Raw genomic sequence first — 263,871 nt, 5'->3', positions numbered from 1 at the left:
GTCAACGGAAAGCAAACCCACATTTCAGAAACAATGCGGTTCTCCTTAAAATCGTTGTTGACCCGCTGATAGTTTATCACCGACGAAAATCCTGTCAGGCGTCAGTCTCTGCTCGCATCATTCTGCAATAAAGTCAAAGTTAAATTTAGGGGGGGGCGGATTTTGGATAAAATACCTCTTTTTCTTTTCTCCTTTAACAGATGTTGGGACATTTAATGGGACATTTGGCCGCCACAGAGGCAATTATGAGTGTTAATGAGGCCCTTGATAGCTCGTCACTCATTGTCACTGATATAAAGAAAGAAAGAAACTAAAGTGCCCTCTGCCCTTTACAACTCAACAGCTTCTCTGTTTATTAACTCCATATGGTTATAGTCGTGTCTGTTGGATCCTGAATTATAAATGCATGTTAGATATGAAGTTTGCTCTTGAACCCTTTTTTTTTTTTAATGAAAAAAGTGTTGTTATGACAAGAGCTTTATTACTCAGTATTTAGGCCGATGCTGCTCAGTGACGAATCCTTACACATGTTCATCTAAAAGTCAAAAAGACACACTCACTCAGAGGTCACTTCGTGATGTCGTTTTACTGTATCCCTAATAAATTTGCCCTTAGGGTGGGTGGGGCCTTTCTAGGACCCAGCAACTTACGGGGTCCACGGAGGCCGGCAATGATCAATGATTCATGGTAATATAAGCAATGATAGTCAGATTTTATTTTGAACCAAAATAGACACCATCATTTACTAAAACAACAAAAGCAAAAAAAATTATATATGCAACATCAAATCATCAAAAGTGCATTTTGACACACATGATCTGAACTAAGAAACGATAGAGTGAATTTCTTGGCTATGCAAGCACATACATGCCCATAAATCAGTATGCCAGAAAAGAAACAGGAAGAAAAAGGGGGAGCTGACAAGGGCTATAGACACAAATAATAATCCAAAGGCTAACCTCAGAAAGCTGCTCTGAGAACAGGCTGAAGAGGCAAACAATTTTACTAGCCAACAAGAAGCTGGCATCGGTGAAGGGGCCACCACCACCTGTGTGGAAGAGCATGAATGAAGATGTTCTGTATGTTTTTATGTAGACTAGAAGAGAGTGACAGGTCACATGCATGCTTGCCTGATGGCATTCACTTGTCATCAGCTTTATGAATACATAAAAATGCTGAATAAAGAATAATGCCTTTCGTTCTTCCTGGGTAAGTTCATAACATTATAGTTTTCGGCTTCATCATATTTAGGATTTATTTTAGATTAAACCACGTGTCAAGCTGGAATGCTTTTTGAATCTCTTGTAGTTCTCAAATATTGTCTGACATCTTGCCAAAGCAGGGGATATATACTTTTTATATTTTATAATTAATGTTTATTAAAAAGTAGAAGACCCAGGGAGGTGACCTGTGGCACGCCACGGTGTAAGTGAAGTAGCTGTAAAAGATCTCATTACAGTTTAATCTGTACAATCAACCTGATCAAAAGATGTGCTGAAATCTAGGAACAGAACGTAACAGTTTTCTGTTACGCATTTGTGTGTTATACATTTTTAAAACATGCCTATTTTGGAAAGCTAATTGACCGTCTTCAATATAACCCCGCAGGTATTTATTCACTGCACTTGTTTACCCAGAGCTGCTTTGCTGTTATTTTATATGTTTATTGCCTTTAGGTGCAACATGTGGGAAAACTTTGTCAAGCTTCCAGGCTCTTGGAAATTTCCATTGTCAAAATAATAGTGAAGGGTAACTATCTGATAAGTTGCATTTCTCAGTAGAGTTGTAGTTATTGCCTGAGGATTAACCCCCAGGTAATGACTTGATTTTGGTACAAACATTTTCACTGATTTTACTCCCAGTGTGAGTGCAACAAGACAGTAAAAATATCTTTAGCGAGACTGGATCAAAAATAGCTCAGAAAGCTTGATTTCCAAAGTAAACTGGATTTCCACCAAGCATTTATAGCCAAAATAGTCTTAAAGAAGGATTATTTGTTGGACACTCTGTTATGTACTACTGAAACAAGGAGATGGATTGGCTACAGTGGTCGTTTAATGCTTCAAACCTGCTTCGGATTGCTGTAGGCATGTAAGAACCTGAGATAAACTCTCTTCACATGTTGTGAGGACAGGTTGAATGGGACTGAGTGGCTGCCTGTACAGATCAGGAGACCTGGGATGCAAATGGTCAGACATGTTAACTTTAGTCTCGTAGTCCTTCTCCTGTGTGAGTACATTGTTTGCACTGTGGACCCCCCCTAATTAATTAATTAATTTATTTATTTGTTAATCATTATTGATTCCCCTCTGTCATGCTGACAGACTTCAAAATCTGCAAGGTCTCCCCCACGTAGCTCTAGATCTAACTAAGGTCCCCAATTAACTTCTAACTGCGGGTCTGTAAAGTGCAAAAAGTTTCAAATAAGAGCAACTGGCATGTTGTGTGTTTACGTGCATCTGTGCATTCAGATTTGTTTGTGTGTGTGTGTGTGTGTGTGGTATTTGGGATGTTCTTTGTGATTCATGACACTTAATATTCCTCACCTTCTAGTGCATTCCTTTTGCATGACTCTTGATGCTGGACCTCAAGCTGTGATTGTCTCATTTCAACACTATTACTAAAACCATTTGTGTCTTGTCTCTTTGATGGCGACCTTGTCATGCACAATTTATTCTTGGTCAAATTTGCAGCCTTTCTTGTGGGATACGTATTTCATGTTTTCACTTTATAGTTTGAATGACTGGAACTAATCATGCTGATGACCTGATGTTGCACCAGTGTATTAAAAATGGATGAAACATTCCTTTTTGCCAGCCTCATTGCATGGTTTGATATCATGAGATTATTGGAGCTACAACTTCATATTGAATACAGCTGAGGGTTCTGAAACAGCAACAACTGTCACTGCTCACTGGCACTTGATACTGGAAACTACACTACATCATGTTTATACAATATTTTTACAATATTACAGTTCTGACATCACTGCTAACTTTGGTGAGCTATTATCCAAAAGTACTGGAACTGTTTTCAAGGTTGTTGTTTTTTTCCAGTGTAGGTCATTTAATCATCTCTACAGATTGCAACATTGTTAATATAATATATCACATACTTTCAATTAAACACTGACTCAGCTTAACATTACTGAGACCTCACAGTGTAACATTTTTTAGTTCATTCAACACATTTGCAAAGCTGCAATGTGCAACATGCAATGTCACATTACTTCGCTTCATTTTATGTTATTTTGTTGCACACAGTGCTTAAAATACGTGACCGGACATTGGTGCAATGTTTTAGAGACATTGTAACATCACGTCTGTATTAGGTGAACAAACAATGAGCCAATTATAACATATTTTACAACAGGATGTTTCTTCAACTTACTGAGATGTGTGAGATATTGAGATGTTACGTCACGCAATCAGTAGATGTGTCAAAGACAGCCAGGCAAGACTACACCAGCATAATCTTGGACCACAAGATGCAAGCCACAGATAAGCCTAAAAGAATACGTCACGAACAAACAAAACAAAAACAGAGTTATGGAGAAATTTGTTATGTACAGACAAGATCAACCTGTTCTGTACATGCAGCAGCCGAAGTTGGTAGAAATAAAGAAACAGCTCATTCAAACATTATCTGTCAAACAGCAAAAAATGGTTGCCACTTTTCATCTGAAAAAAACATTAGATATGTTGTAAGTTGTTGCGCTTTATGAGATATACGAATATGCTAAACCAACATTTCATGTAAGTATATTCCTGTTTGAAACTGCTATGAAAGGGATCATAAGAATTTTGGACAAAATGTTAATGTACACATTACTGTAAATAAAAAATATACTTTACAAATGGTATTCACCAAGTATCGTTTTTTTTTATATATTTATTGGGAATACTTTGAGGTTTTCTTCAGAGAAATTACTATTATGATGATGATGATTATTTATTTCCAAAATGTAATTATTTAGAATATTTTGCCTCTTCCAAGGACACACAAACCATGCAATATCTAACAGAAATAAACAGCTTTATTTCATTAGTGAACTGAGATTACTCTTATTTCACAACAAAAAAATATATTTGGACTCATATACTGATTAAATGACTGTGTGGCAGGTCATGTTTGAGGTTACTTAATGAAAATCAACCTAAATACATAATAATAACATGTTACTTAGGAATATTTTTTATACATTTATTCATTTTGTAATGAGCCCTTGGCTTTCTTACACTCTCTTTCCTTATTGAATTTTTCGGGCGATCAGTCACACGCTGAAATGTTCTTATTAAATTATGCTGTGTGATTTTGTTCTGTCATTATTGAGTTACAATCCCAGTTTTATGTTTGTTTTATCCAGTGACACCGACAATAATGGCTCAGGAGGAAGAGGAGGAGGAGGATGAGGCCTCAGCCATGTTTTACTAACCAGGCTGCTGGGAGCACTTGAAGATATGCTGTGGATGTTCTTTCGTAGGTGCTGACCAGGCTTAGCCCCTTTGAGCCCCTCCAGTTCCGAAGGAGATTACCAACTGCGGGTGGCTTGGACCCACAGGCAGCGGCTGACTGACTTTTTTTCACTACTTATGATATGAACCTCTGATCTCACAGTCTGGGATTCTGTGTGTGTATATGTGTGGTAGTGACAAAAACTGCCAAGTATTTCATTCCTGCAACCATCTGTTTTTTTCTTCCCCTTTTTGTGTGCGTAATTTGTTTAAAAAGGGACTTGTGGAGAGTTCACCTGCCATCACTGCTCTTTGAGTGAGCTGTGCGCTCAGCTCACTTATTGTCTGACATTTGCCTTTGGCCATTGGAGGGAGAGGTCAGCAGTGCTTTGCTGCTTTGACGTCGCGAGAGAGTGGGGTGATTTCACCTCTGAAGCGCGTGTCACTAAATCCTGCTCGGAGCCGCTCACCTGTGAACACCAGCCCTTAATCAGCAGCAGCTCAAAGGTGACCCGACTGCCTAGACCCCGAGCCCGATGTCATAACACACCTTCATTTTCTCTTTCTTCTCTTTCAGACGCTCTGTGAAGTGTTCACTAGTGCAGACACGCGCCACAGCCATTGATCAAACCTCACCTTTCACTAATGCCCGCACATCTCATTGGAACATTCTTCAGCACAGCCGCCTTGTGTTTCTTTGGGTGCTCTGGCTGCAGCGTGCTTGGCCTGTAATCCCCTAACCCAGCCCTGCGACCTGAAAGCCTGTAAGTGGTGTGAGGGGTTAAGGGAGGGAGAAGGACAAGGGAAGCAGAGTTTGAGGATGGATTGGACAAACTATTTTAATCCCTGTAATGGAATTGGCATGTAAACTCAAGAACCTAGAAGTAAACAGAAAGAAAATGGAGAGGGATGGATGTTGAATTGGTCTGAGCCTTTCCAGGGGAGCTGTGTTGAAACTCACATTTAGCCCTCCCTAAACTGCCCCCACCTCACCAGAACAAAGATGGGTCCAAGTCTTTTCCGGCCCATCTCCTTCCAGAGACATCACTGTTTAGATAAACGCTATAAGCTTCCTTGTATAAAGAATGTTTAGGTTTCAAGTTGCAGATTTTCTTGAGGTTTTGCTCTTGTTCTCTAGTCAAAAATGCATTTGTGCTCGAAAAGTTTGGACTGAATAGCAGTGAGGGCATCAGCAGTCTGAGTTATTTTAATGATAAGATAAAGGGATTTGAGTTCAGAATAAAAAGGAGCCATGCCAAGCCATCATCTCATATAACACTCTTGCAGGAGAATATCATCAGACCCATTAGAAAGAGAGATCATCAGTGACACTCCAGCCTAAGTGACTGAGGTTTGGTCTGCAGAATGATGTGGAGTTACTGACCGCCTTCCTGCCAAGTGAGTGACAGGACTTTAATGTCCCTCCATCTCCTGCTGTCACTGCTGAAAACCTGCCCCTGCCAGATGTTATCAAAGGCAGCTGGTCAAGTGAGTGGTGGAGGGGGCCTTTTTTAGGCCTTTCTCTCCCTCTGTCAGGGTGCAGGGAGACACACTCGGGCTTCAACACTGTCCAGACGCAGTATGAGTGGGGCAACGCCTGACGCTGGGACTCTGGGGGGTTACACCAGGAAACATTCTCAATGGATTAAAAAGCTTTTTTATCACTATTTGGATTGGCACTTGAAGACACTCCTTTAATCTCAGAGGGGAATTGACTTTGCCCACACCGCCGTCCCTAAGAGGCCAAGCTAAGAGGCAGCCAAATAAATTTTCCAGCGGTTGTGCTGCTTTGTGATAGAGAACCTCACAAGTGTTATGTTCTGGTGCTCAAGAGAAAAACAGATTAGACCCAACCAGATGAAAATTTACCAGGACAGAAGATTATTAAATAAAATGTTGCGCAGTAGCCTCTGATGCAGTGCTCATAAAAGTCCTGTGACCAGAGCTTCAAAACTGAATATCTGGAATTCTTCTTAGGTCAGTCAAACTATGTTCTCAAAATCAGGTTATGAAGTTTGCTTGTACAAAGTTCCTATTGAGCAAGATATCTAATCCATATTCTGCTTTCACTACCCACAATAAAATAAAGGTCGACAGTTTCCAAAATTTTCCTAATCTAATTTTAAATCGTGTTCCACCTTAACTGACCTTGACCGAAAGCCAAAATGCAAAAGTTTGAAAATTAGTGATACACATAAAACTGGAGGTCATCTTAAGTTTTTAATTCAACTAATTCAGTGCATTAGGGTTTACCATCAAGCTCATAAATGGACCAGAGACCACAGCTGTCTCAACACACCACTGTGAGGTAAAACCGTTTTTAAATATAGTGCCTTGAAACTCATTCCTAACCTGTAAATGTACCTAAACTCTTGATCTGTTTAGTTTCACCACAGACAGTACAACCTGTTCACCTTTCACTCTTTCTAGTCATGTATGTGGTTGTTTATTACAGCAGGGAGACAAGCTGTGTTTGAGAAAAGGATGCAGAGACAATGAGACAACTGTGATTGCGCCGACTCTCTCTGAACAGTCAGTAGTCTGCAGTGTTTTGACTCCACCTTTCAGTGTCAGTTCAGCTTACTTAGGAGCTCAACATGGGGTAACAGAAAAGTGGAGTGGTTCTGTTGGTAAAATGTACTAAATTTGCCAATGGAAACACAGAGATAACCATTCTAATATGCGTAAGCACAGTCAGACCCTCTGCCCTCATTTCCAAAATGACCACCCATCTATATTTTATGTTCACTGCATCATTGTACCCCAAAGCTGTCTTATCATTTGAAGCTATCAAGAAGAATATCTATGACATTTAATACAGAATGTATATCACCCTAGGGAGCCGTTACTCCTTCAAGAATGCAATTACATACTTTCAAATAAAACTTGAAAGGGCCCAACAAGTTTTAAAATGTAGTGTGTGCTCCCAAGACAGCAGGGAGGAATTCCAAGCAGTTGGAATATGCTAACATCCCTGTGTGGGCGATCCATGGGCAACAGGAGAGGCGAGAGTGTTGAAAGAGAAAAAAGACATAAAAATCAAAGGCAATGGGTCCTTGATTTTAGTCATCATAGGAAATCTACTGGTGCCACAGAGATAATGGCGGCACCAGTCAATTTGGCACATTTAGCTTTTGAAATGATGGGCCAAAGCTTAATGAGAATGAACCCTTATGCTGTTTAACACCAGTTTGTAATGGTTAGCACACCAATAGAGCATGATTCTGATGATATATTCGGTGGTCAGGACTACTGGTCAACAGCCGAGATCTTGCCTCCTTTGTGAGTAATCTACACATGCTGTGCAATCAACTCACTGACTGATTATGTGCTTGACTTATACGTCAAAACACTAATAAAAGCAACATGAATTGATTTATTAGGAGAGACCGATTTGTTTATCAAACTCGGGATCTCCAGCCTGGATATTTGTCAAAGTGAATTTGTTTGTAAAGTCAACACTGCACAACAGCTGGATGCAAAATGGAGGGGAGACTTTTGTCACACTCATGATTGACTGAGGGTGTCCATACACATGTTTGAAAAACACCAGCCAAGCGAATAACTGCAAACTTAAATGTAACCCTATGTGAGAAAAAAATCTCCATGGTAAACTTCTGGGCTTTAACAGTGTCCATTTTATGCACCGTAGCAGTATAAACTGAACAGAAATATGGCTGCCAGAAAGGACAGATTTCCCTTCAGTGATACGGTTTATTCACCAGCTTAATCCAGTCTGAGTAAAGCTCCTGTGTTTGTGACTATGTAAAGCTGTTCTAACCGAGGCTCAGTATCCAGTGACTCACTCCTGACGTAATATTTCATGGTGCAGTCGGATGTTACTCTCAGGGGTGTCTGGCCTGCTGCTTGGGATTTGGCAAAGAGCAGTAGGTGGTCAGGCGATTAGGTCACCGCGCTGCTCAGAGATCCAGGAATGCTGTAACCCAGGTTCTGGGATCCGCCGTGCTTCCGATCTCTCTGTGGGAACCAATATGTTGCATGCTTGTGCCATGGAAAATGCACTTATGTTGAAGCACAGTGGAGAGAGTAGCCTCCAGGTTCCACCCAGCCCCACATAATTAAACTAGGAGGGAATTTTACACACTTTAAAGAGAGAACCTCTGCACTCTGCTTTCATGGCAGGGGCATGGACTTGCTTTTGCTGGAACGGCTGACGTTTTAGGAGTGGTTGGAATATCTTGGCGAAGCCGGTAGCAAAAAGGCTCTCGTGCTTGGAAGTATGAGCCCTGTTGTGGTTGTTTTGGAAGGAAATATGACCATGATGTGACATACTGCTGTACTTAACTGCTGTGTGTTAGTGTGCTTGGGAGCCATATAAACCTTTTCACAAAAACTGAGGAACATATTTAAGAAGAAAACGACTTCAACAGCCATGATGGTATGGAGTTTTAGGGAAAAAAGGTACTAGGAGAAGTGGAGGACTACTGAAGAATTCCCTTTTGCAGGATATCCTATGATCTTTTTCTGGATGGCTGACTGAAAACTTAATTTCTAGCTGGGCTTGTAATTGTGGGTCATTTTGCTCTATGAGTGCAATTGCAGATTTGATAAACAAGGTCCTCTGGCAGTGCACTGTTTACTTTCAGGGCCTTGATTTGAGAGCTGAAAGCTCAGGGGTGGGATGCAGTTTACCCCACGTACACTCAGGCAGGCACGCTAACACAACATACTGTATAGCATGTGCGTGCGCAGACATGCTCACATGCATGTGTGACGAGAAGTCATGCTGTGAAATGATAAGGCTGGTGTCACTCTATATTTTTCTTTTTTTGTGACCAAATCCCATGAAAGTATCAGAACCGACAAAGTGGTATTTTGTCTCTCCATGCTTCCTGACTTCCTCAACCTGTCTTGTCAGTTTTCACATCACAAATATATTCTTATTGAAAAAAAAGCTAAATAATTTCCCCAAACAGTTGGAATTTAGCAAACATTACACAAACAGGAGTAAATAGTCATTTTTTTGGAGGACTATTTTGAAGTGGGAACTTGTTGCACTACTTTACAGTACTTTACAGCAGCTCAGCTCAACTCAAAATAAACCACTGTGCCCGGGTTTGTCATTTTTTTGGGCATAAATAGATGGTGTAAATTCACGGGATTTTTTGACAAACAAAAAAAAAAAAAATATCATGAGAATTATGGTTTACTGTCATGTGCTGCATCATCCCTCATCTGCGAATTAATCTGCAGGCTCACTTTAATTCCCTCTAGTTAAAGTTACAGTCTAACCTTATGTTGGGCTAGTGCAGATACTAAATCAGATTGTTACGAGGCCAGATGTAACTCGAGGTGTTGACTGCTGGGAAGCTCTTAAAAGCACCCTTAGTCATATTACCTGTAATTCCACGTCAAATCAAGCTTCTTGTCAAAAGCCTGATTCAGAGGGGGGAGTTAATGTAATGTAATGCCAGTGCAATGGAATACGAGAGCTCTACGGTTGTGTCGTAAAAGATGCTCCAAACCCTACAAATAAACAAGTCTGATACGAAAATAAAGCTGAAAAGGGGAGGAAAAAGCAGTGAGATTTATCTGCTGCAGCTTCGGAGACACGGTAATGGATCCAGCTAACTGAAGCCACATTTTTCCTCCTCTCTAAGCTTCACCACTGGTCCCCGGGGCTGGTTGACATGACACAAATTTTCCGCTGACAATAAAATAAATAAATAAATAAACAAAGAGTTGGTGATTCCAATATGAGTCAGGAGCATTAAGAGTGGTTGTAACTTTTTTTTCTTTTTTCTTTTTTTTTAATTGCAAGAGCACATCGAGGGCTGCAGCTGGAGATCACACACACACACACACACACACACACACACACAGTCATGAACTCAGAGTCCTTCTCCCCATCAGAAAGTCCAATTTATAATGACCGTGTTTATACTCACATCAATATCCCTTTATCTTTCAGGAAACACAAATACAGCATTTCTGTGTTGACGCATGCAAACATCATATCCTTTTCACAAAAACCCAAATACGCTCATATCCATCTCATGGAATAAAAGCTTAATTGGGAAAAAAGTTAAATAAAAATACCACAGTTTTAGTGATATTAGCCAGGACAATGATGTATGTGTCTGTGTTATTCCAGTTCTTGTTGTCTTTGGTGGTTTGGCGCACTTTAAATGGCATCTGAGGGTTCATTTGAAATGTTTTATTTATATGTGTGGGGATATCCGGGAGCAAGATCTAAAAAAAATATGTATAAACATATTATCCCGAGTTTGATCTTAACCAGAACACACACACACACACACACACAACACACAACACACAACACAAAATCCTTATGAACAAACCCTTTTCTCCGCCCTCTTTGTTCCTGTAGCAAACACCTTCCATCCCAAGCTGCTTTCTCTCTTCTGAAGCCGTAGGTGTGAAAAACGGGAAGCCCGATCCCCGCTGCGGAAGCCCGCTGATCACCATTGCAACTGCTTAAACACGCCAGCGGCTGGTGTTGGGTTAACAGCCAAATTTGTTGCGTTACTCCTCCGGTTTCCCCTCTTTACCTCACCCACAGGGAGCCTGGGTCGCAGCAGGGGAGATGAGAGATGAGAACACTGAGTAGAGAGGCAGGGAGGAGAGGAAAAGGAGAAAAGGGAAAAGAGGGCAACCCAGTGACTTCTCAGAGGTCCCCATTCCTGCTCCTGCTGCTTTGGGTAAAATCACACCTCTGTTCTCTGTGTTTTCGTTTTCTCTCCTTACATTACTGAACTTCTGACTGACTGTTATTTATTTATCATACCTGATACACAACAAGTTAACTGTGAAGGGGATGAAAGTTTTATTTCTCCCAGACTTTAAAATCATGTTCAGACTGAATTCCGCCTTCGTATTCATTTCAGTGAAGTCAAAAAAGTTGAACCTCAGTCAACTTCTTTCTGCGATACAGCACAACTTCATCTGCATCAAAAAATATAATGTAATAAGTGTGTTATTGGAGGGTGTAAAACTTCTCCTTGTGTACATTTCCCAGAAATACACTCTACACACAAAGGTTTGGGACACCTGACCATTACAGGGACTTTAATGATACTGCATTCTAAATACATAGACAGCTTCCACTCTAATGGGAAGGCTTTCCACAAGACTTTCAAGAGTTTCTGTGGCAATTTTTGCCCATTCGTGCAGTAGAGCATTTATGAGATTAGGCATTGATGTTAGATGAAAAGGCCTGGTTCACAGTCTGTGTTCCAGTTCATCTCAAAGGTGTTGGATGGGGTTGAGGTCAGGGCTCTGTGTGGGCCAGTCAAGTTCTTCTACACCAAACTCATCCAAACATATCTTTATGGATGTTGCATTGTGCACTGGGGAACAGTCATGCTGGAATAGAAAGGGACCTTCTCCAAACCGTTGCCACAAAGACATTGTTCAAAATGTCTTGGTATGCTGAAGCATTAAGATTTCCTTTCACTGGAAGTAAGGGGCCGAGCCCAACCCCTGAACAACGGCCCGATTAAGAGGTGTGTCTGAATACTTTTGTCTGTATAGTCTAGGACATGACCTCAGCGTCCTCAGTGTCCTGCCTGGTTAAGTGCTTTTTAATAAATATAACATTGTTCTATTTTGGGAACATAGCATTGACAGTGATCAGTTTCCAGAGTTGTAAAATCCTGTTCCGTAGTATTGCAAACCACTGTGCAGTGATGGAGATATTCAGCTCTTAATTAATAACAATGCAATGTTGTTACTAATACATGAATATGTTAGTAGTTTACAATAGCTAGTTTTAACTAGTTTTTAAGACTTGTTTTGGTAATTTAACCAACATATAAACATACATAAACATGCTATATAAACTGATGATCTTTTTTATGTAATCTTCAGAGTAGCTAAAGCCATCAGCTGTGTGTACAGTATTTCTCTCTGACATGTAGTGGAGTAGAAGGACAAAAACTCATATTTTCCACTTAAGCAGAGTACTTGAGTCGATGTACTTCACTACCTTCCACCACTGCTACTGTGACCTTCAAACTTATGCATGTGATACTCAAGCTTCACATTTCATTTGGATCATTTCTGGTACCTTATCTACGCCCCCACACCCATGTGTTTTATTTTAAATCTTTCAGTCTAAACAAGGCTTTGGAGGAACCTAGTATATGTGACCTTTTCCTGTAATTGCTTGCTTACACTCATTCAGCTGGAGGCTTTCACACCTGGACGCTTTGTATACATCTGCGGTCTTTTACTGCCAACCACTGAGCAATTATTAGTTAGTGCCATGCTCATAGGCACTTGAATGGTGTTTACGGATTTGCCTCGATTTCCCAGTAAGGATTCAGTGAGCTTCCAAATGTAATCAGAGCTACATACAGTTGGTTGGGGGTGACTCACTCTCAGATTTTGCTCATCCACCTTTGTGTTTTTTTTGGTATGATACTAAACTGGCAAACATGTTTGAATGAAGGCTCCTCGAAAAGGCTTGTTGACAAAAGGACAACAAACATTTACAGAAGCTGCTGCACCCATCTTGGCAAGACGAGCAGGAGATGACATCAGAGGAAAACACAGTAATTCACTGTTTACGCGGTTTATTTTGGGGCTTGATTATGTGTAACTCCACAGCATTTTAGAGTCTTAAAGAACACTTCTGTCCATCGGGGCCTTTGCTGTTGTTATTATTGCCTGCATCCGTTGAAGACCAAATAATGGCGGGTGGTCACCTTTCATCATGGAATGATGGGAATGAGTTCTGTAAGGTGAAACTGTGTGCCTCAGACATGGCTGTGACATCACTGCTTTTAAATTTATTTTCTGTCCATTTCATAGCAGTGACAGAAACCATCTGGACCAGCTGGAGAACACTGGATGATCAAGGGAGTAGCAGTCTGTACGTGTGACAGCATACGTAATACAGTGTGCATTCATTTGTTAAGCCCACTTTGATGTAACACACTTCTGGGTTTCACTGTAGGGTTTTAAGATGATCACTCTGTGTCAGAGCTGTTTAACTCACTTTTGACTTTGAGCTTCATTGTGCTTTGCAGGACAGCACCGTGCAGGATCGTGAGGAATGTCAGGTTTCGGGGAAGAGTGCTGACCCAGAAAGGAAAGATAATACAAGTCTGGAGTGTAGATCTACCTTAAAACTCTCTGACACTCGTCTGGTCTCTTCCATGAGCCTTATTCTATTTGTGCAACCCAGCCTACATTAAATACACGTATGACTGCACATACACACAACCACAGACACACACACACACACACACACACTGTTACCCACTACCGCCACCCTGCCCACACTCTATTTCAGTCTGGACTTTACCGTTCCAGGGACCGCAGGCCCCACCACATAGAGAGGACTGTGTTGGGCTCTCTAACCCCAGTCAGACCAGGCTATTCGATGGGGTGGGGCGGGGCAGTGGTGATGGGGAGTTGTAGGGTGAAGGTGGTGTTGAGGGGGGTTGGAGGGTGGTGGGGGTCGGGGTGTAATGTTATCTCGCAGCTGTTTTGCTAAAGACGGCAAACTCTCTCAGCATAAATTTCACTGATATCACCTCCATCAGAGGGCCATAAAGCTGATTTATTATAAATACAGCTCTCATGTGTTTACTGCGCACATTCTTGGGCCTGCAACATCTTTCAAAGTGAGCACTTGCAGGTGCTCTGGCTCAGTCTCCATGGGGCAGATTGGAGGAAATCAAGGGGAAAAAAAGAAGGAAAAAAAAAGAGCGACTGGGAGACACAGGGGGAAGGGGGCGATGGACTGGGGAGGAAGAGAGAAAGGGATAACTGATGGTGGCAAGCTAGGAAAACATGGAGGCCATAACGGTCTAAAGGATAATGTGTGAAAGTATTGAGTTACTTTCTGTCACACCACTCTCAGCTCCCAGAAAATAAATCTGCAGGTGAGACTCCAGCTAATCAACCTCTGCTGCAAACCATACATTCCTCCATCAGCTGAGATACTCTGACCTAACAGCTTTGAGCAGACAGTGGATAATGGTACATGACAGGCCACTGTAGTAGGCTTTTATTTTGATAGAGCAATTACTGTGGAAAATCACAGAAGAAGGAGAATGATCAAGTTGTTATGATCAGTTGAATAAATTAATGGTTGGTCTGGAGCTATTGACTGCATCACGCGATCCTCATCAGTATGTCACAGAACTGCAGATGTCCAAACTTTCTGTTATTCTGAGCTCCTCCAGATCCTCTTATGTACAATGACTCAAAGGTTGAGCTCGATGGGTTTAATCCACTTCAAATGAACCAGTTTGTACAAAGTGTCTCCAAAACATGTCAAAAAAGTAAAAGATTCAGATAGTATCTTTCAAGAGGCACTCATGGTGTTTCACTCAGTTGTACATATGCAAAATGACAGAAATAGTTCTGTAAAGAAAGACAAAGTTTCCTTCTTCTCACCCAAACTTTCTCACTTCTGCACACCTGGACAATTACAGCTTGAAGTGTGTTATAGTTCGATTTTTCAGTTTCGATAATGCACAAAAATTGTCGTAAATGATGTAAACTGTTAGACAAACCATATCCAGTACTGTTGCATGTGTGGGCAGAGGATGTTTAAGACACTGTTCAGTGATAAACACGTTGTCTGAAACACACTGACGTCTCACCAGCTCATTTGGAAACAGCAGTTGACAAAACAATCAGAACTCGAGATTTCCTTACTTGTTTTTTCCAGAAGTTTGAGATGACATAACCAGAAAGAACTATTCAGTTTAGCTCAATTTAGACCATATTTTCATAGTTTGGGTCATTATTCCTATCATTAATAAAACATTGTAATCACCTTGTTAATTGCTGTGATGGAGATACTTGGAAACACCTCTAAAATGTGGTCTGGACTCAGGTGAATCTAAAGGTTTTCAACAAACTCCCAGGTTAGCCAAGTGCATGTTGACGAGAAAACAAAAGTAAACGGTAAAATGAATCACCGCACTGTCTGGTGTGGAAATCTGTTCATGGTTACAGACGGGCTTCCTTGTTAAACTTTGACCTGCTTTAGTTGTTCCAGACAGTTTTCTGTGGAATAAAGGATTTTAACAAACATTTAGATTACTTGACTAAACATTCTAGTTTGTTTACAACCTGTCTGACTTGTCTGACCGCTCATGCTGGACTTCTATTCAGCGATGTTGACATGTCCCCAGATCTCAGCAATTACTCTGCTGGGTAAAATGATACAAAACACAAAAATACGATCTGATGTACCTTGACGCCTCCTTTTAGAGGTTTTCACTGCATATCCAACTGTTAGGAGACCAGTTACATGCCTTGGGATCCCCCCCCCCCAAGCAGAAATTGCTGTGGGGATGGATGTCAGGAGTTGCTTACTAAACTTGCTGCCACCACAACCTGGCCCGTGGTTAAACCGAGGAAAGGGAAAGGGAGAGGATGGATGAACTTACTGTAAAATAAACCAGAATTACCCTTTAAATAAATTTCTGTGTGCTTTAATATGCATATTGACACCCTTTGAAGATTTTAAGTAATTAGCTCTAAAACCTATATGAATGGCCGACAAAATTTTGATCAAATAAATGGTAATAAGAGCTTCCCTGTATTTTAGCCACATAGCCTCTTGTAGCAACCATTTTTTATCTTCCTCTTCTTCTTATCTCTGCAGCTCAATTAACTAATTGATTCTGTCATCTCTCCATTTTCTGGACATGAATCTGTTTTTGTATACCTGCAGTCAGAGGGCATGGGAAAAACATGCTTCAGTGATGACATCAAGTGGTATTTAATCTTGTTTATGAAATAAAGACTTGGCACTGGTGATGAAGCGTTGAGAAAATGAACAGTTCTCATCTTACAAGCCCCGTTTATTTTAAACATTTAAATCCACTAACATAACAAGGTTTCTTTGCCTTAAGCTCGGCACTTTATTGTTTGATTGCATAGCACTGTGACAAAAAGATAACATCTAAATGAAACAAAATGGAGTCCAGATGACCGAAACGGGAGTATCCTTCACCACGGCTCAGTGGATTTGTTTTCTCTTGATCTCACCTCAGTTTCCGACAGTGACACAGCAGCAAGGACGAGTCAGTAGGGAGGAAGGGAAGGAAGAGGGGAGGGGACATCTTGGCTTTGGAGCCTATAAGTAGATCAGCAATAATTAAAAACCGAGAGGACAGAGAAAGAAGAAATGTGAGTCATTCCAGAAATGCGAGGGAGCTGCTTGCTTTGTGGAGACTGACTAAACCTAACACCAGGAACTGTGAACACACCACTGAGCTGCATCATTGTGCCTGCCTGTCCTCACACACGCACACACACATATATTTTCCCTTTCAAAACACATCTGATGCAAATATGATGCTGAAAGTGAAAGAAAAAGAGTGATGTCTTTGAGGATCTGCAGTCATGAGTAGAACAAAAACAGAGCAGAGGGAGCTACTGATTTTTTGGCACACGAAGAGACAGAGAAGATTATGAAGAAATCTTTCATTGATGGAAGCCTTTTAGCAAACCTGTCAGCGATGAGTGTGTTCAATTCAGGCTCAAACAATCCACCCATCTACTTTCCCAGTTCTGTGGTCCTTCTTAATCAATCTTCTGCCTCGTCCCTCCTCTCTTTTATTTGTTTAACACTTCTACAGTAAAAGCAGAGGGAGCAGCTTTGGTAAACAGTAACATTAGGCTACCATTGTTTCAGAAGCACCTGCTATGCCATGGACAGCGGTTAGGTTTGGTATTTATTTGCTAAAACACACACACACACACACACACAAAGCAACATGTAAACAAATACCCACAATCGTCCTACCACTAGTCCACAATCTGGCTTGTGTTTGCTTTCCGGCATTTTTTCACAGGGTGGAAATATTTAGCCCTGATGAAACATGCATTTATCTAGCTTTTTTCCCTCCCCAACCACAACCTCTAAAATCAAATAAACGAGGGAGCTCTATTCTTTTTTTTTCCTCCATAAAACCCCATCAAGAGGAATGCTGGTAATCCATGTCTACTCCTCCATCATGCCTTGCTCCTCTCATTACCAGCCATGTTGTTCCTATTACGCCTCAACATCCTCTGCTCTTATCAAGATAAATGTGCTGAGATATCATTTCATGTTCCCCCATTTTGCTTATTGCCTGCCCAAACACAGAACACAGGTTCACAGCACTGAACCAATTTGCTGCATGGTAGTGGTGTGGGAGTTTCTTCTTCTTTTTTTCCCCTTCCATTGCTCCTTTCTCTCTTTCTTTTTCTCTGTGAAGAAGCTTTTCCATTGACTTTCCTGGCTGCTCCACTCATTTTTTTCCCTTAACATAAGGAGTTGTTTACTTGGCTCTTGTTAAAGATGGAACCCAAGCCTCAGAGACTTGAGTAAGTTAGGGTAATGCAGAGAAAGAATGGCAGCAGAATGTACGTGACAGATATCCATAACACAGAGGACGGTCGGTGTCCACAAAGGGGATTACAACTCGATTTGACAGGTTCCACGTCAGAGGAAGTGTCTGGGGGTTTTCAGAAAGTCCTATTTTGAAATTTCCAGTTGTTTACAATTTCTGATCCCATACGCCAATTGAACTTGCACAGATGCTATTATTTCTCAACAACAGGAAACCGATGGAAAAACAGTTCAGTATCTGCAGGAAGTTCATCCATATTAGGCGATTCTACACCTCATGACCTCATGTCTATTCACTGTCAATGCAGGAAATGATTAAAGTACACTAATGGATGGACATGAAGTGCATCAAACTTTTATACAGGAGTCGTGCCCCTTTATATCAGTCATTATCATAATCTTGTCCGAAAAAACCTTGTCAGTGGCCCTCAAACAAAATTTGCCAGGGAATGTAACACTCCAATATCACCGTTCTTGTCTGGCTATAGGGAAGGAGAGCTGCAGAGGTTTACCATCTTTCATCTCTAAGATGAATGAGTATCTATTACAGCAAAAATTAAAGAATGATTCATTCCTTATCAAATTGGCAATGCAGTTTTATGCATTGCCAATTTTTTTCCAGATCTCTCCTATATAAAGAAGGCTAATGTGCGAGAGTGCTGCAAAACCCCAGATTACATCCAATGAAAAATACTCTCTAAGATATCTGCACATAGCAACTATGGGGTATGGTTAAGACTCTGGCCATAACAGATAAACTATGATTAAGGTAGCCAACAAGCTTGGGTAGGATTGGGGTTATGATTATGCGCTATTTTTTTTTGTCTGTGTCATGACACAAACTCCCGCCTCCTGTACAAAATCCACCCATCCAACAACCATTTCTTTCCACCGAGTGACATAAAGAGGACACTACTGCACTGTCACTGAATGGAGGAAATGGTGAGCTACGGAATACTTAGCTGTGGTGCAGTGAAAGGCCTTGCTTTGTGGAGATTGGATTGACTAAACCTAATACCAGGAACTGTGAACACACTACTGATCATCACTACCTGCCTTGCCCTCTCTCTCCCACACACAGACACACACATATACACACACACAAAGTCATAGGTAAATCCCCACACTCATATGCCCTGTAATGAACCAAATCTGATGCAAAGATGATACTGAATTTGAAACTGCAGTAACTGGAAGCCAGTCACTAAGGTCGTCACCCTGGTGACTGTTTAACCTGCAACAGTCTTGGCCTTGTGGGAATTTATCTTTGCAAAAAAAAAGAAGAAATATTATACAAGGGTTAATATTACATAGTGCTCCTGTCTGGGCAAATGAATTGAATTGAATGAATTGTTGTCTTCTATACTCTTGACACAAACTGCAAATGTGCAGAGAGAGGACAAGGACACACATAGACTAACAGAAATGTGTGTGTGTGTGTGTGTGAGAGAGAGAGAGAGAGAGAGAGAGAGAGAGAGACAGCACAGACAAAAACGAGTACAATTAGCCAGTGTGTGAACAAGCTCTTGTTTATTGACTTTCAGGGGGAAACTTTATTAACCTGCCTAGCCCTGAATGGAAGACACCTGCTGTTGGCACTTAGGCTGTCATTACTGCAGTAGAGAGCTGCAGGGAGGGCCCTCGCCATGCCCAACACTGCCTGCTGTTCCATTGTCCAGCGCCCCATCATCCAGCAATTGAGTGCTACAACGTTTACAATGAGATTGCCCTTTGTTGGGTATCGTCGCTAAGCTGACAGACCTTTTTCCCCTCACTTGTCAGCAATCAAATTATGGTGGACAAACCCACCGGCCTCGGTTTTGTTCCTTTTGTCTGTTGGTAAAAACAGGCACTGCCCGTGATTGACTGTTTTGTTGAGGTTGCCATTGGTGAAGTGGGTGATTGCGAAAGAATTAAAGTCACTACAATGCTAACAAAAAACATAAGACTCTTTATCCATTTTGATGGATAAAGAGCCTTAATGGGAGACACTGAGTCATTGTTAGTTTTAAGTGAGCAAATGTGAACACCATACAGTAGATAAGACCAGGCATTATGATTTCACACACTTCCTGTCAAACTTACTGCACCTCCAGTCATTGTTCTGTTAAAAGTAACCGTATGGAGCAAATTTATTACACCTTGGGTCTTATTTTTGTAGCTTTGTCTACCTTTCCCATTTGGATATCAAAACACTGTGCTCTACAAAATAATTGACATATGGGAACATTGCTACAATGAGGTCTGAAGGGCAGCTGATATTAAGAGTTTAGCCAGATAATGTAAAACCAAAAGTAAGTACACCTATAATATTGGTAGCAATCCACTGTCACACAAAAAACTGCATACAATGCATGCATAACTGCAGTAACTGCAGAAAGTGAAATTTGAATCTGAAAGTTTGTCTGATGTTTACAACAAACATTCATTTTATCATTTGCCTTCCAAATTAGTTTGACCAACCCAGTGGTTTGGCTGTAACGTCCATGACTGTCCAATACTCACATTCCTTATCCCAAACCTGCGACTTGCTTTGAGCAATGTCTCCAGATCTCAGCTTTTAACTTCTCAAGTACAATAATCTTTTTTGCCAATATACTGTAAATGGAAGACAAATCTGAAATATGACTGAGGCCGTATGAAACTAGAATTTTCGTTCAACATCTGTTGGACAGAAACAGGAAATCACAGTTACTGATGAGATCCAAGAATCCATAAACCAATTTGACAATGAATATTAAATTTTGTAGTGATAGTTAAACATTTATTAGCAGTAGCTGTCAATACAATTCTGTTTATATGTACTTGGTGAATAAATATACTTCCAGGCTCGTTCTAGAAAGGGGAGCTAACTGTCACCGAGGAGATGAGAGGATGGATGGGTCCTACTACTGAGTGATACTTCCTCTAAAGTGCATGGTGTCAATGGCTGACTTTCAGCAGAGCAGATAAAACCCAGCTATCCTGGCTTTTATCGTTCTTCCCGGGCTCAGGGAGCACTGATACCACCCATTACAAGGACAGCACAGAGGCGAGCCTGGATGCGTGGGCTTCAGTATGTCTGTGGCTAAAAGGAGTATCTGTGTGTATAATTGTCTGTGTGTATGCTCATCTGCTAACTGAATACTAAAAAAAAAAAAGAAAAAAATGAGCAGGGGAGGTAGAATTATGGCGGTAAAACCAGAGTGCGCTCGGTCATCTAAAGTCTCTTTATGCAAGTGTGTATTTATTTATTTGTTCTCATTCAGGAAATTAGGTAACTGGAAACCAAGAGCAGTTTACAACCAAATATCCACAAATATACAAGCTGTGCACATCCAAGTTTTAACCTTACTGGAGCCAACATGCACTCAGTGGACCCCTCGGGCAAACATTATGTTGATGATCACAGCTCAACAAAAATAATGTTGCAAAGTCAGCTATTGGCTTGTCCTTCCGTCCTCCCAGTGCCCAGCAACAAACTATTCATTTGTTTATACACTGTTGGAGAAGATTTGATAGCAGACAGTGAATTTCCTGCTTTTGCTTCTTTGTGCGCAATTTTTGCTCTCATTCCTGTCAAACTGGCCCACAGTTCTGAGCATGTTATGAGAGCTGAGGTGATTAGCTGTAGCAAATTCCCAAGGATTACCAGTCAACTAACAGTTACAGGTCAGCCCCTGCCTGCCTTCAGAAATACCAAACTGTAAACAAGTCAAAGCATGACATAAGCACATGTTTTGGTCCAGCTTTGCTGCAAACCTGCATTCTACTGTACCTTCAAACAAATTGCTATATGATTTTATTTAAAGAAAATGCCTTCGGTGTAAATGATGTGTCACTTCATGTGTCTGTGTAGAGTGTGGGGAGCGTTAATTAGGTGTGGAGTGATGACCTTTGCCTGGCCTAAAGGACCTTTATGCATAGCAGCCATGGAGAGATTAATAGGTATTGCTAGGCAACACGAACAAGTGGTCTGCAAATTCTGTCTCAAGTCATTAAAAACACTTCATTTGGACATGCCAACACTAAAGTTACATGCAGCTATGATTCAACCCATAAAAATCATCAACATGATTTTTTTTTTTAATGTCAGGTTACACATGTAAGGCCACGATGATTGATAGTTTGTGTACTTGTTGCTCATGGCTTCTCGATGACCAAAAAAAAAACCGCTACACATTAAACAATGCAAAGATGATACAGGCTATTTGTGCAAGGAGGAATGAGCGGTATTGTTAAAGCTTTGTTCATTGTTCTCTCGCTTAACCTCACACTAACATTAACATGTACCTTTGAAGCATGTTAGGCAGATTGATGTCTGTATAAATATACATTTTATTGTCGTCTTCAAAAGGCATTGGTCTCATGACTCTCAAAACCTCCATTCCGCCCAGCTTATGCTGTTTGTTGGCCAGATTCTATGAGCCAGCCCATTCAAAACAAGAAGCAGAGACACAAGTTGGATAGAACAGTTTAAATAGATATTAAAGCATAAAGGCTCCACCACTTTCTCTCCCTCCTTCTCTTGCTGTGCCTTCCTCTCTGTCCTGAATTGTTCTATCTGCTCCCTTATGTGTTTAAGCACTGCTGAAGCCACTTTTGCGGTGCTTTTCAAGAGGAACCCCTTTGAGAGGCAGCTCCTCAGGGACTGGGGACAGGCAGTCGGCCAGCTTCCAGAGTAAACATATAATCATCCCTTGGACAGCTATAATTATATCTGAGACGTGAAGGAACAGAAGCAAGGGAGAGCCAGGCAGATACACAGTAGCAGAGGTAAAGCAGAAAGCTGTGCACTTAATATTTGTTTTCCGCAATGAAATAAAGCTCAGGTTGTGTTTGGGCAAACGGTGAGGAAAAGCAAGTAGGCTCACAGCCTGCTCGGCATTCAGAGTTTTGTTCTGAGCAGTTTTGCGCAAGCTTGAATACGCAGATGTTGAATGTCAAGACACGTTTGCGTCCATACACACACAAATACACGCAGGCACACACACCTTGCATGCACATCTCCACCCACATACAGTTGAACCACACAAGAAACAGTGGGTGGTTTCAGGGCCAGCACGAGGAGCTCCCATAAGGCCTGTTCTTTAATCCAACATCTCTCAACAGAAGAACTTTAATGCGGTTAACTAACTTGCAGGCTTTGTGGTCAACTACCATTCCACCAAGCCATGCTGAAGAGAAATTGATTACAGCGCCTGGCTGGAAAATGAAATGACTTCCAGGACGCATTTTTCTCTGAAATTAAAAATGAATTTGTCACTACTGAGCAGCAGAAATGAACCTGGCCGGTGAATACCTGTTTTCATTTGCATCACCTGACTCAGTTTTTAAACCAGCCAAGCCTTCGCCTTTTATGTGAAAGTTCCCCTCTAATTTTCCTGGTCTATGGTGCCCCGAGGCAGGTTGGACGGGGGTGGGGAAGGGGTGACATCACACCATTTAGGCAAATTCCATATGAAAGAAAAAAAGGAACGGCTGCAGCTATTCTCCATAAAACAGTGGAAACACTATAAAGTTATAGGAAGCGATTAGTTGATAATTAAGCAACCTAAACAAACCCCCCATCGTTCTCACACATCATTACTGCCTCCCAAACATACAAAGCAGTGCACATGTGCGCACAAACACACACAGTGGAGGCTGAGAGAGGCTGTCTCCAGGGCCTTGGGTTCAGGCATCAGGAGCAGCAGGGACCGAGAAGGGAGGGCTGAGGGAGCAGGCTGCAGCTGGGGTCAGGAGAAGGCACGTTAATCACCGCTATCCTGTCAACAACAAAGAGTGGGCCTCACCCAAATGCTCTGCTTGGTAGCCATAATAACACCACGTAGGTATCACTCTGAGTCAGGCAAAGGTGTCACCAGAGAACCGAGAAGAAGGAAGTGAAGACATGGTGTGATGATGCAATTACAGGAGTAGAACAGGAGAGGGGAGGAACACAGAGTGAGACAGAAAAAAAAGAAGCTCTCAAGTGGTTCCTTTTCTCACTTAAGTATCACTTACAACCACAGGGGTTTTTTAGAGAGGGATCCCATGCCCGCTCAACCCCCAATTAAAACATGATAAATTATCATGATTGGCTGGTATCTGACATGACTTATTGCTTGTATGCCCCACTCATCTCTGTAAAAACAGCTACTCTTTTTACCCCCACCGGGGGTGAACTTGGATAAATTTTCTTATCTCTTATACCCATCTTATCTGACCTCTTATCTCTTGTATCCATCTATCTCCATCTAGTCACCATCTCTTATCTGGTGACTATTTTTAAGTAGTCTGCATTCTGAAGAGGCTGAAGTCTTCCGCACCTCTCGGCCTATACACACATGCATGATGCCTCTTTTTTTTTTCTTTTTTTTTTTAGTTTAGCCCAGTAAACGTGTTGTTTCAAACTGCAGTAACTGAAACACAAGCCTTTCCTGTAGTGAGCAGACTGAGACCCCACATTGGGTCACATTACTGAGCAATGGACATGTTTAGATTTTTCACTCCAAAAGAAAACATCATTAGGATCTGAGAGTGGATTTCACTTTTCCCTCATGTCCGCAGCTCAGAGGTTACGGGGGCCTCCCCCCCAGCAAGGACCGTGGCCTTAGGAATGACCTTCAACCTACTGGCCCTCCACAGTATATGTACACACACACACGCACACACGCACACACACACACGTAGATCTGCATTTAAACTTTAAAACAGCATTACCACTTACTCAAGTACAAACTGTCTCCAAGGGGTCTTTTTTTCTCTCTTCCATCTGGACTGTCTCTCCTCCAGCAGTTGTCTGATCTGACACTCAGCCTGATAATAGGGTCGGGCCCAAGTGAAACCAGAAACAATTTGTTTTGGTCTGAGCTATCATTCCATTTCCCATAAGCCGTGCCTCTCCCTTCTCTCCTCTCAGCCCCTCTTTGTATCTCTTGCCAAGAATTAAAAGGAATGACTTTAGACACAGTTACAAAAAGCAGCTGCTGAGTAACTTCCCTCTTAGAAACATACTAAAGGCCATTCCAGATTTACATATCTTATTCCAAATCACAAACCGTGCATGGCTTTTAGAGAGCCCCAAGGCTGAAACAAGGCCCTCTGCTCGCTCAGATTGAGCAGCATTTCTGAGCCTTCCTCTGGAATGAATAAGGGAGGAAGTGGAGAGGCCACACTCACCCTAAGGCAGGAAGTGACATACACTCAATGACGCTAGGCAGCAGTTGTTTTGAATCTTGTAAGACCAAAAGAGAGTTCTTGAGAGCAACGATAGAGTGAAGGGGAGAGGATGAGGAAAGGAAAAGGTAATTTGATTAAAGTCGTTGCCTACAGCAGAATTTCCAATTCTAAACATGTCTGTCCTAAACCCGCTGATGTAAACACAGCATGCACTCTGACCTTTGTGGTAAACATCTGTTCAGGGATAGGCTTTCACCCTCATTCAAGCACCGCCTGACATGGCATTGATGAATACGCTTTTAATTACCAAAAGCAACACATAAAATGAATCTTCATTATCTACTTAAACGACTAAGTAAACACTGCTGTCTTGTGAGTATCAGAGCCACAAGTAAAGCTGTACAAGCAAGCTTTATTGACAATAACAAAAAGGACATTTCAAGCTTGTGATTAGTTTGCTGTGAAGTCTGTAATCCATGAAGGTTTACACTAAGTTTTTAAACTATGATCCCCTCTGAATATCAAATTACTTTGGGGTGAAGAGTGTCAAACTTTGTCCTAATTTATTTTACGACTAATCCCCCTTCATCACTTCTAACCAACTCAGCAATTATCACTCCCTCTGTCTGTCCTTGACCCGCACCCCCAAATACGATTCACATGTTGGTACAGCTCTACTGGTATCATCTGAAAACTGAGACAATTGGAGTCTCATTGCCTCAGGAGACAGATATACATCCCTTAGGAGAAAAAGACGACCCTTGAAAGGGTAGGCAGCAGCCGGTGGGTCCGGGGCCTGCGCCTCGTAAAAGAGCCGCAGCCGGCTAGGCCGGAGGGGAGGAAGGAGGCAATTAAAAGACCCGCAAGTGGCCTGAGCACAGGGCACCAGCTGACTTTTATCGCATCATGAAATAACTACATGCAGAGGCAATGGCAAAGACAGAGAGACTGCAAGAGAGGTTGAAAAGGAGAGACAGATATGGAGATGAAGGTAGATGGGTGGTGTGACTGTATGCTGGACTGGGGCAAGGCCTGGACGGACCACCGCTGAGAAAAGGGGCAGGCTATCAAGACAGACGACTTCCTACTGGAGTCTGATTATCCCCTGGAGGCCCAGGGAGAGCCCTATAAAAGCCTCCTCATTAAGACCGGACCATTTATAGACGGCTTAATGAGTCTAGGCTACTAAAAGAAGAGAGGGACCGGGGGACTGATAACAAGAGTGTCCACTTACTACTTTGGGGTTCCTGTCTCTGCACCTCCCTGCCCTCAGAGGGTCTAGTCAGAAAAGTCACAACAATCACCTTCATTGGTCACCCAAGGAGACGAGTGCAAGCAGAGCACAGTTAGAAAAACCAACTGTCAACTTCTTCATTCTAAAATCTGTCTACCTCACAATGCGACCGCTCTTATTTTTCATTAATGGTCCTTTCTATGTGGTGTTCACTCATCCTGTATGAAGAGTTCCTTATTTCGAAGAAGCAAACATGTGGACTGTCACAAATGTATGAGTGTAAAGACCTGCTGACTATGCTCCTGTTTTGCCTCAGTATATTTAAGTTAATATATTTACAGTTAAGGAGAGGCTAACATGTCTCTTAGGTAACAATGTACTTAAGTCATGCAACAGGTTCTGCAATTTTCACATCTTTAATTAATTATTCTCCCAACAGCCTGCACAACAACTCACACTTTTTTGCCTCAGAGGCAAAAGCTGAACTCGAACAAAGTGACTGGATGGGTTGTCAGCATCTGATAAGTCCTACAGTACAAACAGAGCGATGACCTCCTGTAGGTCATTCGTCATACCACTCCCCCCTCCAAGCTCCATGCATCCTGGTCACCGCCCTCCATGACTGATCCTATCTGTTCCTTTGAGAACAACAAATGCTACATCTCAACACCAACTCCTTTAACATACATATGCATGCATGCGTGTGCTTGTGCGTGCTTACCCACCTGTGGTGAGTGTGTACAGTTTACTTGCACAAACACACATATTCACAAACCACACACTGCTATAATCTTAATCAGAACCAAATGCTGTTCAGTGAGATGTTTTGAGACTAGTTCAACTTCATTCAACAAATAGAAAAGGAGAGAAAAATGACATAAAACCTTCCTCATTTACACTTTATCCAACACCATCCTTGAGAGCACATTGTAAAATCTTTGTTAGACTAAGCAGCAATACTTAGAATAATGCAATGCCCATAAATAGTGCAATAAAAGTGTTGGCAGTAGTCCTGGAATCCTTTCACAGGGCACTTCTCATAACTGCAGATGGATTGGGTCTCTCTCTACCTCTTCACTTTCTCTGTGGCACACTGGGTGTTTTTCTCCCCGAGGAAAATAAAGAGGCATTTTGTTCTGTCAGAAAAGGGCTTTGGGGCGGTATCAGTGCGCCACTTTGTGCCAAGGCAGAGAAAAAGAAAGTGAGACAGTTTGGGGAAGAAGAGGTTTAGGAAAGTCAGTCCTGCAAGCACAGGGCAGTCAGGAAGGGATATGATGCCACATTGAGGCAGGATGATTAGAATCTTACACACTTAATTAGATAGTTCCCCTCCTGCAGATCCCTTTAGCATTTGAATCCAGGTCACAGCATAATGCTCTGACACCCCTGTGAAAGGGATATCATAAAGAAAAATAGTGTCCGACAATCAAAGAATAGCTGGACTCAGGGGAATATTTTTTTCTTTCAGCCGAGCCGGGAAGCACCTTGGAGCATGAAATGTGGCTCCAATTGTTTCTCTGTGTGTGTATCCACCCATAGCGCTAGAGAAGGGTTATTGGCAGGCAGGAGGAGGGGAGTTTCGGGAGGGGATGCTGAGCTGAGAATGCCAGGAATGTCCAACCCTGTTTACAGCCCGGGCCGGTTCACACCTGCAGGTCAGGGTGCTATCACCAGCCCCGGCCCCTCCTCTCCCTTCTGCCCTCCTCATTACAAGAGGGTCAAGCTCAGAGGTGACCTAATTAGAAGCTCATTACATCACAGACAATCTCCATTAGCATGCCAAGCTGGCCTGTTAATCCATTAGCACCACAGAGGCCCCCAGGGGAGCCTTTACATTCCTGCCCCTGTGGCCCTCACTCAGGGCCCCCGCCACACACAAACACACATCTCAAATCAAAATCAAAATAACGCCAGGGTCCTAAATAATGTTTGCGGGTGTGCTTCAAGGTGAACTATGTTGTCAAGCTTCAGTAAAAATTTTAATGCCATTAAACTCACTAAAGGGTCATTTTGTCCAGATCCAAACTTCATTCCATTTTTCATAAATCACATACTTTCTTAGGAATGCATAAAACTAAGTACAATAAATGTACTTGTGTAAAAGTATTTCTTTTTCCTCTTAACTCAGCATTGATTCAAAAGGTCAACCTGCTACAAACCTGCTCAAATAAAGTTTAAATATAAAATCTAAATATGTTGTGCAATAGAATTCATTTTCACAAGTAATAATGATCCTATGAAAACTCCCATTCAGGTAGAAATAACTTTTTCGGTTGGCCATTTCAGTGTGGCAGTAATGTCCTGATACTTCAAAGTCTTTAGGCACAGTGGGACAAGCAGAGGAGGGGACAAGTGTCAGCTACTTCTGGATTTTTATATGACTGTGGTTGACGAGCAGGGCTCCACCTCAGTGTTTTGGCCAGAGAGCAGGCTGGAGACAAAACATGTTAGCTCTGCTTCGTCTTTCTGCATCTGCTGAAGAGCATGTGCTGCTCCAAAATAAATCCTTTCCTCCCCCTTTGACCATTAGACAGAAATGAAAAAAAAAAAAACCCACAAAACTGAAAGTCATATTTCAGCGAGCTGTTTTTTGGCACTGAAATTGCAAAGTTACAACCTTTTAAATACTTTTGTGTATTTGTACTAGGTCTGCTTGTCATTATTGTGCATGTCCAACTGAAGCTTTTAAAAAGTGAAAAATTACAGATCTTCTCACAGTGAGGTGCTGAGGTGGAGTTGAGCATGTGTCAGTGAATTTCCCTGCTCCTTTTTCCACTGTTTGCACCCATAAGTGAACTTCAGTCTCTGGGTCTTTGTTGGATAAGGCCTCTAAAGTGCTGGGTGCAGCTGTGGGGTTGTGGCCCAGTGCTGGGGACTGAAAGAGCCAGTATCTATCTCCTCACTGGGGACCTGGGAGACACTGAGCCCCACTACCTTCCCTTTGAAACCTCTCCCCTCTGGTGACTGGCAGACCATACAATGCTCAGAGCTTTGTAAGTGACTCCATTGTCGGGGGCAGATTGAGAGGAAAAAAGGGGGCTAGCCCTAGGGAGAAGAGCAAGGTGAAACAAAAAGGTCTGGCTCTGTGGTCTGAAGAGGGCAGGAATGGATCAAAGGGCTGGGTGCTGACCTGCGGCCTTTGTCCGTCAGACAGCCCTGGCTTCATTTAACCTCTCTCTGGAGGCAGGCAAAGCCCACTGGGATATCGTGCTACACAGAAGCCATGCCCTATGGGGACATCTCAGTGCCTCCTCTGCAACCCCTCCACCCATCCCCCTGTCTACTCCTCCACCCCTCCACCTGGGACAATATTGCAGGTGAAAGTGGATGGGAGGGGTTAGCCTGTGCTTCGCCCTAACCTGTCAGAGATCCACCACAATGGGAGCTGAGCCCTCTCCCCGGATGCCCGGCGGCCAAGTCTTACCTTACTACACAGCACTCACATGGCCTTGCTGCCTCCCTGCCTCGACTCCACTGGGAGAACCACAGCATGGAAGGAATCAGAACAGAGAGTAGCTCTCAGTCGCTCACCTGGGGATGGTAAACCTCAGCTATGTGGCAAACAAAGGTGAACTTAGTGGATCTCTACTGCATTGTTTAGTTGGGGAAACTTAAATCTTCTAGCCTTAATGAACTGTTGAATAGAGAGGATTTTCTATGGTTCAAGGGGCCATGTGTGACTTTCAAAAACCTGTCCATCATGCTTTCTATGCAGGCAGGCCTAACAAGTAGGCTGTGTACAATACATCCTAGGATCTGTTTGGAGACAGTTAAATTTAATTTTCAGCAAATACTCCAAAAGTGCACTGTTTCCATACTAACACATGAGTTGTAACTGAGGAAGCCATTAGCAAACTGCTGGTGGGGGCCCTGTTCCTCTCACCTCTGATGAAATTCAAATTATTGGAGGTTTACTGTCTTACAGAGAAGCTGCAGCGGCGTTAGAGCAACAGGTGAGCGTTTCCAAAAGATTTGCCAAACAAAAGCAATTTGCTGGGTCACTCTCTCCAAAAGGGAACTAGAGGTCAAGGTGTAGAGTAGTTGAAGAAGAGGGAAGCTGGGAATGGTAGACAAATGGAAGCAGAAGGAGTACCTGCACTGAGATGAGGATGTGGGGTCTAAGTATGTTGGGAACGAAAGCGGCCAAATCGTCCTGCTTTCATTAGTGCGCTGAGTGAAGCCTCTGCCGAGGCCTCGATTCCCAAGACTCTCAGATAACAAGTGGCTTCCCACACTGAGGCTTTCTGTTTTCTGTTTCCTCTCCAATAAAACCAGCCAGGGAGTGGGACACAGACAGGGAACCAAGAGTGATAGACGGGTGGGGAAAGGGGAGAGGGGACCCCCTTGGTCTGTTGTTATCTGTCTAACTCAGTCATTTGGGGAGGGAGGGAGGGGGGCAGTTTGGTTTATTTTCCCCAAGCACAATGAATGGCCGGCGACAAGGCATTTCTGATGGCTGTGATAAGATATCCCACCCCCGGTGTCCATCCCCTCTAGACCTGACTAGACCTCCTGCCCCAGCCTTTCAAGTAACCAGGTTAACCATCCTGGAGCTGGAGCATCCAAGAGCTGGTAATGAAAGACAAAGTAAGGTGGTCTCGCGCTGAAATGCACAAATGTAGCAGACTGAGTGAAAGCGGAAGGCAACGAGTGGAGGTCACTTATATGACCTCACACACACACACACACAGAGTAGTGCCCAGACCAAGACAAAAGCATTCCATAGGCAATACCAGCCATCCTGTTAGAGACAGGCTCTAGATAGGGTCTATACAGGACTCTACTCTATGCAGCTGGCTGGTGTTTGCAGAGAATGTTGTGTTTGTCTGAGGCCCAGCCACGGTCGTATGGATGCAAACATTTTGAATGTACAGAGGTCAGTGCTGTTGACTGTTTAACCAGCTGCCAGCTGCTATCATACTGTAAGATCAACATGTATCCTGTATATACACAGAATGGAAAAAGAATCATTGATACATTTGCGGTTTGTTTTACATGAGTGAAAGGATGTTCCTCTTCATGCTTTGTTGAAGTCCAGGATGACTATGCAGAAACTGGTAAGACACTCTCGCACAGAATTTTCATTCTTTAAACACAAAGTTAACATTTTTGATGAAGATGAAGATACAGGTGCTGTCATATGAGCCCAGCCTTTGTGACAATATGGATGGACCAGTTCCTCCACTCTGTGAAGTCAGCCCGTTTAACTCCACATAAAAAAGAAGCTACGCAAGTAAGGAAGAGATGAAATCCAGCAGGGGCCGTCTCATTACTTCCTCTGATATACCCCGTCATCCCTTTTCCCACACAGATGATAAAACTGGAACACATTCAAATATACATGCAAAAGCATTGCATTGAGATGTATTTAAGTGAATACATGCTCATATAAATAGCCAATAGAACAGCCTAAAAGTAAGAACAGATTAAAACAGAGACACAGTGAGATGAGAGGAAGCATGGGCACAGAAGCTAAACACATCTACAGTAATACACAAAAACACACAGCCGCAGCATACTGAACCAAGCTGCTTCTCATTTAGACGTTCCACTACAGAGCATGCACACCACCAAATGGTCCAATTCGAACCTCCCTGCTCTGCCCTGTCCTCTCACCTCCCAGATAGCAACTGGAGCACGTGGTGGAGGAAGGGACGGAGAGGAGATCAAGCGGGTGTTTGTGTTGGAGAGGTAGGGTGGCAGGGGTGATAAACTGTGACCTTCTCCTCATACTGCAACACGGCTAATGGCTGCTCTGAGTGCTCGAGCTCAAGGTGTCTGAGCCTCTAAATGGAGGGGTATTTTTATCCTACTCACTCGCACACACACACTCGCGTATTAACAAACACTGTGAATAGTGTGTGTAGCCATAGCTGACGTCCGGGTGCACCACAGGGTAAGCTAGCGCTGGCGAGTTGGCACGCAGCGCTGGCACTACTCAAGTTCCTGATAGCTTTCAGAGGCCTTTGATGTTCTTAGCATCCCCCGGCCCCCTCACCGCTCCATCCCCCTGGCCTCCCCCTCGCAGGAAATTGCATTCTGTCCGCTGCCATAGCAGATAAATGAGGCAGGAGAGGGGCTGCACATTGTCACCAGCCGACCTGGTCTGTCTCACACTGCAACCTGCAGTGTGTTAGCCGCGTGTGCTCCTACCCGGCACTCACGGCTGGCCTAAGGGAGAGAGAATGCAATGTGCGCATGCACACATAAACACACACATATGTGGACAGAAATATACAGATACACATATAAACCGAACTGTGCACTGAGTTCAAATTCAAAACATGCACAATTTAAATAATACAGCTATACAAAACAGGTACTACAAACTCCTAATAGGAGCTCAAACGTTCTACCTAGATCCTCATTTGATCTCCCTGATAATTAGCTTTAGTATCAGACAAGGATAACAACACTACTCGCACGTGCAGCTAGCGTGTCACATCTGATTACATCATGGCGAGATTCTTGAGATCCCTCCATAGACATTGTCTGGGAATGTTGAGAAATAATACAGCTAAAAAGGACTGCTCACGCAACCGGGACCCCAGTGGTACTTAGGGGCATGGAGGCGACTAGAAATTTACGGGATGTTGCCTATAAGCATGTATGTGCGTGTGTGAGATCATGCTTTGTGGTGTTTGAGATTTTGTGTAAGTGTGCACATGTGTGGCTATAGGTACATGTCTGAGATCATGGGCGTATGTGCAAGCGACAGCCTCAGCCAACAAGTATGTTTGATTAGTGTTGCACTACAGACCCTACATGCAACAGGGTCTGCTGTAGTAAAATGAGTTACAGCTACAAGGTGATGTCAGTCCTACTGGAACCCAATAGTACAACCCCACCCTCCATGATATAGGCTTGGAGCCCTTATGCTTGGGGGCCACAGTGTCTGTGTCAGTGTTAAAATGTAAACGAGTGCTCTCAGACGCTTAAGTATTTCATGCATTTAAATCAAATGTTTCAGTCAAATTCAATCTCCACGTCCATGTAATGATACACATGCTGGTGACCCTGACCTGTATGGTTCTGACACTTTATCAAGTTGTTTCAGAGATACTGTGGGAATTTTACAGTACACTGCCACATTCCCAAGTGTAAAATTTTATGTTGTGTATGACTCATAGAGACCATGAGCATGTTCATTACATGGAACATTTATAACTTTAATATATTGTCGTTTATCTTCCCACTCAGTAGACCTCCTCTTTCCCTCAGTTCATTGACTGAAGATGTTTGGCTTAAACTTGAGATAATCTGCTCCTGTTTTCTCCTTCTCTTGGTCTTGTTATGCTTGACTTGATCTCTTTTTCTCAGACCATGTCCAAATAATACAAAGTTTTGACCAAGTGGTTTTCTGAAATCACCACACATTGGATTTCTTCTTGCTCCTCACACTCACATTTGGATAAGCAAACAAATATAAGCGTGTTATTATCTTCATTTGATAAGGCCTCAGTATCAGTGACTGACATTTGATGAGCACAAGTGGACACTTTCATCCTCTCATTGATTTCCATCAATGTATCTAAACACATAATACAGCTGTTTTATCTTTCTCTTTCTGATGTCAGATCAAAAATAGTATCTATTAGTAATCAAGGTTACCAACTGTTACATGGACTGATGCATCAAGACCCTTGTTAGAATTACAATTTGATTAGAATTAGAATTACATACGCAACAAGTGCTCCTGTCTACATGAACTGAATATGCACCTCAGTACCCTGCTCATGATGATGATGATGATGATGATGATGATGATGATGATTATTGCTAGTGGATTGGAGGCATGTAACATGTAACCATGCTTTATCTACACGTGAAGCAGAAGCAACATCAAGATGTATTTGATATATTTGTTCAGCTATTAATGTCTTTTCTCTTTTGTGATATGGCAACTTTATTTTTACAAAATTTCAGCTACTTACACAGTTTATGGCATTTCCATTAAAAGTAAACAGGTCTCTGAAAATGTACCTTATTAGAGCTGCAGGTGACAGACTGTGGGTTTCATAATATTGCTGATTCACTGAAGAATTCAGACATGTCAGTGAAGATAAACTTGACTTTTCAAAAAATACCTGGTCTGGACTATGTTTCCAAAAATTTTAGTTTCCAAAATGGAGAGGAAAAAACACGATGCATTTTTAATTGCAAACATAGCCAAAATCCCTCACCATCCCTTTACTCCCTCCTCTCTGTAACCAGTAACCCTCCCCTCCCCTTCAACACTCTCCTGTTGATGGGAGTGATCCTGCATGTGGTGAGTGAGGAGAGCAAGGACACCATGTGGTTCTCTCCTGTGTAACACACACACCACATGCACATACACACATTTATGTACACACAGACCCCATTACCCACCACCACCACCTCTGCAACTGCCCCATATGACCCTTCATCCTCTCCTGAGCTGTAGCAGAGCGCCCCTACACATCAGTGGACTTCTGATTGACAGGCCGTGAAGATACACCAACATGGTCTCCATTTAGCTCAAGTACCACACCACCATCACCTCAGAAACCCCCACCCACCCTCCTCTCCATGTCCCAGGAGAAAACACACTTGAACCAAAGTGTTTCAGAGCAGGATGTTTCCTGGGGAGAAAAGGTTTCGTCTCGGGTCACCGTGCACTGCTGTGATGGAGGGTGCTTTTTCACGAGGGTGTGGGAGAGGGGCAGTCGGCTTATGGTGAGAGGATGGACGAAAAAACCAAGAAGAGGAGGGGTAGTGAGAAATAGAAACAAGACGTGTGGATGTTTGAAGAAGCGAACCATGGCATAGCTAGGGTGGCAGTAGTGTGTGTGTGTGTGTTTGTTTGGAAGGGGCTGGGATTGGAAGTTGGGTGGTGCAGTAGGTGGTGGGGGTGTCTGGGGGTTAGAGAGTTTGGAGAGGTGAGGTGGCCGAGGGGGTGCAGAGGGTGTTTAGTCCTGAGAGGAAACATTAGCAAAGCGAGGAGGAAAAGCTGCCAAATTAACTTCTCACCCTTTCAATCACACCCCTGAGAGTTCCTGCCCCACTTTACTTCTGCCGATCTGGCTCCACTTTTTGGATGAAGGAATTTTCTTTTCCATTTTTTTCATCCCTTTTCTTTTGTTTTTTTTTTTGGCCCTGCACGTTCACACCAACCTCATGACCCTCTACACCCTTTTCCGTGCACCTCGTCCCCGGGTTGCACTCCTGCTTCACCTACTGTCCAAAACCAACTACAAACACAAATTCCACAGCCAGTCAGTGTGTAAGACCTCCCTGTGCACTCCGCTTCTGATGCTGTAGCAGAGGAAGGGCTTCAAATATGCCTGTCCAAATTAACAGCAATGTATGAGAAATCAAACTCTTTTAAAATACATCCACTCTGAAACACAGGCCAACAGAATGAATCGAGCCCCAGAGAACAGGGAAAATTGCTCAGTGTATCACATCATTCCAAATGGAGAAGGAACTGCATTAATGTGGGTTTAAAAGATCACCAGAGGAGTAGAGCAGATGGTCTTTCATGACTGGTGCTTTTGTAAAGCCATCCATGTGCGTTCAGCTCAACCCGCTCCAGCCTGAGCAGCATGGTCTGGAGTGTGGTAATATAGTTCAGACCTCTCTCCTCCTCTCTGTGGTTCTCTCCCACCCTCCCTGACATTCCTACACAGAGCCAATCTGGCCTAATTTGTTTGTATTTGTGCATTTTTTTTCAGCTTTCCCCATTTTCTGCTTTGCCTGCTTTCTTTTCGCACTCCCTCTCTATCATGTACCAGGTTGGTTCCTCCTCTTTAGGTCCCTTCACTCTAAAATGGATGATTAGAGTCATTCTGCAAGACAAATGTAACTTTTCTGGACGCTCTAAATCTGTTTAGGCACATTTAATAGTGTCAATTATTGTGGGGCCAGACGGGGGACTTGGGCCTTTCTGTAGTCAGGGCCCTTAATAACATTGGCTACAATGAGAAGCAGATGCTGACCTGCTTGGTCCCTTTGAAAAAAGACATTTGAGTAGCTCTGCTTCTAATTTATGAGCCCTCCTCCACATCTGGAATTCTTTATAATTAAAACATAAACCCCAAAGTTCTACTTCCACCTGTCAAACGTTGAGAAGATGAACATAGTAATGGGCTTCTCCTGCATTGGATAGATGGAAGGACTGGTTTTGCTTGTTCCTTTTTTTAAGAGAGGGGGAATAAGAGGGTGCAAATAGAACCCCTCTTCTGTGATTGTTTTGCTTTATGGCAAGTTCTGGTGTATTGCACGATTCTGTGTTCTGCAAGTTTAACCCAAGCAATGAAAATGCATTCAAACAGTGACACAGAAGTTATCATTTAAGAATTGCTCTTTGGTTGAGGAAGCATGCAAATTCATATTTATAGTCAAATCCTGTCTGAGTCAGTTATGGGTGAGAAAAACAACAAAAAAAAAATCCTGTGCCATTTTTTTCTTTTGAAGTTTTTTTTCTTAAGAATCACATTAACAGTGATGTGAGACTAAAGCTTTACAGCAAGACGGAAACAAAGATTTCCGATCTCACTCTCAGTGCGAACAGGAAGCATCACGTTGGAGATTTCCTTTCCTTGTATTAGCAAGAAATGAAACCAAAGAAATGGATTTGCCATGGCTGGTGAATAACATAATTGCCCATAATAGGGTTTGTTCCAACAGATCAATAGGACCTACATGAGTGTGTGTGTATGTGTACGTGCCTGTGGAGGTGTGCGAGTGCAAAGCCTCTCAGACTTAAAGCGCCCTTCATTAAATCGAATTAAGATCCTGCACCCAGCAGATTAATTTTCTTTGTCTTTTTCTTCTCTTTTCTTCCTCTCCTCCCTCCTCCTCACACCCTCCTTCTTCAGAGGGCAAGACAAAAGCAGCTGTGAGAGAGGCCGTCCAGCTTGTGGAGGTTGCAGAGTGCAGCTCGTGCAGTTAATCCTGCTGTGAGTATAGCCATGAGGACAGCATTCCTTCCATTTTCTCTGCTATTACCAGATCACCATAATTAAGTCTTCAGTGTTAACAGGGCAACCAGGCCCGAAAAGAGAGCTGATCCACACCAGCTTCCTGTTGCTACTGCTAGAAATGGGGAGGGGGGGGGTTCCCACATGAGGCGGAAAGGAGTGTCTGAGAATCTACTCCCAAATGCACACCTGTAACACCTGCAATAAGACTCATGGATATATGAGCCTACATAAATGAATACATGCTAGGCCACATAAATACACAGCCAGACATAGTTTCTTATTCCCAAAGTGAAGGTCAGCATCCTGTTGGTATCATGCTCCTAATGGGGTCCTCGCAAATCTTCCTCAGCACTCTCCTGAAGACAACCGCACTCTGTTGCTGCTGTCAGCTCATACTGTCAGCTGTGATGAAGAGCGGCAACACCGTCTGCAGGTGTGAGGCAGTTAAAACCAGACCAAAGTAGTTCCCAACAACGACATAAAATGCACAGCCTCAAAGGAGATGTAGGAGGGTGGTTTTAAAAGGGAGGAGGTTACACTGTTGTCCTGAGGCAAAGGAATGAGCACAGTGTGTGACAGGTTTGGGAAAAGCAGGGAGGAGAGAATGAGCTAAACAAGGTGGACCGAGATGGAGAGGATAGACTGATGGTTGTGCCCAGAGAAGGGGTGGAAAATTCTAGGATGAGCAGAGGGGAAGAGAAGAGCAAGAGAGGAGAGGGCAAACTACTATGTAGCAAGGTAAAGGGAGAGGGAGCAAGAGAGAGGAGGGCCTCTTTGTGGATCATTGACAGATAATGGGCTCATTAGGCCAGACATAGCTTAAAAAGGCTGTGGCTCTCTAAACAAATAGAACGGGCACTGAGGAGACAGACTTAAGTGCCCAACGTGGAGAGAGATATAATGAGGCCCTCCGCCTGCATCCTGCAGAGCAAAGGGAAGCCTACCAACTGGCTGCCCCTTTGAATTCCCCAATGATCAGGCAACCTGCTTCAACCCCAGTTGCTCTCAACAAACAAGCCTCCTCTGATTCTCTGTTAAACTTTGTCGCTATGCCTCTGCCGTTTTGTGTTTTTTAAAAAAATAATCTGTCTCTATGGATATGTTGAACGATCTGTTTTCAAGATTTTCATAAATACAAAAGATGCTTTTCCCATCTTTTTTACTCCTCTGTCCACATTAAGTTTCTCAAAAACAGTCTCCACAATAAGTAATCTTGAAAATGAGTTGTACACTTTTGCTCTTTGCGGTTGGGGTTAGATCTTGATCAGATTACGGTTAGGCCGGGTAAGTGGTTTGAGTTAGGATAAGGTTGGGTTGAGCATCACAGAAAATGACTGGTTGGGTTAGGGATAAAGTTGAGCTCAGACTGAGGTACAGGCAGACACAAATTGATGGGAAACACAGAACAACTCTCGTGCTTTATCCATAAGGGAGGTAAAGGCCAAGGGCTGTGGGATGTAACAGCTGTATACTACTACCTGGCTGAGGTTAAATGAATGTTAAAGGACTCTCCTTTATTGTCCAATTTAGCAGTTAGTCATAACTAAATAGCTTTTGGGGAAAAAAAACAATTTAAGCAAAGCCACAATTTAGTAGCATAAAAGACACACAAAAAAAATTGGAATAGTGCCACCCCTCCAAGTTAAAGCCATCCATACTCACATTGCCGTTTAACTAGTGGGATTTTCCGGTGTAAAATTTTGCCAGATTGCTTGCTCTGATTGACATTACACTAAATTACTAGGAATCAATTTTTCTTTGCCACTCTAAAACAGTAGTTGCCAGTAGCAACTTGTTATTTAGGCTACAGTTTTAGAGCATGGAAGAAGAATTGATTTGCCTGACACGACTTCGAATCTGATTTGACTCACTGATTCCCAGTTGTTACACAAATGACAGATGTAAGTTTGCTGACATGTTACACAAGTTGCTTGAGGTTTATGGATACTGACCACTTGTGCAGTAAAAAAGTCTGAGGGGACACTGTTGGCAAGAGTTTTTCAGCTAGATGAATTACATGTTATCAGATCAGTACATGGACCCATGTATATGGAGCTATCCTATCCAGAGTTTTAGGCTGTAGTGGAGGTATTTTTGATACTGGTATCACAGTGGAACAACCCCACTTATAAGCATTAATCACTTGTGATTTGATACACGTCATACCACAGCAGCGCAGGAAATGCTGTTCGTGTGTCTGAAAACAAACAAACAAACAAACAAAAAAAATTAGATAGGAATGACTTCATTCATTAATTTGGCTATATCAAATACAGGCGACCATGGGTGGTATTTAATACAAAAAAGTTGCTGAAGACAAGACAAGACCCACCCTGTCTTATCTGTTGATGCTGTCTGTCCCACTCCATAGGCTACCAGATGTTGGATGTGATTCTCAGTCTTGCTGTTTGCCAAAAGAATGAGAACAAATATGAAGAGCTTTTACCATTTTTGTATTGCTTTGGAATTTGAAGTGTGGACAGGACTTCTTCCAAAAACCTTTACACACTTTCGTGAATACACATAACTTTAACTCGCACATGCCGTTTTGGGTATGGCTTTCTTCATGCAGACTTAGTCAGAATCTCTACTACACACCAATGCCAACACTTTTCAGCTCCCCATACTCCACTTAGTGGCCTGGCCCACACATCAGCCCCCCCCCCCCAAGTCTTACTCATTGTAAACAGTTCTGTTTATTAACGACTGGGAAATACTCATTTTGACTCATGCACTGGATTGGATCTCCTTCACAAAACACCTGGAGTTATTTATTTTCCATCACCTTATAAAAAGTAGTCAGCATCATACTGTACACCATCACACTGTATTATTCACTCATTAGGCTTTGCAGCCCAGCACTGTCCTCATCCAGCTCTCCCCAAGGAGCAATATTGTAAAGGAAAACCATCAAGTGATACAAGTAAAATGTTGCTAAGAAGGCAGAAGAAATGTGAGCTGCAGTGTTAAATGCTTGTGGTAAAAGGATACTGTTCCAACAAAGACGTTTGTGGGAAACTTGAATTCCTATTAAGCAATTGGGATGTGAGTTGCATTGCCAGAGGGGGATAGGCCTTCAGTTGTGTTCGCTCAGATGCCACTTACAGCAAAGAACCATCTCTGTGCAGCAATTGCTTTGGTGAATAACAAATTCCTTTTGAGGCCTAAATTGATATTGTATGACAGCGCATGCGATTGAAGTGCTCCACTGTAGCATACTATTAGGTACCATGGCTGTAAGCAATAACAGAGCAGTTCGCCTTGAACTCCTTTGTAATCAACTCAGGGAAACGTTAACACAGGGCATGGCCATCCAACTATTGAAACTGCCACGAGATTTATAGTGAGAAGAAGTAAAGGGGCTGCTGGTTCTCCAGGAAACCAAAACATCTTCCTCTCCTCTCCTGTTACAGAATGTTTGCCTTTGTTTGCCTTTATTAATGCCAATATATTACACAGAGAAAAGCAGGAGAGCATTACTTGGAAGGACAGAATAAAAAATGGAGGTATTGTAAGGGAGGCCGGGGCGGTTTCTGTTCATCTCCAGCTGCTTCCCTGCTCATCACGCTGAGAACTAACATGAAACACACTCACGCTACGGCCTCCTCTCACACACATCTGACATCCATTAGCGATACTGATGGAGGACCAAGCCTCTGAGGGGACTTGCGGTCCCATCTCTCAGCTCCTCTCCTAGAAAAGAAAGGAAGGGAAGGGGGAGGATGAAGAAGATCGAAAAAAGGGGATATTTTTGACAGCTAGAAATTGGTCCAAACTTGGGTTACAAAGCATGCTCTCTGTAGATGGACATCCACCATCTTTGATTTTTTTTTTTTTTTTGACCAAGATCATAAAAACATATCCAACTTGGAAGACACTTTCTATTCAAATCAACGCACCTAAATTCTCCTACCATTTATTTCTCATTACACAACGCAACACGCTGCAGTCAATCTTGTAGCACACGACTACATTTTCAAGATACAGGACCATCCACAAACCACGAAGCAGCACCTGGTCCTATTCTACTGGAGAATACAGCTAAAACAATTAAAAAGAGTAAACAGAAACGATTAAAAGACACTGAAATCGCTCAGAACAAGTAGACAACAGACTTGGTGAAAAAAACAGCTTTAATATGTTTCTTGCCCTGGTTACCACAGCAGCAGTTTTGTCAAGTCTGGAGCAAACCTGTCTTTGAGGGTCCCTGGGCTATTCTGTAAAAACATTCCAAAGCTGACTGTGGGATATGTCTATTCCCTGGGAACTTTTTCCCACTCAGATAAGTCAACCCTGACAGTGTGAAACATCATCTGAAAACACTGAGGATTGGCCCAACACATGTAGGTCTCCAATCGGGGCCACAGAGGTCCTAAGGTTAGAACACTCACCTTGTAAATGACAGGCAGATCTAAAAGAGGAAATGAAGTCAGGGACAATGTATTAGGCATTAGGTGCTTATGCAGGGATTGTCATTCTTCCAGGGAGGGAGAATTAACAGCTACCTTAAATTAACTCAGTCTCAAAACTGTAAACAGGAGGAAACCAAGTCTGGATCAAAATGTGGGAGCCGAATGCATATAGCAGCAGCACTAAAACTCACAGATTAACATGTTATATTCGTTTCTTTAATCTGCGCAACAACCTAAAAATGAAAACTTTTTGGTGTAGGTGTGGTTCAGTATTTCATGGCCTTATGGACAGACAAGTCAAAATGACAAAATGCCAGCACATCCAGACAATAATTAATCCACTCTGTTTTCAATCTTTATGCTAACTCTTATTATTAATGAACAGACTAGAGTGATCTACTGTTGATCTTTCAACTCACAGCAAGAAAGCAAACAAATATATTTCCCAAAATATCACTTTTTTCAAGAGATCAAGTTTAGGTTTAGGGAAATAAAAGAATATTAAATGTGTAGACTGAGAATCTAGCATTTGGAGAAAATGCGCTAGAGAAGGTGTTGGCCTAAACAAGGTAACACTAGCTCCCTGTTTGATGTGCATAAAGTCGAGTGAGAGGAACATCACCCTGCTGTCTCCTCTACTTGTTTACTTCAGCATGTTACCCCATCAGGCCACCCCACATGGACCCCCACACACATCCACCCACAGCCCGCACAGACAAACAGAGGGATAAAGAGAAGGATAGTGTGAAAGAGAGGAACGGCACACCTCATTAATCTTCCTGGCACTTTCCACTCCACGGCTGTCTGTTTTACCAGCGAGTTTACTTTTACGTGGAGGTGAAAGTGACTGATACTCAAAACGGCCCACTTTAAATGCAAAATGTTTAGCGTCACCCACAAGTAATAATTTACACAGTTTGTAATTTACACGCCATCATATTTTCTGTACTATTTCAAGCCTTCTGCACTGCTCTGAATTCCTTATATGTTCGAGCAAATACTTTCTTCTCCAGACTGGCACATTAAGCAGTGGGTCTAAGAGTGCACATTAAGAATTTCATGCACAGTTACTGAGATTTTGATGATTAGTTTCATTATCTAAGGATGGCCCTCACGAAGCGTTCTGACTCACTCACACTGTGTTATTTTACTCAAGTCCACAACTTCTGTCTGCAGACACAAACCAGGCAGGCAGGCTTCTCTACCATATATATAAAAAGGTGCTGTGAGTGTTTTTGTTCTATACTGGAGCAGAGAAAAACAAATCTTCCATGGAAGCAGTTGTGTGGTGGTGTGTTAAAAGAAGATTGCAGTGACTTCACTGAGTCTCGTCCTTACTGTGAGGTTTCAAGGCAAGCGGTGCAATTTTCAGCAAGTTATTTTTCCTGGCCAAGAAATACTCTGGAACTTAACCACAACTTATCATTATATCACACTCTCCAGCTGTCTAAACAATCAAGATACTATATTGTGATGAGTAAGCTTTGAAAGTGCAAGCAGGTGATCTCTTTAACCTCTAGGGAGAGCCAGGCTACGTGTTTCTAGAATTTGTGCTAAGCTAACCGTCTCCTGGTCCAAACTTCAGACTGAACTGCATAGACGTGAGAGCAGTGTAGATCCTCACGGATTGATATTGCTAACAGCAAGAAAGCAAAAAAAAAGTGTATTTCCCAAAATATGGAACTATTCCTTTAACCTTGCCTGTATGCAGGTCTTACCATCTTAAGTTGTTAAGTGAGTCTTTTTTTATATTTTGTTCATTTTTTGGCTCAAATAAGAAAGAGACAGCAACACAGATACAAGAACAAACAGCAAACTTGATTATTAAGAAGTCTCTGCTGGTAAGAACACTTTGCAGTTAAAATCCCACTACATATAAAGGCTTATTATTCCTGACCAGTTCACATTTTCTCACATAAACAAACCTGGGGACAACAATCAGGCAGCCCATCCCAAGTCAGGCTCCAGTGCGGAGGGATATCAGACTTGTGAATTGTAGTGGGGAGTCTGAATGACAATGGCCCTGATGGGCCTGGAGAAAATCTTTATGGGCAGCAGGACCAGGCAATTGCTGTGGTGTGTTGCAGTCAACAGCCCCAATCACCCGCCTGGAACCTGGAGCCCAGACAGCCGGGGGAGGTGGAGCCGTTGGACTGACCTCGGCTGCAGGGACGGAGGAACCCCAGCCCAGACAGATCAAGCAGGGCTGTGATGTTTCTCTGCCTTGATGTCCCGCCTTGATGCTGACCTGCATGCGCCCCTCCCTTCCATTATATTTGCCCAAACCAGCCTCGCTAAACCCCCTTTCCATTTGCTCTCATGTACTCTCCTGTACTGCTCCTCTTCTTCAGGACCCTTTCTGACCACACCCATCTATCCCCACCTAAAATTGCTGTGCTTCAGTTTAATCGCCTCTGGATGAGGGTGGAGGTGGGTGGTTGGTTTTGGGGGTGGAGGCAAAAACCACACATTACATCATCTATTTACTTATCCAGGGTAGCTTGCACACGACATGAAGAGTGGAGCTTGGGGTGAAAGGTGAAGGACTCAGGAGTCAATGAGTCATGACCAAAACCAGAGGGTTGGATTCTGGGGACAAGGTTGCTTAAACACCAAAAGGTACACAACACCTGCACAAAGACACTAACATACCTGTGGTTGGAGCCTAAAAGTCCTAAAACATTTCGCCTGGGTTTTGTATGATTGCTCCGGACAAATTTCTAAACTAATCTCCAGAGGCTTCCCAGATGTACACGTCTTGAACATAACACCATAATGTTTCCCAGAATACAGAGTAAGCACTCTGAGATTATTTGCCATTAATGAAAACAATTAGGGGCTCAGGCTTTTGGTAGCCTGCCAACTACTGTTTCAACATTTTTTCCTCCCTTGCAAGTGGAATTTGAACTCTCTAAATTGCTTCCTTTTAGTAACAATGCAGTAAACACCCTCCAATCCCCTCTCAACCATCTGCCCATGGTCAACATCACCTTGGTAACTGCTCGTGACATGTGCCACAGATCGACCTTGTAGTGTAGTCCAACAACCCCACCTTATAGTGGTGGTGCAGCTCAGATACCAAACAGACCCACTGAAGTCAATCGTCAGACTGTTCCATTTACCCTGAGTGTGGGATTTCTTTTTTGGAGATGTCCTCCATCCTGAAATAGTGAGAGAGTGGGTGAAACAGGGGCAAAGAGAAACACACAGGAGGTAAGGAAGATAAAGAAAAAAGAGGAAAGCAAAAGGTTAAGACCAAGAAGAGAGATGGGTGGGTGGACTTCCAAGTCCCAGCAGTCCTTTGCCTGTCTGTTGGAGCGGCAATTGCCCGTGCGGAGACATCAAGCACATTCCAAGAGTAGCCCAATTACGGGCAGATGAGGGGCAGTTCTCTTTGTTTAAGAACAAAGCCAGAAGTGACACAACTGGTCTTTAAAAGGAGCTCTCACAGCCGTGGCTGAGGAGAGGGGGGCCCAGTGGGTGGGGGAGGTGACCAGCTGGTTATAAATATCTATTTGGTCAGTTACTGGAAGGAAAATTTGCAGTTTGTTTGTCATCCACTCATCCAGGTGGTGGGCCTGGTGGTTGCAAAACATCAGAACAGAGAGAGAGAGAGAGCAAGAAAGAGAGAGAGAGAGAGAGAGAAATGCCAACCTGTTTGAGTTTGACTGCCAGAAATGAAGAATTTGACTAATTCTTATATGAAAGCCATATGTCATCCTGTAGTGTAAACCTGCAAAGAGAGAAAGCTCCTGGCAAGAGCTCATTGCATATTTAACCCAGTAATTATTCTGGCCATAGAGATTAGATATTACTGCAATGTAAATTAGTCTTGCATTCATAATTACGCAATTTGAGCAATTTTTAATGACTCTCATCTGGAAAATACCAATATTACAATGTTTGTGTTGTGTTGACAGGGCCTGCACAACATTATTCATAAAGCAACTTATAACTCAACAAGAATAATGACAAAACATTAAATTTAACATCTTAAAATATCCTGGGTTTTGGCCTCAAGCTGTACTGTTTGACTATCAAAACTATGAAATGCATCTGTGGGCCGTGGATTGTGAATAAATAATGCAGTGGCTCAAATTGTCCTGCTTTAAGTGTATCTTTTAAGACTCAAACACCACCAATGGGCTGGAAAGTTGTAAAAAGTTTCTTTGCTGATAGTGAACAGCAGCTGTGTGCACCTTGACTTTTGCAGTATCCAAACATAACAAGTTTTAAGGTGGGCAAAAACATCCACAGAAGCATCTCAAATCACTTGTACAGCACAATTCACTTCAACACCATCCATCCATAAGCCCAGTATGATTCAAACAATTGTTATTATAACAAAATAGAGACCTATATACACAACACAACTGCTTGTACTATTGCCTAAAACTAAAATAAAAATCCAAAGGTCCTCCAGAAGCTGTGTCTTGTTGGGAAAGACCACATTTTTACAACCACCTTTGAAGCCTACAAGGGAGTGTGAATTTAATACTAAAAACACTGATTTTGGGTGGAGTAACACTTTAATAACGCACATTGTGCAAGTAGTTGTTGATGGCCAGAAGCATGGAGTATTGGACTGCAGAGGGGCGGGGACGAGTTTAAAGTTTAATTCCCACTCTGCAGTAAATTAGAACACAGCAGGGTAATGTCTGTTTATCCCAAATACAGCTGCCTGGGCCTCTCTCCTACCCCTCTCCTTCTCTCCCCGCAGACCACACCACGGCCCCAGGATCACCTGGACCAGCAGTACACACACAAGTGGCGCTACACAAAACACGCATTATGCAAACACATGCACTTGCATAAACAAACAAACCAGTGCACGCATATGAGCAATGATTCAAACACAAACTCACACTGTACTCATGCACTCACACACAAAGATGTAAACACACTGGTTGTGCTCTGGAACAGATATCACAAATAATTCAATGACACCGATGATACTGAACTGGGAGGCAATTACTTTATGGCTGCATGTTTCATTTTGACTTTTATTAAAGGGGATGCTTGCATTAATGTACATTTTATCTCATTGTGCAGGTATATTAGTCATATATCAAGAACATTTTCTAGAAATAGCATATAGGAAGGAATTTGGGTTGAGACTTTGCCAGAAAGTTGTTTGTTTTGCTCCATTTAAAATTTTGTGGCTGCAGTTAAGCTTGTAGTGACATTGTATTGAGATTTTGGGAACATCTGTGACTAAAAAAAAATTCAGTAGTTTGTAATGGTATCTTTTGCTGTAACCCCTCTACAAGAAGCGAACAAGCTGGGATGCTGTAGTTAGCTTTAAAGTGAGTAAGTATTTGCTGCCCTCTAGTGTAAGATCAAGTTATTGCATGTTGTAAACAATTAAACCAATCCATTAGTGGGTGTTTGTCTCCATCTAGTGTTCTATGAGAATAATGCATTTTATGAAAAGAAGGGGAGGGGGGTAGAAAAAAAACATGTCGTCATGTTTGCGCGTTTCTACGTGCGCGTTCACGCATAGACCCTGTGATCTGTGCGTCAGCTGTGAAGCCACAAACACACGCACACACACATACGCTACAGCGCTGTCTCTATGCAAGGTTTGTTTGGACAACGAATGAATCGGAAATTCCACAGAGACCGGAACTCTGAAAGTATGGTGTTTGCAATATTAGTACTATCAGTCTGGGCTGAGCCGACTCCGTGACGTGGAAGTTATTTAGCCTTTAGCGCTGTATTGGTTGATAAAGGAGAAAACGAGTGGATAGGTTTTCCAGCTGCAACGTTGCAGACTTGCTACAAGCTAGCATCGGAGTAGTTCCCCAACCGGCTTCATTAGCTTAGCTCGCTAGCAAGCTAACATGCTGATGTAGCTACAGCTGTGGTGCACTCGAGTAAACGCAGAGGGAGACTGTCTGTGTCTCTTTAATTTTGTTTACATTTTAATTTTAACGCTGAGTAGTATGGAAATATTGCCACAGCCGTTGTGAAATAGCGAGAGCTTTGTTCGGGTGACGTGACAGACCGGGAGCTTGTGAGGTTGGGCTGCTGAGATAGTTATGAGCAGTTTCAACATTACAACCACAACCTCCACATTACGCTCGTCTTTGAGTGCCGACGGTAAAGGTTCGCCGGTCAGCGTTGACCCTACCAACAACAACAACAACAAAGAGTGGGAATTGGGAAGCGATGTGTTTTCGTACTGTCACGAGATGAGTCCAATGGATGAAACAATGCAAGCAAGTATGTCCTCAGTCCAGTCGGGACTGGACGGACACCTGCCGCTTCTACACGCCAGACATCACAGCGCCCAGGACGGGCTGTTGTTGGACTTGAACTCCCCGACAGGCTACCTCGACGGCAGTTCCCTGGAGTACAGCGACAACGACGGGAACAGCGCTGGTCCGCTGTTCGAGAGGAGAAAGAGGTCGCGGTCCAACAGCTCCAGGCACCGCTTCAGCGATGTGGTCACGGAGCTCGGTCCAGAGGAGGTACGGTGGTTTTACAAAGAGGACAAGAAAACTTGGAAGCCCTTTGTCGGACATGACTCGCTTAAAATTGAGCTTATGTTTCGGAAATACTGTGAGCTGAACCCCAGAGCGGCAGGCTTCCAGGTCGGCGGTGGGCCGGAAGAGTTCGCTAATAACGGCGTGGAGAGCAAAGGGTTGAACGGTGCTGTGCCGGTGGAGACGAGGACCAGCAGTGTTCACGGAGGCCTGGGCTCCCAGGACACATCCACCGTGTCCTCGGATGAGAGGGACCTTGACAGCATTGAGATCAACATTGAGCCTGTGTGTGTCCGGGGAGGTCTCTATGAGGTGGATATTATAGAGAGGGAATGCAGTCCTGTTTACTGGAAGCGTGAGTATCATAATAACCACATTTTAAAAGTCATATAATTGCTGTGCATCACTCACAGATGATGATGCTCCTGATGGCAGGTCTCAGAAGCATCACTGAGTGCTGTTCTAATGCTTTAATTCCTACCCATACCTCTTATATACTTAATATTCTCCTGTGTAATGGCTGACACAGGAGAATGTATGATCTGTAGCCCCTCAAAAGTTTGGTCTTTATTCAGAGATTAACTGGCCAAGTAACAACTTAGCCTCCCCTTTGGAAATCTAGACAACCCAGGAAGTCAGTCTATTGGACTCAGCTGATCTGTGCTAACTAATTCATGGATATTTCTAGGAAGAGACATGGAACAAATGAAGGCGGTCACTATAGAAGCCTCTGAAAAGCCTGACCTCGATGAAAGGGTTCATGGGTAGCTGGTTCTTTTGAAGGTTAACGCCAAGTGACATTTAGAGAAGCAGTTATTTTCCTGAATGTTCACACTGTGGATGTAAGTCCTTTGTAGTTGGCTCAGACCCTCACTGTGCTTTTTCAGCTTGGCTATAGGCCAGTGTTTGCATCGTGTCATGTTAACACTGAGGACCCTGAGGTGCTACATACAGGAGGAGATTATTTAAAAAAGTAATTAAAAGTATATTACATAGAGAGAGAGAGGCCAGTTCATGTAATGGGAGATTTGTTGGGGAGAGATTGTTCATACTGTACTGCGAGAATCCATAAAAATACACAAAAGGAAGGTTTGGGAGGTGTTTTCAGCATATATTTGACAGCTTTCTGTTCTGACATGTAAACATGGCTTATGAGGCGGTCTCTTGTCACTCATGAGAAGTCTTATCTTTAGACTTATCTCCTCTGACCAGACTTTAACAAATGAGTGAATAGAACCTAAAGTGAGCCTCTGTCAGTGTGTCTTACCGTGTGTCTGTCTCATTCTTAAAAGAGTGTGCAGATGTGTTTTTATATTTGTTCAGATGAGTAGTCTCACACTATTGGGAAAGGGCCCCATGTTTTGTTAAATATGCAGACATTCAAAACTGCCTCAACACTCTTATTCACGACCATAGAATCCGTTAATAATCTCACTCAAGACTGTAATCAAAACTGGCCTCGCTTCATAAGCCTCTGAGACTTGGCCCTCCTGGATTTGCCAGACTTGTTGAGTGAAATGAAAATCAGTTTCTGTCATCCAAAACTCATCCTGAACGTGATGTGCCACAGAGAAATTTGACTTGAAGATGGCCTGCAATGTTTTCTTGTAAACAAAAAAACATTGTTTTTACATTCACTTGCACTCACCAGAATGCACTGTGTGTTTATTCTCCAGCTCTAGCAAAAATTAGAACATTTGCAAAGATATTTGTGTGTTAAATTGAATATTGTTCATATTTATGTTCCCAAGCTTGCAGTCTTACTCTTCTCTGCCTTTGCGAGAGTATTGCTCACCCGCACACTTGTGGTTGTGTGTCAGAAACCCATAACCAATCACTCAAAAGCAACTTAGTTTAGTTAAACATTCTGCCTGTACACTACATAGGCTCATGCCCCATAAGTCTGACTCCAAAGTGCTCGTCTCTACAATTAAGTCATTCTTTTGTCACTAAATCCACTCTATTTATTTATTTATTTATTTATCTCTCTTTTCTTTACTGTTTTACAGAACAGGACCATATTCCAGTCATGAGAGGCCAGTGGTTTATTGATGGTACCTGGCTCCCGTTAGAGGAAGAGGAAAGTGACCTCATCGAACAGGAGCACCTGAACCATTTCCGTGGACAACAGATGCAGGACACCTTCGAGACGGATTTGGTGGTCAGGACCGTCGATAGCAAAGATGGTGAGAGAACGGGGAAGGGGAAGAGTAGAAGGTTAAGGATATGTTGGTGCGAGTTCAACAAATGTATGCTAGAAGCCCCCAAATCTAGAAAAAGGTACAAACTGTATCACTAATATCTGGATAAACACAGTTAATAACTTGATTATAACTAGGTTTGAAGGTGACTATTATAGAGTCAGAGTGTGGTTTGGAGTTGAAACAGGAAGCCAAAACATTATTGCCCACTTTACCTAATCATAAAAATTCTTGACTTCTTTACTGCCACATTCACCATTCCTACAACATTTTCATTATCATGTAAATGAATACTATTACGGTGCTGTGTTGGTGCACATGATGTGTTGAAATGCTCCCATAAGTAATAAATAATAATAAATTCTATGCAAAAATAAAGTCACAGTCTACACAATAAAGCCAGAAGAAAAGCATTTGTGAGTCATAAATGGTGAATTATGTGACAGCCCTGCCTGCTGTGATATCAGCGCACAGTCAAGAGAAATGAATGATGCAGGTGCTTCCATTCATGGGAGCGTAGGTTTTGTCATATCATGCTCCCCATGTAAAGCAGGTGTGGCTCGTACATTCTGCCACGTCTCTGTCGCGAGAGCTGGCTCAGGCGAAATGTAGCAGGCTTTAGATGTGAAAGGCAATAAGAAAGAGGTCCTTTGATTCAGCAGTCTCCTTAAGGGAGCCAGATCTAGAAGGACCTTCACTGGTGATGAATGTGTGGGTGTGTGAATGTGGCAGATAAATAGAGAGGAGCAGGGAGGGAAGGGATCCGGCAACCGTTTAAAAGAGAGCAAGAAAATGTTTAGTCTGTGTGATTAAAAACTGAGCAAAAGATGTGTGGGAGACACACAAACATAAATGAAGCTAATCGGACGCATTCACGCAAAAATGGAAGAAACAAAAACTGGAGGGTCACTTGCACTCGACAAGCGTTTGTACATGTGTACATGTACACATGGACTTTGAAAAATAACTGTAGTTGGAGGCAGGTATATAAACAGTCACAGAGGACAGAGGAATCATAGTCCGATTATGTGCAAGTCACCTGTGTGAAATATAGTGCAAGGACACGCAAACTGGTTTCGTGACAGAAGGAGGCCGCTACATCGCACAACACATATATCATATGTCCGTAGCTTGTAGAGAGAAATAAGTGCATATGCTTACACAATATATGTTCTTATAATTTCCTTTAAATGCATGGAACCTGGAATATTATTGTGCATCTATTTGAAACCCTCCTGCTGCTGTTGTTGGCAGGTTGTTTATCACTCCTGTATAAGCAGAGCTTTATATATGTGATAGGTCCTGTTAATTCACGTTGTTTTGATCTTTATCACATCGATCCTTTACGGTAGAATATTTTATCTTGGAACTGATAAACTTAAGAACTTGCAGCCCTAAATTGTGTTTATCTATTGTAACTGCATTACAATGGATAATTAGATCATAGAGCCAGTGAGCTGCTCTTTGACATAACTGCACTGTACACATTTCTCCTACTATCTCTTCCTCTCCTATCTGTACTCTCTCCCATCTCTATGAGTAGCTCGCTGAGACTAAAGGTTAGCAAAGCAGGAAATATACTGTAGACATATCAGCGTGCTATGCAGGCATAACATAACAATGTGGGCAGGACTCTTCATAGAGTTCATGAATGTCCTGTTCTCTTAAAGATACAAATGTACTTTTCTGCTTGTTCATCCGGAATTGCAAAAGGCAAAATTGTGTGAAAGTGTTGGTCAAAACTACAACAACCAGCACAAAAAAAAGACAGGAAACCACCATGCTCTGAACAGGTGCATTACAAACACTAACAACAAAAATTGCATTTCGGAACATCGTTAGGACATGACGAGAAATGTGGATCATTGGTACAAACCGGAACAGAGGGCCAGAGAGCAGCACACTTAATGCCTTGTTATCGGGTGCCAACCTTGCATTTATGAATGTCTTTTATAAAAAAAAACAAAAGATAGCTATGAAATGTAAATAAATGATTCAGGTCACAGTTACGCCCATGAGACGCAGCTGAGACCGGAGTCTGCCTGGAGCAGCTGCATAGATTAAAAAGAGAGTCTAGCTGTCGTGTGAGACATGCAAGTGAAAAATACATCTGACACCCTTGCAGTCTAGAAATGGGGTGTATGGGAATGATTTAAACGTCTTTTTACACTGAGTATTTTAATATAGGGGATTTGCATTGACACACTGATTAAACAACTGACACAACTTAAAAATGTGGAAAAATCATAAAGCAGCTCTTTTCCCTCTCAAATTCATCATCAACTTGTCATTATGTATTTGGATGGTTTAAAAGAGTGACCACTGCTATTTGAGCAAATTGTAATTATGTGGCATCTGAGAGGTAGTCACAAGAAAAGGTAATGTAATAACCAAACACTTAGGTGATCACCCTCTATATTCACTTTAAGATTGTCTGATTTGTGTGTGTGGGTATAGAGCAGCAAACTGGTGGTGGTAACTATAGGGTGTGTCCTCTGCCAGGCCCCTTAGACGTCAAGGAAAAAAAAAATGCGGGCTGGGCACTGCGTCATCTGTCAGCATAACATTTCTGGTATTGCGTCTGGCAAACAAATGTTTGTGTGCGCTCCATATTCAGTTGCATACTTGTTTTAGCCGCACATGAGACTGGGAACACATGCGTAAAAGAATCAGGAACTGCTCTTCTAATGATTATTTCCTCTTTTGATCTTGACAATGTTTTATGTATTTACTTATTTCTTGTCAGATGTTAGAATTGGTCATCAATTGCGTTCAAGATATCAGATTAAATTAAATTTGTTTGGTCTGAGCTGGGAATTAGTGGTGATGGTGTAGTCTTGGTGAGCTAAAAGTCATTTGGTGTGATCTAAACCCACAGGACAGTCATAAACTGTCAACTATCGCACAGATTAATAGAGCCGCAGTACATCTGTATGAAGATTTTGTTCATAGTGAAAACCCAGTCATTAAGCATCAATGCTGACTTGTGGATGGATCCATCAGCGCTGCCATGTCGAGATGGACTTCACTAATAGCTTTTACAGCAAGCAAACTTCCTGTGCACTCAGCAGGTCTCTCGTCCTCCTCCTCAGCCTTTCACCTCTGCTGAGGGAGACACTGCTTACATTTGCAAGTCTGATGTCTGTGTTATCACGGCAGCAATGATTTAGTCAGATCTGAACTGAGGCTTGTGGACTCTGCTCATTTGATTAACAAATGCCTACGAGGTCTTTTCAAATGTCCGATCGAGACATCCACTTACAACTGATTCAGGGATTTAATGAACACGGAGCTGCTGTCAGTTTGATTTTGATTTGAATTAGTATGTGTTATACGTATAAAGTGATGAAATATTTAATGAAAGTTACTGAAGACAATCATCTAGACATTTTACTAATATAACAAATATCTGTCAGTAACTGACATTTTGTATTGTGTTCATATTTGTGTTGTGTTGTTGTGTGTTTTGAGAGAATCTCAGGAGAATAAATTGTTTGCCATCAAGCCATATATCACAACAGCACTAAAAAATAAGTACAATTTTTAGAGTGAAAAATACCCCTATTGTCAGTGTAGAATTTAAATGACTGACAGAGAATATTATTTGGTTATTGAATCACTTCTTGAGTCATTCTTTGTGGAAAAATACCAGCTGCCACTGTGACATTATTTCCTTACATTTTGGACTCCAGTTGCTGAAATATTAAAACATTAATTGCGCGTTTACATTTCGTTATCAATTGACTAACCAGAAAGATTGTTTTGAATCACACTAAAGTAAGTAAAAGTAATACTGTGCTCTTAGATTTCTTTGTATTCAGTATGTTCCTCCCTCTGTAATTGCAATTCAACATCAGTTCCCAAACATTTCTCTTAAAACATTTCTGATACACAAAATATCAACCATTTGTTTAACGTAAATACTGCAACTGTCAGGAACTTTTAAGGTTTTGTGCTGTGTTTGTTTATTTGCATTTCCCTAATTTCTGAAAGGGGTTGAAATGTTCACTAGTTTGTCGTCCTTGTGCCAGTTAATGTACAGTAAAGTTGTATTTTTTATTGTGTTCTCCTTATTTCAGTCATGTACAATGTTGTAAAGCACTTCCACCCACTAGATTTAACTGCCAGCAAAAAACCTTGCCCACTTATACTGCATGTGAGAGTAGCAGTGTATTACATATACACAACAGTTATGTTGTTAACCATATGACATGTTCACAGGGAAGACGGTACATTTCTGCAATGAGTGTAAAACAGATGCTACCTCAGTCATCTTAGGCGTATGTCAAGCAGCGCTGCATTTCGAGCCGTAGGCCAGCATACACCCCGACCTGTAACTAAGCCATTGTTTGAGGTTATTTTCATGACATCTACCTTTAGCCACCAGGTTCTGTCAGTAGCCACTACTGTGTCCAGGGCCTTGAAGCGCTAACTCGATAGCAGCGCTACTTGATAGATTGGCCTGTTCAAGAATGATGACAGTGGTAGCCTTGTTTGACTGACACCGGGGTATTGGCCGTTACTCACTCTCTCTTGGTTGTTAGTTCTCTCCCACCTGCCCCCCTTCTACCTCCCTTTTCTGTTCAAATGGAGTGGATATCAGACGAGTGCTAAAACTGCTCACAAGCGCAAACGCTGCCAAGGTACTGTAAAATACCACGTTCGTTTTTTGTTGTTTTTTTTTTTCTGCTGTTTTAGATCTGCTAGCTTGTATCCTCTGTCCTGGTAGATTCTAGGTCTTTGTGGAGCTAGATTTTCCTTTCTGTTGTGGTTCAGACCTTTTAAGTCTTACTAGTTAGAACTAGACCTAGGCTCAGTTAAAAATGGTTGCATTCAAATGGATTAAGGCTGCTCTCGCAGTTCTCCATTGCAGCCTTAGCTGGGCCTAGTTCCTAGAATTCTTCCCAGAGTTTGGTGTTTCTGCTGTTGCTGCTTTTTGAGGAAAACTTTGCATCACCTCCTTGCTGGGATAGTGAGCATACAAACATGGGTTGACTCAGCTACTGGGGCAAGGCCACTTAAGCTAGTGGATATGAAATAAATGAGCTAGTCCTCAAAATGCCACCTTTCTTTTCTTATCCCTCCAGCTCTCTCTCTCTCTCTCTCTCTCTCTCTCTCTGTCTCTCTCTCTCTCTCTCTCTCTCTCTCTCTCATTGCTTTATTTCTGTCATCCCTTCTGGCAGTATGGCCATCGTTAATGAACCACCATCACCAGCTCTCACTCTGAGGACGATGAACAAAGCTCTCTGTTTAGAGCCAAGTGCAAGTGATGAGCTGAACAGAGGCGCTATTGTATGTCCTTACTATAGCACCCTAACATGGTGTGTAGAGTTGCCCTCCTAGAGGTCCTTCACTGTCCTAGTTCTGGCTGTATTGACCCTCATCACAAATGCTGAACAGAGAGCTCTTGGTATGCATACTCATGAATCCAGTGGGAATTAGTGCAATTTTTTTACAAACATTAACATTATGCTAGCATTCTGTGTTGTCCCTCCCTACATGAGGTGAGAAAACCGTTTTGCCCAGTTCCCGGTCACATTCCCTCATCCCGTACTTTTTGGACGTCTCCCTCCTCCTGTGCCCCTCCGTAATTCACCTTAGCAGTGTTCAGAACTCCCTCGGTAAACTCTTTTACCTTACTTGGTTGGCTGCCAGTTCCCCTTTGCACAGTTTTGATTCCCCCTCCTTTCTTTCCTTTCACAATGCATTGCCTTTCATTGTAAAACAGGACGTGTCCTTGTACAACCCCTTAGTATCACTCCATCCTAGCGGCTCCATTTTAACTTAAATCACATCAAATTAATATTTTATGTTGATAAAACCAGCCAAATGGTAGCATTGAACATGGTATCTATTTTATCTGTGCTCCTGTTTTACAGTGGACAAATAAAGCTCAACAGTCTGAAGTGGCTTCACCTACCCTTAAATAATAACGGTGTGGAGGTCTCTTAGGAGCTGCCTCTGTTTTTTTTTTCTCCTTTGTCCTCACTTGTGTTTCCTTGAGGACAGGAAGCCACTTTAACCTGTTTGAGATGAAGCCAAACTAGATGGTGAAAAGTTCTCTTCTCATAAGAGTTGACTCTTCCCCTTCGCTGCTGCTGTCTTAGAGTGGTTTATTAGCATTCTGTGTGGTGGTAGAGGTTAAGCATATGTTTGCATTGCTGTTGTTTCATTTGAGAATCTGCAGAGATAAATGCAAATGGATAATAGAGGAAATTGTGTATGCAACTGTACTTCTCACCTCAGATTCTTCAAGAGCTTTATTGTTTTATCGGTCTTGAAAAAACATCTTTCACTTTCTTATTACACATTTATCTTGTGCTCTTTTCTGCCACATTTCTGATCCTTGTGAGAAACCCTTCCTCTAGAACCTTGTCTTTGTCCAAATCTTTGAGAGGTAGCTATTCCTTTTCACACACATTTCCCTCATAGGGTCTCAGCTAAGGTGAAATTAACTGCTTGGCCTCACATTACACCACAGTCATGCTTGTCCAATGAAGAAAGTGTCCTGCCTGGCTGCAGAGGCCCAGTTTAGTTGCACCGTGTGACAACCAAACACACAGTATCTTCTCAAAGGACTCAAAGGAGAAAACCTTTTCAGCTTCCTGACAGGTGTTACATACTCCTCCTCTATAGACCTGGCAAATATATCACTGAGTAAAGTCCTCTGAGTGTCTAAATATTAAAGCATGAATTAGACGAAATGATGTACAGGTCTGATACAAGACACAAGCAGTTCCCAACATTTCATTTTGCATTGTTTTTGGGACTGTGCTGTCACAAGTTTCAAGCTAGCAAAATATTAATTTGAAGCATTTTATTTCTCCCAATACTTTACCCTGTTCTCAAGGCTTTTAATCCCCAGATTGGTTCAGAGCAGTACAAAGAGCCGTGACTGTGCTCTGGAGCTACGCCAAAGTCTTCCACCAGTTTCATCCAGATGAACCTGACTGCGCAGGACATTTAAAGGACACACTGCAGATAAATAACTCTCTCAAGTCAACCAGTTTAATTTATCGCTCTTAGCTTCTTCAGCAAATGGTGTCTCCTCTCTAGCCATTACCTTTGTTCTTAATTGCCAAAGCCACTGTGTTTCGCTGTGAAGCAACATGGAGAAAAAGAAATGAGCTGAAAGTGATGTGAATGTGATGCGCAAACAGGACAGACAAGCAAGAGCTGACATATGCACGTTATGGTGTGTGATAGTTTGCTGTGTTTTTCTGTCCCGACTGCAGATCAATGCAGAGTGCATTTGATTGAGCTGTGTGATTAGATTGATTTTAATTTTTTTTTGTATTGTATTTAAGATGATCACTACTTAATTATTCTTACAGTGTCTTTAATATCTCTCCCACTATACTCATTCTCAAATACATAATCACAACCTTTTGTATCCATGAAACATTTTCCTTTGCTGTTTTCCTTACCCCCCCTCCCTTTTCCTAATTTCCCACTCCACCTGCCCTCTCCGCTTTCCTGTGTCCATTCATCCATTCACACCCTCCTCTCTTGATGCCCTCCCTACAGCCATCCACAGTCTGAAGCTGAGTCGGACCCATGTGGATTGGCACAGCGTGGATGAGGTATACCTCTACAGCGATGCCACCACTTCCAAAATTGCACGCACCGTCACCCAGAAACTGGGCTTTTCCAAAGGTCTGTAATGTGCACACTGTTATCATCTTTCTTCTAATGAGGGCAAACTGTTCCCTGTTATGCTGTACATGTGTATTTGTAATTGTATTAGTACTCTGGTAATTTGAAACCCACTGTTAGAATGAATTACTTAAATAATTGGCTGTTTTACTCTTACTTACCAGAGGCTGGGTGTTACAATTTTTGATGCATTTATGATATGTATTAAGAGAAAGTATCAGTATCAGTATCTTTATTGAACCAAATTTTTGTTACACTTAAAATATAACTGTTTGTCATGTGAAGCCAAACAAGTCGAACAAAAGATTCTACAGCCACTCTAGCACCAAGGCTGTACTTGCAGTGTACTGTACTTACAGAGCAGTGTTTGAAGCTAAATGCTAATGTCAGCATGCTAACATGCACAGAATGACAATGTTAAGAAATGCTAATAATAATTGATAAAATTCATTATAATTATTAAAATAATTCTTAGTTAGCCATCTTAGCCATCTTAGTTTTGCATGATAGCGTGCTAACAGTTGCTACTTAGCAGTACAGTGGAAGGTGATATCATTATTTTAGCGGGTATTTGGTCTTAAACCAAAATACTGGACAAAGGGGGTGGTATAGATGTGTGTACGAAATTACATAGAAATCCATCCAGTAGTTGTTGAGTCATTTTATGCTGGACCTAAGTGACCAGTCAACAACAGCCCCCCTCTGGAGCCAGCAGCTAGCTTTGCTGCCTCCCTGTTTTGCTTGGTCCTCACATGTTCTCACTTTTCTGCACATCACAAATGATATACTTAGAGCTGCATTCACAGTGCACTGCCATTTGCTATTACTCAACAGTTACATGGCCGGGTACAGTTCAGTCTCTTAACTGGATTAGCCCAGAAAATCATGCATCCATCTGCTATTTTCAGGGGCTAGCTTTGATCTAATGGCCCAAGTGTGTCAGAAAATTTTCACCCCATGTCTAATGTTTGATCGGTATGGGTGACTCTAATCTGATCTACCAGCTACGGTACATTTTCATCTCCTGCTTGCAGATTATAAGAGGATGCATTGACACAGGTTATCTCAGTCTCCCCTGACACACAGATGCTCAGTGAGGGGAAATCTCCTTAGTGCTATCCAGACAGCAGCACTGGCTCCTGTCGCCTTGCAGCGCAACACATGGCTGGACTAGACTAAAGATTCTAAATTAGGACACACTCAACCCTCTGGGCACATTACAACAACAGAGGCTCAGCACCAGTCACAGCAGGACTTCATGTCTCACCTACTGGCCTCTTTGGACTCAGAACAGCACCTTAGTTAAACACAGTCCCTGAGATATTTTTAGCCTTTTAGTGAGCAGGGTGGAAATAAGTGTGTAGCAGTATAGTAAAGAAGGAAAATAAGTTATTCATTTTCTTATTGTACAAAATTCAAAAGTAAACACATATCTACAATAAGCATTAGTCCAACCCCGTCTATGCTCCCCTTCCAGCCTCCAGCAGTGGAACACGGCTCCATCGGGGTTTTGTTGAGGAGGCCTCACCTGAGGACAGACCTCCTCAAACTACACACGTTGTCTTCGTGGTCCACGGGATTGGACAGAAGATGGACCAGGGACGCATTATTAAAAACACTGGAATGTAAGTATTTAAAGTGATAATTTGATTGAGGATTTACATGTATGCATGTTTTGTGTCACGAAGACGCCAGAATTTCACACTACAGTTGGTATGTTGAAGTATTGTGCCCACAGTACACTGTACTGTACAGCATAATGAAACCCAAGAACACACAAGGGAACAAGGAAACAATGTATTTGGATATTTGCCAGATGCATTGCATTTAATGATGCTTTGCAGCACAAGCAACTACAGAAAGTGCAAGACACATGTAACATAATGTAAGAGAAATATTTAAAAAAAACACTTCAACATCCTAATATTGTGTAAAAAATGTAGATGGAAGGCATATATCCAATCCACTCATACTCCCACAGTCTCACTGTTAAAATTTAAGTAACATAATCAATCCACATTTCAAGTCTGTGCTTCCTTGTATGCCAACTCTGACTTCTCATTGTGTTTGAGCAGCACAAATGAAATTCCTTTTCCTCCCACTTTATCGGGCTGCTTTGGAGACAGATGTCGCACTACTTTGGCACAAAAACCAGAACTGTCTGCATGGCCTGATGCTTCTAACTGTTCTCAACCTTATGACTTGTCTATATGTTGGTATGTGTGTGTGTGTCAAAGGCTAAATGTTATAAAGAGGAACTCGGTCAACAATACGTATTTGTGCAGGGGCTACAATGGGGAAGAAACCTTGTCACAGTGTTCTTGCCTTTATAAGAGCATTACATCAACAAAGCCTCGCTGCTGCTTGTCAGTGTATGGGCTGTCAGATCTTTTTGAATTGTCACCTAAGCTAGCCACACTTTTCTTCTTTGTGTCTTTATGCAAAGGTTTATGTAGAGACATATCTCACCGTAAACGGAACGATTGTACCGGCACTGTACAGGCATAAGTGCAGAACATGTGGACCTGAGCCATGTGTGTCTCTGTGTCACAACAATATTGTCTGACCAGTTCCCGCAGCTTAGGCCAGCTAAGCAGGTAAAGTAGACTGAGTCAAGCCGCAGCGCACTTTAAGCCTCGCTACCAGCTCCCTGTGGATTACAGTGTACACGCTTTCAGAGGAAAGATCAACCTGACATGTTTTAGCTAGTTCCTTGGTTGTTTTTTTTTTTTTAATTTTTGGATCCTTAATTAATTTCAGCTGCGTGCCTTTCTAAGTGTCATCAGTAACAGTGAAAGTGATAGGGCATTATTATGCTGTAAAACAAAACTGAGTGCATCTTTTTAAAACCTAATTTAGGTGAACATATTATAACAAAATACACTTTCTAAGTAATGCCAACCTAAAAGCTAAGGAATCCTTGCGGGTGCAGCACAGAGAGCTCCGTAATGCATCGCTCAACCCTCTGAGCATTTAAGCTCCCCCTGCAGAGTCCTGTCAAAACCTGCATTAGGTGCCCCATACACAGACCAGGCACCTAAAAGCCTCTCTCAGCCTCCATTTACTCATGTCAACACCCTACCTCACCCTCACTCTCTTTGTGTATTTAGTGTGTCCTGCGAGCTAATGCTGCCCCATATAGGACTAGTACCATTACAGCCTCTGCGTGTGTGTGTGTGCTGAGGGGAGTGAAGCTGCATCAGTGAGCAGCAAAATGGGCGTCATCCTTCTCTTCCCTCCAGTCATTAAAGTCTGTGAGAAAACAAGCATGAACCCAGATTCTCTTGTCAGTCTGTAGCAAGGCCGTATATGTAGAGGATGTCCCTCATCCACTCAGTACCTGTCATTGTAATGCACTGTGATGAAGGTTTTGACATGTCAACCGCCATTGTAAATATACTAAATATATAATAAAGTACGCAGCGTTGTCTTCATGTACTGTATGGGTTGCATTGTGTCTACTTAGGCTGAGGGAGGGTGTGAGGAAGATGGAGGAGAAGCACTTTTCGGAGCACAATGATGAGCATGTGGAGTTCCTGCCTGTTGAGTGGCGCTCCAAACTTGCACTGGATGGAGGTTTGTGTGTGTTTTTGAGACTGCATGCATATGTTCACTCATGCTTGTCTGTTTGTTTTGTGCTTCAAGTGTGAGCAGTCTGAGTGTGCTTTTTATTAACTCTGTAGATAGTGGATTTAACTAAGTCAGTCTAAGTCTCTTTCTTGTAGAACTAGAAAAATGTGGACAGCGGTTAACTGTGGTGTTGCTCTGGACTGCATTATAATGAAATATTAGCAACACATCGCCATAAAATGTTGTCCATCTCAATAATAAATATATAGTGAATCTAATTAAAACTGAACATCATGTGACATTAAATCTCTGTGATGCTGGTACTTTGTCTGTGTAGATACAGTTGACTCAATAACACCAGACAAAGTGAGAGGACTGAGGGATTTACTGAACAGCAGCGCCATGGACATCATGTATTACAACAGCCCCCTTTACCGGGATGAGGTGAGAGTCACATACTTCCAGAAACCGGAACTTAAGAGTTCTTTATGGCATATTATTTTCCCTTAAAGCTTCCTCCACTCCCTGTCTCTCCAGATTACCAAGGGCCTAACAAAGGAACTAAACAGACTGTACACACTTTTCTGCTCCCGAAACCCCGGGTTTGAAGAGAGAGGAGGCAAGGTGTCTATTGTCTCCCACTCCCTCGGCTGCGTCATCACCTATGACATCATGACAGGGTGGGATCCTGTGCGCTTCTGCCTGCAGGAGCATCATGCTGTGGAAGAGGAACTGGACCTGCACTGGATGTCCTATGAGGAGAGGCACCTTTTAGAGCAGCTACGGCAAACAAGGACAAGGTAGAGCTTTGTTAATGTAGATCTTCAGTGACTCCTTGCTTGGCTTCAGGGTATACATGTAGAGCTGTAAGGGATCCTCTAGAGATGTTTGGGGATAAAGAGGTTGAGATCTAGCTTTGCAATGCATGTTTTAGTAAGTTGAGGTAGTAGTGAGCTCCCTTAACAGCAGAGACGTAACCCATGAACGGGCTGGATGTTTAAAGTTCCTTTCAAACTACTCTACACCCTCAATTTTAATATCAAACCTTGTGTGTGTGTTGTTCATCTCATGCCTCACGATCAAATGGAAAGGATGAGGCTTTTAATGTATCTCCTGTGCACCACCCATTGCCCTGTGTGTGTGTGTGTGTCCGTGCACCATTACCTTAGATCAGCAACTGTTCTCCATCGACCTGTTGTTTATGAGATGAGATTGTTTGATGATTGGTTTCCAGATAAACCTTTTCCACAGATGATGGGAACATCAGTATTTGTTTTTAGGTAGTTTGAGGTTATTGTAAAGCAATGGATGCAAAGGACATATTAAAAAGGACTTTATCAGGGCTGATTTTTCAAACTGTGGTTACAGACAAGTTGTTTTTTTTTTGTAGTTTATTAACATTGCGTCCCTTTCTGCATATAAAAGGTTACGAGAGCTAGAAAATCGGCTCCTCACTCTGGAGGCCTCTAAACCTTCGGCTCCTCCAGCCCTAAAATTTAAGGTAAGATCTATTATATACAACATTAGTTTGAATTGATAAATTAAAGTGACTTCAGAGGATTTGTTTGCGTTAAAACGACTAAACACTAAACAACATCACCACCTAATGCCACAATTCAAGTTTTGGCTTATTTATTGTAAATATTTATCATAATAATGGAGTTATTTGCGAAACAAGTGCTTTCTATGTCAATACGAAAGACACTGTTTGGTACACTGATATCATCTTTGTCTCACAGGTGGAAAACTTCTTCTGCATGGGTTCTCCTCTGGCGGTGTTCTTGGCCCTGAGGGGGATCCGCCCTGGCACCAGCTGTCACCAGGACCACATCCTGCCTACCACCATCTGCAACAGACTCTTCAATGTCTTCCACCCCACAGACCCTGTGGTCAGTCTCCCGTGACTGCTCCAGTCCGTACAGATGCTCTCACTTAGAAATTATGAGAATTATTTTTACATAATTCTTGTCAACTTAGCACATACACATTCAGAGTGTAATTTATAAGCAGGAACAGTTTTTATTGTTATTTTTTGCTTTGTTCTGTTAATAGAAACCAGATCCGTTTGTCTGTATTGTAAGCTAACTGAAGTTTTCTTGCTCTGTTCAGGCCTACAGACTGGAGCCCCTCATCCTCAAACATTACAGCAATATTTCACCCGTTCAAATACACTGGTAAGAGCTTGGATCTTACATTGTGTCACACTTGATGTTATCCCTTACCCCTTGCATTTATGTTTCGAATATGCGGGGTGTATTGTCTCTCAGGTGTAGCGCCACAAATCCAACACCTTACGATGAGATCCGGCCTACCTTCCTCAACCCAGTGAAAGACCCAACATCTGACACTGAGAGCATCCCCAGCCCGAGCACTTCCCCCGTCCTCGCCCGCAGGCACTATGGAGAGTCCATCACCAGTCTGGGCAAGGCCAGCATACTGGGTAAGATGCTGCCATTATTTTTCAAATTCTCTACTGCAGTGAAAAGTGTCTGCAGTGGAGAAGAGCAGAGGAAATATTCACTTTTTTTTTTTTTTTTTAATACGTGCAATTTGTCTTTATGTTAAGTCTGCATTGGAAATAATATGAATCCTGACAGCAAAGAGAAGCCAGGAGAAAGAGCTGAGCAAATTAAATTTCACTCAGGAGAGAGGCCTTATTCCACAGGCACAATCAATTCTCTCCTGTGAGGTTTAGTATTTGAAGCGATTCGAGGTGCCCACTGCAGCACTGTGTCAACAGTGCCATCGTGTGGACCAATGAAGAATTGACTCATGCACTTTGCTTTAGAAGAAGAAGAAGAATCAGCTTTATTGGCAGTATATATATATTTACATACACACACACTGAATTCGTCTTCTGCATTTGACCCATCCTTAGTTGAACACACACGTGCAACACCCGGTAAATTACATGCAGTGAAACACACACAGGAGCAGTGGGCAGCATCAAGCGCCCAGGGAGCATATTGGGGATTAAGTGCCTTGCTCAAAGGCACATCACCCAGCTAATGGAGGGGGGGAGCATTTTTCGGGTTAATCACTCCACCACACCCAAATTTTTCCTGCCCATCCGGTGGGGGAATCAACCGGTGACCCTCCGATCACAAGCCGCTTCTCCAACCTCTAGGCCACGGCTGCTCCCCTGAGTTTAAAATAAATTCAGTTAAAAACAACAGAGAAAAAAAATTACTAAGGTTGTTTTTTCTTCTTCTGGACCACATTCCAACCCTCTCTCCCTCCCTCCCACACTCACTGTAGGTGCGGCGAGCATAGGCAAAGGCATTGGAGGCATCCTCTTCTCTCGTTTCTCCCGCTCCAACAGCCAGCCCTCAGTGTCTTTAGGACTTGAGGGAGGAGCAAACACTGAGGAAGAGGAGCAGAAGCGCACAGAAAGCCAGTCAGCATACGGCCTGTCCGCTATGACTCGGCCCACCTCACCCACTGTCGACACATCACGTGAGTTCACTCAGCCCGTCTAATGCCAAACAATTACAGACAAAATAAGACTTCTGTTCGTGGGTTGAAAGGGTATTATAATGTCCTCATTTCTATCTTACAGTGGAGCTGGAACGACGCATGGACTTTGAGCTCCGAGAGGGTCTGGTGGAGAGTCGCTACTGGTCAGCAGTGACTTCACACACAGGCTACTGGTGCTCACACGACATAGCACTCTTCCTGTTGACCTTCATATACAAGCAGAACACACCACCCTCTGACCTGGCAGAAGATACTCCAGAACCAGACTGAGGCAGCACATTTGTTACAACATGTACACACTTGAATGGTGTCTTATAAAAGGGGTCATTTTCTTGACATAAGACACAAAAATAAACTTCATACATGGACACAAACTGACTAACCCCCCCCCCCCCCCCCCCCCCTTTTTGTTCCCTCCCATAGCTTCTTATCATCCAGCTGTTTTAACACTTGGGAATAATTACTAACACACCGACTCAATTACAAAATGTGCATTTTTGTCCGATTTGTGTAGTATGTACACAATTGCGCACCCTAAGGGTGACCGTGTCGGACTAGGAACCCCTAAGGAGGTGCACCTTTTGCCAGTATGACAACAAGCTGCATAAAGACATGGAATATGAGACTAATGACTTTGGCACACCCAGAGGATGAGAGTTCTGATTCACGCCCAAGTCTACAACCTTAAACAGCTGAAGCCTGTTTATAAAGTGTCCATACATGTCCTCTTAATCAGTGCTTGAATCCAGCCTCTCTGTCTCAACCTCAATATGGAGCCATGTGACACTTTTGTCTTTACCCATCTTACAAAACTTATGCTAACAGGAAAATGCAATGCCTTTCAAGATTAGCCAAATAGCATTATTCAGTAAACAGAATATTTTTGTTTAGCTTTTCTTAAAAACTTAGGGCATTATCCATGTTTTTGAATTATACAGAAAGACATTTAACATGCTATTTTCAGTTTATTTCCTTTTTCATTTATTTTTGTTTTCGCCTCTTTCTAACATGTTTTTGACTCTTGAAATACATATGTACCAAATGAAAACATGAGCGGAGCGCCACTTTTATATGTTACGCAGTCGTCTAAAGCAGAATTTTCGTTCATGTTTAATTTTCTGCAACTGAACAGTAGAACGTTTGTTATAAAGTACTGAAACAGTAACATTTACAGCTGAACATCATTAGTTTCCACGTTCCATGATGCATTTCTATATACATGCGTCTTGCATCGTGACATGCATATCTATGCTCTTTATCAAGAGCCAGACGTGAAGTTATTTTCTTACACAAGTTCTACACAAGTTTATGTCCAAATATCTCTTGGTGATGTCATTTACAAGACAAGAGGTCTCACTCAAAAGCAATCACAGTCATTCAAACTAATTTCCATGCTTCTGTATTAAGGATAGGATATGGAGAGAATTTTCTGTGCTATATCTCTATATTGATATCCAGATGAAATCAGTGGTACTAGATGTATTTTTTCTTAAAAAAAGAAAAATATTTTTCCTAGCAATTTTAGGGCTCTTGTGGATAGAAAACTGGGATCTCATCTCTTTGGGAAAATGGCATTCAAACTTGTGGCCAAATGACATTTTTGTGTCTAGCTCATTAGCTACTTGGTTTTAATTATGCTAAGGCTAATTCCTGCTCTGTGAAAAAGTAATTGGCCTAAGAGGAAAGTTGCTCCATTTTTTTAAATTTTTATTTGGAGGTTTTTGTCTTACGTAGCATGCAAAAGTTCATTGTACCCCGTTTGCCTTTTTTTATGTGACCAATTCACACTTTCCCCTTTTCAGCAATGGATATGTCAGCTTGTCTTTGTGTTTGAGTGGGAAAGAAGGGGTTCTTTACGTTTAAAAACCTGCTTTCCAGCCACGAGATGTGTCACTGCCTAACTGACACTACATGCAAATTTACTCCCAGGAAGAAAAACAAATGTGGACCATTGCCTTAGGTTTGTCAGAGCAGTTGTTAAAAAGAAAAAATGATGATGGTGATCATGCGCCTGCCAAATGGGGTTATTTAAAAACACACCCAGTTATGCAGAAACTTGAAAATTAATTGTGAATGGATGTTGGAACAAGACGACATTGCAGAGAGTGCCAACTTACATCTAAGAAACTGCTTTGGGTTCTTTATCGAGCAGAAAACCACTCATTTACAATGGATGAAGAAACTGAATTACCCAGATTAACGTTTATGGGGTTAGTTACTTGTGACAGATTTGATTGTAAGTGTCAAATTTGTGTCCTACTTGTTGCAATGTCATAGTTATCACAGAGTTTTTGTTTTAAATTTGTTATGGTGTGACCTGCTGCAATCAAGGGCTGTTGTTGTTCCCTTAATCAAATCCATTATTGATTTTTAATGGCTCTGTTGTGCATGCAGAGGCCTGCTTAAAGAAACCAGGCTGCCTGTCAGATGATTGGGAAGTAATATGAAAGCAGGCACAAATAAGGGAGAGTGATACGAAAGTGTTTCTATGATCTGGTGCATTTTGCCTGTACATCAGCTACGAATTGCACAGAAATTATGTAGAAAAAAAGTCTATTGTTGTTTTTTTTACGTGTTTATTTTTGTTTAGCATGTTGTACATTACATTTGGAAGCAGTTTTAACATGTTACTTGGACAGCAGGCATGCAATTTGCTAAGGAGACCTTAGACAGCATAGTGAAAATTACAAGGACAGTTCCATTGTTGCTTCTCCGTCACCATCACAATAACAACAACGTTCCTGCCAGTGTATGTGAAATTTGTACATTGTCCATATTAGCAACTCTTGATTCAAGCACAGATTTACAGCTGTACTCGCTGAAAAGGAAGGGCAACTTTGTCACGATACGTCGTTCTCCCTTTGACTACATGAGCATTTAACGCACAACATTTTCAATGATGATGGTTTCTTTTTCTTGTTAAAGGCAGCATAAGCATCATCAGGGAAATGCCCGCTGTTACGTGTTTCACCGCTCTGTAAGATTCAGCACTGTCGTGGACACCAGTCTGAAGCCATTATGAGGGTAAAGAATTAACTGCTGTCACGGATGTGTCTTTGAAATGTTCTGAGGTAAATAAAGAGGGGGCTGTAGCCATATGAAATCATTTATTGGGTGAGAAAGAGAAATAAGCATTTAAGTTTAAGTGTTTGGTGGTCAAACTTTGAATGGAGGTCTGAAAAGTGTTTTTGTCTGTCCTTAGAGATGTGCAATAACTCATGCCTGTAATGGATTCTAACTGCCATCCAAAGCACTGTATTTATTTCCTATTAAAAGCATTTTCTTTTTTTTTTGGATGCATCGACTGTTTCTTGATCTGTCAAATCCCAGAGTTAATGGCAAGGAAAAAAACATTGAATCTGTTTTCGCTGTCACGTAGGAGGAGGAGAAGGAGGAGGTTGACTTTTTCCAAGGGAAGATGGTCTCTTCACTTATTTCCAGAATTCTGGAGCACAATAGAGCTATTTGTTCATCTAAAACTCAGATCAGATTCTTTCCAAGGCGCCCCCCTGATGCAAATAACAAGGCGGACTTATAAATCATGAATAGGCTGCATTGTAACCCACAAGCAGCCGTGGCTTCCACATGAGTTACTAGCACTTTTAATGCCGTTAAGCAACATCTGCAGAGGCAGGGCTCACAGATGGAAGCAGTTAGGACAGAGGTGATTCTCATAAATAATGCATTTGGCCCTGTTGTTCAGCGTTTGGCCAGAAGAGGTCAGTCATTTATAGGTAATGCTGGAACAAAGATCCTATTGACCATCTGCCATCCAGCGCCCTTTTCCTTGTCCCATTTATTACCCTTAACTAAATGATCTGTTTTGGCAGCTGTTAATGCTCTTAGCTATAATTAGTTTTTAGACTGTTAAATTGGCACAAAATATATAAAAAATTTCACTTACATGCTCACTGAAATATCACATCAGCTGCAATCAAAATGCTGAAAAACTGAACAGTGTTTTGTTTTGGGCTTTTTTTCTAAAGAGGGCTCATGCAGATATTGTGAACCACCTTGAAGCTTCCTCATATCCTCCACGTCTCCTCTTTCTCCCCTTAACCTCATCATCCACATCAGCAGCAGCCGCCAAGCCAAGCCAAGCCAAACCAAGCCAAGCTCCCTATCTGACTCTCCTGCTCTGCATCTGACTGACTCAGATGTTTACCCTGCAATTAAAACACAGCCTATAAAAGGCAACGGTTTTGGGTGCCAGACTCCAACGAGGGGGTCAGAGCTGCAGGGAGAGTTTATAAATTGCTTTGATGCTGACTGTAGTCTGAAGGCCCAGATTCCTGAGCTGGAGGACTGGAGCTGGATGAGTTCACTGGGGGGACGGAGCCAGAAACATTGATGATTCATGGGCTTTTACAGCAGATGACTTGGAGAGTGTGTTGGTTTGGAGAGAGCAGCCTTTCTCTATTCCCCTCTTAGCTTGTCATTTGTGTGATCATTTGATTGAATGCATGTATAAAATTTCATTTTTCATTTGCAGTGAAGACATGAGCTACACAACTATCAGACAAAACCATCTCCAATGAAGCCATGACTTTAACACACAGATGACATGCTGTTGCTTTGCATTCTTTTAAAAACGATCCACATGCATGCCGTCATTACACATACTGATGACAATGTCTCATGGCACGTTTGAATTTGGGGCACGGGGAAAAGAAAGCATTAAACTTGTCATGTTGACCTGCGCAAGATTATTTCCTCATAGTGACAGGGTTATAATGAGAGACTGCTGCAGACAGGTTTTAGATGTCTAAAGTCTATTAGCAAATCAAAGTAAACTGTTACTGAGCTTCTGTAATTTAATCAGTTTATTATACAGTATAATGACTGACCATGTGTGAGGGCTAAATAAAGTCTGTGCATGCAGGAGACAATGAAAATGTGACTTTCATCTGTGTGAAATCAGTAACTAAGTATATTTTATTTACTGTAATTAAATACAAGTTGGAAACAACATTTTGTAGGAAGTTGTTTTTCCGGTTTTACTATATGTCAGAGGTCAATATTGAATACCAGACTTTTTCTTTTACTTTAAAAGCCCAGAGAGTATGGAATATATGAATATATATGATGTGTCAGAAAGGAAAGTAGGTTTCTGCATGCATCGGCTAATATCTACACTTCACACTTGTCTAGTGGGGCTTTTTAATCAGGAATTGGTTTACGCTGAAGGGAAAAATTGAGAAATGCTTAAAGAGATATATCAAATTGTAAAAGTGACAAAAAAAAGGCCTTGTTATTCTGTACTCTTAGTCCCAGGACTAAAGACCCAGAGGTCCCTGGATGCTGCTGCAAGGCTCAGCAGCTCTATTGCCATAAAAGGCAGCTGGAGATCTTAACTGCATGTCGATTATCCCCTCCACAAACTGTTGAATTTTGGACTGTGGAGTTTGACAAACTCTGCAATAAAAACAATGCCTTATTATGTTATTATGTATTATGTTATTTTTTATTTAAGTTTTACCAAGTCAAAGGTGCTATCAGAACCAAAAATCAAATGTGCACCCGATTGTTTCCGATTTAAAATTCAGATAATGTGATGAACAAAATAAAAAAATGACAAATTCTTACTTATTTCTCTTGTCTTTTGCCGCAGTACGCAAATGGGACGTTTTAAAACGACTTAAGGCCCAGTATCAGATCAAAGTACGGGCCACATAATGTGAGAAAGACGTTACTTGTGTCTTTTATACAAAGCTGGTTCTCTGAATGAACATAAAAGGTGAAAGAGGGAGAATTTAACCCACACTTCGCTTCACACTCGCGGGTTTCGTGTGTGTGTGTGTGTGTGTGTGTGTGTGAAGTGACAGGGGGGCGACCAGTAAGCGACCAGAAAGGCTCCCAGTATGAAAGGAAAAGTGGGATTGGAGCAGTGACGTTATCGTCACTATCGACCGCTGAAAGAGGGAGGGAGAAAGAGAAGGGACGGCTGGACTCCATTAAGCCGAAGCCTGCAGGAAAACTGTTTGGGGATACTTCACTTCTTCAGCGAGTTCTTCGGGGATTTCTTTCTGTTTTTATTACTTAAAGAAGACTTTATACATGATTTAAAGAAGGGGGACTTGTTTTGTACCGTGTAGTCGACTCTTTTAGTGTTTTTTTCCCCCTCTTTGTGAAGGTGAGTTAAATGTTTGTCCTCAAATCTTTGCTCGTTCGCCGCTATGGAATATGAAAGCGCTTTTTTTTGTCGTCGCGCCGCATCTGCTACGTCTAACCCAGGCTCCGGCTAACAACTCTTACGATGATTGTATCTAGTTTGTTTGTTTGTTTGTTTGTTTGTTTGTTTCTAAGACTCACTGTAGTATTGAACTCCTGAAACGAGCGACTGAGCGGGTGTGCATGCAGCCGCGGGAGCTTGTTGTACGGCTTACATAATTAGCTAACCCCTCTGCCTATTTGTAAGGGTGCCTTTACCGTTATTTTTAACAGGTGAATCGGCGCATTTGCGGAGATAAAAGCGGCCAAAGGTCCTTGTCGGACTCGTAGCCGCGGGCCTTTAGCCTTTGTTCTGTCGTGTTTATTGATGTAGACGGCGGTTTTAATCTCCAGGCCACTCTCTACCGGACAGGCAGAGTGACAGACAGGCTGTAATGAAACTTTCTGGCAGTGACTTCAGACGACAGGGCTCGTCTTAATCCCAGCATGAAGCATGAGGAGAGCAACAAGGATGGGCCAACCAGTAGATCTCTTCTGATTTTGTTCTCCTTCATTCATCCCTATATCATCGTGGAGGCTAAAATGTCCACATTAATGAGCTCAGTCCCCTCATCTGTTACCAGTGTGATATTTTCATAAACGGTGTGTTAATGCTGGAAGAAGTATCTCCTGTTTTACTGGCGTTACTAATGTAAAAGGTGAAGTACCACCACGGAAAAATACTTTATTGTAAGCACAAGTTCTACTTTCAGATTTGTACCCAATCAGTAGCAAAGTTTATTTGAAATACTATGAAAGTATTAAAAGTAAAAGTGCTGTCAATGAAGGATGAACCTTGTTGAGAGTGGGCAGTATCAATAGGATTCTCAATGGCAGTGTATATGATTTTCATCATCATCAATATATCAGTGGAAAATAAGATGGAAACAGCTGAAAAAAGAGATGTTTTTGACAGATCCGTTGTATTGAATCCCTGACAGAAATTTCATCAGTTTGATTCAGATATCATACTGAACCTGCAATATTTCCTCCAACTTCGCCTGGTACCACTCAGCATTGTTCAAACTCCACGTCTCAAGCATGTAAAGAAGACCTTCTGTGATGAATCTATTGTTCCAGTCCAAATTGTCGTAATCCTTACATCACTATGACACCATCGGGGTTCATTTTCCAACTTTGCAATGCTCTTGCAGAGAGACAGAAGATAATGATGCAGCTGTTGTTACAGACATCTTCTGCTGTCATATTGTCCACTTCAGACCTTGTCATGCTATGGTTTGTTTAAAGCAGTGGGGTTGTAAAATCTTAACCTGTAAAGTAACCTGGAGCTACAGATACTGTGAATGCAATAGAATAAATGTGTAGTTTTCCTGGATTAGAAGCATATTTTTAGAAATGAAAATACTCAGGTAAATCTACTAAGTTAATTTACACCACTTGCGCGCATGGGCTTTGCGCCACATTTATTCCTTTCCAGAGGATCAAAAGTTTTTTTTTTTGTGACAGAAGTTTTGCTTAACCTTTTCCCCTCGTGACTTTTGGTCTGTTTGGCAGGATGGCGCTGGATGGGATCCGGATGCCCGATGGCTGCTATGCCGATGGGACGTGGGAACTGAAGATGCATGTCACCGACCTCCACAGGGATGTGTCGCTGAGGGTCACTGGGGAAATCCACATCGGTGGAGTCATGCTCAAGCTTGTGGAGAAACTAGGTATGTGTACATGATGGGGTTCAGAGCAGTTTATCTAAAGTGTTATGAAGAGACCAAGCATAGTCTTAGCTGACTAATTTTCACATGACAGAAATGACACAAATCCACCATGAGTTTGCAGATTTACAATGCATTCCTGTTGTAATTGACCGAATATGGTTGCTAATCATCAAAGCCCTTTTCTTTGACTTCTGACCAAGTCACTTCCTCCCAGAGCAAAACTTCTGTGTGTGTCACTGGCTTACTTGTGTTATCTGTTCATATTTGTTGAGAAATAAATACACTCAAAACAGTTACCATTCTGAGAAGTGATATGTGGGATATCACTAAGTAAACGTCACCCGCGTATGCCAGCATAAAACTATTTCTGAATACTGAGCAAAGTTAAGAACAGACACAGACACTTTGTCAAGGCAGGGAACTCAGAAGCCAGGAACACTGAGAGAAAATGTAGGAAAGCAGAGGTTAGGGACAATTGACATTATTGTCTCGGATGATTAAATAATATATCTTAATTCATTTTCAAATTGTGCAGACTTATTATTAATACTTATTAAATCAATATCTAAACGTGTCTTTCTTTGGGCATTGTCACGCAACACCAACCCAGACTCTCTTTCAGGTTTGTAGACTTTTCAGGGGTTAATGTTCCTCGTTGTGCATTGATTATGGGTCAGTAACTCAAGGTATAAAGAAACCACACAGCCCCCCCCCCCGCTCTGCACTGTAGTATGCACTGTTCTGTAACTGCAGTCATGCACTTGAAAAGTTTGGGTGCAAGTAAGCATAGGAGTCCTCTGTTCCAGCCACTTGAACACTGCCCTGTTTCATGGAGGCTGGAGAAAGTTCAGCAGTGGTGGCAGTGCGACTTAGGAGTGACAGTGTGTTGTGCGTTGATGGTGCCTGAATGCTCGGCATTCCTACAGAGCTCCAAGGTTTTATTCTCTGCCCATGGTCCTGTTTTTAGCTCTCCTGTTAGAGCTCTGCATAATTGAGGTCTTTGTTCTCTGTGGTCGTCTGCACTGTGCGGCATCTATACGAGGCGAGTGCAGTGTTGCTGCAGCATGTGGGACGACATGAATTCATTGGTCCTCCCACCCCAGCTCCACTCAGGGCCTGGCCTTATCCATTGTTTGAGTTGTGTTAGCCCTTTTTGTTAAGGGTCTGGTTGAAGGTTATGACTTTTCTTGATGTGACACCTTCTTTGTGTTGTAGTTTGACTGAAGTCTTTCAGTGGTGGCTATAACAGAGTAGTAACTTTGTAATCGACTTATTGTTCTAGAAATTAAAAATGGCCTTTTGTGTTTGGCATTGCTTCAGTTGTATTGCAGTTACATTATCTAGACAAAAGTATTGAGCCACCTGACCATTACACCAACAGGGATTTTAATAACATTGCATTCTTAATACATACACAGCTTTGCAGCTTTAACAGGTTCCACCATTCTTTGAAGGCTTTCCGCAAGATTTTGGAATTTTTGCCCCTTCATGCACTAGAGCATTTGTGAGTTCAGACACTGATGTTGGACCAGAAGACCTGGCTGGCAATCTCTGTTCCAGTTCATCTCAAAGGTGTTAGATAGGGTTGGGGTCAGGACTCTGTGCAAGTTCTTCCACACCAAACTCATCCAGTCATGTCTTTATGGAGCTTTGCTTTGTGCGCTGGGACACAGTCATTCTGGAATAGAAAAGGACCTTCCCCAAACCGTTGCCACAAAGTTGGAAATATAGCATTGTCCAAAATGTCTTGGTATGCTGAAGCATTAATTAAAGGAACTGGAAGTAAAGAGGCCGAGCCCAAGCCCTGATATAGTGTATTGCAGCATTGTGTCCTGATTTGTTTTCTACTCTGCTGATGACTTGCCCTTTTCATCTGCTCAGGATTCTGATGGCTTGAGATCTTCACATTGACAGTTGTTTTGATTTGTTGAACATGGTTGGCTGTTGGTAGTTGTTGCCCCAGTAGAATAACAGGACATGGGTGTGCATGGTTGTTTGTGCTGTAATTCCAGCCATGGTTACTATTATTAAATACATTTAAATGCCCTTTGCAGTATTTACTGCTACCACCATTGCTAAAGCAAAAATTAGCTTTCTGAAGCATGCTTGAAGGTAATAGACCCTCTAACTGAGATGCAGAGCTCTTGCTGTGGAATTAAAATGCTCTGTTTGTGTTGTGCCTCCTGACAACACGAGTGCAGGGACATTTCATTTGACTGCCATCTCCCTCCTACCCTGAGTCAACAGGTTGTTTTGCATTGTAATCATTAACCCATTGAAGACATAGATTTTCCACATGAGCTCACACTTCAGCAGACTGAACACTATTCATGACGCACAGTATTTGTGCTTGGAACAAGCAATGCAGATATGCTTTTGATAAGCCAGGAAAAATAAATTTTCTTTGTGATCATCTGGTACAATTTAAACCAAGTTCTTGATTTTAATTTGTCTCTAGAAAGAAGATCTCACACATGATTGTTTCAAAGACCTTTTTTTATAAAAACCAACACCACTTTATGTATTAATGTGTTAGTGTACACAGTGAGAGGACATCTGTGCAAGTTAATGAGTTATGTAAACTGGTAACTCTTCAGGGTCTTTCTTGGGTCAGTAACCTGTTTTCTGTAGCACCCCAGCTTTCACCGTTGCCAGTACTGCACAGTCCTCACTGAACACCTCTTGAGTGCTCTCACACTCCCCCTGTTGGGATTTGCTGATTGCTTGGATGTGGTAGTTATACATAGACACTGTACATGTGCAGATGTACATGTGCTTATACATGGTGCTGTGAGACAGGACACGTAGATACAACAGAGTTTTGGCAGTCAGTGAGTCAGTCTCACATTGAAAGGACATCCTGGTGCAGTGACAAATCTCTCTCTTCCCCACCCCTTTCTGTCTCTGTCTCACTCCAGAATGAAGGCCCTTCTATGAGACTGATGGTGCCTTTTTTTAACATGTTAATGTAGCAGCTTTCAGAACCAGTTTATGTGAAAATGTGCTGACGTCTGCAGTCTTCTGTGTGACGGCCAGAGATCTCATTAGTAGTATTTGTGCATGTGTTTCCACACGTGAGCTGGCTTGTGCGGTGGGTGTGTCTCATCCACATGTATCCTGCTTCCATCTTCAAACTCTTCCTGTGAGCTGCAGATCTCTCACTCACATTGCAGGCTCAAATGGCCTTCGATAATGGATTAAATAGACAAATGCCAGGAAGGCACTTAGCTATTGATCACAGTAGTGAATGCTGCGTCCATTTCCACTGCAGCCCTTCAGGACAGCAGTATTTAGCCAGCTGATTGACCACCTTTTGGTCCCCCGCCCCTGTAATCCTTTCATCTTTCCGTTGCTTACCATCATTGCTGCTTTCTTTGACTTGGTTGATGTTTTCTAAAAGTGCTGCCCTGCTCTCTAAAAGCTAATATTGTGCCATATAGTTGGAAAAACAAATATTGCACAAACAGCATTAGCTGGTGGGAGGTTTATTGGATTCAAAGGGATTGTTCCCAAAGCATATGGCTTTTAGGTCCAGCAAACTGTTCCTAAGTGCTAAAGCTATCAGAGTTTCTAACAGAAGCATCGATGTTATGCACATACTCGAGCCAGAAAGGCCTGCTTTTCAAAAATTATACACTCTCAAGACTGTCAAGCCTATAGATTAGAATAACATATTTTAGTTAAATGTGAAAAAGGGGGAAAAAAACAGTCTTCGAACACGTAGCATTAGCTAGCAAATGTAAATAATTGGTGAGAATGTTGCAGCACTACTGGAGGTACCCTGGTTGTGTTGGCTCTGCTTAGCCTCACAGAAGACAGCTGAGAGCAGGGGGACTAGATGGCCACGCTGTTAGAATTCCATAAAAGTCTTCGATGAAGCAGGAAATGACTTCCAGGGTTTGGCATGTTGTTCTCTGGTGGCTGCCGTCATTGCTGGATTCTCTGCTGCCTGCTTCATCCACATCCCCTCTCTCTCTCTCTCTCTGTCAACCCTCTCTCTTTTCCTTTCGCCTGCTTTCTCTCTGTTTTCACTCCTTTCCCACTCCATCTTCATATAAAAACATTTTGTGGAAAATATTTTTATTATTTTGACTTCTTTTTGTTTTAGCAGCCACGTACATATTATTTGACACCATCCACTCCTCCTGCCACGTAGTGAGGCTTCATAATCAATAGAAAACATGAAAGTACACATTGTTTGTTTCTGCCCCACGTTCATGTATGCTGACTGTTAAATGTTCCATAAATAGAACTTGAGCAAACTAATTGATCTAATGTGACTCTGATAGTTCATGTGGTTGTTTCCAGTGAGGGGCCTGCAGTTTTCGGCTTCCGTGACACCAGCCAGCCACAGAGAACTTTCCCTGCATGTCAGAGAAAATCTGTGTTTTGTATTTGTAATGACCTACATATTCACATCTCAAGCGATTCGGCAAATGTCATCATCCCACATTCATTTCAGCCGTTTTTTTAACTATAATGTTTCTTTTTTCCCCTCTATTCAGAGGCACCTCTAACAAAACAGCAAGTAAACATTGAGTTTTTGTAATAACGTTCAATTAGAAATCACTTAGAAGTAACTTTAATGTTTCCTCAGAGCAACATTGTTTTCAGTATAATGTTTCAGTTTGTCAGCTGTTTGAATTCGGTGTCCTTTTTTGCGATGCCAGCATGCCGTCCTCTGCAGGTTGTGGAGAGCAGAGGGAGATGGCTTTGGTTTGACAATGGATTGCAGGTTTCATAAGGAAACAGACGCAATTTAACACAGGATGCTGAACTTCCTCTGGGCTTTTTTTATGCGGCTTCTCCCTTGTGCTTCCCTTGCATTCCCGCCTTTCTGCCCTCTCAGAGCTGAGATGCCGTAGACATATCTGTCCTGATGACGTTAAAGTTGTGAACAGCTCACATCTTAACATTCACTATCTCACAGCAGGAAAGTGGAAGAATCCTTTGAATGGTGGCTACAACCACTCCTCACGTTATCTTGCCATGACACAGAGTTGAGGTGTGTCACGAAAGACGCTGATTGTGACTGTGGAGCCATCCTAAACATCTGGCGTTATGAAGTGAGAAATGGCCTGGCAGCCTTTGTGATCGTCCTGCTCTCTAATCTCTTTGACAGGAAGTAGTTAGTCTAAGTAGCGGTCCTGCCCAGGCCAGAGCTTTCCTGTTTCGCTGGCAAGATGCTGTAGTGATTGGACTGTTCTTCACTCAGTGATCACACATAGACCAGTGCCTACATGCTTAACATACTGTCTGTTTCCCAGTTAATGTTAGCAGCCCACACAAATAAATTTAATGAAAAGATTTTTAAAAATGTGTTCTTTTTGGCTGTACAGACAGTGGACTTAATAAAAGATTTAGTCTGGATGTCACGAGTTACTATATGTCCTGCACACTGACCTCCCTGTGATAAGTCTAGGATTGATGCTTTAGCACTGTGGAAGGAGATGATGCCGAGGCAAGAGACCAGCTGTGTTGGTGACTGTACTATGCTATTGAGATAATTACTTACAGATTGTACAAGGAGAAATTTCTGTCAAGAATGAACTAAACTTAACTTTGACAGCTGCTTGTTTTGATGTGCTCCTGTGATGAAGGCTTATGTGGGAACAGAATCAGCTGGTGCATGTTCCCAGTATCTCTTGATGTTCTGAATTGTGGTCAGTGTACAAATATATAATTGACAAGCACAGTATAATCCATTTTCTGTATTTGAAATTTCCTTTGTCAGGTTTTTTGCTCTTTCTCCACTTTCATGAAAGGACTGATGTGTTCGTTATGGATGATTTAATTAGTCATGTGTGGAATCTTAAACATGCAGTGGTGCAAACTTTCGTATCTCCTCTGGGAATCTGAAGCCTGTTGCTTTTTGTCCCTCTCACCTTTCTGTAGTGGCAGGCAGCACAGTGGATCCAGGGGAAGGAAATGTTAGAGCAGCACATTGTTGTTGTTGTAACACCACACACCTGTATTAGTGGAGTAAACTGATACTGAGTTTTTGTCTCGGGATCTCAGCCCACACATTTCATTCTTTTAAACTTGCTCCCGCCTCTTAGTCTGTCTCTGTACTCCACTTTTCACAGAGCCACAGAGGTGTTTGTTTTCATAACCAGGGGATGAGCGCAGAGCAGAAATTGACTAAATAAGTTCATCACTTCTCTTTGGCTTTTTTTTGCCTGGCCAGCAGTCAAACGCTAGACATACAGCTCTGTATTAAAAAGAGAAAAAGAAAAGCAGCAAGCTTTCACACTTGAATAGCTGTAGCTAGAAAAGCTTGTATTTGTACTTGAAGTGATTGTCAGAATAGCCTGTTAATTCACTCATTTATAATAAATCCACTAATTGTTTCAGCAGTGCTGTAGATCCAAATGTTGGAGGCAGTGTGGCTTAATTTCAAGTTATTAGAGCTTGTAAGTATTCAGAGGTGTCAATTTATCGTACAAATTCTCCTCTGAGATTCTCGAGAAATTGAGCTGGAAGCTGTGGGGCAACTGAACTCGCAGGGACATCAGTGGGATGACTTATCACAGTCCTGAGGGGACGTCTGACAGGATGCATACATGGATCTTAGTCCCAGGGTTTTTTCGTAATATCATTATTCCACTGGGTCCATGAACACTTAATTGTATAAAGCTGTGTTAGGGCGGGGAGTGGGCGAGTACCCCCACGGTTCTGCTGTGTTTGGAAAATGACACAAATGGATACAAACTATCTGTCTCTAAGGAGGTTTCCTCTAATAGCCTTCTTGGCCTCTCCTAAATGCATCAATGCCGATTCTATTGCACTGTGTCGGGCTGGATACTCATAAAATTTGCTGTTAAGATTTCGGTTTCATTCTGTCAAATCAGACACCACCTTATTCTCGGAGAAACAGAAAATATCTAAATTTGGACTGGGTGTATTTGTGTCTGAGAGCAGTAGTGTATAAACACTACTGAAATGAATCAGTATCGTTCACTGTGTCCCCTGACACCTTTTAGGTCTGCCGTGACCTTTAAAGGATCTCTATGTATCACTGTCACAGGACGAAACCTTGATGAACCTTTTGTTCCTTATTTCTGCAGCCTGAAAAGCTTTAATGGAACCACTAAGTGTCCTTTTGTTCCACTGCTTTTCTGGGAACATTTGACTGTTTGCCTGCTACCAGAATCTGGGTCCACCGTGTGCTGCATATTTAATGCCTGTGATAAATGGCATGTTATTGACAATTGGTGAGATGCCGAGCTGTTAAAAAAATCACTGACAGAAATTAGCTCAGCTCAGCTCGTTCAGTTCGGCTCATCAGTGGAAAGCCCTCGAGTTTTAATGGCATTGGTTAGTGAATACCCTAAGGACTCAGCTGGAATAGATCAAAAATATTTGTCGATGATTTCATTTTTGAGGGTGTCAGAGTCAGGCCAGTATTACTCACTCTTTGTACCAGTTGGAACAGATGCATTGCAAGTATGACATCTGGGTTTAGCTGGTTATCTGATCATTCATCACGACTCCAGAAACGAGTTTTTCTACTATCACTTCTGTCTCTGACTTTTAGTTATGATTGCTTGCTGCTGTGTGTGCTGTCTTCGGAATGAGCCAAGGTATTGTTGAATTCTCTGTATCACTTCAATCTTTTACTGTCTGCCACACAGATATTGTCATCACCTGTTTCTATTGAGCTTGTTGTGTTCATGTTGTTGTGCATCTGATGCTTAATGCTGTTTTGCCTGAGTTCACAAGCAAATGAGTGCCTAAAGGCCATTTACAGTAGATCTAATTTAAGAACAATGCAGAAGAGTTGCTTCCGGCATCTTTGCTTGTCAATACTGACCTTCATCCTGCTTCAGTCTGGGAATATATTTAGAAAGAGAAAGGCTTTTATGTTGTAAGAGGGAGATAAACTGTGTATGTGAAAGAGAGAGAATAAGACTTACAAAACTGCAGCTCTGTGTCTTTGTTTTGTGTGAAAACAAGTCCTCGCCTCGCATCGCTGCCCTCGCGGCATCAGAGAGGGAGTCACCAAGGAAACGGCATGTCCAGCCTAACCCAGCTGTAGTGTTTTTATCAGCTGATGGCTGAAAATGACAAAGCCTCATGCTGTATGGCAATGGTTATCGCTGATGGAGAACAGCTTGACTCCGACAGCTCATGAACAACATTTTCAGAGAAAAGGCTAATTGTGCAAGCACAGAGGAGAAACTCTGATTTGTGTGTTTGCTCTTAAATTGCCTAAATCAATGGTGCTAGGTGCCTGGAATTTGCCTTGGGCATCACATTACTGTCGCTGTTATGCTGCTTGAGGCCTAATAAAGAGTAAATATGATATATATATATGTATATGTATATAATATATGTTTGTTTTCCAAGCCCAAAAGCCCAGTGTCACATCTAGAACATGATGGACACTTTTCACTGTTTTCTTGCATTTTGCTGCCCAAATGATAAATCAAGGACATAATCACACATGTGCCTCTCAGCTGATCAGAAAATCCGCTCACGAGTCAGTTTGTATTGTACTTAATTTGACTCTTCTTAATCTTCTCTGTTGTGATGTTAAAATAGTGAGTAAATACTCACTCGACTGTTGAGATTTTTACTGTATGGTTTTTCTGGACTTATTTTTTTTCCCTCAATTTTATGCAGGAGATAGAATTGGAGATGCTGTTTATATATTTAGTATTTTTGGCCGGTAGCCTTAAATTTTGACTTTCCACTTCCCTGTGCTTGCTTTGGCTTTCTTGTCCTCATATTGTTGTGTCCCTAGTTACACCTCCTCCCTCGTCCTCCTCATGTCTCCTTTTCATGCCTTTTCTCTCTTTCCTTCTTTCTCATCCTCTCCTCTGTTGTCCCGTCCCCTCCCCCTCACAGACAGACCCTCCATAAACATAGCTGCCTGCTAATATAAACAACCACGGGTATTCTAACTTGGAGGGTGGGATGGAGAGAGCAAGGAGGAGTGATGGGGAGGAGAGGGAAGATGGGACAATTCCATTTCCTGTATTATCTAAATGAAATGAAATGAAATGGGTACATTTGTGCCTACTTTGCATACAATTTCACTGCGCTGTATTTGAATATTTTCCTTGAAAAGCATTGAAAAATACTCTGTATGAATCCATGTCTTTTTAAGGGAGTACTTCTTGCTGCTGCACGACGGGAGGAAGTGGTTTTGGTCGGGAGCTGCTGTTGTGATCGTGGTGAATGAAAATAACCTATAGATTAATTTAGCTTGTTTAAAGCTCACACTCACAAACACAGAGAGCTAATGTAGTTAATGGATGCGTAAGAACGCCCTGCCTTCAACGCACACACGCCATTTCTGTATCATCTTTCACATCCTGCAGCGGTCATAAAACATGGCTTTGCCAATCTGGTTCCCCTCCCCTTGTCTTACAAGCCGTCCTAGACACACACACACACACACACACACACACACACACACACACACACACACACACACGCACACATACATTTCACTCTACTGAGGAGCTGTGGGTCCACATTTAATGCACCCAATTACTTAGGCCCCTGCTCCTCTGGCTGCTGCATTACGTCAGGCTTGCCAGGCTGTATTTTTAGCATGGACATGCCATTGGCCCTCCCTCCCTCCTTCTCTGTGGATTGAGTTACCACCTTGTTGCTGAAAGTACCCAATGGACTCCCATCCGAGCTGCCCTCCTCCAATCACAACACATCGAACCACTGCGCAATGACACAAGCAAGCAGAAGGAAAAGACCGCGTCCATTAAGGTTTTGGCAGTGGGCGGCGACAAGGAAACAGTGAAGCAGGGGCCATTGAAAGCTCGTTGAGGGTTATGGGGACCGGCCAAGACGTGTATTCATGCTTCGCCACAGACTGTATGGTGGTCATGCACGCTGAGTATAAGGACATTTCTATAGAACATCATGTGGTGAAGACCCGAGTGCCAAACGTTAATGCTAGCTGTTCTGCATTGCTCCCAGACACCAGAAATTACAAGGTTCTAAGAGGAAAAACTGTGAGCAGTGTTATGAAAATACATTCAGATCTATTTTCAAGTTTCCTCTCCTTGCTCCCTCTCATTATTTCAGCCTTTAATAGCACTTCAGTGCACTTAAGGGAGCAGTTTCTCTGATGCTAGCAATGAAGTTGTGTTCTGCACAGCTGAGGCATCAGAATGGAGCGTTGACAGCCAGACCCCATGCTGCTAGAGTAACTTGCACAGGGTCTCAGAAAGAAAGCTTAGAATGTTTTCACTCAAGTACCAAGTGTTTCCCCCAGGAGTAAACAGTATACAACCCAACAGCTTGACAAACAACTCCCTCATCAAATCAGTTCACACAGTCCAAGGCCCTCACAAGGACATCTGCATTGAGATGCTGGTGATGACTCTTCTTCTGAAAACTTCCCTAGCCATTTTAATCACCAGCGTTATCTCTTCCTCATTTCAGTTTGCGTTCCCCACATCACAACAGACTCGTTTCCCGGTTCCAAGCAGCCAACCTATTGTTTCACCTACTCACCCGCTAATCCCAATCATTGAGCTTTTCGAAGGGATCAACAGGAGAGTGTCAACAGTGCATATGGGTGCCCCTATGTAAAGTTAAGGTCAGGGGAAACAATGTCAGCACATGGAAACAGAAGGCCACCAGAGGTTTGAGTTACCATGGCACCAAGCTGTTTGACATATGGTGGAGGTCAGCATAGAGCAGCTTACAAGATTGTTCCGTTGCCTTTTAAATTGTTACCATATTCCTCTCAGAATGAGCAAGAGGCAGTGTGTGCATGTGTCACTGTTGGATTTTGATAGGAAAAAAAAAAAATTAGAAATCGCACATGTTGATGTGTGACGACTCTCTGCTGTTTGCACCCCATGTTTCATTATGGCTCCAGTTACTCCATTAGTAGCTGCATTCTTCCTCTTGTAGTAAGTAGAAGCAGTGTGTTGATGTCACATTTAGACGATGTGCGGCCGTCCTTGGAAAACAAAGTGGGTCCCTTTTCCAGTTAAGGTCAAAATGTGGTTTTGTCTGTTTCACTTGAGGAATATTCGGCATTCACTCACAGTCAATCCAGACATTACTGCATCCAAAGCACAGATACTATGGTCAATTTTTATTTACCGAAAAGTAAGATATGACTGAAACATCTGTATATACATCTGTTAGCCGGCTGAAAGGATTTTAATCCTCTACAGTGTATGCCATCGGGCTGGCATGATGCTGCTGTAGATGACATATTACTCTAAATCAGTGCGTATGCCCTTAAACACTCTTACTGCTGTATATAAGTTGAACTGCTGGACTGCTTTGGTTTAAGGATGACTAAGCAAACTGACGTCTGTGTCTGGACACAGTGACTCGGGGAGGAGAAAAAGAGACCCGGAGTGAAACGGAGCATAGGCTAGTGGAAGTGATGATGGGGTATGTGGGTGGAGGAAATGAGACACCGCTTTGGGAAGTGCCTTCCTGGATTAATGCCGGAGTAATGACATCACTGTTAAAAAAGGAACATCTGAAAATATAATCGACTAAAAACTGCAAGCCTATTGAGTCCATTTCAAATATCATAGACCACAAAGTCCTGCACATCTGAACAAAGTAACATATGCACCTTGTTGGATACAGAATCAGTCGATAAATATTTCTAATACCCCAAAAAGTAAAGAAAGCAAGCACTTGAGCTGGTTGGCCTGCTCTTCATTTAGACATGTTAAACTTTCTTAGCTACTTAATGCAGCTCTCCCATCGAGGTGATAAGTGATGTCAGTAATAGATGAAAATTAACTCTCTTTGAGTGTATTTTTACTAGATATGTGTGATTAAAACCAAAATTTTTAACTTATGCAGATGACAGATGAAATTGTAAATAACATTGCCACTGGCAACATGTTTGGTTCTTCTTGTTCTCTTATTCTGTGTGTAAGGAGGATCACAAACCACCTTCAAAAGCGCATACCTCCTCCTTCTGTATCAGAGTGTGTAGATGCTGTGCTTGTGACAATATTGACTCTTCTGGTTTTAATATTATTATTAGCCAATGATCTAAAGTTTTCCATTTTCAGGCCTGTAAGTTACATCTCTAATTTGCACTACAACACAATGCTTTTGGTGTAGAAACCAGAGCAAGGTGATCTGCAGTAACAGCTGCTTTGAGTTCCCTTAAATCCCTGCGGTTTTCACCTTCTCCCTTGAAGTCAGACACACACACCATGAGACCACAGGTCTGTCCCCATTGTGCTGAGTCCCTGCAGAGTGAAAGCCTGGGAGCTATGTGGGGTTTTGGTTGGCTTGTGTCAGCTTTAGAGGGATCATGGTGCAACTTTGGAACAAAGATGGAGGTATGAACTTGATATCCCCAACGTGTCACACAAACAGCCACTTCTTTCACACACTTGCCCGTCTCCCGCGTCTCACTTTGACTTCACCGCCCTCATGCAAACCTTCTCTGTGCCCTCCATTCACCTCAAATGTGACCCTATGTCCTGGAGGGACATGTTTGGTGAGCTCAGGTCAGTATAGTGTGATGGATACAGGCTGAGTGCTCTAGTTTCACTTTCCTTTTGCCAATACTATCTTTGCTTTGCAAGATAAAAATAATAATAAAATAAAATAAAAAAACAACTCATAATAAACTTATCCTCTCTTTTCTTCCCCTCCGTAGATGTGAAGAAGGACTGGTCAGACCATGCTTTGTGGTGGGAGAAGAAGAAGACATGGCTGCTGAAAACCCACTGGACATTGGACAAATACGGCATCCAAGCCGACGCCAGGCTGCTTTTCACGCCGCAGCACAAGCTGCTGCGCCTCCAACTGCCCAACATGAAGCACATGAAGGTCAAGGTCAACTTCTCGGACCGTGTCTTCAAGGCTGTGTCCGACATCTGCAAAACTTTCAGTAAGTGGAACAATTGTCTCATGTACGGGACAGCAGGCAGAGCTGTGTTCACAATTTTAGTATTAAGATTGAGAAAACAAATGTGAGATTAGGTGTGACTGACTGGAAAAGTGTTATGAGTCTTGAGCACAGAATTTTGGTGCAGTCTACTTGCTGCCGCTGCCCTGTTGAACCAGTCCCTGTAGGACTGTTTTTGGAAAGGTTCTTGAAATACTTTACATCAGACTTACTTAATCATATCCTTCCTCTCATTTTGGTTGTGTGCCTGACAATTTGTTGTGTTTATTAAACATGCTCTGAGCTCTGCATGCTTGAGTCACGTCTCCTGACTGTTGGTCCACCGTTGTCCTTGGACCTGGGCTCCATCAGTCTCACAGTAATGTTTAGTAAACAGAGATTATCAATCTGTCTCGGGCTTATAACAAAGGCACACACCTAAGTACAAATTCATGTACTGTGAATGACTCATACTCTTGGTCACTGTTTTGCTTACCTGTCTTCTGTCTGACTACTAACATGTCCAAATTTTGCTGTCCCTTACTGTCTAAGTAGTACCCAAGGGCCCAGACGCTGTCTAGATCTTCTATCACTGGCACCACCCTGTCCTGTCATAGACATTTCAAAGGGCACACACTCCACACGCCCACTTTTCCTTGGCCTAGATGTCACCCCTTGCCACTGCTCATTGGTCACTGTCCTCCAGTAGGGTTTGCAGAGCCTCCACCAATATAAATCCCTCCATCAGGCAGAGCCATAGCTCACCTGTTGTGTCTTTGTCACTGGATTGTGTTCAGCATGCAGGATCATTGGCTCCGGTGTGTCAGCTCTCCTGTTTTTATTGGCCTCTGCAGGTAGCTGCATTTTGGTTTTAATTTGGCAGGAATGGCGCTTTTCAGAAGTCTACCTGGTCCACAGAGCAGTTCTGTGAAATGAAAAAAGAACAAATGGCATATTTTATTTTGTGTAAATATACAAAGAGACTGTTTTTGAAAGCAGAGACAGGGTGATGGGGGAAAAACAGACCTGCAGCCTTTCTCTCCGCCAGGCCTAGTTAGGAATGTGCCTGCTGTGACTGTAATAAATTTGTTTCAGCTTTGCAGAAATTCAGGACAAATTGCTTCTATCACTGCATTATTGCTTGTAAAAAGCGGAACTAACAATAAGGACAGTTGGAAAGTTCTCAACTGTATCCGTGGGTATGACAGCTGACTTAGCTGACTTATAGCAAGTTTGGCCTGGAAGTGTTTCATTTTTTGTTATCTGGGCAACTTTTAAGTCTTACAATTTCCTGCGCATATTTTCTGCTGACTGCCTGTAGCCTGCACAGCATAGAGAATCAGAGGGGACAGGAAGAAAACGAGGTCTGTCCAATTGGCCTTGACTCCAGACAGCAGAGAGGGAGGGACAGAGATACTGGGAGATAGAAACAGATAGAGAAAGTCAGTAGAGATTTTCAACTCACCATTGGCTCCAGTTCTTTTTCCCTTTTTGTCATACTAATTTATTTAGAGGGCATTTTTGTTCTGGCGTGTCCGGTTAGCTGGTCAGACAGAAGCTATTTCCTGTTCCAAAACAAGTTTTGAGCTCACTCCTTCAGCGTAGTATTTGGCTGTTTTTAGCCCTACCCCTGCAGTTTCTTTTTCTTATTACACTATGCACTTTAAGGAGAATGTTATGCTTTCAACATTTTCTTATTTTGCAATATTACAAAATTGAAATACATACAGTATGTCAATATTATGTTATAGTTTAACCTCAAACCTTCTTTTTTGTCTGCTTTTCAGCACCACTCAAACTCTGATAGTGAGTATCCTATATAGCGCAAAAGCATAGAAAATTAACCTAACGCTCCAAGTAAGAAACCAATTATCGCCGCTTGACTTCTCCCATGTCCATGGCAGCTGTGACATGACAAAGACAAAGTCCATCTGGGCTAGCTGGGAACATAAAGGACTCAGCAAATGGTTGATGAACTGTAATACATGAAAATCACTCAGTTCCACTCCTGTTTTGACCTCTGATTCCATTTGGCAAGTGTTACATCCTGTGCTGCACTGCTTACTTCATGGTGAAGCAAAAGCATTGGGGATTTTCCACTTTTAGTTGCAAGATAACATTTTTTGAACTCTGTGAACAATTCTGAGAATTTGGTTTGAAGTCTGCAGTGTTTATTGTGTTATAGTGCCAGCTGAAACTGTGTAGATGTGCTGTAGGGATGGAACAAAAGATTATTTTCCTTGTTGATAAGATGTCAGAAAATATATAAAATAATTCCTGTCACAACTTTGTGGAATTCAAACAGACATCTTTTAAACGGATTATTTTGTGCATCCTTCAGTTGAGAACCCAAAGATATTGAGTTTTTAATCATATAAAACATAGAAAAGCAGCAGATCTATATATTTGAGAAGATGGATCAATCAAATATTTGATATTTTTGCTATTTTGACTTGAATAGTTTGCTTATGTAGATGTGAAAAAAACAGATGTAGCTGAGGAAAAAATGGACACTGAAGTGGCTCCTCCTTTTGTTCATTTGTACTATGAAGTGTCCCAGTCAGACACGAGCATGTCCCGTCTAGACAACCTGGACTCACTTCCAACACATTAAATTTAAAAGTACACCTCCTACCTCTGACAAGAGGCTGTTTTATTCGTTCTGTGGGCTTTCTGTGAGCCAGCACACAAAATGTACGCTTCACTACTGACTAACACATGACTGTGGATCTGTAAGCCTGAAGTCCTACAAAAAAAAAAAAAATGAGGTTGCTTCTCTCAGCAAAGGACCACTTCAGGGTAACAGGAGTCAGGTTGCTCCACTTAACCGCAGTGGATTTTTTTTTAAGTCAGCACTCCTTAGCTACCATGTGTGGGAAAACTGCCACAATTTATCCAGCAAGAATATTGTAACTCACAGCACTGTGAGATACAACCCAGCACTGAGCAGGCAGAAACGGGATGTCAATATTGGAGATAAGGCAGTGAAGTGTCCAGTTAGAGCGCTGGGTCCTCCAGAAAATTTTTTTAGATGTGAGGCTGTTGCTTCATTGTTTTGGTCCAGCGGATTTATGGCCCATCAACCTGTGGTCTGCTCAACTGGCTGGAGTGCGCGGGCCACTGTTGTCATAACACAGGAAAAGTGCGGTTTGGCCTCCTTTCCAGTCCCTAAATTAAAGTGCGTTATTATCCTTTTTTGAGCGGCCTTTTAGCACCTTCTTTTAGTCTCCTGTCGAAGAGAACTGCTGACACTCTTAACAGGCAGATGAGGTCAGGGCAAAAAATGCAAAAGGTGCTCTCTTTGTGCGCCATATCATCAGTCAGCTCACTCTAAATGCCAGAAATCTAACTTTGCTCTAACTTTCGCCAAACATAAAATATTCACCCCATGGAGATTCTGATTATCCTTTTTCCATTCGACTGAGTCACCTTCTACCCCACGTCACACAAAACCTTGATTTATATGCTCTTGAGTATTGATCAGTCAGCCTTGTAGCCCATTGAGTACCTCCTTATAACATTGAGAAGTATGCAGGGGGAAAACCGAAAGTAAATCACTTCACTTTAATTTCTTTTGTCCATGTAGGGTCTTAAACTGTTTGTACAGCAAACTTTAGTGCTGTAAAATTAGACTGTGACGGTGTTTGTGATTCTTCTGTGGCTGGCCTTACTCACTGCAGTGAATCATGTGTTCCAAGGAGTAGAGCTTGCACACCCAGCTGGCTCTCAGTCAACCCCTCTTCTCTGGCTCTAGGCCCGGTTACTGCCACATGTCTGCAGGATGGAAGATTGGGATCTTATTGTCCTTGGTGTCATTTCTGCTAATGGAATTCCACCAAGGTTTTGTAAGCACTTTAACCATCACTCAGCCCTCCTCCTCCCAGCACGGCCGCAAGTATGTGGTGTGTAGAGGATCAGTCTTTCCCACCAGATCATGATTCTTGAATTATCACTATAAACATACAATTCAGCACTCAACTGAGTATGTCAGCAGAAACTGACTGTAACGTTTGCCTGTCTGAATTTTTTGTTTCTCCTTAGCCTGATTTGGTTATCTTTATCTCTATGTTTTAGGTGGTATCCACACTTTGGTAGACCTGAAATTTTCATCATATCAACTATGCCTCTACTCCCATCATTTGAGCGATTAAAAAAAAAAAAAACACACATACATGTCAATTGATTTACCCCACCCACCCATTTTCCACATGCACTCAGGCACAGGGGTCCAGTAGAGGTGCCTCAAATATAACTTTTACAGGCGCTTGTGTATTTTCATTCCCTCTTCTTATAATGGATCCTGAACCTTTGACAGAACATAGTTTTTTAGCACACTGACTAATGGTTTTATGAACGTTTTGTGGCCAAATTCATCACATACAAGATTGGCCTTGCTTATAGATAAGTTAATTGTTGTTGATGACAATGAACTTGTAAGCAACGGCACTGAAAATGACGATGTTGTAGTAAAATACCACATGCATGTCTGCAGTGCCTCACCAAGAGCTGCAGTCCGACCCATGTACACGCACACACACAGTTTAATACACACGTCATTCTGTGTCTTTGGCTTCCCCGCACAGCTCAGTGGGGCTAAAGCTCGGCAGCGTGCCTGCAACTCACATGGCTGTATAAGGGCACAGGGATTGTGCTTCACCTCTGCAGCAGAGCGGGAATGAAGAAGGAGGGAGGTAAAGAGAGAGGGTGAGCTCCCATCTGGTAGTTCTTAAAACTCCTGGAATGCTTTTGCTTTAGTTACACAAACCAAACACGATTTCTCAGCAAGCCAAGACATTTTCTCTCTCCTTCTGCTCGTGCTTTTCTCAAAATTCTCAGCCTTCTTCAGTCAGTCTGCAACACCTTTCCAATCCTTTATCTTAAAAAAAAAAAATCCACAGATTTATTTCAGTGGATATGAGCATTTTTACAACAGGGCTACACAAAAACACAGTGTAAATAATGAAATAAGGGTCTCAAATATCAGCTCGGTTTAATGAGTTTATATGGAATTCTGAGAAGACTGGATCCAGCTGAGGATCCAGATGTGCTTGCTTCTAGACTAGCACCATTTATTCTAGCCCTGACAGATTCTGGCTGTCTCACTACTGCATCAGAAGCATTCCATCTTAAAACATCATTGTGGTGCTGGATGATGGCTCCCTGGCCTCCAAGCCCAAGGGGAGGGAGGCTGCTCTGTTTTAGTTATTATATTCAGTGTGGTGTCCTTCTGTCTTGTACACAGCTCAGAAACAGGAAGTGATTGTTTATTTCTTTTATAGTTTTTCAGTATCTTCCAGGATGTTTTTTTTGTGTGTTTTGTATTTGCTTTGTACTTCGACATGTTTGTGAAAATAAAAGTTGGAGGAAGGAGGGCACGCAGGAGACCGAGGTTGTGTCTGCCCTGTCTCAGATGGGGATTACAGTTCAAGCAAGATTTGTTGGGGCCCTGAGAAAAGGGATTTGCAATTTTCCACCCCTTGTGTGCCCAGCTGTCTACAGTTCTTATCCATCTCCTCTGTCCCTTTGCTTTCTCTTTCTTTTTCACTTTCTTTTCACTACTTTTTCAATTTAAGTTGCCTTAAGGTTGTGTTGAGGTATTCACCTACGTTGTCTGTGTGCTTTGTGAGAGGTTGTGGTTTATTTGAAGCCAGTTGTTGAAACAACACAAATAACTTGTTTTAGAGTGACTTTTGAGGCAAGGTTATGTTTATGTGGCATCAAATGAACTCTCTCTGCTCTCTCTCTCTGTCCAGACATCCGCCACCCAGAGGAGCTGTCTCTGCTGCGTAAGCCCCGTGATCCCAAGAAGAAGAAGAAAAAGTTGGAGGAGGCGGAGGAGGACGATCTGGAGCTGGAGGGTCCACTGTTAACCCCTGGATCAGGTGAGCTGAGGGATAGTAACTCCTACACAGAGAGGAAACACTTAAGGCTCCATCCAAAGCACTTATTAGAAAGAGAAATGGCTCAAGTAAACTTCAGTCTGTACATTGAATTTTGTAAGGTCGGGATCTACTTTGAATTAATTGTGGACCATTGGGTTGTATTTTTGTTTTTCATTGTGGACAGTAATTATCTCCTTTCCCTCAAACAACAGGTCACTGGCTTCTGTGGAGTGTCTTCTATTGTTTTTTTGTGTCTGATTGCGCCTGTGGGTCGAAAACCGCTAAGATAACTCCCAATTGCTGCACCCTGTTTCTAGTGACCAAATATGAATGTGTGAGTTTGAGGCCTGCATGGGATCTACAGCCCTGGCTCCCGATTCCTTGGCAGGGAGGACAAAGAATGGTTGAGATTCCGCACATAGTTGGTCACGCTGCCATTTTAAACCCAAACCAGGCTACACCACTGCAGTTATCCAGGCCCTCCTACCTCCTTTCGCCAGTGATGGGAGAGTTACAGCCATGTGAGCAGCGAGGAGCAGAACAGAACAGGCTGTACTGCTTTCACAGAGTTAGCATTAAGCAAAACTGCTAACACTGTGAGACAGGCTGAATGAGACTCTTTGTGCGGTTTGAGTCTCTTCTGTCCAGCCTCTGGTCTGTCTGCTGGCTCCTTTAGACTCAGCTCTGCATGCACACATACACTCTCATAAGAGTGGAAAGATGGCTGAACAGTCATTGCAAGCTTGGTGAACCATCACGGTTCTGCTGACATGCTGTTTTTCACTGCAAAGCTAGCTGCAGATTATATATCTACAGTATTTTCCCTGAAATCGAAATAAGATTAGTGATGGAAAATTCAAAAAGAAGGAACTTTCAGTTTTTCTGAACACAGTACATGATGAGCACAAATCCCATCTCTACATTTCATGGGCGTACTGTATTACGATACATCTTGTTTTTAGAGGACGACTGTGGTCACACTTCATGTGATGTAGAAAAATAGTTTGAGCAAGAATGTGCAGAATCTGTTTACTGTCACCACCCTCCATGTGTGCGTCTCTTTTCTGTGTGAGCGTACAAAGACACACACACACACATTGTGCATCCTCCCTATCAGATCACATGCTACAGTGAGAGAGTACATTTCATGACCAAGTTGTAAGGCGTTATTCCCTCCCTTGTGCAGAACGGCTGACCTCTTTGGTCAGGTGTCCTGATGGGAATCACAAGGTTTTGCATAGAGCCAGCGATGCAGTCAGGGCCACAGCCCTTTGCAGCCAACTGCTTGTGCACACTCCACACCACTATGGAGATGAAATAAAAGAGAGCTCAGTATGTTCTTTCAGGAATATTCTAATCAGTCTAATCTATTTTTCTTTTTTGAGCTAGAAATGGGGAAAAAAATTACTAGAACTGAATGAATGAACTGAATTTTATTTTGGTTCAGATACGTATAACACAGAGTAGCTATGTGCACTGCACAGTGAAGTCCACGGTGAGCTCTGAAGCAAATGATATGGGTGGATTATGAACACTACAGTCGGAAGGAGTGTATGACCAATTATTTCTACTTAAAGACTGGTACTGGTATTCCAAAAACCTCAACTTCTACCCAGTATACCATTTAGGAAACTTGACATCTTGTGTCTTGAATGACGTTGGCCATGATGCCAGTCCATCGTGTCACTCTGGGCCCGCCACGTCTTGATGTGCCTGTTATATCTAATTATCTTTCCTGTTGCTGTGGAGAATGACATACCTCACACAGCCAGCACTTTATATTTGTGCTGCAGTTTATACATGCAGGGCTGGGTCACGTTGACCAACGCCTTGTCTGTGTTTTCAATCAGTCATGTTGTGCTGGATGGCTATGAATGGCTGGATGGAAACGACAGAACCTCACTAGTCGTTCCAGGGTGATCTCCCTCTGCAAAAGAGGGGAAACTGAGTCATCATCCAATCTGAGGCTAGCAGTTGGCAGTGCCCGTGGAAATGCCACGGATCTCCTCTTTCTTGTATTTTTCAATTTTTCTCTTCTGTTTCCTGCTGTCGTCATAGAGTGTTGGTATCCTGAATCTGTCCACTTGATGTTGTTTGTTCCCATTCCGCTTCTTCCCTCCACCTCTTTCCTGTCTTTCTCTCTCTTACTCTTTCTTTTTTCATCCTAGCCTCTGAGATAATATACATCGGACCTGTCAAAGGTAAGCTTTCCTCTTCCTCTGTCCTTTACTCTTCAGCGCTGCTTCCTCACCCTCGCCAACCACTTCCTCCCTACCCTCCACCTCCCCTCTCCCCAACCCACAGCTGGAGTGTTGAGGTCACATGACATCTGTAACCTTTGGGACTTGCAGCCGAGTCACCTGACTGCCCCTGCAGAGGAAGTCAGCTGATTCGGATGGTCACATGATAAAAGCTTTGGCTCTTATTAGAAACTAGATTAAAGCTCACTTTTTCTTACAGCTACTCCAGGCCTGCTCACTGTGCCTGCCGGCTCTTTTGCGGGATAGCTGATCACTTGTTGCAAAAGTAGTGGCTACTGAGATGGTCATGTTTAAATTATTATTAGATATTTTTTTTGCTACGCTTTCGGGTCTGAACAGTCATAATTCTCAGCTGTCCGTATATACTTGCATTAATACATGCCACAACCAATAGCCCACACATGAGATCTGTGTTAATATATAATTCACAAGAGACACTTAATATATTGACAAACCTCTTGTGGTTTGCATCTAGTCTTAACAGCCCATGGTGGTCTAATTCCATCCATCTAAGCCCTCTGTGAATCCTCAATGTGGGAGCATCAGGCAGTCAAGTCATGTTAACATTCTTTGTGCCTTTTTGCCTGTATTGGAGAGTGTGTAAACAGGATGGAGGAGGCCTAGTTGTGTTTTTTAATGGGCTGCCGGCTTTCACCTTATACAACACTCTGGATATTTGGGATTCCTCAAGAGACCTTATGGGAGATGGGAGCACTCTCCCTGACCTGATGAACTCTGTATTAGGGAAAAACCTTGAAAGAACCACTGAATAGCACCCTCCCCCACATGGGATGGGTGGCCATAGCCTGCACCCTGTTCTCATGACCTCAGCTTGCAAACACAAATAGACACGTGCACACTCACAAACATAAACCAAGCCCACTTCCTGATTTCAGAAGGGATTTAGTGGTTTAGGCAGTGTTGCTTCTTGACCTAGACCCTACAGAGGGAGAGAGGGAATTTAGGGATATGGGGCCAAAAATACTCCCACAGGGCTGGCCAACAGGAAAGGCAAACAGCCTCACTGCGGTGGATTGCTGTATATTAACATTTAGATAAGTTGGACACCCTATTCGAAGATTGAAGATTTTGATTTAAAAAAAATTACATGGCAGGTTTTTTTTTCCCAACCCTTTTTGTACCATATCTTTGCACTCCCCCTCTCCTCTTTGTAGCGACTTGTGCAATAGTTTGCTGTGTGCAGTGCATTCCTGAAGGTTTTTTTTTTTTTGACTGTGAGTAAGCGGGTGACCCTCATCATTTTCTGCAACATCTGCATGCTGATCCACATCAGTCTCGCCATCAGCAGGAGGACATTGTTGTAGCCACTCAAGTGCAGAGTGTGGGCTGGTAGTCACATTGGTGTTGTTGACCGCTGGCTGGCCTGGCTAGGCTGCAAGTGTGTGTGCTTTTTTGAAAAAGTGTTCACCCTTTTTTTGCCCTGATGCCATTTTTGTGGATGTACTGTATTTGTGAATGTTTTTGCCTTGAAAAGTGTGTATTCAGTAGATTTTCTGAGTATGAGACAACAAGCATATAAAATAGTATGCATCTAATATTGCTCCTTTTAATGAATAACGTCATTTTCATTATGGAATTCAGTGCATAATAAGGGCCTAACTGATGATTGTTTGTTTTCAGGGAGCATCTACTCCAGTCCAGGCTTGTACAGTAAGACTATGACCCCCACCTATGACTCCAGAGATGGCAGCCCACTGTCACCCACCTCTGCCTGGTTTGGTGACAGCCCTCTCTCTGAGGGCAATCCCAGCATCCTCGCCGTCAGCCAGCCAATCTCCTCACCAGAAATCCTGGTCAAACTCTACAAGCCCCAGTCCCTTCTGGATAAAGCCAAAATCAACCAGGGGTGAGATGAACTTTGGAATTGCTGTGGTGGGATATTGCAGTATATTTAAGGCCATTTAGCTGTTCAAAATTCTTGCAAGAGGCTGCAGAGAGATTGGTTCAGCAGACTTCTTATTTGTCGTCTGCGTGCAGGTGGTTGGACTCATCCAGGTCTTTGATGGAGCAAGATGTAAAGGAGAATGAGGTGCTGCTGCTGAGGTTCAAATACCACAGTTTCTTTGACCTGAACCCTAAGGTATGTTCCATAGACAAAGCGATACAATTTCACCTTGCAAATGGAGTCCCTGAGGACTGTAATAGTGATTCTCATTGAAGTGTCCCAAGGAAGCACAACCAGGGATTCAGTGGAACCAGTTTTACACATCAAAGTCTCGGTACAGGTCCTGGGAAGTACTTCTGATGCAAGAAATCTTATTATCAGTTCATAATTTTTAAATATGTTAAAATAGAGTTAGAAAGAAGTATGTTCCCAGACCTCTGTTGCCTGCTCCTCATATCTGCTTGAGGTTGGCTGTTGGAGGCTACATTAGCAGCTGCTAACATGACGCACCCGAATCTCTGACCGAACTGAGAATGTGCACAATAAAACAATACAATTTCTCTGGCTAAACTTGGTTTTCATGCAGAGTATTTGAAGGTCGTTGGATGAGGATCACACAAACCACATACACCTTGAAATCCAAATCAAGAGTCCTGTGTCCACCAGAGAGCGTGACAGTCCGTGTTTATTCCCTGTTGTTTGTATACGGGTTAACTTCTGTGACAAACCTCCCTGCAGTATGATGCCATTCGAGTGAACCAGCTCTATGAACAGGCCAAGTGGGCCATCCTGCTGGAGGAAATTGAGTGCACGGAGGAGGAAATGATGATGTTTGCTGCCCTACAGGTAAAAACTGCATGTGTGTCTGTTTGTGTGTGTGTGTTTGGCTAATCTCAGTTTTCCTGTTTCAGCGTTGTTTTATCAGGGTCTGAAATATGAAGACCTGTAGTCCTTTTTTCGTTGGCCAATGGACATGTTGCCTTTTCAGCTACAAGCTAATGAATTAAATGGGCTTCTCGCCCAGAGCTGAGCCATATGGCTGCCAGTTCTGCTGCAGCATGCATACTAAAACAGGCTTCTCATTATGCTTTAACATCAGTTACCTTTATTTCTAACTCATGGTTCATAGACAAAAAGGGAGTCATGAGGCTTCTGAACAAAAAAATCTCTCCTGAATAATGACTTACAATTAACTTGTAAGACATTAATGCATTTTACTTTATCTTTGTGAGGTGTGCTGTCACTTTGAATGTCTGGAAAACAGGCCAAGTGAGTCATTTGGCAAAAGAAATAAAACACGATGACACATTATATTGTAATTTTCCAAAATGCACTTGCTTATATAGAATAATGTGTAGAAATCCCCAGCATTATATTCCTCCAACATTGAATCCTCTTATGTTTGTATACTGCACCAGGGCTATTCCCTTTTGTAAACCCTGAGGCAACTTGGTGCAGCCACTCATGAAGAACAGATGCTTGAACTTTAGAGCCACTATTGGCATCAGACACGCAAGTTTCTCTTTTGAGACCAGGAAGATCAGGAGGAGGAGAAATATGGGAGCAGTGGAAGTGATATACAGATGTGATACCCTTTAACCTCCTCAGGTAGCCCCCTGTAGTTTGGGGTTGGTGCCCCTGCTATTTCTGACCCTCATAAACTGTGGGTGCCAAGACCTGAGGACGCCACCCTGTCCTCACCCCCGGGGTAATTATAGAGCATCTTAGGGCCACAGCACCCAGTGCCTCAGCCCAGACCACCCACCCCCAACAAGTCACTGTCTCATAGACCTGCTCACATTCCTTTGAAAGCCCTCATACACTCTGAGGTGTTAGGTGTGCTTCATCAGACTGGTTATAATTAACACTTGCCTGGTTTCTTGTTACTCTTCCTGTGGGAGATGCTAATCCGAGTTGGGTGTTTAGACTGAAGGCTACTCTGTCGTTACCTGTCTGTTAGCAACTACTGTGTTTCAGCTGGGTAGAATGAGCTCAGGGGTTTTTGGCTAAGGTTTCATTGGATGAGAGTAGATACACAGGATCTAAATAAAGGATAAGTGATTGTCCACATCCAGTGAGTTGCGTTGCTGGCTTGTGTTAGCATGCCATCACATGGACGTTTTACTTTGGCAGAGGATAGCAATGAGGTAATCGGAAGTCAAGAAAAGTGACTGACTGCAGTGGAACAGGTTGTGCTTTGTACTTCAGGGAGTAAACACATGTGCTCAGCTATTCATAAAAGCAAACAGGAAAGAAGCCCCCCCAGTGCTACAGTTTTTTAAGACTGTCAGAGAGGAAGAGGCAGAGGAATGGAGCGTCATGGCGAGCCCTTTGTCCCACATTCTGTAACCTTATCTGGCTAAAGCGTCACATACACTTCTGTATCTCTCATGCTCTCGACAGCTGTTCATTCATATATTGCTGGAGGTTTGGTGATGGGTGGACATTATAAATACCATTTGTCATCAGGTTGTATTTATTGTCTATGACTCACACTAAGAGAGAAACACGGTCAGCTTTTCAGTAATGGGCCCCATCCTGATGAACTGGTGTTTTTCCAGTTTTACAAGAATGCGCTGCTTGTTATCCCATCCTGCTAGCCCAGTCTCACATATGTTCCCAGTAAAAACATTTTCAGAGCCTTTTACAATTCAAAGACACGGGGAGAACACTTTGTCCAAACCGTGCCGTTTAATTCTTCCATCGGCACCGGTCAGTTCATCCTCTCTTCATCCTGAAACTGGTCTTGTCATCGTCGTCTTTTTCAGGGTTAAAAGTCATTGTTTCATCACTGCTAAACTGAGTGGTTCATACTGGCAGCAACTGCTAACAAAAATGCCAACACATGTTAAAGTATTTATGTGGCAATTATCACGGACCAATTCGCTTTTATAAGACAAAGTTGCAAGGTTTAGGCACCAGTAGCGCACACAGCAGGAAACTTTATGGAAATGAGTCGACAAAGGTGTTGGAATGGTTTCTACCAATGTCTATTTCTGACTCTTTCTTCCTTTTCCTTTGTTAAGTCAATATCTGGGACTGGTTGTTTTCCATCAGGAAGGCTTCAGTGAATCTGGAAGGGAGGATTCTATAACTGGAAGATTGTAGGTTTTAACAGTACTGTGAGGATAAGAGTTTCAAACCTTGTCCACAGAACCACAAACTTTGTTCTGTTCCTCAAAACCTCTGGTTAAATGCATACTGTACATACATGTCCAAAAGGAGGGTGTTAGGAAAAATATTCTTGAATTTCTCTGTGTAGTTCTAGACCCATTTTCAAATGTACAATGATGTTTTCAAGTTGTTTGGTCAGGAAATATTATATATATATATAAAAAAAAGAAAATATGTAGAATCCCTTGTTTAACACAGAAAAGTGAGTGCTCTTGAATTAAAAATATTTAAGTGGAGCTGTCTCTTTCTTTTCCTTAGTACCACATCAACAAGCTGTCAATCATGTCTTCAGACAACCACATGAATAACAGTGAAAAGGAGGTGGATGAGGTGGATGCAGCCCTGTCTGACCTGGAGATTACTTTGGAGGGAGGGAAGACGTCCAACACACTGGTATGACAATACTGCCACAGCTTCACATTCACTGCAGGAAATACCTTTTGGTTGTGGACTACATGCACTGGACTGGTCCAAGTTTCTTTTCTTTTTTTTTTTTATCATCATTATGCGACTTTACTTTCTCAGTCATAGCAGCTTGGCAGCATATTCGGTCCTTTGTTTCTCCACTGTACTCCGATGATGTCTGCTGTCATCAGCGATAAATAAAGTCGGAAGCCTACACAGACACTGTGTGCTGACCCAGGGGAGGGGAAATAACAATGAATTTCCCTGAAAGTGCAAAGTCTCACACCGTTATGTATCAGGTCCGCTTCTGACTAAAGGACTGTGAGACATTTGACGCTTAAGAGTTTATCGGTCATAACAGCAGTCCTGCCTTAAGGACTTAAGTTTATACAGCTTATCAGGGTAACTGAGCTTTGAGATATTGCATAAGAAGTGTTGTCTTTATTATACTGTACTCAGCAGCGACATTGAAAGTGCACAAAGCTGGTCATTGTTTCGGTTATGTTCTTGTTCTTAAAATAAAATATGCCAGGTTTATACTAACAGAAAGTATTTCCCTTCTTCCTAGGGTGACATCACATCTATTCCTGAGCTAGCAGACTATGTCAAAGTCTTCAAGTAAGTCCATGTCCAGAGCTTCCTGATCCCAGAAGGCCACATGTGCTTTAGCTGTTCTCAGAAATGCCAACAACTGTCCATGAGTTTGTGCAAAGACTGAAATTGTCCAAAAGTTTCTGAATCCATTAGAAAAAAAAAGAAAAGTTCTGGCTTAGTGAGAGAGCTGTTGTCTGGTTTGCATCAGTGCTAAAGGCTTCATTGTTTGCCAAATGGCATTTGCAGGCTGAGCTTTTGAAGTGATTACAGTTGGACCAAGCATATTTTTAACCATATTGATTTTTGGCTTTGAGCCTTTGCTGACAGGCAGGTGGCCCCTGGGGTGGTTGTCTCATAAAATGTATAAACCATGGGGAGTTGGAATGGGGTAATATCAAGAAGCATTTTCTTTTTAATGGTTAATGGTTTTCCATTAATCCTCACCTCCATTGCCTGACTCCTTCCCTTTTCACTTTGCTGACTTTGCACTTAAGAGGTTCATCTTCTTTTTCTCTTTTCTCCTGCTGTCATTGTGCTTTGTTGTACGCCCCCCTACCCTCCCTCTTGACCACTTAGAAAGAATATGGGTGTTTTTTTAACTTCCGAAGTTTGACATGTCTCTCTCTATCTGTTATGTATTTTCCAGACCCAAGAAACTGACACTGAAGGGCTACAAGCAGTACTGGTGCACATTCAAAGATATCACAATTTCCTGTTACAAGAGTAAAGAGGAGGCACAGGGGACACCTGCTCACCAAATGAATCTTAGAGGTGCAAACACACAAACGATATCATTAAATGACTGTACAAGAATATAATGGCTTATTTTTCTGCTGCAAGTAGGTCATTCTTGATGGTGTGTTTAAAGAATGGGTGTGACTGTTGACCTCCTCTTCTGCTCTGCACTTTGACTCCCATGTGTAGGTTGTGAGGTAACTCCAGATGTTAACATCTCGGGCCAGAAATTCAACATCAAGTTGCTAATCCCTGTGGCTGATGGCATGAATGAGATCTGGCTTCGGTGTGACACGGTAAGACTCGAGTTTTAATGCACTATTTCTGCTCATTTCTAGGTCTTTTGGCAAGTTTTTAAATGTCAATGTTTGACTTTTGTCATCCAGGAGAAACAGTACGCCCACTGGATGGCTGCGTGTCGCTTGGCCTCCAAAGGCAAGACCATGGCCGACAGCTCTTACAACCTGGAGGTACAGAACATTCTGTCCTTCCTCAAGATGCAGCACATGAACCCTGACCCTCAGTTCATTGAGCCAATCACCACCGATATCAACCCAGAATGCCTGGTGTCCCCGCGCTATCTGAAGAAGTACAAGAACAAGCAGGTAAGCCTTGAATGTTGTCTTTCCGCATGAAACTCATACATACAACCTCTGAATTCGCTTTAGGCTGTAGTTAGAGAAGGCTGGAGGGTAAAGTGTGTAGTTGCAAAGAGACAGAACAAGGAAGGTAACTATCTGCTCTAATGTGTATTTTGTGGGAGCTTGTTTACTTGTTTGATGAGTTGGTTGTGGAGTTAGATGAAACAGCGTCTGATGTTTCCCAGATGGGCGCCTCCTGGCATCACTCTTGTCTTGCCTTGGAATGTAGCCTCCCTCTACTCCCCCTCTTTTTCTCTCCTCCTCTTCCCTCCGTTCCTTTTCCCCACCCCCCACCCCTCTATCCAAGGGGAAACCAGGACAGCAGACATCCAAACTACTCAACATGCCTACAGTAAAGTTGCTCATGTCAGCCTGTAATGGATACTTTCTCTGCCGTTGGCCTTTGTGTGGGTAGACAAAAGAGTAGAGATGTCATTTGCTGAACTTGTAGGTGCTTAGTTAATCTGGTAACATTGTCAAGAAATCAGAATAACATTACGGAACAACAGTCGCAGCATCATCAGCAAGAACGTCAATAAACAGACAGAGATTTTAAGCACTAAGAAAGAACTGACTTTCTCACAAAGGTTAGAAAAAGTCTGCAGTGTGCCTAGCAAATTTGCATGTAAGCAACAGGCTGGTGTGTGTACAGTTGAACAGCTGAGTACACAGCTGCCATAGTTGTGTTATTTGGGGATGGGTGAGAGATGGCAGGGGGGTTGCCTCCCTGTAGCTTACTCACTCAGTCTGGTTTTATTTAAGTTGTAGTAGAAAAGTGGAATGTTGCTAGGGGGTTGGCGGGATGTTAGGAGGGTGTTGGTCCAGTAAGCAATGACTCAGTTCTGGGCCGTATCTTGAAATACTCTGGCTGTCTGAAAAGAGAGGTATACAGATAGATAGATTCAGGTTCACATGCGAATGGGTGTTGACGTGGCTATAAACTAGGCTTGTCCTCGTCTCTTTGATATTCCTTTAACTCAGGAAACCGAGTGACGGATCCTTGTTCAAATGAGCCACAAAGCCAGGTCACATGACACACGTTGACCCTTTCAGACCAGCCAGCTTGCAGATTTAACCCATGTAACTGTGTCAGAGTGTTGGTCTGAAAGAGAGAGATATACTGGTCCAGTCCTTGTTTTGTTTCTGTTTCGAAAGCATTTGAATCTCTACATAATGCTCTTTGTCCCAGAAGGTTTCTTTCATTAGTGTTCCTGGAAAGCTGAAACATGATGTTGATGCATGATGTTCCTTAGGACATCCCTCCATAAAAAAACTGTCTTGCAGAGTTTAGTGGCTTATCGTTTTAAACAAAATGAATTATTTTGCTAACGATTGCGATGTAGAACAAGAACAACATGAGTTCTATCAAAGCTGCATGGGAGCTGTAGTTATTGAATACTAACATGATTGTTGTTGTATTATGGTTAAAATCGTGAGCTGCTCAGATATCTCAGTCTGCTGTCCACTGACCCATTTTCTTTAGAATATGGACAGAAAACTCATGTAGTATCATGTTCCAGCTTTTGTCAGAAAGACAAAATTGAAAAGAAACCCCTGTGTGACATAACACATTGCCTAGAATAGAGTCTAGCTTGAACAGGGGGCAGGACTTGGACTTTTAGGAGTATTAGCCTGGCAGGATTTTAGGTCTTTCTGGGGTTGTGGTTCTTTCCGGGCCGAATCCACTCACTCACAATCCCAGTCAGATAGGGGCTCTCCCCAGGCACAACATAAAAGAGCTGCATTATTTACAGTAAGTGTGTGTGTACCAGCACTCGTACATATGTGTACTCGCATAGTGGGCGCGGGGCATTAGGAAATGAGCTGTGGCTGGGAATGTTGCGCGGGAAAACTGTCCGGGGAAAGTCCGTTCACTCTGTCAGCTGCAGCCCCTCCCCATCTCCCTTAAACTGGACTTCCTGTTGCCAGACTGATCCGATGAGACTTCGTGCCACAGCTCCCAGTGGACACGCACAGGAATTTTTAGATTACTACACAACCAGTGTGGTCTCTGGCCAAAGCGATATATTTACATAGGAGAAAACAAATATTAAAAGCACAAATAATAAACCCCTACAGCATGGAGACGTGACAATCTTCTTGGTGCTCCTTTGTACGCACCACCTTCGCCCTCTTGTGGATGAAATAGGAATTACAGAGAAGCTGTATGATTATTTTAATAAGCCATTGTGAAAGCTTGTAGAGAATAAACAGACATTACCTCGACCTGAAATGTACAATTCCAGTGCCCACTTCCTTAATGGGAAACCACACAGATGTTATGTAATCTCCCTCTTACAAAGGGTTGAACTGCTGCTCTTCTGCTCTCTCTCTCCCCCTCTTGTGGCTAAATACTGCATGACATCCAGACTCTACAGCCCCTCTACCCACTTTGTTTCATTACAATTTTGGCCTCCTGTTTTATTGTTTTGGATCTTTTCCTCCCTCGACAGTGATCTTACGTGCTTGTTCTCTTTGTCCAATTTTCTTTTCTCTCCTCTTGTATGCATCTCCTTCATTGCTCTATGTCCTTCTCCCATCCCCACCTCCCATCTTCAGCCAGGCTATATAAGGGACTTGGTAAGTTGAGTGTGTGTCCACTGGGTGCCTTTTAAGCCTTATGTATGTGCATGATTGTGTAAACTCTGAACACTTTTTGTGTCCAGGTTGCCTCACCTAACCAAAAGTAGTGCAGCTGTCATGTCATTTTGGCTGATAGTCACAGTAGAGTAGATCTTTGTACTTCTAGTTTTTGTTTGTTATTTGTCATTAGCTTTAATGTTTTCAGGGTATCATAAGACATGCAAATGACACATTTCCATAGAAACAACATTTAGGCATCCGTGTTGTTTGTATGTTTCTTTGTAACACCAGTAGGAACCAGCAGTGATGGTAGAAAAAAGCTGGGATGTTCAGTAAAATAAATGGACCAAGCAGGTGTTTTTGCATGTTTTAGCCCATTTAGCACAGCAACTTCCATATACTTAACACTGATGCCAATCATTTCTCAAAGCAATAAATAAAACTTCAGACTGAGGGAAGCTTTAATGTGTTTTGGATGATGTGTTTTTCTTTTCTGTTTGCATAATATGAAAAACAGAGGCTCGAAACTTTTCCGATCGTAAGAGATCCATCGCAGTAAAGGTGGTTTATTTATTTATATTTTTTATTATGCAGCTGAATCATTTTTTTGTGTTGATGCTTTTAAATGCTTATGAGAAGCTGAAACAAGTCCTAAAATTGCTTCTCCATAACAATAAAATAATCAGTCTCATCAGTTACTTCCTGATGACCGTGTTTGTTTGTTTTCTTTCAAATTTGTTTGTATTTTTTCCAATGCAGCTCAGTAATACAGTGCTGAGTGTGACGTGGGCGGCCTGCATGATGAAACTCACTGCGATGGATTACTTACCTTAGAAAATGCCTGAAAATGATTTTTATACTGCAGTCAAATGAACTGAAGCCATTCGTGATCCAAAGCTTAGGAAAAACACATCCACTACTCTTCAGATGGTCAGCAGTAATTATACAGGCTAAGATGGCAGAATCCTCATCGTGGACAATGGGTCACTCTGGATGTTATGCTGCTCCTCCAGTTGAATTATATAATCCAGGGTCAGTAGGGAAATAGACACATGCTTACACACTCAGATTGGAGCTTCCCTTGTCTCATTAACAGTAGTCTGGCTCATCAGGAGGCTCGTAGGTTTATATTTGTGTGCGCTGTGTGAAGTAGACTTTCACCGTGGCAGCTCTCTGGTTATTGGCTGACAGTATGTGCGCTGATGGCTTATGGAGCTCACCACAGCTCGTTCATGCACTGGTTGTGTGTGTGTGTGGATTTGGGTGTATCAGGTGGTGTCGGGATGTATGTGTTTACAGTGGGGAATGTGTCAATGTTTGTTGTGATTCAAATGGCGGGAGGATACTGAAAAGTCATGTGTGTAATTGGTGTCATTGTGCATTTGTCAGATATCGGCCCGGATCCTTGAAGCCCACCAGAATGTGGCCCAGATGAGTCTCATCGAAGCCAAGATGCGCTTCATCCAGGCATGGCAGTCCCTGCCTGAGTTTGGAATCACCCATTTCCTTGCAAAGTATGTTATTGTCACAGCTGGGAAAAAATAAAGTTCGCTAAATTGCTGATGTCTTTATGATGATGTCCTTATACTCATTATCTCTGCCCCCAAATCTTTGCTTTATGTGCTCATAGTGATCATCATTTGATCTACACGCTTTCATTTTACACTGGATTGTCATCTTCTTCTCTGCAGGTTCCAGGGTGGAAAGCGGGAAGAGCTGATCGGCATCACTTACAACCGTTTGATCCGGATGGATGCCAGCACTGGAGATGCTATCAAGACCTGGCGCTTCAGCAATATGAAGCAGTGGAACGTCAACTGGGAGATCAAGATGGTAGGAGGCTCGTTGAATATGATTGTGAAGCGCTAAAAGCCACAAGCTGAAAGTGTCTGAAAGCTGCACAGAACTGCACAGTTGGTTGTTTGAATCTGCAGCAGTAGCACCAAAATTTTCACTGCACTGGGAAATGTGCACTGATTTAATTTAGAATTCTAATTAATAATAAAAAAATATTGCAGCTACTACAGCTGTTGTTTGAGGTGTATTTCCTGTTCCTACTCTCATGTGTTCCCGATGTTCTCTGGGCACTATTTTGAGTAATTCAGGGAAACGCAGGGCATCCGTACCAAACTGCAGTTTTGTACATTGTACTGCCTGCAGTACATCACCAAGAAACATGATTACCTTCTGCTGGTTTTTTTATTGATTATGTGCATTGCCCTGTGTGCTCAGGTGACGGTGGAGTTCGCAGACGAGCCCAGCCTCTCTTTCATCTGCGCAGAGGTGGACTGCAAGGTGGTCCACGAGTTCATCGGTGGCTACATCTTCCTGTCCACACGTGCCAAGGACCAGAACGAGTCTCTAGATGAGGAGATGTTCTACAAGCTGACCAGCGGCTGGGTCTGAGCTGCCCCAAACCACCGGGGTTCAGCCTATTGTAGGTTAGGGGCCAGGAGGGGAGTAGCTGGGTGTGGGGTGGCCTGTGGGGCCACAGTGTATGGGGTTTGTTTTAATTCTTCTACTTCTCAGTTTTTAATTGTTTGGAGCTGTGCTGAAGAGTCCAGAACAGCACCACTATTGCCATGGCTGACACAGTTTTTATTCTTGTAGTTTTTTTTTTTTCCATTTCTTTCCTTTTCATTAACGCTGACAAGGTTGTTTGTTACAACACTAATATTGTGGTGAATGCAATCCAGATGAACTTTTGATCCCCTGTCGTTGCTCAGAAGCCTTCCACAAAGCCTCTCTGTTTCCCTCCGACGACCACCTGCCTCCTCTCCTCCTGGACTGATGGCCATCAACTTTCGTCCATGACAACCCTTTAAAACCAATCAAACACTAGATTTAATCCCAAAGAATCTTTTTTTCTCTCTCTCTCTCTTTCTGTCTCCGTCTCTTTTTCCTCATCTCTTCTATAACCGGACTGAAGCTGACAATAAACTTATCATTAGAACATATTGTTATTGTGGTGCCACAGATACCTGCAGTTATATCGAATTATTTATCCTAAAAGAGTCCAATCAGGTGGGGTATCTGATAACAGCAGTGGCCACTGATTGCAGCACTACGTGTCCATCCTATCTCTATGAAGGGTTTAACCTCTTTGATGTCAAATGTAAGCACTTCTACAGTATACAGTCCCATCTTTGAATAAGCTGTTGTTAAATTTCCATTTGATTTTGCTGTCTGTTGTCTTTGTTTCAGGGCTTGTCCAGAGTGTTTGAGTCTTTCTCTGTTGAAATCTCATTGTATTAGCTGAAGGGTGTGACATTGCAGAGCCTGAGTTTTGTTTTGTATTTAATAGACTGCTAATAGCGAGCGTGTCTGCAAACACACTACAGTTCATTGCACTGGGATGAGTGTCCTCTGGGATAGAAAATCAATTCCAGGTGATGTCCTCTCTTCAAAAATGTTCATCTTAAATATTCATTAATTCTTCTTCAGTCTAGATCAGGTTTCTTTTTAAAAAAATAAAATAAAATAAAATAAAATAAAAGTTGTGTTGTAAATGCAGCTACATGACTTTCTTAGCTGTCTGTTATCTTGAAGTTGAAGCACTGCCCTTTGATTGAAAGGTGTTTTCATCTTCTGCCCTGGAAGTGCATTATTGAAAACCTCTGTGCCAAAGTGCACTTAATAATTTGCCAGGCACTCTCTGTTTATGGCTGCTGTTCTGATCAGTTTTAAGTTACTGAAACTCAACAGCATGTTTGAAACTGCATCCGGAGATTTGAAATCCCTGACATCTCATATCTAAGTGCATGTACACTACATAACAGGAGGGCTCATTACTCCCTTATTCCACCTTTCACTTTATCGCCATTCTGTTTCTCACACCATATAGTATTATCATTATTATTATTATTATTATTATTGCTATTAATATTATTATAATTTCTATCTTTACACACCAGCAAAAGGTCACACAGTTTGAAGAATGAATATGCAATGTTTTTTTTTTCTTCTGTCCTCAGTATGAAGGATCAGTCAATGAAGTGTTATTTTTTTTGTAACTAATGTAAAAACACAAACGTTTTATAGAATTGTACAGTTTTTTTTCTGCTTTTTGGGTAAGGGGGGGGGAGCCATCTGTCAACATGTGTAGTATTCAGAATTGTGCCTGCTTATGTTGTGGTCTTACTGAGTTTTCAGATGAAGATATATATGGATATATATAAGAAGATAACACTAGTCTCAAACTCCAGGTTTGATTAAAGTATTTGTCGAGTACATATTATAATTTTCTTAAAAAAGTAGATGCATATGGCTTCTCAATGTGATTTTTTTTTCCCCCTTCCATTTCTGCTTCATTTTATTGATTTTTCTTCTTTTTCTTCTACCACCTGCGGATCACGCTGTCCATTCGTGGCCCTGAGTTGTGTTTTTAGCTCATTCTTTAAATTCACAGTGAAGCTTAACGTGCTGCGAATTTGATTTGTTCAGCACCTTTTTTTTTTTTTTTTTTTTTTTTAATACTTCAATTATTTGTCTGGTTCTGTCACAGCTGAAGTGTGCCATGTAATGATGTCCGTATGAAGGAGACCCACATTGTTTAGACCCTGGAGTTTGAGACAAATCAGCAAAAGTGAACAGAGCTAAGAGAAAACCAAGCCTAGTCTGTTTCTATTTTCTCTGATGTTGTTTTTGTTTGCCTCCAGCGTCAGGAGCAGCGGTGCATGTCCTGCTGCTCTGTTTTCTGACTGTAAAAAAATGCATTTATTTTAAAAAAAATAAAGTAATTTTTATTTAAAAACAATGTCTTCTGTTTTCCATTTGGCCCTATTGTCAACAAATCCTGTGAAATGACCAAAAGGCACAATGCATCAGTAGTGATCTAACATCCCGACCCTGTATGCGGCACTCATTCACAAGCCCATTCATTCCCACATAAGACACAAATGTTCACAAACAACTGACAAATATATAGTTTCATTGTTTAAAAAGCCATTTCCTTAAACAGCAGGGCATTGTGTTTTTCTAAAAATGTTACTCAAGTACAAAGCACATGTTTTCCCTTGTTTATAGTAACAAATGAACATGTCACTATATTAGCTTTTGGCTACACAAATTAAGCCTGCACTCATCTGTAAGATCAGTTAACTATGGGCTTTAAATATTCTCATGGGAACTGTTCAACATAAGAATAACACAGATAATTGCTAAATGTGTCTGAGTACAGAGCTCTGGAAACCAAGAAAATACATTTTTTCTCATGTCTCCTTGGGGTCTCTGTGTTGGTTCAGAGCTGTTTCATCACTCAGTGGATGGAAACCAAAAGAAAATTACACTCATCATACATATTTAGATGATTATGTATCATAAAGCAAATTAAGTAAAATGAACTACTAGCCTAATTGGCTTGTCCTTTGACTCTGTACCTAAGGCTTATGCTATTCTCTGGTGTTCATGAACTACTATACCATGAAGAAAACAGTACATTCATGTGGAACAGCCACAGATGCACGTTACATGCAGTGCCTGCATTTCTCCACTAGAGGGCAGGTCACAACAACAACAACCTGTGCTCCCCATCACACTACTGCATTCTCATCCTCTGGGCAATGCCAAACCTCTCCAAAGGTTTCTTTGCCCAAATCTGACATGCTTACCTGGCATCCCAGCAGAAAAGCGAGTGCCAGATTGAGGAGAAGATTAGATCAGAGGACGCCTGCAGACAGTCTGTATATTCGCAGCCCTCCCCCACAGTGGACACACATACTGTCTGTCACCTGCTGAGGAGCTGGGATATGGGCGTGTTGGTGGCCACTGCTTCAAACCATCTGAGGTCCACAGTGGTATCGTATAGAATGGCTGCTCACAGCATGACTTGAATAAGAAAGGTTTTTAAAAGATGTTGATTATTGTGAACACAGATGATAGCTGATTAAAGGTGGGACAGTTGCTAATGTGAGATGAAATGAGGGCAGATAAACAGCTTGAAAAGAAGGACAGACACAGTGAACAAAAGACCTCTAACAGGAATATCATCACTCGCCATTCATTTTCCTTTTTCGTGACATGTTAGTAATACAATGGCAGTGATTCTGGGGCCCATGTGTATAAAAGGATTTCATTGCAATCAAAACCTAAAATCGTCTCATGTCTGGTTGGTGTGATAAAAACCTGCAGACTCCTCTTCTTTGGTGACACATCTTCTGCTACTGACAACATTTCATCCAATACTTTAGTCTGACAGCAGACTCGAACCTTTAAGTAGTGTATCTTTATTAGCTGACACTCCATTTTTAACAGCCCATAAGCTTGTATCTACCCTCCAGTCAATTGTGAGATTAGATGAGGTGTGCAGCATCGCATTGGGAACAATGAACTGAATTCTGCAAGAACATCCTGTTCTTGTGAAGTTGGGTCTCAATCCAACACTTAAACTGGCTGTTTTGACAGCAGTAACTTCTGAGAAAGCTTTGAAGCACACAGGAAATCAAGCCTCCTTCACTGATGGGATTTAGACATGGAAGCATATATTTCTGTTATTATTCTCTGTGGCCTCGAATGTTCCCCGTGTAAGCCAGTTCACAGTGTGTGTGTGAGTGTGTGTGTGGGAAGTAAAGACGTCTCAGCGATGGCTCCACCTATCACATGGAATTCTTCAAACCCTTTGGGAGGACGGGTTGGATAGCGGCCTTGATGTGACAGAAAAGAAAACCTGGGGAGGAGACTTGAGGATGACATTTATAGATTGTGCTGCTCACAAACAATTAAAATGCAGGAAGCCAAACATAAAAGAAGCAACACAATGCAGGGAGCAAATCAGCACCTGTTGCCATTCAGTGAAGCGGCTTCCTGGTTGAACCAAGTGCATAGTTCAGTGTCAAGGAAGTACTGCGCCGATTTCTTCATTCCCGAAGTTCACAGCCGTTTAAAGTCCTTGTTAATGTCACTGGCATCTCTGTCTAGGAAAGTGTTTCTGACATTTCACCCTTTCTCCCCACCGTGAGCAGAGTGCTATAGACGATGTCAGCCATGACCGCAGATGTGTTGATTAGCTGGTTTCAGATAAGCCTTGAAATTCCCTTGGAGAAAACTCGGTCTGTTCTCTTCAGCCCAGTCTTTTGACCTTGTCGAGATCACTTGCTTTTTCATTCTCTTTTTTCCAACTGCTGTCACCAACCGTCAGAAGACAATTGTCAAAGTACATCTTGCGGTGGCTGATGTTAAAACGGTTTCTGCCAAGATGACTCAAAGTGAAGAGGTCTTGCAGGTTTCTAACCATCCATAATGCATAGTGCCTGCATGATAAATCCTACTGACTTTGGTGAACCTTGAACTTCTCATCTCACACCACCACTGGAAGGTTGAGTGACAGTTTTCCTATGATGAATCCTATTGACTTTAACGATCCCTTGATTTTTAACCTAGCACCATCATCAAGACAAAAATGATGTTTAATGATGTTTCCATCAGTGTCTGCTTTACTTTGTCAGGATTGTTACTGTGAGCACTGTTAGCGAGCTCATGCTGCATCACTTTGCCACAGAGCACAGCCTCACAGACTTATAAAAATAAATAAACTCATAAAATAACACACTTTAACTACATAATGCCTTAATCAATGCCATAACTTAATTTTTAAAAGTACATTTTTAAGCATGATGAAAAGCTTGGATAATTTTGGTTGGTAAACAAAAGTAGTCTGATGTGTTTCCAGTGTGTGTGTTCTGCATTAATTCTCTTTTTCCAGTTTTTCCCCCTCCCCTTTTAAAGTTTTTAAGTTGTTTTTACATTTCATTGCGTTCGCGACACCGTGTGTTATGTTGGCTTGACCTCTTGGATTCACATTAAAGCAGAAGAAACACAGTGAAAAAGGGCGCACATATGTTATTCCCATTATGTTGGACAGTTTCTTCTAGATATGTTTCCATGGAAAAGGCCCAGCCAGGGCTAAACACTGAAGAGGGCCAAGACTGTTATCTTGATGTCATCAATTACGCTCTGGAGCAGCTCGACAGTATTTAAAGGCTCTAGAAAACACATGTTTTAGTTGAGGTTCAAAGGCTAAATCACTTCAATAAGATCACAAAGCCATGCTCAGATTTGCCATTGACTCACAATGGCATGAGAAGTTTGTTGTCTTTTAGTTAGCAGACAGCTTGAGGAGAACTTGTCCTGGCTGGAAGTTGTCTTATTCACTGTCACAACAGAGATCATCCGTCTCCTTTTCTTGTCTCAGTGGAAAAGGAAAAACAATCTCATCCATAAATGACATTTGATACCACTACATCTCATCTGTTGGATGATTACCGGAGGCCTGAGGTCATCCACTTCGGTAGTCTTGCCTTGAAGTCCGGGACATCACGCATGCAGTTGCAGAAATGATAAGCATGTCATTAAGGTCTCTGAGCTGATCCGGAGGGTGTCCTCTCAGCTGATGAGGTCATGTCACATGGTGTTTATAGAGATGAGATGGGCCTGTCGTGAGCCAAGGCGCTTGCATCATCACTTTCTGCAGCACGCGAGAATCTTCTGGTCATGCTTACATACAGTACCCAAGTATACACAAATTATGCACAGCAAATGACAGCTAAAGCTACAGATGTTGTCTGTTCCAGCTCATGTAACATTTCAAGCCGAATCCTCTCTCAGGCTGTTTTCTGTGGGAGTCTTTTCTAAAGTAATCCACTTCTAGCCCCAGGGACCACTTGGCTTTAAGCACTGTTGCACAAAATTGGATAATTTGCAATGCTTTGGTCGCTAAAACCTGTTTAGTTTGGCTACATCTTGTTTTCCAGCAGTCAATGCAATTGAAAGGGATATCCTTGTTAGGGAATATATTTGGAACAAAGAGACAAGTCTTTTGGAGGTGGTGGAGGAACCTGTCTTTGCCTGAGGCATGATGGGAACGTAAGTCTGCTAACTTATCTGGCAAGGAAGAAACGGATGTATCTTGGGAGATATTTTGCCCAAATCATAGCAGTGCAAGAATCAATAGGGATCTTGCTTTTGAAAAATAGACAATTCAAGGCAAAATTTAAGAAAACAGAATGAACAGAAGGGGCTCAAATGGGCCACTAGGGACAGTTTTTCAATAGAGGCATTTCATTTAGCATGAACTAGGCCTCGGTGTAACATAGATCCATCAGGTGTTTTTAAATTGATCCCTTTTGATCAATACTGTTAAAAAGGCCTCTAACTCCAACACCGTCTAGGACCTCATTGGTGCCTTCTCCCTCAATTTCATCCCCCTTTTTATTACCTATTTTCCCTCAATTGTTCCCAGATATCAAGACATAATAAAAACTAAGCCTATAACGATTCCAAAATTTCAGCGCACCCTGTGTCCATCTCGATATCTCCACATTATCTCCCTGCGGCCTTATGGCTGCACCAGTGTCACAATTTGCCCTGCTGACAATAAAGACCAAATGAAACTTGCAAAATGAAAGTGGCTCTCTGGCTCTTTGTGGTACCCACAGGGCTCCGCTCATTGATCGGCTAAATGAGCTGATTTTGACTATTATCTGGCAACGAAATGACAAAAGAAGGAGAGTGAGTGGGTTATTGGCAGGACAGAGAAGAGAGGACTCCGACAGACAGAGATTTTTGCTTGGTACAGACTGAATAAACCAACTAAGGCAAGAAAGTACTGAAAAAGCACTAACAATTGTGTTAACTGATATAAAAAGTGAATGAATTTGCAATGCTGTGTTTAGAGATGAACACATGGGCTGTGCAGGGGATATAAGGGGTTATACTGAAGGACTTCTTCAGCATAATGTGGCCTGAGAGACGCCACTGAGGCTTTCAGATGCTTGAATCGTTCATAATGACAGAGACGACGCAGTGTATTGAAGAATACTGCACATAGCCACAGCGGGCGCACACACTTTACACACCCATCATTCAGCTGTCTGACTGCCGTGATGGAGATGGATTTAGTTTGCGGTGTTTAATGGTGTGTGGCTCCATTACAGAGTCTTATGCCCAGCCAGTTGCTCTGAAATCTGACTTCAGCACACCCCAGAGTATAAACTTTGATTCAGGATGGGTTCTTCTTCTGAAAATCCTGCTTTCACTCCCAAATTAAGCTGCTGCCTGCAGACAATATGAGATTAAATGTTTCTTCAGTGTTGGCATGATGATAGCAGACAAAAGAAAACAGAGGAGACTGAAACACATCGCACACATTTGAAGTCTTTTGCAGTCCGCTTTGTATTTCCTTTGTCTTAAAATAAGGGTTCGGGGTTTACTATGTAATTAATGTGTCCACCTTAACTTCTTTTTCAAAACATCCCAGATATACAAATGAGAAATTAATCGACAATATTGATCTAAATTAATTGCATTGATGCTAATTTCATACTATAATGCATAGCTGAAGTGAAAGTGACAAAATAAAGATATCTCCACCCTTGTTTTGGTATATCTTGCACATCTTCCACAAAGTCCTCCGATCTTCAGTGGCTTCACGGTTGAGGTGATGCAGTATGTGTCTTTCCACGGTTCTACAAATTGAGGGGAAAAGGGAGATGAAAGAAACATTCTTGTGTTCATGATAAAGAAAAGACATCTCACTGCGGGTTAAAAAGTGAAGTCTGGTCCAAACAGTTCAGTTAGAGCCAAACAGAATATTATTACGAGATCAGTGAGACCTCCCTCCTCCCCTCATCAACCAACAGTCTGAATTTAATTAGGTATTGATTTTTTTCTATTAAAACTAAATGTGTCATTGATTGAACATGCAACTTTATTTATTAATGCAGAACTGAGGACAGGGATTCAAAACAAATTTCTCTGCTATGTTATTTAAAGCAAACAAAAAAGCCACTAAAATTGATCTGAGTATGACATTGATTACTTGTGGCTGGCCCAGGCATTCAGATGATGGATTGTTGATATCTGCTTCAAATGGAATTAAAGTGGTCGTCTTTGGCAAAGGGAGAGTCCAAAGGCTGCTTCCAAAATTCACACTTTAAAAAAGGCAATAGGGTTGTCAAAAATGATGTCAGCGTGAGTAGTTATGAATAGCTGTTGGAATAGCCTTAAAGAAGTGATGGGTCGTTCTGCTCCAGCGGTGCCTGAAAGGTCAAATAGATAATTCCTATAATCTGACAGATCTTCAAGACTGATCATATGAAGCCTTTTGACAGCCATTGTCCCAGAACGACTCACTGTAAAATGAATACAAAAAGTGATTCTACTCAACAGGGTTCTCTAGGAAAGTGGAAAGAACAAACTAGCAATGCAAGAACATTTCTCAATAACAACAGAGGCCAGTGTCATGAGATGAGCTGAGTTTTTGTGTATCTAATGTGATTGGTTAGGGGCCACATGTGAGAGATATTCTATCAGGCACTAGCAGGTGAAATCAATATCACATCTGGGGTGTAAATATTTTCTAATTTCACACTACTTAAAGATTATCAGATTGGATTGTAACACTTAATGTGAAATGTGCACAAAGAGTACAGCAAACACACACAGACAGACACACACACACATTTATTTCCTCACTTGACAAGTGAAACCTAAACAAGCAGTTTCTTTCAGGCGGCCCTTCCTCACATAAACACGCAGTCTTCCCTGAGGAGTTTCCACGAAGACACCGAGAACCGCAAAACAACTCCGATGAAAGAAAGTCAAACATGCTCTGTTTGATATTCTCCGTTTGGAACAAAGACTTACAATCTGAAATGCAAGCGTTGCAGCAGCTCACACACTGTGCACACACACACAGCTTTTTTTCTTTTTTCTGAAGTAATTTATGCGAGTCAGCTTGACCACAATAAGACATGTTTTGCTCTCTACTGAGCTCTCATGCAGCTCTGTAAACAGTGTCTGATGTGTGTGTTTCATGCCTCACACTGTGAGGAGTAAACAACAAACCACATGAGTTCAGTGTCTGATTAGCAGTCAGACAGAGAAGGAAAAAAATAGAGACTAATAAAGAGTGTGTTGGGGGGTGTGTGTATGTATGTGAGTGTATAGCAGCCATCTGGACATGTGTGGAGACGAGAGGCAGCCGGTGGTTGGAGCAAAAGGTCCCTCGCACCGTTCCATTCCTCTATCGTCAGATCACCATGTTTACCCTATTCACCATGGGGACTGAGGCACCTCGTTCTGCCTAATCCAGCCAGCACGCACACCTCCTCGTCTAACCTCACATGCTGGAAGGATGTTTATGTTTTCCATGATTTTGAGAGGAGAGATGGAGGTTGTGCAGAAACAGGGGATGAGGCCAAGGGGGAAAGGAGTGCCAGGTAGAGCTCTGAATGTTGCTTCTGCCTCCAGGGGTGTGGGCTGGGGGGCTTTTGTTAGGGAAAAAGTACTGATTATATTCAAGGAGAGGGACCACAACATCGACTAGCATTTCAGCCCCATGCTTTGATGGGTCCATTGTTACAAAGTCATGTGGTGTGGAAGAACACAAGCTCTATTTATTTTCCAAACATGATTCCAAGGTTTTGAATGATGGCAAATATACATCGTACACAATTGCAAGGAAAAGTGATGCAGAACGTGTGTATAATTTTCCATCAGATGTAAATCATTTAAATGTTTTGTCTTAATGTAAAAAAAAAAAGGACTTGCAGTGCAGGGGGCAAGTTCAGAGCACAATTTTATCAAACAGCATGAAAATGAATCTTTAAAGCTACTTAATGAAAGTCTATGGAGTGTATTAGGAACATTAGTGTTAAGTGGGTAAACTGCACTCAGGTCGGTCAAGCACAGCTGCTCCAGAAAAATGACTCAAATTGCTTTCAATGCGGAGCCATTCTGCAAATTTGGTGTGTGCTGAAAGACAAGTTGAAAAGCAGTTAGCACTGTGTTGTAAAAGTCAAGACTAGCATGTGAGAAATGCTTAAAATATTCATGCAGATTCACTAGAATAGCTGCTGTTGGTGCTGTTTCCACCACTAATTCCTTCCCGCAGATTCCAGTCCTATAACACATCGTGGAAACTTTGAGCCGCATGAGCAAAACCTGAAGGATCTTTCAGTCTGTGCGGCGCCTCGTGCATCCAAAAACTAACCTCAGCACCTACTTGAGCGATAAGCAGTGTCATAATTTCAACATATTTGTTGGGCAATCAGTGTTCAGGCTGTTTTTGAGACTGGTAGTGCCGTGCACCAAACCTGCAAACAAACCTTGACTTACTTCAGTGTTCTGCCTCTTTCATCGGGGCAAATCACTGGCCAGCGTTTCCCCAGAGGGATTCAGCTGCTTGAATTCCCAAACTCGCCAACAGGAAACAGTCAATGCCCTTTTAACCCTCTCAGCTTGTGAGCATCTGTGTGATTGCATGTGTGGGTCATTTTCCCCCTCTCTAGCCACTACGTCTTTTTCCCTCAACCTGGAAAAAGTGACTCATTACAGTGAGAGTGTTTGCTCATGTAGGGGAGCAGGGACGCAGGGCTACAGTTTAGTATTTCTACAGTGTCACAGTCTAGAGAGTTTTGCACCGTAACCAGCACTTTCACGCTGCTGTTCTGTTGGCCTAGCAGTCAAAATCAGCAAAACAATCCCAATCCAGATCCAAGTTCACATTCAGCAGAACAGTCTGCGTAAATCGAAGTGGATTGTCTGAAGGTAAGTGTAAAACAAAAACAAAAAATGTCCCCAAAGACTTCAATTCTAAAATCCTGAAATGAACTATTTCCACATGTTCTACCAGATGTCTGACAAGCTTTGCTGTAGAGTGAAATCACAAAGCCAGACAAACTGTAATGTGATCCCAAGGAAGCTTCAAGGGCTGGATGAAAAAGCTGCCATGCCAGCCGCCAAGTATGATTTTGTACCATTTTTGGGCATGAGAGTAAGTTGTTTTGGAGCTTTAGCTGGTTCATAAATTATGACATTATGATGGGCCAAAACATCAGGTCTTATTTACTTAGAATGACACCTTACAAGAATTTAGGTGTTTCAGATTAGCAATGATTTTGCTAACTCCTGCAAAGTGTTTTCACTGAAATGGGAAACATTCATATCTGATTAGAAGGACTGCTGTTTGTAAGACACAACTGGATCTGTTCATGTGTTATCATGTTTTTAATATTGTGGCTCTCTCAACTGACCCGCGGATATCTGCTGCAGTACGACTGCTCCTCTGCTCAACATGACAAATAATTACGGCCTAAATATTCATCATTTCCCTCTCCGACATGTTAACGGTCAGCTGCTGAGACCCAGAGGCAAAGAAACAGAAGCGTATAAACTTGAAGCATCTCAGCTGAGGCAGTGGTGTCCAAGTCTGCTCAGAATAAAGATGGAGCTTATGAAAGAAAAGCCAAATCAACCAGGAGAGGAATTAGAGCTCTGCAGGGAATTTGAATGACTCATAACCAGCCAAGGAAAACACAAGAGAGACACAATCACACACACGCACACACACACACTTCCATACACTTCCACTGCCGAGTGTGTGAATTCCCAGGGAACAGATTTCTGTTGGCATGGATGTAGGAACAAAAGATAGTAGTGAACATCTGCTGGCAGTTTAGGACACTCTTGAATATTGACACCTCCCACACAGCCAGCAGTGAGCTGTTGGAAAATACAACGTGGGCCTGTCTAAACAAGCAAGTCAAAGAAGTTAAGCTACTTTTTTTTATGGTTGTCTTGGGGAATGCCCTAGTCACTGTTCATTAAGTCATATTGTGGAACGCCTACTATAATCTGAGATATTTAGGGTTTGAGTCACAACAGACAGAGCGATAAAACCATACAATATTCCGTTGTAGTCCCGTTACAGGCTACCTATGTCCTCCTCAGCAGGAAGTGCAGGACTGTCCAGACAAGTGACCCAGGAGGTGTCCTTGTTGTTGAACATGTTTGCCCTCTCATTGTGTGGGATGCCAGCCACAATCAGAAATTCAAGTTTGGAGTCACAGAGACTTGGCAGTAAAAGCCATAAAAATGTTTTTACAGCCATTTTAGTCCAACATTCACACAGGAACCTGAAATTGTCACTGTTAATGAATATGTCTAGTAACTTATCAGTCAGTAAGCTCTATTGTTATCATGTGTATGTATGCTGGTGTCGCTTCTGTGATGTTTGTATCAGAATCAGAATCAGAATCAGAATCAGAATTCTTTATTTGTCACATGTGGATGTGCATCCACAGTGAAATGAAAAAACAACACTCCTTTTTACAACTGTGCAAAAATAATAAAAACACAATTTACATGAGATGTATCGTGTCCTTCTGCATCTGCTCTGCTGTTTCATCATACAGAAAGTCAAACTGCTAACGAGCCTCTTTAAGTATCCCTGCTTCGGAGGTTTGAGGCTTAAAACCCTAACCAAGCAAGCAACCAAACGTCATAGATGGAAATTTGTTTTTCTGATTTTACTATAGCCCGTAAACGTCCACCCAAAGCCACCGTTTATATGTCCTTTAGCTTCTGTTATTTCCAAGAGTCTCTCAACGGGCAGACGTGAAGCGCGCGTTACGTGGTAGTGTAACACTGTACGTGATTGGCGGGAGGGTTTGTGTGTCTGGGAACCTGCTACTGGTTTCCCCACACACACACACACACACACACAGAGTCAGTCAGACAGACGGTGTCTCTCTGCTGCAACGGCAGCAAGCAAAACAAACTCCCGTCCCGCCGCTCAGAAAGCTACAAACTGTGGTAGAAGTGAAGTCGACGCAATGCTTAACACGAAATGCTACCGTGTGGCCTGAGCAGACAGCGCGCAGTGAGGACGAGCCCGCTGAAAGTGAGCGAACTGTGACCGCAGCTGGGAAAATTAACTGGAGGATCTGAGGATCGCACGTGGAAAGCCAACGCTGAAACGCGTCGGTAAGTAACGTTAACTCCAGACTGCGCTTCTGTTTCACACTCTTTACGGGGCATGGGAGAAAAAAAGAAAAGTTTGATTGGTGTTTTGTGTCCACGCGAAGACATGTTGACACCTACTGCGTCAACAACCCTTTCAGCCACTTTGCTGTGGGGTTTTAACAAGTGTGCGCGCGCGCGTTTACCTGGTGAAGTGCACGTGCCGGGCTTGTATTGTAAAGCTAAACGTAACCGACTGTGTCCGTTGTCGGATTTTCTGACCTGAAGCTTTGTTACATAAAAGAAAAAAGCTTCAATCTGGGCTTTCGGAAGCAGACTTGGTGATGAAGTGATAATTCGGGATAATTCGAGTTAATTTTGCTGTACAGAAATGTGTCATTTTATGTGTGTTTGGCGGTGTCCAATTCCGGTCACGGTGTTTTGAAAAGAAAACTAAAGTGCGTCCTCGTGTCACATGTCAAATCGTCCGGTATTTCATCAACATAAGTTTGGACCTTGTCCTTTATATGACTCGAAAGCTAAAAATATTCCAGGAAAATTCCTGTCAGCCCAGACAAGTGAATTTGGGTGTTGTCCAACCTGAATTGCAGCGTATTATGATTGTAGGCTGCGCTGCTGTGTCATCAGTGTGTTTGCTCATAAAGCTACATGAGACACTTCTTTCGTAAAACCACTAACTGGTAAGATCGTGAACGTATAATTTAATATCTAAAAACATCGTGGTTGCATTTGAAAGACATCTGATGATGCTGTTTTGTGGTGCTGCTGATGAATATGAAGTGTTTATCATCGCTGATGCTGGTGTTTTCTCCAGCGGAAATAATCAATATATTTGATTTAACATTAAATCTTAAATGTTAAATACATCATTTGGATCATTATTGGCATCTGCTGTTCTCTTGGTATTTCACTAAGTATTACAACACTCAGGGGTAATACAGCTAGTCTGAAAACTGGTTTTTCGTGCTGTGTTTTCAAATAAATGTTTGCTGTGCGCTTGTGTGTGTGCCAAAGCAGACTTGGCTCATGGCATTAAGCAAACTAAACAAGTGGCACTCAGGGGCCTGCTAATTGTCCCAAAACAAGCAAACTGATATTGGGAAAAACCCTTGCAGTTCCTAAATGTAATCTTTCTGTTTTTATTTTGGCTTGATTGGCTGTTTTTGACATTATTATTCAAAGGATCTTTCAAAACATGCAACATCACCAAAACTGCGGATACACGGCTTGAATATTCAGAGGGAGCAAATGTGAAGCCCTGTACTTGGTTTAAATTTTACATCTGACATGTTGCATCTTTGTACCAAGTTTGTATTTTCTTTCACTCATTTTGTTATTCTACTTAACTATAAATTATTTCTCAGACTCCAGAAATGCCCGGGCTGGTTCTTTGCAACAATTAAAGACAGAAAAATCCTTGACTTGTATTTGAACACCAGTATCTCTGAAGAGCAATTACCACATGTCTCCAAAGCTGTAGGCTGTCTCTGTGACAGGTTGGGGCCTGGAAGGCCGTTTGGTTCAGATTAGGAGTGAGACTCCTAATCTTACCCTTGTGTCTCCCAATGGCACTAACTCACCCACTTACATTAAAATATTGCTTCTTCCTATGAAAGAGTTCAATGCTTAATTTTCTCTGGCACGCCATAAGCTTATACCTTTCCCCATACTTCAGTGTCCAATTACAGTCAGCATTGTGTAAACTGTCAAGATGGCTCCCTCCCTGTGTGTCCACCACCTCAATTTGTTCTGTTGGCAGAGAGGACAGAACTGAAGGCAGACATAAAGAGACTTGTTTCTTTAGTGGATCACACTATGAAAAGGGGAACAAAAACCAGCCTGTCAGGGTTTTTAACAAAATTACATAAGTATTTCGAGTCGCTGAGGAATCTGAATCATGGGATGTGTGTGGTTGCTGGATTATAGAAATGAAGCCCTGTGTGCTACGAACATAAGCACACCTCTGTTTTGCTATACATTTAATGAAGGAGTAGTAAAGTTAGACACAAGCCTGGTGATGTTTTTCTTCCGTCTATCTCATAGATTTTGCTGATTTTGCTCTGTGTATATCATCCAGATCTGTTATTCAGGCCACGTACACTGACACAGTGCTGTTGCTTTTGGCTTGTCCTTATGCAAACCAATTGTTCGTTCACTTTTGTTTAGTTAATACCTCAAGCCAGTTCCTCGGTATATAAACAAGTTATTGTGACAATCCCTGCAGTTGTATTCGAGTCACTTGTTTGTAAGTGCTCTGTGTTTGCTTTTGTGCTGTCTGTTCAGTCCCTCCCAAAGGTATTACTGCCATAAGGTGCAGGGATGTAAAGGATGAGCTCATTTGGGGACCTGGCATGTCACTCATTGATTCATGGTTAAGCCCATGCCTCCTTGGCACTATATAACCTACACTAGCGGCTGAGTCACACAGGAAAATGGATGGGACCTTCCTTTGCTTTTTGAGGTAAAAGAGAAAGATCCTAACCAACAAGCAGCTTTGAAGGAGATCTATTCTTTCTGTGATCAATGGTCTTTTATAGCATTAAATAGACATCAGCTGGCTGTACAGAATTTTTTCTGTCATGTGCCTTTCGTTCCACTGTATACAGTGTAAATTTAGTTGCTCCATATTTTGAAAAAAATCTTAAAGACTCTAATTAGATAATTTGCAGAAGGGTTTTAAGCCAAAAAATGGTTTTGACACTCTCCTCTCCCATTGGCATTCTTAAAAGCGCGCCCCTCTCCAAGAGCATTTCAGACAAACTGCTGTAATGCTCCCTCAAGAATAAGCAGTCTTACTAATAACAGTAGTAGCATCTCTCAAAATAGCCAAATATGCATGCTTACATGGGTTTCCCCTGTCCATTATCTGACCGTCAGATTGATCTCAATGGTGAGCACAGGCGTTTCAAAACGAAGAAATGTGGGATCTCTCCGCTGTTCAATTAGACAACCATCTTTCCCGCAATTTCTCATCTTTCCAATATCGTCACGTACTAATCATATGGGAGAATATCTTTGTTTTCTGTGATATATATATATTTATTTACAAATACACAGTCAAAATCATACTGTTCATCATATTGGGTCATTTGAAAGTCTTTCCTCTGATTATTAATGGAAGATGAGCACTTTGCAAGTTTTCCTTTTGTATCCAAGCAGCAAAAAAGTTGTAGTTAATTTGCCTTCCTTGTCGCTGCGATGTGACTATTGTGCACGGGCACATTGTGACATCAGTGCTGCCAGCATTGAAATCTTAACATGCCTGCAGTAAACTGTTTGATTCAGACTCGGAGTTACAGATGAAAAGGCTCTTCAGTTGGACGTGGAATGCAGATGCCTTTGCTGTTGCCAAAGAAAACAAGACAAAAATGACTGTTTTTCACCTGAGTGTGTAAAAACAAAGCACAAGAGGGGAGAAGACAGCTCAGAACGCAATGTATCTGTCAAAAATGAAAAACGGATGCTAGATGCTGAATTTGGAGAACAGAATAGTTGAGCTGCAGCTTGTCATCTCCATTTGGAGAGTTTAAGATGACTTATAAAGCCCTTTGATATCATTTAACGTTGGACTGTCACCTGCTTCAGTCACGTGTACGTCACTTGTTTTCAAACCTTGTCTTTACATATTACAACAGCACAGAATATTTGACTAAATCCAGCATATTTGAAAAATTGTGGATGTTCAACATAGCAGATGAGCTGTGTTGATGATCTACTCTCCGCCATGCTCAGTTGGTTCTGATGTAGGGATTTGGTCTTAGATCACAGAAGTTGGACAGCTAAACCACATCTTCCAGTCTTACTCAGATTGAATAAGCTGTCCCACCCTTGTGCTAACTTAGTATTAACAAAAAACTGCTTTTTCTAAAGTGCACTCTCTGCCAGGTTATTTTAGAGAAAAAAAAAAATTATTTGAGTCAGTGTTTCACAATCTATCCTCAAAGTGTAGCTATGAGAAAGAGAAAGAGAGATTGTTTGATTCCCCAAGTACTGTTTTGGAGTAGTACATTGTAGAAATACCACAAAAATAATGGGCTTTCTTTTACTGACTTTCAGGTCTTATGAAATACCAGAGTAAGTTTTTCCTCAGCTTGAACTGGAATGTGTAGCCAAACAACATAATTCTTTGTGTTATTGGCCCATATCAGCCAACAGGATACGTGACTAAAATGTGTTTACTATGCATGTCCAGACTGAGTTTTGTCTGTCATTTGTAGCTTGAAGGTGCACTAATGTAGGATTGGATTTTAATACATCACAGACTGGCACTGACACCACAAAAGCAGCAGGGAAGACAGCGTAATCTCTCAATTATTTTATGAGAGGTAACGCTCGCCATCTGTTCATGTGGCGATGCTGGATCGTTCAGAGTGACACTGTGGTGACATCACTCTCTAAAGATGTAATCTGTGAAGATGTGTGCACTGTGGGAGGTTTTTCTGCAAAATCAAGGCCTTGTACAGAGCCATGAGCCAACGTGAAAGACATGCATGAGAGGCTGCAGATGAGGCGAAGTGTTTTATTTCTTTCATACATCTTGGAGAGTGCAGTGCGGAATGAAAGAAACTGCTTTGTCTTTGAAAGTTTCCAGTTAAGTATGAATGGAAGGAGTAGATACAGAGGAACAGGATTATATTATCTGTTGGGTATCTTACCAGATACCATTATATTCCAAATTTTGAGCTAACTGCAAGTGCTATCCCTAACATTGCCTTGCCGTCTTGTTCTCTGTTGTTGGTAGACTGTAATTTTTGTCTTTTTGCTGTCATAACCACAAGCAAAAATATTTGTTGACGGACCAGTGCAGCGTACCTGCTCTCTGAACGTGTGCATTCTAAGCATACCATTGAGAATCTCTCAAGTAGCGCACATGGGGCTTCAGAAACACACTGTACATGTTAAGAATGTTTTTGGAAAAGCAGTGAATTTTTATTTGAAAACCGTCAATGTCAAAATATAACCTAACCTTTCTGTTTCTGCTATTCTTGTTTGTGCTGGGTTCTGCACTTCAGACAAAGTACAGCAAAAGTTTTTGCTATAGCAGGAACTGTCAGAATCTGAAAGGAGAAGTCTTGAATATACAAAGTAAAGGTTACGTTATATTTCTCATGCCCTGGTATTCTAAGAAGTAAAGATAAGGCGCAAAAATGTGTTTTTCCATGCTTATCAGTCTTCCTGATGAATGCGAACACGTGAATGTTTATATACCTAACCCCCGTCCTCACGTTGACCTTAACCTAAACCTAATTTTGCTCTCTCTGCCTCTCGCTGTTCAAAACTAATTTGTCCTCACAAAGATGAAACAAGTGCACACACATGCAAAACCTTCATGTCACCGCCTCACTGTGTTTCACTTGTCCTTCGGCCTGCCTCAGCTCTCCTGCTCATAGCTGTGTGATCTAATAACTCTCTCTGTCTAAATAATTCTCACACCAGCTTCCAGCATTTTAATTATGTGAGCAGCAGCGTAAATATACATGGTAATTCCACTCTAGATGGATTTTTTTTAAAAGCCTGTGCCAACTGAAGGTTTGCCTTTGCATTTTTATGTCTCTCCAAAGAGAGAAGCACCTTCATTTCAGTGTGATAAGGCCCGTATCATCCACCTGTCTCCAGCTTCGGCTGTGCTGCCGTGCCGGGTTCCCGTGGGCTTGTAACCACAGCCTGGCGAGCAGCACTGTGTTGTTGCTGAAAGAACTGGCTGTACAGCTAACTCAAAGGCCGCACTCCAGTGAGGTCTCAGGAGGGCCGTGTGCACGGATTGATCAGATTTCACATTAACACACTGGGCGAGGGGTGGGGTTGGGGGGGCAAGGGAATGAGTAGGAACAGTGCTGCTCCTTTGACTGCTTGGCAATACACAGCCACAGTTAATGAAGTGTTTTTGAATGGGACTTTGCTTGGAAATGGGGTGATAAGCAGCCGTAAAATATACGTACGTCGTTTTCACTGCCACAGCAGCTCCTTGGCTCCCTCCGGTACATCTCCTTAGCCCTGCGCTGTGAGCATTACATAAGGCTGCTCAAAGTCAAACCATAAGCTATGCATTGTAGCTGGCAACATCTCACTGCCTGGAGGCTCCTGTCTGCCTCCTCCTCCTCTTCATCCTTCTTGTTTTCTTCCTCTCATCCCCCATCCCCTCATCCCTCCCCCCCGTCATGCTTCAGTGGGCCACCTGAGGGGGTGATATGTGCCCCCCTTTGCTTGGTGACAGCTTGCAGGGAGATGTGGGCTGCCTTTCCCAGCTAGAGGAAGTAGAAGAGGGAGAGATGCTGCGGATTAGGGCTTCCACAGAGAGGAACTCCGCTGGGCCGATTTGCTGTGAGAGGGGAACAGTGATTTTTCAACAGTGAACCTTGATTTTCTGTCTGTTCGTTGTACCATCCAGTAATAGAGATCGGAAGAAGGGAAGAGGAGACATAAATGGTTAGATACCAAGGGCATTCTGTGAGCTCTAGGCAGTTACTAGGTGTATGTAAATGAGTGTGAATACAGATGGGATGCATGATATGACAACAAATCTTACAATAGCGCAATTATTTTAACAAGCAAACAAAACTTAATCAGAAGTAAAATTACACTCTGTTGTCTTCAGATCATGTAGAAGCACTGAAAGTTCTTAGCTGATGTCGGAATATTGATTGCTGTGTTCAGAGTCTTTTGACTGCTGTAATGTTTGTGCATTTTGAAGTTGCACTGGCACGGTACAGTTCCTTATCAGCACACAGTATGACGTGGAGACACAGATCTAGGCAGGTTTTTACATGGTGCCTGCCATGCTTAAAATGCCCTGCCTTTGTCATAGGGTTCAGCGAAAAACAACTTTGTGCCCTTTATCGAGGATGTTGTATTTTTATAGGAAAGTTTCCTAGCCAAAGTGTTGGGATGTTGTACATCTTTTAAATTCCAGCAAAAAGCACATTTATTAGCCTCTCTAATTACTCTCCACATAATCTTGGCACAGGTTTTTGTTTACTGCGAATTCTTACATTGCTGAACGCAGGGGAAGGGGGGGATGGACAGAATGAGAGGATGTTCAGTCAGAGCCTAAACTGACTAAAACTGAAAACAGTGCACAAAACAAAGTTTGTAAATGTTTAACTTATTCAGTCAACCTTCGTGTGTTTGCCTGGCACACAATAACTTGAACATCTGTATGACATAGTGCATTGTAATGTAGTGGCTGGCCTTATAATACATTGTACCTTTGTGAAACCTCTAATAAAACTGTGTTAAGAGAGGTGATGATCTAACTCCTTTCTTAACAACCCTCTGTACACGTTACACACATTTTCTTTGCCTGTACTGCAGTTTGGTATGAAAACACCACTATATCCCACCACCACATTACAGCTGATATATAATAACTTCATGTAATAAATAAATTCCAGCAGGGCTATTTGTTAGATTGCATTATATTGTAGCGGTGCTATTGTGCCTGCTTTTATGTTCTTCCTCCGTTAAACTGTTCTTTCTGGCCTGACGTAATCTTTCTGGAACAATGACCTCCAGTCAACAATGGCAGCCTTTCAGTCACAATGTTTTTTTGGAGGGGGAGAAGTCTGCTTGTGCGCCTTTTAATGTCCGTGTAAACTCATGCATGTTTTGCTTTTATGATAATTAATGAATGAAAATTTGACTCCACGTGATAGGTACTCATTTGAAAGCTGGCTCCTCCAGCTTTGTGGTCTGTTGTTTATTAGCATGCCAGTTTGATGAAGGCAGTGTTTTGCAGTCTGCCGTGCTTTGCCTCGCAGTAGAGTAATTCATGGACTATTTGAGACTGACAGATTGGTGCATCAGGGTGGCCTGTGTGGTATGTGGTTGAGAGTGCCTGTGTGTGTGTGGCTGAGAAAATGATTAAGCTCCATAGTCCTTGTGAGAGCATTTGGACCTAATTAACCTACTTTTTTATGATTATACCCTGCATTTAAGCACAGTTAGGCCAACTAAGCACAGTTTTCCCTGACACCACCAGACACACTGCTGTGTCTTTTGTGGTATATTCCCAGTCACCCAGAAAAAATGTACTGGTAGAGATTGGTCTGTAATAATAGAGAGATGATTGCTGCATGGTATCAGCGAGACTTTCGTATTGTTAGTAGCTGCAGCTGAAGTAATTTCATGTCTGCTAGTGGCGGTGCTTTCAAGGAGAACATTGGCAAAGCATTAAGAGAGATGGAGCATCAAGACTGGCTGCAACATTTAATACCAACTTTTCATACTCGAGAGATCATTTCAGTCTTTTTTTTTTTTGTTCCAAGCAAAAATGTCAAACGTGTGCTGATTCCAGCTTCTTAAATATAAAGCTGCTGCTTTTATTCGTAGTTTAAAATAGCAATTGAAGAGCCGTTGGGAAAACAGAAGTAATCTGAAAACATCACTTTGGACTCTGGGAGCATTTTTTCGATTTCTTTTTCATTTTATGCACTTTCACATTTTATGAAATATTTTTTGGAATGTTGTTAACTGTGAAAATATTCAGCAGATTAATTGATAATGAAAATAATCGTTAAGCTGGTGAGTGGCTACAACACAGCTACTCCAAACATTACTTTAACATCCCGTGTGAGCAGTACAGTGTGTATAAGTTCAGGTTTTTTGTTCTTTTAGAGACTGAAGGAAGTGATTGACCTGAGGCTTCACTTCACACACAAAAGACATAACAGCTTTAAATGTTTAACTGTACTTTAACCAGTCAAGATACCAGTTGAGGCAAGTGAGAAAGAATGTGTGGATTTTTTTTGTTTGTAATTTAGGAAACATTCAGAAATTGAGAAAAGTGAAATTTGTGTGTACCCTACGTAGTCAGCCTGATCTGTCCTTTCTGTTTAATTCACTGTTTTTCCTTACTTTCTTATCGTCCTCAGCGAAACGTGGATCTCCTTCTCTCCACCTTAACTGTTTGCCAGCTGTTCACTGCTGTCTACTAAAGAGATGAGTGCCAAGTCAGCCATCAACAAGGAGGTCTTCATACCCCACGATGAGAAGATGCTCGCTGCTGTGCAGGTGAAGCGGAGGACCAAGAAGAAGATCCCTTTCCTGGCCACTGGTGGTCAGGGAGACTACATGACCTTCATCTGCCTCTCAGGTCGGTGGACAAATCAAAATCTATTTTCTTCTCTTCTCTTCTCTATTGCAACCCAAAGTCACATTTCAGCACGTCTCCCTTAATTCTCCCTCTAATGTTCACTGATGAGCATGTTTACATTTCCTCTGCCAATAGGATGACATGCTAACTCAATTTACTGCAGGGTTGTAGGTCAATCCTTTTTAAACCGATTAGATTAAACTGAAATTGAATAATTGTTTTAGCAGAAATTGAGGTTTAAAGTATTTTGTTTTTTTCCCTCCATTTGAACGTCAGCTGAGATGCTTCTTGTTAATTGAATTAGCCATGCACATTATTCATGAGAATAGCTAGAGCCTATTAATTTCAGTGCCAGCAGAACTGCTTATGAAGATCAACGGCATTCTTAATCCTGCCATTTTAATGTGTATTAAAACTCTGCTTTGGTGGCAGCAGATCACATCACTACAGGTTCAAAGTTATTTAATGTTGGCTGGGAGGAATATATCAGTATATCAGTACAGCACGAAGCCCAGTGCAGTCTCGCTATGATGAATTCAGATTCAAAGTTGCCTTCCAATAATCTCACTTCTCAGTGCTGAGCTCAGGTACAAACACATAAGCCAGTTATGTCAAACGCGTGTCACAGTTTAGACAAAGGTTTCTGAAGATGAACAGCGTTTTTCCGAAGGGTGCATGATGAATCATTACTCCTTTGATGTGGAAATGAGTGTTGGTTGTTATTTTCTGGATGTAATGCCAGTGTCATCATGTCCCCAGCAGCAGCAGCAGCCTTCACTGCTTTTTTACCTCTTTTGAGCTCTGTGACAACAAAATCTCAACAAAAAGTCACTGGATGTCCTAACTGCTTGTCATAATTGAAATGAATGAAATGATCTGATCTTGTCCTTGATTTTTTTTTTTTTTAAATAATAATTACAACAGAATGCATCACATGATAAGGGTTGATTAGATTTTGCTCTTGAATCCCAAGCTGGTTTGAATCCCAAATGTGGCTGGGAAAATCAGCAGGAACTTATTTTTACCTTTGAGCGCTGCCCTTTTTGGTAGCCCTTGTGCCTGCTTTACTCATTTCACCATCACTATGAACAGGAATACATGAATTACACAATTAGATCACAAAAGAATGCACTTTTCACATCTTTACACATCAACAGAGGCCAAGGTCATCCTGATGACTTCAAAGATGCAGAATGATTTGAGTGTTGTTTTTCTGCAGAGCATCAGTGTGTGAACATCAAGGAGCCATAGGCGTGACCCTGTATTAACAAGCAGGCAAGACACTTTTTAGAGCCCGGTCGTTAAAACTAATTCTGTGTCTTTTCAGTGGATTAAGGTTTTCAGACGTGTGCATCTTAAGTTATGTAATGTCTAATGTAACGATTCCGGCTGAGCTACATTTGTGAATCCCTTTCATCGCCAAGCATTGATGTTAACCCTGGGAAGTTTATGCTGTGTTATAAAACGTATTGTTACTGAAGATAAATATCGCTGGAACGCATACAGCGAAGGCTGTCGTGCATTCATATGTCATTGTAATCCTTGGAGTGTGTTTTTTGTAGACCCTGTGAAATAAACCCATAATGATAATGATTTTTTTAATGTAATGAAAGTATTTGTCCTACGAAATCTCATTCTTAATGATCATTCGGGATCATTCTTAATCTCTGCATCACCTGGCTGGAGCAAGATCAGTTTGCTACAAGTGACCCCCACCTGCTGTTTAGATGGAGAGGCCTAATGTTGGACTGTGTGACTAAAGCGACTGTGGGCTGTTACATTCTTACCTCATTTACTTTTTATATAACGTGTCTTTTATTTTACACCACTGGAGATGTAAGTAAGAGTCAAGAAAAGTAACTTCCACTCATTTGCTGCCATCTTTGCCTATTATGAACAGCAGCCTTGTTCACCCTTGGGCTAAAAAAGGCCTTTTGTTTATTCAGTGCCGATCATTTAAGGAGGAACATTTTGTATCTTGTCATCCTTTGAAGTACAATTACAGCCACTTCTGCCATCGTCACAATCTCCCAAATTTCTATCCTGCCAAAGTGAGCCTATTAAAAGTTTTTCACTGTCTGCTTTATACTAACAGCCACCTGACTAAGCTGCTGTTGTAGTGAAGGCCCACACTGTTGTGTGCTTCACTTAGTCATGTGGCATTTCTTTAAACCAGCCAAGCATCGCTCTGAGTCGTGCGTGTGTGTGTGTGCGTGTGCATAAACATGTACAGTACAGAAAAATCATGAATGTGAAACCAGGCTTCACCTCCCAGCACATACAAGGCTGGTGTGCTTGACGTTGAGTGTTTGGCTTGTGTGGAACTATGTGGAAGCACTGTGTGTGTAGTTAAGGGTGGGGGAAGGGGGTCGCTGACAGTCTCATGACTGCAGTAGCAGATAGTTGAGGCCTGAAGGCCGTACAGTGGCAGAGTTATGTAATCTGTGGTGTGTCACGGTGAAAGTGGGCCTACAGTATGAGGAGCCGTGCTGTATACACAGCCAGGGGCACTTCATTCTCAAGCTGAGCAGGGTGCCACGATGAAACACCAGACCATTACTGCTGCTCTAATTCCAGAATCATATGCTGTAACACAGAGTCTTAAGACGTGACTGAATACAAGAAAAACAAGACAGTTTCAACTAATACGACTTACACCAAAAATGCATTTTTTTCTAGTTGCAAAGTGTTGTGAAGTTTCTTATCTGTTTGGAATAAATCACAACTTTCACTGGCATGCAATATAGATGTTATGCAATTGACCTTGTAGCCGCAGCAGTCAGCTCGAGCTGTCTTTTCAGTGTGGGCGAGTCTGAATCTTTGAATTGGCAGTTTGTTGAACACATGACTTTTTGTCTTAGGTAAACATTTATCAGTGGAACAACAAGGCCTGAACAGCAAGTGCTTCTTGTTTCTGAATTACATTACTGCGCAAACAGCTCAGATATCTTATTTTTATTTGGCTTCAGGGTGAAAACATCAGTTGTAAATGTAGATATGTAAACAGATTTTTGTCCACAAACCCTGAATCAGTAGTTATCGGAGTTGAGAAGTTATTTTTTTGGTTCATGTTCTGGCCTTTTTGATACACTTTTCTCACTTTATGTAATACTTGCACTCATTTAAAGCTAATATAAGCAAATTTCCCAGATTCCTTTGCTGATCATGAGATTCATCATCACTCAATCATGTCTGACTGACTCTCTTCTGTCTTGCTTCGGCTTCATTTCTCCTCTGTGTCCAGTGGATGCTCCTAGCCTGCGCTGTGATGAGATTTCTGAGATGTCTTTGATCTTACACACATACATGTTGACACAGAGCTGTTCGACTGCACACAGAAACGTATGTTAACGCTTTCACAACAACATCAGGGGTGTAGATGACATAGGAGTGTGCTGGAGCGAAGCCAAAAGCTAAACATGGCCCAAGTCGGTTAGAGAGCGTTCTCTTTGATCGCTGGGCTTCCTGCGGTGCCTTTATGGCTGGACCTCAGGGCTGAAACACTGGACCGCCCACAGAATGTTTGGCTGGAGAGATGTGAGGCCAGTTGAGCCAGATAAGACACTCTGAAGGTTTCGCTGGGGCAGCCTATTAGTCTACACGGTTCTCATTTCTTTTGTCTTGATCTGAAAGAAAAACATATTTTCTTCCTTTTCCAGTCCGTTTCTCCCTCGAGCGATCCTCACGATTTTTTGCACTTGTTTAAATCTGTTCGTGTTTGAATGTGTTACTGCTATAGGTTGTCAGCTTTGGGTGGATTTAGTGAACAAAGTGAGAAGTCCATCTGTCAGTTTCTAAATCATATTAAGCAGTGTTTTTTCCCCCATTAACTAGCTTTGCTTTATCATGTAATCCAGTCTTCCTCTGTCAGTTATGACCACGTTCTTTGCATGTTTGGATACACTGAGTGCATTTACATCCACCAGCGTACCATATGTGAAAGTATCATCATTTTGATCTTTTATTATACAATATGAAAAATGTGGTTATTCAAATAGCTGGAAACTTGATTGTAACTTCAGGTCTTCAGCCTTAGGGTATTCAAGTTAGCATATCCAGGTTTCTCAAAACTGGAATAAGGTCTTACTGGAATCCTATAAAACCCCATCATGTACACGGTACTTTTGCATATCTGAACAAACTCATTGTTGCTTTATGTTAATCTGTGAATTTCCATGTGGGAAGCACGTGGGTGTCTGTATTTATGGGTGTATTCATGCCCACCATGTTTATGCAGGCATGTTATTTTATGGGCTGGTTTACATGTTTAATGTTATGTGTAGGCTGTGTCTTATGTAAGTTATATGTTGACACCTTCACGCTGGGGTGTTGGTTATGTTTGTGTCTCTTTTTGTGCTCTGTATAGTGTTCTTATAGTATCTTTGTGTTTTGTGTTTGTTTTTAATGTTTAAGATTTTTCTCTGTTGCATCTGATACATCGACAGTTAGGGGTATGAGTGTGTGTCAACAGTAAGCCTTCTTTGTTGGAGGGGCAAAGAAACACATTCGGTATCAGAGCCCAGTATCAAGTCCATGTAGAATACACTGTAGATTCCTCAGTTACCACACCGGTTTTTGTATTGCACTTTCTACTTCTCTTCCATTCATCATCAGTGGTCAGGTTATTGATTATGTGGTTAGATGGATGGGCAGGGAGATCTTGTAGCTCACTGGTATGATTAAGCTGCTCAGACCAATCAGAAAGTTCAGAAAGATCAGTTATGACCTTGGTAACTCCAGAAACACATCACTCTCAGCTTCTCTTTTGATATACATAGAATTTAGGCTGTGGGTGTGTTTACCCATCCTTACAAGTCCAGAGAGAAGCAGAAATAAGAGGCCGTGGATATTTACAAGGATTTGGGAGGTGTTAATGCAGCACCATAAAACAGATTTTGAGGAGGATACACAGTAGGTATGAAGTTCAAGTCTAGAAAATGCATAAATGTTAAAATCCCCTCAGTGAACAAAAGACAACGTCAAGGATTACTGCCAGTACCAAAGCTTCTGATCCAGAATATTCATTCATAACTGTGGGACGCTGTTGCTTTTGTCAGGCAGCCACTTGAGCACAATGTGACAAATCATCTTCGGGTTTAGTCCTCACTATTGACATCATATGCAAACAGATGTTAAGACAGGTGCTGAATAAACATGATTTTAAATGGCATAACTGGCGTTTAAAGCAGTTATACAAATGTGTTTAAGATAGTTCTTTGGTTTTTGTGCACATTGAACAAACAAGATAAAACAATAAAATGAGAGTGCTGGTAGGACAGACCAAGGCTGGCTGTGATGATTGATAACTGGTAATTGGTAATTGGAATTTTCATGGTACTGAAGATGAAAATTGTGCCAATAAAGATCCGTGATCCATGCATTTTCTGGTTCCGGTTTGGTTTTACTTTCACATTACATCTGACCGACGGAACTTTTTTAAGCATCTGAGGGAGTTTTGACAAATGATTGTTAACGAGGATTAGCCTGGCATGAGTGTGTGGGTGGTCCACGTTCTGTTGAGAAGAATGTTGCCTTCTGTGGGCTTCTCACTGGGCCAGTGTAGCAGCAGTGAATGATGCAGGCCTCCCAGTATTTACTGAGAGCAGAGACATGCAGCCCACTCACACAGGACCAGCTACATCAGCATGACACTAATACCACATTCCCTGTTGAAGTCTGTGTGTGTGTGTCTTTGTGTGTTTGTGTGTGCACACACATGCATCCCAAACCTCTTTGTATCACTGTGCTATGGCAGTCTTTATCTATCTAATTAGGCTGCAGCAGCAGTTCAGCTCTTAGAAACGTCAACTGTCTTCACCCCTCACTTTTGCTCTCCCTTATCATGTTTGCCTCCCTCCATAACCTCCCCACAAAAGTCTTGGGAAAGGCTTCAGCGTGTGACTGACCTGAGCTTAGACTAGGAGAGGAGAGCTAAGACTGAATGCAAAAGGTAAGAGAGTTGAGGCGAGATATCAAAGGGAAAGGATTAAAGAGATGGACTGGCAATATTTTGGGAATGGTGCAATTTATCATTTGAGGTAATGTGCCTTAGTCTATATGTTTGGCATTCAATTTATTTTGAACAAATTACATGTTAGTTTGAGTTTGTTCAAACTTCACTTGAGATAAATAAAAATAAAACAAATAAAAAAATGTGGTATATGTTCTCATTTGCACTTTGTTTGTTGGTAATGTTCCAAATTGGTATTATATGACCAGCACATTGTAGTTCACAGAATTTTTTTAGGATTGCTAGAACATACCTGATGCTTGAATACATGCAAATGCTCTGTCGTTATCCACTCCTGTCGCCCTCTAATGGCACTTCAGGTTCCAGTAATGGATCCAGTGTGCTCATCCAGTTCAGTTGTTTGTGAACTGTGTCCTCTCCTGTGGCCCCAACACAAAGCCTCATAGCACACACAGATTCTTTGGTTTCTTGTTTTAAATATACAGCAATAGGAATAAGAATATTTTCCATAATGGTAGTTGTAGTCGTGGTGATGTGTGAGCTCAAAATGAATTCACAATTATTTCAGCATGGGTAGAAACACATTAGGTATTTGCATATTTTTCTTTTTTGATGTGTGTTGCTGTAGTTTTTTTCCCCTTCATTTTCTTTCACTCAGTGCACACACACAGACATACAAGCACACACACGCACAGCAGGTGGAGCAGGATAGATTAAAGGCTCAGGTGCTCTGCAGGTGGACTGAGGTGTGCGTGCTGTTGTGCATACAAAAAACCTCCCTCTGTAGAGTTGGTCGCTGTGTTTCATCCACTCTGCAGAGAACGAGTGCAGGTGTGTATGCGCACGTACACTTTTGGAAATCAGTACATGCCCCAGTGGTTCTGACAGCTCTCTTCACAGTGCTTTCCTGTGTCGAAGCCAAACTGTCCATCATCCTCCTCCGTCAGCTCCTCCTCCGTCCTTTACTGTCCAACTTAGCCTGCTTGCCTTTGAGGCAAACAGCTCTTTGGTTGACAGAACAAACCCACAATTTTGTATCCTGAGCTCCTCACACGTTGGCCACAGTCCTGAGAGCGTTTCTGTAGCCACTGCTTTTGTCTTGGGTGTGAATCTTGTTTTCCCAGTAGAAACAGCAGGGTGTGTTTTGTCTAGCAGGAATCTTATGATTGGATTGGTTTGGTGGCAGTGTGTCATGGTAGTTTGCAAGACTCCCTTCAGCTCCCTTTAAGTCTTAATTCACCCTTTGGTTGCTGCTGGTGCACTTTTAGGACTTTCTTTTTAGAACAGGAGAGTTCCTGCAGACACTGGAGAGATGGGAGATGGAGATGAAAGAGATGAAACAAGGGAATAGGAGTATTCTTTCACTGTATCTGCTCAGAGAATATATGTGACTTTGGGGAGTTATTTGTGGTTACCTGTGGTTTTGAGCTGATAGTTTTATTTTGTTTCCTGTTGTTTATAGTAGGAGCGGTGTAGATCTGGATTCCCTATCTATATATCTAAATTTAGGCACTCTCTGGGGAACTTGTTTTGGAGTTGAGAATGTGTATGTTCCATAGTTATTGTGGTGAGACTTCCTTAAATCATGTGTAATTTTGAAAGGAGGGCTAGTTACATGAAACATGGTTTAATTAATATGAATGACGCACAGAAAACTCCAACTGTAGGTCTTTGATCTGACACGTGAAGAGTTGAGTCTGACACTCGGGAGGGTCTTCTCACAGTCCCAGCTGGTCATTACAGCAACAGAACTCGGGGTGGTTCTTCTTAACTTAAAGGCTTCACGACTGAATGCTCTGTCCTGTTTTGACAAGTGTTTACAGTGGAAAAGTTTTGTTTCTGTCCTCCTTACTGGGATGTACAGTTGTTGTTCTCCATGTTGTGGGAGTGTTGATGGTGTACAACAGCAGGGAAATGGTCCAGGGAGATGAGGTGATGCAGCCATTTAGGCATCAATGAGGGGGTAATTATTTGAGAAGACGACCACTCCACACATGTTTTTGATACTGTGTACTCTGACTCTCTATTGTCAACACAATTCCCTGTGTACCTGGAATATCATCCTTTTGGTATTCTCAGCTTTTCGTGCAAACAAAACTTGTACCTCAGACCCTTCGTCTTGTCTGTGCTGAATGAAGTGTACAAAAGGAAGGGAGGGGAGAGGAGGAAAGAAGAGGGAGCTGTAATAAAAGAGTGAAGAGCCCTGGCCTTATAAAAGTCAGCCATCCATATAATTAGCTGATACTCTGTTCTTGTCAAACTGAGAGAGTTCACAACTAAACATTTAATAAGCAATTTAAGTCATCCAATCCGACTGACTTTCCAGCACATTTCATTTGGCTGTAGGAAAACCTCACTCTGAAGATGTTGAAAGTACAAATGGTTCAGAAGAAGCAAAAGATTTTTGTTGGTTGAAAAGTAAGGCTTATTTTAGCAGAGTTTCATAATGTATTGACATTCCTTGGTTATTACAAAATGTGCTGCTAATGCATTATAATTCTAGACATTTTGCAAAGCTATTTATTTTCTCGGTCTGTCACAGCAATTTGGAGTCCTTTTTTAACAAATAGTAAAAGTAGTCATTTACTGTGGGACACATTGTTCTGTTACATTGTCTATTTATTTTTTTGTTTTGGAGCTCTCACCAACAGTAATGTGGGTGTAATCTGTTATGGGACTTAAGGGATGAGGGAATACGGGAAGGAAACTGAGGTAACTAGTTGCTCTCCTTTTTGTTTTTAGGCCTGAGCCGTGAACACGCCTCTCCTAGATTGTATCCTGAATGCTCTTTAGCCCATTAACTCAAGTCCTCAATCTTGTCTGGATCCTCTTTGCTGGCACTTGGCCTTCTTTCAGCAACTGACTCAGAGAAGCAACCTTTTGCCATCACAACAGTGAAGTCGGATTCAGTGTTTTGTACTGCTTGCTCTTGAACAATTTTCTTCTGTCATCTTCCAAGTTGTTTCTAAGATGGAGTCCCCCTGCAGTATATTGGTTCCCATTCAGTGTCATTGTCTCCACTGTTTCTTTCCTGGGCAATCTTCAGAAACTGCTAAAACAGTACTTGTTTGTCTCATATTGCATCTGTGGGCTTTGGGATTTTTCAGGTTAAAGACTGTTGTTGTCCCTGGCTTTGGCCAACAGCTCAAAAACATTTACTGGCTGTAGTCCACTTATAAACCTCGAGCTATTCATGATAGGTGTTAGCCAGCTGCGGTTGGAACACATTTCTTGAATATGCTGAAAAAGGAAGACATTTGGTCTTACAGAACTCCCCGATGAAAACCCTTTAAAAAATGAAGCTTGGTATTGTTCCCTCCAGCAGCCAGTGCCATCTGTCTTTCAAGCCTTTACAAAAGCACAAACAGAATGCTTTGGGTATTTAAGTAATTTATTTACCTGTCTTTGTTTGACTACAATGACTTCAGTATACTTGATTGGCTCATTTGTTGGCTTGCTAGCAGGAGAAAAGTAGAAGATTAGTACAGTAAACTTCATCATTTGAGTAGAGGACTTCTCCCCTCCTCTTAATTAAAATCTCTCTCTCTGTCTTTCTGTATTTATATCTATCTATACATATAGCTATCTATCTGTCTGTCTGTCTATCTATCTATCTATCTATATATATATAATTCACAGAGAATGTGTCAGATGGACAGAAGGTGAGCAAAGGAAGAACCAGAGTGAGAGAATGTTGTGTAAGCAGTAGCATCTTATATTATAATCATGCATCTTATATTAATGGTAGCTACAAATTTGAAAATGCTTTGTAGTTAAAGGGAAATTCATACTGTGTTGACCTTCACTCTGTAGTTCAACCTGCTCTCTGTTGGATGAAAGTCAACAAACAGGGACTTACCAAAGTGTCTTTTGGCTGGAAAATTGACACTACACAATCGTTCTGGCTTCATGCCTCTAGTACAATTTATCATCCATTTGGCTGACAAAGCTTTGGTACATCTGCAAAAATTATCCAGTTGTATAAAAGCAAATGGTTAAAATGCTGTCATATGACATATTTTAGGACTCTGGGTACAGTAAGTTGTTTTTATTATGATACTCAGTCTGGATTTGCACTTGATTTCAGTTATTATTTTTTGTCTATGGATATACTTAAGAGGATTGTCTCCCTCCAATATCTTGCAATAGAAGCCCAATTTGGAAGAAACCAAAAGTCTGGAATCTACCATATTCCCATGAATAAAACAGATGTATTTTAATGGATAGAAATGACAAATTTGAGTTTGGCTGCAAACCACTCGTGTTAATCTACAGGTGCAGCCAGTAAATCTGTTCAGTCAAGGGTCCCTCTGGTACTCTGCTTGTCATGAAAGACATATGATTATTAGAGATGCACAAAATTACCAGACTGCATTATATACCCACGTAGACTGGAATAGTAGGAGACAGGGAGGAGGCTGTGGATAGTGAAAGAGACAGTAGGAAGAGAGAGGGGCATCTCAAGGGTCCTAACCTCTGATAGTCTTTACTGGAAAGAAGCGAATTTTGAAATGGAAAGTAAAAGTTTGAAAGCTATTACTGTTGAGTTTTTGAAATGTAACATGAGACAGGAATGCTTTACTCCTGTGATGTGCAGTGGAAAGACAAACAAATGGCTTTGTGTGTTACTGGTCATACAGTAATGGTCCTTATGTGAACTGTGGAGCTATGGTGTATAATGACAATGTTTACAGTGTTTTTGTCTAATTCTTTCGTTTGATTCCTCTACTTTAAAATTGATAAAATGATATGGTGTTAACATAATGATGGTGAAAAACCTGATCATTTATTTACACCACAGTGAAAATGTATTATACATAATGTATTTCTTCTCATACTAGCTCTTAAAAGTGTCTTAATATGTGAAGTGCTCACCCAACACTGAGATGTCTCCGTGTCTCTTGTCAGCTCCACGTAAACCTGTATTACGGGGCTAATAAAGCTGAAAGAATACTGTATCCGAGCCAGTGCAGACAACTTTTATATGCAAAAAGATGGAATACTATTAAGACTGTGAATTAACCTCAGGGACTCATCTGCCTGCCTGGAAAACTTTAAAGAGAGCTGCGCTATTCTTTTCTACTTCAGCGGACCCCGTCTCTCCAGCTGTCCAATTACCTCCCATTTGAAGATTTTTACTGTGTGGTAGCATGAGGGTGTGTGTGTGTGTGTGTGTGTGTGTGTGTTTCATAATATGAGGCACAGTAGTATCCCACTGGATTCAGAGTTCAGGATTTCTGAAAAATAAATGAATGAATGGACCATTAGAATTAAAGTATTGCCAAGTGAAGATTGAAGTGTTTTTGCGTGACTGAATGTAACTAACCACCTCTTCTGCCAACATAATCAGCAGGAGTTAATATCAGCCTCGATTTTCGACCCTTATCATTCCCCATGAATGTGTAAAATAGAGAAATAAAATGACTAGATTTTTTTTTAAGCCCAAAGTTTTTGCTCTAAATGGTATTTCCTTTTGTCAGGGAGAGGAACTGGCTTGTTAACTGCCTGTAAGTGATTGAGGCGAGGACTGAGACTTATCGATTAAGCTCTTTTGCAGAAAAGCCCTTGCAGCTCTCGGTAAATATTTGTTTGGCTCCCTTCCTGCAACTCCGAAGTTAGAGCACAATGCGGACTGCATATGCTGAATTTTAATTTGGAAAAGCAAACATTTCACACTTCAGTCCCACACCCACCACCACCTCTGTTCATAAATAAAGAGAGCAAATAAAACTGCTGGTCCATCCATTCGATGTGTGATTTATGATCTTTGTTTACCAGGGCTGTAGCGTAACTCTACATTTGACTTTTTTCTTCTTAAGTCATGAATCAGGTCACAAACTGAAACCTTGGAAGTTTCAAATCATCCTTTCATTGATATGACACATTTCTCAGGGATTTCAAGACATTATCATTTTATCATTGGACTTTTACTATATTGACTAAGTGGGCATTCACTACAAGAATTATATATATGTTACAGTGCATATAATACAAGAATAATATGCACTGTAACGTACCATCAGAAGAGAATTTCCTCAGTTATGCAGGCTTTCAATGCTCTTACCTAATGCCTCAATTGCTTCTCATATATCTTCTCAGTGCATGTTGAATTAAAGATGCTTCCTCCTTTTATCCTGCAGACTTTGAACAAAGCTTATCTCTAATGGAATAGTTTAACAGAATTCATGTAGAAGGCTACTGGCTTTCGTGTGTTGTAGACTGTGAATGAGGATACGATAATATTCCACATATCTGTTGTCAGAAAGACAGGAAGGCCAAATTCTTTTCATTAAAGAAGCATGCTATACACACTGAAGATACATGATAATAGTTTCTTTTGTCAATAATGAACTTAGTGAAGTCACTGTAAAATCAAGTCTATCAAAGTGTATTTTCATCAAGGCTGGCTGAAGGTGAATGTCGTGAGGTGCCATATCTTATTCATTTAGTCTTGCAGTGTATGCCAACCAGTTTTTACCTCTCAGACTTGGCAGAAATGTTCCCTGCTTCTGTCTGAGAGAGAACAAGGAAGATTTAAAAGGCATATAGTAAGAAAAGCCTCTCTGTGAGGAGTTCTAATAAGGGATAGCAGGATTGATACCATCAGATGTAATGAATTCAGTGTCGTATCAGATTCCACGGTTATATGCTCGCTGAGCCTGATGATTCTTATATCATTTAAAGCCGGGACTATTGATTTTGAAGTAAGGCACATGGATTTGCTGAGCCAGTGCATCTGGAGTTAACTCTATCAGTCTCTTTTAAAGGGAGAGTGGATTTATCTATGGCCTCAAAATGTAGAGGACTTGTGCCTTCCAAGCAGATCGGAGTCCATCTGCATTCTTCAGGACAAGGTGTGGTGTGTTTGATGCGACAGCCTGCCCTACTTTGTATTCATTTTCTGTGTTTTAAAGAGCAATATGAGCTGCAGTGTTGGAAACGATTAGCGATACGTACTGTTTGAATCAACACACCCGCATCAACTTTATTTTTGCACCTGCTTCAGTGAAGTGAAGTGAAGCGAATGACTTGTGTTCCCTAAACAACATGCGCTTGAGACCAAATCTGCATTTGCTAATGGTGCTCATGCATGAGATTGGGACAAGGTCCAAGACAGTCCCCTAGATCCCTGACTTAGTGTTTTTCTAATCCCCTTCTCCTCAGAGACCACAAGCAAGCAAGTGACTGAGTGAAAGAGTGAGTATGTGAGAACTGGAAGTAAGCACTCGAGAAATTGAGTGACAGTATAGATCTGCTGGAGAAGTTCTCCAGTGCAGCAATCAGCCAGTGCCAAGAGACAATTGTGCAGGACACTTACTGTCCATCCATCAGCACATGGACGGAGTCCAATGCACCTTCTAGTTTGGCAGGTAGGCCAGAGTCCCAAGGGTGCAGACTGGACTCATACAGGCTACATTTTGAGCATCACCCCACAGTGGTCCTCTAGTGATTACTGTTTGGTTTGAGAGGTGGGCGTGTGTTTGTTTGTTTATGCACGCGGCTTTGTGTGTTTGGGTAGATGAGGCCATTATATGTGGATCAGCTTTGATGCAAACAGACATCACTGAATCTACTGAGCTTGAGTAATTGGACCTTGTGGGGACCATCAGACCCATTTCTGGAAAATACACATGCTCTTCACAGCACTCCCACACACACACGTGCGCACACACACACACACACACACACACACACACACACACACACAGCTTCCCATAATTGCACTCTTTTTGCAGTTATCAGATAAAAGCCAACCTGTTGTAAGATTAGAATAAATGGCTTTTTTGGACAAAGATTTTCCTCTTCACTAAGAACAAATCTTGAATGCCATTGGGGTTACGGTGGACTCCGGTCAAGTAATCAGAAAGAGAGGTTGCTCAGATAACCCACAGTCTTGCTGAAAACTGCTTTAGGACCCTGACACAAAAAGCCAACAGTCGGCTGTCTGCAAACGTTGGCGCTGTCAGCAAGTGTCTGTGGTCCAACTTTTTCTGGTGTGTCCCACATCATCGGCACTTAGTTGGCCTTTGATGGCAGCGTTTCGCCCAATTGAGCATGTTGAATTGGGCCCAGTCAATGAGAGGAAGCAGTCTGATCGGCTGGTCAGCCATGTGAGTCAGTGCAAATTCTAGTTGGCTGTAGGCTGTAGTCTTTGCAATATGCAACATTTTGTCCTGAACACAGCTAATGCAAGAGTCGACCTTGTCGTTGCTAGTTCTGCGATGCTTTAGTATCACAGAAGGGAAAACAGCATCTGGTCAACACTTTCAACAGTTTTAACTTTCACCGTAGTGAAACATTTAGCAGAAATGTGTTAGATGGTCTAAAAATTTCTGGCCTGACTTGATTTTCAAACTAGGTGATCTGCAGCTCCTGGGGAGCCCCAGATGTGCTTGATCTTATTTCTTTTACATGGCTGATTAAAAAAAAAAAGGAGAATAGAATGCAGCTACTTTTAATAGTGTCTTTGATAATTAAACTATTGAGTATATGTTTGGGTTGAGGAGTTTGCATGCTTCAGCTCCCTCCCTCAGTCTGAATACTTGCAGGTTAAATTAATTGGTGAATGTGTTGGTGTGAATGTGAGTGTGAATGGTTGTTTGTCTCTATATGCCAGCCCTGTGATGAACTGGCGACCCGCCTCTCACCCAGTGTCAGCTGGGACAGGCTCCAGCCCTGCCACAACCCTGCAAAGGGTAACAGTGATAGGTAATGGATGGATGTAGTATATGGGTATGTGGGTGTGTGTTCAAGATGCAGAGTCAAAAGTAGAGAAGCTATAATAACTCAATCAGGGTTAAGTTTGAACAAGCTGTAAATCTCTTGTGCTTTAGAGGGGTTGTGGATGAAGTTAACTACTCATTGTGGTGACAGTTTCCTGATCAATTTGTCTGCCCACTGGGTTCACATTAGAATATTTATTTATTTATTTTTTTTGGATTAAGAATATCAGTCTTGGCCACTAGTCAGTAGTTTGAGTTGCTAAGGGGTGGGAAAGGTCTGGAACACTGTCTGATTATTTCACTGGTGCATTTTGGTGCAGTTCTACAGCTTGAAAATAAAAGTTTCTGTGATCACATCAGAACTTTGAGTCATCAACTTTCTCAGTTTTAAAACATTAACACTTTTAGGCACTCTTGTCTCCATAATTGGCAGGCGTTACCATGTCTGTTTAACATGATCAGTTATGCTGTCCTCTTTTTGAACAAGATGTTCTTTAATCAAGGCATTTCAAGTTTTTAATCAGGCTCCTAGTCTTGCCAAAAAAGAGAACATGAAGTTGCATTTGGCCTTTTCTGATATCAGATATGTGAAATGATACAATCAAAACAAAGCAGTTTGATTATAATCCCGGAAAACTGACAGTTTTGGAACAACTGGAAAGTTGATTGTTCTGTATCAAATGTACATCTTCTCTTTAAAATAACATTGCTGAACAAATACCTTTTAATTAACAAGTAAATGACATCATGCTGATCTGATTTTGTTTTTATATGTACTCTGTTCACAGCAGACTATGTATTAAGCAATTGTGATAACATTTTTCCCAGGGCAGACCTTGAGATGGACTTCACCCAGCTGTTGCGCAGTTTAATTCTGACCTAATTTTTCCTGCTCTCTGTGATGGCTCTTTTATCTATTCCTCCATCTCTTCCTCACCCCCCTTTAATTGTTCCCATGCCCTCTCTCTTTATTCACTTTCATATATTTGACCTTCCCTTTGTTACATTCAACATCTGTTTTTCTTCATCTCTCACATCTCCTCCATGCAGTACTTCCTCAATTTGGTTCCTATCTATAGTAATGATGAGCTGGACTCTTTGGACTTGGTGCTAAGGAAGACAAATACTGGCCTCCCTGAGAGTTATGTATGTATGTGTTTATTTGAATTTCCTTTGGGTATATATTAATATTTCTACGGAAATCTTAAAGTGACGTTTGTGAAAGTGTTTCATGTTGAAAACAATTAAATACGGGACTGGCTGTTTTTCTTTCCTATATGTCATCACTTTTTTATTTAATCTTTTTATTTATTTTTTGTTTAATACACTTTTGGTTGTCATTTAGTCAAAACTGATGCTTAATACTTCAGTGATGGTTTGACCCGAGGTGCTAGTTCATGTGTCTCTGCCATTCATGCAGAAGCCACGGTGGTGTTGAGCCCTTAAGACTTTTAAGTGGTCTTGTTGACAGGAAGCCAAAGTCGTTTCAGAGACTTAACACCACTGCACTTTCACTTTGGCTCGGCTGCCAGCTGTGAGTCAGTACAAGACTATGGATTTTGGGGCAGTGTTTAGTAGAATATGAACTATCAGTATTTTTAAAGAGTGTGTCGCCTGACCTTGGATCACTTTTTTTAATTATACTCTCCACCAAAAAGTCAGTTGTAATTTGCCCCACAAAGCCGCATTTGCATTGAACAGTTCAATATTAAAAAGTAAAATTATGCGTGTTTCACTGTTTTTGTCAAGTTTTTTTGTGTTTTTGATAAGGTGTACTTGAAAATGATTTTAATACATTCCCAATGGTGCCCCAAACCTCAAATATTTTGTCCAGATCGTTGTTCAGGAGATCAGCTTCCATATGTACTGCCTGCACTTTTACAGATAAACCTGTCTTCATTAGGTTCCTCTATAATCTTTAAAAATCAGACAGGCCAATCAATAACAAATTTGGGAGGTCTTGTATCTAAACAATACAAGAACCTAGTCCCGCTCTGTCACTACAAATCAGAACCTCCCACTGAGCAATTAAGCATTGTTTTTGTGCGCTATGCCTCTGTCCCGGGGGATCTGATCAGGCATGTAAATGAATGAGTTTGAGAGAATTGAGAAGCAGTGGAAAGCATGAGGTAATGGTCTCTGTGTTCACCTTGCTTGGCCTCTGTGTTCTCTGATCGATCAGCTTTAGAATAACAAATGAAAGTTCCTGAATAAAGTGCCCATTAGCTGTTGTGCAATAAGCTGATCGTTTTTTCTCTATTGATTTTTTTTCTTTTTTCTTTTCTGTCGTCATGGTTTTTGACAGAAAGCAGAGTGTTTGAAACCAAAACTATAGGATGTTTAGATCCAACCCAGTTTTTTCTGTTTGAGTCTGGATTTCAGACAAGACAACTGAAAACCTTGGCCTTGACTGTGCCTTTAACTGCTTCACTGTGACAGATACAGGCCGACTTATATAAACTGACAAGGAAAGCTCTTCCAGACATGAACCACACACAGTGCTTTAAGCTGCACCTGTGTGGTTCATCGCTTGCTTTTTCTTGAAATGAAGAAGAGTTCATCTGTATCTTTATGATTACATTTATTAGTGTTTCTTGTGTTGGCAGTTAAGTTTGGAACGGAGTGCTGGTCTTTATTATAGCTCTGGTACAGCAGGCAGTGTGGGACCAGGAGATGCCAGCTTTATTGCCCTTTGCTGTATGTTTATCGTGGAAATTAATATTGCAATAATGTTACAGAGACAACATAGCTCTGCAATTTGACAACCTTCAGTAACTTAGTGGGTAAGTTTAAAATCTGCCTGTCTTGTAGCTTTTCAGATTAATTACAGTGGAGCCCGTTTTCTGTAACTTCAAGTTGCAGGACAGCTCATTATTGTATTAAACCCTGATCACTCAAGGGATAGCACTACAGTATACCTTGTGTATTGATTTGTGCTCTTGCAAGACCTTACTTGTCTAAATTAAGTACAGTACCATATGATATTAGTTTGTACTAGCAATGACTAATTGTTGAATATAATTTCTCCTTGTCCCATGTTGAATAACCCAGTATTTAAGAGTAAAAAAGCAAGTCATTATCTTTTTCATTACTATTATTAACACTAAATAGATTTTTTTATTTGCCCATTGCTTTAAACATCCCTTCTTTAGTTTGTTTCTCACTGGTCAGCTGGGTCACGCCCCTCTCCCATGCTTGCAGTGCAGCATTCAGCCCATTCTCGTGTGCCTGTGAGTGGCATGCATGTTAATTGTGGTAATGAAGGTCACCCAGAGGAGCAGCTGGAGTCCTTCCCTGTATCTACAACACTCCCTGCAGGGAAGTAGCTGCCTGCCGTGAACCTCACCAGGATACAGAAAAACACCATATGCTCCCCACCCACCACCTCACACCTTTTCCCAGGACTGCCACTGAGATATTCAGTCACAGAGCCTGGAGCCGTGAAAGATGTGTGAGATACTATGAGGGTCTGATGTCCAAACTAGGATAAAAGTTGCACTGGGTGATTTTTGATCAATATAGGGTGGAAAGACTAAACTCAGAGAAATACAACCCTGAGATACTCACGTTGTTGCAAAGCAGGTATGGCTGTAATACTGTGCTGGAGTTTTTTTCTAACAGTCTGATGAATGTGAACATAACCACTCAGTCACTGCTACAAAAACTGTTTGTGAGGACTTAAAAGGCACATGCAAGTGTGTTTATCATCATCCATGCAACAGTACTATAAGTACTGTGTTTGGTTCTGTGATGTTTTGAAGATGAAAAAAGCTCAGCAGAATAAGCTAGATTTGTCACTTACAAATAAGAAAATAATGTGGCAGATGGAGCTGAGTACACATTTCTTTCTGGGATTCTTGCCACCGTCATATCTGTGTTTGCTGCGAGGCGACTCTACTTGTAATTTGTAATTTGATGTATTGTACGTTTCGACTGTGGCTGCTCATTGAATCACCGCCCTTTGTAAATGCTGGGATGTCCTGGAACCTGGGATTCTTAGAGTCAAGTGAGGATCAAAGACTGAGTGTTTTTCCACACAAGGAACACCTTGTTCTGTGCGTCTTCATTCCAAAGCGACTCTTATCTCATTCTGTCTGTCCTCTTAGACCTCAAAGCGGAGGACGCTGTGTGTTGCTCATATCCATTAAAACTCTGTCATTTGCCTCTTGCTGCTGTCTGATGAAAAACCACTTATCTTAAAAATGCCATCTTTTCACAAAATAAGAAAAGCAACCCTGTTTTCAGTGCATTTTTGAGATGAGTGCTTGATTTGATTTGATCATTTTGAAACAGTTTGGTGAGCCTTAAAGTTTGAAGAATTTTCCCCACCTGTAATCCTTCCGCTTAATCTGGAAATGCAAGATTCCCGAAACTCTTCAGATGCATGGATTTAGTGGAGAGCAGCAACCTTCGATAATGTGTAAAATGTAGCAGCTGGACAAAATGTAAATTTATCACAACAGCTGAGGAAAGATCAGTCAGATATCATACAGAATATCTGTCCTGAAATACAATGCTAGTTGATGATGCTTGTTGAGTTGAGCACGTATAGGTCAATTTGAGATCAAATGACAGGCTGCTCTTGTATGAAGTGGTTTACATTTAGAGTAAAGTGCATGTAATGAAATATGTGACCAAATACAGTGCTACTAACATATAAACCCACATTATGGTAAACAGAATGTATGTTATAAGGCATATAATACCAGAAAGGGATAGAAATTCTTCACAAAATGTATGGGATTGTGCTGACAAGTCCAGTACTTTAGATTTGTCAATATGTTGCTGTTGCCCTGCAGGGAGTAATCATGTTTAGTTGCTCTTGAAAGAAATGCTGTATTAATAATATAAGTAAAGATCATATCTCCAAACATAACTTTTTCTTAGCAGGTGTTCAGGTCAACAGCAGGCAGTCGGGCAACTCGAAGTTTAGTGTTGATCAGGATTTAAAGGTTAGACAGGATGTGGACTGGCAGGCTGGCATCTCACTCTCTCCAGGCAGCTGTGTGGCTGAACAACCTGGTGACAGCAGACTGCAGGGCCTCCAGTAGTCTACTGTTGAGACTTCCTCTGTCAGGCCCTGGGTGGGCTCTGCTCTGGTATTTCACATTAAGGGCATGGCTTAGCACCCCTGCGGGCTCCGTGGCAGTCCTGTATTGGGGCACACTGTGTGCTAGCGGGAGGCTACGCGCATATACACTTGGAGGAAAATGTATGCATGAGTGGAAGGTAATGTCAGAACAAGGATCGTTTTAAAAAAAAAAACATCTTTAGCTGTTGGAAAGTGGAAATCTCACTTGCTATCGAGTTGGACAAGATGAACTGAGGTGAAGATCTTTTCAAAACACTCTGCTTAACACAGAAAGAAAAGAAGAATGATATCATAGTTTAATGCCAGAACCCTCTCAGAACCCTCAGCTGTTTCCCTGTGATGGGACATCATTCATAGGAAAACCATATGGAAACTCACTGACTGCGGAAAGAAATTTTCCTGCGTGTTTGTGATCCATCCTGGCAAAATAGCAATCTGTAGGGGTGTGTGTGTGTGTTTGAAGAGCACACTGGGGACTCATTTTCTGTTTTTTTTTTTTTTCCTCTCCAGAGAATCATACATGCATACTTAACTCCTCCTTATCCATCAGAGGTGAGCTTAAACTCAAGGTATGACACATTAAAGACAAATTTGGATGTTTCAGGAAATTTGCTTCTTTGCCCTAATGGTGGTTTTGGGGAAAAAATTTTGGTTGCAGGAGGATTTTTGTTTTTTCTAAAGTTCAGCCTACATCAGCAACAACACATCATCTTGTTCTTGAAGATGAATTAGAAATTTGATAAATCAGCCATACAGGTGTCCTTAATGAGGGGAGTGACTGAACATATCCAGTGAGTGACCCAGCTTGCCTAATTGGATGCTTGAAGAAAGTATTGATCTGGTTTTCAGACTTGCTTTGTTATCATTGACACTGGTGAGCTTTTCCAATATTTCTTTCCTTTAGGGTCATTCCTTTTATTTTCTTAATGCACTCTTTTCCTGAGCTCACTGACCATACAACAATCAATGTACTGATAAAATGTAACCCAAAATGACTCATTTTGATTTAATGTGCTGTTTGCTCAGAGTGCTTCAGACTGCATTTATTCTTTGGATTTATCTGCTGTGACAGTGATCATAAACTCCACAAGGCAGATCCAGGTTGTGTTACAGAGTCATATGTCACACTTAACCCTTGTTTAATATATCACAGCACAAATGTGTTCCTTGTGTGTGGTTGTATATGTTGATAATGGCAAAATAACCCCGTCTTTGTTCTTTCCTACGACCCATTTTCCATTTTTAATGAGTTATGGGTTTTTCATCAGCATCTCATCTCCTGTTTTGACTGAATGTTTCAGAGAAAAGGACTAATGGATTTATAGCATGAGTTAAGGCAAAAGGAGATGAACATCTCAGTGCAGTATTATAACACTGTAAACTAAGTAAATTTTTTGACCCTCGTGCTTGGGACAACTTTCCACTATTAAATAGATCGTACTGCTGAACAAATCGTTTTGGGAGCGATCCCTTATGTAAACATGAATTTCCAGTTTAATATGGTGTAAATGTGTCTTACAGACCCTTTAATTGCAATATGTCATCTTCTTTCAGATAACTATTGTGAATGTTAACATCAAATGTAGGGCTGCGATGAGGGGAAAAATCTAGCAGAGGTATAAAATGACATCCCTGGGGCTCCTATTATAGCCATAACTTTGACTGTGCAGCTACAGTTGGTGTGAAGAAAATGAGCCAGGGTGCTGGAATTAAAATGCTATTATAATAACTCCTGGGCTTCATTGTTGTTGTTCCTTAAGGAGCGTACATAATGGAACCTTGTGTTTTGTTCGCAAGGATGTTTTTATAAATGTCATTTGTGGCTCAGTCGGCTGTCTCTGTGACCTTGATCGTCGTGTAGACTTCTGGAGGAGGTTCTTGCTGAGGAGTCCTCATGCCTGTGTCTGTCACTGGTTAGTGAAACTGATGGATGCTCTTTACCATCCACCCGCTTTGCTGACATGCCCCATCGATCATACACCACAAAACTTTGCAGCAGTCCAAAGCTTAAAGGATTTCCTCCCCTGTATGAAGCTGAACTTTTGGGCTGTCAGCCAGTGTGATCTTTTATCACAAAGGATGAGTTTGGGAGGTCATGTTTTAAACATGTGGCTTATTCGTCCCTGCTGCTCATGAAGCAGGGGTCTTAACCTTACCTAACCATGGCAAAATGTGTAAGGGAACCAAAGATTTCTGCTGTGTGAACTTGTATTTACTCCATATGAAATATTGACCTCACGCTGTAATCCCGACAAAACATTTCAGGTGGGCCTCTAAATCTCTTTGAATACTGTACGTGGTAAGAATCGTGAACGTATCCCTTATCCAATACCCAACATTTAATAACGCACACAAGCAGTGGCACACACTTATAACCCTGAAATGTAACTGTTTTTCAGTAAATGAAAAGTTTGCCCCTTTGACAGAATTTCAGCATGTCCTTTTGACACAGAAACAAATGCAAATGCTTTTTTTTTTAGCCTTGGCTGAAAGAACAAAGCCCTGCAGCATTGTACTACACGGTGCAATCATTTTCTTTGCTATTCAGAAAATGCCTTCTCCTGGTGTAGTCACAGAAAATATCTTTTCTATGAACTGACCTGTCAGAACTATGACAGTAAACCTCATCTGATTCTTTTTTTTGTTTATTTTTTTTATTGAAGACTTTTTTGAATGCTGTTAACATATATGCATGCATGTATTCTTAAATAGTTTAAGTGAGTTGTGCTGTTTTAATCACCGTGTCTCCCCCTGCATAAGACACAGACAGTGCTTTGCCAAACCTTGTCTAAAAGAGAACAGATGGGCCAGGAAATGAGATCTGGAAACGAGCCTGAAGTGTAATGCTTTGATACATCATAGGATTTCACTTTTTAGGGCTTAACGTGAAATTCACTCAAATGACTCACCAGCATTCATTCCAACTCCACCAGACGTTTCAGTAATAGCCGTGAACATTTTAAGATACTGGGATAATAGATAAATAAGTAGAGTAGTAGGATAGTGGGTTTATATACTGAGATTGCTAATATCACAGAACCGAAAGCCAGGCCACCCAGACAAGAAAGAAATACTCCTGATTGAGCGTGAGTGATGGAGGGTTGTTACTGGGATAAGATTTTAACAAGTTGGGTTAGTTTGACATAAGAATGACATAATGAACCAGCAATTTTGAAATATTTTCTAATGAGATGATTCAGGATTATGGTAATACAGGGAGTGTACAATATTCCTCTGTGATGAACAACATGTTTGACTTCATCTGAAAGGATATCTAAAAGCACTATCCATCATGGGCTCCCCAATGGTTTGTCACTGACCATTTCTTTCTACTACTATGTGACCCTGATTCGACACAGAGGTTGTTTTCGGTTTAAGGATTTCTCTTCCAAGCTGATGAGTTTAGGTCATCCTGAAGAAGTAAGTGTTGAGGAATGTACTTTGCTTTGACTTTGTTTGAAATGTGGACGCATGCTATTGAGTGATAATATCCAGATAAGGTTTATATGAGGTCTTCGTGTATTAACATCCACCAGAGATCTGGAAAGTGCAACAGGTTTTGTACGTGTTTCATATCTTTGCAAACCAAGCTGAGAGATTGTACTGCAAAATGCACTGACCTCACACTACCTCTTTACTTGTTTTTGTCTTTATCCTTCATTCTCTTCTTAATCAATATGCTATCTTTGTAAAATAGCTATCTTTTTCTTTCCTCTGTGTTCCACCTTTCTTTTACACTAATGTTGAGTAATGTATATATTTATAAGATTTAATTTATAAGAACATGTTTTGTTTAGTTTTTTTTTTTTGGCCTTGAGCTGTGTGGATTTAATCAGAAACGAGCTGAGTTTAGGTTTTACATGGCCAGCAGGGAGCCAGTGATAGGCGTATGGCTGTTAAGTTGGGCCCATAGCATCACAGTAGGGGGTATACCTCAGGTCGGTGCCCCAGTGTAATTAAATATTTCCTTGTATCCAAGGGATCTGGCTCTAGAGGAATGTCTGCCATTTGATCTGGGGCCTGGCCTCGAGTTGCTGGGTTATTAAGTGGTCCATGGAGCACTGGGTGATGGACGAGCTTGAGGGTCCTAATGTAGAATATAACCCAAGAGACCTTGTGTTTTCTTCCTGGATGTGCACAGGAGCTTGAAGCAAGATTAGAAAGAGGAAACACAATGACCTGCCTCAGTGGAAAATGTGATTGCTTTCTTTGACTCTGTATTTGATGGTGGTGCTTTTTCTCGGTTTCTCCTCATAAGATTCTAAGATGTATTGCTTGTCCATCGCTGGGATTAGTACTGTAGATTTGAAGCCATTTATCCTTTGCTATAAGACCAAAAAAAAATCTAGTTTTGGTGTGTACTTGAGAGACAAGTACACACCAAAACATGGTAGTAATGTTACATTAGAGTGCACAGATGAATTAAATAAAATCCTTTTAGTGCTATTTAGAACACTGGGTAGTGATTACAACAACAAACATATGACATTTGTCTGTCAAAACGAGACAAGTAAAGAGCTTAGACCACATTTTAGAAACCTCATTTATTATTTTAGCAATTTCTTTCAGTGATTGTTGGATTTGTTTTTTTGCCTATTTGATGTATTACTATGAAGTGTATGATTTCATTTGGAGTAACTCTTGTGTTGCAGGCAGGTAACTCTTAGTGACATGTTACATACGTATAGTCTAAACAACATACCTGGTTATTTAGTAAAACAAAGTGTGAGGTGCATGACAGAAAATGAAATTTGTTTAACGTTCAGTTCAGCCACATTCTCAAACTAAATCATTTATGAGCTTTGATCTGAGCTGAACTTAAAGAAGCTCTGGTGCCTCAAATGAGAGTTTTCATTTTGAATGGCTGACGCACATGATTTGTCAAGCCTCCAGAATCCTTTTAATGTGGTGTCCTTGGGTGAGTGTTATAATTGGATGGATAACAGATGGGACTGGAGGCAAAAGGCAGCTATGTTTTATTTTTTTAAAAAAAGCTCATTTAGGATTTGAGTTTCTGGTGTTTAAAGGAGCTCTAATGAAAAGAATGACTTGACTTTCAAAAGGTCATCAAAGACCCAACCGTCTTTTATTCTGAACACGTGGTTTCAACAAGATGTGGACATGAGGTCATATGAAAGTCATGTCATTCATAGCTAGGTTAATTAAAATGCAAACATACAAATTTGGTTTTATTTATTGTGAAAATCAACATTACTTTTCCAGCAATTATTCTGAGTCTCCTGGCGTTGTAGTCATTTTAACACCCATCAGCAGTACCCCATGCATATTCCCACTGCGAATGTTTACAGCTATTAGCAGTGGTGCTTGATTGTTGTTCTTGGGGTTTATTAGTCACTAAATTCAAAAAATATAAAATTAAAGCTCAAACACACTTGCTGAGTTGCCAGCCAGCCGTGACAAACAACTTGATTTGTCAAATATTCCAAACAGTTATTTCCTCTTGAGAATTTGCAAACAGGTCATTTAAAGGCTTGCTGCAGTTTGGTTTTGATTAAACTGAAGGTCGGATAGTTACTGTCTATCTGTTTGCTTGCTGATTAAAAATCTTTTCAGGCAGTGAAGACATTTAGGATGAATGTCAGCTTACTGAAAAAGCTGATTTAAATCATACAACAAGTTTTATAGTAACTCAGATTTAATACGGCTTTGTTACAGTCTTGAATAAATGTTTCATTGTTGTATGAGGCCGTGCGAAGGCGCACAGCTCCATTCAGTGCTGTCTGGTTAAGCTAATGGTGTCTGTATCTGTTGTGAGTCCCTTCCAAGGGTTGAGTGATGCTGACTTCTATTCTATAGCTATTATTCACAATGTTATATGCACTCCCTTTTACCGTTGGTGCCTTGCCACTGCATGAGCGCTATCCTGTCTGAGGAGGCCTTGTACACAGCAGTCACTGTGTTTTCCAACCCATGAATAGACTGTAGATGCCTTTGTTCCGGGGTGTTGTTGCTAGTCTAGCCGCTGCCGTGGTTCATTCCAGTGACAGCTTCTTTCTGATGATAACAGTGTGTTCCAGTTCAAGCAGAGTGAGGGCAACTCTAAAATAGACCTGTAATCACAGAGCCAGACAGAGAAAAGTGTTAGACGTGCCCTCAGACGACAGCTCTAATAACCAGCTGCAAAATTCAACCTGCGAGGCAAAATGTTTGAATTGGTTACCTTGCAGGACAATGTCCTTGCAACCGATACAGTAAGGCGTTCTCTAATCCATAAAGACAACAAGGTTCATCATTTCAGGTTGTTGTTGTTTTGGGTTGTGAAATATGCATTGTGTAGCATTTGATTTTTCAATTTTGGCCTGCTTTTTTTAATCATGATTTTTTCAAAAGGCTAATAGTGATTCATCTGTTTAGTTTTATCCATACATCTATGGTCCTCAGAAAATCCAAAAAAAAAAAAAAACAAGTCGTTTGTACCCCAATACTTTGTCCATTAGTGCTTCCTGCTGGCTTAATGACATCAAAGTGAGTGTGAATTTCTGTTAAATGTGATTCAAGGTTCGTGTCATAATTTTATGTGAACCATCCTAGCTTGCTTTTGTGAATGAGCTTGGCCAGGTGCCAGGACCCTGCTTTTCAGGTGTCTTTTGTGTCATGCAAATGAGATTGCCATGGCAACCTTGTCTGCTTAATGTCAGAGCACAGACCCGCTTGACTGCAAACTTAAGAGGTCTGATTTTTCAAGAGATCCTTAGCCCACCTGGTTGAGATAGAGGCTGCTTCCTTGAAGTAGGACAGATGGGAGTCAGATGATTAAAAACATAATTAAAGCTTTACTAGCAGGTTGTCACCAAACTGTCATCTGAAATTGTAATATAAATCTGTTCAGCAACATGAACACAGATTGCAGATAGAAAGTTAGAAGAATTCTTTCTGTTGAAGATGGTGCAAAGGAACAAGTTTATGTTTAAGTTTTGAAAAGCTGCAAGTTTGGCAAACTTTATTTTATAGCCTCCTAACTCCTCTTATGAAGTTTCCTGAACTACTGTGGAAACAGACTATTAATACACAGTATATAGGACCACAGCTGTTAATATAATGACATGGAAAATTCTTAGTGTGTTATAAAGCATTTGTAATTGTTTGAATAATTTACTGTGTTAACATATGGCATCCTTGACCTTGGAAACACAACACATAAAAATGCAGTTGGTTTTTAGCTTATCACTGCCTGATTAGCTAAGAAGAGCTTTAGCACTGACAACATAAAAACAGTGTGCAAAATCCTGAGATTCATAAAATGTCGACTAATGTTGGCCTGACATGTGAAAATGCTTGTGTGTGTGTGTGTGTGTGTGTGTGTGTATTTATCTGTATATAATCCTCCACACTTTCATCTTGCGGACCGGTACTTTCCGGTGGAGGAATCTTGGAACATTCCAAAAGCAACACGCTTCTTCCCTGACTGTACAGTTACAGGTTATCTCCCATATCTGATGTGATCCTTTGTTATTCTGTGGCTCTGGATTTCCATATCTCCTCTCGGATGGCCCAAAATGCTGACGCTTATCATATTTCTGGCATGTGGAGGGAGATTTTTGAGAGGCATCGGTGTTGACTCAAGGATTAAGTTGTATTATATTAGAAAAAAGAAGTTACTGATGTTTCAACCGTGTTGGTGGGCTAATATTTTGAGATGAATTACAGTCGTTCCATACCCGCCTATGAGCAACCAACCGGTTTCATAGTGGTGTATTCAACCTTTCCACAAATGCTTAGTGTGCATTCATAACCGACAACCTGCACGCTTCTCACATGATCATTTATGTTGTTACTGCCTTTTCTAAAACTCCACATGGAGCTCACATTTCTCTCTTAACAACCACAGCTATGATAATATTTCCTTGTGGCAAAGTTGATCCTGAGAACGTTTCCTCTGTGATGTCCGCAGTCTGTGAATGGTACAGTACGGGCTTCCCTTCAGGCTGCAGCACTCGTGCATAGCCAAGCACAACAAGTGACTGATCCACAGGAGGAAGTGAGAGCATGTCACCATCAGAGCATGAGAAAGGAGCAGGACAGGAACCCCAGCATGGCCTTCCTCTGACGGCCTGCATGGAAACAATGGCTTTGGCAGCCTCTCAGTGGTTGGGGTCTTTTCCTTGTTTCTACATACATTATGTAGCTGAGTGGTGTGTTTGCTCACTCTCATAAAGTTTATTGCACTGTAACTTTGTGTTTAGGGTGTGATTGTGATTATTATATTTGCAATGAGTGATGCAAGTCACAGAAGCATGTAATACTAGTTCCATATTTGATCTACTTGTTCATGTACAGAAAAGAAAAATGTTCTTCATCTGTCTGTGTGTCAGCTCAGTTAACTTTGGCTTGGACAACTTAATCTCAGCACACCAACTGATTGTATTGATTACAGATGGAAGAGTGGTGATTGGGCTGTTGTTTGGTCTACAAGTAGTCTAAACAGCATTACAACAGCATTACAGCTGTCGTTATTGAGACATGATCAAGTGTTGGTAAAATGAGGTATGTCAACATGCCTAATGATGTGAAACAAATGTCATACTTCTTTCTATTCTCTGTTGCTTTACCCCAGTTTGCCTCTGTCATTATTTTGAGAATTAGTTATTTAAATAACTTTTTTCTTTCTATGCACTCACAGCATCACTCAGATGAAAATTTTTCATGAGAGCTACTTGAGGTTTTATTTTAGTAGAAGGGTCTGAGCATACATTTTCTCACGGTCTTGCCTTTGATTGCTGTTTCAATAAAGTCGGCTTCTCTAACTTTCAGAAGTTGTTTAATATGCACGGGAGCGTCTCAGACAAGGTGCAAGTCAACAGCTGAATATGAAATTGATTTGAGAGGCTCAAAGGTGTCTGGCAGTTTGATTAAGACCTCAGTGTTGATGTGTTGACAATATGGCCTTGAGAAGGCATGTCTCTTTCACATATTCAGTGACACATTTGAGGAGTCTGGTCACAGTCATAGTTTTATTAGAAAGATAACTTACTGAACAGAGCTATCAGATTGTGACTGGATGTGAAAGGCACGGATCATTTAGTATGCAGTTGACATGTGTTCTGTGCCATTTCCCCAGCGTTATGCAACTGTTATTCTAATCCTGGAGTCAGTGTGATTGTTTTGAAAGCAGCCTCACCACAATGCTTGTGATATGACAGGTGAATGTGCTCATGTAGGAATGTGTCAGTCAAAGCCTCTCGGGCTCGCTGGTCGCACTTGTTCATACTGATGATGCTTTTTTTTCCCCCCATGTTCGTGCAGTTGTACAGTACGCTGCATGCGCATAAATTTACAACCACAACTAATGCCAGATTCGTTGGTGCTATAAATAATGATCAGTTCCATCTCCATACAGTAATAAATGTTTCCAGTAGGATAAGGTGGAGGCAAGGTTCCCGGTGAAGAGAGAAAGATGGTTTCTAGTAGAATCCATGCCGTGCTTGTGGGAGTCTTTTATCTCTCAGCTACCAGTCCTTTAACGTATCAAGTGAGAGCAATAAAACTCAATTTCTACTTCATCAGTTTGGGTAAAGCAGTAGTTCTGTGCTATAGAATATCATCTGCCATGACTGTAGCTCAGAGACAGATTATTTTTTCTAGACTCCTACCCTTTGATACACTGCTTCATTACGTCCAGCTGTCATCCTCTTTATGAAATTTTCTGCTTTCTGGAGCTTCTTTTAGCCTTCTGTGTGACCCAAAGCAGATCTGATCAATCGCCTCGTCTGTTTGTCACGCTAGTGGCTGTCTGCTTGAATAAAAATAACATTTGAAAGAGAAGATTAGAGAGAAATAACTGCCAGTCAGCCTGTATTGTATTTGTCTACCTCAGTCTGTCTGTTCCAACCTGCAACCTCAGGCCACCACCTCAAGTATCAGCTGCAGCTGTCTAAATGGATGCACCAAACATATCCAGACATCTCTCCTCTCTGGGTAGTTTGCTTACTCTGTGAATCACCTGATGTAACATGCAGCCCTACCTTTATTTTCAAGATCATTCTTAGAGAAAGGTGTGGTAGATCTTTCACACAACATAACACATAACACGACAAAAGACAAGACCCAGCAGGGATGGTATTGTTTTTTTTTTTCTGTATGGAAAGTTGAGACAACAGCAGTGGAAGGGACCCGGACACTTTCGTCGTTTGGAGGTGACATAATGGGAAATGTGGGAAAGCGGAAGCAAAAGTTGACTGTTGGGGTTAAAAAAGCAACACAGGAGCATTTTGTCCCTGAGAAGCCCAGCAGTCCAGACACACACGATAGAACTGTGAGCTTCGATGAACTGTAAACATGCAGTGGTGTTGATCTCTGTATGGGAAGAGTCAAACACGGATATCCATAGGAATATAAGTGAATGGTGCCAAGCAGAGGGAAAAATGATAATATCATTGGACAGGAGGTGGAATGTCAGAGTTTAGGTATCTTACACCACCTTTGTTAATTATTCATAAACGTTACACTTTATGAGCATTTTGCTAGTTTCTTAGCTCAAGCTCTATTAGTCATATACCAAGGAGCAAAGAAAATACCTCAGAAGAATATACAAGGGAAAGACTTTCTGTTGTACAAATATTATAAGCCAACTACGCATGATTGTTACTGTACCAACTAATAAAGCTCCCCAATGCCTCATGATTTTAATGGAAACACCATGTAATTCCATTGGGTTATGTCCATTTTTCTCTTGTAACAAAGGCAATACCTCTATGCTTGGATGTAGTTAATTTCTTCAATGCATAGATTTAGTCAGCAGTGCAGCAGAAGAAATATATTACTTTTGTCAAGCGAAATGAGTTGTGTCCATTAAGGTGTAAAAAAATACTCTCCACAATTATACTTTGACAAGAATAATATAACAAAGTGTTAATCTTTTTAAAACCAGTAATGTGGAAAAATGTTCCTTATATAACTGCACACAATATACTTTATGTCAGGGCTGCAGCTAATGATTATTTTCATTATAGATTAATCTTCCAATTTTTTTTTTACGATCTTCTAGCCTGTGTTCAATTACTGTAATAAGTGACAAAGAGAAGCAGCAGATCCTCACATTTAAGAGGCTGGAACCTGCAAAGGTTTGATATTTGTGTTTGACTGCCAGAATAGTTAACAACTAATTTTCTTTAGATCGATTAATAGACTAATCCTTGCAGATCTGCTTTGTCTGCGATTGCTCAATTTTGCAAGTTAAATATAAAAGCCAAATCTCTTTTTACAGTGTTTCTCTGTTCATGGTTAGACTGTGTACTTGTAGGAAATTTTGTCACGGTTTCTGTTGCTGTGGGCTCTCAGAGTGAAATCTTCATTGTTAAAGCATCTCTTTTCTTCTGCTGCCTACAAAAGGAAGCTTGTACTTGTGCTTGACTCCAGAATTCTTCATATTGTGACCTGAACTGTCCATTCGTCCCATTATAAACTCTCACTATATCATAAGAATATAGGGCATACGTTAAACAGAGATCTCATATTTAGGAATTTAATGTTGTTGTGGTTGTGTTTCTAATTATTGCAAAACTTAAGTCTTGTGTTTTATTGATTTTGTCTCCCTAGTGACGAATAAGAAACCGTCCCACGTATCCATCACTAAGGTGAAGCAGTTCCAAGGATCTTCTGCTTTCATAAAAAGGTCACAGTGGACAGTGGACCAGCTACGGCAGGTCAATGGCATTGACCCCAACAAAGTATGTCATTTCTGTTATTTGCTATGTATTACCTAAAGTAGCCATTGGACAACTTGGGTTCATATGAGTTTTACGAAATAAATTCATTTTCCCTGTCTGTTTTCCAAGGACTGTCCAGAGTTCGACCTGATGTTCGAAAATGCTTTTGATCAGTGGGTTGCTGGTTCAGCAGGAGAGAAATGCACTTTCATCCAGGTTCTTCACCACACCTGCCAGCGCTATGGCTCTGCACGAAAACCAGAATTCGTCAACTGTCAGTCCAAACTGCTGGGGGGTAAGATGGTTAAAGAAAAAAAACCAAAACAAAACAAAACACTTTTAGCTGTCTAACGGCTGTCTAAAAACACTTTTTAGAACAGATATTTCTGTTCAGAACACAGTGGCTCGGCAGCAACAGACTTGCTGCTGTCATACTGTGCTGTAAGCCAGTTTGAATCTGATTATTTATGATGACAGCAAGCACCTGGTGTACATGAAAATGCATGCTTATTCATACACAGCATCTGTTGAGCACTCTACTGAAGTGAGGTCAATAAGGATGTCCAGCAAAATGCATCAGCTGTGACTCAAAGCACACAGCTGATACAGATCAACTGGTTTAAAGCACGCAGAAATAGACAATGCAGAAATAATAATTTTCATTTATTTATGTGATATTGACACATTTCGTTGTCTGCTTGGAGTGTGACTCTTAATTTCCAATTGTTTTCTACCATTAGCAATAACATTAAACATCACAGTAAGAACTGTAACAGTCTCTAAATTATTCACACTGGAAAGAAATCTGAGACTGTGGAACAGTCTGTTGAGAGCTAACCTCTCCTTTGAAAATAATACTAATTTCATGCCGACTAATAAGTGAAGACAGGCAGATCGAACAAGTCAAAGAAAAACCAAATCCCAAATGTGTTAGACAAGTAAAATGTAAATGTAAAACCACATAATTGGCCATTTCCTGACTGCAAATTGTGTGTTTGTAACCCAGGAGGTGATGAGTGCTGTTGGTCGATGATTTCCTCTACAGTGAAACCCAGTAGCAGCATCCTGAGCAGTTTAATCAAATATTGATCTGTTTATCTCCAAACCTCATCTTTGCACACCATTCAACCTGTTGCATTATTCATGATATTATGTATACCCGTCCCGAACGTGCCTCCTACAGGGTTCCCATCTGCATCATATATACATTTTTGAAAAGCAAAAAAATAAAAAATAAAAATGTGTGCTGGATTTTAAACTTCCAGTTCTTGCACTACAAGTTTTGCTACAAGGATGCCTGGGTGATGCTGCAAGTTTGGAAAGTATTATTTAACATATAATACATTGCAGGGGTGAGACTGGGTGAAATATGTGTGTAAAGACAGTATAGTTGCTGTTAAGTTTCCTTAGCTCATAATTCTTTTGTACTCTGTGTGTGGGAACTCACACTCATTGATGATTAAGCTGCCCGTTCTCTTCATTTTGTTACGTTGCCTTGACCTCCCTCCCACTCTGAAAACCGTATTTAACTTGCTTAAAGTGACCCTAGTGCATACTATAGTCTCTGTATACGTAGGTGGAAAGGTAGTGGTGCCCCGGAGAGCATTGAACCAGGTGGTCTTTAGTGTAGGATGGATTATGCAATGCAGATGTTGAATCAACCACACGCCTCCAGTTGAGCTGAAATGTACACTTTGTAGCTTTGTAGCATTGTTGTAAAGGTACTATGTGGAATGTTCAGAAAATCATTGTTGTTAATGACCCCTGTGGCCATTAACTGAACTGCAGATAGAATCCATTTGCTCGCACACAAACATCATCCTGAACATCGACCAAAACAGTGACATGATATACACTAGACTGAATTCTGAAATGAGCAATAAAAGCTGTAAAATAAATTGCAATCATATTTATGATAACGTTACTATCGGCTGTGTTGCTAATCTTTTATTTGGACCATTGGGTACATGATATAAACTGTTTTGCCCTTTGCAAAACACCTCACACAGCTAACATAACCACTCTGACCTTGGTTGACCCTGGCGACTTGACCAAGCTACGTGGTCAACTTTGCTTAACTTAGGTTACAGTGATATAGATGGCCTACTCTGCCTTGTTCAGTTAGTAGTATTAGTAATATTGATCATGTTAGCTGCTAAAGTCATTTTGACGCCTAGCCAGTTAACTCATTAACTCAGATAGTATTTTGCTAGCATACAAAAGGTCAGCCTTAACTTAGCTGTGCAGCATGAATCTGGGGTGGGTGGGTTGTTTCTTAATGTGAACTGATAAAGTAATTTGCTAAGGTTAAGGTAGTCATTTTTCAAACCGAGACCTGGAAGTCAGGATGAACTAGCTGACATCTGCTCAATACAGTATGTTCCAGCATTAGCTATCTTGCAATTTGTCCATATTAGAAAGCAAGTTAATGTCAGCAAGCATTAGACAGCTAAAACCACAATATCACAATATACTTCATGTGCTTTGCAGTAATAGCTTTGACTGTAGACTTTGGTGTTGACTGATAGACATAATAGATGATAAGAGAACATTAGCTATTGCTGCATACTGTTGTTGCTGTACAGGAGTAGAAGAATGGCAGGCAGGGCATTTATGCGTCACATCCTCCTTTGGATTGATTTGTACTTTACTTCAAAATTAGTCTGTAAGCTGTGTGTTATAGGCAACTGTAACATTTGGATAACTTTTTAAAGTTATGTCATAATCCGTTCATTCATAATACTGGCAAGACAAAGCGATTAATACATGTAAATTGCTTCACATTCTTCCATATAGAAGCTTCACAAAACTGAACAAACTTATGGACGATATGAAACACCTGGCTCTCAGTGAGTAGATGTCGTTGTGTGTGGGAGATTAAAAAATTGACAGCTCGCCGCTCGCATTGTGACAAGAGGAAAAGAGAGGATGCCAGCGTGCTGCCAGCTCTTGTCTACTCCAGTTTAAGTCTCACACCAGTGCAAAACAAAAATCGTGACGCTGCTCAGGTGTGGGACCATAACTGTGGGAGACTCTTATCAGCAGAATCCTCTCTGGATGTCAGCCCGTATGAACACACAAAAGGTAGATAGTTAATGCACATAATACTGCTGATACACTATCAACACCATTATTAAGTACTTAAGAAGGACAAGTAGGTTTTGCCATTCAAGATAGTGAGCATAGAGTGAACGAGAATGTAGTGTAATTCCCAAATCTCTGAGGTTGTTTTTTCCCTACTAGGGATGTTACGACAGTGTCATCAGTGGTAGCTGTGCCAGCAGCTTTGTTCTTCACTAGAGCTTAATCTTACACAGTTTCCACATGCTAATTATGTTGCTACAGAGGGTCGTGTCAATCTTGAATCTAAAATGATAATAGACGGCAGACAGCTCATTCATGCATTACATCTGTGAGGTAATGTTGTTAACGTTTCATCATCAGGCAGTATTGTCCCAAGTTTCATAATTTCATTGGAGTTACTAGGTACATTGATATTTTGATGCAAAACCATTTCAGTAAAACTCTAGATTGAAATTAAATTCAGCAAAGGTATTTTTTAATATCTCGGACTGCTAGGTCTGCATCTTTTATGACTCTGTCCGTATCCATGTGCCTTGTAACTGTAAATAGGTTTGCAGAGAGTTTCCTAAGTGAACTGAGGCTGCAGAGTTTTACAAGCGCATATTTTTGGTCCTTGATGGAGCGTGTAATTGGTTTAGAAATAAAAGCAGCTAATTTTCTAATTATTTTGTTATCAATGCTGACTTAGGCTGCTGGCCACACTGTTATGTACCCCAACTCCCACCTGGGCTTTTCTGTTTCACTGACCTGTATTCATGACTTGAGTCTAAATGAAATTTCAAATCTGTGAGCCTAAATTACATGCTTTTAAACGCTCACATGACTCAAACTTGTCTCTTTAAATGCTGCGTGTGAGGGTTATAATCAGTGAATGACTAAACCAGTAACTGTTTTCACTGTTTTGGCATTTGCAAATAACTGAACTCTCAACATTTAACTTGTGATTTAATAATCCATAAACAGTAACCCCCCTTGACTAATTTCAAAACTATATCATGGTTTAAACATCAAAGCTGACTTTTGATATTTTCTCATCACAGAAGACCAAGCTGTAGATTCAGTCTTTTTCCGTTGCATGGTCTATTTGAACAGAATGAGGAAAGAATTTGTTTCCCACCTGAGTCATCTACTGAGACAAGGTAAGCAAGTGCTGCAAAATTGCTTGGACTAAATGTAAAAAGCTGTATGCCTTGCAAAAAGTATTTAGTTCCTCCAAAATTCTGAGTGGTACACAGTGTTTCTTGGGCTAAGTTAAGCAAGCATATCCCCTACTAACAACAGGTTCAATAAGTGACTACATGAAGTGCAGGTCCATTATAGAATAGATGCAATTAAAAACTTAAACTTAAAATGAAGCCTTACCCCTGCCTTCTTAACTGAGGGCTCTGCCGCTTGCTCTCGGGGACTGAAGTGACCTGTGTTGTCATTGTTAAGGCTGTACTGTAATTCACATGAACAAACACAGAGCTGTCCTCCGCATGCTCCCCATGAGCACAAGGTCAACATTTCCCTGCTCTGTGTTGTCAGTGTCCGAGGGTAAGTACAAGCTCAAAGGGATTTTAAGTTTACTTCCAAAGGTTATGTGAGTTATGTTCATTGTCCTTGCTCCTCACTGTCAAACTGTGTGTGTCGAGCCACTAATACTCTGCAGAGGTAGATCACATGTACAGGGGCATTACAGTGATCGAGTGCTTCTCCCTAATGGTTTCCTCGGTATTCCGTACTTTTGGATAGCATTTCATAAATTAACATTTAAGCTTAGTCAAGACTATAATGATAAGAAGTTATGGATGTTTAATGCATTGTGTGGTGCTGACATTTATCTGTTGATTAAAGCAATTAAGAGGCGGCTGTTCATGAATATCTAGTAGCTATTTTTCTCACAGAGTCTGCACAAGTGTCGGATGTGCACGATTGTACTTGTTGGTATTCTTTTATCGTGCTGGTTGAAAAGTCTTCACCGTGGCAACGCACTGAGGCTACGGCTAAAGGCCAAGAGAGCAAGCAAGTTCAAGCCTTTCCTGTTTAAGTTTTGGTTTCAGAGAGCACTCGAAAAAGCAGACGACAGACTTAGGAAAATGGTTAATGGTCCTTAGTGGAGATAGTCAGTAAATAGTACAAAATACACAATGGAAAAAGCTCACAAGAATGAGAAACGAAACAGGAAGATAACCAGACAGCAGGTGAGTGCAAAAGCCTATGGGAGATGTCCAGAGCAAAGATTCCAAAACACAAAGGCAAACTCCAAAAGCTGGGGCATATCAGGTCCAGTCCGGACACAGCTGGGCAGGGAAGAGAAGAGCTTGGAGGCAAACCTGAACAAGGAGAGCAAAATTAGTCTTCTCAAAATGAGCAACAATGAAATTCAAAAAGTGAGCCTGACAAAATACCACATCCGGCGAGGGTGGAGAAGGAGAGCCGGTGTTAAATATCCGCGGGTAGTGATGAGTGACTCGAGGCAGATGAGGCACAGGTGTGCAGGCAGGTGACTGACAGGATGCAGGAAGGGCTCCACTCCGGAGTGGACAGGCAACAGAAAAACCAACCGGACGAAGCACAACAAGACAGCGAACAAACAGAACAAACAAACAAAGAGACAAAATCACCTCGAGATACTGATCCTACCATTTCACTCATGAAAAAAAATTGTCAGGCAGTCATTTCCTCACTATTTATTGAATCAGTCACTCACTAGCACTTGCTAGCCTTCTACTGAGGGTATATGAACAGTGTTGGTTATGAAAGAGGAATATTGACATTGTTAAACCTGATCTGTGTGTTTACATATTTTGCCATATAAATGACCCGAAAAGGTTAGAGCCATGACATTGGCTGCAATTGATGCAAGTAATCCTTGGGGGCAAATTTGACAATCAGAGTACGTCTGCTTAAAGTGCACAGTTTTTTCACTGAGTGTGTCTAACAGCATTACAAAAAAGATCCCTGCAGAGATAGAACTTTTTGTTCTAGACTAGAATCCTATTTGTTTAACCTGAAACAGCTGCTTTGTCACTTTCATCAAATCAACCAGGCTCTGTTGAAAAAAAGAGCAATTTTGCCGTGTCTTAAATCGGAGCAGCAGGGGAACCCGGCCTGTAGAGTCAGAATATTTTTCCATCTAATACAGTTGATTAAGGGTTTATTTTGACCAAACCAGAATAGGTTATTGCTAGAAAGAATAACATAAGTAGTATTTTTTTTTCCAATTTCATTGTGTTCTATCTCAATCGCCAGGTGACTTTTCACACTGTGATCTGTAAGCTTTAACTTCAGCCTTATCTTTTTGAACCTGTCAATTTGACATGCTTACCTTTTTGTCTGCTTCTCATGTAAATCGCCTTTTCATTCTTCCAAAAGCTAGGTAACTGAACTCTTCAGGGAGTTTAGTTAGTGGCAGTAAGGGCTCTACTTGCTCCAACAGCTTGTTGGAGCATCGCGATGATGAGGCAGGGCTTAGCAATGTTAACTTCAGCTCAGGATCACACGTTTTATATTGACAAATGAATGATAGTGCAGTTGAGTTGATGTAGGTCGAAACCAGCCCTGCCTTTGACTGCTGATGCTGTTCAGCTCGAGGCCCAGGATACCGGTGGTGGAGGAGACGGGGAGGAGCTGTATTTAAAGACAAAGATATAATGACTGCCATGTACAGGAGGGTGTATATACTGGGGAGTGGTTTTGGAAAAGAAAGAAATACACAGTTTGATAAGTGATTTGGGAAGAACATAGAGGAAGGGAAAACTGCCCTGCATAAAGGGGTTGGGAGTGACCATTGAAAGAGAAGAAAGAGAGATTTAACCATTTAGGTAATAAGTGCAAGAAGAATGTGGAGAACAGTGACTGGTTAAAAGGTTGTAGAGACATAACAGGCGTGTGCCAGGATTGCCGGGGGGAGGTGCCCTTCCTGGTTGAACCTCTGCTATAGTTTCTCTATGCTGCTGTGGATAATGTCAAGATTTGCATTAATTAAACTGCAGTGGGGTTTATCTCCTGGCAAGAGCTGCATAACTTTGTCTTTAGGCCCTTATGACATCGATTACATTAACCATTTCTTGTTGATTTTTTTTTTCTCTCAAGACATAATTGTGCATCAGTGAATTTAAAATAAACCTTAAATCGTTATCAGTCTTGACTTTTAAAACCTTACCCATTTGTTTACCTGCTGTTTATTGCTTGTACTGACATGCTTTTGTACTTGTGATTAATGTTGGTAAAATCTAATCATGTTGTGCGTGCTCTCTGTTAATTGGAAGAGCATAAATCTACAGTAAAATAGGTGATCTGATGTTTTAATATTACCTGTCTCATAATATCAGAAACTAGGAAAAGAAGACCCAGGTTGAAAATAACAGTAATTACTGACTACTTAAGAATCAAGAAGCTCTGTTATGTAGGGAAAGCTTTGAATGGTTGTGGGATCACTTAGAAAATGTTTAATATGTTTCTTTGAATACCTGCAGCTTGAAATAGGTTGATAGTATCTGGATAATAAGGAGAATTTTTGATTGTACTTGTTGAAGTGCAGATAAGTATGAGCCTCTGAATACTTTAGAATACTACAGAATACTAGAAATTACTGTAAGACACTGATTTCCTTCAAACACCCACATATACAGTATTACAGCCTACAGCATTATCTTAGCACAGTGATCATATATGCTGTCAGAGTCAAAGTACTAAAGGCACTGTAGCATGTATTGTTTGAACGGATCTTTATGTGAAGGTATGTTTTGTTTTTGACTTTGCTCATCCAATCTAATCCCATATGCTTTGTGAATCATTGTGACTTCGCTGTCAGCATCTCCTGAAGTGTATCTGACATGTTCCTGTTGATAAGCATCAGCTTATTTTCTTTTGTCTGTAATCTGCTGCTTGCAGCAGAGCTGGGAAAGGAGGGGCTGACTTGAACGATCTTTCCCCTTCCTTGTTATGTTCATCTTTGCTCATGGTTCCTGTTTTCTGGAATTTTTTTTTTGCCCAAAAACAACGTGTCTTTTTGTTCACTGCCAATTTTCTAAGAAACTCTGGCTTATTATCAAATCATGGGGTATAGCAACAATATGCTTCCTGCATTGTTGAGTGGGGTGTGTCTTGGATGTACGAGGTTTGGCATTGTGCTGTAGGTCATTCTCAATCAACAGTGCAAGATGACAAATTCTTCTCAAAAACCTTTTCCCTTAGATTTACAACATTAGCATCATTAACATGATGCATAATTCCAGTGAACCTCCTAAGTAATATTAAAGAACCGCTGTTATCCCCACTGATAACGCTGATGATTGCTCAGCTGCCACTTTCCCTTAAGAGTCACTGAGGCTCGGAGTTTGGATCACAGCGATAGCACCCCATAACATAATCTACTCCTACACATGTTTCATTCAGTTCCTGATGCTGCAGCCCCTTCATAAGCTCTCCAGAATGTCTCCACCCTGCCTTCTTTGTAATTACATTCTCCACTGGGGAAGCCTACGCTGTAGCCCGTCAGTGATCTGAGAATGGAAAAGAAAAAAAGGCACCAGAGAAAAGGGAAATGGTTTGCAGACAAATAAAGGGAGATGTTCTCTGAGTGCATGGTGTGGAGGGGTTGTGAGAGTGGGTGTTTTATTGAAGATGATGGGAGTATTACTCCCCAGGCTCCTCCAGAGGAGGAGAGGATTAAGAGGAATCTGTCTGAAGGTGAAAAGGTCTTATCCTTTTTCTTGAAGCTTTACAGAGAAAGGATTTTTTTTCCCCCAAATAGAAGCAGAGCATAAATGTGTTTAGCTAATATAAACCACAATCCACATTTGCAAAGTATGACAGTTACACATGAACTTTACTTTGCTAGAGACTCCAGAGTTTCCAGTTTAAAAGGTTAATAATACATTGACATTGTAGCTGCAGACTTATGTCATTGTTGGTCCAGCTGTGTTTATCTTGTTGTTGACTGCAGCTCACTTTCATTTCTGGAAAACTGACTAAAGGAAGATCTTTTTTTAGTGCGTGTGTTTCCATTTCCGTGTGTGTGCACTGATGTGTGTGGATCTACACATCCATGAATCCGTCTGTATGTCTGCGGTGCAGGTGTGTCCCTACACAAGCTGCTTTGACTTCATCAAGTTAACTTCTTTGGAAGGAACGCCAGCTGGCGTCGACGTCTGCTTTTAGGCTGTCATATAACCCACTGCAGTAGAGTTGTCCCAGTTATCTGTCACTCAGCCTACCTGCCTTGATACTACGGGATGCACAGTCACTATATTACAGTGTGCTGTGGGAGTAGATAGGCTTTTCAAGTCTTAATACAGTGCCTTCAAGCTTTCTCCAGCCTGTTTTTCCACCTCAAACTCATTTACTGTATATCTGAGGATATAGACATTGGAAAATCAAATCTGTCTTACCATTTCCCCTTGTTGTTTGTCATGTGTTTCTTTATTATTTTTCGTCTGCTGACCTTTTAAAGTCGAGCACAGGAGTAGATGTGTTAGATATATTCCAGTTATATATTACAGTTGGCAAAATATTCATCTTAATCATTTCTTAATTTGTGTTTTTGTCAAGTTGTGAGCCCTGTGGTGCACTTAAAATGGCTTATTCTGACTTGAAACAACAGAGACTGTAAATCAACTTTGGCTCTTTTTGGAAACCAAATCTTGGCATTCCTACGAGTAGTAGGTGACAGCTTCAAAAGCAATGCAGAATTTTTTCCTAACCATGACAGCTTATGCCCCACTGGAACAGTACAACACTTTTACAAACAAAGAGGTAGCAGCAGAAAGATTGCTGTTCCTAGACTGGCTGTTAGCGTAGTACAAAACAGCAGCATTCCCGACATGTGTTAGATGAATGGCTTGTCAGAGGAAACATCCGCGGGGTTGCCACAGCTATCGGAAGATATGTTCTGTCTTATATCCACTACTGGGTCTCTGGGGCTGCCCTTACAGGCCAGCGCGCATCCTCGTTTTATTGCACTACAGTTCAGAAAAGAGGAGAGTAATCTCAAAGCTGGCAGCACAAATTCGAAACTGAAGAAAAGCAGTGCTAAATGTCACAGGAATTGAATAATTTCTTGAAATGAGACATTAAATCAGGCGTTGCATATGCTGCTGTTGTTGTTGCATGCTGAAGTTTGGGGAGTGGAGGGGGGGTTAATTTTACTTGATCTTTTTCTTGAAGTAAATCATCCTTGCAGAAAACTCATTAGCCACCTTCGCATGTCGCACCTGATGGAGGCCATTTACTTTTTCTTGTTTCTGTCTTCCACCATTAACACCGATGCTCGGGGTCACTGATTATACTACTCCCATCTAATGTCATAGGCTCATTTGTCACCCACACTCTGCTGTCCACCAAAAGAATCACAATTTTCTTTTTTTTGTCTTTTCACTCCTCTTTTGTGTCCCACTTTACATTTCCTCATGGCTTCTCTTTTCTCCATCCCTTTTCTGTAGGTAACAGTATACTACACTCAGCTGCAGACAGCGTGACGAGTGCTGTACAGAAGGCCAGCCAGGCTCTGAACGAGCGCGGCGAGCGATTAGGTCGGGCTGAAGAGAGGACCGCAGACATGATGAACAGTGCCGAGCAGTTCGCTGTCACTGCACACAAGGTGAGGCAATATGCAAGCAGGATGCATTACAGTGCTTAACCTCAGAGGTATGAATTTTAATACAGTAAATTGAAATTCTGACTTAAAGTTAACACATAAAGTGTTATAGAATATCTAGTGACAGCCAAAAGATCAAACATTTTACTAAAAACCTGAGGATATTTGAAAGAGTTGCTTCATTGTGACTCCAGCCTCTCAGCAGTGGTGCTCTCTGCTCTGGGAAGATAATGTTTTCTTTCTTCTTCCCTCATTTGCTCTCTCTTTTGTAGTTCTCTATAGGGTGTTCCCTCATCCTCCATCCATCCCATATCTCTTGTTTGTCAGGAGAACTAATTGCATGCTGTTTAATGAGGCTATTAGCATAATATAATTTTTTTTACTACAGAACAAAAAAAAAATAATCTATTCCTTTGTTACAAGCGTACCTGATTATGATCATCATAAATGTCATACTAATAGCATACAGTATGTCACACATGCCTGGGTTTGCAGCGTGACTTTTTCTGTAAAATTAGACGTTAGTGTGCTGATAGACACGTGCCATGTTAGAGTAATGCATAATGCCACACTAGTGATTGTGGAATAATCGAAAGACATTTCAAGAGCTGTGTATGGCCCTCTTACTGCTCACAGATGAGCTTTCCCACTGTGATGAATTACAAAAACTGTGATAAGCAGAGGAATTGCGTCGGCTCTGGTGGTTTCAGGAGAGAATGACTGTAGGAACCCCCGTGAAGAATCACTCGTGTCGGCATTTCTCATTTCATTTCTTGCTGCCATTACCTTTTTATATTCCTCGTTTTATCACTTGTCATTTGTCTCTGTCATTTGCCTTCACTTCATCATGTTGCATGAATCCCTCTTTTAAATGCAGTTGGTAGTCTTACAAATGGATTAAGAAGTCATTCCTTGCAGTCTGCATTTTATCGTTTTCTATTCTGACCGAGGATGACTTTGATGATGGCTTGACAGGCTGTTCTGTGAGGGATTTAAGTTTTCCTACTGTTCAAGTCATCTGTATGTGTTGCAAGAGGTCTTCTGCACACAGTGGATTTTAAAATTATAGCCAAGTGCAGTACTGGGAGAGGGTCACCTTGACTCTTTTCCACTCAATTCACTCCTGCAATCCTATTTCTGTGCCTCACTTTGTCATAGCAGCCGATTTCGTGGCTCTGCTCAGTTTTAATGAAACCCCCCTGATTTCTGAGTGACGCTCTACTGCCCCCACTTGTTCATTCTGTAGAATTCAGTTCTCCTCTCTCTGCAGCAACGCTCAGCTTGTACTCTGTGTATGTGTGTGTTTTTCATCCCCACTTATGCATTCCCTGCGTAGCTTTGTGTATGAGATTGGTGGCCCTGGTCACCTCTCTAGTGAGCCTCCAGCCAGGCGCATTAGAACACTTATTAATGAGATAAATGACACTGCCTACTCATTGCCTGAACAAAAATCACCAGGACTCCTGGCTCCCCACCACACCTGTGTAATGAAACTTCCGTAGCAGCTATTTCTCCTTTGTGAAACGATCTTAAAATAGTCACATCTGTACTTTATTCTCTCATATCACTTACTGTGCTTATTGTTGCCTTTTATAGAAGACATGCTTTGTTATATTTTGCTGATAGGGTAACTTTAAATTCTCACTGTCATTATCCCTCAACCCTACCCCGATTTTTCTGCAGCTTGCCATGAAGCACAAGTGTTAGACCACTGCCAAAACCAACTGGGGGGTGGGGATCAACAAACGCCAGTCGCTGTACAGGAGGATTCCAGATTTATTCTTTTTAAATTTTTTAATATGATTATTCTTTGTTAATAATGCTAACATTTTAATGTTTTGGGTTATTGTATTGTGGTGCGTCTTCCGATGGTGATGCATCGGGACGAGGGGTCTAAACATGCGACTTCAGAACTCTACACGCCATAGCCATGACTGTATTTGATAACCGCGCTAAGGTCACTCAAAACACTTGCCCTCTTCGTACGCTCAGACGCTAGTGTGCGAGTGCACACATGCCGACAAGTCATTATGAGCAGTCACTCCAAGACGGGGATCAGCTTGTCTCACAGGTTACTAATTGCTGAGAGTTATCCATGAGCGCTGCAGTGATTATGCAGTCTGATTTATGATAACAAATATGTAACACATGCATACATGAATATAGCCTTGAATTTCACATCTGATGCTTACTGGGTTGGACCCACAACCCATTTAAGAGCATGGGATGTCAGATGAGAAGAAATAATACATCCATAAATATTTCAGCGTAACGTTTCCTTCTTTCCTTTGACTCTCGGACGTTGCAGCGTGTTTCGATCAGTTGTTCTGCCCATCATTTCAAAATGTGTCACAACAGTATTAAACTTTTACAGCATATTGTTTAGAAACAGCAAATGAGACTGAGTGGAGCGGTTTAGGTGTAAGAATATAGTGAAATATCCTCTGTTGAACATGTTTACCATTCCAAAACAACCAAAACTATGTGGAATACACTTGCCAACATTTTTGAAGTGTACTTGAAGAACTCTGTTTTTAAAATCAGCTTTTTAAGTATAATAATTTATGTTAGAGGGGGACAGGTGGGTCACTTCAGTAAACCAGCTTCTGCACTGTAAAAAGCAAAACATGTAATTCTAGTGCTATTATCTAAATGTCTGTAGAGCTAATTTGTCTCATGGGACGAACATGCGATGTTTTGAAATGAATCCAGGCTGTATTTCAACTTTAAACATTCGGTAGTCATATTTTACGCTTTTTGTATAATTCGGGTTAGTCACTATAATGATTGTGTGTACTGATAGATAGATTAGAAAACTTCTCAAATAGCAGCAGTGTGCAGTAGTTTATTTTCTGTGTCATTGCTCTCACACTGACTGTAATTTTGGCTTTCTCATCCTCACAGTCAAGATGATGATGTTGATTCTTTTTATATTTTGAATTTTAGAGCTCATGACATTACGATGCACCGACAACCTTATCTCGCAAAGCACTGCTGAGTTCATACTGAAACGTTCCAGTTGCCTCACTGTTAATGTGCTTCTATTCCTCTAACACTTTTGATGTTTCTTGTTTTAATTAAAAAATACATATAGATATATAAATAGTGTTTTTTTAATAACCAGCTTTAACAGCTCCACCAAACAATGGAATCAAAAGTTTAGCATTAAGCAAAGCATTATTTTTTTGTTGGGTGTTCTTCATCACTGTTATTGCATTTGTGTGTTTTACTCACATAGATTTTCTCTGCTCATAAACCACAAGATGCCAACAATTTAAAGGGTTGCTCTGTCATTTTTTTCTCTCTGATGTGCTCAGTCTCACTTAGTGCTTCAGTGATGCTCATATCACACTGACCTCAATTCTCTGTAATACTGTAAGAAGCAAAATAAAGTTCGATCCACAGTCAAATGAGTGCCTTTTGCTGTTAACGTCTCACATCAGCTCTCAAGTCAGTGTTCATGTTGTTTTGCTTAATGTTTTAAACCTGAGTAATGCTGCCTCTGACGATCAATGAAGAAAAAGTGTTTTTGGTTTTAATTACCACAACTGAATGAATTATTGGGTGTAGAGTTATACAGAATTTACAGGATGTTTAAGTGAAACGATGAGGTTTATTCTTGGTCATGTTTTGTACATTTAAATGTGACTGCTCTTGTCTTTTATCTAATTAGAATTGTTTCTTCAGTAGTTGAAAATTATCCACATGCTTGCATTTGCTGTCCTCCTTCAGCAGGCGTAAACTCTGTTACTGGTACCTTCCTTGTACTGTATGTTATTGTAGACAAGGACAAATATTGACATTTTTATTTTTGAGTTTTGTCAGCTTTAATAGAGAGCTCGGTGTATACCTAAACAGTAATAAATATCACAATTGGTGATGTTTTTAGAAGTAATAAAGTATACAGTTGCGCTTCAGACGGACCTGTGATTATACAACTGCTGTAATTGTGATTGTCCTGTTTCCCCTGCAGAGGGCAGCATCAGTGTAATTTACAGTAAGGCAGCTTGTCTTGATAGCTCACTCCTGGCCAGACTAATACTTCAGTTTAAATATCTGTCTGTTGGTTGTTTTTTTTGTTTTGTTTTTTTGGGGTGGGTTTCATGCCGTATATGCATTCATGCCTCAATCCAGGCAGCAGTAGTAGTACTTTTCAAGACTAGTAAACTGATTTTTGTCTCCGGCTTTTTTAACTGCTTTAGCTTTGGGATATCTTGTTTGGGTTTGCAGCTCTTTTCGTGGTACCAGTGTTCTGGTCATGAGGACATGATAGAAAATGTCCACGGATAACATGCAGTTGGCTTGATTTGAATAACCTGCATCATTTTTCCCTCAATTATTGTTTTAGGCTGAATTTGTAAGTATGCCCATGTTCAGTGTGCAGTGTGGTATACACATACCTTATTTCCTTACTACTTCCTTACTTTTGCCAGCATGTATATCTAGCACCAAATAGTATAAATAAAGCATCTTTGTTGATCTAAGTCATATTTCATCTATCATTTAAAGCTTGAAAGCAGTAACTGGTTAGCCGGTGACTAACGAAGACATACGAAGGTACAGCAGAGTCAAGTGAGCAGAATGAATTTTATCAAAACATCTGTTATATTCTCCTCCTTGCCCCAGCTGTTAGCAGTATTTTAATTGTCCAATTAATGATGCAAACCATTTTGATGAGCGGAAGGACAGTTGGTGTAGAGGTAGCTGCTGAAACACATGATCTATAGCTAGTAAAGCTTCAGAGCAGTACCTCGTAAAAGCTCTGGTGCAGGACTTGGCTACCATTACTCACTCCTGCCAACTCCTGTGAATCATTCCTGGGCCTGTCTTTTAAAACCACCTCTAATGGTTTAGCTCCCTCCTTTCTCTTTGCCTCTCAGCTCTAGCAACATTGAGGTCCAAGGCAACACGCTCACACACGCTGATTTATGTCTCTGCTCCTGGAAGTTGTTATTTGTCTCTAAAATTGTAACCTGATTTTTTTGGAATGCTGGAATAAAATTCAACATTTTAGCATCAGTGTTAAAATACCTTTGTACACCACTGGAGGGCACACTAGCCTTTTACAAAGAGCCATTAACTCTGTCAGCTAGTTATATTGCCCTGTAGTTTATTGATTAGTTGAACTGATTATCAGTGTGTAATTTCAGTGTAATGTATACATTGATTGCAGGTTGAAGATGTAAATTAAAGGCTTATTGAAAGATGTTCAATAACAGTAATTTCTGCAGTGAATGTTTTGACAGGGGCTTGAGCTACAGTGGCACCATCAAACATTTTCCCAACCCGCAGATGGAGCACAACACATACCAGAAGACGTCTTGAAGATAGAGGGTGTTTTTGGAAGTTTCTAAATTGCAAATTGCTTTTCCGTAGAAATAACAGTCCCTGTTGTGGGATCAGTTATTAAATGAATACCAAGCACACCACAGACACATGCTGTTTGTGGTGGAAGAAGTATTCAAAGACCTATATGTAAAAGTAGCTGATGAATTAAAATGAAAAATATTCTTTATGCAAGAGTCACTGCTGATAACATATTGCATTGTTGAATTGTTGTTACACATGAACAAATGTATAAACCTTATTATGATGCTGGCCAGCTTGGATGCATTTATGTTTATTGTATATACTGGTGGGTAGTTTGATCTACATCATTGTTATTACATATTAAGTCTTACCATCAACTTACCCATAACTCCTAAATGGAAATACTGCAAGTACAAGCTGCATTGTCCATAAGTTACACTCCACAACTGCACATACTGTATGTATTTATTTCTTGTGTGAGTGAGCCTAGGACTGGAGAACGGGTCCGGCCAGGTGTCACCTTGAGAGGTGCATTGACATTCCTGTCAGCCAGGGAGTTAGTGTCACTTCAGGAGAGGCTCGTTGGCTGCCTGACTAACTAACTGGCTGACCGGCCGGCCTCAGGGCAACTCCTTTTTTAATCTGCCAGCCTCCCCAAAGCTCCACAGGAGTAATTACAAGTTACACCCAGGGGTGAGAAGGCCCACTGAATTGGGACTGCACCTCTATTTCTCATTATCGCATACAAATCTCTGGAATGGTTCCTGAGTAGTCCTATTAGTCTGGGCTGGATTTTACCCGAAAGTCAAAAGTTTAATAACTATAGCAGGATATTGCCTGTGTCCCTCAGGTGTTCTGGAAAGTCGGATCCATAGAGAATGGGACCCAGACTTCTGCAAACTGTTTCCACTAAGAGAAAGTGCTATATAACTTCTTCACACCCCTGTAAACTGCTCTACCACAGTGTATTTTCATGTGCCATGTGGTAGATGAAATCAGAAGAGCCATTAAAAAATGAGAGTGTGGTGAGATTAACTTAGATTAACTTTTCCATTCCAGCATGACTGTGCCCCAGTGCACAAAGCAAGGTCCATAAAGAGATGGTTGATTTGGTGTGGAAGAGCTTGACTGGCCCACACGGAGCCCTGACCTCAACCCCATCCAACATCTTTGGGAAGAACTGGAACAGAGACTGCAAGGCAGGCCCTTTGGTCCAAAATCAGTGCCTGAACTCAAGAATGCTCTACTGGGCAAGAAAGGGCACCTTTGAGGAGTTTGGCCTTTTCTGTGCTGCTGTGCAGACTTGTTAATTAATAGTACTCACTTGTATCAATGGCCATAGTATGGCAATTACATTGAATCTGTAAACAGAATTTGAATTTTATGTAAGGAAGTGGCAGAGACTGACTGCTGGAGCTTGGGAAGTCACCTCAGCGCCCTGCCCACAGTGACTTGGCAGATGTGTGGCGAGGCAAAGTGCACAACAGCTGCTTGCTCTAAATTGGGCCTCCCATTCCCCCCCTCTGCCTTTGCGTTCCTGTGGAGCGCAATGTCAGCCATGCTTGAATCATCATTCATTATCCTGATATGTACCTACCTCACACTCCTCTCCCACACTTTAATCTTTACGAGAACTGTTCTTGTTTTTGTGGAAGTGGGTCAAAAATGATTGTCTTTACTCGCTTTGCACACTGACTTGTTTTTATGCTTATAGCCTTGTGCATTGTGTAACTCTGAATCCACATCGGAAAAAGCACCTCATAGTTTGTTGTGTTTATTAATAAACCCGTAGGGATATTTTTGAGCTGAAGGGAAAAGCATAGAGAGCCATCTTCTCTGCTTACAGAGTATAAATACCACCTTAAGCTCCTGCTGGAAATGAGACTAGTTTCAGAAAACAAAGCAGGGGTGGAGGGAAAAGATCTGCAGTGACCCACTTCCTTGTGAACCTTTTTGTGCCATTTATGTTCGCAATACAGTGTGCACTGGATTATTGTTGTAACACGAGATGCAAAATATTATGGATGTGTACTGTTTCTGTGGAACTGAAAAAGAAAACTCAGATTTTAGAGCCTTAAGAGAACTTGATGTCGGTGCCACCTTCAAGCTTTGAGAACACACAGTGTAGAATAAGGAAGTCAGTTTGTATGTACAGAAGGATGACACATTGAAAGAAAACACCTCTCTCATCAGGATAGAAATGTGTCGTCATTGGATAAAGATGATCACACAGGACAACTTTGTATCAATTTGCAGTGACCTCTCCCTTTACGGAGACAAGCGGACCCAAACCATGCCAGCAAAATGCAACCATCACAGTGTAGCAGAGCCACAGGATCCCCTCACTGTAGTGGTCTCCTGGTGTCCTCCACACACGTGTCCTCCCTTTAATTTGTGAAGCGTCTGTAGTTGCTTGTGTGCATGCGTGTCATGGCATGATGTGGCATCATTATTGATCCAGCAGCCCACTCCTTTAGCGTATCCAGCTGTTACTTTATTGACTCGACTGAAGAAACAGATTGGCTTCAAACAAACAGTGACATGCAATCTCTCCCTCTTCGGTGAGCAGTCTGTGCTCCCGGCCCATCACATGGATGAGGTGATCATGTGAGTCAGTCTGCCCCTTTTGAAGACATACATCAAACAGAGTGTTTCTCTGGTTCAGTGCAGATACACACAGCTGTTTGACACCCAAAGGTGCAGACCTGAGCTGAAAACGGGTTTCTTTTCTTGCTTTTCCTCTCTGGTATCTTCAGTTGGAGATTCAGATAGACCTCTTTACTATCATTTTGCACTGATTAACAGTACAAACTCATTTACAGAATTATTCATTATTATCATCAAATTTCATTTTATAAGGTAGGCAGAACCATATCAAGTGATTTTTTTAAAACTTAACTTTGAATTGGAAATTTTCATGCACATTTTAGACTAAACACAGCTGAGTTCTATTTCAATTTAAACTTGGCTAACTTTCATAATACTCCTTTTCCATTTAAATGACATTGGAAGATGCTGAGATGTACACTGAAAACTCTTTGTTTGGGACAACAAATGTCTTCTTTGGGTTTTGTGCTGATCTGGTCACTGACACTGACCATGCCTGTGTTGTATGGACCCTTTGGTTTTGATATAAATACCTGAATTAGGATGAGCAGATTAATAAAACTCACATGCGCACACATAAATCTCAAACTCATGTCACTGGATTTGACTGATTGCAGGCCATTAATCATCCTTGCGTATCTGGTTCGATTAGGCTCTGTTTACATTGATCTGTGACCAGGAAAGATGATGGCTCGTTCACATTCCGGTTCGTGTGTGTATGTGTGTCTTTTGAAAAGAGGGGGAATTATTAGTTCAAACATGGCAAACGATTTTATCCTAGCTTGAATCCTTGCCTCAGCCATTATCTGCCTGAAGAAGTGGTTATGAGTTGCTGTAACATCTCTGTTTGCTGTATATGAGAGCCTCTGATCCTCGGAGTGAGCAGGACATCAGTATGCAGGCAACGCCCTGCAGTTTTGCAGTGCAGGCTGCGCGAAGCCTTTAAATCACAGTGGAATATGCAGGAGAGAAAATTCATAATGCAATCTGTCACTTCCTGTTTGTCTTTGATACATCACCACAGCCTTGTTAATATTCTCCAAATTACACCAGAGGATTCAGAGGGTAGCAAGGCGACTTATTGTGAGTCTTTTTTTTTTTTTTTCCTTTGCTGTGTCTGGCTGGAGGTAACCGCAGTGTGAAGCTGTGAAGCAGCAGGAGTTTGTATCTGTCTCATCATTGATGTGGGAGATTCATCTCCTGGGCAAAGAGGCGACACCCAAAACCCTCTGTATCAGCAAAGTAATGACAACTGCGGCACTGACACCAGGGGGCAGCAATTAACTTGAATTAATCACATTGATTTAAGCTTCAGCTCCCCCTGGTTAGAGCTCTGTCTTTCTGTGCTGCACATTGAGACACACACAAACGCACACAGCTTACCTGTTATTCATGCATGATGCTAGTTCTGTCCAGGATAACGGGCTTCTTATCATGTCACCAAGAACTGTTACAGTGGAGGAGGAGGAGCAGGTCAAATCAGGCCAAAAAATGTTGAGAAGATGGCACTTGGAAATATATAAATGATCATATGTCACATTCATAGCCTGTAAGTTTTAAACCAAACCAGAATACCAGTATTTATCATTATCATTATTATTATTAAGATCTATGTAGTTTGCTCTTGTCCTCTCCATGTCCTCATGTCTCTGCTTGTGGGTGATATCATTCTGAGAGGTACAGCATGCATGCCTATATTTAACCACTGAGGGGCACTACAGCTCAAGCTGAGTCCCACAGAGCAGAAGAACCCAGATGAACCTTTAGGAGCGAGGAGCGGCCACAACAGCGTCTGCTGCTCACTTCAGTGCCAGCCCCTAAAAGTTACCCAGGATACCAAAATCTGCTGAGCTGACTTCTTCGGGTGCTCCCTTTACTGCAATACGACTTTTCTGCCCAACTCCCAATGAAACTTCTTTGCATCTTACTCTTCCGGCTATTCTCCTTCCCTTGTCCATCCTCCTTCTCTTGTGCGCTGTGCTCCCTCTCTTGCTCTATCTTTTTCCCTTTTCTTAGAGGCATCAGGTCCAATCCAGCTGTAGTCAATCTAATCCCTCTAATTCAGTTAATCTAATTTTCTGGATATGGTCACACTGCCAATCTCCACTGCTGGTCCTCTACAATCTCTTTCTCTCGCACTCTGATTTTCTGTCCAAATCCCCCAGAGCCTGCACTTTCCCTCTTCTTCCCCTCATCACTTATAAAATACTGATTGGCACTAATTTGATGTGGTGAAAGCTTCCCAAGTATGGCCTAACAAATATCAGTGGTTCATTTTAAGGAGAACCTTTTTATTTGTCATGTTACACGTGTCTCCCAGTGTTTGCTGTGTTTTAATCACATTGAAAATGAATGTGGCAGAGCTGGGCACTGTTGACATTCAGGTTGTATAACGCATAAGTCTGCTCTCATTGATTTACAGCGAGCCCTGAATGATGATTAGTGATTAAATCAACATTTTCTCAAGTCAGCTGTCTTTGTCAGCAGCACTTGGTGTCATTAGAGATTTATGTAATTCATTCAAATCTGGCCGAACCACTCTCAAGGATATATGACTGTTGTGTATTTTAGCTCGTAAGTTCAATCTTGGCAGTTTTCTTCAACAGCAAAGAGTCAGCAATGAACCACTGCTGTAGTGAGTCCTGAACAAACCTGGATCTTGTCTTTCCATGAAATCTAACATTACGACCCTACACACATACAATAAGTATCTGTTGGTTTCTAGCAGACTCGTCTCTCCTTCGGTATTCATTATAAGCGGCCAGCATGCAGCACATGCGTGTTTGAGGGATTACCGAGGTCTATTAGCAGATAAGAGGGACTTTCTCGGTGGAAATCGCTGGAGATGGGGTATGTAGGTTAAACATTATGTGTCCCAACACTCGCTTTTTTTGTTTTTTTTTTTATCGCATTTGTGGGTAAGCTCAGAGTCATTTGCATCTTGCGGCCTGTTTTAACGCAGCATCACGTACATCATCATGATGCTCTTCCGCTGCCACACCACACTTCTGTCCCTCACTTTCACTCGCTGTCCCTCGTCTGTCTGTCTGTCTGTGACTTTGGCAAATGTCAAGAGAATGAAAGCAGTATATTCACATAAAACAGTCATCTTCTTTACACGTCTTCCTTCAACCTGTTATCGTGTAAAAGTTAAGAAGAGAGAACAAAAAAATCCAGTTTGCCGGGGGGGCAGGAATGGTGTCAGTCTCAGAGAGAGGATTAGGGCCAGGCCAGCCAGACATTCACAGGAACTGCTGGGGGAAAGTGGGCCGACGGGACACACCCTTGTGTCATATCTCACCGTCTGGTTATGTTTGTCCTGCCTGACAGCTGAAGGGAATAAGCACTTAATATTCTTATGTGTGTCTGTCTTTTTTTATTATTATTTTATTTTTTTCTCTTTTTTCACTCCCCGCTTTAGGCGTAACTTTTGATCCTTACCGCTCTGTCTCCCTCGTCCTTCAGCTGTTTCCCTCCGTCCGCTCCTCTTGCCCCCCGTGGCCCACTTGTGGATTTATAGGTCAACTGTGTGACGATTTCAGGTCCATCTTATTTAATTCTCCCCCAGTGGGTGTCAGGAAAATGAGTTACCTGCTGCAGCTTAGTTTGCAGAAATACAGTAAGTTACTGCGTGCTGTCTGCTCACCTGATGGACCGCAGGAGTGTAATTTGTGCAGCTTTGGGTTCTGAATGCCATGAATATTAAGAAGGACGTTTCCACTGAATTAGTGAGCGAATAAGTGAGTGGGAAGGAAACTTGTATCGATATATCTTCTAAATGGGTGAGGGCTGGTTAGAGATGATCAGTGGGCTGTGTCCCTTCAGTGGCCTTCTCTGTGTGAAAGGAGTTGAGTTTTTTCTTTCTTGTTACTTTTTGTTGTCTCTCTGTTGTACTGCCTTGAGTATCTTTTCTTTTTCCTCATCTCCAGTACTGCCCTCAGCTGCCTTTTCTTCTTCGATCTTTTCCCCCTGGTGAAATATGGACGATTTTGAGATGACTGCAATGCAGCTGAAACAACAGCAGTGGTCTTACTCCCAGATCAGACAGAGTTGGGGGGGTGACTGTCACCCAGGCCTGTGTGGAGGTTTAAAGAGCCTCTGTGCTTTCAGGATCTGGGTTGGACCAGGTCAGCTGAGCTGGAGGTTCGTCTTTGCTCCGCCAACAGATCCTCAAAGACATAGAGAAAGAAACATGTCGCTCCTATCTCAGCATGGGTGCACCACTACAGAGAGACCGAGATAAAACAAGAGATAAAAAAAGACAAAGAGCTAGAAAAAAAATGAAGTAAAATTAAAACACAATTCATGAGATTTCAAAACCCTCTGAAGTCAGACCTTCAGACATTTTTAGGCACGTCTTCGATATCTGGTTATGCTTTTGATTTCTGCATGCAATGTAATGTGTAAAAGAAGAAATACAGAAATTGTAGGCTACTGGTTACACTGGTTTTACACGGCGTAATAGTTCATTGATTGATTTCATGTCCTGTCACAATGTAGCCATCATAAACAGGAAAGGACACAAACAATGAATGTTGAGAGTCAGAATAGGCCACCCAATAAGTACGTAGTAGTTAAAAATACCTCTAGTATAAATGTAAGTTCCCACCACATTGTTTCCAACTTATGCCCCAACTTCACTTCTTGTTCCCTTGTATCTACATGTACTGTATGCATTAGTATGTCATACACTGGTACAAAACTGTACGTCATAAACTGGGAAGAATCACCCAGAGAGTTTAAGCCAGTTTTTAAGACAGGTGTTATGCCCTCACACCTCAGCCATACACCGGCCAGGTAAATGTAACACTGACTTTGAGTTTTAGATGTCCTGTTTTATGCAGTGTTTGTGTTTGTTTGCCTGCTGTTGTCTCAGAGGACCTTTTTAGGCTGGATTTCCCTCTGAGGTCACTCTTCAACCAGAAAAGTGTCCACAATAACACCAAATCAATTTGTGCACATAAATTGAATTTATGTTAGTGGATGTGATGAGCACTATTTTCTGCTTGGATAACCAGCGGTGGAAAGTAACAAAATATGTTTATCCAGCTACTGTTTAAAGGTGTAATTTTCCATATTTGTAGTTTAACCTGGAGTATCTGAAATTGTCCGATTAAGATTTGGTATTTTTTAAAAAAAAAACACTAAGCATAAAAAATAAGATTAAACTGCAGGAACTAAAAAGTTGCCACATGAAACTGCTCACAACCAGGTTTATGGATTATCTTGAGCAAGCAGGTCGTTATTTCTGTAAAGAGAGGTTGTTGTTGAGGTTTGAGCATCACAAGCAAAGTGAGTCTGGTTCCATTACGTTAGAAAGGAGGAAGATATCCAAAACAATCTAGTTTGATAAATAGCACAGGTAAGGTAAGAGGAAAAATGTCCATGTTTGATGGTAAGATGCACTGCCCCAGTGCCAATAACTTGCTGAAGCTGCAGAATTACATAAAATTCTTGTGTAATGCAACTCTGACTTTCACTCAGTTCAGGCATTTAGAGCGGCTCGTTCTTGCAGAATTCAATTGTGTCCCGTCTCGGTGATCAGCTCTGTCAGTCAGAGTCCTGCTGCCTATCAGCTCGGGATGACAGACAATTAGCGGCAGTAGAAATGGCTTTTGAAGCAGACCCATTCCCCCTGAATTCCCTTGTCACAGTTCATTGCGCTAAGACACTGACTGCAGAAGCACTGCAAGTGGGATAGCAGGGCAGTTACACCATGCATTCATATTTCAACAGCCACTTGGGCAGAGGCTGACTTTGAGAGGAGCACACACTCTCACGCACATGTACACAGACATAAACACTAACCACAGCACTTAGAAAACTGGTCCTGGAGCATCAAATACACACAATTTCACTCTAGAGTCTGTGTGTGTGGTGTAATGAGCCTCAGCTTTATTCACCACAGTTTTTTGTTTTTAACATAGTTGATGAGGAAAAAAATAGCCTGAATGTCATATTCAGAGTTGAGATGCAGTGTGCTGCACCACGCCTAAAATCTACTCATTTATTCAATGCACAGAAGCTGTTAGGAGGAAATGAAATCTCTGCAGTCGTGTGCAGTTGATGTTTATTGCTCTGACTGTTGAGCTAAATATATAGCCAGGAAAAAAACACAACAACAGTTGCAAACATCTTCAGTAAAATAATCCTTTTCGTTCACTTTATTACAAGTCAACTGAGATGTTAATGTGTTGTTGGGTGTCTTTAGTGAGCCTGGAAATGGGTGCTGGTCAGAGTCTCCTACAGTAAACCTGCAGTGTGGATTAGCCTCATTGCGACTGACGTAGCATATTCAGCCTTTGGCTTTCATCAGCCTTCACTCATGTGTTACTGGCAATGAGTGTGAGTAAAATACACAGGGAGAAAATGTGACTCATGCTGCCATGTAGTTGTGTATGTGACCTATTACTCATCGGGTTAAATAACTACTTTACAGTCACGTTTAAGATTTTTTTAAATTGAGTTTGACAGGATAAGTTTTAAACTTGCAGACACTGGAAGATTACGTCAGAAGAAATCGTTCCTCAGTTTGTAAATGATGGTCCATTAAACCTACCACAGGAAATGTGAAATTTTGTAATGTTATCAATTGTCATGCCACTTATTTACGATCATTTATGCCCATTAACCAGGAACCAACCTCACATTAAGGACCCATTAATATCCCATAAATTAAACAAGGAAACTGTATAGGGAAATATCAAATGAAACAAGCAGAAACTAATATAATCAGTGAAACTAGTGGAATGAACATTTTTGAATTATTATTGAGTTATTAATAAAATTTTTGAGCCATTTCTTTTTAAAGAAACGTGATATTTGAATACTTCAGCTTTTAATAGGGGTTAAATATGTACATTTTCAGCTGCAAGTACATTTGTAACTAATATACACTTAAACTACACAAATTAGATTACATAAACATATTGTTGATTTACAGTCATTTGTCACTCTTGAAAGATATGCCCTATCATATCTAATACAATGCAACAGACAAACTAATATTTTGTGAAGCTTGAAGAAGCTTCCAATTGACATTTATGCTCTATCAAGTAAAACAAAATGCTCCATTTGTCCTTGAATAGATCAAATGTATGTGCGATATTCATTTAACGTTGAGATTAAAGAACTAATGTTAAGCTTAAATCGTAACAGCATGTGTGAACATTTTATGTGCTCAGTGTAGTTCATGCACAACAGCAAAATAAAGAGGAGGCCCAGTGAGTGGTCACAAGCGGATGCTGTGTGTGTGTGTCTGTATGTGGTGTGTGAGTACCTGTTTCCAAGTTCCTGGTCACGACTGAGAGACCTGAGACGCACGGCAGGTCTCTAGAAAAAGCCAATTACGGTGTCTGTTTGCAAGAGCGTATGAGTGCGGTTGTGTACTGCGTGCTGTGTGTACGCAAACAGTGTACTTGTATGAGCCCTAATGAGGACTGCTCTCCCAGATGCAGCTTCTTGCTAAGAAAAGCACACTGTGGAACTTTGCTTTATTATGTACAAATGGATGCAGTATGTGGCTGTTGAAAATCTCGTGACAAAGATCAGTTTTTATACACTGTGTTTTGGTTTTGGTCATAATGTTTTTCAACTGCGTTAATCTGACGGGGGAAATCTGCAAGAGAAACACATTGAAAATACATTGAAGGTAAATTTACCATATATTTGTGTTTATGTGACTTATGCTATGCATGTACATTTGCTGCCTGAATGTATGTGTATGCTGCACTCTGGGAGGCATGTTGCAGCTTAGTGTCGCATGCTGAGAAGAGCACATAAGAGGAGTTGTTTGAATGAGTACCTAATGAAACACCACTGGACCCAGTAGCATGCAAAGCTCTGCCGAGGAAACTGGTGTTGTGCAAGTTGCAGGGGTCGTAGATTTAAATCTGGCCTTTTGCACTTTGCCCCGTCGCTTCTCTGAGTCGGCAGAGTTCGATAGTGTGCACTCAGCAAGCCTCGGCCGACTACAGAGGGAGCTGAAGGGGCAGATGATGTGGGAGGTGGGAGGAGCTGGGACTTTCAAGTGGAGCTCCAGAGGTCAGAGGGTCAAAGGGAGTCAGTGGGCCTTTGAGACAAGCCTTGATCTCCCAGGCAGTGCTCTCACACCGCATCCCTTTGTGATGCTGCGCGTGTATTTGTGTGTATGTGTGTACGCGCTTCCCTCATCAGCAGTTTGTTTCATGTTAGCATTTTTACAATGCACTGCATGGCTTTAGTAAAAGAAATTGACTGGGAAGACAGTAAAGATTATTGTAAAACAAGCATTTAACAAGGGGGGATGCAGTTCACCCACCATATTCATGACATCTTGTCAGATTACACATCAATATATAGACAGACAGACAGATTCCGCAGCAATACTGTAATCACTACCTCCTGGTAGGCTGTTACACATACAGTGCAATATCATTCAGAGAAATCAGATGAGGGAATTCCAAAAGCTGGCAGGTATGTGAGTCAGTTCTGATAAGTGTTCATATTTCTTTTACTTGCTGAAGCAGTATTCATATTAACACACTGGAATGTTTTCCTTTGGGTTTTGGTAAGCTTCATTAGCCATTCTCTAATGCATAAATCAACGGGTATCTGTAAATGAATGCACATTATTTGAATCGGTTGTTTGACAGTCGTTCACCCTGACAGCTGCAGAAGGTCCATGTTTGAATTAAAGTCTTGGTATTTTGTGATTGGACTGCATTAAGTAATTTATTTCAGTTATCAACAAGCAGTTGGAAGTGACATAACCTCGTATAACTCGCTTCAGTTTACACCCATAGTACTGTGACCCCGCCTGCATCCTAGAGCTACAGGGTCTGAAATTGTCATAACAAAGACGTGGTTGCATCACAAATCTCACAGAAAATTCTGTCATGAATAGGAAATTTAGCTATTTAATAATGCTTTTTAGTTTTTGCACAGTACATTTGTGCACAAAGGTGATTCAAAGTCAAAAGACATGATCAAATCTAATTGAAGAGATTTAAATTCCAAATATGAAAAATAGAAAGATTTTTTTTGAATTAATCAAACAAGGTTTCTCTATGACTAACAGCCTTATCAAACACATGTTGTTACAGTCTGTCATGTGCTCTAAAGGAGTGAAAATATTGGTTATTTTCCTTTTAAGCCTTGCATGCATTAAAATGCTTCTCATCATCCTTCATCAGTAGCTGTAAATTTAGTTATAATATTTGACTCTACCATATTGAATTTTCTTCAGTGTTCAGCTGCTTTAATTCATACACATTGAACATAACACACTGTGGCCCCTGAGATGCAGGTGTCTCTTTTGGTCTGTTTATCTGTATGTCCCCTCAATGAACCTGTCGGTCTTCAGTCGTGGACCCTGACCTGGACCGAACCTCATGTCAGAACTGTTTGCTCTTTTAAAAACCAGTACACATTGCCTGCAGCCAAGCTGAACTCTGTCTCTTCTCGGTTGATTTGTAGGAAACTTATTCAGCCTCTCCATACTGCCTGTATGTTTTTGTATATGTTCCCTCTTTCTTTAGTGCACTCTTGTAAATCATTCAATCGTTCATTGGTGGATTGTGGTCTGTGGTAGGTGCATAATGTACTGTTTTAAGAAGTATTTGGGATGTTTTTGTGTGTTTACTGGGATATTCATGAGCAACATTAAGGTGAATATAAACAAAGGTCTCAAAATTACCATAGCTTGTATCCTGGATTCTGAATTCTTTGGTCCCAGTCATTGTTCATCGTATCTTCTTCCCTTCATTGCTCTCCTGTGTCAGTCTCTCCTGTATCTCTATTAGCCTCCCCCCTCCATCACTGCCTCTCCCTCTCTCCATTCCTCTATCCCTCCCCCTTACCTCTCAAATCCCCGGAGAGAAGTGATACTGCTGATGCATCACCACCCAAGATAATTTGTTTAAATGACAGATTAGGAGGGTAACTCGATTTGTGTCCGATACAGTATGTAGTGTCTGTTACCAATCTAATAAAGCCAACCTCTCCACCCCCCTTTGCTCCTTCCTCTGAGCCCCTCCCCTCATTCACACACCCTGCCCCATAGCCTGTATCTGCCGCAATAAGCTCCCTGTTCAGTGAGAAAGAAAGAGGCTTGTCTCCGGGGCTGTAACATGATCGCAGGCAGGGGCCACCAAGGCCTCCACATTAATTGAATTGCGAGGCCGGAAAGCTGTGAGGTTTGGCGAGGCGCTCATTGACTCATTGATCGGCACAGAGGGGCTGCAGAAATATGCCTTGCAGTCGTGGCCAATCAATCACACAATTAAGCCTAGTCTCTGTAGCTGGCTGTGGTCCATTTAAGTCTAACCTCTCAGCTCCTGGTGCTGTACGTTCCAAATTAATTGCTTCTCGCCGCAGAATTTGTCTGCCTCCACTAGGCCCCTCTTTGTACCTGGGGAAAAGGTAGCTGTGAGTCTGCATTTCACACGATTTCCGTATCTATAAAGCATATTTTCTTTCTTGTCCAAACAGGTTTTTATTGGATTCTTTAACACATGAACAGTTTGATAGCTATAGGATCCTATCTCTATATCCTAGAGATAGGATAGAGTGTGTTTCTGTTTGTTCATAAAGAGGATCATACCCGACAAGAGGAGGAGGAGAAGGCGGGGGTCATCAGTGCGGCCTTTCCCGCAGCATGCCCCTCCTCCTCCTCCCCTGTTCCTCTTTTCGCTCTCCCCTCCTTCCAGTCTTACGGGGCAGTAAAACCATGTCCTACAACAGCGGCAGGAGGATTATTCCTCGTTCAAGGCTTCGTGACTGGAATCCACAGCCGCTCTCCTCTCACCATATGGCATTATCAATTTTGTTCAGTATGGCAGAGCCTGTCACCTTAAGACTGCACCTCCCTGGCGTGCCGCCCTAGCTGGCATCTGTCAGAGGGGACTAGTGGGGGTTTAATGTCTCTGTCTCACTTACATTCTGTCATTCCTTCCTTCTCCCACTTTTTCCCTCACACCCCCTCTTTTGCTTTCACTGGAATGGTTTCGGAGTCGAGGCTAAGACCTCTCGGGTGCTCAAATCCCTTCCTCATACCCTCTTACAAATCAACATTGCTGTCAGCAAGATGCGATGAATCAAAGGTGTCTCTTTTTTTATTTGGGAATGTGTCCTTAATCTTTCCGAATGGCCACCTGGTCTGATTTGTGACCTTGAGGATGTGTGTCTGGTTGGGTGGCGGGATGTCACTACACCACACACAGGCACAAACACTCACACACTTTTACACATGCACACACATGTCCACACACTCACATACATTCAGGCATATGACAAGCAGTGCATCTGTCTTATGGATGTCCTTGGGCTGTAAACACAAACACACACACACACACACACACAGTCAGTTTTTGCTTTAGGCCGATGGTCTTATCCACAATAATGTATAATGAATAAATAATAAGCTTAAATTCCTGTCTCAGCTCAGAGACTTATTTAATGTTACACTGTATTCTGTGTTGTATGTTAATGTGTAGTACAACTTTTGCAGGCTTATCTGTGTATTCCTGCAGGTATAAGTTATTTACTTTTGATTGCACTTGGATTTATGCATGTATGAGCCTGTGCGCAACATGGTTTGGAGAGTTTACCATCCTTCCCCTCGAGGTAGTTGCTTTCCAAGCTTTTAAACGCATATCCATGGATGTATGATTCCTCCTGCCTGCGTTGCACCCTATGTCAGAGTCTGTATATTTGTGTGTATGTATAACGATCAGATGATGCTCAAAATAACCGTAGAACGAAACAAAATCGAGTCCAAGGCGAGTGTAAAATTCCATACTTATCATGAGCTGACTTTGGTTCTTACTGCTGATGCTTTGGTAAGCAGTGAATCTCTGCTCTGTTCTGTGTGTATTTTGCATGTTTTTTGTATGTAAAAGATGAGCTGTGTTTCTCATCAGGAGGAGGAAGGGACAGAGATGGCATAAAGCCTCAGTCCTAGCACTGTTCAGTATTACTTCGTCTGACATTTTGCAGCTGTCTTTGTGACAACAAAACCAGGAAATTTCTAAAGAGATGTCAGATTCTCCGTCTGTTTCTGGTGACTAAAGCAGATGTTTTAAGTCATAACATGATGTTTTTCTAACTCTAACCAAGTGGTTTTTGTGCATCATCTAACCAGACCTCAAACACAGTGATGTCACAACATAAAACTAAAATTTACTATATAGTACTATACTATACCATTTACTATGCTTTCAAGCTGCCTTCCTTAAGTAGAACATTTGTACCATATTGAAATCATCCCAGGCATAGCCGCAGCTTCTTTGCTTAATTTAGCTGGGCAGCACTTATCTCATGCCACGTCATTGTCAGCAGGGGTATGTGGACATTATCTGTACCTTTGGCTTGACTTTTGGTCCTCACCACACGGAGGGGTGAAACGGCTTCTGAACAGGCCCAGGGACCCACCTTGCTTGCAAAAAGTAAAAATAGTTGCTGAGGCTTCTGACTGATGAATCTTCCAAATGATGAGCATCTGAGTTTTGGCACTGTATGTTATCTGTATGCACACCAGGAACCCCCCTTTATGTAGGGTTTTGTTTGTTTTTTTTTTAGATATTATATGTCCTTTTTCAGAATATCTTTGGTTGTCTCCCATAATACAGGAGTGTTGACATTATTTTTCTCCCTATCTTCCATTTGCTGAATTGTTCTTTCATCCAGGATGTTGACTACATCAGTTGAACTATGGAGAGTTAGTGAGGATGAAAGCCAGCTGGCAGAGACAGACATCTCTGGCAAGCAGGACTCGACAGGAAAATGACATTCATGTTACATCTCAATTTGTCTTTTTATGCTCTCTTAGCTTCCAGAAATTTCCAATTGAATTGCATAACGCATCACAAACTGTTCACCCTTTCTTGTATTTTTTTGTGCTGCGGAGTCATGACAAGAAAATGGGAGCTGTTAATGACTATCACACTTCCAATCTCCAATTAGCTAAAGAGAAAAGCTGGGTAATTACTTCTTATAATGTTCGCCAGCCAGTCCTTCAGGGTCTGAGATACATTATGTTGCACAGGGACGGTGATTCTGTTATCTAATGTTTCTACTTCCTGTGCACAGCCCACAAAAACAGCTCTGTCCGGACTCATTTTACTTCACTTTGTATTCTACTGTGAGCTGTTTTAATGGGTCACAGATCCAGTAGTTTAAAGTTACTGGTGAAATGCATAGGTGATATTACAACACATAAGTAAAAGTAAAATAATAAGACGTGTATGTGCTTTGCATTTAACACCTGGGTGCCTTTGTTTGGTACCATCGCACCAATTAGTAGCTTTGAAAGTGAGACTATTCCTGACAGTGTCTTACCTATCACACAAACAGCTCTGTATTGAGAGAACTCGATAGGTAGCTATGCATTCCCGTGTTTGTATCGGAGACAATAATAAGACAACAACCCAGAGCGCAAGTTGACGGAAGCAGGAAGGAAGATGACATACGATTATTCCAGAAGGTAGACGGGGGGTGTAAACATTTGGCAAGCTACAATAATTATGCCTGACTCATCTCAACAGTGCAAAACACTCCGCTGGAAGCTGAGAGATGCATTTTGAAGACTGTTGTGTACACTGAATGCAAGCTTGTCTGTGTGAGTGTGGACAGAGAGAGGGGGAGTGGCACGTCCCATCTTTAGTTTTAGACTCCGACTCTGTCAGTGCTGACTGCTGACAGTGTGCAGGATCGCTGTGAAAAGCTGCTGAGGAATCCCACAGGGATCCTATTAGGGACACTTCATCTGGGTGCTGAGTCTGCACTGCAGTCATACACAGCAGTACACACACACACACAGACACACAGACATTGTCCTGTGGATTCTAAGTGGATAAATACTATGTATATTTATTGTACAATATTTTCTTGTGCCACATTAAAATGTTCAGCAGCTCCTACCCATCCTTTCTAGGTCTGGGTAATGGACTTCCCAGACCTGTGTGTAGACTTGAGTATTGAATACTCTCCAAGTATTGAAACTAGGCATAGAGTGTCTTTCTCAATCTCGTTTACCCACACTTACATCATTGATTTTTTTTTTTCCTGATTCAAAATCATAGCTGTTATTTATATTTGTTATTTAGACAACGATCTGCTCTCACACATCATTTAACACTGATGTGCTAAGAAGTTTGACATATTCTGCTCGATCAAAACAAGATTTTGTTGAAAAACAAACTTATATTTCTCAAACTATAGGCCTTGAGCCTGAACCAAGCCAAGGGTTATCAATAGCAGAAACTCCAGTAATGCACTTGAATTGGCAAAACAAAATTCAAAATCAATAGCAAACCCTAATAGTATTTTTATCTTTCTATTTTTTCCAGGGCTCTGACCAACCCCTCCACCCCATCCTTAGCCTCACCCCTACCTTTTAGATTTTGCTACAGTAACTAAGATGAAGAGGTGCAGGAGGTTGAGAAAGAGGCAGTGTACTATTGAACATTCTAAAGGGCGCAGATTGATCTGGGTTGGAAGTCGTCAATAAATGACCCTCGTGATAATCAAAGGCAGATCAATATGTGACTCTGTTGCCAAAATGCGCATCGATACACAACCTTGTTATTATCGTGTAATGATTTAATCAAGCATGAAATGGGTCCTCAATCACTAGTGAGGGTTAAAGCGAGTATAAAAGGGGAGTCGAGGCTTTAATAGTCGCTACATCTTATCTTTTTAATTAGCTTTGCCCAGTACATGGTTGCAGTTTCTGTGCATATGGGACCATTTGATGTGTTAGCAGATGTTTATTTTATGAACCAAGAAACCAGAAAGGAAAAAAAACAAAAAAACAAATGTGCGGTATCTATGATGGTTAAATTCCCCAAGAAAAACTTTACTTGTGCAGGCCTTTGGGAGAAGATGGAGAACATGTAGAAACTCGGTATCAGACCAGAGTTACAGCACATCCTGCAGAGAGCACATGTACTGTTTGATGTTCTGTGGAAATGTATGAAATATGAGAGGGATTATGGAAGTGAATGAACACATACTGCAAGCACTGTATCTGCTAAGTCTTCCCCAAGGTCCTCTCTTACATTACTTCAGAGCGTTTCGGCTTGAGAGGGTGAAATAAAAACTGCCTGGTTGACTGATTGAGGGCTCATTTTCTTTATTAGCAGATTTAGACTCATTAAGACCGATTTGCCCTGTTAATTTTCATTCCTATAAGCCAAGGCGGAGATGTCCAACAGCCTCAGCAAAGAGAGGACATGGACGTACAGTAAGCTGTGTAACCCATAGAAATGCAAACATCATTCATTGTGCTATAGGGCTTGTGGATTTAGTTACAGTGGTGTTACCGTCACTGCTGAAAGGAAAAATATAAACCCTCGCGGCGCTGATACTGGCACAGTGTTAATGCTCTCATAAGATCTGTAGTTACTTGCCATTTTGTTTTGGTTCATGAAACCTATTCCAGGCATTCAAACAGCCACTGTGCATGTCTCGGTGGGTGTTACCTGCTAAGGATCAATAACGGAAGTGCTACCCTGTAGCCACAAGCACATATTTCATTGGTCAGCATTCACCATTAAGCTGTTAATTCTAATCGCCTCCTGCAACCACACGTCTATGCAATTTACATACGAACCACACAGACAAACACAGATGAATGCACGTTACAAACAAGTACACGCACACACACACACGTGCATGCACAGTGTAGTATCGGTTTACTGCAGTAACTGTCAATGCCTTTTGTCTACACAGCTGTATACATAACTTAAACAGGGAAAACAGAGCAGTGCACCACTATTTGAATTGCTGAGGAAGACTAGCAATGTGTTTGGCTCTTAGTCAGCCACAAGATGACCTTCATTCACATCTATCTAGACAGCATGAATCCCTGTGAAGAGGAGGAGGGGGATGGAAGGACAGGCAGGCAGGGAGGAGGGTGATGTTTCTTTTCTGGCCACTAGAAGCATTTCTACATATTCTTGGCTCTGAAACAGATATGCTCTCACACAGGAAGAGGAGGGGGAAGAGGAGACCTCTCAAGGTGAACAAGGCAAAGGGATTTAAGGGAAGAAATGAGAGAAAGAGGGGGTGGGATAGAAAACTAAATTAAAAGAGATGTAAAGAATGGAAATGAAGCAGCTAGCCAGTTGTGGGAATGAAGAGCTAGGAAGCAGAAAAAAGAGTTAGGCAGATGTAGCAGGGAGCAGAGTGGGAGTTGCTGACAAAAACTTTGAAAACACATTTATTCATGAAGAAGTCAGACACTTGTGTGGTGTTAGCTGCATTGCATGTCTAATTAAGAACGCTGATTCATTTTTGAGGAGATAGAAGAAAATGCAGCATGAATATTGAAAAGCAGCAGAACCCAGGGTGATGTGTAAGATGTTATGCTGGAGATCACTGGCCACATCTGGAGACCTTGAGCTGCCTGGTGTGTGTCCTTCAAGTGATCAAGTGGTGTGTAGGTAGGCATAAAAACACACGCCCTGTCCTGCTCATGTAGACTTAAAGGTCCTTATAAGTAAAGTACTACACATGTACATTCAAACATAAAAAGAAAACCCTCCCTGATAGTCAGGCAAGTACTATCATTAAACACAGTACATTGTTAATTGGAAAATTCAGAACTAAACATCCTGTAACTGCCAGTTCATGCAGTATTTCCATCTACCACACACATACAGTGTGAGACATGTGTGATGGATAGGTCACACGAGAGCGTCCCATGTCCGTTTAATCATAGCAGCAGGTGTGGTGAAGTGAGGAACTTCACACTGCTAAGGAGCTGAGATTGATTGAATGGGGGCTGGGAGCATGAACTAACAGTGCGGAGAAGGAGAGAGGAAGGGACCAGCAGATAAAGAAAGATAGAGTGACCAAGAGGGAAGGAGTGTAGTGAGTTATTACTTGCTTGTTTTATTTTTCTTAATGCGAATAACCTTGGTCAGAGACATTATGTTTTCAGGTTGTCCATCCGATTTCAGGAATGTCTTCAGGGAATTTCAGCATCCGTGTTTGAAGCATTGTAGTCCAAAACAAGCTCGCTGGTTTTGATGATACTGAGCTTCAGATGATTGTCACGATAATACCACAAGGTGATAATTCTATTTTTTAGTTTTGGTTACCCTGATAATCACAGTAAGTGATGAGACCAGCAGAAAAAGCAGAGGAAGTCGTCATCTTCTCAGAAGGTCTTTTACGACAATTGGACAGACAAACAAACACATTCGGTTACATATTGAGACTAGAAGGTGAAATTGATGTCTCTAGAAGTAATCTGGTGTCAGCACACTGGCCAGTACCTCATTTTGGATGTTGTCCAAGGCATCATTGCTTCTGCTGGACAACATCCACATTCTCACTTGGGGAGCAAAGCAGGCACAACAGTGGCCACAAGAGAGAAAGAAACAAAAGAGTATCGATCTTCACTGTTTATCCATATGTATGGCCTCCATATATATTCATACACACTTACAGCATGTACCAGCTCCTTCACAGATTCTGATCAATGCTTTTCTAGCTACTGTTGCTGTAGTTCGGTTTGAATTCCTTGTATTTGTTTGCGTCGTGTGTCCAGGTACTGTAGGCTTGCCTTTAGAGCGTAAGCTGATTGCTCCTCATTAGATGTGTGGATTAGATCAGTGTTGTAAACCTTTCCAAGGACTCTCTGACCTCCTACCTCCAGCTTTCTACTTAAAAAAATATTGTGGCAACAGTTGCTAGGTTCACTCACCCTTTTGACCTTCCGCTGGCCGTACCCTCTCACACCTGCTTTGATGTGTTTGTGTGGGTGTGGGAGGGATGATGTTACAGCTCAGTTGGGCAACACTGATTCAGAGCTGCGTAATTTGTCGACCTGAATATTGTAGAGTTAAGTACACAGTACTGTTAGTCCGTAGGTTTTAACTGCAGTTAGAGAAACAGACTAAACTAAGCTTAAACATGCAGTAACAAATAAAATAACACAAGCACTCAAAATAGGTTTGGAAACAAGGAAACTCTAAATAGTGAGATTATACCAAATACCTAAATACTGAGTTAAAACTGACTTTAAAGCTCCATAAAGTGGATGATAGCTGCAAATTCAGGTAAGAATTCTCTGCACGTTCATCAAAGATAAATAAATAAAATCAATAAAAAAACCTAACATCTTTATCCGAAAGCCATCATAGGCAAGCAGGGCTGATGGAGCCTTACAATGTGGAGGGAAAAAAAAAATCATATTAGTTACACTATATTTAAGTAATTTAAGTAAAGGAATGTAATTATTAACCCCCAAGCAGTATGTCATAATTTCCACAAGAAAATGTGCTATTTCTTTCTCATTAGAAGTCTTTTTTTTTTTTTTTGTTAGTGTCTCTCTGAAATAGATAAATGTGGTCGGAACACTTTTTTTCTCGCTCATCTCTTTTTCATTCATCAGTAGCAAGACAAGCTTATTTCAGGTCTTCAGTAAAGCGAGGAGCTGTTATTAGAGTGAAACCAAAAGAGTTGGCCTATAGGCAAAAATCACTTCTCACTGGCAGTTACTTGCCTTATACTGCTGCCGTGGAGCTGTGGTGACTCATGTAAAAGGTAATATTTGAACATAATCCTCAATATTTCAGTTTGTTTATTGTGTAGGTAAGACATTTTACATTAAAGGATTAGAATGACACATTACTTTGTAGATGAGGTCTGAAAGTTGCAAAAGGGTTGCATTTTCATATGTATTTTCACATTTCCACAGAGAACATCAACTTTCATCTCACAATGTGGGCTTGATATTTATGTTCATGCGAATTGTGTCACAAATGAAAACGTCATAACTCTTTAAAATTGAGAATTCAATGCATTCATTGCAGTTGAGAGAAAATAAAACAAGAACAAACACTGGTATATACCTCTACAGTTACAAGAGCAAGCTGATACATATATGTTTTTGCTCAGGTATTCCAAACAGACCAAAAGCAGATTAAAAGAAACAAATGAACATGCCATAAATTTGAGACATATCTACAGTATAAGCGCTCAACATGTTTATTTTATTCTGATGAAAAAGAAGGTCAGAAGAATAATCTGACTCAGATATGATGTAATCCAGCTCTCCAAGATGACAAAGCAGAGGCAAGACGGGCTTTCTGTGCCCATAGTGACTAATGTGCCTGTAAGCATCGAGCTGTGGGGGTCATGGGCTTCTTGGCACGTGTCAAAAAAAGGAAAAGACTCCAATCTCCCCCGCAAACATGTATGGCTGGTCCCTACTGTCACATCTCTTAACAGACTCTTAAAACGGTTATTTAGAAAGACAACAAATCTGTTATGAGCAGTGATGGAAAAAAAAAACTGAAATAAAACCAAACTTCATTTCCTCATCATACTGAAGAAAAGGAGAAGAGATGGGAAACAGAAATGAGGGAGAATTGATAGGGAATTTGGTTAAGCCTCCAGGTTCAAGTGTGACTTCAAATCTGTTTTGACATCGGGTCCCTATGACAGCCTCTGTTCCAGCTGCAAGACACCCAACTCTGACAGCTTCTTGTGTGTGTGTGTGTGTGTGTGTGTGTGTGTGTGTGTGTGTTATGTGAATGGAATGACTAACCCATCATACTTCAACACACACCAAATTGCTACATTTCTGTGCTATTAAACACACAGCAAAAATAGTATGAAACCATGGACTTGCAGGAGTTAAAAGATGGGAAAGCACAAACACACAAAAACACACACCGTGTGCTTTGGTGAGCTTAGACTGACAAAAAGAGAAGGAAGAAGGAATTAGTGAAATCAAACGTTTGTCCACCCGTTTGCTGTGCCAGCAAGGCTTAATTACTCACCGCCTCACACTCTGGTAGATTTGAGGCTCTCTCCTGATTACTGTAACTCAGAGCAGCTTTTGATGTGCCACGTTGTTGTCTATGCACATGCCGTCACCACAACTTTGTGCTACATAGCTTAAAATATCTCATGGTAAAAAAAAAAGATAATAATACAAACAATATAAATTAAACATATACTCTGTGGATTAGAGTTGCATGAATGTGTAAGTGTTTTAAGGTTTAGGCTAATATGTCTTCTGTCATGCTTGAAACTGATAATTCTCAGTAATTTAAATTGAAAGCTAAGTTAGTTTGCAAACCCTTACATCAGAATTGCAAGAGCTGAAACCTCTGATGAACATCTGCCTCATTAACTGTACCAAAACCGGCAGCTGATGGGCGATACAGTGGGTGGTTTGGGTGATCTGTTCATTCTGTCATGGTGGCAGATTTAGATTTAGATCTACACAGGCGTCTGCCTGTCTGTCTGTGTCTCTATCTGGTCTGACTAGCCATTTGTCAAATATAATGACAGGTCATTTAGACCTAATCTGTCATAGGGCCTGTGACTGCCGTGCATGTCTCTCAATTCGCTGAGAGGGGGGACAGAGAGAAGGACATGGAGGAAGGTAGAACGAAGACATTAAACGGGAGAGAGATATGCGTGAGACATGCATTCTGATGGTGTTAACGTCTGTATCACGAGGAACCTAAGCCACTGTCAGCCCTGAGAAATGAAATCCCTTGCTTTAATCCAGAGACCTCTTAAATCTCTCCAGCGTGAGAGTGCAACCAGCTCCACCCAACTTTCTCACCCTCACAGAGTTAATGGATGTGGGAGCAGGTTACAGGTTCCTGTCCTAACAACCGCTGATGGTGGTGTTCTATTTGCATGTTAAAATTTTTTATTATTTGTCCTCATACGTGTGTATACATCCTGGTCACGTGAGCGTGTGTATATACTGTATATACTGCGCTCTTACAGTATGCGTTTGTTTGTGTGTGTATGTGTGAATTTGCATCGGTACAGCACTGTGCGTTTTACCCTTTCGGCCTCATCTTGTGCGCACTCACACTCATACTGAAACTGCTTGTTGTGCGTTCATGTAAAAGCTATTGATTTTCTTGCTCTTCATTTCTCGGTGGATCAATACCTGTCCAGGACAATGCATGTGAACATGCAGCTGAAAATCAGGGAACAAGTCCTTTGATGTCTTTTTGTCTGAATTTCACACACACACAAAAAACCCCAACTAATTTGTGGCTTAAACTGAGAGCATCGTCGAGCATCAGATCCACTGATTTCAGTGGAAAGATGTGCTATTAGCAGTCATGATTTGCTAACCAAGAGCTCCTTTTTTCCAGGCCAGCACAGGGCTTTAGCATATAGATGATGTGTTTACCATACGCTTTGTCGTTTCACTCATTATTGGTGTTTACACTGTGGTTTAGGAACGTAATTACTAAACAAATTTATGATAAGAACTGCACGTACGTCATGTTTTAAATCCCTCAACTGTGGATGAGTGTTGTTGCATTATACTCATCGCTGTCAATAATTTTGCCAAGTTTTAATAACTCTTGCATTCAAAGGCCTCATGCTGGGATTGCCTGCCCAGTTTAATAACTGCAGTTTTACTCTGCATAGTTGTTCAGCCCCACTATGCTAAATTTACTTCAACACAATTTCATTACTGTGTCCCATTAAATATTCATAGAATCTGAATGAGAAGCAGTTGAGGGTAATTAGGTGTTTGTTAATGCACACACTAATCCTTTGTGGAGCATAAAACACTGACTGACAGCTGTCAGCTTAATATCTTCTGTTTACTCTCATTCCCCATACAGTTGTTCTACCACCCACAACAATATATTGTATATTTACATAAATACTGTGTAGAACTGATTGTGCCTCCTGTACGTTGTGTTTACGGAAATGCGTGACACTGCAGCTTAATCGGGCTTAGGTATGGTGGTTCATTTATCTGATGATTTTAAAGATTTTTACATGTGGTCAGGCTGACATTCCATCTGTTGGGCCATTATGGAAAATGCCCGTGCTTGACTGGAAGTCATGATCCCATAAATCTTGCAGCTGTCTAGCTCGATTTGAAATGACATTATACAGCTGCTGCTTGACGTCTCTTCATGGCTTGAGCATTTTTTTGTGGTTGATAGTCTTTGAGGTAGTTTGTGGATAAATCGGTAATTTCCCTTTAATGTATACATGTAAAGCCAACTGTATTTGACTCAAAATGGTTCACAAACTAGCAGCAATTAGTCAATTAATAGATTAGCCAGTTGCAAGAAGATTGCAGCCTATTTTGATAATCAATTATCTTTTTAAGCAAAAATGTCAATCAATTGTTGATTCCAGCATCTTAAATGTAAGGATTTGTTGCTTTTCTTTGTCATTTATGATCTAAATAAAGATTCGATGAACAAAATATGAGTAATTTGAGCACGCCCCTTGGACTGTAAGAAATTGTAATTAGCATTTCTCACAATTGTTTTGACATTTTATTCACAAATCTATTAATTAGTGCATAATTGGCAGATTAATTGATAATAGAAATAACTGTTAGTTTCAACCTCACTACACATTGGGTTCCCGACAGCTTTATTTCATATGTGAATTAGAAATGATAGGAATGCTTGTTGGTGGGGAGGCTAAAATTGTCACAGAGCCTAGTGAGGCATCCACAGGGGAAAAAGAAAGATGGGGTTTGGAGAGAGAGAGAGAGAGAGAGAGAGAGAGAAAGACAAAGGGGGAGACAGAGGGAACACAGCGGGCAGACAGCACCTGCTGCAGCTGAAAGGCCGCTGTCGCCATTCTTATCCCATTACCCTCCTCTCCCTGTCAACACTACAGAGGGATGCAGTAGCAGATGACACCTCTGTGGCTCATCACAATACTGCAGGTATGCAAACACACATACACACATTTTCGCACCACAAGATTTGAGGGTATGTGGGTGTCCTTGGAGGTTGTCAAACATCATGTCTCAGACGTCTTCAGAAATCATCTCACGTGTGAGGAACTGAATGTCCTTGAAGATTTTGTTCACAACGAATTTCAAAACTTCTTTGTGGGCTGGTGCATGTCAGCTTTGAATCTGTGACAACGTTTTGCTGGTGCCATAAAATGACATGAGCATCATCCCTTAGTCTACAGAGATGTTGTCCTTGACTTCCCAGCATCTGTGCTTTATGTGCTGCAGAGGGAGCAGCAGACTAAATCCCTGATGGATGGGTGACATACCACCATGTGTCCGTTCTGACTGTCTGACGCATCGTTGCTTAAAGTACTCCTGCAGAGTATGTTGTGTTTCTGGAGAATACAATTAAGAGCTTCCAGAGACTCGGTGTATAAATTGCAGACCTTAAGTTGCAGCAACCTGGAGCACAATCTCTTGAGAGGCATTTGAGACATTCTTCTGTTTCCTTGCTGCATTAGTGATGCTGCTAGACTACCAGTGGCTGCAGCATGTGTGTCTAATATAGCGTATGCTTACACATACAAACACACAGCAAGACAGAGTCTATTGCAGCTTTCTATATTTAAATCCTTGAGGGAATAGCAGATATTGAGACTTTACTGTAATGACCTCAGATTTACAGCTAGCCAGCAAAAGTCTCCTAAAGGCTGGCCCTGGAATAATTGATTTCTTTGGAGAAATACATTTTAGATATTTGAATGGGGGACCTCAGACTAGTTGACCAGATTTTGTCACACTTCATGCACAGCAAATTTAGATAACAGCAAAAAGGAGTTAAGAAGAGAGAATGGATAACTGGTTGGTTTTGATCTCTTTACTAAACCGTGCTAAGATGCAATTATCCCTGCAAGGAGGAAGAGTGATAATGATAGGTTGCAGCAAGGAAATGTAGAAATTTTGAAATGTAGTTTTTAGTGATAATAGTAATTTTCAGGTTTGGTCCAGACTGAAGTAACACAACAATTATGTGATCGATTGCTATCAAATTTGGCACAGATATTTCAGGATGAGTTGCAATAACTTTTGGCCATTCCCTGACTTTTTATCTCACGGCGTTAGATGGTGATAGTGTTGAACAAAATTTCGACAATGTATTGACAATATTAAACACTGGAAAATCTGCATCCATGTGAAAAGTGTAGACATAGTTTGCGTGTGCTGGAGGCCATGTGCAGCCACCCTACTGTGAGGATGGTATAGTCATAGGGACAAGGAAATGCAATAAGATGCTAATGCCTGAGATCACTGATTCTTATAAAATGGAAAAGAGAATCTCCTGAATGTATACATGTTTGATCCTAGCAAATATATAAAAACATTACTCCAGTCCCCACAAAATGTTGACATTGACATGAAAGATGCTCATATATAATGGGCCAGCTATCCTGTCAGCTCTGCATACACACACCCACACGCACACACAAAGCTGTTCAAAGCTGACAAGCTCAGCAGGACAGGGCCTTCTTCCTCTTCATCATTTATTCACCAACACAGCATACTGTGGCCGGCACATCCTATAGAGCAAACATTTATTCTCAGCATTCTTCAATTTCCCCCACAAAGCTGTTTTCAAGCTCAGCTCGGCCTTTTCACTGTGCAGCGTACCCGCCATATTGGTTCCATAAGCCAGTTGTAGTTGCTAGCATATTGTGATCCGGTCAAATTAATGCTGAGAGGAGATATTAGTGTAACTGAATACATGCATGCATGGACAGTATTGTGTACGAATGAACAGGTCATTTATTATGTATGAACTGACAGACATTTGTGTATTTGGCAGTGTGTCCCTTGAAGGTGGACGGAGCCGTGTTTGAGGCAGCACAGGGATATGGCACTTTCTGTGGTGGTCCTTTTAAACCACAATTAGATAAATAAGAAATCATGAAGAACATGAGCAGTTCAATTTATGTATAACAGAATGTGAAATAAAAACTGTAAAATAATTCTGTAAAATATTTAAACACAAATGTAACATTTTTCACAGTTACATGACCGTATCCAGTTCATCTATACATCCTCACCTTTTAGCTCTTCAGCTTCATCATTACATCTCTTTCCCTGTCTGTCTTCCTGTTTCACCTTTTTGCCACTTTCAAATTGCTAAAATGTCAGTTCTCACTCTATAATATCTCCTCATTTCTGTTGCCAAAACGAGTGGCACACGAATTTGAATCTCATTGAGCGAATACATTACATTGTTGTTTTGAGAAATTACACACCCTCTTTCCACATCATGCCTGTCACTTGCCAGACCCATTCCATAGTGAATTGCCCCTCATGCTCGCGTCTCAGCAGTTGCACCCTGATGGTATTTATGCTTGTGTGCCTGCTAGATGGCTTTCCCGATCCAAATGGAATTAAAGCAATGGCCACATCATTAGCATACCACTGAAGTTCATAAGTGATGGGGAGGCATCTTCATGGGCCATTGGCGTTGTGGTGAATGGAAAAAGAATGGAGGCGGTATCAAGTTTGATGATTTCCCCCACGTGTTTTTGCCACACATTTTTCATCTGCCTCGTATATTGGGAACCGGGACAAGAATGCAATTTTGTGGATTGACTTAAATTAGCCATGTTTAATTAGGCTCACCGTGACCATCTCTATGTGCAAAAACTTTTAAAAAGTCTGTATGGCATGTAATGTTTGTGCATCAAAGCACAGATGCAATTTAAGTCAGGGAAAAATGTGCAGTGGATTATGAATGATTAAAAAACTGATGCGACACAATAAAGAGCTTCCGCTGTATATGTCTTACTGTATTCTTATGTAGTAGTTTTTCTTGTATGCCAGTGAGTGCTACTAAATGGCATTTACAACACCCTGAGAAAATGAAATATGCAATATTGAGCAAGACATTACATATCCTTCTGCAAAGAAGGAGCAAGATACAAGACTGGATGCTCTTCTGCCATACCTCAGTGTTTCTTTCTTTCTTTTTTGTAATATAAAGCTCTCAACATCTGAGTCTAAATACTCACCTGGGGGGCATTTTCCAAGAGGGAGACAGCCAGTATGTTTGGAAGGCAGTGATATATTAGAAACCCACAATATAATTCAGTTCTACTCAGCAAAACCTGAAGATTTAAGCACAAATCTATGTTTTTTACTGCCCTTTTAATATCAGTGTGAGATGTATAAATGTCAAAAGGGTGGGCAATTTAAAGAAAATCCAGGAAAAAGCCATGGGACTGTATGTGCAGTAAAGAAAATAAAACTCCACAGCATATAAAAATGGACATGCTAGTGTAAAGCGTGTGGTGTTTTTTCTTTTTTCTTTTGTGGGAAAAGTCAGGGATAGTGCTGTTGCTTACTGCCTTCTCATGTGTTTACATATGCAGTATCTCTTCCGGTTCCATGGCAAAGAACAAATGATAATCTCTCTTTATGAAAGTCAAAGCCAGAGAGAAATGGAAAACACTGTGTGCAGGGAACTGGGCGCCAGGTGTGACTCACGGATTGACAGCCGCAGAGATGCTCCAGAGAAACATGAGTAAGATTGGGAAGCGTAGCGCCTTAGTCCGCAGGGGTTTTATGAGCTCTGTGTCACTCACCCACCCAATGCCTGTCCACTCCTGAAGGGAGATCAGGAAGTTCCTTACCCGCAGCTTGAATCTCCCTGCCAGGCTACCGCGATGACATTGTCCCCCGACTTCAGTCCCACTGCTCTCCCTGCTAACTTCTGACCCTGAGCTGCTCAGTTATGCACAAAGGCACAAAGTTCTTTTAGAAGAGGGATGACGCTGCAGACTTTTGATCACAGCTTGACTGAAAACTTTGCTCCCTAGGCCAGTACGTACCAGACTGGCATGTGTGGCAGACGCTGAGAAGCACCGTGTTTTGGGGGATTAGTCATTTGAGTTACTGAAGGATACAACAGGCTGAAGGCTGCAGTAGCTCTGACATTTGGAAAACAGAATTGTAAGAAGTAAGGCTTGAGCTTGAAGGGACAATGTCATTAGGTCTGTCCGCACTGTAATTTCCTGCCATAACCATTCTACCATCCACGGATTCAACTCATGTCTGTCAGTTGGAAGACTGCATTATCTTAAGTGCACACATGTTACTTGTAATTTTGATATCAAATCTTACATTCCATAGGGTTCAGTGGTGTTGCTGCACTTTGCTGGAAATGTAGCAGCATTAGTAAAATGAACCATAAAATCTCTCAGATACTTTTACCTTAATCTATTTTTCTAGGAATTATTTGGTATTTCATGTTTCCCCTGGGTCCCTTTCCACAGAGCTGTTACACATGGTTGTACCAGGGTTTCAAGCAGTGCCACCTCTCCAGGAGCCTTTAAAGACTCCTGCACACTGTTAAGCAGGGCGTGTCTGGATTTCCTATGAGGAAACCTTGCCCTGATGTGCCTCTGCAGCAGGTCTGGGTGTGGCACCCTGAAGTTTTTGCTGCATGATTGTTCAAAGGTATACCCCCTCCTGAACAGGACAGACGGAAATACTGTCAGTAGCTGCACTGCACGTGCACACACACACACTCATACACACACACACCCCAACCCCCCGCTATAGCTGTTCATGCATACAGCTCACCGGCAGCCGCTGAGCTCCTTGTTGACCTTGAGAGATCGATGCAGAGGTGGTACAGCAGGGCTGAGTGGCCGTGTAGAAGCTCATAAATAAGAATGAAGGATGGCCCCAAGGGCTCAGGGTTAGGAGGGTGTGGGGGGCCATCACGAAACACCCCACCATAGAGAGGCATGACACAGACACTCTGCTGCCCAGCGCCCCCTCACCCATCTGGAGATTAATTACGCCTGTTTCCACATTACCATCCCACCTCCCCCTCCGGAGAACCTTGACTTCTTCAACCCCATGCGCTCTCGTCTTCCTCCACCCACAACCACATCCACCCACACACTGTAGGCCACGTCAGGGAAGCAGGCAGGTCACTGTAACTCAATCTCGTCTTTTACAGCTCCACGAAAACCAGCATCCTGCAGAATACAGCATTTATATTACTGATACTATGCTTTAGAGCTTGAGAATTCATACTCTTGTCATTAACTGTCATTTAACACAACCTCTTTCTTCCCACTGCATATCTGCAATCATATGTGTAATTCTGGAGCAGGCGCTGGAACTGTTTTCCCATTAGCCTCCCCTGCATGATGACAGTGCTGTGCTCATCACTCACCAGTCTGCCCTCAGAGCTTATGCTGCCATTGGATATTGATAGGGCCCTTGAAAAATCACCCCCACAGAAAGCTTTCTGCCAACAAGACCCATAAAGTGAGCTGTGGATCTTTATAGAGGGTTAATGGTGCTTTACGCTTGCCACAGTGTCCACCCTAATATATCAACCACCAATTACGCAGTAATTGTGTGGTTTTTTTTCTTTGAGACAGCATGAAACCATTTAGAAACAGAATTTGACAAAACATCTCCAGGTCTACTTAACAGTTTGTTTGTTTTTTTATCAGAGAACTGATTGTTTAGTGGTATGTTTTGCAGCTTTGTCATATTTATTTAAACTATGAAATTATACCTGTAGACCCTTTAGTTGATTGATATTATTTGTGATAGGTCTAAATCAAAGTTTTAGTGCTTTAATTTATGTCACATTTTTCTTATGAGGAATGTTACTGATCTGTGGTGCTACCCCTGCACTCCCGAGAGCGTGTAGATAAAATACTGAGTTAAGTCTGTTTCTGTGGGAAGATACATTTTCTGTGCAAGCGACCATGTAGCTATAAAACTGAATGCAGTGACAGCGAGAGCAGCTGACATTTCGGCTAACCTTGTAATAAAGTATGATGTGACAAAAGTGCTGACAAACTATCTATCATTTTGTTTACTGCACTGGAATATGAGAATTGTGTGTTCGGGTAATAGGTATATTCCTTTAGCCAGGGGCATATTTAGCACCCTGGTCATTGCGGTGACCTGGTAAAAGGTCACTGTTGCTCCACCCAAAATCCCTGCAGGCTCCTCTCTGTCATGAGTACTATTATATATGATTTTAAAGAAGCACAGTTTCATCTAATTTAGAGCTCTTCTTGCTGTATATTTCATGAGTCACAAGGCTGGAGACTAGTGTTCCCTTGTTAGGATATCATATAAAGAAAGACAGTGAGACAGAAGTTGGAACATCTTTATCTTCTGTAATGTGACGTTGGAATATAAAGGCAGGTTTGAGTTACAGGAGTGATTTAAATCTTCCCTTCCGTAATTGATTGTATCACTCAAAAGTGGGTGAACAGTTAAGGTACGGGATTGTTGAATTCCCCTCATACCTCCTTCAACTGCTTTGTTTGATCAGAAGGAAGACGACATTAAGTTAAACCTCAAGCCCTCAAGCTCAGTCCACCATGATTATTACTGGCTGCTCCCACCTGCTATTTATGTACGCATCCTCCTGAGTTCAAAATGACTCAAGCAATTATAACATCATTAGAAATAACAAGAAAATCATTTAAATATATGCTACTCTTTTCTTGACATACTGTAAATTTGGCATGCACCAAAGAGAAGCAAAAACCTTGGCATTTTAATTTAGTTTGTTCGTTGTTAATTTATTTATTTATTCACATTCATTAACACACATATTAACCTTTTGAAAATTTAAATGTAGATGTTGCCAGAATTAGTCCACAATTTAATTTGTATAAAATAATAGTGAATCTGTGCAATGTAATTTCAATGATCCTCCAATGTGTCCTGTATTGGCTACACATATAGCAGTGGAGTGTTGTTCTTCTCAAAGAGCCTAATTATAAGCTTGTTAATTGTTAAAATCCTTGTTTTTGTATTTAGCTGCATTATTAGCTGGTAGCCAGGAGCCAGGATAATACCAAAGAAATCTAATTAACCGCAAGATTTTACTCCCCATTTTCCCAGAATGTGATGAAAAAATGTAAGCATAAAGAGACAGAAAACAGGATCCCCAAGCCAGATTTGGTGCTCTTTCATTATGCATGAGATAATATAAGGCAAACTCCGGTTTGATGTGTGTATTAGTGATAAGGCTTGATGACAGGATTGAATCTGATCCTTCTTTGAGCTTTCAAATCCACCACAGCCACCAAAAACTTAGGGTTTATCTTTTCCCCTGCTCAAAGAGATAGTGCCTCTTAATTGCTGCTGTAACAAAAATTCCTAACTTTGTTCTTGTGCTGATGCTTGTACATTTGCTGGCTTTATCTACCAGTTCTTGCATGACTCAGGGCTTTTTATTTTCTTTTTTTTAACATTATATTTTTTGTATCCTATTTTTTCTTTTGCTCACCCCCTTCAGTCACTGTCTTTGCCTTTGTGCTTCCCTTTCTCCATCTCATGCCCTCTCTGTCCCTCTCGCTTTCTCAATTTTCTGACTCCAAACCTTTGAAGCTTACATGGGGAAGATAGCTGCTGGGTCTAACTAGGTTTCTCAGCAAGAGAACGACAGACTTCCTCCATCCTTGCTTCAGTGTTCATGTCGATGCCGACTGCACGTCGGCACTGTTGCTAAGAACGCGTCATGCCTGCTTGCTCTGTCAGTAAAGAAAACTCTCCATCATCTTGACTGTTTCCTCAGGAAACCTGTTGTGCTTTTTATTTACACCCTCCTTCTAAGATTGGTTATCTCTCAATGTCACTTAAATAACACCTTCACTCTCTGAGATCGCAGTTTCGAGGGAAGGATGGAGGGAACGAACGGAACAAACATTAAAGCCTCCACCTGACAGTTTCCAAACCTGAAAATCTCTCTACAAGGAAGTTTCGAACAGCATGTCCCAGAACACCGTGGAGTTAGCACACCTTTCATTTCACCCCCCCACCCCCCTGCACTGCAGTAGGAAGGGTACATGCTCAGTACTCTCTGTTTGTTCTGGTATGTATTGATCTATCCATAGGCATGCTGCTCCTGAAATAGCACATTCAGAGGCACAAAGAGACGCTAGAGGGACAAACACCTTCCGGGAGTCGAATGGAAAGCAGCAGGATGTTATGTCAGTCTGGAAGCCACACCCCCTGCCCTCCCTACCTGCTTTCTCTCTCTCTCTCTCTCTCTCTCTCTCTCTCTCTTTCTCTCTCTCTCTCTCTCTCTCTCTCTCTCTCTCTCGCTGTTTGTGTCTCGCTCCTCACCCAGAACATGATGACCTCTCTGAAAACAAACCTTGACCTTTGCACACCTGGGACTCTGGTTTACTTACCGCTAGTCAGGGCCTTGTGTTGTGAACCTCTGGGTCCGCTCTTAAATACAGACACTCTGCCATAAATCAAAAGGAGTAACAGTTGTTCTTCTCTCCTCTTATATGAGGTTATTAATGATGTGTGCTGAGAGAGCTGAGCCGGACAAAGCTGCTACTGCTGCAGGGATCTTCTCCTTTCAAATCCCACTGTGGGCCTTGCCTTGTATTTAAAACCTCTAATTCTGTAGAGCTAAATGTGTGTATGGCGTTTGTGCATATCTGGATTTGAGTATGCATGTGCATGCATTTTGTTTTGTAATTTTATTTTGAACAAAGCGACCACTTAGACACATTTTAAAAAATACCCCCCCCCCGGTCTGCTTCATGTGGAAACAATGCAAATCTCATAATCCTTATATTTGTGACATGGCATGATTAAAATTGGAGTGGGGAGCAAAATGGAAAGAAAGAAAAGCATAGTGATATGCAAACCACAGAATACTGAGGCTGATTGTGCTTGCTGCCAGAGACTGCTGATGGATTCTTCTATAAATGGTCAAAAAAGCAGAGAATGAGTATGGAAAAATAAAAGATCAGTGGCTAGGGAATAGCACATGGTGAAATGGTATCTTCAGGCCTTTAGCTGTCTGTCAAGGGAGTATTTGTAACCCTGACTATCTCCAACTTTGTGATACTGAGCAGAGGCTCAAGCTACTTTATTGCATCAAGTAATACTATCATCATAGCAATTGCACTGGAGCCAATCAGTGGCGACTCCTAATAGCCACAATTGATGCTTTGCATACATTATGCTGGCAACAGGAAGCAGGGCAGAAGATTTTGCAGATGCTGGATGCAGAGCTGACCTGCCACTAGACATAACGTGGGGGGGAGTTGTGGCAATTTAACACTGATTCATCTTTGTGTTGTATGAGACACAAAGTCAGCACCATTTAAAAAGACAAAGGCTGGTGGAATTTTAGATTTTAAAACAGGGGTTACTAAGTTGAAAAGATAGAAGCGCAACATCTACATATGAAAAGGCTGTATTAGTGCATTAACTCGTCCCTGCAGGCATCACGAGCACATAATTTTGAACACTCTTAATAGCCTGTGCTTTACTGATTTCATTGGCCCTAAAGGTTGAATTAATGAACGTCTGTGGTAATAAGTATGAAATCTCTGACCATATTACATTCACTGTGTGCGCGCACACACACACACACACGCACACACAAATGTACTCGTGATGCCAACATGACAGAGTAATTCGGTTATATCAGTTTGTTCAGGTTAATGTTATCCTGCTTGCATCAGAAAAATCATGAAATAATCGTTTCACTGGGGTGGGATGTGACTCATTTTAATCAATTTCCACTTAAGTAAATCTAGATGTGTCAGGTGCAGTTAGACTTCTTCAAGCTTTTGGATGAGAGGCGAAACAACTTCACAAATGTAACCAAAAGATCTAGTAAAGTTCAAACATCGAAACATTTGGTGCAACTAGCTCCAGGTGAAGGGATGCTGTATTTTTGTATTAAATATGTGTTTTAAATACACACATCCCTAACCTGAGGTCAGGTTAAGTGTTCAGAAAGAGACCCGAGTGTCTTAGAGGTCCAGTGGGAACCTGTAAGATTCCCCTGGACCCGGTCTCCTGTGTTAAGGTTCCTGCCTCTTTGGTCACTAGAAAGGGATTTGTCTGAGCAGTCATGTGCTAAAACACAGTATCTGTAAAATTCTTGTAAAGTAATTGGAGTGAAGGTTGAATCTCAGACGGCAGCAGTCTACAGCTGAGATAAGCAAGCTTGCACTGAGTGTAGGGAATGATACCTTCTTAGGTGACATTTTGGTGTACCTTTGTTACCAAAATACAAAGATAATAACAGTATACCTGTATGTGGGTTGTATTTATGTCATCTTGCAAATATCTACATTCTATTTGTCATTCCTTTGATTAGGGCTTACAGTAATTATTTAAGTAAATGATATGTCTTGGAGGAATGCTTCTTACTCTGACGGAAAGAATGTCATTTAATTATTGATTCATGGCCTTTTACTCACAAGTATAAATCATTTTGACATTTTATAGCCTTGAGTCAAATTATTATAGTACTGCTCCAAGAAAAATAAACCAAGGAAATGAGAGCAAGAGGCCTTGAAATAAACTGAAAATGTTGCTGTACTTACTGGCAACATTCAGAATGAACGTGTAACCAATGAAATTAATGTTGCTGCTGCATTACTGCAGGGTGACGTACTGCATGAATCATGGTGTCCTTCATGTGAAGATTTACAACACAGAGAAGGCAGCTTTCAGGCCTTACACTGTGATGATTTTTATCTAAAGTGACTTAAAATATGATATGTGTATTTAATCTCCATAAGAGGAAGAACTGCATGTCATCAGATATTTTACCTGCATCCCTTTCAAACAAAGAAATACGAGTGTGTTTAATGGTCCACTACAAGGTTTTATTTTTTGATATTTTTTAAGGAAATGAGAGATTGGTAAGTGCTATCATCATTCTCAGGCTGAAGATTGCAGTGGAGTATGGGCTTTTGACCATGGATTGGAGGTAGGAAGCGGAGGTTCCTTTAGGCAAGCACCTGACTGTTGAGTTGGGTGTGAACTGCAACAGGGAGCCAGTGCGGCCAACAGAGAAGCAGATTGAGGGTACTTAATGATGTTGAGCACTAGACTGACAACAGGAACCTACAGGAGAAAGCGGCTGCTGCGTTGTGGCGACAGCAGCAGGACTGTGTAAACGCTTCTGTGGTTTTCATGTTTAAATATGGGGGTTGTGCACAATTTTGGGGCCATCTTTCCTTGAGGACATTTATGGTGTTGCACTCAATTCCAGATACAAACCACCAGAAAGAGTTACGTTAAGAGAAATGCAAACCTTACTCTCTCACATTCTCTGAACTGGGCAGGTGAGGTTTTTGTGACTGTGGGATTGCAAAGCTGCAAAAATGTTTGGATGCAGCCCTCTGCAATTCCAGTGTTAAAAAGGTGAGTGAGGAAAGGGTTTCAAACTTCATCCAGTTGTTTTTGGTTGGAGCATAAATGTGCTCTCAGAGCTGGGAAATACAATAAAGTTCACTTCATAGGCAGCAGAACATATTTCTTAAAATATAAACTACTGATTTTCTGATTTATACCAAGTGCAGAGCATCTTTAAAAAGTGCTTGCATAGCTCATGTGCTGGAAAATCACGTGACACCCCTGTCATTTATTATAAACCGGTGGAGTGTGGAGAGTAGCTAAACACCAGTTGTCAGTATTATTGATGGTAGCTGGTGACCCATGTCCACGCAATGTCAGGCAATACACTGAGGGCAGGGAGCAAAATCTGAGAATTTCCTCTTCCTCAAGTCAGGATGAGAAAAGGGCAAAGAGGCAAGAAGACGCTGACAAATATGCATCAGTGAATAGAAAAGAAAGCAAATGAATGACCTGCTGAGGCATGGAAATATTTTTGATTTCTGAATAAATCTTTAAATATAGCTCAGAGTGCCACGCCTCTTTTTAGCAGGGTAGGAGGAAGCTAACGTGAGGAGCCAAGTAGAGCAGACAAAACAGGTGACACTGGAAGGCGAACCAATGAAAATGGCTTTTGCTGATGACTGAGTAATAGAAGTCGACATCTGCAGGTGTCAGCAGAATTTTTTATGGAATCTCCCCCCTCTCAACAGGGTGTCACGACAGATATTTCATGTCAACGGGCGGATGCAGAGAATCTTTCCAGCCCTGTCTTGCTCTAACCTCTAAAAAAAGGCCGACATCAGCAGGGGAACCTGTCATCCCACATGGGTAGCTGCTGACCTGACCTGTGCTTTCAGGAGCAGGACACAGTCAACAAATCCAGCAAGACCACACTAAAAGAGATATTATCCCTTTTAAAACACATGTATAATTAATATCCTTCAGAACTGTGCCACTTCCTGATGTGGTTTTATACTGATGTGTTGACGCAGGATTCTGTGACCAGGTCTCCAAGTGTGTGTATGTGCGTTTGCATAAACCCTCCACATGAATGCAATAGGGTCTTGAATCTGGGACTCCGTGTGAATGCCAGTACACTGAAGGAGATTTCATTGCAGTATGTTGATGGTGAAATTCAAAGCAAAGACTGAGAAATTTCTGTGGCTTAAGTAGGTGGAGTGAAGATAGAATAAATAATTCAAATGGTGGAGGATCAATTAAATGCAGCCTTTTCATTTTCCTTGAACAAAAGAAAAAAATGAAAGGCAGTGAGCAGTGTACATTTGTTCCAAAAACCAAACAAATGTGTGTTAGGTTGTCCTCACAGGTGGTCCACTCAGGTCAGAATATTTATGACCAAACTGTGTCTCTATAGCCAGTCCAACCAGGTCTGTTTTGTTCTCTGATCTGTGTTTAAATATGTTTAATACCTGAATGGATTTGTGCAGACTGACACCATCAGCTCCCTTGACAGGAGATGGAGAGTGAAAGCTGTGAAGTGCAGGGACACTTGATATGTATAACACTCGTTTGAACCCTGTGTGCTTGTTAGTTGTTGCTGCTGCTAGAATTGTTGTCCTCTCTTCAGTAGGGTCTGTTCAGGTTGACTGCATTTTGGACTGGGGCTAATTACCTCTATTTGGATTGGATTTGTTAGGGTCACTTTTGGATCAAGACTCATTTTTTTAAATTATTTATGCACATTAAGTTGGTATCTAAAAGTGATCCAGATGTTTCAGAATCTATGTGCATTGTGTGTTCCACAAGAGTGAAGCCGGCTTCCATTCTGCGTTTGGAGACTCCAGAAAGATATGCATCCCAAACCACAATAAGGACTTATAAGTGGTTTTCTGCTTTAAGTCCTACTTAAGATCAAAATTGACCATAAGTTTGCTTTATAAATGAGGCTCCATATTTCATGGAGAGAGCACACCAATTTCAGCTTTATGGCAACTTAATCCTATTATTGAGTGTTTCAGGGTGGTCTGCAACACTAATTGCCAACTGTCTTCTCAGTCGTCTTTTCCCTCTCTCTCTCTCTCGCTCTTCCATTGTGTGTGTGTGAATATGTTTACGCTTTGATCCCCCCCCTGATGACTCCTGGTGTAAGATGGGAAGCTCATTAGCTGTGCCTTTCACATGTCTGTAGTAGTCAACAGGAATAACCAACCACTAATTAAGTCGCACAAGATTACCACGTTCTGTTGTGTAGATGAGATATTCACTGTGTTTCCATAATGCATATAAAGTATAGAGCATATACAGAGCAAGATGATAGAAATGATCATATGGCTATAGAGTTACATCATTTTAACAAATACTTGTGTAAGGAACTGCTGAGTCGAGTCGAACCTTGCTTCTTCTCAGCCTTTGTACAATGAATTTAGGACAGTCCACATTATTTGAAGATGAGTGACATGACATTCTTTTCCCCATTTTCTAGAATGGCAGTGTTTCCAGTAGCTTGTTGAATTCATGTCTAAAAACTACTGTTGTTTCTGAACATAAATTCTATGGTTTTTCTCATAAATGAGATACTGGCTGCACTGCGGGCCCACAGAGTACAATAAGTGTGCAAAAATGACAAGTAAAAATACTCCTCTTAATTTATGACTCTGCAAAATGGTGCACAATAGGGTAAAGTGTAGGTTTGATGTGAGTTTGCATTTGCTGTGGCTACTGGGCCAGAACGCTGTATTGTTTCCATGGTGTGGTGCTCTGCAGAAATGAGGGGAAGTGCGTAATAAAAGCTTTCCAGGGCGCAGGGATGACATCCTGCTGTATTTATCACCTGCTTGTCCTTCCTCTGCTCTCCTGCTGAGCCAGGTGAGTCACACACATACTCTCTAGCTCTCATCTCTTCGCCTTTGCTCTCTTTCTTTCATACCTCTGCTACTCTTCCTTTATGTATACACACACACACACACACTTCTCTCCCTCCATCTGTCTCTCTTTGCTTCTCCTCCTTGGACTCTGGAATCTTGTCAGTCCCTGACGGATGAAGTGAGTTTGAAAGCCACTCATTGGGATAAATGAGTGTTCTTTCAGAAGTTTCTCAAGCCTCCTGGGAGGTGCAAAATCAGGCCTTAAAAAAAGAGGCAGGGAGAGGAGAGGAACCAGAAGGAGCCAGAAGTGAAAAGAGAGACAAAAAAGAAGGAGATAGGGGCAGACCGAGAGAGATTCTACATCAAGGGGCCCTTTGTACATTATTAGGTCGATATCTTTATCTCAGTGTCTGCGATGCAGTTCTGCCATGCTTTATCAGCCTCTTCTCCTCCCTTTCCACAGAGAAAAGCCCTCAGAAAACCATTTACTCTTTTTCTTTGATGTGAAGAGCTTAATGTCTTTCTGAGGCCCTTCTCCCCCCCCCATTACAGATTCCTGAGCTTTCAGATATATGTGATAGTCGTGGAATTATTATTGAGAGCCAATGCAGAAATTGTCCTGTGGATATTAAAGTGAACTTGAGTGCTTCTTGTTAACTTTTTTTTTTTTTTTTTCTTTTGTGCTGCAGTAACAAAAGGTCAAGTGAGTGGAAATGCCTGAGAGATCTAAGTTATCCTTGAGGAAAGAGACAAAAAAGAAAGATTAATTTCACTAAATATATTTGCGACAATCTAGAAGCAGCTAATTAATTATAGCCTTAACGAGTGCAGAGAGAGAGTGAACAAATTCCCCCTGTAGCCATCGGTCATGTGTTGAGGGATTTGATCTTGTCACTGTTTGTTTTAGCTGTAATTAATTTCCCGCCCTGTGCAAATAAAACTAATTGGAGCTCCTGGTTGTTGCGTATTCACACAATATTTTGGGGGGCTTAGTGTATTCAGAGCTTAACCGATTTGCAAACATATACAGCATCATGCAGAAACTCATGGTTGTGCAGCATGTTTTATTTAAAATGTTTGCCACTTTTAGCTTTTGGTGTATGCATGGTGTTTCTTGCACCAAGTCCAAATCTCTCTTTTTCATCCTTTGCCAATTTGTCATTTCAAAAGTATGGATTTAATGTGGGTCTGTGACTGAGTAAACAGAAAACCACCTTGTCCTCGTTCCACCCTTTTCTCTGACAAAGGAACCGGGCTGGAAGCCAGGACAGAGATTATGGACATCAAACCTATAGCCACGATGGAACATCAGACTATGGAGCACAGAAGAGTAGTTACAGTAGAGATAGTTGATGTTTCATGATGAGTCCCCTCGTGATGAAGAAAAACAAAAAGGCAGTACACAAAAAGGATTTTTGAGACCTCTAATCAGCTCCTGTCTGGAATAATGTAAAGGTGTTCAGATAGTCAGTATGGTCCAACATCTAAAGTCACTTATCTGAAAGTATATCTCTGTTTCTGACGTGTGTTTGAAAAGTCAGACCATTTCCACAGATAATGATGCATACGGTGTGGGTGTGGAGCTGCCAGAGTGGAATTTGAATTAGAGGTTTCAGTATGCTTCAAATGCACAAATGTGTACAACATGTCTAAACACAAGAGAGCTTATTCCTTTTCTCAATTGAAGGTAGGGTTAAAAAACAAAACAAAACAGAACTGCGATCATATCTTCATCTTGCCTGAATCTCACTTCCCAGGTGATACACTCATTTCTACACACAAAAATAGTGTGTGTAAATACTGTAGTTAACATCAAAAATGAAAACAAATAGCTTGAAGGACTTTCGTCCCTCAACAGATGTCAGCTGCTACTTCAAGTGGGCGTGACTGCCAGATTGTTTCCTGCCCCCACCCCTGAGGGTCCACAGACTCCCCATTAGGGAGAAATGTGATCCTGGGGTAGTTGCCCCTCTAGTGAACATACAACATAAATTTCAGTCAAATCAGTACCCTGATTTAACTGGTTACTACTCCAACTTAAATATTTAATCTCAGGTGATAATGATACAGATTATATTGGGTAATGTTCTTTAACCTCGTAATGTTCTTTATGTATCTTCTTTAACCTCATAGTGTTATTTTTTTTTGTCCCCTTTTCCCAAGACGTGTGACAGAGGAGTTTCTGGTTTCCAGTTTGAGGGATTAGACTTTAGCCTGGTTATAAATCTTCAACTGTGCCAATTCAGTAACCATGAATCCTCCAGTCATATGACAGCTATGATTTGTTGATTATATCTATCTTTCCCTCTTAGACAAATGGGCAGATTTGAACCGCTTGATATGCAGCATCCCTGTGCAGTCAGGGTCTCCTCTCGATGTGTTTAAATAGCTCAGTCTTGGTTGTTTTCCTTGGCACAAATGTAATTTTATTTGGGTTGAAACTATAATATAATCTACAAAATATATTGACTTTTGTAAATATTTACACTTTGTTTTTTGCTTGGCGTGATTGATTGAAGTTTGAAAGCTTGATTTAATTACTCCATTGGTGATTTTATTTTTTGTTTTTTTTTAAATTTATTTTTAAGTTGTTTTTTTTAATTAAGTTTTGTCATTATTTTATTTAGCTTTCTCTCCAGTTTCTAGCGTTAATGTATCTTAATGTTAATGAGTTGCTTCGCCAAATAGGTTCTGAGTGAGATGTTATAAAGCGTTTTCTGGATATTAAAGACCTTCCATGTCCTAGTTATTCATTTCAAATCGGAGCAGCTCGGCTGGTGTCCAGCTGCAGGATTGATGGAACACCTACATCCAGTGTCCCATCACACCACGGCTCACCCCAGTCTCACATGCCAATGCATTAAGTTCCTGACCGCCCTTTCAGCTCCTATTTGCTTATTGATCGCAGATTTTCATCAGTCTTAAGTATTGAAGTATTGCAGGGAGGAGCACCATGAATCTTGTGCCAAAGAGCACTGCAAGCTATAAGTTAGGGGAAAAACAGGGGCTTCTCGCCCAGTGAAAGCCCAGCCTTAACCTGTCAGGTGGGGGCTAGCGTTGTAAATCCAGGCGTGAAGCCTGTGATGAATATGTGGGTATTGGAGTGATGGCCTTAATACCAGCGGACTGACCTGCAGGTTAATCACAATGTGCTGTTTAAGCAGCCTAGCACCAACAGGAACACACCTAAAAAAAAAAAAAGAAACACCCGCCCACACCATTCACTCACACTACACCTCTCCTGCACTTTGCAGTGCATATGTGTGTCACAAGCACACAGCACACTTATAGCCGTCACAGTGCTCCCAGGAGAGAGGGCGGGTCTCTGTCACACTGACCTTTAATTATGCTAAATTAGTCAGTAAGTGTTCACTCTCATGGGGAAACCACATATAACACAGGGGATCACCCCTGACGTTATGTATACTGCTCTTAAATCGTCTGCGGGGTCTCTGCATCACTAGATCCTGTGTATCTTGTATGCGTATAGCAGTGTTTTGTTTCACTGTCCACTGTTCCAAAAACCCCATTTCTTGTGGTGCAGAGTGTTTAATTGGCTGCCTGTCCCTGACATGTTAAGTCGCTGTCACGAAAAGACAAAATGTTATCTTATGCTTATCGTCCAATTAGAATCATTTGTAGTTAGCCTTCTTATAAGCATGCTGAACATTATCCCTTGAACTGCGCTGGCTGCACATGCATAAGAGGCCATCCATGTGCACAGGCTGTCATTGCATTCCCGTTATCTGGAATGAATATGCTGACTGGACATGCATAATACATGAGAAAATGGGTGTTATTGCAATGCATGTTTTTCACTGGCAGTCCCCTCTGCCTCTCCATGTAGTCAAAACAGACACTTGCACTAAAAGGGACATCACAGCACCGGAGGCCCAACGCCCGCGATGCAATGCCAAGGAGGGAGGAAAGAAAAAGAAAGAGGAGGAAAAAACTTAGAAGCCCGGAGCTGCAACTCATTATTGTTGGCCTCTCTGGCTTTCTCCTTATTTTTTCCCCTGCCGCTCCCGTCCTCTACTCTGTCAGTCAGCCTCTAGCCCTTTTGCCAGCATCTTCCTCTCTGTCCCAGTGGGTCCCCCACCAGTCAGTGGATCTGCTATGGATGCTGGCACTAAGCGCTAATTACACCGTCTATCTCACCATACTGACATCCATTGCCAAGAAGATCTCTGCTCCCTCGTTTCCTAATCCACAGCTGGGAAAACAAAACTTCAGTGAATACTCTCCACCAACCCATGAGTTTAAGTTAACATGTAGCAGCATACAGCAGCTGATGGGGATTCTTACACCAATAACAAAACAACCTTTGCATCCATTGACATAATTTCGAAGACTGACATGCATTGTTATTGCCCTCCGTTACATGCTACAGATGCTGTAGATAATTTGATTTGATTTAGTGTCCTGTGTAGTATGTATAATGTGAGTGATGCAAGGCGGAAATCCAACAAGCACGATTGGTCATGCGGTCAATTCACATTAACACAGTATGTTTTCCATGTTGTGTAACACGACAAAATGAGTATTGCAGTTGTCTGGTGAGACATGAGACGATCTGGTAAAAAGATCTTGAATCATTTACGTTGTAATCCACTTTACTGTCTCTTCTTCAGTTTGTAAACTCCCCCAATCCTGTTACTTTAAGCCTTCTTTTCCATCATGAGGCTGCAGAATACCAAGCTTATTGCCTGTTAGACCCTGCCGTGTGTCCTAGAAGGAACCGTATACCTCGAGAGAAGCACCTTCGCGGTCGTGGCTGTTTTTGAGGGTTGCCGTGTTGATTGTGTATGTGATCATGCTATTTCATGCTATACACAAATGACAGCAACTACAGTGTTGGTTTGCTTTCCACTGAACTACAAAAGACAATTTGCCATAGTGTTTGTGCTTTATTCAAAGGACACTGGCATGGGAGACAAAAACAAGCCAGATTCCAGCCCACACTGAGTGAAAAAATTCATTCTGCCTTGGCCCATTTACTCAAAAAAGGCATTTCTGTTTACTGAAACAATGTCACTAATGCATGAGCTTTGATCATGAGTTTATTATGCACTTGAATAAAGTAGAACAACATAACATTCATGGCCATTAACTCCAGTTCATCTTTTGAAAATCACATATTTTTGTTTCTTGTCCTAACAAGTGACTGTCCTTATTCTTGTCGTATAACATTATTAGTTGCTTTATTCTGGCCACTTGGGGGCAATAACTGGAGAACTGGTGCTATTCCTGTCCCACTGGCAAATGTAATCTCCCTTTAGCTCTGTTTTGGTCACCGAGTCCTGAGAAAAATTTTTGGTTGCTAAATTCTCCAGTATGTTCACTGGATAGCCTGCTGTTTGATGTTGGACAGGTAGTCTTGTCTTTGAATTGCGTCATGTCTGCATGGGGCTGTGCAAATAAACTCATCTTGCTTGTGTTTTGCTACTTTGTAGAACTAAGGGCTTTAATTAAATAATAATTAGAGCTGCTTTAATGTTAAATGTAATAGGTGTATCTACATGGTTCTCATTGTTTGTACATATCATGTACAGAATTTTCCTTCAGGTCAGACCAGCTACCAGCTACCTATTTTACAGCTCACATACTATAAGGTCATCTGTGTTTTCTTGTTGTCATGAGGACTCACTGCACTTTTCCCAACCCCTAACCCCTTGCACCTCACGCCAAAGTCAAGCCAATTAAAGGAGCTATAATGAGATCCTGTCCGAGGAAACAAAGTTATTTAAGAGCAGCTTAACGATAATCTGCCCTTCAACAAGTTCTGTTATTCGTTCATGTGAATGAAAATACAGGAATTTTTAAAGGTCTCCCAATAACAGATGCTTTGCTTTAGTTCTCTTGCAGAGCATGTTGTGTGGTTACAGCACAGCAAAGGCAGAGGGTCAGCGGGTGTGACAACCAGTCACCTCAGCATCTCTGTGACAAGTTGTGTAATCATGCTTGTGCGTGTGTGTGTGTGTGAATAATATGTTCTGTATATGCCTTCCCCTTGAGGGTATCTTTTCAGTGAGATATACCATCACACTGACTGGAGTGCTGATCTGCAAACGGGGACATGATAAATGCACGTGTCATTCACAACCACATGGGATCCCTTCTTCACATGCCAGAGGACAGGAAGTCAGAAACAGTCGGGTAATGACAGTGGATAGCACAACACAGGTTAAGTCTCGCTGGGGATACTGGTTGCCTTTTAGAGCTTTAGCGTTTTAAAACAATTGCTGACCTGTACTTTATATTACAATGCAACGACTGTGGAAAAGATCGGTTTGGGTCAGCTCCATCTCCTAAGTCAAGGTGATGTAAAAGAACCCGAGTCCTGTCTAAGTGAAGCCCTGCTGACTGCTGACCTTTGTGTCTTTTCCCATCTATCATGCTGAGCTGTGTGTGTGTGTGTGTGTGTGTGTAGGTGGTGAAGAATGCTTGTTTGCGTGCCGCTTGGTGCATTTGGATGTGCGCGTGCAAGTGAGAGACTTTGAAGGATCTGTCTTTGTCGTTGTGTTGCGTGAATGAGCAATCTGTCCTGCTCATATTCAGCCAAGCATATCCAGCCCTGGCTCCAGCCCTGCCTGTGGTGACAGGAAAGCCGTGGCAGCTTAAATGAGTTGACATTGTTCTGGCAGTAGGAAGTGCTTATGCCGAGGATATATCTCTTTGTTTTCTGCCATCTGCTGCAATAAGAGTAGCAGTATCACTGATAAACACCAATTGGTGTACAGACTAGAGAGTGAAAGTAAAGCAAATCAACAGAGCACCTTAACATATCTAATAGTGACATAAAGACAGGGAGACCTGATTTAATAGTTTTTAACAATAGTAATGTACAATATATTATATATAACTGGTCAGGTTAAGCCTGAATCTTTTATCCTGTATAAAAGTGGGATGATACATGATAAGGCTTTGATCTAATAACATGCTTTAAAAAATTATAAATGTGTGTCAAGATCAAATTAATTATTTAAAGGAATAGTTCTACATTTTGGGAAATACACCTTTTCATTTTCTTGCCCAGAATTAGACGAGAAGATAGGTACCGCCATCACATCTGTATTGTAAATATGAGGCAACACTCAGTAGTCCCTTAGCTTAGCTTAGCATAAAGACTGGAAACCGGTGGAAACAGCTAGCCTGGAGCTGTCCAGAAATGAAAGAATCATCCTACAGTATTAGCAACGTTAAAGCCCACTAATTAAATGCAAAATATGAAGATGACAGAAAATCAACAGAGCAGACACAAGGAGAGAGAAACAATAAGAGGCTGCTGAGGGCAAGTTGGTGTGAGTGTACAGTCAGAGACCGTGTAGCCTCAGTGTGTGTCTGTGTTTGTGGGAAGAAGAGAACTGAAGGCTGGAGCATTAAGTAGAATTAAAAAGTAGAAATAGGAAATAAGCTGTATACTAGAAGTAGCGCAATTAATGTATTATGACGACAGAAAATTAATTGTCAGAGCTTGTATGTGCTGCTTAAGTAATGGCTCCAGTAGCTCAGTGAAACTAACATAGTAGTAACAGGGATCGTCATTCTGGGAACTGGGGAACGCCAAGGAGCAAGTTGCACCTCAGGGGTAGATTAGTGGTGTTCCTGTCTCCCACAGGGATAACAGTGGTGTGTACAGTGTAGCGCAACAGATAACAGAGCTAAGATAGACAGTTGGATGTGTTTATCAGTACCAGAAGCGTTCCCCGAGGCTCCTAATGCCAGCCTTATTCTGCATCTTGATATAGCTGGCTTTGGAGACTGGCCAGCTGATTTTTCTTTCTTGTTCCTTTCTTGTTCTCATCCCCTTTCTCTCCAGTTTACTCATTCTCCTCCCTCCTCCTTCTACCTTTTTTTTCTCTCCTATGTTACTTCTCCTATGTGCCCCTTCTCCTCCTTCTTCCTGACTTTTCTCTTTTATCCCTCTTTCCCAGCTCCTCCTCTTTCTGCTGCATGCCACAGTGCACCAATCACTTTGTCTACGTGTGAGTGTCAAGCCCGTCCCTCTAGGCTGATTTAGCACACCGTGGGGGGAGACAAAGGTGCAGGAAATGGAGGTCAGAACTCATCGTTAGTGGCCAATGAATTCTTAATTAGGGCAACAAATGGTGCAGTGCCTCAAGTGTGGCTGGACTGCTCCCAAAAGGACAGGAGATCGGAGGCCAGTCACCTACATTTCACGTTTGCTGATTATCTGCTGGACTGCGGCAAACACGGGTAATCACTCCACTTTGTGATCGTGTCTGTTGCATGCATCGCGCACATACATTCATGTCTAATATTACAGATGGAGGGAGTTTAAGTAGATTTCATTTTTAAATACAGAAATAATAATTACTTTATTTGTCCCCCAGGGAAATTCATCTTTTTCACTCTGTTAATAATTTTTGGCACACACACACACACACACAGAAAATCTATACACGTACAACTGATGCAGAGAGAAGTCAGAGTGGTAGGTGAGCAGGCACCTCCTCAGCTTCCTATTACACAGAGACTCTCAACAGGGATTGAATATGATATTCCATGCACCATAATAATGTGGGAATAGCTGTGTGCCTGACTATTTATGTATGTATAATGAGGACACCAAGAATGCAGACATTTCAAAGTTCCAAAAGACCATTATTTTTCTCTTGCCTTCATGTAATTGAAGCAGAAACATTAATGACTATAATAACTCTGAAAAGGGTCAGGACAAGAGTAGCGAAGAGAAGCAGCTTCACTCAATTTCCATTTCTTTCAAAAATGTTGTATGACTTTGAGAGTTAAAATTGTACTAGCAGTGTTTAATTACAGCTTCATTGGTCACTCTCGGTACAATTAAAATGAAAGTTATAATGCCACTGTAGCGGAATATGATATGTTTTACTGGCACGCACTGAGATCTGACTGCTGTGCTTGTTTGTGATCCCAAAGCCTGGCTTGGAAGAAGACTGTATTGAGGTCTGCAGGATTGTCTGTGTCCCCATTGTCTGCGGTTCGTGACAGTGTCAGGCCTGAGTTGGAAAATCCTTCCTTTTTCTGGCTTCCTTCCCCCAAGGTTATGCAGTAAATGTTGATCCATGTCAATACTTGTCTAATTAGCAATCCAACTCTTCCTGCTTCTATTGTCAAATGCATTGAAGACAAGGCAGTGTCTGCCACTCAGGATATTAATCAGTTCCTCCGGCAAACTCGACACTGCTTTGTCTGGATTTTGCCATCTGTCATACATGAAAATCTTGGTTGTAAAGGGAATAGTAAACCTTGTAATGGTTGGACCCACAGTTACCTCTCCCCTGATATATGTCTTATCTTCACCTGTTTTTACCTCCTTTTTTTATCTCCCTGCCATCCCTTCTTCCCATCTGTCCTCTCATCCTCATGCGGTACATCAAATGTCCCTGGCCTGACTGTGTGCTGACAGGCAGCCCACTGACAAGCTCCCAGGCCATTCTGAAGGGAGCCGAGCCTCCCTTCATGAGGCCCTCGAAGAGACAGTGTCACAGCGAATCCACTTTGGAGGCTGGGCAGCACAATCTGCCTCCTTCAGGGAACACACAAGAAACAAACCAAAGGAGTTCTAGTTTGTGCATCTGTAATGTCTAAACTTGGCAGCTAGCTGTAATCACAATACAGTTGTTGTAGGAGATGGAGATAAAGGTAATAATAATAATAATTACACTTTAATTTAAGCATCTTTTATACCATAAGTTTAGAGAGCAGCGCTCTACATTTTAAGAGTTTGGAGTGTTTTCTTTTTTTTTTGCCTGTTCAAAACCAAATATACAGAAAAGTCTAAACGATGAACGAAATAATGTGCTTATCTGCACCTAAGTGCAGTCGTTGACATGTCTAGTTAACTAGCTTACTACCTACTTATTGTACTACTAATATAAATTCTGATTTCAAGAAACCCTTCATGTATTGTTAACTTCATTAGTATGTTGAGTTATTTTTTCTGTCAATGCAAATGCAAATATAAAAATACATGCATTAAATTTGATTTTTGATCAGGCAGTATATTTAGAACACCAGTCAATACAAACAGTAGCCAAGCTTATGCTGGAATGAAATAACAGTGCGATCTTGAATTTTTCCTCGTCATACTTACAACAGCATGGTGAATAGGCCTACACCGCAGTACAAGAACAATGCTGGTTCTTTATTTCTAGGTCTGCTAGCTACAATGATGATCCACTGGACAGGATACCAACTCTTTGCATAGATATGCAGCTTTAGCCACAGTCTTTTATCTCAATATCATACAAGTGCAGTCAAAAATAATAATAAAAAAAAAATATATCAGTATAGTTAGCATTTTTAACAAACTCACAAATAACAAACTTAATTTAGCATGATTAGCTAGCTTACAAAAATGACTAAGAATTCTGAGGGGTAGATCTGCTTTTTGATGCTTTTTTTGGTGCTTCAAAAATAATGAGTCATGTGACTTTTGTTGCATCTCCTCTGTTAGCGTTGCTGATAGTCTTAACAGAGAGATGATATGCATGTTTATAGTCTCAGTAGTACCACAGCAGCTAATCTGCCTAATGAAGGCTTCGGTCAAGTTAGGTAGATAGGATGATAGGATGCACTTTCACTATATTTTCAGAAATATATTCAATTAAATAGGCAGTCATACAAACAAATTAATATGTTGTTTTAAAAACCAGAACCAGTGAAAATACATCAAGACCAGTAATCATTATCAAGATTTCTCTGCCTGACAAAAAACCGACACGATTGTTCAAAATCTCAAATTATTGAAAGACATGGTCTTCAGTATGGTGATTGATAAGTGAGATGAGCTGTTGTTCATTCAGTCTCACTCTACAGATTGCTAGATTACCTCAGTTGACTGAGCCAGGGGACAGGTTAGAATAAGAGCAGCTCCCAGGAGACTTTATGTAATTTTAATCCATGTTGGCGAGAGTAGAAACTGGGTGGTTGTTTCCATCCTCCTCATTCTTTTCTGCTCTGAACGGCTGATGTGATTGAATTTAAAATTTGTATTTGTCTCTGCGTGTATGTGTATGAGTCACATGACTTCTCTCCCAATCTATTATTGAGTGTTCTGCCACACTCTGACAAAGTCACAGCTGATTAATAAGTAAAGACAAGACCCCAGAGGGCGAGAGGAGCCCTGAGCAAATGATAATGAAATAAATTCATTACAAACCGAATTAAATGTGCCAAACTAAAACTTTTCCTTTTGTGAGCTCTGGCTTTCATTTGTCTCATTTGTTGTCGTTTGTTTCATTGTCAGCATCCCAATACTGTGATCACTGTCGCCTGCTGGCGAGAGCTGCTCTGGAGTCATCTCAGCCAATCAGTCTCACTTAACTTTCCTCAGAGCTTCTCTTTGTGTCTCTTATGAGGACACACACACATATATATATATATATATATATATATATATATATATATATATATATATATACACATACATAAATGAGTATGTGTGTGTTTGCTTGTAAGAGAGAGAGAGAGAGAGAGAGTGTGTGTACACATGTCAAAGTTGGTACCAAGATAAAATTCATCCTCTACAGCTCCTATAGCTCTGCTTGTTTATAAAAGATATGGAATTTAACATGAAGATGTGACAGCAAACTAAGAACACAGTGCTGTCCCACTATATCTCATTATCCTCAAACACACCTTCTGCAGTGCACACACACACACACACACACACACACACACACACACACACACACACACACACACACACACACACACACACACACTGGCTTACACACACAGGCACATGTGAATTATACACACAGTGACACACGCGTGCACGCAGTGTCATCTTCAAAGGCACCCAGGGGCGGCATGGCCGACGTGACAACAGCCCTAATGAGCTCGCCAGAGTGGGTGACCCTGTCGCCTGGCGAGAGGAGTGGCGTCGTCATGGAGATGTGGAGGCGAATGGTCTGAGTCATGGTGTCGTGCAGGTGTGTTTAGAGAAGTATTAAAACACCTTAATTATATTTTCTGATTTGCACATGCATGCAAAGCACAGCGTTGACCTGTGAAACTACGGGTGTGACGAATTGCCTCTTGAGAAAACTCATGTTTGCACTTAAAATGCAATTTTAACCCCATTAGCTCATGATGTTTCTGCTCTTTTCCACATTACCACAACAGGGTTTTCGCAGTCTGAGTAAGTGGCCATTATTCTGCCTGACAGGTCCAACCATGGCACATTTAGGGGTTTGAGGTGTATAATGATGACTATGTGCTCCTCAGTCTTTCATCATCTTCAGCGACAGAGAGGGAATGAGAGAGAGGCACTGTCAATGACAGGGTGTTAAAAAAGAAAAAAACAAAAACCAAGAGAGAGACAGAAGCGGCAGGAATGAGGAGAGCTCCGGGGTCCTAAGTGTGCTCAGTGATGATATGCGGGGTAATGAACTTCCAGACTTCATGCATCAGAAGCGTGACGCTCCGCATCGCCTTGAATGTCAGCGATTTCTGCCCCGTATCAGTGAGATGAGGCCCCCTATAATCTCCTTCCATCCACTCCATACCAGCTTTTGAGGCTCGCTCTGCCGACTTAAAGCCTGCATTTCATTTGTCAGCCTAATGGTGAAGTTTGTAAGGAGTTTAAATTCATGCCTCTCCTGGAGGTGTCATGCGAAGTTGTCAGCGGTGTCACTTGGGAGAGAAGCGAGTTTGCTTCTCAGTGGTAAAAGTAATCACTTTAGACTTGGACAAGTTAGAGTGGCTTAATGGTGGTATAACATTCAGTGAGGCTGCGTATGTTTTAGGGTAATGTAAGGTTAAAGGCAAGGTAAGGTTAATGATACAGTTATAATATATTGGAATGCATGTATTTAAGTAGACATTTTCCTTCGATAAGTTAGGTTTCAAATGTTTAAGGGATAGTTCTGCATTATTAAAACGTGTTCCTTTTGTAATATTGGTTATCATTTCATTTTGTTATGATAACATTGTACTCATCAAAATAATAACTGGGATCTGGGAACAGACAATCATTGACATTTTGGCTAATACTTTAATGTTTATCACTGTTTCTTTTCCTAATTATTATTTTTTAACTTTTCTTTTTAGCCATGCCACTATCTTGCTTCATTCTCAGCATGTGTAATTGACTTATCGACTACTTTGTTACAATTTTAAATAGGAACGATGGCCAACTCTGTAAAAACAGGATCCAATGTGTAAAGATTCAGATTAAAGATGTAGGTTTGAAATAAAAAGGCACACTGACAACAGTATAGTACTTACATGGACACACAGACATACATTTACTGTTAGAAGCCTTTTGTTTCTTGGCCTGCAGGGGAGAGAAGCCCAAGCCTCTCATCACACATGAATAATTAAAACCGAAAGAACGCCTTTGATTTTTTTGCAGGGTCAGCGCACAATCAGTCAGAAAGGTCGAGACCGGGGACACTGTTTTGAATGGGGCAAGGAATGAAAACAAGCCGGTGCCGCAAATGAAAGAGAGGTGTGGTGATGAGATTGGGTGATGGGGGAGGGGGGGTGCATCGGTTGAGGGATGAGAATGAGCTGAAATGCATACAGACAGGGCAGATGGATTACAGAAAAAGACTGATATCTTGGTTTGACTGAGAAATCGATCATGACTGTTAGGGCGGTTGAAAAGACTGACTTTCTGCTGTAGCATTAGCTACTAGTCTCTGTTTGTTCTGCCTTGGAGAAGATATGCTGCCTGTCAGACTCTGTCAGATTACAGACTGAGAGAGACGTCTTTCCATTTGAATGCATTAATGTTTACATGCCTCTTTACATGAAGAAAACTGTAAGATTGTAGGGAGGCATATTAGTGTGAGTGAGCTCTTGCATGCTAATGAAAATATGGTAATGTGAGTGGAAGTCTGTGTATGCATGTGTATGTATTATTGCCTGTGCTTCCAGTGTTGTCACTTTGGCTTCTATGCAGCAACCAGTATGCTGTAGGAGATTAAACTCTGTATTAGCTTTCATGCTTTTTCAGAATGTCAGCAGAAGATTGAAACATGGTGCTTACTTGTTGTAGTGATTTATATACTACAGTACAGGTGCAGAGACCACCAATAATTCACTTCATCTCAGCCTTGACATAGGTTATTGTTTTCCTAAAATAAATAAATAAATAAAAAAACAACAGTATTTTTAAACAGAAGTAACGTTCGCTTTAAACATCAGTTGAAAAATCAGTTTTCAGCCATGATATGTTGCTAAAAGACTGAGACTTAGGGTGCATATTCCTCTCTGTTTGCATTTATTTGCTTCAATATTAGTTTTTTTCAACAACGTTCCAGTATTACAAGTGAAAAGGCTTTGAGAATGAGGGCTACCTGATATGGTTGGCAAAACTGGCAAATGTGTTCGGAGGATAAGCCCCAAACCAAATAAAGAACAGGATAGAGCCACTATTCTTATTCCCAACTCTGATATAAGACCATCAAAGCTTCCAATATGGATTTTTCTAGCCTGTAATCATTCAAAATAAGTTTGCTGCTCCTTATCTTGGAATAAACATTGGGTTACTCCCTCTGTGTGAGCTAGTTAGTAAGACTGTTTAGCATTTGCAGCTTATGTTTTAAGCCATTCCTTATAACAATTTGGCTATTGTATGTTCGGTTTGGGAAAGATACGACCCTCTAAACGGGTAAGAGATCATGTCTTTGAATAGAATTATATGAAAAGCCTTAATTATGATGATACCTGCTAGCTGAGGGAAAGATGAACTTTTAACCCGAGTTGCAGTTACTACTCTTACTCTTCCTCCCCAGCAGACAAACAGACTTCTACATGACCTCAGATTGGAAACAGTCCATGTGTCCATTCTGCCCACTCTAATCATCAATCTGCAGCCTGGTTCACCAGCCGCTGGCACCTGTCAGGATGAAAGACATGGATTAGAGACAGAGAGAGAGAACGTGAAAAGGTTGGGCATACAATACCAGCATCACGTGTCCCGTTGCTAGGGAGGTTATGTGTGTATGTGTGTGTGCATTTGTGTGTGATGTAAGTCCAACACCACTGTCAGGCCTAGCTGCAGGCACAATAGGACGATATCCAGATTTGTGTGTGTGTGTGTGTGTGTTTTTCTCCAGGACTCATGTGTGGCTTATATGATTGCGTGTGAAGTTTAAGATAGCTTGTGCCTTTTCTGCTACATTGTTTTGGAAAAGACTATCACTACACATCACGCTCACCCATAGAATCAAACAGCCTTACACACACACATGTCCATGTGCACGCCGCTTATGCTTATGCCCTCCCTATTTCACTTCTAAAAATAGATCTTTTTCTCAATGATCTCTCTGTTTCTCAAAGCGGCAGGCTGTAAGACAGGCATGTGCATGGGGTTAACTGCAGCCCATCCTCTGAAGAGCTCTCTTTCTTTCTCGCTACCTCCACCCCACCCCCCAACCACCCTTACAGGCACACATCCACGTAACACACACACCCGCAGAAGCAGCCCATTCAGGGTGCAGATGGCAGCTAGTGTGTGTGAGACAAGAGACCCTGTGCACTCTGTTGGTTAACAGGGAATCAGGCTCATTGACATGCAGGCAGCGCATCTCCTCCAGTCCAGGAGTGTAAGCTTCACTGTGGAGCGAGCTGGGAGACAGTTAGCTCACAAGCTATGATGGCCATATGTTCATTACACCCTGACTCCCTATCACCCCTCACTGCCCTTGGAGAGGATAATATTAGGCTTGCAATTAATGTACCACAATCGAGTTTAGCAGACCTTGTAGCAGTTGAGTAGAGATGTTGGATAAAGACAGAGAAGGAAGGCTCCCTCTTATGCTCTCAGGCTTTGAATATGATATCTAAGTTAAATGTGACTTCATTATACACTGTTATTCATAATTTAGATTCAGTGCTTATATGGAGAGCTGGCATGTAATTCAGTTTTCTTGCCACTTATTCTGCTGTATTATGTGACCACACTGCTCCCCATTCATTTACGGTACATGTCCAGCCTGCATGTCTGGTACCCACTCGCCAGAGACTGAAAATTTAGAGCTTGGCAGTTCATTCTTGATTTTATAGACAACTCTAGTTCCACTAACCACAATCCTCTCTCCAAAGTATCATGTATCAGTATTTTGTGTGTTTTTTGGACAGACCTAGACACAGATGTAGGCTACAATATACAGTATAAACAAATTAAACTACTAAGCGCATTGTACTAGAATTTGTACCATTTCATACTAATTAATTTTAAGACTCACAGCACAGCGTGGGGATGAGTCGTGTCCTCATTGTGAGTAACAGCTGGTTATTGCGCAGGTAAAAGAGAAGGTCATTGTGGTGTGATTTCAGTCTGTTTGAGTCTAACAAGCAGACAGGATCATCCAGTGGGATTAGCACAGCCCAGCAATCTCTTCAACATGTGAGATGTGATCATGAGTGTTTCAGAGAAATGGGCTGCTTAAAGGTACCAATCAGCACTTGCACTGGTAATGCACTGTAGGAGGCTCTCCCTTATGAATACCTCAGACTGGAGACAGGAGTTTGTTGTTTTCTCCACTTTTACTTTAACAAGTAAATTCTCTGCAGTAAGACCTTGTCTTTTGCCTCCTTTGTGTTGTGACTTATGAACCGTGTCGAAACAAAGCACTTGCAATAAAACACAAACCCTCCCTCACACTCAGTGCCCAATTAGTCGGGTCATTCATGTTCACATCTTTTTTTTATTGCCTCACATCGTCATGTTAATTAATAAAATTGTCATCCCTCGTAAATTAAGATGATTTCTGGACTGTGTGTGTGTGTGTGTGTGTGTGTGTGTGTGTGTGCGTGCGCGCCTAATCGGTGCCTCTACAACTGAGGCAGTATGTGTGTCAGCAATAGCTGAGCTCTGACAAAGTACCATCTATCACTCTACTCAGCCAGGCTTCGATAATAATTGGGTTAGAATAAATGGGCCGTGATTTTAGAGCAGAAAGGGGAAAAAAAAGAGGAGAGATTGCCAGCCAAAACAAAGCCACAGACAATTCAATAACCCTGCCCCACCCAGAGAGGCAAGAAACAGAGCGGCAAGGCACAGCGAAGCAGAGGCTGCAGACACAAAGCGGATTGATGTCCTGCCCCTGCACAGGGCCAGTTGTGAATAAAGATATATCTGTTACTAAGGGAGGGAAAGGCAGCAGCCCTGAGGTAGTGAGACAGAGTGACACAGCAGAACTCTGCAGCATTTCATCAGATAACATAGGAAGGAATAATAAACTTTGCTTTTGGAATGCTGGAAAGAGACAGATGCTGATAGTTTGAATACAATTCACAGAAAGTGAAGGAAAAATGGTAGATAAGTCATGCGAGGTGCGGTGCTTTTCACTGACTGAATTGTGGGCTATGAAGTGTATTAGCTTTTACAAGACAAGCAAGCAGCAGCATATCATGATTTAATCTGCTAGCGCTATCCAGTGCAACTAACAAGCTCTCTGACTGACAGTGTTCATGCTGTGGTTTACAATTACTGTAAAGGAACAAAAAAAAAAAATTACTTTAGTGATGTCAAGATCGTCTGATCCAACATGTGTTGCATTCTGTTGGCTTTGGTAATTGTGACAGGAACAAAGGAGAGAGTCAGGGAATGTTGTCAGAGCAGGAGGAGCTTTAACTGACGGAATTGAACTTCCCAAACTTAAACCAAGTGCTTATTATTGTGACCATGTAGGTAAAGGTCATATAACCCTAAAAAACTAGAAATTTTCCAACCAAAACACAATGTGTTTGCCTAAACTTAAGCTGGTGCTTATTTTAACCCAAATTGTGATGTTTTTGTATATCATTCCAAGGGGCAATTCCAAATTATGCATTTTGTCATTTAATATGGAGAACAGAACATTTCATGTGTGCTATTTGAAACAGATGATTTCTCTGTATGCAGGACTCACAGGATACAGACACATCAGCAACATTGATGACCGTATCCTCGTCGAGTAAAATGGTGCTCAGTCAAAAACAAATATGTTTATCAGTGAACAGGTACCACATTATCTGTGGTATCGATTGTGGTGTTACCTAAGTTTTGTTCCATTTGTCAGCAAAGTCTTTCTTGATGAAAAGAAGAGGCTCTAACGGAGAGAACAACTTTTGCAATGAGGGCAGTAAATCCTCAATTTCATGTAGGAGGACAGGGAAAATGGGAGCAGGGCAGGCGAGAGCAGAGAGAGAGAGAGAGAGAGACTTTAGACGAGGATAAAAGTTCACACTAAGACACACAGGAAGCAAGAGTGTCCAAAGTACCGTTGGGCATCCTGTATGTCATGCAAAACAGAACTCATACTCATGTACAAACATGCATTAACACACTGACAATACACTTCACCCACTCATGCCAGGACATGTGAATGACAAGGTAGCAGTCAGTCGCTATGTGAAATCTGTGGCAGACTCACTCAGAGACACTAGCACTTAATGTTTGCAGGGATGGAGACAGATCGAGACGGTCTGCATTACTGCAGATCATTCTCCAAAACAAAACAGGCGGATTCCACCTTCCTCCAGTGGGTTTTTGCATCGGGAAGGAGATTAACACTCCTCCTTTTTCAGAGTCTTTTATGGTGTGAAGCAGAGTAATGGCTCGGATACAGCGCAGCAATGTGTTGCATTGCCTAAAGTGGGGGTTTTGAAGTCACAGATAATCTGCTTTTGAAACAATGAGATAGTGTTGCTTTTCATTCGGCTCAGTTAAGCCATGCTCCAAATGAGGAGAGGCAGATAGTGTGGATCAAACGTTTTTGTGTCGAATCCCAAAATGTTACAGCTCTTTAAAGTCACAACAGCTGCAAATTCTCCTTCTATTGTGCTGACTTCTTTTGGAGATGATGGAATTTTGCATTTTGGACAAAAATAATCCTCATGAAGTACTGATCTCAAACATCAGTGGATAAAAGAATCTAGACTCTTTTTTTAACAGCTGGGTGCTGTATTCTAGCCTAATCTGCACATTGGTAGAAAACTACTGAAAACTGCTAAGTGTGAAGAACAATAGATGATTCCCCAGCAACTAAATGAGTTTCAGTGGTATGATACAATCACACCACTGAAACTCATTTAGTTGAAACTCTCTTATCATAATCATCGTAATTATTTACAATAAGAGAGAGTTCCTTGAAGGCATTAATGTTTTTATACGTACAAAATCTGATAAAAATAGTTGTGTGAAAATTTTAAAAAGAGAGCTTGAGAGAGAAGTCGTTTCTACCTTCTCTCACTCATGTCAAATTTATCGTATGTTCGTTCATTCTGCCAGAGCATTTTCCTGTACCATTACCCGAGGGTGGCACCCCACATTATATTATATGTTCAAATAAAACATTGCAAGAATATACAAATCATTACATGTATTTGTAGAGCATATTATGTTCTCATCCAGTAATAAACTCCTGAACTGAACTCTCGAACTCAGAATGTAAACATGCATGAGGAAACATAGGCCTACTTTATGCGACGATGCAGTATGTATATTTAATTTCTTCGATGAGCGTGCTTACCGATGAAAGAGAATTATTTATTAGGTCAGTTTAGTCCAATCCACATCTTGCATGTTGGTAATGGACAGCATTTTATTACTTTTATTATTATCATTAGTGGGGTTGTGATGCATGACGCTCACTCAAGCTGTTATTTAGATTTATGAGGAACATAAATTCTGATCCTTTTGTTCTCCTGCCTGTATTTGTATGGTAATGTTTGAGGTGTGAAGCTGAATGGCATTTCTGTATTACACCGAATATAAGCCACGCTGTGTAGAATACCAAATACTGCATTAGGGATGTGAGGGGCGACAAAGGACAAAGCAGGACACTGCAGAATGTGTCAGAACAGAGATCAAAATGAGATGTTCCTCATTGAAATTTTAGCAAGGAAAATTGCCTCAGGAAACGAACAGCATTTAAAGTGATTTGAACATGGGAGGTTTCATGCGGTTTCGGCGTGCACACATCGTTCGACGTAGAGCAGAGGAGAGGTCGGGGGTAAAAAAGGGAAGAAAAACTGAAAGAGGCAGAGAACACGGAGTCCTGAGCACACAAATCCATGTTTGCTAATGGAAACAGGCTGCTTCTCGGCCCTGCCACATTCAAAAGAGCCCCGGTCCGTCAACTGCGCTTTAATCTTCAGCAGGTGCACAAACAGAAAATAGACATGAGGAAGCCGGAAACAAAGGTTAAGTGGGGAAAAAAAAAAAAAAAAACGCTTCACAAAATGGAAACCATAGCAACTTACTACAAGTATAAAGTGTCTGCCTATTAGATGATACAGCGCAATTGGCAACCACTCAATCACCCGCAGTTCCATTAACGAGCAGCAGGTTAGTTTTGCCAGTGTAATTCAACAGAGCCATTTATAATAACTCAGTCATTAGTCATTCTCATTTTTTTCCTTACGTGTGACTCACTGGGCCACCTCAGCTGTGCAGCAAAGTGTCATCGTCATTTTCAAGAGCAGTTCCTATCTTGTTTATCTTCTGTGAGAATCCGAATCCTGAAATCTGTGAAATGCCTCCAAGCTAATACAAAAAAAAAAAAACATATTTAAAGTTGCTACAGTCAGTATTATACTAAAACTGGACCGAAGGCATTATGTGAAATGGGCTGCTCGTGGCAACAGATGCGTTGAGAATTATCAACCCAGCTCTGAAGCTCCCCTCAACTAAACAGGAGATTGAATATTGGCCCCAAATCATGGCCCAAGTGAATTTGAATGTTGCTTCACATTTGCTGGATGAGTAGGAAACCGCTTGCTCACATGTTCATCACCCAAAAAGACATTAATATTAGTGTTGTGTTTGTAGCTTCTTTCCACTGAAGCGACCTGAAAAATCAGTGGTTGAAGGTTGCTAAAGTGCTGTTGTGAGGCTTACAATATTTTATTCATGTAGATGACTGTTGACTATTGACTGGCTTAATTGATTGCACTGAATTGTGTTCCTTCAGTGCACACCACAGGACTGGATGTCACTGGCCAGCGCTCTCAACAACATTTATATGTATGCATGTGTGTGTGTGTGTACGTGCGTGTACTCCGAATGCTTGCACGTTTGTGTAGTGTAGTATGTTTGCAGCCTAAATGTCCTCTGGCATCTTCTCAGAAACAGAGTCAGTGGCGAGATACGAGGACGGCACACTGGCCACAGCTGAGCTCTGGCACTGATGAGAAAAGAAATAATCAAAGAGACATGAAGAAGAGGATTTGCTCCGGTTTTGTGATAGGAATGAACTAACAAAGAATGGGAGGAGGGCAGTCTGTGGTGTTTTCATAGTGCTGCACTGGTCAGCCTATGCCACTTATGATGCCGACTGCAATAGCTGACAGGCACGATGTCTTACTAGACATCTGTCAGGCACGATCTTAACATGTATTTGTGCTCCTGTGGTTCCTGTGTTGCTGTGGTGACAAAATAGAGCAGATGAGACCTCACGCTTTTCGTCTCAAGTCAGCTAATGGAGTGTCAGAAAGCAGGCCAGCAGCTCACGTTTGCCCTCCTGTAAACTGGCAGCTTGGTGGCTGTATATGGCACCTTAGCCTCCTCGCACAAACAACAATGAGCTGAGAGGGTGCAGTCGGAGGCCATCGTGCAAGCGTGACATGTGTTACTCGCTCTTAACCAGATGTGTTTTTCCACTGAATGATGCAGTAGGTGTTAAAAGCCTTTGGAATGAGCTAAGGTGCTGCACATTTCTCTATAGTCTCGCAGTTGTTAGTGTCTATAGGTACGCACAGAGGTGTGGCCCATTTACTCTGCATTTCAGACCGCCAGGTAAAAAAAAAAAAAAAAAAAGAAATGATGCTGACATTTCAGCAGACCGGGTGTGTTATGCCATCACTCATGTGACATTAACAGATATAAAAATAGAATGCCAGAAGTGCAGGTTATTTACAGTGGAAATGCAGTGTTAGTAAAGATGTCTGGGAGAAATGAAGTGAGATCCTGGAGTAGATGTAGCCCAGAACTATTTATTTCACAGTCATGCTCCACAAATAAAATGAAAAACTTCTCTAGAGAGAGTTGATATGGGAGGTGGAGAAAACCTCTTGTTGCCAGAAAGTCACAGGTGTAATCTCTGTAATAACCTGTGGCATTTCAGCCACACCTTAAATCCTCCTTCTCAAGGGGCACTGCAGTCAAGTGGAGAATATTTAAATTAAAAGAAAAATACAAAGTTGCTGCCCCTGTTCCTTGGAAGTACTGTAAAAAAAAAAAAAAAGTGTCTTGGCAAAAACAGAAAAGAATTGGATAGAAAGTATATCACAAGCTCATTGTGGAGGTGCAGACTCTCAGGTGAGCAGTGGAATGACTCAGGAGTGGCTCCCGTGAGTCCCTGATTGAAGACATCCATGAATCATCACTTATCGTATAATTCTCATCCTTCGGTCATTCCAGGACATCAGGAAGGACATCAGGACATCCTGCGTCACTAGTTGTCTGTCAGCACCACCAAGCAGCTTTAGTTTTTATCACAAACTCTCTCTCTCTCTCTTCCATTGTTCCCTGTCACTTGAGAGGCCAAAGTGGAACATGTACACTGGGACATCAGGCAGGAGACCTGAAACTAGTTGGCTGATTGGAGACCTCAGTCCTGAGGGAATACGTCCAGCCTTTTGACAGAAAAAATGACTGACAGTGAGTGTTTGCTCGGTTGGCAGACATGGGCACCCAGAGGTGGGTGAGTGGAGAGGGCCAGAATGGCAAAAGATGTGGGCGAATGGGGACAACAAACAAGGTCATGCAAACTGTGTCACCACCAAAACTATAAAAGGGCAAAGGGGCTTTTGAGGTGAAAGTACACACTCAGACATATGACCCATATGGAAGATGCAGAGAACTGCAGAGATCTGTGAATATAGCAACATCAATATGGCAAAGGCAGATGGCAAAATGAACACAGGAAGTGTGATGATATGTTGTGAATATGGTTTTGTTGTACAGTAAGGAGTTGTTGCTACGCTGATGTTTCTACAGTGATGTCACTTCTGCTCCTAGATCTAAGCAGTTATTTTGGTGATCACAACCTTGAAAAAAGTTGGGATGCTGTGTAAAATGCAAATGAAAACAGAATGTGATTTAGAAATCCTGTGTGACTTGTATTCAGTTGAATACAGTACAAAGACAAGAGTGTTTAAACTGGTAAATGTCATTGTTTTTGATAGATAGATAGATAGATACTTTATTGATCCAGAGGGAAATTCAATCAATTTGAACAACGTGTCATAATAACCAAGAGAAATAATGCAAGAATTGGTCAAAATTAAACCTAAATTAGAGTGCACTGGATTATCCTTTAACTTTTGGGGCAAGACAAAGTAGATTTAAAACAATTTATGTTTTTTTTTTGTTTGTTTTTCTGCACAGCGGTTATAAAACGTGGCCAGTGCTGTGAAACATATACAAGGCTGAGCTCTGAAAGTGCAAAGATCTCTCCTGCCAGACATCTTCATGTCGGAGCACAGTTGCACCTCAGCTCTGATGAATTATGCAGTTCAGGATCATCCACCACGTTTTTTGGGGATTTGGGTTTCTCTTTGGTACCCTGTGTAGTAGTAAACACTGCATGATTTATCAAAGGCTAGAAACAGCTTGTATGACTGCTGCAAGTTTCCCGCAGAGGAGGAGAGCAACTTGCATAAAAGTATGTGGCTGCTTCTAGCTAATGCTGGATGGCATAGGCTCCGTCTGCGTGAGTGAGGTCATATCTGCAAACACTGTGGTGAAGTCATGTCTGGCTAGCTGGCAGAGACAGCAGTGTGGCCTCCTCCGCTGCTCCCTCGACTTCCCATTTTCTCCCTTTCTTATGCTCCTCTCCCCTATTGAAGTATTTTTTTTCCCTCATTTACCCTTTCTTACATTTCCTTTGTTCTGACCTTGTTCTGATTTCCAGCACCCATGATGATGAGGCACACGGATGATGTAATGCAGGTCTGCACTCATGAATGTTTGAGTAGGAATTTCACACTCTATTTCAGTCATGTGAGAAGCCGGGATTGACTGAGCATTTTCCATAAAGTATAAGTATATGTGCATGTGGTCTTGTCCCTGTGCTGCCAATCCAGTGAAGATGACAAGAACATCTAAAAAGCTGTAGGCCAGAGAATAAACTATAGAATGCACAATGTCAGATATGTAAAGGCTTGCATAAATTGCATTGCATAGTCTCTAATTAGGCAATAATTACTGCATTTTGAAGCCATGAAACATATGCAAGCAGTTAGAAATCTATAGCTTTTCCTTATTGTAGAATGCAGGTAGTGCAAACATTTGCATAAATTTGCACGTATTAACATATATAATGTGTTTATTGCTGAAATGATTAGTCAGTGAATCTGTCATTCAATTGAAAACAACTTTAATAACTGATGCGTCTGTGGAGTCATTTATCAACGGAATGATACCAGACATTTACTCCTCATATGTGAGGATTTTTTTTTTTTTAAGAAAGTTAAGGAACAGTTCAGTTTCTTGAAAATTTTCATACTGATCTATTAATTTAGAAAACAATTGATAATGATTAATAATACTGACAATCAGTGCTAGTTGTGTGAACGAAGAAAGGGAAAGATTAGGAGAAAAAAATGAGAAGGTTATTGAACAGAGAGGTTTAGGAAAATAGGCATCAGCATTAAATAAATACTCTTTGTGTCTGTTACACATATGAATGTCTGTGTGTCTACACCTCTGGGTAAAAAAAAGAGAGACAGAGAGAAATAAAGGAGCTCCAGTAACCCAGAGAGAGAGTGATGATAATAGCACAGTCTTTGCCAGATGTGTGACGTCTCCCGAGGGGGAACCCTGGTGCACTGTGCTTCAGGATTAATCGTTTGGATAAAAGGAAACATAATTAAAACCTTCCCTCATGCCCATACAATCAAACAGAGAAGGAAAGAGAGAGAGAGAGAGAGGGTGAGATGGCTGTGTGACTGCTTTGATGGATAACCTATTCCAGCCCCCATCCCCTTCCACACCACAAACACACACGCACAACACGCCTTTAGCTGAGATGACATACTGTACATAGGCACAGAGAACACAATTGATTGCTCTTGTCTCTCAAATGCAGACGGGGTCAATTTTTCTCTTGTGGCATAATGGCGGCCAGGAGGCAGGATAGCTGAGGTTGAAGATTGTCGCATGAATCAGCTGGGCAGTGATTTTGTCCTAGACATACGTTACCCATGGGCTGCTGGTCTGTTAAAGGCCTCCCCGCACTTGAGCAGGCTGCACTAAGTATTGTGGCGTGCACGCAGTCATGGAGCATGCTCAGATATATTGTGTGATTAATATCCTTTATGTGTTCAAGTGTAGGAAAAAGGGAGAACAGGAGGGCAAAGGCAACAATAAAGGAATGTGATGAATGATAACTGCAGCTGGTCATCTGGGGCAACTTCATCAGGGTCTCAGTTGCTTTACACCTGATTTGAAAAATGTCCAACTCAAACAGTTTTTGAGAGCCTCAAAGATCAAAGTGTTCATAATCAGCTTCTTACTCTTATTCAGTGGGACCCTACAGGAACAAACTATCATCTGCACTGATTATTTCTTTCTGCATTTTCAGTGATGCTTACTTTGATGAACAAATCAGAATTTGATATTTCTGTGCCAGAAAGAACATAAACCACAACCACACAGTACTGATGAAGCCAATTAAGTGTTTCCTGAGGGTAACATAAATGTTTTTTATTTGAACTTCGATGGACCTCTGATATTCTGTATGTAACCTTTTCTCACCAAAACTCGTGAAAGCCAAAACCAGGTGTAGCTTATTCCTCGGTGCCACAGACCTCCGCTGTTGCCTAAAAGGTATTAAAAAACCTGTAAATTAGCTGCACTGCACTGTTCCTTCATTACACTGCACATGGATACTGTAGTTTAATTTGAGTCAGTCTTACATACACAAAATCTGTGGCTGAAAATTGTCCAAAGATACACTTTTCACTCTTCAGTAGGAACAAATGGGCTTGATATGGAACAAATTGTTGGTTTCTGTCTTTTCATGGGATTTGTTGACAGTATATAATAGACCAGCCTCATCCTTTAGCTGAAGCTAAATTTAAAATTTAGTCACAAATATTTAATTTTATAGGAAAATACATTTTGAAAACAAGGTTTCAGGTGCTTGAGTCTTGAAATGATAGAGAAAATTTTAATTCTATTTTATTTAGATTTCTATATCAACTGTTGTTTAATATGGATGGTTTTAGTTTGTATCCCTTCTGGCTGGTTAAAAGCTTCCTCTGCAGTCTCAGTTAGGACATGGCAAGCAGTAATGTTTGATATTCATGAGGCCATTCTATAGCCTTTGTACACCAACATAGGGAGTACACAGCATTCTGTCCGTGATAGCTGAGTGCTGTTTTATTTTGAGTGTAAATGTGTGTGTGTCGTGTGTATGCGTGTGCGCGTGGCACTGCTTTGTTTGAATCATGGCTTGCACATGAGCAGAGCTTCTGCACAGAGGACATTCCCATTCTGCAGTGTGTGGTGCTTCGGGGGAGGACTGTGGGGGACAGCTGCTCGCTCAGGTCATGTGAACCCAAATCTCTGTTTGGAGGGAGACCAGCTTGTCTCCAGTTGTGCCTCCTAAGGCCATGGGAGAGCTCCCAGACCATCCTGAGCCTGAGCTGCTCTCACTGGAGAGTCACGGCACCAAGCTCCTTTTACATGCCAGTGGAAAGAAAAACAGGGCAATAATAGGACGAGAATACACTTCACTTCAACTGGGAATGGATTTTAATTAGCCATTTTCCATCTTTGGATACCTGAAAGCTAGATAGGAATACAAAATATGATGCTACCATGACCAACATTGTGTTACGACTGCTGCAAGCTAATCCATTGTACTGCCATATTTAAAAATGCAGTACAAATATATAAATGAATGCATTAGTAAGTAAGGTATGGGAATGACTAATAGCTAATGCATTACTCACCCTGATCTAATTCATGTTCACATACATGATAAAGAATGAACACCAATACTGATAAATGATAAATGAAGTCAACATTAGTTCATGTGACCACCTTGTGCTTCATGGATCTCAATTCTGTGACTGAAACATCAGATTAGATGTAAACTAACTGAACTGCCAATAGCTTCTCAGATTGGTGCATTTGATTGTCATCTGTTTGCATCAATTTAACATTTTACTTTATTGCTATATGATCCAAACATTCTGATAAACCAGATGTCCAGTTCTTTGGTTACAATCAGCCTTGTTAAGTTATGTGCTGAGTAACCTTATTACAATATTACTGTTATGTTACAGTTTGTACTAACCTCTTGAGTTTAAGTTTCCTGATGTAAGAGGACCCTCTTCACTGCACTCATGCTTCAAACCCACACCGCAAATTTGTAGTGATGTTCTTTTCAGTAATGGCTTATTTCTGCAATAGATGAAACAGTGTAATGTTGTTTTCAAGTCAACCATCACACAGGTGGACATTGGCCAAATTAAATCACTAAAGCCTGTTTGGCAAGCTTCTCTTTTGGCAAATGCCCAAGGGGTGAAACTTGGGCATCTGCATCAAAGCGCTTTCAAGGTTCAAGATTCTTTGTAAAACCGGATTGATCTGTGTAAAGTTGGCATTTTTCGAGATAACATTGTTCTCCATTACAGCTAAAGCTGTAGTAGACAGAAAATAAGGTTTTAAAGACTAAACGACTTGTAAAGACAGACATTTTTTTACATTGTGAGAATATAAATCAGCTGAAGTCAGGCGAAGTGGACCTTCAGCAGGTAGAGCCCATCTGTTTGCTGCTGGTGTATTGATCCCAGAATACCATTAAGCCATTTCTTTAAAGATTCCACAGCATCAGCACCCTGAAGCTACAGCACTGTCCAACACCCTCACTGTCCTCGTGTAGGTCCACACTGGTCCTGCCACTTCTGTAATGGTGTTTGACTTGTCTCTCTAGTGATGGAATGCAAGAACGCTGGTACTTCATGTACATGTTGCTGCCAATGCAGTATATGTCTACTCTGTAATTTTTTTTTTTTTTTGAGTACTTCTACATAGTTGTATTGGTACTTTGTATAGGCCATTGACCATTTCTTAACATTTGTTGCTTAAAAATATAATTTACTGATCTCTATTAGCTCTGTTTTTGTAACTCTGTTTTTTTTAATCATTTTGCTATATAGTATTTATGTTTTTGATCTGAATCTCATCTGCAGTGTTTTGTTCTTGCAGTATTTAAATACAGCTTTTGAATTGTGAAATGAAGTCATGTTGGTGTTACCTTTTGGCTGTAAAGACCAGCTGGCATGAGAAAGCTGAGAATCATTAGCACAGTCAACACTTGGTGCACGCCAAAGCCCAGCTACGATGATCTCGTCCAACTCACAAATTTACACCATTGATGATTCAATTGATCTCTCCTGATCAAATGGAATTTCATGCACGCATTTCAACTGGTTTACAGCTGAGACAGCTTCTGGCACATAGAGCTGTTACTGTCGTTTGTGTGTGTGTGTGAATGGATGGTTTGGAAGGAAGGCCTAGGACAGGATTTCTCAGTCTAATTAACGCCTCGGCAACAACATACGTTTGGCATACAAATTTTTTGTTTGAAACACTGAGAAGGGAGCAACTCACCATGTGTGCTTGGAGGCTTATGGGAAATATGGGTATGAGTGTGTGTGCGTAGCAATAATAGTAGTAGCGGGAGTTTTTGTGGCTCGCGGTTGACGGGGAGCTCGGGTTTAATGCTACCATCTCACTAAGATACACCACGATCAGAAATTTCATTTAAAAGTTTCATGGCAAACAGACAGGATGCTCGTCTTTCTGCGGGTTTTGATGATGAACATGTGACAGATTTAAACTTTTCAGTCATCCTTCAGCTGTCCCAAGAGCTCATGTGAACAGGCAGTATAGAGTTGTGTGTAGAAACATTAAACGTGCAAACACTATGGTAGTTACATTGCTGTATTTTTATTCCGAGATGTATGGTTCCTGTATTTTGGAACATAAAAGAAGATATGGATAATGACAAGTCTACAGACAAGCTGCTGTTCAGTAAGGGATACGTCCAGGAATGCCTTGAGGGATTTTTTTTAAATTTGGCACAAACTTAGCTCAAGGATGAACTGATCAGATTTTGATGGTCAAAGTTTAAGGTCACAGCAACCTCACAAAACACATCATGGTTCACAGATGAAGAATTCATATGCTGATATTTTAACATCGAAAAGGTCAAAGATCAACTTGAGTGTGGCATCTTAATTTTGGGCAAAAACACTTTTCTGGCCATTATTCAACACTGTAGCTGAGGAACAGAGGAGGAGATAATTGTGACCATATTTCACATTTGGTCACATACTAATTTAGTCACACCAATTTGGCTGGGCCATTACAGCTCATTCACTGTCATCCTCAACACCGGCATCCCCCAAAGCTGCATCCTCAGTCTCTCTATTCCCTTTTCACCTATGACTGCACTTCCACCCACAGCACCTGATCATGCAAAAAAAGGTCAAAAAGGCTCAACAGTGTCAGTTTTTACTGAGAACCCTGAAGGGCAACAGACTCCACCAAAGAGCTGCTGATCAGCTTCTGTTGCTGCACTTCTGAGAGTATCCTGATGTACTGCTGGTAATCTAGTTGGTTCACCACAGACTAAAAAGGTCTGCAGCAGAAAGCTTAGTGGATCACTGGCTGTCCAGTCCCAAACCTCAGAGACATCCACTCAAGCCATCTTCACAAACAGCATGAGTAATGCGATAAGTGAACGTTTACATCTAAGTATGGTCTACAGCCTGTATCTGTTCCCCTCCCATGAATTCTTGATTCAATATGTGTTGGCTGTAATGGAGCATTTTTTGTTGTCCGCTGACCAAAAGATGAATATGTAGCTGCTTTCTTTTTGTGTTTCCGTAAGGATGGCTGTAAATGGTGCACTTCTACTTCAGATTTATCGAGGACAATCTGACCTCTAATCAACTTAATTTTCAGGCCAATATTTCATATGAGAGGTTATCAAAAATATTAAAAGTGCATTTGCATTAGAGTGTTACTTTAGGTCCATGTTTGGTTCCTTTTTCAAAACATATTTGCTATATCAGCAAACCTGTAGCTCAATTTACCTCGACAATTCCGCCTACGCTTTCTCTAAGCTTTGGTTCGAAATCTCAACCAGTGATGTTTCTAAACGGTGCTGCATCAATGAAAGACCGAAAGCTGCCTTGTAAAGTGTGATCTCATACCTTTCTTTGGGGCTCAGTGAAATGACAACCACGTGATTCACAGGAAAGTGGCATCGCATCAGACTAGGAGTTGGGGGATGGGCAAAGGAGTGGGAGAGGTAGGAAGGGAGAGAACAGAAACGCAAGAAGGGAGATAGGAGGATTGAATCGAGGTGAAGAAAGAGAGATGTGGATCCCTTAGCAGCAGGGCACGAAAATGAGGAAGGGAAGGAGAAATTTGCAGAAAATCAAATGAGAAGAAAAAGGCGAGACACAAATGTGACTGGTTCATACAGAGTCCAAAGGTAAACCACAGTGAGGCAGAGTAGATGATGAACAAATCAAGCAGCAGCGGCAGAGTCACTGAGTCCAACCCACACTGTGTAATTTTACCCATCCCCTGGGATTAAGATGCAGCTGAATTCACCATCAACGTAGTGACATTTCTTATGATTTCTTTCTTTTTTTTTTTTTTTGTTTGCATTTCATCATTATTTTTTCATAGCTTTGTATGAGCTTCCTCACTCATCTGGCTGCAAAGTAGACAAGCTAAAAGGTGGTCTTTTTATTCTGCAGCCACAAATCTTGCAAGATGGGTATTATGTTCTATCCTTCTGTGCCTCTGCAATACACAGTAGTGATTCATATTCTTCTCTGTGTGTGATTGCATTTCAGTGTGGGTAGCTGTAAATTAATATTGCTATACTTCTCCCTCTGTGTCTGTTCCATCTCCCTAAGCACTCTTCTATTCTCTACCTCCTATATCGGTGCACGTCCAATTGGCCGGTGAACGTTTCTGTGTCCTGATTAAGACTTGCCAGCCTCTGATTTTTATTGGCTGTGTAATGGTGCAGAACCTAAACATTTATCAGAGTCGATGGGATGTGTGTAGTACAAGCTATTAGGAAATGCAGCGAGTGGATGTGGGTGGGCATAGAAAAGTCAGAGCAAGTAGTGGGTGTCAGAATGAGACATTTCTGGAGAGAAATTAAAGATGTCACACACAGGAAATTGTTTTGCATTGCATTGGTGACAAACTACTTTGCCTGAGAAAATTGTTGCACTATGGTAAAAAAGTTGCAGAATTCAGAAACTTTTGACTTTTGGGAAAATAATTAGTAAGATGTAGATGCTGGAAGTTACCTGGTCTCTTTCTCAAAGCTCTCACTTCACCCAAACTAAATGGATCTTAACCTGACCTACCTGGCTAAAGAGAGGAAGGATACATCGGGGTTTTTTGGGTTTGGATGCATTGTGTCCTCGCCCAGGTGCTGGCTGTCCCACTGTGATCTTCTGGTTGACAAATCTGTGTATAATCCTCTAATGTTCTTAATCCTGGGGTCACATTAAAAAATGGATGAGAAATTAATCTGCTGTCAGGTCTGTCAGGTATATTTTGTCAGCAGTGCCAGTGCTTATTTTCAACCAAATCCTCCTGTATGGGCCAATACGGCTCAACCACCAACCAAACCAGCCGACCAAATCCCTCTGTGCAGACTGTCAAATGTTTTCCATCCTTTTGTCCTTGTACCGTGGAGATTGAGAAGTTGAAAGACAAAACGCCCAAAGCGCTGATCACATAACTAAAAGTTTGGTGTTCTACTTCTTTCAACCCCTTTAAAGCAGAGTGATGAGGAGGGAAACAAACTATTATGGCTAGAGACAGAGAAATGTACTTTACCAACAGAACTGTATGCATGATTTTGCTCCCCTGGCAGACAGAAAGTTACAAACTTGGTCACACTGAGCAAATGCATCGCCGCTTCCTCCCCCACATGGATGTAAACATCAAGTGTGTTTTGTTTCTATGTCTGCCATATCTGCCTATGCCATGCTATGCCGTGCATATGTGCTGCAGTAACCAGGCTAATTTCATTGCTTCTGGCTGAGTGGATCAAAAAAGACCCACATTCACTGTTTTTCTTCTGTTTGCGCTTCCCCTTTCATGTAGTAATCGGCGCAAAAGGCAGAATTAAAGCAGCGTTCCCCCGGAGCCAGCCTTCTCCTTTCAAATCGGTGAAAGAGGAGAAATTAGGAGGACATGCCTGTTTTGGGGCAGAGGGATTGCAGGATTCACTCTCAGGTGAAATTTTCTGAAAGGCCACACGGAGCCATGTGTGGGTATTTCCACTCTTCAGAGTATATTTCTATCATTACATCCAGATGAATGGTGTAAATTAAATCTAAATTAATAAGAGAAAAAGTTACAAATAATATACAAGCACAAAAGCACAGACAGACACCAGATAATCCGAACAGTTTCAATTATTCTCAGTCCTGTTATGATTGATTTGATGGTATTTTGGAATCTGTTCAACTGTCCTCGTCTAACACCTTATTCCCGGGGAGTTGTCAGTATGATGTAAGAAGGCCGGCCTGATTGTTAATAAAGGTGTCAGCACTTCAGCTCCATCACTCACCTCCGCCAGTCTGGCCTTGTATCTCAAATGAAAACACACTCTGGTCATGGTGTATTGCATCAGCAGGTCCAAACCACTAAGAATACTTTCTTTCTCTGTCCTTCTCAAGAGCAAATAACCTCAAAACAGGTAGATCATCTTATCAAAGCTCAAGCTACTCACCCCAGCCAACCACTGCTTTCTTCTGAACAGACTTGGTACAGACTTATATAGTGCCATACTTGCTACTGTAAATCTTGTGTAATGTTCAATACAACTTCTTAATATTTAATGTATAAGTATAAAGTGCTTAGACTAATAAACACAGACCCACATGTAACACCACAGGGTCTTCATTTGGACTGGTCTCATCTCGACTGTGATTTACAAATGAGGAATATTTTCATTTAATATTTTATACAGCAGTGATTAACAGAGAAATTAACTCATCCACGGTCTGGTTTCTGACTCAACTGGAACAGCCTGCCTGCTGACCTTAGAATATTATATGAACAGTATATGCATTTGAAATCAAATATCCTGACCTTTCTTCTCAGTGTCTGCATGTAAATATTGAATATTTATGTTGTTATATTATGTTCTGCCTGCTTCTACATTTAATTATGCGAATGTCTGTGCTTTCTTGCTGTGCTTTCGGTACAAGTTGAGATACATTTACATGAAATATGAATACAGTTCAATTTGAACTGTTTCTGAACTGATGAATTCTTTTTGATATAGAAAAACAATGGATGTGTATGTGTACTTCCTTGTGGAAGTGGACAGTTTGATTGAAAATAAAGCAGTCTTGGCATCTGCACACCCCACACTCCTACAGTTAGATGGAGGGAGTGTATTATCTGCAATAGGACTCCTTTTTTAAAAAAAATCCTGACTGAAGGTGGGGTTATGATGAGGTGGCCCACACCTTTCACAGCAATAGCTGCTCGTTTATGATCTAAGAGCCTTCCGAATGTAAGGCACACCCAGGGAAAAGACCTCTCCTTTAATATCAGGGTGTCTCTTTAGCACTGACTCACATTAAGGGAGGGTACTTGTCTTCTAAAAATCTCTGCCTTCATCCTGAGCACCTGTAATCACAAGAAGTTGGAGGTGTCCCTGCCTTGTTTTGCCTTGTAGTCTTAAAATAGTGTGCGTGCAGCCTTGACGTGTTCTGCTGCAGTTGCCAGGCCAGCAGATAAATACATAGGTCCTTGAGATCATTTGAGCTCTATATGCAGTACATTTGCAATGGCTTAGATGTGTAAATCTGAACCAAGGGAACCACCCCACACATATTGCGTACTGTCCACCAGCTGAATGCTTTCTGTGTGGCCTGGAACCAGACTGTCATGGCTGCAAAATCTGCAGACACACCGTTAGACTGTAATCTCTGCTGAGTGCTGTAAAACTCACATGATGTAAATGCATGACAGCAATACCCCAATAACTTTTGACATTTTTATTCAAGTTTGAGAGTAGGTTGAATATTGCAGCAAAATCAAATTACTAAAGTATCTCAGCAAAAAGCGTTTTTCCCTTTTTTGTTTTTGTAAAGGTTGATTTTGAAATTTTCTTTATTCTGTGATGCTGTTAAGTGAATCCAGGTGTTTTTGAATGTTTTGTAGTAGAGTGCTGAAGGAGCTGAATGCTTCAAAACGTGAGCAGGGGAAACAGAAAGGGAGACAAAGATGCTTGCAGGCATGCACTGCATTGCATCAGCGCGAAGTTGACAAACAGCTCTTGTTTCCTCAGTTTTTCTCTTTTTTTAAGCTCATGACTTAAGGAGAAGTCTCAGGGTTCCCTGCTGAGTTGGAGATGGATGTGCCGGTGCCGCTGCTGTTCGATTTCTCCCGGCTTTGCAGAGTCATTGTGGCAGGGGAATCGTGAAGCGATGAGCCCTTATCAGATCACCTGCAGTGGTCAGCTGCAAATATCTTATTTTATCCCTCTGTGTCTTTATTTCTGTCTCACTCACTCTTCCTGTGTGGGCATGTACTTGAAAACTTTTTTTTCTTTTTCTCTCCCAATCTTTTGTTTTCATTTTGACCTTCACTAGAAGCACACAACCTTCCCATCAGTTCAGACTCCTTTCTTACATCTTTTCTCAAACGAGGGAAGAAGGGACGAGCAGAAAGGGCAGCTCCCTCAGTATTCAGAGTCATGATCAGCTTTTTTTTGTCTTTCCTGCAGAGTAGGAGGAAAGTAACTAATGACAGTAAGACCCTGCAAACGTGTAGCTCACCATGAGGGCATAGGGCAGTGTTGGATTTGATGCATGCCGTATAGACTAAGAGTTCCCCCAGGCCACCCCGTTTTGAAGCTTAAGTATTGATGTGCCTCATGGAAGCAGTATCAGTATTGCAACACATTGCAGAGCGATGAGATTCTGTACAAGGTGTGTCCTGCAGTGTTTTGTGTGTGTGTGTGGTGAGAGAGTGGGTGTGGCTAACGTCTCTACTGCACCAAGGCAAAACTTCCTCTGGATATATATATATATATTTATATCTATGTGACAGGTCAGTCATCGCATGCTGGAGTAGCAGACACCAAGTACTGCACCTCACACATTTCTGGTGTACATGAATCCCACTTTTATTTTCCACAGAAAAAAAAAAAGATGTTGGTATTTTTTTACCGGTCAGTTTTTGGTTACATTTAAAACCATCCTATGAAAAACTGTAGCACCAGAGCAGATTTCTTTCGCCCATTCTTTGATAAAAATGTCAATTTGTGCTATTTTCAGTTTTATTTTCATCCGCTTTGATTGTGGAGAGACGGTTACTTCTTGTATTTATGTAAAAAAAGATTAGCACTTCATTTCTTTTTCCAGTCATTTGCAAAATAAAAGAGAGAAAACTGTAGGCTATATCTTGTTTTTTTCTTGTTTTTTTTTTACCATTTAAATCACAACAAATACATTTAAAGCAAGTTTGTTTTAAAAAAAAAAAAGAAAAAAAGAAAAGAGAAGAACTGGGCGGCATTTAGCATAATCCAAGCAGGGAGTCAGCTTTCATGATGGTTATTATATATTTATATATTTATATGTATACATATATATCATGTTTATATACAAGTATGGCACTTGATTACACGAAAGCAAGAAAAAACACTTCACAAATAAAAGCAGTGGGCGCTTTGGTGTGTCATAAATTAAGGAAGTCACAGACGTTAGCGTTTTGCAGCAAAGTCACCAGATACTGTTTTGCAAGTCAGCTATAAAGCGATGGAATGGTTACATATGTTAAGGTCAGTGGTGCAACACAGGCAACAAACAAAAAGAAAGAAAAAATACATGAATTACGCTGATGTATTTCAACTAGGTCGCCAGTAAGGATTTATATCTATGCATATATAAATCTGGATGAGATATATATATATATTTTTTCCTTTAACCACTGTGTATTGTGCCATTCAGTTAGGTTGGTGCCAGAAAAACAAGATGGAAAGAAAAAAAAATGTCTTGAAAACACCGTCGGGTTGGTAGCACATTTTGGATAAGGTCAGGCCCTCCAGTGTTCACCTCTTAGTGCAATTTATGCATTTACTCTCTCTTCAAGTACATCAGAGCAAGCCCACAAAGAGTAAATATGTGAACACGTTAACACGGTCTCCGTTTAGCATCTTACATATAGAGTATAAACGTTACTAAAAAGTTGCATCAGTGCAATAATAAATAAGTAAACAAACGTGTAATCCACGCTTGCCATGAAGTCCTTAAAAGAACAAAAAAAAAAAAAAAAATCTGCCCACTCTTGAAGTCATGACACGAATTAGGCGTGCGGAGCTGTCCATCAAGTCCATTTTTTTCCCTTTTTTTTATTTTTTTACACGTTTTCATCCCCCCCACTCCTCCTCCTCCTCCTCCTCTTCATCCTCCATGTGCGTTACACATAAGCAGAGTCACTGGATTGAGTGCGGCCGAAATTAGGCACACTCATCCTAGGCAAGTCCTTATTTCTGATCTCATAAATTGACTTCCGCCGAGCCTGCACGCCTCGCACGGCCGTTTTGATTTTCCTCCACCCCAAGTGATTGAGTTCGGCCAGGTTCAACACCACACAAAACCCACTGACCGCGAACATGAAGACCAGGAACACAGTCTTCTCCGTGGGTCTGGAGACGTAGCACTCGACATCTTTTATGCAGGGGTAGCGATCACATTCGTACACCGACGGGACGTTGAATCCGTACAAGAAATACTGGCCCACCAAAAAGCCTATTTCCAGCGCGTTTCTGAAAACCACCTGGATGATGTAAAACCTGGAGATGCCCTCTTGTCGCCTCATTTTGGACTTTGTAGTTCTCATGGCCGAATTAGGGATCTCTTTGACTTCTAAGCAGTCTGGCTCGGCTTCTTTGGTGGAGTTCTCCGTGTTCTGAAGTACTCCATTAACAATGGTGTTCTTTATCTTTTTGCTCTCGTCTCGCTTGAGTGAATCTTGATCCTTATCTAGTGTCAGATAGACAGTCGAGTACCGCCGCTCCTTCTGCTTGGCCGACTGATGCACCGAGTAGGTGATAAAACAAAGGCTCGGGGTGCACACCATGATGATCTGAAAAACCCAATATCTAATGTGTGAAATGGGAAATGCCTTGTCGTAGCACGCCTGGTTGCAGCCCGGTTGTAAGGTGTTACAAACAAACATGGTCTGCTCGTCATCATAGACAGTCTCTCCAACTATTGCCACGATTAGAATCCGGAAGATGACCACCACTGTTAGTAGGATCCTAAAAAGCAAGCAAACAAATGAAAAAATGTGAAAATAAGTGTAAATCTGTGTGTTAAGTGACATGTGGTTCTGTTGCTGAAGCGCCGAGTCCAATTGTGATGGTGTGCGGGATTTAGGGAGCTGTCCAGTGCTGAAACAGGACGCTCTTGTGGATCATATGTGTTTGTTGCTGTGCGTGTCTGTGCGGTTTGTGTTTTCTGGTCTAACGGCTGAAATGACATGGAAGCAATCGGCGCTGCTTTGACTGTACCTGTGTGAGCTTTGTTTAACGGCACCGTGTGATAGCGCCGATTCTGTTTCTCATTCTCCTTTTTTTTTTTTGTCAGCACTCAGAGCACACACCAGCACTCAAACTCACCAACAAACATCAAATGGTAAGTGGATGGATGGGTGGATGACTGAATACGTGAAATGGCACGTGAATTTTGGTTTAGTTGAGGCTGTTTTACAGCACCATTCCAGGTTCTGAAATGACAGCTGCCAACTGATTTACTTAGCTGCCTCGTTCAGAGGGAGGGAAAAAAAGGAAGGGAAAAAAATCTGTGAAACAACACAGAAAAATCCACAACACAGACACGGAGGACTGGGCACCATGCTACGGAAGATCCTTGAGGCACAACACAGAAACGGGGGACTGGGAACCATGCTAAAGACGATCCTGGAGGCTGCTGCAATTCTTCTGTTGTTCTTGTTTTTTTTTTGTGATCTTACCTTCCTATCATAGTAGAGTGCTGCTGGACAGCAGCCTCCAGGAGCCTCTCTAGTATAGTCCATTCCCCCATTTCTGAGCATCCGGAGAAGACTAGAGCACAACGGCACTCTGTTCAAATCCCTCCAAAAAAAGCGCGTTATTTCCCGTCCTTCTTCTCTCTGACTCTCGTTGTTGTCAGTCTCCAAAGCTTCCGATTTCAGCTAAAAAATGCATCCGTCACGGGATGCTGCCGCCGTCCTCGTTTCTCTCCGTCTGTCTGCGCGCTATCTGGTTGGTTATGTGCTGAGCGCGCAGCGCCAGTGAGCGTCCTGCTGTGTGTGCCGAGCGCTCCCACGACGTTGCCACACTTTTCCTTGTCATGGGAGTCTGAAGGGCTGATTACTATAAGCCCTCCTATTTTCGATCTTCAGATCAGGTTGATGGGGTGCGCGCTGCGACTGGATGGAGGGAGGTTGGATTTAATGTCTTGCCAGAGTTAATCCGCCTTTAAGTAGTCTCTCTCCACACCCCCCCTCCCATGCGTCACGTACGCGCAGACAGGTCGGTGGAGCGCAATGAGAAGTACCAGGGCTTCTGATTTCCAATATTTTAGTTTTGTATATATCTTGCGCCATTCGGTGGACATCGCTGTGGACGGTCATGTCTACAGCGTTGCAGCCTGCAGTTCCTTGACTCTGTACATTTTCGCGCGGCTGGCTCCACGTGAGAAGCCTTAACACTGTCTGTTTTGTTATCACATGCGTCTCAGTGAGCTACGGAACCAACACCTATAACATTACCCATCCTTCCGGGACAGGGTTTGTACACTTGGGCGCAATGGTCAAGGTGACTTCCCGGTGTTTTGAACTTATCAGTGATATACAGAGAGTTACACAGCCGCGCAGCCTGTATGCGCAATCTAATATTATTTGGACAAAACCTATTGTTTGTGTAGAAACTATGGAGTACTGTGCTTTGTAAAATCTCCCTCTCTTGGAGGGGATAGCCTCGCATACCCAGAGGTATCCCTCCCCGTGTGGCAGGCTGCTGGTCCGGCTGGTAAAGCTGTTGCTTCCACCTCGGGCAAAGATCTGAATACAGTGACAGAGTGAAAGTACCATCCGAGTTGCTAATCGCTTTACGAGGCAACCTGCCTGTCTGCCTGCCTCTCTCTCTCTCTCTGCTGTGTGTGTGTGTATGTGTGTGTGTAGGTTTAAAAATAGAAGCAAAATATGTGACCCCGCCCTGTATGTTGCTTTGAGATTTGATCAATTTATGGCGCTGCACCGTGTGCGCCCACTAATTTTAGACCACTGTGTGTTTTGCCACTTTTTATGTCACACATTCATATGACATCAGCTAAAATGAGTGGCTTCACTCTGGATTTACAGGACATGTAAATCTAGCAGTCTAGTCTAATCTAATGGCTATTTTAGTTCTAGTACATAGTATGATTATTCATAATATAAATATATACTGTATGTGTGGGTTAACAATTTTGGATAATTCTTGACTCATTGATTTTGAAAGTGTTATTAGTAGTGGTAGGCTATGTAACGGTATCCGGGAGGTTTAGCTTCAGGTAGGCAGTGTGAGCTTTGTCCAGCACGGGAAAACGGGGGATTACCGATCACGTGACAGCAGTGTTTTCACTGAAACTTTGTGCGGTTAATTTCACATGAGGTGGCTTATCCTCTCCGCTCACTCTAATCTTTTCTAATTCAAATCTTTAATAACCTTTACTCATCCATCACGTGACGAAAGGGCAGAGCCTGGCTGCTTTCGAGAGACAGACAGAGGGAGATTTTTCTTTTTTGGTAGATCCTAAACCGGACCCTGAAACAACACCCTCATTTTCCAGATTAAAACCAAAAAGGAAGATGCGTCATAAGCAAGTCTCACTTCTCGTTTATTTATAAACCTATACATATCCACATATAAATTGCACTTTAGTGTAAACAAATAATTTGGCGACAACACAAGAGTTCCTGCTTTTGAGCCATAAATTGCGCTGTTGGCACAGAAGGAGGGAGGTAACAGAGGGGGGAGAGGGCGAAGGAGGGGCCTAGAAGCACTTCCTGTGGACGATGGAGGGTCCAGCCTCATCATACTCCTGCTTGCTGATCCACATCTGCTGGAAGGTGGACAGAGAGGCGAGGATGGAGCCGCCGATCCACACTGAGTACTTCCTCTCAGGGGGGGCGATGATCTAAGCACAAACACGTTTGTTAGTCCGGGACGCTGCTAATAGAAACGTAACAGCCACACTCAACAGTGAGTCAAAGTTACCTTAATCTTCATGGTGCTGGGGGCCAGAGCAGTGATCTCCTTCTGCATGCGGTCAGCGATGCCAGGGTACATTGTGGTGCCGCCAGACATGACGTTGTTGGCGTACAGGTCCTTACGGATGTCAATGTCACACTTCATGATGCTGTTGTAAGTGGTTTCGTGGATGCCAGCGGATTCCATACCTATGCAAACACAGCGCGCAAGTTAGTGGGTTTTTTACCCCCCGAACTCCCCTCCTCACCCCAACAGCAGAGAGCACATCTGACACCGCAGTCAGCTGTCAGGAACAGGTGCTGAAATGGACAGCTCCGCCAACAGCTGCGCGCTCTGTGGCGCAAATGGGAACAATAAGCCCCTGCTTTAGATTACTCATGTCTATTTATCGGCCATGAGGTGGTAAAGCAGAAGGTGGATAAACTGTGGCCTCCGGTTGGTGGCCATAATTAGGCGGCAAGACACCAATACGAGCAACAGACACGTCTATTTTCGGAAAACCATCCATTTATCCTGAGTTTATTTTGATTTAATAAGATTTAGGTCATATTTCTGTGAGCCAAAAACTCTGGGAAAATTCTACACTTTGTTTTACAATCTTCTTTTAGTCATATGCGGGGACTGAGTCGAGCACTGAGTTTTAATGTCCTCCATGCGACTCAGGAGTTTCAAGTCGGTTCTTAACCAATTTGAAATTGGTTAAGATTTGGAATAAAAGTTGTTTTGCCAATTTTGTTTGTGTGTGAGAAAGATTATTGAACGATTTAGGGTAACTCTAATACTAAAAGACCTCAGTTCATGTTACTGCATGAAACGCTTCAAACTGGGGCAGTTTACGCACCAATAAACGAGGGCTGGAAGAGCGTCTCTGGGCAGCGGAAACGCTCGTTGCCGATGGTGATGACCTGACCGTCGGGCAACTCGTAGCTCTTCTCCAGAGATGAGGAGGAAGCTGCTGTAGCCATCTCATTCTCAAAGTCCAGAGCCACGTAGCACAACTTCTCCTTGATGTCACGCACGATCTCACGCTCAGCTGGAGGGGGGATCAAACGTGCGTGATGTCAACCACATGTGCATCTTTACGCAAGTCAGAACGTGTGTGACTATAATTACATGCGGAGATAAGTTATCCATCTTTTCCCTTCTGTGGCTAAGTTCCTCATAAGTTTTACGTCTGTACTCACCGGTTGTGACAAAAGAGTATCCACGTTCAGTCAGGATCTTCATGAGGTAATCTGTGAGGTCACGACCGGCCAAATCCAGACGCATGATGGCGTGAGGAAGAGCGTAGCCCTCGTAGATGGGCACGTTATGTGTCACACCGTCACCGGAGTCCAGGACAATACCTGATGATGAATGCGTGAACAGTTAATCCACATATGAAGCCACTGCACAGAGTCTCTCAAACACGTGAGGAGTCTGTCATACCTGTGGTACGCCCAGAAGCGTACAGTGACAGCACGGCCTGGATAGCCACGTACATCGCGGGGACGTTGAAAGTCTCGAACATGATCTGGGTCATCTTCTCTCTGTTGGCTTTTGGGTTGAGGGGGGCCTCTGTTAGCAGGGTGGGGTGCTCCTCCGGGGCCACACGAAGCTCGTTGTAAAAGGTGTGGTGCCAGATCTTCTCCATGTCGTCCCAGTTGGTGATGATGCCGTGCTCGATGGGGTACTTAAGGGTCAGGATGCCTCTCTTGCTCTGGGCCTCGTCGCCGACGTAGGAGTCCTTCTGGCCCATACCAACCATGACGCCCTGATAACAACAAGGAGCAAAGATTTAGTTTGTGGAGGACCACTGCTAATCATCACAGAGAACATAACTATCCCTGTATGAAGAATCGATTCGTGTTTTTTGAAAAAAAAAAACGGATGTCTGTTTTCCTCATTTATCAGTTGGAATTTAGATTGTTAATTTTGGTGCGCAATTACGCACGGTGGATCTGGCCCTCATCCAAAGCCATAGCTTGTTCCTATATGATGTAAACTGCTTGTTCTTATCATCTGTGGAGTTTATGGTTTACTTCACCTGGTGGCGGGGGCGACCAACGATGGACGGAAACACGGCGCGAGGTGCGTCATCGCCGGCGAAGCCAGCCTTCACCAGGCCGGAGCCGTTATCGCAGACCAGGGCGGTAGTCTCTTCGTCGTCGCACATGGTGTCAGCTCTGAAACACACACGGGGGCGCGCACAAACACACGCAAGCAGTGGACGCCGTTAGTCCAAGTAATGAAAATCCCTGTTTGTTTGGACTGGGAGATTGGAGATATTGCTTTCCCACAACACACAAACAACACACACAAGGTCGCTTTAAGTGGACAAACAACCCACGGAATGGCTGTTACCTCACTATGCTGTTTTTTATCCAATAGAAGCATGTTAGAGGACATGGTTAGTATTTCAGACTTTCTTTGTTGGATCACTGAAATTTCTTTCTTTTAGTATTTCACAACTGCTATAATCCACGATCGGAAAAGCAGATGAGGATGATGTGGTGAGATGACCCGTTTCAGTTAGGTGATGAGATTTGGTTAGGCAAAGGATGAAGTCGCTGCCATTCGTGTTAAAAGCTGGTGTCCATCCTCTTGTGAGAAATCCAGTGGTTGGTCTTTTCTTTTTTTTTAAAGTCATCCTTAGGTCAGCTGTGCAGGTACTCACCAGATCAGCACCAGGCACGGGGTCTTGAGTGTGTAAACCAGGGGTGCTGTAATGTCACGTAGGACCAATTTATACCCTGACAGGTTTCAGTAGCAGCGCGACCCCTTCTCCATATTTGGTAGCCCATTGCCCCATTGACAACAGCCACTCCATGAATGGCATGACAAGGAGAGGGAACTCCCGCGCTGACATCTGTGCCTGCCGCCCATGTATGGAGGACACCGGTGAGGGCAGACAGGCAATGACAGGCTTCCTTTTCATCTCTTTGCCATCTATAAATCATGAAAATATAACTTAAAAAAAAAACAAACATTGTGTCTGTGTGAGGCTTGTGTCAGGCTTACCCTCTGATTAATGACAACAGTATGACCAATATGATGATACGTAATGTCAGTATAATATTCCTAAAATATTAGAATTTTAACAGTCTGTATAAAGCATTCTTACTGAAGGACACAGGCCATAATCACTATAATCAACAGATTTTAAACAGGAAGAGATGTATTTAAAAAACATTTACTCTATATGAATACCCATATTTCCCTTTGGTATTACAGCTCATATGTTATTTAGTTTGTTTTGTGCCTGTGTTTCTGGAAAGGTCTCCTAAATGCACATATTTAGACTGGCAGGACACATGTAGCTCTGCAGTACCAAATGGAGTGACCACTTGTGCCACACAGCTGGTGTCAGCAGCTGTTTGACTCTTAATTGAGGTTCCAAACCCCACATTTTGGGGGGGGGGGGCACTGCTGTAGACCAAACATTTCTGTTTTAGTACAGTGTAAACATGTCCCACATTCAAAGCTATTTAATTAAATTTCATCATAAGCGTGAACGTATATTCGTGGTAGCTAAAGCATGCTGGTGTTGGTCACCATATGGCAAATGAAAAGACAGACGTTTTGAAGACACATTCCTACATTTGATTTGCATAAAATCAATGGGTTTCCATAATTGTAATGAGCTGCATGGACATTATTGATGCGGTGGCCATGTGGCAAGTTTGAAATGATTAAAATTCATGCTTTAGTCATGCTCTCTTGCCTTCCCATTTGCATTTTGTGCTTTAATTGACTCATTATGGAGAAATTCTAATGCCAGCCATAAACCATAAAACATTTTCAAAGTCAGAAAATTTCAACTAGAACACAAATACACAGTCAAAAATAAGCCATAACAGGAAGAAATACTTGGGCACAAGTATAATATCAAAGGTTATCGTGGGGCATTGCGTTTATGCTCCCTGGCATATTTCTCTTCCTGTCTGAACATATACTAGTACCTCAAACACCAACCACTGGTCTAATTACCTTTTTTTTATGTAATAACAGTCAAGGTAATGTATTCTTTCGCATAAGCAACCTTACAGATAAATCAAAAGCAATGTTGATACTATTTGTTGTTTCCTGACATCAAAACAATGAACTAAAAGGAACATCTCTTGTTGTGACACATGCCATATTCTTTCTTTATTCTTGCACTGAGGAAAGAACAAGACATAGGAGATGACATTGCCGGTTTACTTGAAACAGACAGCGAGCGAGCTCTGAAGGCTGTGAAATAACATTGGCTAAGAGCAGTGGATGGTCCCACCACAAGGAGGACAAGACAAAAGGGCACAGCAAGCCATGAATCATATGCTGCTGTCACCCGACCCCGAGCCATAACCCTTCACTGTGTGACTCTTTGTTTTGGTCTTATGTAATGAATGGTAGGCTATGGTCTGCTTTAAGCATCCTTTTGCCCCAGTATTCAAATAATGCTAACATTTTATGACCGGAGCTTAGTGAAGTCTGTCTGTGGAGAACAGAACTGTAAAGATCAAGAGGCAAAGGTGGTCAACTACTTTCAGTATGAGTTTCCCCTTGTGCCAAAATATTGAACTCTTATAAAAGGGTATTTCAGTATTTGCTGCTATCCTTTTTCAGAGCACCCATGGGTGTGAGAAGCTCATGCCAGTGCCTGGATTAGACACAGAGGCACTTGGATGCTGCTCAAATAGTCCTGTAGTGTGACTGTCACTTTATCTATTGCTACTGAAATTAAATCACTGTGGCATGATCATTCATCTCCTACCTACAACCCCTCAGGAGATCATACTCATTACACAGCAGCAGAGATAAGATAATAAGGACAAAACTGCCCAGAACAAAAAACATATTGATTTTCAATGGGGATTTCACATCATAAACAGAGTACAAACCCTTTTAAAGAACCCTGAGGGGAAGTCATTTGCCTGATGCAGGCAAAGGTTTTGTACCTAAATCAATAGTGCACACATATATAGGAATGTCCCCTCGCTGAATTGTAGCATTTGAGCCATTCATCAAAAAATCCCGCTCAATACAAATGGTCTGAAAGCACTTTGTTCTATCCAACATGGCGCGTGTATCTGTGTTGAGCATCCGGGGCCATTTAAAGGTCGCAGCAGAAAGAAGACATATTGCTCAGTGAAAATTTGGTGCCCCCTCTCTGGCCCAAGCACTGATTGCTGAGTGACTTATGTTAAAGTGTTCTGCTGGATACCTCAGGGGAGCACAGAGTTTGGATCACTGTCAGCGTGACTGCAGTTACACAGCAAACGTCTGCTCATTCATTACCACTGATACTTTGAGCCGTAAGTCTCACTTTTCTCACGATGCACAGTTTGAATTTTTTTTTTGTTATGTAATAGGCTCAGCATGTGTTAGGACTGCTCTGTAAGCCCATCAGTAAAGAGAGTTACAAGCTGGTGCAGATCAGAATTAAACAAAATGTTCAATATTCAAGCAGTAGGAAGTATATCAAATTCATAATGAATTAAATACTGAACATTTCTCAAACAAGTTAGTGGTAAACCTAATGTTTTAACCTAATTATTGATCATTTTTATTAGCTGCTCAGCTTTAACAAAAATTATGTTCATTTTGCATAGATATGTTAACATTTTTTTTGTGATCCCATCTGAAATGAAGCAACAAGAAAAGTGCTAATTTGTTATTTAATGATTAGTTTACTTTTAATTTTCACTATTTTTTGATCAGATGTTTCCTGATTACAGTAAGGAAAACATCAGACTATGACTTAGAATTCACAATTCAATTTATTTTAGTCCTAAATAAGTTTAAACATCCTGAAACCAGCCTGTAAAATTCCCACCATGTTTAAGTTTTTAATGGCAGAATGCTAACTCTTCTCTTGCTTACCTTATTAAACCACAGCTCAATTTATTAAATTACCTCCAACCCTCAACAAAAACAAGGAAAAAAACTCCCTCATTAGGGAACTAGAAACCAGGAAAATACTCTTCCCTTTGTGGCCTGGAGAAGTGGCACGCTTACATTTCCTCACATAGCCATTTAACATTGTACCCACTCCACCTTGTGTATTTGTGTGTGTATGTGCATGTGAAATTACAGAGCGGTATGTGGTTAATTGAATGGGGAGGCATAGAGTGTCATCTCTCGCTCTCTGCCTTCCCGCTCTCCTTGCAGCCAGTAGGAGCAGTCTCTTTCCAGTCTCAGACCCCAATGAAAAATTCACCAGCTTGCCTCTCTCTCTCTCTCTCTCTCTCTCTCTCTCTCTCTCTCTCTCTCTCTCTCTCTCTCCCCCTTCTCAGTAAGTCACTGTCAGCTTGGCTTCAGGGCGTGTTGCCTGCTGTATCCTCTGCCAAGAGTTATGGAAGGAAAAACAGAGAAAGTTGAATTAAATTTGGGCAATTTTTTTTGGCAAGTGGTTTGTATCCTCAGGATGTTTGGGAGCAGAACTGGGCAGACAAAAAAGCAATCTAAGTAGGTCTCATATGACACACATAAATATTGCAGTACACATTCGGGCATCGGGTACCTATTTTTTATTTATTTATTTATGAATTTGACTCAGATTATAAACCGCATTAAAAAGAATGAGTGAGGTTTTGTCAGTCAACAGTGAGGAGTAGAAAATGAGGTTAAAAAGCGCACTGGATTGAAAATGAAATATTCATGAATCAAATTTGAATAAGCTACAAAATAGACAGCTACCCAGATTTGCAGGTATTTTCAGTACAAGTATTTTGGTATGTCTTTATAGCGTTTCCTAAGTATTGAATCCTGAGCTATTTTGGTGGTGGCTGTGAATGTCAGAACTGATAGGAAAGCCTGTGAGTTTTTAGGCAAAGTATCCAAAACACCTCGCCTGGAAGAAGTTCAGCTAAATAGGCTTTTGCTGTCTGATAGTCTTGCATATATTCAAAACTGCGTCTACAGCAGCAATGAGATATTAGTAATTATAGTATGCTGCAAATCTTACCCCACAGTAAACAAAAGTAAAATAGTTCTGTCTCATGTTTTAGTGGTACAAAAGTAAAGTAGCAAAAGTGTTTTTACTGTTGTTTTTACAGTTTTTACTGTGATGTGGGCTGTGAATTTGGGGTAACGTTAGCCTTTGATAGTTTTGTCATCAAGTTTTACCTGCCATATGCACATGAAAATGATCAAAATAACAAATTTTCCTTCTGACCTGTAGGGATATCGAAGTATAAAGTATCAAAAAAAGGGAACACAAGTACCTCAAAACTTGAATACATTATTTCAGTGTTGATTTGTGGCAGTCCGCTCTATTCTATCAGACTAAAGTGGACTTTTCCCCTTAACTTCAAGCACCATTTTTCTTTGCCAGTGCACCAGTTTCTGCAAGACAATCTTGAAATAACAGCAGAAAATAAAACCTTTCATAACAAGTTTTTGTTTTTTTGTTTATTTTCTTTTTCTTCATACAAGGATCAACTCCTGTGAGCAGCAGTATTGCTGGCCTCTGAGCTCAACAAACCTCTACTGAAGCAAACCAAGCTGCCCTCAATATCAGGAATGCAGCGAAAGGTGACTTAAGGTCACTAAATTAGTATGTGCCAGATGAAAATGGTAATTTACCATGATAGTCCTCTAAAATGTTTGGTGAAGCACAAGTGCTCCCTCCCCTGTTTGTCATGATAGCTCAGAGCACACTTGGTTGAGTCACAGGGGTTGAAACTAACAACTACCCTTAAAGAAATGGAATTAAACATAGCCCGATCTCCCTCTGAGAGTCTACATGATATAATAGCAGGAACCTAACTTGACTTAAGGTCAAAGTTAAAGTTTACCTAATAAAGACAAGGAAAAAATGGGATGGAGTGCTAAGAGGACATAAGAAGTGTAATCAAAATGTAATCAAAGAAATGTAATCATTTCCTTTCCTGAGGAGACTGACACCACTGTCATGTCTGTATGCTACAGATGCAGCAAGAAAATGGTTAGCGTAGCTTAGCATAAAGGCTGGAAGTAGAGGGAAACAGGTAGCCTAGCTCTTTCCAGAGGTACAAAAAAATCACCTATCAACACCTCTGAAGATCAATCATATACATAATTAATTGGACTATTATATCTTATATTTTCTAACCACAACATGTTGTGTTTACTCTTTAGTGTTTGTATGGATTTAACAAAATATGACTTAAATTAGCTACTCTGTCTCTATGATAAGCTATGCTAACCATATGCTGGCTCT

The 263,871-nt window shown here is 41.6% G+C and overlaps 5 protein-coding genes across 13 annotated transcripts; 3 read left to right on the top strand and 2 right to left on the bottom strand.

The window, feature by feature from the left end:
* Window positions 1–47,058: 47,058 nt before the first annotated feature.
* Window positions 47,059–68,225, top strand: ddhd1a (DDHD domain containing 1a). 2 transcript variants are annotated; one of them, XM_046413891.1, is made up of 14 exons: window positions 47,059–48,380; window positions 50,035–50,211; window positions 54,771–54,869; window positions 57,754–57,882; window positions 59,360–59,507; window positions 61,349–61,458; window positions 61,790–61,896; window positions 61,990–62,252; window positions 62,878–62,953; window positions 63,192–63,341; window positions 63,562–63,626; window positions 63,720–63,892; window positions 64,711–64,908; window positions 65,012–68,225. In XM_046413891.1, exons 1-14 carry the CDS (start codon window positions 47,579–47,581, stop codon window positions 65,197–65,199), a joined length of 2,685 nt encoding a protein of 894 aa, XP_046269847.1. In that variant the 5' UTR covers window positions 47,059–47,578; the 3' UTR covers window positions 65,200–68,225. The 2 variants fall into 2 exon arrangements, with proteins under 2 accessions (XP_046269847.1, XP_046269848.1); XM_046413892.1 differs by lacking the exon at window positions 54,771–54,869 and having other exon boundaries at window positions 47,061–48,380.
* A 2,598-nt stretch (window positions 68,226–70,823) lies between these two features.
* Window positions 70,824–108,602, top strand: fermt2 (FERM domain containing kindlin 2). 4 transcript variants are annotated; one of them, XM_046413893.1, is made up of 17 exons: window positions 70,824–71,062; window positions 72,655–72,812; window positions 85,438–85,671; window positions 91,422–91,550; window positions 93,719–93,751; window positions 95,453–95,678; window positions 95,810–95,912; window positions 96,456–96,563; window positions 99,150–99,284; window positions 99,865–99,914; window positions 100,537–100,661; window positions 100,815–100,921; window positions 101,012–101,230; window positions 103,826–103,846; window positions 105,239–105,363; window positions 105,541–105,682; window positions 106,082–108,602. In XM_046413893.1, the coding sequence occupies exons 2-17, from the start codon at window positions 72,656–72,658 to the stop codon at window positions 106,253–106,255; spliced, it is 2,088 nt and encodes a 695-aa protein (XP_046269849.1). In that variant the 5' UTR covers window positions 70,824–71,062; window position 72,655; the 3' UTR covers window positions 106,256–108,602. The 4 variants fall into 4 exon arrangements, with proteins under 4 accessions (XP_046269849.1, XP_046269850.1, XP_046269851.1 ...); XM_046413894.1 differs by lacking the exon at window positions 103,826–103,846; XM_046413895.1 differs by lacking the exon at window positions 93,719–93,751 and having other exon boundaries at window positions 70,825–71,062.
* A 10,661-nt stretch (window positions 108,603–119,263) lies between these two features.
* stxbp6 (syntaxin binding protein 6 (amisyn)) lies at window positions 119,264–249,800 on the top strand. Of its 5 annotated transcripts, none has more exons than XM_046414010.1 (6): window positions 119,264–119,611; window positions 128,479–128,699; window positions 160,042–160,172; window positions 160,281–160,446; window positions 170,663–170,820; window positions 177,187–178,322. In XM_046414010.1, exons 2-6 carry the CDS (start codon window positions 128,546–128,548, stop codon window positions 177,253–177,255), a joined length of 678 nt encoding a protein of 225 aa, XP_046269966.1. In that variant the 5' UTR covers window positions 119,264–119,611; window positions 128,479–128,545; the 3' UTR covers window positions 177,256–178,322. The 5 variants fall into 5 exon arrangements, with proteins under 5 accessions (XP_046269966.1, XP_046269968.1, XP_046269969.1 ...); XM_046414012.1 differs by lacking the exon at window positions 177,187–178,322 and adding an exon at window positions 193,062–193,127 and having other exon boundaries at window positions 119,266–119,611; XM_046414013.1 differs by lacking the exon at window positions 177,187–178,322 and adding an exon at window positions 216,687–216,820 and having other exon boundaries at window positions 119,267–119,611.
* Window positions 249,801–251,867: 2,067 nt separating this feature from the next.
* gjd2b (gap junction protein delta 2b) lies at window positions 251,868–253,889 on the bottom strand. The gene is made up of 2 exons (XM_046414009.1): window positions 253,445–253,889; window positions 251,868–252,731 (listed from the first exon to the last, which is right to left on the bottom strand). The coding sequence occupies exons 1-2, from the start codon at window positions 253,513–253,515 to the stop codon at window positions 251,888–251,890; spliced, it is 915 nt and encodes a 304-aa protein (XP_046269965.1). The 5' UTR covers window positions 253,516–253,889; the 3' UTR covers window positions 251,868–251,887.
* A 1,426-nt stretch (window positions 253,890–255,315) lies between these two features.
* On the bottom strand, window positions 255,316–258,412 carry LOC124072122 (actin, alpha cardiac muscle 1). The gene is made up of 7 exons (XM_046413310.1): window positions 258,364–258,412; window positions 257,734–257,872; window positions 257,136–257,460; window positions 256,892–257,053; window positions 256,549–256,740; window positions 255,714–255,895; window positions 255,316–255,633 (listed from the first exon to the last, which is right to left on the bottom strand). Exons 2-7 carry the CDS (start codon window positions 257,860–257,862, stop codon window positions 255,490–255,492), a joined length of 1,134 nt encoding a protein of 377 aa, XP_046269266.1. The 5' UTR covers window positions 257,863–257,872; window positions 258,364–258,412; the 3' UTR covers window positions 255,316–255,489.
* Window positions 258,413–263,871: the final 5,459 nt, after the last annotated feature.

The sequence above is a fragment of the Scatophagus argus genome, chromosome 15, assembly GCF_020382885.2.
Source record: "Scatophagus argus isolate fScaArg1 chromosome 15, fScaArg1.pri, whole genome shotgun sequence".
Taxonomy (NCBI): domain Eukaryota; kingdom Metazoa; phylum Chordata; class Actinopteri; family Scatophagidae; genus Scatophagus; species Scatophagus argus.
Note: the sequence above shows the minus strand (reverse complement) of the source record. Positions and strands in the feature narration are given on the sequence as shown.

What these genes read in the sequence shown, in the direction of transcription:
- LOC124072122 (XM_046413310.1), bottom strand. Translation starts at nt 257,862, where the DNA reads ATGTGCGACGACGAAGAGACTACCGCCCTGGTCTGCGATAACGGCTCC. An exon ending in CGCTTCTGGGCGTACCACAG is followed by an intron (nt 257,054 to 257,135) that starts GTATGACAGACT and finishes ATTCATCATCAG; the next exon opens with GTATTGTCCTGGACTCCGGT. An exon ending in CCAGCACCATGAAGATTAAG is followed by an intron (nt 255,634 to 255,713) that starts GTAACTTTGACT and finishes GTTTGTGCTTAG; the next exon opens with ATCATCGCCCCCCCTGAGAG.
- gjd2b (XM_046414009.1), bottom strand. Translation starts at nt 253,515, where the DNA reads ATGGGGGAATGGACTATACTAGAGAGGCTCCTGGAGGCTGCTGTCCAG. An exon ending in CACTCTACTATGATAGGAAG is followed by an intron (nt 252,732 to 253,444) that starts GTAAGATCACAA and finishes CTTGCTTTTTAG; the next exon opens with GATCCTACTAACAGTGGTGG.
- fermt2 (XM_046413893.1), top strand. Translation starts at nt 72,656, where the DNA reads ATGGCGCTGGATGGGATCCGGATGCCCGATGGCTGCTATGCCGATGGG. An exon ending in CAGGCTATATAAGGGACTTG is followed by an intron (nt 103,847 to 105,238) that starts GTAAGTTGAGTG and finishes TGCATTTGTCAG; the next exon opens with ATATCGGCCCGGATCCTTGA. An exon ending in TCAACTGGGAGATCAAGATG is followed by an intron (nt 105,683 to 106,081) that starts GTAGGAGGCTCG and finishes CTGTGTGCTCAG; the next exon opens with GTGACGGTGGAGTTCGCAGA.
- stxbp6 (XM_046414010.1), top strand. Translation starts at nt 128,546, where the DNA reads ATGAGTGCCAAGTCAGCCATCAACAAGGAGGTCTTCATACCCCACGAT. An exon ending in GACCTTCATCTGCCTCTCAG is followed by an intron (nt 128,700 to 160,041) that starts GTCGGTGGACAA and finishes TTGTCTCCCTAG; the next exon opens with TGACGAATAAGAAACCGTCC. An exon ending in TCAGTCCAAACTGCTGGGGG is followed by an intron (nt 160,447 to 170,662) that starts GTAAGATGGTTA and finishes CCTTTTCTGTAG; the next exon opens with GTAACAGTATACTACACTCA.
- ddhd1a (XM_046413891.1), top strand. Translation starts at nt 47,579, where the DNA reads ATGAGCAGTTTCAACATTACAACCACAACCTCCACATTACGCTCGTCT. An exon ending in ATTATTAAAAACACTGGAAT is followed by an intron (nt 59,508 to 61,348) that starts GTAAGTATTTAA and finishes GTGTCTACTTAG; the next exon opens with GCTGAGGGAGGGTGTGAGGA. An exon ending in GGGCAAGGCCAGCATACTGG is followed by an intron (nt 63,893 to 64,710) that starts GTAAGATGCTGC and finishes CACTCACTGTAG; the next exon opens with GTGCGGCGAGCATAGGCAAA.